The sequence below is a fragment of the Rattus norvegicus genome, chromosome 1 (assembly GCF_036323735.1).
Source record: "Rattus norvegicus strain BN/NHsdMcwi chromosome 1, GRCr8, whole genome shotgun sequence".
NCBI classification, from domain to species: domain Eukaryota; kingdom Metazoa; phylum Chordata; class Mammalia; order Rodentia; family Muridae; genus Rattus; species Rattus norvegicus.
In genome coordinates this window covers 11,633,458-11,920,872 of record NC_086019.1, presented here as the reverse complement: position 1 = coordinate 11,920,872, position 287,415 = coordinate 11,633,458, and the positions used below count along the sequence as shown (strand labels likewise).

Genomic DNA, 287,415 nt, shown 5'->3' with positions numbered 1-287,415 from the left:
GAGGGGGTGCTTTTGTTTTTATTAAGAGGAAGCAAAAAAGTAGAAATAAGAATAAATCCATGATAAAATGTACCCGTCCAGGACATACCCCTTAACAGTCTTATTTTCTTTGAATAAGCCACACTGCCTATACCTTCTAATACAGATATATCATTAACTTATAGTTCCAATACTTGGTAATCCATAGAACATATCAGAGCACTTATAATACATTCTCCTACCTGAAAAAGGAACCTTTAATCTTGGCCCACTGAGCGCTAAACCAATGGAAACCAAACACAATAAAAGCATTCGAAGGCCAAACCCTAACAGATCCTCATTCTCCCAGACTATACTTGACAGCATATACATGCATGTCTGCCAGTCTTCTACAGGATAGTAGTGACATGGAGTTGGAAATCTTTGCTTCATCACTTGTAATTTTATACATTTGTTTTTTATTTTTTATTTTTTTAAAGATTTATTCATTTATTATATATAAGTACACTGTCACTGTCCTCAGGCACACCAGAAGAGGGCATCAGATCTCTTTACAGATGGTTGTGAGCCACCATGTGGTTGCTGGGAATTGAACTCAGGACCTCTGGAAGAGTACTCAGGTGCTCTTAACCGCTGAGCCATCTCTCCAGCCCCTGTTTTTTTATTTTTACTTAAGTCTTTGATAATATTATATAGAACAAATATCTTACGCTACCTTCTGTTCTTCACTGATGTTCTTTAAATTAACATTCATCATTAGTTTCTCCAAGTAAATTTGTCATCAACCAATTAAAGCCAAATTTTCCGTGTTATAGCTTTTTTAAATTAATCATTGATTTTTTGACATTACAATACAACTACATAATATTGTCTTTTCTTTTTCCTCCTGCCAAATCATCCTGTATGCTTCTCCTTTTTTCTTTCAGATTCATGGTTCCTTTATTCATTTTTCTTACATTCACATTTATATGTGCATATACATATATTTCCTAATACATAAATGCAACTTAGTGTTACTTTGATGTATGTTTTCAGAGCTGACCATTGGTTATTGGGTAACCAGTGTGTTCTTTCCTCTGGAAGGTTATTTCTCCCTCTCTCAGGTTTCCATGGGTAGTCAGTTGTGGAGGGTGGAGGAATCAATGTTAGGCTTTTCCAGTCCTCTATGGAATGCCAATTGTTGTTGTCTTTGGTCTGATTAACATTAAGGAACCTATGCCTGATCGTGGAAACTTAGCCAACAATGCAGAGTTAGTGAAGACTGAAGTCATGGTTCTTGCAGGACTTATAATCACCAGTTTACTAATGTACTGGGCTGCCTTTTGAATTCCCAACGAAAATTAAAGGCTTGGAATGTCTTTCATGCTCAATCTGTATGACATTCATATTTTCATAAAACTGATATGTTTATAAAACATGCCATCACATTTATGGCCCATTCATACTTCTTTTGAGTATGACTTCAGAAACAGTCACACTCTGAAGGACAGGTGATATGGATTTCAACTTAATATATTTGAGGAAACTTTCAGTCCGTGAGAATGGATAAGAACACTGGGCAAGGAACTGTCAGAAACTATATTTACATGACAAATTTCACCAGTCATTTATTTGTCAAGTTCCTGAACCCAATATTTTACATTCTCATCCTGTTACGCATGAATGGTTATCCCAGAGTATCCAACTTAGGGTTACTTTGGGTCAGTGTTCTAGTCTCTTTTGTTACAATCATAAAATAGCCTAACCAAGAAGCAACTCAGGGGAGTAAAGGATTTATTCGGCTTTCTCTTCCAGGTCTCAGTCCATCATTTAAGAAAGATAGGGTAGGAACTTAAATAATCATTGAAGTAGAAACCATGGAGGAATATCGATTCTTGGCTAATGGAAGGCTAGTTTCCTAATGTAGTGTAGGGAAACTTGCCTGTGGATTATACAATTCTCAGAGGAGTGGGCTCTGCCACATCACTTAATAATTAAGACAGTCCCTACAAGTAATACATCAATCTGATATAGACACACCTTCTAGCAATTCTTTTTTCTTCTCAAATAACTCTAGACTATGTTAGTTGACAATCAAAACTAGCTAGGACAATGTGTTTTGCTTAGCATGTAAATAAGTGCTGTGAATGATCTAGAAATATAGGTCAAGTCAAAAATATCATATCAATTCATGTAAAAATATCTGACAAGTATCAAGAACCATATTCAAAGACAAAGCTCAATACTAAACTAGTGGTAAAGGAATAATTACCAAGACATCTAATATTGAGTCACAAAATTATATAGAGTTAATAACAGTGGTATACAGTACTTAAATCTAAATAGAACATCTATTTTTAAAGTCCCTCCCTGCTCATGAAAGCCCACTTCTAGCAGTTGAAAGCTGGGTGGGGCGTGAGAATTAGATTTCTTTGATGATATGGATTCATGTAAAGTCCTCATATACCAGTAGATAATGCTATATCCATTCAAATATGAGCAGCACCAATTGTACTCAGCAGATTACAAATATAGAACATGATATTAGGAAGTAGATGTGTTGTGGGTATGGGACTCATGGAAGTTAGAGAAGTAGAAGGTTGTAATAAAATATAACTTACACAAACATATATGAAATTATCAATGAGAAAATTGAAATGTATTTTAAAACCGTTTGCTACTCAAAAATTATGAAAACAATCTAGACTATATGTTTTGGCATTATTTAAATTGTCAACAACTCATCGGGAACTAACTTAAGGGTACTAAATGACATATTATCAAGGTTATTTTCACTTCTGATTAACTCTTGGTTGATTAAACAATTGATTACATTGTTGAAACTCATTGCAACCCATCATGAGAAATACATGTAGTATTGTGATGTTTTGATCTGCTCAGAGTGTAAGGAGGGTTCGAGCCATACTTTCTATTGGGAAGTGCATGAGTTTTGTACATAATAATATCCACCTTCTAAATGTGCTCCTCCTGCAGAACAGTTTTTCTAACTTTTGGTCTTGTTCAGTATATGTGTATCAGAAAGTGGCATGCAATTTTTCACAAGAGAAAGAAAGGAACTTTAATTATATTTTGCTTCTATATTAATATTAGAAACTTTCATAATTTTTTCCAATCAATTTTGAGATTACTGTTTCTACTTTCCCATTGTCTTTCATTCTAAAAAAATTCCAATGACTCGTTTAAATGCTTCAAATATGAACTTGTAATTTGAGAAGACCAAGATTTATTTACATGTCAGCACACGGAATAGTTGTCTCACAATACATTGTCTATTTCAAAGGAAAAGAAAATCCAATACTATGAGGGTGTGTGCATTGATGAAATTTATTTTAAACAAGCAGAACATGGGATTATGGAGCTAGAAAGTCGGAAACAAGTATTCACATAATCTTCCCTTTGTTCTGTTTATTCTCACTAATGCATATAATGTTAAAGTATTTGAGAAGATATATGTTGATAATAGGAAAGTAACCATATCCATTTTGTATAATGGATTTAAACAGCCATGGCTATTGGTAGCTGCAATGGGTACTGAAGAAAGTTCTCAGGGACTACCATGGGTTAAGTACAGCTTCCTCTGACGGGTGCTTTCAGTGTGTTTCTTGTCCTGTTCTTGTTTGGTTTTATCACATGAATTATCTTTTGACAGTGTGCCTACACCATTCCTGGTTGAATTATGTCTTTTGCGCAAGGCTCTGTCATCATTTCTAGTGGTGCCTCGTTGTTTTCAGAGAACTATTTGCATTAAGCATTAGTAAACTTTACAAGTTATCGTATATATTGTGGCAGCATAATTAATTTTTCTTGTCAATACATCATTAAAAGGAACATGAATATTCAATTTCAGAGTTAAAATTGGCCAACCATTTGCTATTTTGTTTTATTTAACTTGTTTAATTATGGGACATATACAAATATGTGTCTGGGTATATTCATACATGTGGACATTTGTGGAGACCAGAGATTGAGATGGAATATTTTTCTAAGTCACTTGTCACCTACTATTAGAGAATAATTTCTCTCACTCTACCTGAAGCCCAAGGTTGTAAGCAGAATACCTGACCAGTGATCCCCAAGAATGCCTGCCTTCCTATCAGGTCCCTCAGCCAAAAGGTTATCTTTAGTGTTTGTTTTGTTTTTCTGTTTTGTTTTCTTCTTTTTCCTTTTTAGTTGGTTTTTTTTTTTTTTTTTTTGGTTGGCTGGTTTGTTATTCTATTGTTGTTTGTTTGTTTGCTTTTCAGATAAGTTCTTCTTCTGCAGCTCTGGCTGTCCAGGAACTGACTTTGTAAAGCAGGCTGGCTGGTCTTGAACTTGCGGAGTTGCTTTTGACTCCCCTGTACTGGAATTAAAGGTGTGTGCTGTCACCCTCATCTCACTTACGGTTTTCCATAGTCATTCAGGGTCTGAACTCTGGCTTCATGTTTGAAGGGCAAAGGCAAGCACTTTTCCTCAACTTCAATTCCTACCACTTGTTTCTTTCTTCTTATTGTTTATTTTATTTATTTACATTTCAAAGGTTATTCCCAGTCTCCGGTGCCCTTCTGTAACCACCCTATCCCATTCCCCCTCCCCCATGCTTCTATGAGGGTGTTCTGCCATCCACCCACACCCTCCTCACCACCCTAGCATTCTCCTATGCTGGATTGAGCCTTCACAGGACCAAGGGCCTCCCTTGCCGTTGATGCTAGGTCAAACAGTCCTCTGCTACATACGCAGCATGAGCCATGGGTCTCCCATGAGTACTAATTGGTTGGTGAATTAGTCAGGGAGCTGGGGGAGGGGCACAGAGGGGAGTCTGGTTGGTTGATATTGTTGTTCTTCCTGTGGGGTTTCGAAACCCTTCAGCTCCTTCAATTCCCTCTCTGGCTCCTCCATTAGGGTCCCCGTGCTCAGTCTGATGGTTAGCTGCAAGCATTTTAATATGTATCAGTAAGGCTCTGGCAGAACCTCTCAGGAGCCATCCATATCAGGATCCTGTCAGCAAGCACTTGGCATCAGCAATACTGTCTGGGTTTGGTAGCTGCATATGGGATGGATCCCCAGGTGAGGCAGTCTCCGGATGGTCTTTGTTTCAGTCTCTGCTCTACTCTTTGTCCCTGTATTTCCTTTAGACAGGAGCAATTCTGAGTTAATATTCTTGAGATGTGTGGGTGGCCCCATCCCTCAATCGGGGGCGGTGCCTACCCTCTAAATATGGTCTCTACAGGCTCTCTCTCACCTTTATTGCTTATTTGAGCTAATGTCATCCCTGTTGGGTCCTGGAAGTCTCTTGTTTTCCTGGCATCTGGGAATTTCTGGTGGCTACCCCCAGTTCCCCATCTCCTCCTATACCTGATCCTGACCCCGTTTTTTCCTATCCCCTCACCTTCTCAAGTCCCTTCTTCTACCTCTCATGATTATTTTGTTTCTCCTTCTCAGTGGGATTGCAGCATCAGCACTTTGATCTTCCTTCTTCAGCTTCATATGGTCTATGGTTGTATCGTGGGTATGCTGAGCTTTTTGCCTAATATTATTTATCAGTTTCTTAGCTTTTCTTTGAACCTATTTATCTAGACATGATCTGTCAAATGAGATATGAATGCTTCACAGGAGTGCTATATTTCTTTCTCCTTCAAGTTTTTATAGGGTTGTACTTTATGAATACTTCTTGATTTTAGGGAGCACACCTGCATGCATTCTGTTGTACTTTGAAATTACAAGCATTACCACTGCAAAAAGTGTTCCTTGTAGCTTTTATTATTTCTTCGATTTCAGTCAAACATGGCTTTGGCCCTTGCATTGTTGTTCTTTGAAATCAACTGCTGTGAGCTATCTCTTTCTGTTCTCTTAGCCTTTCCCAACATCTTTAATATATCACCTTTTCACAACATGGTGTACTACGATGTGATTGTTGGTTCCTTTTGCTTGAACGTTTTTATTCGATTCAACAGGCATCTCGATCTTATAAGTAAATCTATCATCAACAACTCTATCAGAGGAAGACATTTAAACTTCTCTCACAATATATCAGAAGACATATGTGTATAAATTTGCAAATTGGAGAAGTGTGATCATTTCAATTTGTTTATTTGAATAATATTTATTTCTGTGTATAAAAACTATTTTTAAACTGGACACAGAACGGAAAAAGTGTTGTATGAGTCCATGTATTCTTCCTCTAGCAACGTATAGCTCTCTAAATTATAATAATTATGCTGTTTCTGCTCTGTGTATTATGAATACTTTATAGCTGTTTAAAATAATATAATTTTTCTTTCAATAAATACTGAAATCATTAAGTACATTTTACTTTCTATGTGTTTCCTCTCAGTCTGTGCCAGTTCGTAACTCAATCTCTATGCTATCAAAATACAGCCCTGTAATATCATACAATGGCTTCCTTCCAGCTAACAATTAGTCTGAAATTTGTGAGCAAATTTGCATAAAATTGAATCCAAACCTGATGCCAATGATTGACTATTTGTTTTACTGTGTCAAGTTTATTCTCTACTTATGTGCAAAAGCACATAATAACAGCAACTTACAGATTTTACACCTGTGCATCATCACTTCTTAGGAAGTCACTGTGGACGTAAAGGCATCTCTAAGCTGACATTGCATGGCCAGGATGCCATTTGATTATCTTCGTGCTATAGGAAAGCTAGATGCCAGTTTCATTTTCCTGTCCTTATCAATGACCTTGGCTACTTTTTCTTTTCAACCTTCAAAATTTAAGTCAAATAATTAGAAATAATCTTAATGTTGACTCTTTGGGGCTCTTATCTTTCTCTTTGCATATTGCATCATTTCAATATATAGGTTCTAAGCATGTTTTATTTCAGAGTGTACAAGTTAATTGCCAATTGTTTTATATATCTTATTTCTGTAATTTTCTTGTATTGGTCTTCTGTAGCCTGAATGCTGGAATTTGGTTATCCACCTGCTTTGCTTGCTACCTTTTATACATAGTTTCCTCCTTTCCTCCTTATGGTGAAAATATTTCCAACTATTCTGAATATAGCAATATCTTTTATATTTGTTGAGTTTCTTGCTTTTTCATAGCTTAATATTTCAAACAAAAATTATGTTCTTTATTTCCTGAGTGATTGTATGACCTCTCTTCCCTTTTAAAGTATGACAAATCTGCTTTCTGAGAGCTGTTAAAATAATTGAAATTATTATGCAATACTAACAGTTCTCCCTTGCCCCCATCCATCCCCCTCTCCATTTCTCCTTCAATTCCATCGCATTTTCTTATTACTAATTGTTATTGCATGCATATTTGCACAGGTTTATTCATATGAATTCCTAACTATAGCCTGCTCATTCTGTATAGTGTTACTTTGTATGTTTTTAGGGAAGACCATGGTACTGGACAACCAATTGCTGTGTTCTTTATTAAGTATGTTATTTTTCATCAATCCCAGAATTCCACAGCTGCCTATAGTGATCTGTGTAGGGCTGAATCCCATGTGACTTTCCATGTCAATTTTTTTTATTTTTAAACTATACTATTCAAAAGACATAGCACCTTTCAATTTCATATGCTGTCTGGTTATGAGCTTCTCAGGACTTTACTGTCTGTTACTCTCATTCTTTTATATCATGTCTCTTCTCCTTCCATTGATCACTCACTGTTGTTGTAAAAATATAAAAAATAAAAAAAGTTTCACTGTCCTTTACCTCGCTAGGTACAGCACCTCCGTGCCCCAAGATTTCTGCTAGATATCTTGGCAGAAACACATCCCAACTTATCAGTGGTGGCACACTTTCCTCACTCAAACTGTCACATAAAAGAACACTCAACACAATAACCTTATATCCAATCAATAAGATATAATTGCCCACCAAAACATACAAAGCCCAGTACCACCCATCCCTTAAGAACATAAAGAACAGCCTGTAAATACACAGAGCGGAATCTTAACGTCACCTGCCATGGTTTCTCTCCCTCTCCCTTCTCTATCTTCGCCTTTCCGTTCCAGTCTCCTCCCCTTCCTTCAAACTTTCTCCCGCCCACCCTTCCTTCTCATCCAATGACAGGCCTCCTTCTATCTTGGACCTGCCTCACCTGTGACATCATCCCACAACCCGCCGTGTGCTTTTCAATACATTTCTATTCTGAATAATTTCTTCCAAGTGCTGGATTTAATATTGAAATAAATTTGTTAGCACATTGTAGATAAATCTGAGGATTTCTTCAATTTAGAATAACATAGCTTTTTTTTTTTATTTTTATCTCTCTCAAAGTCCTTTCTTAGTTGACCATGAACGAAATTTGGAAATAACTTATCTGGGTCTGTGTTCCCAGAAAGTTTCTCTAAGAAAATTCAACGCATATAGCAGCTTGTTGAAAATTACTATTCTGAAGTTCAATTGCCATCAAAATTATGATACCTTTCAAATATGTACTGTAACAAAACAGGTCATCTTGCTTTCAACAGACAATGTTCACTTCATTTTAGCATTTGATATCTATGGATATCTCATTTGTTACCCAACTGCTCACTCTATGGTGGGTAGAATTATTCCTATAGATTCAATCATTATTTCCCTAGTGTCACTAATGTTTTCTTCTTTATATCAAAAAGACGAATGGAAAATTAGAACGCAAATGGTTAAGCATTTGCAACAAAGCTTTCAAGGAATTTACTAAGGAAAGAAAAGAATTACACCTCATGTTTAGATTCACCTACTTGAATTCATCTAGAAAATGAATCACATACCATGAATGCAATTTAAATAAAGTTTAATATATTTTCACTGCTGGGTCAGAGGACATGAATAATAGTATAATAAATCTCTCTTGTTACACTGTTTATTATTTTCTTTTTCTATCATATTTGTTCAGTTATTGTCATAAATCTCCCCTGCTGTTTTTTTGCACTGCATTGTGACAGATGTTTAATGAAAGTTGAAAGTGTTTTTATGCAATGCCATAAGCTTTTCAGAAGAAAGGCAGTATGCAAATGTAAATCATAAATAACTGAAGTGCAAATCAGGATGCTTTCTCCAAGGAATGCATAAGTAGTATCTTAAAAAGAGATAAAAATGTAATGGTCTAAGATTTAAAGGATTAGGATATTGAAGAGTGCATAATTCCAAACTGCTTCATTATTTTTGGAATCATGTTTAATTTCATTTTACTAGAGTATCAACCTGAAGGAAAGTGACTGGAAGACATATTAGGTAAATGATTATACCAAGAATTACTATACATCCAGAAAATATCTGCCCACAGAGAGAACTAAATACAGCTGAAAAAGCTTTTCTTCTCAGATCACTAACAATATGAGGGACTTGAGTTGAATTTTGTATTTTATTCTTTTCATGGAATATTAATTTTAGAAGACTAATAAAAGTTTGAAAAAGTATTCACGTAAAATACTTTCTATGTAATTAAATATTTTGCTAAGGCGACAAGTAATTATACACATTTCATTCCAAATGAATATTGGTATTGTAAACCTCAACTCTGATACCATTTTAAACTCTCTTTCCATGAAAAATACAGGAATTTCAGTATTTTTTATTTATTTCAGGAAAAAATCCTTAAGTTCAGTTCCTTTCTATAGTTTTATCATTAGGAGCAAATAATTTTCCATAATGTAAAATTGTTCTTCTTTATAACTCAACATCACTAGGGTAACTCTTTGAGATTCAAAATTTCTGCTCTAATGTTTGCCCTTAATTAAAAGAGTCTTTCTTTAATTTTGGGTGATCTGGTATGTATTGCTACCACCTGATCTTTGCTTTATTTCTCTTATTTATCACAAAGTATACTACAATTTAAAAAGAAGGATTGATGGTCACCATCAAATGACTTCATTATACAAATGTGCAACATCTCAATGATCTCAGATACTTCAGAAGACACATGTGTGACCTAAGCCTAGAATGATTCACATCTAGTAATTTACAGTTTATGGGATACTCTTGTGATTTCTACTATTCAGAACAATGATTTACTAGCCTATGATAAGAATATTTCTCAGCCATAATATGAGAGGATTACAGCCTAGATGGCTGTCTGTGCTTCTGGAGATAAGCTCAAAATAATTTATTCACTTGAACACATGTTTTCACAACCAAATCTCAGGCAGAAATCTGAAGGTACTGGAAGAATTAAATCATTATATAGTTATTAATGTTAGATGTAAAGTTTAAGTCATAAAGCAAACAAACCAATGTAAGAGTGAATAATTCTTGTGTGCACTACCTTATAGTGCAAGCATCAAGCTGCTACAAAAAGTAACATTTCATCGGCTCATTGAAATGCATGGACAATTTACAATATCTCCTTGATCTTAACTACGAACTAATAAAGCCTAAGATTATTGAATTTTATTTATTCTTAAAATAGAGTAATATTAGTAGTGTACATTAGAATATTTTTATTTTTGCATGTCTATTTTATTTGTATTCAAAATATTTACATAGGTATCAACAGAGTAAGCTTTCAAAAACCAATGTTGTGTCAACTAAACATGTAGTTGGCTGGAAGTTTAAATTTTGAATGTGTTGTTTAGACATTTGGTAGATACTAACTGAGCAAGAATAACAAACTGAAATTCTCCTTCACCGTGGAGAACAACAGTTTTGGTACAGAAGTGCTATAAGAAAATAAAGATTACTTATGTCCATATTAGGACAATACTGTTGACTGCCAGATGTGCTGGCTTATTTCCTACAAAAAGATGCATTTTATCTATGTCTTTCTCTATGATCTACAAGAAGAATGGAAATGTCTACTATCATGAATTTCTTCATCTCCTCCAATGTAATCAGAAAATTTGTAGACAAGGAGTTCGTTCACATTGTTGTCATAGTTTTGCTCTTGTTCCTAAGAAAGTAAGAGAACTCTGCTATAAATGAAAGCCCTCCTATAATTTAGGAGCCCCCAAATCAGCATAAGCATCACCAGTCGTGTGTCCTATAATTCTGGGTTCTCTCAGTTCATTTTCATTTTCTGGACTTACTATGTTTGTGATCTGAAAAGGATGGGAAACTTACCTTTCTAATTTTGGTAATTTATTTATACTTATAGCTTCAATGGAATTTCCTAATTGTGGGATCTGTATTAGAATATCTAGCAATAATACAAAGTACACTAATTTATTTATTAATAAAACAAATGTTTAAATAGTGAGCACATCTGTACTAGGGGCTTTCTGCCGTGTAAGAAGTAATATACCATTAGGTACTCTATTAATACGAAGGTGATTAGGTTATTTTATTTTCTTTACCTATTCACACATAGTAAAATGTGCTAAGGATTAACTTAAAGATATAGCATTTCTATGACACTGTACCCCAAGAATTTAAAGAATTCCAGTACTTCTAGCACAGTTGTAAGTAAAACTCTGGTTACAGTTGGAAAAGTAGAAAAAAAGTGACACTTTAGTTCACTCATGAAAGATTCATGGATTATAAATTTTTAGCAAAACTAGAGAGCAGAAGACATACATAGATAGAAGTTAAAACTCTCAGTATATGATAGTTCTGTTTAATACTACGTCCTGCATTGAAACAACCCTCCTTAAAGGAAGCATTCAGAAAGCCACATGAAATCAATGAAGACAACAACTCACACGTCTAAGAAATTTTCTAAAAATTACTGTAAGAGTTCATGATCTGGTGAAGAAGATACCCAGGACAATAGAATGTAAACACAAAGAGTTTATTCTGCATGCTGGGAGCTCCCATTACTAGAATAGGGAGACATCCAAGTGAGCTTTCAGGCCTGATTTTAAGCACGTTAGGGAATTATGGAGTAGGTGACCTCTATGTTAATCTGTGGGGTCCACCTTGAGGGGTCCATTACTAGTGCGGTGGCTGGAAAGTTGCTGGGAAAGCCTGAAAACTGTTGTTGGGTAAGTAGATGAGGAAATCTGGAAAGTGTTGCTGATACATTGTCCTTGCCTCAGACCAGGTGGCAGGGCAGCTTCTGAGGCCTGGACTTGCCAAGAATTTTGCAGTTCTTAGGCCTAGTCTCCTCACCTGCCAAGTTGAAGCCTGTCATAGAAACAGCCTAGCCTTCTCATTACAAGATTCATAAGGCCTTTACCCATGCTTCTGGCAGCAGTAAACAATTACTGAAGAGAAGAGACATCTCAGTCCCTGACCTAACAATAGGGGACTCTTGACTGTTCTGATAACCTACCTTCAGGTCTCCACAGAAAGCACTAGCATTGGGGGCTGCGGATTTAGCTCAGTGGTAGAGCGCTTGCCTAGGAAGCGCAAGGCCCTGGGTTCGGTCCCCAGCTCCGAAAAAAAGAACCAAAAAAAAAAAAAAAGAAAAAAAAAAAGAAAGCACTAGCATTGTAGCTTTGATGAAATTACACTTTTAGAAAATACAGTTGCTTTTTAGTCATGGATACTCCAGTAGCGAAATCAATCTATCGTGCTGTTAGCACAAGTAAAGTCAACGGTTTACCAGGAAGGATTTTGGTAGCCATTTATTTGGTCTGTTGTGAGTATCCTTTGTGGTGTGGCCAGACATTTGTTCAAGTCTCCTTAAGACAAGTTCCCCAGCAGAAGATAAACTACTACTCCAAGGAAACTAAGGTTTTAGGAAGTTTAACTTAGTGAGTGAGTGGGAACCATGAGCATCCTCTTGTTTATTTACTCATTTTATTATTTTATTATTCATTTATTCATTTATTTACTCATTTGTATTTAGTGCTCTTTGCGGAGTATTTTTAAAGTTTTTTTGAACCATAATAATCTCTTTCAATAAGATACGTTTAAGATTTCAGAAGTAAAAAGAGGGTTACCATGTATTCCATAATTATCATAACAAATGCAGATTATTTATTTTTGAGCACATCCTACCACTTCATGAGGAGAAAAAAGTGAGATAATTGAGTTAGGCTGCATTCTATCTAACTTTTATTCAGAGGAAAGCATAAAGAACCGTGTCTTATTTAACATTTTGTTCTTCCCAAGTAAGCGATGACATCTAATCAGATGGCTGTTTAGATTGATTGACTACATTTTGCAACCAAAATGTTAAGTATAAATTGAACATTTCTGTGTAACATATTTATTATATGTAAGTAAATTTAGAGCAAGACAAAAGAAACCTATGTAATTGTGCTTCATTTAACATTTATCATTGTTTTCTTTGTCAGCTTAGGTGGCCTTTGGGCTACAAAGTTTAAACAAATTTTAAATTATTTCTGGGAATATTTAGAAGCATTCTATATGTGACTAGAATTTAATGCTATTCTTAGAAAATCATTTCAAAACATAGTAAAGAAGATTTTCCTACAAAGTTGGAGAGACCAACCAATCTGATTATAGAGACAACTAGGAAACAAAATGTGGAAGAAATAGAATTTACATCTTTGCTTCCTGTCATTGAGGTGACAGTCACTCTCTGACACTTGCGCCAGGATTTACTTCTCAGACCTTCGGTGTGCACTGAAACTGTTTGCAGTTTTTCTGGGGTCCTGATTCTAAACATCAGACTGTGGCATTTATTTGCCTGTATATATGTGCATCTGAGTTTTAGACTAAACAATCGCAAGAATATCCCTTCATATATATCACTTCATAAATATAATTGTCCATGCAAAAAATTCACAGACTCAATTTTGTGAGGTACATATACACACAAAAATTCTTGGCATCTTTCACATCAAAGAGAACAGAGGAGAGCTTCGCAGAGGCAGATGGCTGGAGTTTAGTGGATAGTAGGTCTCAGTTTATATATATTTAATGATTTTCTCCAACAACATTTACTGTCACTTAATCACCTACTTAGGTTTATTGGTTGTGTGAACACTGCCTAAATGCTAAGAACCATTCCAGTTTATTCTCAATTTCAGGTTTTTCTTTTAATCCAAGAGTTTTTTTTTAATGATTACCATATATTAACATTGCAGGTAGCGATTATGGAGATAAATGAAATGTCCTACTTTCAAGGTTCTCACAGTTTACAAGGGGAGACAGTCATATAAATAAGTGGCTGTAATAATGTATGATAGATGATAGCTGTGGAATTTTGTATTAAATAGTGAGGGAGCAAAAATATGAATGAATAAATCTGCTTAACTGTGTTAATCATATTTAAATGTAAAATTTGAGTAAATAAAAATATTAAGTAAAATTATATATCATAGCTTGAAAAGCTCAATAAAATCTAATAACCATGTTTATCTAGTGCAAGTAAAGATGATATTTTCCCTAAACAGCTATGTAACGTGACTCCATATTGATGACCTGCTCTATAATGTTAAAAATGTTTTCATTCTTTGCAACCTTAGTGCTGCACCAAAAATCAATTTTGATTCCAAAATTGGTTTGTCATCATATAGTATTAAAATAACTTTGGCTCCATTTAAGATTTAAATATAATGCAAGATATTTTACATATTCATAAATTGAATTTATTAGGAAGGCTTCTATCTTTAGATCTCTAAAGTTATAATTGGGTAAGTTTACAAAAATGATAAATCACTTTCTTTCACTACAGCTTTGATTTAACTACCAACATAAAAAATAAACAAACAGAACAAACAAACAAACAAACAAAAAACCCTTTCTCAGCTCCATGAACTCAAATCAACCAACTACAGGAACAAATTGAATTAGTCCCAAATTTCAGACATATTAAGATAAGCTAATATTTTAAAACTTACTGTGCCCAGGTAAAAAAAATTAGTTTTCATATATCCCTCCTCTCTATTTGCTCTTTTTTCATGACATCTATTTCATATTGTATATTGTATGTAACATAAGACCAAAGTGATTAAAGATAATCAGATAGAGGGAAAAGAGTAGTAGTAGTAGTAGTAGTAGCAGTAGTAGTAGTAGTAGTAGAAGTAGTAGTAGTAGTAGTAGTAGTAGTAGTAGTAGTAGTAGTAGTAGAAGTAGAAGTAGTAGTAGTAGTAGTAGTAGTAGTAGTAGTAGTAGTAGTAGAAAGGAACATAATTACAAAGTAGAAAATTGGAAGTGCAGATTTTAAAGTGAAGCTACTGAAGCACATGGGAACAATAAAATAAATATTTTAAGGTCAACATACATTTGAGATATACACAAAGCTCTGTATTTTATACAAAATTTATTGTTAGCCTCTATAGAAAGTTATTGATATTAGTTGACTAAAGGGATCTAGATTGCACACTAACATATATTAAACAGGAACTAATATAAGCACATTATTGATGTGTGTGTGTGTGTGTGCTGTTATGAATGAAGAGTAGATTATATTCTTAATAAAAAATAAAAAATACCTTTATGCCTAAGTCCTGGAACCTTTGGTTTTCCTTTATCTGTATTTGTTATCAGGAAAAAGGAGCTAAGAGAGTGGAAGGACACTGCCATCATTGAGTCAAAACAGTGTGTATTTGTAACAAGAACAAAATTTGAAAAGTCATTCAGAGGTCATATGGCTAGAGGAATGAGTATGTGGCCAAAACAATGCCATTAATGCCATTGGTTGATGGAAACATTGGTTCTTCACATCATTAGGGGAGTAGTCATCAAGTTTGCAGTTGGTAGTCCTGGAAATGGATATATATACTTTGTAGCCTGTGGGATTTTGTGATGCTTCTGCTTCAGAACTACTATATCCATTGTTAAACCTTTCTCCCTTCAATACATGTGTATGACTGTTTTTAACCACATATATGAATACACACACACACACACACACACACACACACACACACACACATATCACATATCTGTCCCAAGACTCAATGCCAAGATCATTTTGTAGATAAGTTGACAAATCTCTTTGGATAGTCTTTACAACTCAAGAAATTTTCAAGTCTGGGCTTGCTATTTTAAAGGATAGCATCTACTTAGCCACAGATAGTTAGATAAAAGATGAAATGATGGTGTTGGGGAATGAGAAATACCCATTCCTGGCATCCAGAAAGCAGAAGAATGGATATACATCCAATGGTTAGAGACATTCCTAAAGAAATGCCCTTAAAGGCCCCATGCTTAAAAGAAGACCATCTATCCCATATTTGACCTCTTCCCAAGAACAATATTAGTGTAGAACCCGCATGATTTCATTGCTTTCAGATACACTGTTGTATTTGGACACAGAATAATCCAGTCAAGTTGATGATTTAAATTAAGCATCACAATGGCCATATTTAAATTTGGTTCAGAGAAAATCTCACTGAAATAATGAGATGTGAGGGGTTACCTGGCCATTGTATGTGTATACTTCAGCTCTGTTTAAACTACCAGAAAATTCAGAATGTTTAGGGTAAGAAGAAATTTTAATGCTTCAAAATAGTGAGGATAATATATTTTGAGTCTAGAGCTCTGATTTAAAATGGGACATAAGTCTAATACTATATAGATAGTTTGAAGCAGATACAGCTTGTATGAGGTTGCAATGGTCTTTGTTATAAATTTAAAAAACCACTGTATTTTTATATAAGCTATAAAAATATACTTTAATGTAAAATATATATGTCTGTCACTCGTTTTAGGAAACTGTTCATACTAATATTGAAGAGATTGGTTCTTACTTGACACAAGTAATATTGTTTTGCCTGATTGTTTTTCTTTAATTCATAGCCACATGCACAAACAAAATATTGGAAAGAAGCTTTGTCTGCTATGGAGGACTTTGTTCTGGCTCTGAGAACCTATGTTAGTACTGAAGTGGCTTTGATGCCTCTCCTGCAAGCATAATCTGAATCAGAAGGGACTATTAATCAATAATAGTTAAGACGTTTATAAACTAATATTCAAACACAATTTTAGAAGTATCACCAGATTCAAAGGAAGTCTTTGGAGTAATTCCTTAAAGTAAGTGCAAAAGTCTCTGGAAATTGAGTTTCTGTGTGTTCTCAAGTTCCTTTGAACCATCTCAGCAGGGTAGACAGGGAATATGCTGAGTAGTATTCCAGCTCTCTGAAGTACAGACAATAGAGCGGAAAAGCTGCTCTTAGTTCACATGGTCTCTGCCAAGTTTGCTTGTGAACTTAGCTAATAATTATTTCTAGTTGGAAAGTTACTGGATCCTTAATCTCCTTGAAACCTACCAGGGTCTGACTTTACCTTTAGAGTAGTAATTCTTCTTCACAGGGAACTAAATGCCTACTGTACTCCTGGGAGGTTACCATCCTGTTCATTTTCTTCTCAGTAGTCTTTAGCTCCAAGCATCTTCAGCTAGCATCAATTCACACTACGTTTCCTCAATAAGTTGCACAGTTTCCTTTGCCTCTGCCTTTCCATACACAGCTGGATAGAATAGGTGGACATATGGAATTTACATGTTTTACATATTTAAAGAGATTATCTGGTTAAAAATGAAGTTAATGTCATAATGTTTTAAGTAACAGTAATAAACATTTGTAATAACTGTTGGTGATTTTGATGACCAAAGGAACTGGTGGGATTTGACAGTATCAGTTTTACTAACCTGATACAAAACATTAAGACAATGTATTATTGATCATGACACACTTGGGCTTTTAACTTCAAAGCCATTGGTGACAGAAGCTCTGAAAAGAATCTTTGGAGAAAAAGCAATGGAATGAAAAACTATACAGAATAAAAGTTCCTTTGTCTAATCTCTGGGTTTTTTTTACAGGCTTTAGTGACAAGATCTAGACATTACAATCAGTAATATATTTATCTATTGGACTGAGATTTCTCTAATAAAATATTTCATCATTTTTCTCATAATACTTCACAGATTAAAATAAATGTATTGTTATTGTGCAAATTGTAAATGAAAGGATTGAGGAGTCAAGTGTTTTACTTGCATTTATGTCAGGAATGTTCCAACTTTACATAATAATTCTTTATTTATGGTTTTCAATCATTGAAGAAGGTCTTACCCACATTATTTATACAAAAATCATTTAGGACCAATTTTTCTAAATTACCTTCAAACTTTTCACTAAAATATCACTCATGAAGAAAAAAGAAATAATTAGTACAACTAATAATTACAAAGGAGCACACATGAATGCAATCATTGTGAATAAACAGATCATTGGGTGAAATATGAGTTCTTCACCCAGAATTCTTGTGAACAGAACTAAATTATCCATCTACAATCAGCCCCACCTCTCAGTTGTAACATTGCATATTTGAATTACCTGCTTCTCAGTCTTTTATAGATTTTATATACTCTGTGTGATTCCTATCTACTTAGAAGGAGAAACAAAATAATTATGGGAGGTAGGGAGAGGGAGGGGCTTAAGAGTGAGGGGGTAGGAGAAAAGGGGCAGGATCAGGTTTTTGAGGAGATGAGGAAGATGTACAAATGGTCAGGAAATAGTCCATAGTACATACAAAATTATTTTTTTCATTTTTCTTGTGACTTTACTGATATAATCTATGGAGAAAGAATCACTGCTTAAATATTAATAATATTAATAAGTAATGGGTGACATACTCCTTCATGTAAGTTGTTATTTTAAATTTTAATAGAGGCATCAATAAAACAGGTTACTCAAACATAAAAAAATCTTATAGGTTTTGTCATACTACTGAATTTCAGGATATTTCAAAGAAAATATCAATAGAAACAAACTTTATATTTCTACAAAAATATGCATGATTTGAAGAGCCCTCAGGTGTATCGACACAAAGCATTATCACAAGAGATGTATACAATGTAAATTTTGTAACTCTTACTTTAATGGATCTTTCCTTACTGGTCATTACCTACCCTTTATATAGAGTTTTAGACTCAAATACTGTTTCCATAGAAACAGTGCACTCAGCCTTATCAAATGGAAATATGTTTAATTTTTACATTTTTGGTAAATATTTATGCAGCTTATGACAGTAATTAAGGAAACTACGGTTAGTTATTTTCTGACTGCAAGAAAAAGGTGACTAGCTAGCCTATGGACTAATATATTAAGTAGTCATTAATGGTAAAATATCTCCTAAACACAGTTAATGTTTTCTTGCATATTTGTTGCTTAATTTTTGTCATTTATTCTACAACTATATCATATATACTAAGAAAAATATACTTGGTAATAAAATTTCTTTGTGATAAATATGAAATTAAAACATACACATAGTATCCCATTTGCTATTCTCCCATAAATCAATATGGAGAGGACACAAATTATTTTTTATAAATATTGGTAACTGGCAACTAAATTGTAAAGTAGTGTATCTGTTAGGGTCCTTTATGGGTTCTATTTATACTAAACATATTATGTACAGTTTTGCCTAAATATTAAACATTTATTCTATATTATAATACTCTTATCTCTTTAACTAAAAGAAATAGCTAGTCATTTACTGTCATAATCCTATTTTCCGAATTATAAATTACATCAAAACTCACCAAACTTAAGGTGAGATCTCACCTTGTAATATTATATCTTACGTGTCACTTGCCTTTTAAAAGTATACTATCAGAAGGTTTGTAATTCCAATATTTGGATGCAGAAGCAAAAAGATCAATCAAGAATTTAAGGCTATCCTCAGCTACTTTGCAAGTTTGAGGCTACCCTGGGACTCATGAGACATTGTCTTATAATAATGAATCAAAGAAAATGCCTAAGATCAAAACCTCAAGATATAACACATGCTGGAGGACGTGGAGCAAGGGGAAACCCTCCTACATCGTTGGTGGGAAGGCAAATGTCTACAACCACTTTGGAAGTCAATTTGGCAGTTTCTCAGAAAACTGGAACTCGTTCAACCTTAAGACCCAGATATACCACTCCTGGGCATATACCGAAAAGATATTCTAATATTACACAAAGACTCTTGCTCCAATATGTTCATAACAGCTTTATTCATAATAGTCTCAAACTGGAAATAAGCTAGATGTACCTCAACTTAAGAATTGGTAAAGAAAATGTGGTACATCTACACAATGGAATAGTATTCATCTATTAAAAACCAAGGCATCATGAAGGCAAATGGATGGAGCTTGAGACTATTATCCTGAGGGAGGTAATTCAGACAAAAGTACACATACTCACTTCTAAGTAGATTTTCGCCATAAAATACAGGTGCCATGTTACACCCCACAGACCCAAAGATGTTAAACAAGAAAGAAGACCCCAGAGAGGAAACCTGAATCTCACTTAGAAGGGGGGGGATTAAGTAATTATAAGAGGCAGATGGAGGAAGGGAACTAGAAGTAAGGGGATGGAGAGGGGACTGGGGAATTCAGGATCAGGTGAGGGTAAGCTCCTGAGGGCTTGGCTAGATGGCCCTGAAATGAATGGATCTCTACAACTGATGAGAGTGAGGAGGTGGATGCCATCTCCAGGACGAGGCATGTCCTCGAACAAGGGAGATACCCAAAAATCAACAGGAGTGACTTTAGCTATGATTCACTACACTGGGGATATGAAATGAGGAAAGTCTACCTCTTATATTCAGACAGGAACCTCAGTGGAGGGATAGAGACACCAACTCACCCACAGAACTTCCCCCTCCCGCAAATTTATTCTGTCTACAAGAAATGCAGACATAGGGGAGGGAAGAGAGACTGAAGGAATGGCCAACAAATAACCAGTCCTACTTGAGACACATCCTGTGGGCAAGCACCAATCTCTTACACTAGTAATGATATTCTTTTATGCCTATAGAAAGGAGCCTAGCATGGCAGTCCTCTGAGAGGCTCGACGCAGCAACCGACTCAGACATATGGAGACAGCCACAGCAAAACAGTGAATAGAGCTTGGGAATTCTTATGGAAGAAAAGAAGGAAGCATCATGGGTCCTGAAGAGGATAGGGACCCCAAAGAAAGGACAAGAGACTCAACTCAACTGGGAATTTGGTGCTCTCAGAGTGTGAATGACAAACCAAGGAACATACATGAGTTGAACCTAGGCCTCCCCTCCCATCTGCAGCAGATGTGCAGCTTCACCTTCATATGGATCCTAAACAACTGGAACGAGCCTATCCCAAAAGCTGTTGCTCATACTTGGTATACATTCTTCTAGCTGGGCTGCTTTGTCTACCTTTAGAGGAAGCACCTCGCTTCGCAAAGTCCTGAAATGCCAGGATAGGTGGGATACCCAGGGGTGGGAGGCACTCACCCAGAGCAGAAGGGGAAGGGTGAGTGGGAAGGGTTGTGAGAGGGTGTGCAGTGGAGGGGTGTGGAGGGGGGCAGTGAGCCAGATGTAAAGTGAATAAATAAAAAAGAAAAAAATAAATTAAATTAAAAAACCCTAAACCTCAATTTTATTTCATACATTTTATAAGCTTTATGGCTCATATCACAAATCATTTTATGTTCTTCATGCTGTAATGATTCTATTCTAAGAAATATTTTGCTATTGATATTAGGGAATATTTTTTCAAATTCATCAGTGCTGAGAAGCATAAGAATTTATTTTAATATTTTGCTGTGGTCCCAGCATCTTTGGTAGCACCATTGTAAATCATTAAGATACTCAGAATTCTTAATTTTTCTATTGAAGAATTGCCACTTATGTAGAACAAGTCCAAATTGATTTCTCCAGAAATGAATGCATGGCCAGGGCTGGTGGTTTTGAGATGTTTGGGAGCATGACACTAGACTGTCACAAGTTCAAGATCAACTTAAGCAAAAAGTGGGGTCAAGAATAGTCTGAGATCCTTAAAAAGAAGATGCCCAAAAGAAATAAAGAATAAAATAAAGAGGAAAGAAACAAATAAACAAAGAAAGAATGAATGCATGAAGAGGGAGAGAGATACAGAGACAGGACTGAGAGAGGAGAGAGGGAGGGAGGGAGGGAGAGAGAGAGAGAGAGAGAGAGAGAGAGAGAGAGAGGGAGAGAAATAGAAAGACAGAGAGGCAGAGGAAGGTGGGAAGATTGGAAATAAGAAAGGCAGCAAGGCAGACAAGCAGAAAGAAAGAAATTGGGGAAGAGAAGAAAGACAGACAGACAGACAGAGGAAGGTATGGAGGCAGGCATGTATGCAGGCAGGAGAATCAAAACAAAGTAAAATCGGGGCCAGGGATGTTTCTCAGGACTAACACACTAATCTGGCCTGTACAACAATCTCTAGTACTTGGGGAAAATATATTAAGAAAATAACAATAATGGATACACTTTGAAGATGCTTAGCTTGAATTCATCTAGAGGGTGGGGGTGTTTTGGTGTCATGGCTCTGCTGCAGTACCTAGTCCTGTTTGCAGCACTCTAAAATAACAAGTCTACCGATCATGAAAGTTAAAACAGCACAAAATATGTTGTAGCGCTTGTCCTTGTTTTGATATTTGCAACAAAGGATAATTTCATAGCTAATTTTCGCTCAGGTTGAGGATGAGGTTTTGTCTGAGAGAAGACAGAAACCTGAAGACAGTGATAAAGAAGGTAAGTGACAGATGGACGGTTTGACTCCTCAGCCAACAGATAGACACACAGATCACCGTACAATCTCAGAAACAGATTCCTCTTCAATGATTTGAGTATCCGACAAAAAAAAAAAAGGAATGTATGTAATTTTCTATTGCACTGCAGTAAAGTACCGAAAGGTAATCCTAGAAGTCTGAAACCATTCATCAAGTGGCAGTGTCAGTTGTATCGCCTCCCCCAAGCAGTGTGTTGAATATTTGGAATTTTCCTCTTTTTACGCTTCCCTAGAAGCATTAGCACGTTTTCATTTTGGAAGCCCTGCTAAGCTCAGCATCGGAGCCAATCATTTGAGCAAAGGAAAGTGAGGGATAAGATTCTTTTTAATAGTTTGGGAGCACAACTGGGAAAATAATCTGTCAGTATATTTTCTAGAACAAAACAGCTCATGTAATTAAGTTGGCCCAATGAGCGGAGATAGAAAGGACAAGATAGAGATGTTCCTTCAGGAGTAATTAGCCCTAAGAAGGCAGCAGAGGCTGTGTGAGCATAAAAATGTTGCATCGTCAAATCCTGAGGGAAAAGGAGGTGGAACGTAGATTAAGAGCCAGCAAATGGACATCTCTTAAAAAGCAGAGGACAAAGGATATACTATAGAATTCAGTGAATAGCTTTTAACTAGAATTGAAACCTTAACTTTACATTTGATTTTTTATTTTAATAATATTTATTTACCAGACACCAATATTCTGTGAAAAAATCAATTATTCTAATAACACTTCAATAATGGTTCTCATTATATGATAAGTCCAATGATGGACAAGGTTTTATTTTTAATTTTCCATAATTCTAGGCACATGGCACTATTTAATATAAAAAAGAGAACAAGACAACTTAAGGAATATTTAAAAAGATATTTTGTTAGGTCACAACTTTCTTTTTTATAGATTTTTTTTTGTCATCTTCATTAGTAAAAACTACTCATTTTCTAAAGAGAGATGGGTTTAATTGTCATTTCTATTATGTATGCTTAGAAAAGTATATGTTTATATTCTAGTGTTGTCATCCCAGGAAACCTACAACTAAATCATTTTCTCTTTTATAATTTTTGTTGATTGATTTTTGTGTTGATGATTGTTCTGCATACACACACACACACACACACACACACACACACACATATATATGTATATAAATATGTGCTCATGGAGGTAAGATATTTACTACTGAAACTGTAATTATAGATTATGGTGAGCTAACATGTGGGTGCTGGGAACCAAATCCAGATTATCTGAAATAGCAATAAGTATTCTTCACTTCTGATCTAATGCCCTACTTCCTAAAATATAATTTTCTAAGTATCAGATTATGGCTTTAAAAACTTTCTGAATAGGTAAGTGATCACAATATCCTAATGTGAATGTGCACATTTCCCTCTACATAGGTTGACAAATTCAAGGCATAGGAGGGACTGTCTAAGATGATCCAAAACTAACCTCCAATGCTTTGGAATGTTTCAGTACTCAGTGTTATGACAACAACTGTTTGAGACATAAAGTCTACTTATAGAAAAAAGATATTGCCTACAGAGTGCCAACATGAGGAGATTGTAAAAACTCTTCTTCGGTGAAATTAGTGAATACTGCAAATGTGATACTTATATTTTCCAAAATTAAATAAATAAAATATATACAATAAATAAATTAATACTTTTCTACATCAAGATATTAAAGTTCAGCAAGGAGATTCTGTGGCCAAGGAAAAGTATGCCTTTCTTCAAACCCAGTGTTACAACCAAACACAGGCCTTGCCTCAAAACATGGGAAATAGTTCATTTTTGAACCATGTGTGAGTAGCACACAACTTTGAAACAGTAATTCTGGTTATCTGAATAATATGCTCCAATATGGAAGCGATTATATGACTTCTTATAGTCATAATAAATAAAAAAATATAAAAAATCGGGGCATTTAAAAATGCATTGCTGGAAATATTAGGTATGATACTAGCAAAGTACTACTAGTAGCTGCAACATCAAACACAGAGGAAAGCAATGGATTACTGCAAAGCTGGATATGGGTCATTTAGCTCGGAATTTGTAGCATGCCGACTTTGCCACAGTCAGGATGTATAGATATACGCCATTCTAGTATCCCTAACTTACATGTGAATCTGTTTTTCTTGGAACTCAAATTCACCCTATCTAAAGAGAAAAACGATGCTAGTGCAGTTGAATATTTTACATTATAAGCAATGAAATTGGACTTTGATATCATATTTTACATAAAAAATAGTTCAAAATATGTAAAAGACTTAAGTTTAAACCTAGTGTTTTAAAAGAAAACACTAGGTTTAAATTTCATTCTCTAAGTTATGGCAGGAAGTTATTAAGAGGATGACAAAAGTATGAGGAGCAAGAAGAACTCAGAAGACTGCCCACAGTTGTATGATTCAATGTGCAACATTTGCAGTGGAGAATCCGAAGACATAGCTTAGCAGGTAAGAGCACTAAGAACAAATAAATAACATTGGCGAACCCAAATACTATTATTAATTGGCCACAAATAGGTGGCACAAAATTGTTCTAAACTTGAGTGTGGCAATAGTCACACACATCTGGGCATATCTAAAAACTGGACTGTGCATTTAATAAAGTCAAGTTTTCAACCAATGAATAACACCTAAGTCTGCTGTTGAACAACAGACAGAATGAAAAAGAACTACTAATAAATGTTTTTGATTTGTTTTGTCTAAGGACTTTCTTTTCCTTCTGTTTTCTGCTTCCTCCACTTGCAGCTCCATAATGAATAAAGCTATGGTGGCTACCAGCACATTGAAACAATCTGCAGAGTACTTAAAGATATTTTTGCAGCTATAACACTTTTATTTTTATTTCTTATTGCATATATTCTTTATTTCCATTTCAAATGTTATCCCCTTTCCCTGTTTCCCCTCTAAAAACCCCATTCCCATTCCCCTCACCCTTCTTCTATGAGGGTGCTCCCCCACCTACCCACCCACTCCCTCCCACCGTCCCACTGACATTCCCCAACACTGATCTTCAGTCATTCAAGGGACCCTCCTCCCATTGATGCCGACAAGGCCACGCTCTGCTCCGTATGATGCTGGAACCATGGGTCGCTCCATGTGTACTCTTTGGTTGGTGGTTTAGTCTCTGGAAGCTGTGGGGTGTCTGGTTGGTTGATATTGTTGTTTTTCCTATGGGGTTGCAAACCCCTTCAGCTAATTCAGTGCTTTCTCTAACTCTTCCAATAGGGAAACCCGTTTCTAGTCCAATGGTTGTCTGCGAGCATCCTCCTCTGTTTGTCAGGCTCTGGTACAGCCTCTCAGGAGACAGCTATATCAGGCTCTTGTCAGCATGCACTTCTTGGCATCTGCAAAGGTGTCTGGGTTTAGAGATTGTATGTAAGATGGATTCCCTAAGTGTGGCAGTCTCTGAATGGCCATTCCTTCAGTCTCTGTTCCACACTTTGTCTCCATATTTCCTCCTGTGAGTATTTTGTTCCCCCTTCTAAGAAGGACTGAAGCATCCACATTTTAGTCTTCCTTCTCTCTGAGCTTCACGCAGTAAATTGTAAATTTATCTTGTGTTTATCCAAGCTTTGGGGCTAATATCCACTTATCCATGAGTGCATACCATGTGTGTTTTTTGTGATTGGGATGCCTCATTCAGGATGATATTTTCTAGTTCATCCATTTGCCTATGAATTTCATGAAGTCATTGTTTGTAATAGTTGAGTAGTACTCCAGTGTGTAGATGTACCACATTTTCTGTATCCATTCCTCTGTTGAAGGACATCTGGGCTATTTCCAGCTTCTGGCTATTATAAATAAGGCTGCTCTGAACATAGTGGAACATGTGCCCTTGTTGTATGTTGGAGCATCTTTTGGGTATAAGCCTAGGAGTGTTGTAGCTGGGTTCTTAGGAAGTATTATGTCCAATTTTATGACGAACTGTCAGACTGATTACCAGGATGGTTGTACCAGGTTGCAACCCACCAACAATGGAGACGTGTTCCTCTTTCTCCACATTCTCACCAGCATCTGTTGTCACCTTAGTTTTTGATCTTAGCCATTCTCACTGGTGTAAGGGGGATCTCAGGGTTATTTTTAATTGGATTTCCCTGATGACTAATGATGACACATTTCTTTAGGTGCTTCTCAGGCATTCAGTATTCCTCAGTTGAGACTTCTTGGTTTAGCTCTGTACCCCATTTCTTTTTTTTTTTTTTACTTTTTTATTTATTTATTTATTTTTTTTATTATCTTGAGTATTTCTTATATACATTTCAAGTGTTATTCCCTTTCCCGGTTTCCGGACAGACATCACCCTCCCCCCTCCCCTTCCTTGTGGGTGTTCCCCTCCCAAACCTCCCCCCATTGCCACCCTCCCCGCATAGTCTAGTTCACTGGCTGTACCCCATTTCTTAAAAGGAATATTTGATTCTCTGTCGTCTAACTTCTTGTGTTCTTTGTATATATTGGATATTAGTTCTCTAGCAGAGGTAGGATTGGTAAAGATCTTTCCCCAATCTGTTGGTTGCCATTTACTTTAATGACTTATTTATTTGTCTATGTTGGGAGATAAAAAATATGAGCACATGTGAAGACTAGAGTTACTACTGCTCCCTTAAATTGGAGCTGTAGGTGGTTGTGAGCTGGCCAATGCAATTGAGATTTGATTCTGGCCCTGTACAAGACTACTAGACATACTCAACTGAGTCATTTCTCTAGCCCAAGATTTTACAAACTTACCTTTGTCCACAATATTTGTGATCATAACAGAATTAGAATTACTACTGCTCCCTTAAATTGGAGCTGTAGGTAGTTGTGAGCTGGCCAGTGCAATTTAGATTTGATTCTGGCCCTGTACAAGACTACTAGACATACTCAATTGAGTCATTTCTCTAGCTCGAGATTTTACAAACTTACCTTTGTTCACAATATTTGTGATCATAACAGAATTAGAAATCTGAAGCTTGTATTTACACAATGCAACCTTGTCCATCATCTTCAATCTTAGCCCAGCTCAGCACAGGATAATTTACCTGTGTCAGGAAGATTTGTGCCAAGGATGTAAGATTTACAGGGTCTGGCCTTGCTCCTTGAGACACTTGACTCAATTTTCTTTTCTGACACTCTTTATATGTATTCCTCATATTGTAATCAAAAATAAGGTTTCAGTTTAATCTAAGGTTTGCTCTCAATGTCTGATACAAGAAGATGAACATTTGACCATTTTATTCTATATGTTCAATAAGGCAGCCTGATTCATGTGGGGCTTACAAACCACAGAGAGAGATGTTTAGGTTGATTGTTTTGGAGTGAGTGATGAAAATATTGCAGACTAGGACAAAGTGGAAAAGTTATGGTGTTAAGTACAAGCAGTAACAAAGTTTGGGAGGAAACAGGGTGTTGATCAGCTAATGAAGCAGTTTTGAATATGCACCATTTATATGATAGATTGCAGAGAAACAAAACAACCATTCCAAAGTAGGTGTTTCTCACCATCCTTTTAAGAAATCTAGTCTATACACATGCACAATTTCTTCCATTGTATATATTTTTTTCCATTGTACATTTTTTTCTTTTTAAAAAAATATATACCTAATTTTTTGGCTGTACTTCAGTTTCAAAGGATTTGCAGTGGTGCTATTTAATGCTATTCTAGTTTTCAAGGGGATGGTATAAATTTGGTATACTTGTAGCTCTCTAATATAACCCTTCCTACATTTATAGTAAAATTCCATTTCTAAGGCAAGCACACTATTGAATTTCATCTTCATTTTCTAATATGGGATCATTTGAGTTCTCTTTTAGCAGACATTTTCTTAAAAGTATAAAGGTTATAGAAGATGGGTATACCATTACATAATTCTAATGTAGAGACAGTGAAGTCTTAGATACCACATTCCTATGTAACATATAAATGAGCACATTTCAACTCCTTTCAATATGGAAAATTAGCTTCTTATTTGATTCCTGTCCTGACAGATACTCAGAATATAAGTAGATGACATCAATCTTCACTGAATTAGACTCAAAAGAATATGTTCTCAGAAATAACTTTGTAGAAACCAAGTAGAAAAGGAGAAATTCCTTAAGTGAAAATGTTTCAAATACCAGATCAAGTGTCCTTTATAAATATTACTGTGGTTATTCCAAAGGCTGAATGTAACCCCAAACCCTTTGAACTGCAGGCTGCTAGTTTTTCTTTGTCAAAACATGGAGGCAGAATTTTGCCATAACCATTTGATTACTGCTTCTCAGACTGAGATATCAGCCTTGCCTCAGTATTCTGCTCATGCTGGGGTTGGGGAAAGCACAGGAAGTGTATAACTAAACCTGCCTTGCAGGAACTCAAAGGTAAAGATGATAATGCTACTGTACTTTCTGGGGGCTGAAAAGCTATGGCTTCTTTTAGAGAGCGTCTTTCTCTGTTGAATGAGAATAACAAGAGTCTGACTATCTTAAAATAACAATGAAGAAGACATGATGTTTTCAACACAGCAAAATTAATTATTCTTGACATTTTATGTGAGTCTAATGTTTGATAAACGGTTTACCTAATAAACTATCAAATAAGGAGCACTGGGTAATGAAATGAAACCTTCTGAAAAGGAATGAACAAAGGGGCGCAAGAGTCGAAACACACAGATCACCACGCGTTAATCAATGGAGTTTAAAATTAATGTCATGAAATCAGGCTTAGTTATTGAGTTGTTTCAATTATTATTTCAAAGAACTAAATCTTAAATGTATAGTAAATTTGACTCCAAACAAAGCCAAAGAACAGTGAAAAATGGGAAAGGTATCTCCTCCCTTTCATGTAAATTGACTTTAGCTAATGATGTCGTTAAGAACATTTCTCCAACGGAATGATTAGATTTGACTTGAGTTTGTTTTCATGGCTCTATGAATGTCTCCTGTTTATTGACTGAATATGAGGTGTCATCTCCCAAAAAGATGTTATTAACATTTGCGTTTAATGAGGCGTAGACATGGGCAAAAAGCATAGGTAAATGTGACTAATTCACGAACACTTGTAGGCTATCTTGACTCAACCACTTTGATAATATGGACTTACCCATCTAGTAGTGTTGTAGAGTGCCCTATGCACAGCACTCATTAGGCCAATCCTGGGAGGCAGTTTGCAGATCAGAGGGATATGAACTTTGAATCCTCTTGGGTTTGAAGCAAAACATCATTGCCAGTAATTAACCCTACTACCCATATAGATTATAATACTTTTTCAACCTTAGACCAATGACTAATCCCCTCTTCATAATGTTGAAAACTAAGACAACCAATCTCCACATCTACCCACTGCTCACTCCCCTACCCACATTAAAAAATAATAACAAAAGAAAAATAGAGCTTTAAACCATAGGTTTTAGAATTATAACAAACCTTCAAATTTCTCTTTTCTATGTTTATCAAAGAGCTAGAGAGTTCAGATCCTTAACTAACTCTACAGTCATTGCCTGAACAGTAGGCACAAACTTAAGATCATTGAAATAAGTTATGAAGATTGACAGATAAAAAGTTGTAACTTCAGAAAAATTTTAATAGTTCAAACATCTGTTCCATTATGCATGAAAGTGACACTCTTGAAAAGATGCAGTGGTCACATAGCAGATCAGTAAGTGAAAATCCTGAGAAACGAAAGCCTAAGAGTGTAAGTCATCAACAGCTATTTAACATCTCTGAATGATAAAACATGAGCTTCCCTTTGGAATCACTCAGAATGCTCACCATGTCACGATATCAAATCTGTTGGCATTCTTTCATTGTTTGGAATTGAGTGGGTCATTGCAAGCATTCAATACATTCAACTTGCTAAATACAATCTAGCTAGGTCTTTCAAATGTAGCTTCCAAGAGTCAATCCTACAAGACAGGAAACAGAGGAGTTGGATTTCAAAGGTCTAAGTCAGGAGTCTTCATAGATTGCTTGTGACTTTTATTCACTGTAGTTTGGTCTATCAGTAGATATCAGAGCTCACTGATACAGTTGGATTAGCTAGCCAGATTGTTGTGATGAGCCTCTGCTCTGTTCTCTGAGCACTGGAATTAAAGAAGGGCCTCACAGCTACCTAGTACATACATGCTTTTTGAAAATCTGAAACGCAGTTCCTTTTTGTGAAGGGTAGGATAGCCATTGAGCCTTCAATCCAGGTTCCTCCTTTCCTTTTAAAAGTGGCATGCAGAATATGAAAATCTAGTAATTTAATTGAAAAAATAAGGAAAATATTAAACAGGCTGAATTAGTTAGGGTTACTATTGCTGTGATTAAACACCATGGCCAAAAGCAACTTGAGGACAAAAGGGTTTATTTGACTTAGACTTTCATATCAGAGTCCATACCTGATGGAAATCAGGACAGGAGGCAGAAGCTGGTGGAAAGAACATGTAGGAGCGGTTCTTACTGGTTTCCTCCTTATTGTTTATTCAGCCTGCTTTCTTCTTCTTTCTCTTCTTTTTCTTAATTATTTTTATTGATTATTAATTATTATTACTAATTAACTTTAATCTTTTTGCAGTCTAGTCATTTTCTCCCTCCCATTCTGCCCTCCAAAATTTTCTTATCCCATTTCTCCTTCCTCATCTCCAAGAGGATGTCCCCTCATCCCCATACCTGACTAGAAGCACCTCAGCCTGCAATGTGGCGAAGAACTGGACCTACCCGCATCCAACGCAAATTGAGACAATGCCATACAGAGTCCTATAGCCCAGAATAATGGAATTGTTTTCTCAATTGAGATTTTCTCCTGTCTGATAATTATAGCTTTTGTGAAGCTGACATTAAGTTAGCCAGCACATGTACTATTTAATAAAAATATTTTTAAAAAAATCCATATGTGCTAACACGGGCAGGTGTTTCTGTCCGTCAGCACAGAGGTCTCCTCTGTACCTTGGACAGTGTGAAGAGAATGGAAACCCAATCACCAGCGTTCTGATTTTAGAATGTACTTTAGTCGTTAGTTTATGGTTATCATGATGCATGAAAGTACTTCCCTTTCCAGTGATCGTTTCCATGACGCAATCTATATAGACTCATGTAATGACAGTACGTGGTTTCCTGACAGCAAGTTGCTAGGCATGGATTTTCTATTTTTTAAAATTTGAAGTAAAACTCTGAGTTATTAAATTTTAATATAATTATAACATTAAACTTTATGTAATCCCTGCCCAAGCAGACATGCATATAATATTTAGGATGTAAGTGAATTTTTCAAGAAATGGCAGTGGTAATGTCTTGTTTTCATTTTGTATGCATTAATTGACCCTTTAGTCTGGCTGAAGAATGTCATCTTATATTTTATTTGTTTGCTAGCTAGAGACAAATATGATTTGAATGAAATGTGCTCATTTCCCTTCATCACTGAAGCCCATTTCCACTGTTTATAGACAGCAGACTGACAGCAGCATTATTACATCAATTTGAAGATATGATGTCGTAGACTGCTGGGTCCTGCTTAATCTAGATTTCTGCACATTTATCTTTCTTCGGGTTGAAAATACTTCCTGAATCTCTGGTTAATATACTCATTCATTTTAGAATTTTCGTAGACACTATTCTTCAAGATTGCAGGCTTACATGCCTGTTCTTGTTTTTCTTATTGTTGTTTTTTTTGTCCTTTTTGTTTTGTTTTGTTTTGTTTAATCTTTTACAAGTGGGGTATCTACAGGCTGTGGGCTGTATTTATATATTTGACAGTTTCTTCATTGTCTTCCTTTCACTTTTACTAATATGTACCTAATGTACCTTCTAAAAAACAATTTGTCCACAACTTTCCCTAGAAATACATGACATGGATGACATGGGAATCTTGGGAATGCATGCCTTTCTCATGAGCAAAGAAGAATTTTTCTAAAGGTTTTTCAAGCACCTTTATATTTCACCTAGAACTTTCTGTTATTAAATATCAGCTTCAGAACGTTTTGGTTCATGTGCAGTCTGAAAGGATTAAGGGAAACCAGTTGGGCAGACATCTTCTAATGAATTAACAGAATGTATGGAGAGAGATATAATGAGTAAATTTTATGACAATGTTTTGCTCCCTCAAATGTTACTATGCTCTGTTCTGGGTTTTAATAACATAAGAAACAATTTTTCAGCCCATTTTTCTTCTAAATATATCTAAATTCATAATCAAACTTATTTTATAAGTTTCACTGAGATTTTATAATCTTATTTATGAGTGCTATACAATGCTGAATTTATGTTTCTAGTCACATGCAGTCCGTCCTCTTTTTTGTTATCAGCACATAATTAAGTTCCAGTTATGTTGAAGAAGAGTCTGTTTTCCATGTTATCACTGTTTGGGCTGAGTGTAAATTCTAATCACCTGTTAATCATGGCAGCACATATATTTTAAACATCCGAATCGCTGTATTAAGACTAAATTTTAGCAGATTATAAGAAATCACTTTTCTCATCTTAAGATTTTTGATAAATACAAAGTAGTGATATATCTTAATGCACTACTATGGAAATTTACTATTTTTTTCTGATTATTGTCCATTGTATGTGAACATATTGAATCATTTCATGCTTTATTTATTTATATTCTTTTAAATTACTTTTTACATATTTGGCTATTTTGAGGGGAAGTACTAAAACTATTTTTAAAAATTCAAAACAAAATTTATATACAGTGTACTTTTTATTTATATTTTTATATTTATTTTTGTATAATATTTATATTTTATACACTTTGTTATGAGTGGTTATTGCTTGTATTTTCTTTTTTTTATTAACTTGAGTATTTCTTATTTACATTTCGAGTGTTATTTCCTTTCCCGGTTTCCCGGCTAACATCCGCCTAACTCCCCCTCCCTTCTTTATGGGTATTCCCCTCCCTATCCTCCCCCATTGCCGCCCTCCCCCCATAGTCTAGTTCACTGGGGGCTCAGTCTTAGCAGGACACAGGGCTTCCCCTTCCACTGGTGCTCTTACTAGGATATTCATTGCTACCTATGAGGTCGGAGCCCAGGGTCAGTCCATGTATAGTCTTTAGGTAGTGGCTTAGTCCCTGGAAGCTCTGGTTGCTTGACATTGTTGTACATATGGGGTCTCGAGCCCCTTCAAGCTCTTCCAGTTCTTTCTCTGATTCCTTCAACGGGGGTCCTATTCTCAGTTCAGTGGTTTGCTGCTGGCATTCGCGTCTGTGTTTGTTGTATTCAGGCTGTGTCTCTCAGGAGAGATCTACATCCGGCTCCTGTCGGCCTGCACTTCTTTGCTTCCTCTATCTTGTCCAGTTGGGTGGCTGTATATGTATGGGCCACATGTGGGGCAGGCTCTGAATGGGTGTTCCTTCTGTGTCTGTTTTAATCTTTGCCTCTCTATTCCCTGCCAAGGGTATTCTTGTTCCCCTTTTAAAGAAGGAGTGAAGCATTCACATTTTGATCATCCGTCTTGAGTTTCATTTGTTCTAGGCATCTAGGGTAATTCAAGCATTTGGGCTAATAGCCACTTATCAATGAGTGCATACCATGTGTGTTTTTCTGTGATTGGGTTAGCTCACTTAGGATGATGTTTTCCAGTTCCAACCATTTGCCTATGAATTTCATAAAGTCATTGTTTTTGATAGCTGAGTAATATTCCATTGTGTAGATGTACCACATTTTCTGTACCCATTCCTCTGTTGAAGGGCATCTGGGTTCTTTCCAGCTTCTGGCTATTATAAATAAGGCTGCTATGAACATAGTGGAGCACGTGTCTTTTGTATTTTCACATAAGATAAGTCAGTTGCTTCAACACTACTGGGAAGAAAGACTATCTTTTCTCTCAATCTTATTTGGCTAGCATGAAAACAGTTGGCAACACTTACTCTACCTAGGATCTCTTTTTTCTAGATCTTTTTCCATACCCATGCCAGTGAGATACTGTACTCATTAATAGAGCTATCTAGTACATATGATAAAAAAGATAACCTGTGGTCTCAAATTAATATTATTTTGAAATTAACTTGGACTTTATGAAAATTTTGTGGAAATTTTAAGAAAAGAATCTCAGTATACAGCAATGAAATCATAGAAGGATTTTTTAATTTTATTTTTCTTAGATATTTTATGTATTTACATGTCAAATGCTATCCCCTTTCTGCCCTCTCGTGTACCCCATCCCCTCCCCCTGCTTCTATGCGTATGCTCCCACTCCCACCCAGCCACTTCCACCTCAATGCTCTGGCATTCCCCTACATTTGGGAAACGAGAGCTCACAGGACAAAGGACTTTTCCTCCCATTGATGCTTGCAATGCCATCCTCTGCTCCATATGTGGCTGGAGTCACGGTTCCCTCCATGTGTACTCATTGGTTGGTGGTTTAATCCCTTGGAAATCTGGTGGGGTCTGGTTGGTTGATACTGTTGTTCTTCCTATGGGGTTGCAAATGCCTTCATCTCCTCAGTCTTTTCTCTAACTCCTGCATTGGGGTCCCCTTGTTCAGTTCAATGGTTAGCTGCAACCATCCTCATCTGTATCAGTAGGACTCTGAGGATCCTTTCAGGGGACACCCATATCTGTCTACTGTCAGCTATCACCTCTTTGCCCAAGCAATTGTGACTGGGTTTGGTGGTTGCATATGGGATGGATCCCCAGTTGGGGCAGTCTCTGGATGAGCTTGCTCCAGTCCTTGCTTCACTCTTTGTCCCTGTACTTCCTCCCCTGAGTGTTTTGTTCTCCCTTCTAAGAAGGAATGAAGCATCCGTACTTTGGTGTTCTTTTTTCTTGACCTTCATATGATCTGTGAATTTTTTCTTAGGTAGTCCAAGTTTTGGGCTTAATATTCATTTATCAGTGAGTGAATACCATTTTTTTGATTGGGTTACCTCATTCAGGATGATATTTTCTAGTTCAATATATTTGCCTAAGAATTTCATGAAGTCATTGTTTTTAAATAGCTGAGTAGTACTCCATTGTGTACCAATTTTCTATATCCATTCATCTGTTGAAAGACATCTTGGGTTCTTCCCATTTTCTGCGTGTTATAATAAAGGCTGCTATGAACCCAGTGGAACATATGTTCTTGTTATATATTGGAGCATCTTTTGGGTATATGCACAGGAGTGGTATAGCTGCATTCTCAGGTAGTGTATGTCCATAATTCTGAGGAACCGCCAGACTGATTTCCAGAGTGGTTGTAACAGCTTGCAGTCCCAACAGTGGAGGCGTGTTCCTCTTTCTCCACATCTTTGCAAGTATCTGCTGTCACTTGAGATTTTGATCTCAGCCATTCTGACTGCTGTGAGGTGGTACTCAGGGTTGCTTTGAAATGCATTTCCTTGGTGAATAATGATGTTGAACATTTCCTTTGGTGCTTCTCAGCCATTCAATATTGCTCAGTTGAGAATTCCTGTTTTAGCTTTATACCCCATTTTAAAATAAAATTATTTGATTTTCTGGAGACTAACTTCTTTAGTTCTTTGTATCTATTAAATATTTGACTTCTAACAGATGAAGGATTGGTAAAGACGTTTTCCCAATCTTTTGGTTGCCATTGTGTCCTATTGATAGTGTCCTTTGCTTACAGAAATTTTGCAGTTTTATGAGGTCCCATTTATTAATTCTTTATCTTAGAACATAAGCCATTAGTGTTCTGTTCAGGAAAATTTCCCCTGTGCCTCTTTGTTCTAGATTCTTCCCAACTTCCTCATCTAATAGTTTCACTGTATCTGGTTTTATGTGTAGCTCTTTGATGCATATGGACTTGAGCTGTGTACAATGAGATAAGAATGGGTCAATATGCATTCTTCTACATTCTGACCTCCAGTTGAACCAGAACCATTTGTTGAATGCAAGCTTTTTCCATTGGAAAGTTTTAGCTCCTTTGTCAAACATCAAGTGACCATAGGTGTGTGTGTTCATTTCTGGGTCTTTGATTCTATATCATTTATATACCTGTCTGTCTCTTTACCAATATCATGTAGTTTTTATTACAATTACTCTGTATTACAGCTTAAGTTCAGGGATTATGATTCCTCCAGAAGTTCTGTTGTTGTTGAGAGTAGTTTTTGCTATCCTGGGTTTCTGCTTTTCCAAATGTATTTGCCAATTCTACGAAGAAGTGACTTGGAATTTTGGTGGGGATTGCATTGGATCTGTATATTGCTTTTGGCAAGATGGCTATTTTTACAATATTAATCCAGCTAATCCATGAGCATGGGAGATCTTTCCGCTTTCTGAGATCTTTAATTTCTTTCTTCTGAGACTTGAAGTTCTTGTACAGATCTTCACTTGCTTGGTTAAAATCACACCAAGATATTTTATATTATTCGGGACTATTGTGAAGGGTGTCATTTTCCTAATTTCTTTCTCAGCCCACTTTTCCTTTGAGTAGAAGAAGGCTACCTATTTGTTTGAGTTTAATTTTATAACCAGCTACTTTGCTGAAGTTGTTTATCAGCTGTAGGAGTTCTCTGGTGGAATTTTTGGGGTCAGTTAATCATACTACCATATCATCTACAAATAGTGATATTTTGACTTCTTACTTTATAATCTGTATGCCTTTGCCCTCTTTTTGTTGTCTAATTGTTCTGGATAGGGCTTCAAATATTATAATGCATAGGAGGGAGAGAGTGGGCAGCCTTTTCTAGTCCCTGAGTTTAGTGGGATTGCTTCAAGTTTCTGTTCATTAAGTTTGATGTTGACTACTGGTTTGCTGTATATGGGTCTTGAATTCCTGATCTTTCCAAGACTTTTGCCATCAAGGTGTGTTAAATTGTGTCAAATGCTTTCTCTGCATCTAATGAAATGATCATATGTTTTTTTTTTGCCTTGAGTTTTTCATACAATGGATTACATTGATGCATTTCCATATATTGAACCATCCTTGCATTCCTGGGGTAAAGCCTACTTGATCATGATGAATGATCCTTTTAATGTCTATCACTCCTCATCTCTTTCCTAGGTTTTCTATCTCCAGGGTTGTTTTCGTTTGTCATTTTTTTTACTGTTTCTATTTGCATTTTTAAATCCTGAATGGTTTTGTTCAATTTTTTCACTTGTTTGGTTGTGTTTTCCTATAATTCTTTAAGGAATTTTTGTATTTCCTATTTAAGGGCTTCTACTTGTTTACCTGTGTTCTCCTGAATTTCTTAAAGGGAATTATGTCCTTCTTAAAGTCCTTTCTCATCATCATGAGATGGGATTTCAAATAAAAATCTTGCTTTTCTGATTTGTTGGGATATCCAGTATTTTCTGTGGTAGGAGAAATAGCTTCTGATGATGCCAAGTAGTCTTGGTTTCTGTTACTTAGGTTTTTTTAGCTTTCCTCTTGCCATCTGGATATCTCTGATGTTCGTTGGTCTTATTGCTCCTGACTGGAGCTTGTCCCTCCAATGGGCCTATAAGCCTCTAATCTTAGAAGTGAGCGGGCTCTTGGGAGACCAGCACTTTCTGGGCAGGTTTTGGGTCTGAGAGCTGTAGGACAGTCCCAGCTCTGGGCACAGATGGAGACCAGAAGTGCCATGTCCTAGGCTGTCCTCTGGCTCCCAGGCCCAATGTGCTCCTGGTATATCTCTTCTTGGACAGCTAATGGAGAGAAAGTGGGGTCCTACCTGTGTGCTGTGCTTTTAGTTTTGAGAGTACTCCTGGCAAACCAGCTCTCTGCACGCAGGTTTTGTGTCTGAGAGCTGTGGTACAGCCCCAGCTCTAGGTGCAGTTGGAGAACAGAAGGGTCCAGTCCCAGGTCCTGGGATTTTTGTTTAGATCATTTTTGATCTATGGGTGTTGGGAAAATCAACACACTAATAATACTAAGACTTACATCTGTGTAGAAATTTCTACACTGTTTCATCATCTTTAATTTTCTCAGCAGTGTTTTTCATTGCATTATAAAGAATTATTGTGTTGTTTATTAAAAGTACTAGTATTTAGTGTATGCTAATTTACATATAGTTTTACACATCAATAATAATGTGACTTAATGGTGAACACAGTTCTAATCCTCTTACCCATAGTTTTGATTTCCATGTTTCACTATTAATTGTGGTTTGAAATTTTTACAGGAGATAATCTCAGAAGTAGACAATTAAATTTTAAACTACCGACTATTTGACAGGCATAACTCAAACTAGTTAAGTCCTAATCATCCGCACAATAAAGGAGTGTCAATATTTATGATGTATATGTCATTGACTCAAAAGCCAGCTATCCTATAAGAAAGACTTTTGGTTCAGCACACACTAGGATGTGTACAGCATCTCAGAGCTAATGGATATAGTTATTTACTATGCATAAATTCACTAATCCATGGAAAATCTTAGAATACTTGATATCCTGTTATTAATTGAAATTTATCCTAACTCTTTTCATTTGATAATTCCTTGTTTTTACATACACAAGTACAAGTAACTGCTGGTTAAGAGAGCACTCTTTCAAATGTATTGATTCATATTTCCTACTATTATCTGAGCAAAATTTTTAAACTTTGTAGACAGACAGATAAATTTTTCCAGACAGGGATATAATATTCTCTCATAATTCTGTCATGTAAAGAAAAATAATGATACTAAAATTTAATGTAAACATCCAGAATAATTTTTTCATCCCAAAATATTTCATTTGATCATACTTACGTTATATGCTTTAAATTATCCTTTGCATGTTCAGATTTAAGATTTTGATAGTAAGTAGGTTTTTTGTTGTTTTTCTTTTTTTTTCTTTAGTTGATATCCCCCTCCAGGTCCACCTTTTGAATGTTCTTCAGCCTACACCTCCCCTCCCCAACCCTCCCCATCTTCAAGAGAATGTCTCCGTCTCGCCATTTTTGCTTTCTTTCCCTCTCAACTGGAATTGAGGCATCCTCATTTGGGATCTTAAACTTGTTAACCTTCTTTACTTCTGAGGATTGTATCCTGGATATTCTATACTTTTTTTTGCTAATATCCATTTATTAGTGAGTACATACCATGTATGTCCTTTTGAGTCTGTGTTATCTCACTTCACTCAGGATGATATTTTCTAGTTCCATTCATTTGCATGAAAACCGAAGGATGTCCTCATTCTTTTTTTTTTTTTTTTTTTTTTTTTTTTTTTTTTTGAGCTGGGGACCGAACCCAGGGCTTTGCGCTTCCTAGGTAAGCGCTCTACCACTGAGCTAAATCCCCAGCCCCGGATGTCCTCATTCTTAATAGCTGAGTAGTATTCCATTGTGTAAATGAGCCACATTTTCTGTATCCATTCTTCCATTGTGGGATATCTGGTTTGTTCCCAGGTTCTGCATATTACAAATAAAGCTGCTATGAATATAAGGGGAAGAAGTGGGGCATCTTTTGGGTATATGCCCAAGAGTGGTATAGCTGGGTCTTCAGGTAGATCTATTTCCAATTTTCTTAGGAAACTCCAGATTGATTTCCAAAGTGGTTGTACCAGTTGGCAAACCCACCAACAGTGGAGGCATGTAGGTTGATGTTGTTATGAAGGTTAAGGCAGACCAAAAAAATTGGATGAGAAATAGGGGAGGTGAGAACAGATATTTTAGGAGAGGGAGAGGCAGAAAGGAGGAGAGACAACATGGAAGCATATGTAAATGATCCTTGCCATGCATCTCCATGTAGATACAGGTTATTATGAATATTCCTTAAGGGGTGGATTTCTATAGGTCTATTTATCTTATCTAGGTGGGCAGTTTATATCCTTACAAACTGGTTGTGAATTTATCGTGTGGATGTATTATGGATTGAAAATTTAACATATAAAGCTGATCATTGAGCCTTGATTTGACAGGGTAGCTGAAACCAGAGAGTTAGTGGCTAGTAGAGAGCTGCTGGGAAAGATACTTACCAGACATAAATTATGGTTAGTTCCATACGGCCCTCCAGTGCCAGAACCTACTCTAGCGACCAGTGTGGTAAGGTGCCACACTGCAATGGCTCGCAGATTACCTGTCTGAGAGTACCTGGGGGCATCCTGGAGCCTCTGAGATAAAGATACGCAGCAGTGCCATGTGGCCCTATGGATGCCATCGCTAGCACAGCATAAAAGGTTCATGGTATTTTTTTTAATATTTACCACAACAGAGCCATGTTCCTCTTTCTCCACATCCTCCCCAACATGTGCTATCCCCTGAGTTTTTGATCTTAGCCATTGCAATTGGTGTAAGTTGGAATAGTCGGGGTTGTTTTGATATGCATTTCCCTGATCACTAAGGATTTTGAACATTTCTTTAAGTGCTTCTTAGCCATTTGAGATTCCAATGTTGTGAATTCTGTGTTTAATTCTGTATCCTATTTGTGATTAAGTTGTTCGGCTTTTTGGTGGTTAGTTTCTTGAATATATGTATTGGATATTAGCCCTCTATCGTCTTTGGAATTAGTAAAGATTTTTTCCCAATCTATAGGTTACCTATGTGTTCTATGTGACTATGTCCTTTGCCATATAAACCTTTCAGTTTCATGAGGTCCGATTTATCAATTTTTGATCTTAGGGCCAGAGCCACTGGAGTTCTGGTTAGGCAATCCCCCACCTTACCCACCCCTGGCCCATGAGTTTGAGGTTTTTTTATTCCACTTTCTCTTCTATTAGATACAGTGCTGGTTAAGGTCCTGGATTCTCTTCTGCCTGAGATTTGTGCAAGGTGACAAATATAGATCTATATTCATTTTTCTACATACAGAAAAAATTGATCTTTCTGCCATTAAGTTCAACATTATTGAAGATGCTTTCTTTTTTTCCCATTGTACATTTTTAGCTTCTTTGTCAAAAATTAAGCATCAGGAAGTGTGTGGTTTTATTTCTATGTCTTCATTCCTATTCCATTGATTTACCTGTATGTAGCAAAATCATATGAGATAACTTGAGATCCTTCAAGCAAAAGAAATTGGTTAATAACTACTGTCAAATTTAGTGTATTGGTAAAAATTAGTACTTTTATACAAAGACATGCTTAAACCACAAGTAAGACCTCAGTGTGTGTTTTGTGAATGGTTTAAATCTACTGATGTGTATGCAAATCCTAAGAGATCTTTAATATTTTAATTAGTTTTAAAGATATTCAGAATTTTAGAGAAAGAAAGCAAGAAAGACCCACAAAATGTTTTAATGACACCAATTATGAGCATAGCTTTTACTTGGTGTGTCCCTTGTAGGTTACAAACGTTTAAATATTTAAATTATTAGTAGATGAAGCTAAGCAATTATGTCACATACCCTCAAAATAAAATCATTTTGTCAAACCCGTAAAAAAATAGTATAAAACAAAATTTGATTAAGATTCTGTCTCTTAAGGCCTCCTAGTCAAACAGGCTCGCAGTGAGTGAGTTAGTGATATTGAAAGCAGACACAGAGTGACAGAGTTTTGTGGAAAAAGGAAGAAAGATGAGTTATCTAGGGAAAATATGAATAAGAGAATATTAGAACTAAGGTACCTCTGTCTTTCTTCATTTAACTTCTCTGACAAGCAATTCCTTCCCCAAAAGAGCACTGAGCTGCAAAGATTAGAGCTTGAGAAATGGCCCATGCCCTTTGGCACACGGACAACTATGACTGTCCCAACAGAAAACACTGAACTTTGTACACTGCTGATTTGACTCTTACTATATACTTTTTATTCCCTTTTAATAAAAGTATATGGAACTCTTGTTTTACACAAATCCACATCTGAGAGACCGGTATTTTAGAGTGATTAGAATTTTATCAACATCTTGAAATTTTAGAGATACTTTCGATAATTTAGAGCAATGTTGGTGATATTACACAATATTTGGATATTTTAGAAAAATTTTGGAATTGAATCCAAATTTCATACCTTAAAGAGACAAAACATTCAAACTGTGTGAATTGCTAAAGACTCTGGAGCTTTAAAAATTGAGGTATTTTTTATATTGTAGCATAAAATTAGCATGATATCTTGGGCCTGCAGTGGAGTCTGTAAAGTGTTGATTTGATTAATGAATGATAAACATAGGCTCAACCCTCTGTGTATCATGCTACCAACCCTTGGGCCCATGATGATTGGTGGTATAGCAAAGCAGACTGAGGAAGCCATGAAGAGCAAATGAGTAGGGACCATTCTCCTCTGGTGCTGCTTTAGCGCCTCCCACCAGGTTCCTTTCTTGAGTTTCTTCCCAGACTTCTCTTCATGGTATGCTATGATCAGGACATCCTCTCCTCTTTAGGTTTGGTCTGCTACTATGTATTGTAATGCTAAATACTGGCCCCTAAGGCCTAGTGGCCCCCAGGAACGAGGAAATTTCCATGTACGCCAAGTGATGCTATGTAATCTTGCTCTTTAATTTAAAACTATAAATAAAGATGCTTACAGCCTGTAACTGAGCAGAAGGGAAGTATTTAGGGTTTCATCTTCTGGGCTTGGGAGTCTGAGGGAGGACCATGAAGGGGAATAGAGGAGACAGGAGAGAGGAGAGGATGCTATGGAGTAAGGGATCTTGAGAACTGGCCATGAGGGCTGGCTGATCAGAGTAAGAGTGGCCAAGGTAGACCATAGGAAGTAATATCTCAGGGTTATTGGCAGAAAAGTAGACACTGTAGCATTGATGGTAGATTCTGTCCAGCTGTAGTCTGTTAAGGATTATTACAAATATAAAAGTCTTATGTCCTTTATCTGGGTTCAGTGATCAAAGCTGGAGTAGAAACCCTTGATTGAGACTAATTATTTAATATAACAGTCTCTAGTTTGGTTATGGGTTTTGGTCATGGTGAGTTTTTTTGTTTTTTGTTTGTTTGTTTGTTTTTGTTGTTTTGTTTTGTTTTTTGGGTTTTTTTTTACAACAGTAGAAACCCTAACTATCACAAGCACCAAGTAATATAAAAATGAAAGAACAAAATATTAGAAAGTTACTCAGTTCAGTCCTATTCTATAAACCTTTCATTGTTATTAAGCAGATGTTTGAACAAAAATAACTGTTTTGCATATTCTGCAAGTACAATGTTCTACAATTATCCTTTCATCCACAGGCTTAGATGAAATATTTTGTAATATATATATAATCTGTGTTCACAGTTTTAGTAAATATTCTACTTGAGTCTCAAGATCAGGTGTTTTCAATACACTTATTTTCACATGGCCAGATAAAATGCACTGTATGTAAAATATATGAACATTGGAATTATTATGAAATCAGTAAAAATAGTAATTATAGGTAAATTAATTCTTCCAACTCTTTCATTTGGAAAATTGTATTCTGTTTTGTTTCTGTGGTTTGAATTTTAGTTTTCAAAATTCTGAATACATGTTCGATACTATATATGTATTCACACATTTACAAAATGCTGTTCTTAGAACAAAAACGTTAAGTGGAATCGCATTTTTAAAATAGGGACATTAAGCAAGCTTGGAGCCGTAACAACTAGCTTCTGACCTTTTTAAAAACAGTCATTCCATATCCTGTTAACCAAATAAAATACAACATAATTAATAAGAAAATTTCAAACAAATGTCAAAAGTAGAACTGTGTGCCCTACACGATTAGTACATTCTTCTAGAAGAGCAAAGCAAAACAAGATTCCATGTAGAATTAATTAGTAACAATATTGCAATCAAGAGTCAATTTATTCCTTCAACCATGGCATACTTCTGTCAAGCATTTATTCATGCCAATAAAAGATTATGGGGAAGATGAGTCAATAATGGTATAACTACTCATTACCCCGAAAACTGATTTAAGTGAAATGGATCTTACCAAGTAATGCAGTGTGATTGCTATAATATACTCTGATGATTTGTGAGGGGATTAACACTGCTTTTGTATGAACTTGTAGACTTATCATGCTTAATATTTTCTTTAAACTTTTACTTTTATTGAGTTTGAGATAAAAAGCACACACTGCGTTTAGGTCAATTTAAATTGATATGTGGCAGACAGCCTGATGCACTATGTACTCAATTATAAAGAAATTTCACATTAAAAACAAAAAGCAAGCTGAGATCTTTTAATTTCACTCCAAAGAAATGGTGGTCAAGCCTACCATGTGCTTAGAAAAGATTTTTTCCAGCGGTTTGAAGTTCAATGAGGATATATTTATTGGCACAAACTCAACAATTTTCATGTGACATAAAGCAGATTTGTCTCTGAGAGGGAAACAAAAGCTTGTAAATCTGCTTCCCATTTCTTTGTCTTTGGTTTACAGAACCTGAGAACATAGTAAAAACATTCACTTATTCCTGTACCACACGTAGTGAAAGAAACTTTCAAAAATAACTGGATGCAAACACATACATTGGGGAAATTCTGAGATACCTAACTGTAATTCATGTTGCTCCTTTAGAAAGATACATAACTAGGAGTGCACAGACAAACTAAGACATCATACACATTTGGATAGGATACAATGCAGATGTTTGCTGTATGGGAAGCCAGGCTTCAGCCTTTTAACCCTGTGGGGATTTAGTGGTTGAAGATAATGATGATTAAGTAACAAATTCATCAGACGCCGTGAGAATAGTTGCTCTGGTCTGTCAGTGTTTGTTTAGAAATCTTATAATTCTCATCTATCTGTCTGTCTCCAGAAACTGTAAATGGAAACAAAACTAGCACAATGGGATAACAACATACTTGAAACTTAGTACATTCTCAGAAACAAGACAAATGAGGGCCAGAATATTATTAGCATGTACAATGAATCTGGTGAGTAAAGTAATCAGGAAAATAAAATATGGAATGAAAATCAGCCTCAGAGAAAGTCAGAACTGACAGACTGGTGTGTCAGAGTACTAGAAAGTCAACCTGGATGCCTGATAAGACATTCAGCAAATGAGTATCAGTGTAAAGACAATGGAAAAAAGACTACACATAATAGACATCAAGGAGGCAAACAAATAGTTCATGAGAACATTAAGCTCTTGCCAGGAAAGAAAATAAAATATGTGTGGACCTGGGATGCAGGGTAACATAAAATAAAATAGCTTAAGCTTTGTAAGAAATTTTTCTAATTAGTTTTTTTTTTACAAAGTTTCACAGTGAAAGAAAAATTAATAAAAGAGGACCAGTATTTACTCAACAGATAACTGAGTATCCAATGTTATACTTGCAAGAGTAAGCAGGTAATTACCAGAAGAGAATGAAAACAGCCTAACTCTAAAATGTCATCTGAACAGGAGCCTACAAATGAACATGAAGAATTATTGAAGAACATTGAAGACGTAATTGTGACTCTTGTGACTTTAGACATGAATGTTTAAGGGAAACTTTTGTAGAGCAAGAACAGGTACCAAGAGTCTCAATTTTGCACATTTTCAGTACATTACTAACCAATAAAGACTATAGAAGAAGCCCACCTAACCGAATACAAATTATTATTTAAAATAATTCAACTGGATTTGACTATATAAAAGACCATTGATTTTTTTAGTATTTTCTTAATTCTACAAATTATATATACTTATATATTATAGTTTACATATATACATATATGTACAAATTATATACATATATAATTAAATGTATATTTACATATATACTCAAGGAATCTATACATTATAGATATGAATTATGGACATTCATATATATTAATGCTGAGATTTAATCAAATACTGAGGAACAATTGTCCAATGGTTTCCTTTATATTCATATGAATGAAGAAATATACCAAAATATTTACAGACATAAAACTTTAAAGATCAATGATGATAAAATTCAAATGATGATATATGTAGACTCATACTTTCATATCTACATTAAAGGATATATTGAATGTCGAAGAAGATATAATTTACAAAGCATAAACATCAGTTTTGCGTAGGCTGCAATTTCGAAGCACAAAGCAATTAAGTGTAGGATTTGATAATAAAAGATTAAATGCAATCCTCCAACATCTTCTATATCTAAATGTGGTTTTGCGAATATATTCAATAAGAATAAATTGACTGTGCATTAATGGGCAATCTTTAAAGTAATTTAACAAGCATAATGGAAAGCTACAGAAATTATACTTTTTAACCACATGTTCTTTTCATTCCTATATTGAATACCTAAACACATTTGAGTATGTGCTCTGTAAGATGTTCTAAACTTTCCTACACTATATCATGGAAAAGATTCCACATTAACTTACCTATTCAAGAAGAGCAAAAACAATAGTCATGATAATAATAGTGATGGTTTGTATAAGAATGGCCCATATAGGCTCCTAATTTTGAATGCTTGGTTATCACACAGTGGCAATACTTGAAACAGATTAGAAGGTGTGGCCTTTTTGGAGTAGCCATGGCCTTATTGGAGGCAATATGTCGTTGTTTGTAGACTTTGGCATTTACAAAGCCCAAGCTAATACCAGTGTCATACTCTCCCTTGTGCACACAGATTAAAATGTAGAATTCTCAGCTACTTTCCCAGTACCATGTTTACTCACATGCTGCCACATTCCCCACCAGGCTAAAAATGTGCTATGCCTCTGAAACTCAAAGAGAACTTCAATTAAATGCTTTCCTTTATAAGAGTTGTCATGGTCATGGTATCTCTTCACAACAGTAGAACATTGAGCCTACGTCAGAATTGGAACTCAAAAAGATACCATGTATATACTAGAAACATTGGAACAACATCAGCAGTCTTATTCTGATGAAGATTTTATCTTCTACTAGTTCACTGAAATGAAGACGCAAAAGATTTTTAGGCAGTGACGTACTATTAAATACAATCTGTGAGGTTTTTTTTTATATCAGAAAGAAAAGAGGACATGCTTCAGTATTCAATATAGAGTGTATAATTCCAAACTAACTACAGATCCAATTACAAGTCATTAGTAAACATAGTGTTAAGTAACAGGCTGGCCAAATAAAGTCATCGGACTTGTACAACTTAAATGTTTTTTGCATAAATCAATTCATGATCAAATTTTGTTTTGGTTTCTTTTTAAACATCTTTTTCTCCTTTTAAAGTGAAATATATCAAATAACATAAGTAAAATGGCAATAATTATCCTGTAATATAAATGCACTGTTTTATTACAAGTTTGGTTATTGTTAATTATTCTCTGACTCTTATATCACAGCAATTATTACTCACGTAACCTAGGAATGAATGCCTTTAGTGATTTTAGATGTACATGTAAGAAAAGAGCAAGCTCTGAATTTTAAAAACAGGTCACATACATCAACCTAGTCAATGTTTCTAAATGTCATAAAAATCAAAAAACCAAATTTGAGTTTATAAAAACTATATTTAGGATGTATTGGCAATCTTGGGTTATGATGAATGAAACATGAAGCAACTTACTAGATCCAATGGCAACCAGGTGGGGACTGGAATTCTACATTAGGTGGAGCTTGAGCATAAAGACTTCAAAGTCTTCCCTTACCCTGACACACTTCCTCAAACAAGGCAACAAGGCTACAATTCCTAATAATGTCAGGCCCTCTGGTCAAGTATCAAACGAACACATCATTCATACCCAGAGTTCACTAAGATGGACATGAATTGGTATTCAAGGTTAAGCAGGGTGAACCCCATCCTTCTGAAAGGATCTTGCTGTCCTCTGCTGCAGAAAGCATGGAGACTTAGAAATGGGGATAAGACAGAAATTGCTACTCCCTTCTTATGGACATTTGAATTTATTTTGTTCCACCCTGACCTCACATGGACATAATTTCTCTTAAACTCCTTAGTTCCTCTGAAATATTCATTGTACATGTGTGGAGGTTTAGTCAAACTCATATTTCTGTGAATGCAAATGTATGAAAACTTCTGCTGCTAAGTTCATATCACTCTGAATTCAGGGTCTCCATGACTTTGTTGTCACAGTTGTATCAGTGATAGGGGTGTAGAATATAGGCAATAGAGTAGTATATGAAAAAGGATCACAGAAAAATATTATGGTAAACATTCTAGAAAAGATTTTGTACTATTAGGCTTAAGGACTAATAATCTAGTGTATTTTAAAATTGTTCTACTCATCACTACCAAGATGAGTCTGTAATTATTTATGATGTCAAATGTCATGGAGAAGTTACATGTCATCTTTGTAAAATGGAATCATGATTTTAAAAATTCAAAACGGAAAGTAATGACTTCCTAAGACCCTTTACTGTATACCTAATAAATAGAGACCCAGATTCACTCTAAAAATGTGTCTATTAACTGTTTTATTCACAAAGCTAACAGTGATTACTGAAATAATAGCATTCATTCCAAGTCTAATATCATGGTTTATATTAAGAAAATATTAACCTTAAGTGTCTCACTTCATTCTTTAATCATGGAATTTACAATAATGAAGAAAAATACATGTAACAAAATTATCTCTTTGGAAATAAAACTAGCACATATGGATATTTAGGGATGAAAGGAACCCTTGATTTATTATGCAACAAACTTACTCAATATTGATAAAAAGGTAGCATATATTTTTTTACAAAACGAATTATGCAATCTATATTTATTGAGCAAATAGAAGAAAGAACTAATTCAAGTGGGAAAAACTTTAACATATCAATAGATTATTCACTTGTATTCATCATTGTGAAGCATATCACTTTTCTTTCATCAGTTTTTAATTTCTAAGTAGGTATATTTTATGTGTAAGCTTGACTTGAATGGCCATCTTTCATCATTGAAATGAGATCCACAATTTAGAATGCATTTGAAATGCCCTCACCAACTGACATCTATTGACTCTTCTCATTTGAGAAATGTGTTAAGCACTTGGAAGTATAACAACTAGAAAAAAAAAAGAGTTGAGAGCCCATAAGCCTATACAAGTTTACAACATGAGAGTTGGCCTTCTTTTATGGGGAAATACCATTCTGGTCATTAATTATAAATAAATATTTTTAAATAGCAGATTTTCTGTATACTTCAAATCTATTTGGAAATATGGCATACTACTGACCTAGGCTTTTCTGTTTCAGTTTTGACACTGAATTCTTAATCTTTTAAATTTTATTGGAGAAAAAAGTATTGATAAAATAAATCTGCAAACATAAATAGGAATTAGTGATGTATGAGCACTCTGTCAACCATATAGGCTCTTTTTCTTTAATGTTGGGACTCATGACGTTTCGTGGGCATATCTCATAGTTCCTTCATGACTGATTCCCTGGCTCCGGAAGAAACATATGCCTCTGTTTCTGAAAACTGAGGTATTCCCCAGGCAGTGAAACAGTCAGGCCATCTGTATTTATCTGTTTTCTCTAAAAATCAAAAAGCATATAGAAGCTTGATAGAACAATTAATCATAAGCATTAATCTTATGTACCCTATATAACTTACAAATATCGCTATATCCTAGCAACTATCATTGTGTTGATCCTGACAGGAACCACTGTATGCTCTTTCTGATAAGGATATGAAATGTCTGATTGCAGTAACCTTGTCATAGCCTCTGCCTTACATGGTCCTTTCCTGAGCCTGTTTTTTCTTTTTCTTTTCTTTGATCCTTTTTTAATTTACATTTCAAATGTTATTTCCTTTCCTGGTTTCCCATCCATAAGCCCCTTTACCCACACCCCTCCCCATCTCCTATAGGGTGTTGCCTCCCCAACCAAGCCCTTTAATGCACCCCACAACATTTCCCTACACTGGGGGCCCAGCCTTGATAGAACCAAGGGCTTCTCCTTCCATTGCTGCCCAACAAGGCTATCCTCATCCTCGTCTACATATGTTGTAGGAGCCCAGGGTCAGTCCATGTCGTCTTTGGGTAGTGGTTTAGTCCCTGAGAGCTCTGGTTGGTTGGCATTGTTGTTCTTATGGGGTTGCAAGCCCCTTCAGCTCTGTCAGTCCTTTCTCTAATTCATCCAACAGTGACCCCGTTCTCAGTTTTATGGTTTGCTGCTAGCATTCACCTCTGTATTTGACATGCTCTGGCTGTGCCTTTCAGGAGACAGCTATAACAGGCTCCTGTCAGCATGTATTTCTTAGTTTCATCAGTATTATATAGTTTTGGTAGCTGTATATATGGGATATATACCCATGTGGAGCAGGCTAAGAATATCCATTCCTTCAGTCTCTGCTCCAAACTTTGTCTTCATCTTCTCTCCTGAGTGAAGCATCTGCATTTCGGTCATCCTTCTTCTTGACCTTTATGTGGTCTGCGGATTGTATATTGAGTAATTCAAGCTTTGGGGCTAATATCCACTTCTCAGTGAGTGCATATCATGGGTGTTTTTCTGTGATTGGGTTACCACACTCAGGATGGTATTTTCTAGTTCCGTCCATTTGCCCACAAAGTTCATGAAGTCATTGCTTTTGTAGCTGAGTCATACCTCATTGTGTAGATTTATCACATTTTCTCTATCCATTCCTCTGTTGAAGGGCATCTGGAATCTTTCCAGCTTATGGCTCTTATAAATAAGGTTGTTATGAACACGGTGGAGCATGAGTCTTTGTTGTATGTTGGAGCATCTTTTGGGTATATGACCAGGAGAGGTATGACTGAGTCCTCAGGTAGTGGAATGCCCACCTTTCTAAGAAACCTCCAGACTGATTTCCATAGTGGTTTTATCAGTTTGCAATCCCACTAACAATGGAGGAGTGTTCCTCTTTCACCACATCCTTGCCAGCTTCTCTTGTCACCTGAGTTTTTTATCTTAACCATTTTGACTGGTGTGAGGTAGAATCTCAGGATTGCTTTGACTTCCATTTCCCTGATGACTAAAGATGTTGAACATTTCTTTAAGTACTTCTCAGCCATTCAATATTCCTCAGTTGAGAATTTCTTGTTTAGCTCTGTACCCCATTTTTAATAGGGTTATTTGGCTATCTGGATTCTAACTTGTTAAGTTGTTTGTGTATTTTGAATATTAAACCTCTATCAGAAGTAAGATTCGTAAAGACCTTTCCCAACTGATGGCTGCCCTTTTGTCCTAATGACAGTGTCCTTTACCTTACAGAAGCTTTGCATTTTTATGAGGTCCCATTTGTTGATTCTTGATGTTAGAGTATAAACCATTGGTGTTTGGTTCAGGAAATTTTCTCCAGTACCCATGTAATCAAGACTCTTTGCCATTTTTTCTTTCGTTGGTTTGAGTGTATCTGGTTTGATGAGGAGGTCCTTGATCCAACTGGACTTAAGGTTGGTACAGGGAAATATGAATGGGTTGATTTGCATTCTTCTACATGCTGATCTCTAGTTGAACCAGCATCATTTGTTAAAAATACTATCTTTTTTCCATTGAATATTTTAGCTCTTTTGCAAAGATCAAATGACCATAGGTATGTGTGTTCATTTCTGGGTCTTTAATTCTTTTACACTGATATACCTACCTGTCTCTGTATGAATACCATACAGATTTATCACTATTGTTCTGTAATACCACTTGAGGTCAGTAGAAGTTCTTTTATTGTTGAGGATAGTTTTCCCTATCCTGGGTTTTTTTGTTTTTCTAAATTAATTTCAAATTGCTCTTTGTAACTCTATGAAGATTTGAGTTGGAATTTTGATGGGAGCTGCATGAATCTGTAGATTGCTTTTGGCAAAATTGCCTTTTTACTATATTAGTCCTGCCTATCCATGAGCACGTGAGGTCTTTACATCTTCTGAGATCTTCTGCGATTTCTTTCTTCACAGACTTGAAGTTTTTGTCATACAGATCTTTGAATTGCTTGGTTAGAATCACACTGTTATTTGTGATTTTTGTGAAGGTTGTCATTTTCCTAATTTCTTTCTCTGCCTCTTTATCCTTGAGTAGAGAAAGGCAACTGATTTGTTTGAGTTAATTTTATACCCTGTCACATTGCTGAAGTTGTTTGTCAGGCTTAGTAGTTCTTTGATGGAACATTTGGGGTCACTTTTGAATAATATCATATCACCTGCAAATAGTAATATTTTGATTTCTTCCTTTCCAATTTGTATCCATTTGACCTCCTTTTGCTGTCTGATCGCTCTGGCTACCACTTTGAGTAATATATTGAATAAGTAGGAAGATTATGCAACTTTGTTTAGTCCCTGATGTCAGTGGGATTGCTTCAAGTTTCTCTACATTTAGTTTAATGTTGGCTACTGGTTTGCTGTGTATGGCTTTTACTATGTTCACATATGAACCTTGAATCCCTGATCTTTCCAGGCTTTTGACATGAAGGGGTGTTGAATTTTGTCAAATCCTTTCTCAACATCTAATGAAATGATAATGTGTTTTTTCCTTTGAGTCTGTTTATACAATGGATTATGTTGATGGATTTCCATATATTGAACCATCCCTGCATCCCTGGGAAGAAGCTGGATGATCGTTTTCATGTATTCTTGGCCTTGGTTTCCGACAATTTTATTGAGTATTTTTGCATTGATATTCATAAGGGAAATTGATATTAAGTTCTCTTTTTGGGGGGATCTTTGCATGATTTAGGTATAAGTGTAATTATGGCTTCTTAGAAGGAATTGTGTAGTGCTCCATCTGTTTCTATTATGTGCAATACTTTGGACAGTATTGGTGTCAGGACTTCTATGAAGGTCTGATAGAATTCCTCACTAAACCCGTTTGGTCCTGAACTCTTTTTGGTTGGGAGATTTTTAATAATGGCTTCTATTTATTTAGGAGTTGTGGGATTGTTTAGATGTTTTATCTGATCCTGATTTAACTTTGGTACTTGGAATTTGTCTGGAATATTATCCATTTCCTCCAGATTTTTCAGTTTTCTTGAATACAGTCTTTTGTAGTAGGATCTGATGATTTTTTGAATTTACACAATTCTGTTGTTATGTCTCCATTTTCATTTCTGATTTGTTAATTTAGATACACATTCTATGCCATCTGGTTAGTCTGACTAAGGGTTTATCTATCTTATTAATTTTCTCAAAGACCTACTCCAGGTTTTGTTGATTTTTTTGTTTAGTGCTTTTGTTTCTCTTTGGTTGATTTCAGTCCTCAGTTTATTTCCTTCATTCTACTAGCTTGGGTATATTTTCTTCTAGTGCTTTAGGTGTGCTATCAAACTGCTAGTTTATGATCTTACCAGTTTCTTTTTGGAGGCAGGCACTCAGAGCTATGAGTATTAATTTTAGCATTGCTTACATTGTGTCCCCTGAGTTTGGGTATGTTGTGTCGTCATTTTCATTAAAAATTTAAAAGTCTTTAATTTCTTTCTTTATTTCTTCCTTGACCAAGTTATCATTGAGTAGAACATTTGTTCAACTTCCATGTGTCTGTTTGTTTTGTTGTTATTGAAGACCAGCCTTAGTCTGTCCTGATCTGATGGGATGCATGGGATTATTGCAATCTTCTTGTGTTTGTTGCGGCCTGTTTTGTGACTGATTATATGGTCAGTTTTGGAGTAAGTGCCATGAGGTGCTGAAAAGAAGGTATATTCTATTGTTTTAGAGTGAAATGTTCTATAAATATCTGTTAAGTCCATTTGGCTCATAACTTCTGTTAGTTTCTTTATGTTTGTGTTAATTTCTGTTTCCATGATCTGTCCATTGATGAGAGTGGGGTGTTGAAATCTCCCACTATTATTGTGTGAGGTGCAATGTGTGCTTTGAGCTTTAGTAAGTTTTCTTTTATGAATGTAGGTGCCCTTGCATTTGGAGCATAGATATTTAGTATTGAGAGTTCATCTTGCTGGATTTTTCCTTTGATGAATATGAAGTGTCCTTCCTTATCTTTTTTGATAACTTTTGGTTGAAAAATGGTTTTATCTGAATTTTATTAGAATGGCAACTCCAGCTTGTTTTTTTGGGCCATTTGTTTGGAAAGTTGTTTTCTAGCCTTTTACTCTGAGGTAGTGTCTGTCTTTGTCTCTGAGGTGTGTTTCCTGTAGGCAGCAAAATTCTGGGTCCTCTTTACATATCCAACCTATTAGTCTATGTCTTCTCCTTGGAGAATTGAGTCATTGATGTCAAGAGATGTTACATGATAATGATTGTTGTTTCCTGATATTTTGGCATTTAGATGTGGAATTATGTTTGTGTGTCTCTTTATTTTTCATTGTAAGGGGATTACTTTCTCTTTTGTAGGGTGTAGTTTCCCTCCTTGTGTTGGAGTTTTCTATCTATTATCCTTTGTTTGGCTGGATTTGTACAAAAATATTAAGTAAATTTGGTTTTGTCATCTATGTTAATTGAAAGTTTTGCTGCATGTTGTAGCCTAGGCTGGTACTTGTGTTCCCTTAGTGTCCATATGACATCTGCCCAGGATCTTCTTGCTTTCATAGTTCTGGTGAGAAGTCTGGTGTAATTCTGATAGGTCTACCTTAATATGTTACTTGACTTTTTTCCCTTACTGCTTTTTATATTCTTTCTTTGTTTTGCCAATTTTGGGTTTTGACCAATATGCCACAAAAGGAATTTCTTTTCCAGTTAAATTTATTTGGACTCCTGTAGGCTTCCTGTATGTTTATGGGCATCTCTTTCTTTTGCTTAAGGGAGTTTTTTCTATAATTTTGTTGAAGATATTTACTGTCCCTTTAAGTTGAGAGTCTTCACTCACTTCTATACTTATTATCCTTGGTTTGATCATCTCATTGTGTCCTGGAATTCCTGGATGTTTTTGATTAGGAGCTTTTTTTTGTTTTACATTATCTTTGACAGTTGTGTCGATGTTTTCTGGGATATCTTCTGCCCCTGAGATTCTCTCTTCTATTTCTTGTATTCTGTTGTTGATGCTTGCATCCATGACTCCTGATCTCCTAGGTTTTCTATCTCCAGTGTTGTCTCCCTTTATGCTTTCTTTATTGTTTCTATTTCTATTTTTAAATCATGGATGATTTTGTACAGATCCTTCATCTGTTTGGATGTGTTTTCCTGTAATTCTTTAAGGGATTTTCACGTTTCCTCTTTAAGGGCTTCTACTTTTTTTACTTGTGTTGTCCTGTATTTCTTTAAAGGAGTTATTTCTATCCTTCTTAAAGTCCTCTCTCATCATTATAAGATGTGATTTTAAATCCAAATGTTGCTTTTAGAGTGTGTTTGAATATCCAGTATTTGCTTTGGTGGGAGAACTGGGCTCTGATGATGCCAAGTAGTTTTGGTTTCTTTTGCTTAGATTCCTGTATTTGCCTTATGCTCTCAGACTGTCTCTGTTGTTTGCTTGTCGCTGTCTCCTACAGTGTCTTGATCCTCCTATAGGCCTGAGTGTCAGCACTCCTGTGTACCAGTTTTCTTTTAGCGTGATGTGGGAACAGAGAGCTCTTCCTGGGTTTGTATGACCTGAAGCCTCCAAGTGGGTTGCTTGTAGCAGAAGAGTTGGTCTTACCTCTGCTCTCAAGTGTATAGGTGCTCCCATGACTGGCTTTCAGCTGTTGACACAGGCAGAAACTGGACTGCCCCTGACTCCTCCTAAGTCTATGTGCCTAAAGGGCACAGAGAACACTAGGGGATTTCTCCATTGGGTCAGGAATGTGGGCAGAAAGTAGTTGTCTCCTCTGTGTTCTCAGGTTTGTCTGCACTTTTGAGGTCCATCTCTCTCTCCCATAGGCTTTGGGTTCAGGGAGCTGGGGGGATAGGTTGTGTTAAGTTCCAGGTGCATGGAGAAACCAGCGTGTTCCTGCTGCTGACTGCTCCCTCTATTCCTGTATCCAGAGGCCATTATGCTCATTCCTCTTGGGAAATGAATGTAAGCAGAGTGGTGGTCTCTCTTGGGCTCTCAGGATTGTTCACATTTCTGGGAGTTCAGCTCTCTTCCCCTTGAGATTTGGATGAGGGAGTTACTGTGCCTGGTTTTTATTCCCACTCACCATAATCAGGTAAACCTAGTTCAAATTTACTGCTTTACCCTTAATGATATGGCAATTCTTAAAAATACATGACATCTGGATATTACCGTACTGAGGAGTGCTAGACAGAAACATAACCAACATTTCCTATGACAATGGACTTGGTCTTAGAGACTATCTGAAAGAGGTGGAGTCAAAGAATCTAGATTTACATGCATTGTATCTGATTTGTGGAGAACAGGTCTATTCTGTGGCTTCGTTTCTTCCCGCTTAGCGTTCTTCTACTTGCAATGCATCACTTCTCTGTAAATACATAGAAAATCTCTTTCCCTCCCTCCTCCTTCTCTTGTTCCCTCTGTACCTCCCTCCCTCCTTTCTCTTTCTCTCCAATCCCCTTTCTCCGTTTCCCCATCCTCCCTCTTTCTTTGCATATATCTTTCTCTTTGTCTTTCTCTCTTTGCCTCTTTCTCTGTGTCTCTCATATATGTGATTCGTTCCTTAGCCTTGTGTAGCCTAAAAGCTCTGTCCTTTCTCTACACACATAAATTTGCTCATTTTTATGTAATAGTTACTTATCTAGTCCATATAATCATCAATATGGTACTACTGCATTTTTATCTTTGTATATAGGAAGCTTTTGCCATTCAGTCAGTATTCCTGAGCCAAAGTACTAAATTTAGAGCCTTTAAATTCCTCATTTATTTCCTTTTTTGTTTACGACATATCTCCTGGTATATAACCAATATTGATCATGATCCTCTGACTCAACTTCCTGAGTGCTGATAGTTTACTCATGCCATGTAAAAATAGGCCACTCCTACAGAGAAATTCCTTTAGCAAAGGACTAAAATACATAGTCAAAAAAACCCACAATATATAGTGAATCATAGAAAGTCTTGTCAGACTGACTAAACTCTATTTCCTAAAATAAAAATTGAGCTGAACTCACCATACTCAAAATTTTGTAACTCAAATAAGTTATATTTGCAATTTTACAGTTTCTTGATTTCATTTTGTATATATTCAATTGTTTATACAATTATGTATTCTATTTATGACAGACATTAACAAGGAAATACACACCTAATCATGGTGGAGAAAATAGACGCTGGAGAGTGCTCAGTTATAAATGGGACATCTATATCATTACATTTCCTCTCAAGGCTTAGGAATCATTGTAGAAGAAAGAATAGAGAACTACAAGAACTAGGGAGTTAGATGAGAAGAAGGAATTTAGTGTGCTACGGACATACTATAGCAATTACTTAGAAAGTTACAAAGTTTCGTCATAGCATGCACAGGTTTTCTCTAGGACCATAGATTCTGCTAAGGTTGAGTATATTCCGTACCAAAGCTAAATAGCCTATTTGGTGAAATTAAAAATATGTTAACACCTGTTTCTTTTTCTAATTTTATGATTTTTTGTCTGTTCCTATACTTTATTGTAACTCAACTGTTTAATATCTCAGTGATTATTTTATCAATATGATACTATATAATTAAATTAATTTTATTTAGATTAGAGTTACATGAACTGTACAGTATTTTATTCTTTATAAATTTCAGGGTATCTTTATAATTGTGCCATTTATGTTAATTCTTGAGTTAGTTTGACAATGTCTACAAAATAATTAACTGACATTTGGATCTGGTTTGTCTTGAATTTACACACTAATTTGGTGTGTTAGAAATAGTTTCTTCAGTCTCTGAAAATGGTGTTCTTCACCAATGACATCTTTTTTATAATCCATTTAGTAATGATCAGTATATAGCCTTCCAACTCACTTGAGTATATTTATTACTAGTTCAGTTTTTATGTTAATATTATCTTAACAATTTTTAAATTATTTTCATTTATTATATTCCAGGTGCTGGGTAATTTATACTAAGTATAACCATAGTTGGTTTTCATTATTGATATTAAGAAATACAAGACTGTGTTTTCACAATTACTAATGCTCTTCTTGCTATCAGAGCATTAGCATTTGCAAAAATGGTAAAATTTAGAGATAACATAAGAGGCTAAGCTTAACCTTTTATTTATTTATTTATTTATTTATTTGGTTCTTTTTTTTCCGGAGCTGGGGACCGAACCCAGGGCCTTGCGCTTCCTAGGCAAGCGCTCTACCACTGAGCTAAATCCCCAGCCCCCAGCTTAACCTTTTATAATACCAACGCCAAACATGGAAAGTGCCCTGTGTATTAAATGTACTTTAACAGCCCCATTTCTTAATACTGCTATGATGACAACTGAATTTTATCGTAAGTGTTGGAGAAGACAGACTGTCAAAACAAAGAATTCTTATAGATAATCATATAATCCTCTATCAATCAGTGTTCATTTCTCCAATTTTCCCTGTCTCAATGACCTGGTTATTTGGTTTATCAATATCAATTTTATTAGTTTTTCAAAAGATAAAACTTTTACTCTGATTTTTCAATTACTTTGGTTTGTGAAACTGAGCCATATCTTTCTATTTTGTAAACATCATCTTTGTCCTCCTATGAATTATTTTTTTACAAGAACCAAGGAGGTTCCCAAGAATATCTTCTTTTATAAACATCTTCTTCCTCCTCCTGCTTCCTCTGCTTCTCCTTCATCTTATGGTAATAGACAAGGAAATAATGACTTCTGAACAAGGTATGAGTTGTATCTACCAAAAAGGAAACAAACAAACAAAAGACTTTTGCCCAAGGTATTTCACCCTTCACACTTTAAAATCTCTGTGACATGCTGTTTGCTTTTAGAAGACTTTACTTTTAGTTTTTCACTAGACAAATCTACTGTATGGCGATCGGTTATGTGCAAGATCATTGTCAATGACAGAGATTTAATTCCCTCTTACCAAAACGTCTAAAATCTATGACAGTTCTCTGTCATCTTAGGGTATCAACCCATGATTCATAGTCATTAAATTCCTAAGTACAGTTTTATCACTTTATGATTCATCAATGTTTTATGGCAAGTAGTTGTATTTGAGAGCCATTAAAATATCACTCTACTCAGTTTTGTGTTTAAATATTTCCTGGCTTCTCTTTGAGGCTGCAGAATTATTGTACCTGAACTAAGATCATACTCATAAATTGAAACAAACTGTGAAGATGAGAACATGAAGCTGATGATGGATGATTTTAGGTAAGAATGGTTTTGACTTCCTTGTAACTTTCCTTATAAAATTGTGATTATATTCTCAATTTCTGATTATTTCAAAATATTTCTTAACTCACTTTATTTCTAGTGTTCTTATTAACTCGTGTTGATGTGGCTCGATTAGTTAATTTCATAGAATGTTAAGGATAATCTGGACAAACCAGGTGTCAAACGGAGTTAATAGAGGAAACAACTCTTCTTCCCCTGATATTATATTTGGGAATAAATGAATGCTTTATAATTTTGTTCATAAACTAGGAGAATATATGATTATGGGTGGATTTAATCTAAAATATTGCTTTTTAAAGAACATTAGAGGTAGAAACAAGTTTTAATTATGTTAAGATACTGAGTTCTGAACACTGACTGCTACCTACTTCGGTTGGGTTTGTGAGCACTGCTTGGTGCAAAGGTCTCATGTTACAAGCCCCATTTTACTTTCAGTACTGTGGCCTCCTGTGAGTGCCATGAACATATATTTGCTTTAACTAAAGTTTTGTCAAGAGCCAAAAAATATGCTGTGGATATCCATCCTTGTCCTTCCATTTTTCTGAGGGTCACATAGAAAAGAGTACAAGGAGGAATATAGTTCCCAGAATCCTAGACTGAACCCTACAAAGGAAGCCCAGATGATGGATTCAGAATAGTCAAGACTTACAAACCTAAGGATTCTATTTCTGTCTCTGTGAAGTATGTCTTTCTCTCTCACAGCCTTGATTTTCTTTAATTTAAAGTAATAATTTTAAATTATACCAATGAGTATTTTATTATTTTGTTTATTCATTAATCTACCTAGCTTAAAACCGAAGACAAGTATGATCCCAACCCATGGATCTTACAAACTTACTCTGTCTCTTGGTTTCTCATTTGTCGCTTTGGATTCAAATACATACTTTCAAGCTTTTGCATATGCCTAAATAACAGAAATGAGAAATATTTTTATTAAAAATGGACTTTGTCCTGGAAAAAAAGATTGAAATTGCTGTTTTCTCCTCATTAGTATCCCCATGCTAAAACTAACCTTCTGAATTCTACTTAAACCTAGCATTTGCATATAGCTCTTGTCCCTGACTTTGAACACAGTTGTCTCCCCAGTGGTATCCAGAATATTGTTCTCTTCTAGTCACCATCTTTGAAAGTTAGAATTTCCCATTGTATCTTTGAATTCTTCCTATAATCACATTTTTCTCCTTATGATTCCTCTCTTCTGCTTATTCCTTTGTAATCCTTTTGGGAGAAACTTTATACTCACTCAGACAGGTGTTTAATTGCTTCTTAGTACTTTCAGCTGGCCTTTTTTTTAATATGAGAATTTTTTTCTCATTTCCTTCTACTTGAAATATACTCCTTGCTTGTGGAAAACAAAAGGCAAGGACATTTAAGATTCCACAATGTTGTGGATACTCATAAAATAACTTATAAATCTTTCCCCATCAAACAAAGATTCCCTCTTTTGAGGGAGATGAATTTACTTATCCTGTATCAGATATTAAATTGTAGGCCCCTAATGATTGAATAAGCCTAAAAATTTACCAATAAAATTCAATTTATACATATTGAACAGTAGTTGTATTATTAAAGGCCTACTATTTTTCACTACAATTGCCTCATTATTAGTAAGACAACTTGCTGCTTTTATTTCCAAATGAAACTTATTAAGATGAAATTTAAACTTAAATGGAGTGTAATTTTTGGTGTACATGTCCTTGGGGCTTAGAAATTGTCATTTATATGATGCAAACTATGTAATATATGTCATATTTGTTTTATGGCTTTCATTTTGTGCTACATAGTTGGGCTTCAAGACATTTTATCTATGGATACACACTGGGGCATTTACTAATTATACCTCAGGTCACTATAGTATTTCTTTTATTCATTTATTTATTTGATGATTAGTTGGTTGGTTGAAAGCCAGAGTGCCATGTAGTCTGTAGTCCTCGCAAAATTTGCTATGCAGCTGAGGATCAGAAGGTCAAGACCATCCTCAGGATAATCCCATAAGTAAAGAAGTAAACGGAAGGTTTTACCCTCCATTATGCAGTTGAAGAACCTGGCCTAGGTTGCAAATTTGAACTAAGGAGTCTGGCTTAGATTTATGACTCTTAATCTGGAAAGATAAACCTTCTCATTAAAGATTCAGATTATTTTACTTATTACTCTAGAATGTTGTTCAAACTGAACCAAATAGCAGGAAAGTAACAGAGCTAAAAAAATAAGTAATAACTTCAAATTATACCAAACATGGACATAGTACAGCCTAAGTGATAGAAGACAAAGAATGTCAGGTAGGCAGAAGATCTAGAATAATCCTTTGCCACAGATGTCTCCTTTTGAATTTTGAGCTTCAATACTATTCAGTACATCCAGGATTTACAGTGAGAATTCTTTTTTGTTGCTGTTCTTCTTATAAATCACAACGTATTGTAAAGTCATGAAAGGCCAGAAACACTCAGTCTGGACAATACTTGATTGCTCCCACTTAATGGGATGTGGATAACAGCACTGAGTTACATGATGAGAGAAACACTTCCTTTTCCACCTCCTAGAAAGATTTTGGTTAGATAGGGCAAAGGATGGGCAGCTACTGAATGGTGATATTAACCATGCAAGAACCACACATAGGTGTGCAATAAACATCATTGCTAAATCTTGGGTTGAAAAGGCAAGGGATAAAATGGATTTCAGCTAAGAACGTGTAACAATTAAAGCAAAAAATGAGATTTTAAGAATGTCTTGAAGCTACCTCTGTGTAAGGTAGCACCCAAACATATTTTCTGTAGTCTTAAGATTGATGATACACAAGTGACTTGGTTCTGTTCTTAGAGCTCAAGATTATAGAAATGTTCAACCAAACACACACACACACACACACACACACACACACACACACACACACGCACACACACACACACACTTTATTTCATACCATTCTGACATGATCATATTTTTGGTCCTAGCAGCACACTGGGGATTTGGTAATCCAAATATTTTCTGTAATTTTCACCTTGCAATCATATCAATTGTGACTATTAACTGTAGGGGTTGTACCTAGAAAGTCAGGATTGAAGAGGAGAGAAAAGTAGCCATATTAATACCCTGAATGAATTCCTAATTGCCAGGTATAAAGGACACACATTACCAGGACGAAAACAGCTCTAACTGCATTCCCAACTCCTTTTCATGTTTTGAGAGTTTAAAACTAATAAGATGAGCCATTCTAACACAATGACAAACAAAGTGAAGCAAAAGAGCAGAGGAGAAAGTATAAGAAGCAGAGACCCAGGAATCCCATAAAAACATTAAACTGGCTCTTTTGCTCTTTGTTCTTCTTTGTTCTTCCCCTCCCCATCCCCCTCCTTTCCCCCCACACGCCCATGGCTGCCTTTCCTCTCTTCTACTCTTCTCTCATTACACCTCTCCATGTGGAAAAAACATTAAACTGAATGTCATAATTGTATTTATCATATTTAGGGCTGACTCTTCCAAGGACTCAATCTCTTCACATTGTTTCCGCCAGCTGCAGAAAGAAGTCTTCTCAGGGAGACAGAACAAGACACTGATTTCAATGTAGAGCTGAGTGCCATCAGGAGTCTTTTTGTTGATGTTTGCTTGGTTTGGCTTTTGTTTTCCTTTCATTTTTCTTGTGGTTTTTAGACTAGTAGCATGCTTTTCTCCTATGTGCTTAGGTTATCTAATTGCAGGTTCTTCGTCATCCATGCAGTTTGAGGTGTGGGTTCTATCTTGTGATGTGGCCTTTATGCCAAGGGTTAGATATTCGTTATTTACTCACAGAAGCTTTGTGCCACTATGGCCCTAATATATATTGCAAACACCGCTGTAGATCAAAGGGGTGTGCCTGGATTGGATTTTAGGTTTGTCTTTTGGTAGCATGTAGAGTACCTTGCTGTAGCAAAGGTACTAGAAGATAAGGGAGAATGTTCTATGTAGTTACCAAGTCAACATCCTCATGTTGTATGTGATGTGTAGCTTTTGTCTTGAGCAATATCTCTTTGCTCTCAGTTTGTAGAAAGCAACTTGTAGTCTTGGCAATAGCCTAGGTTATTTGAAAATTCCCTGTCAATGCTTAATGTCCCAGTGTAGTCAGTAAGGGAAGGTGGGAGGGAGTAGGTGGGTGAGTGAGGGCGTACCCTCATAGAAACAGACAGATGAAAGGGTTGGATAGTGGATATATATATATATATATATATATATATATATATATATATATATACTGTATTAAGACAATGGCTTACATATGTAAACTCAGGCACAGCTACATAAAAACAATAAGTAAATAGCTCTTTAAAATTAGTTTTCAGGATTCTTTCATTTGCATGGCATTAAAATAATACAGTGAGTGTGTATTAGGAGTTACAGTTCTATATTTCCTTATTAGACAAGGCTTTATTTTTTTTAAAAAATAAATCTACACATACTTATTTAGGTAAATGCATGTGCATTTGAACGTATATGTTCAGACATTTGAAGATTAAGCAACTTGGAGTGAGTTTATATGAGAACCTAACCATACAGATATTTTAAATGGGACAGTAGATAGATCTGCTTTGTGTTCCATACCCATTCATGGGATTAAAGTGACAACAAGATGAAGGGGAAGAAGCTTGGGAGACACCTCGATGGCTAAAATAGACTTCAATGTCTAAGTGCTCTATTCTAATAACAAAGACGTCCACAGAGTCTGTAACTCAGATGATGGTTTGCACACATGAAGCACTGAACCAGCTTGGCATCAGAAGACATATAATATATATATATACTTCTCTCCTGTGCTAAATGAAACCCTGTTTTAAAAGAAAATAAGGATTATTTTTAGTTATTGTTTCAGACACTCTATTGTTTATAGACTATACAAAGCATTCTATAAACGTATCCATTACCTAATATAGCTAATAAAATGAGATCTATGATATTTTGAGATAATTTGTTGTAGTAGAAAAATAAATAATTTTATGACTATTTTCAGAAAGTATGTCTGTTGACCTGTATGAGCAAGCTTACTTCATAACCATAGACAGTTCATCTTAACTCTGTCAATGCTTGGATCAGATATCATTATGGAGTAGAAATTTACCAGCATTTGTTATCCCTAACTTAACTTCCCTTAAACAAAACCCTATATTTAGAAAGCTGGCTTTGGATGTTTAAGAACTTATTTGAACTGTAATTACATTTTTAATTTTGAAATTAATTACCTTTCAGGAGAAGAATATAACTTGAATTTTCTCTGAAATAAGTGGAATTAAATAGTTTAATTATACTCTTTCTTTTAAAGTCCTCAATTTAAAATTAAGCCTGTTGAAATGTATTGTCAGTTTCTTATCTGTGTACACCATGAAGCTCACAGATGAGTTCCAGATAAACTTCAAGAACAGAGTCAACCTTTCAAAGCTTCAATTTCCTATGAAAATCCAGAGAACAAATTTCTTGACATAGAATAAGAACAAACACTATTGTACTTCTCCTGATTGCTAAGTTGCAGACCACCATTCAGAAAAATTTTAATTTTATTAAAGACATTTTAATTCAAAGTTATGTATCCATTTTATAATAAATCTTTACAAACATTGAACTTCTTCAATCTGTATCTTTCCAACTTGTTATACAAACTTTTAGATAAAATGAAACCATTACATAGCATTTGGAAGCAATTTCAAGGAATTGAATATGAAGAGTCCAAGTAATAAAATTACTTTGTTATCATGAAAATGAATACAAGGACTAACTTTTGGACTTAGCCTCACTCTGAAATATAATTAGGAGCTGTTAGCTAATAACTTTTATGCTAACAAACACTAAAGTTAACATTTTTGTCAAAGTTGACTGTTACAGTGAGACAAAAATAGTGATGGTTTTTTCCTTAAATTATAAAAGAAGAATCATGTTATCATTTCTTTTTTTAAAGTAGATGTTGTCTCAAGTTTATTTGTAAAAACAGCCTATGACACTGGTCATCTTCAAATACTGTGTATATAGGTGTGTCACAGCAGTCCATTTGTCTTCACAGTGGCAGGAACCTTTTCTATGGGGCTTTCATAGGGGCCTGGCCACCTTTGGGAGACTGAGCTGGAACTGAACCCTGGGCCTCAGCTGGAGCTTTGGCCTCTGCCTTGGTTTAAACCTTGGGCTTTTGTTGGCAGAGCCTATGACCGTTGGCCATGAAGCGTCCAATCCTCTTCCCAAGCTTGGGGTGAGCGATAAAAGCCAGATGTATGAATTTGCAGCTGGGGCCCTCTCTCATCCTGTGTTTGATGGCCTGAGGCTTCACAAGGGCCTTGATGACCTCTGCTCGTGCACTCATTGCCTTAGCATTGTTGGCCTGCATCTTCTTCAGGCCTCTCTTGTTGTGTTTCTTGGCAAAGCTGATGTTCCTCAGAAACTCGGTGTCAACCCCCTTAAGAGATTTGTATCTTTGTGACCAGGGTTTCATGATGCCATTTCTGTGTCATTTGTGGGTCTGGTTGTGTGTGGTATGGTTCATGAACTTGGCCAAATCTTCACAGTAACGTGTGACTCCCACATGTTACCATTTCTTTTCTGTTACTATGTAAAATACCGTGGCAAAATAACTCAAGAGACAGGAGTTCATGTGTCTTTCATGGCAGAGAATTGAATTGATAGCAACACTAACTCAGGAGAAGTAGTCACACAACATCTGCATACAACACAGGAAATTACTGCATCCCCTGCTATATTATTACTGCATTGTTTCGTCACTGGCTTGCTGCATTACTGCGCTCATGGCAATGCTTTCTCCTTCTGGTCTGGTGCAGGGCTCTACAATGCAGAGTGTTGCCCAACACACTAGGCATTTGCTTCTTTACCAACGAATGCAATTAAGGTAATCCTTTACAGGATTTGATTTTGGAAAAAGAGGCCAAAAAGCATACATTGTAGACAAGACAGTCTATTTAATATTTAATAAATGCCATTATGGAAACTAGCTATCTACAAGTAGAAATAATTAAACTTGGTACTTTATGCCTCAGCATGCAGAGAAATCAATTGCACAGCAATCAACATCTGGATGTTAGAGAGATAATGAGAGCTAAAGGTAGGATAACACTACAGAGAAACAGTGTTTTCAAGGCACACGAAAGCAGGCAGTTATAAAATCACAGCAATAGTGACTGTGTGCAAAACCCACACAAGATGAAGCCAAGTTAAATTCCAGTGCTGTAGACTTACATCAGTGATTCTCAACCTAATTCTTCACTCTAGTTCTTCGTGTTCTGGCAGATTTACAACTCTAATTTGACTGTCATTAAGAATCGTAATATAAAAATCTGATATGCAGCATGTCCTATCCCTAAGAGGGTCACAAACAACATGTTTGAGAACTGCTAAATTTGATGGCTACTGAATCCTATAACTATTTGAGAAGCTCTTGCAAATTGAGGACTTCTGTGAGAGGAAGAATAAAGTTCTTCTCAAAGACGTAGCCCCTGAGATGTTACTCATGCTCAAGCAGATAGCCACACACATACTGGAATCACTTGGTTGCCTCAGTGTCTTTGAACAGAGACAAAAAAAATGAAATTGAGGAGAGATAGTATTAGAGGAACTATGAGAGAAATTAAACCCCTCTAATTTGGGGGGGGGAATCTAACAAAAAAACACAAGACCTGCATGTGCTCATATACTTATCAAATGGAAAAGTAAGCTATGGAACTGAATATAGAGTTCTTAGAATAAAAATGGCTGTGAAACATTTTAAAACCTTTTCCTAATCTCTATACAGTAGGAAAATGAAAATTAAAACCACCTCAATGTTTTATCTTTCTTTACTATGTATGGCTAAGATTAAGAAGCCAATAGACAATAAATGCTGGCTATCGTTGGTGTAGGAACAATGCACTTCTAGTGGAAATATAGATGGGTGCAAAGACTATGGAAATCATGGGTGATCCTCACAAAATGAGAAAATAGAACTTTTCCACAGCCCAACTATACTACTGCTGGACATATATCCAGAAGACTATTTTCTACCAAGAAAACACTTCTTTCATGTTTACTTCTGATATATACATAATATCTACAACTTGAAAGGGATATAGATGCCCATCAATGAATGACTGGGTCAAACCATAATTTTTTGGGTTTACCATTATGTGAAAATTTATTTATCTATAAACAATGCAGAAAAGTTGGTAGAAATGAAAAGCATTACACCAAGCGATGTAACTCACACCAAGAAACACATGTTGTTTTTTTGCACTCATGTATGGATCTTACCATTATATCCTTAGTTTTATATTTGTGATATATAAAAATATCATTGGAAAATTTGAGGGATGGTAAGGATGTTCTAAAAGTATTGTTCACGGAGGTGATATGAAGCATAAAGGAGAATAATGAGCAGGAATAATTAATTGTTCAAGCATTTCCTAGAGACTTCCAAAGGAATCCAAACAATTGTCAACTCTCAAATGGTAAGATGTTGTTGCTTAAGAAACGACAGACTTGTCCTAGTGTTTGGAAAAGCTTGTGCTGACCAAAGAGTTTGTTCTTTTCCTGTTTCAGGTTTTATATTACTGGAAGATGCCCTGTAGGCTAATGAGGAAAAAAAGTGACTATTTTATTCAGCTGTGAATTTGTAAAAAGCAATAATACCCAGTATGCCTCACACGCTCGTGACCGGAGTAGTCACATGCAAGTCATGGAAGTAACCAAAAACTTTCTGATTAGATATAAGGTCTGCTCTGTGGGATTAAATGTGTGCTTTATAGTGGAATTCTAGCCAAGGACTCATTTTAGGGAGGGGAACCTACTACTGTTATTTTGCTAAATGGACAGACACACAGTCAAACTCACCTCTCGATTTGCAGCCCTACACTCACAGATTAATGAAGTAAGTCAGACTTCATCAGAGATGTTTCTTCATGTTGGGGATTGAAGTTAATGCAGACAGTCACACCTGGCCAGTGTACAGGAAAAAAACGTGTCAGCAGAGTGCTCAAACATAACAGAACATCTTTATCATCACTACCAAAGTGCTTAGGGACTATAACGGAAGATAAGACAGACAGAATCCATTGTGAGAACACAAGACTGGTGAAAAGTGGAGAGAAAGGGTGCTTTGAGAGCACGATTGATCCACTGTAGTCATGTGTTCATAGATTCTAGGGTTTTCTGTGAAGTTATACAGAAGATCAAGTCAATCAGGACCATGGCACAGTATATGCATAGATTCACAAGGCCCACTATTGGCTAATGAGCTTTTTACTTGATGGCTCCTACAAGAATAATCCGGTTTCTTTCATGGTATGGCCTCTGTTATGTTCACCAGGCTGTAAGGAATGCCAACATGCCCAGATTGTGTGGGCAGCAAAACATGGACTTGGAGGAGTAATAGGAGTAATAGCAATAACAACCACAAAAGAAATTTTCAAAAAGCACAGCAAATGTGGGTACATGAGAGTCCCATCTGGGAAGAATTAGAGTGAGGATCATCATCAAAATATTGTAAGAAATTCTCCAAGAATTAATAAATATATAATTTTTAAAAGCGAAAAGAAGCAGGCATTACAGAGCAAAACCAAAATCCATCATTAAAACACCAGAATTCTGCAGCTAGTAGCCAGCACCTAGAGCCTAGAGTGGGATCGACTGGGCTCCAAAGGCTTGTGTGTTCTGACACCTGAAGCATACACAACCTTGCTCTTGAGTTGACTCCATTGCCTGCCTATATTTGGTGGATATTCCACAGGCCAGGCATATCCGATATTCTCATATCAAGCGGGAAACTTAGGCTTCCATTCCTAGCTCCACAGAGTGGCTTTTCATGCCCCCTCCATGGGGAACCCCACCTTGCCATGCACTGCAGGTCCTTAGGTGCTCATCATGAGCCCCTCAATTGTGCATCTCCCTGCTTTAAAAATCAGTATCATAAGAATGACATCACAAAGTTCTGTAACCAGTGGGCGATGTATACTTCTCCACCTTGGAGGGCTCTATCCCAGTTTCTGTGCTATGACCATGAAAAAGCACTACATAGTGTTTGCAACAGGAGAGACTGGAGTAAAGTGTCAGGTTTCTCTTAATTGTTTGGTTTTGGTTGTTGTTTTGTTTTTTGTTTTTGATTTTTAATATTTTATTTTATTCTCCTCTCATCTATTGCATCCTAAAAGTAGTTTCCTCAACCACCCCTCCCCCTAGCCTCCCCCACTCCTCTCCCCTACATGCTTCCAGCTTGCTGCTATTTATCTCCCCAAATCTCCACTCCTCTCAGAGAAGAGTAGGCCTTCCAGAGAGGTCAAACAAACACGGCAGAACACTTTACAAGAATAGGCACTTACTGGTTGGACATCAAAGTTGGACAAGGCAACACAGTAGAAGGAGAAGGGACCTGCAAGTAGGCAAGAGTCAGGTACAGGTTATGCTTTCACTGTTAAGGTTTCCACAGGAACACCATGCTGCTCAGTAATAACATGCATGTAGATCCCAGCACAATCATCATCAGAGACCTGAGAGACTTAATCCAGCAGCAATTAATGGGAGCAGATGCAGAGTACCAGAGTCAAACATTAGCTAGAGCTTGGGGATTTCTGCTAGGACTGGGAAGGAGGATTGGAGGAACCATAGGGGTTGAGGACACACCAAGAAAATATCCCCCACAGAATCAACTGATATGGATTCATGGGAACTCGAGTGATCACGGACACCATAGGAGATAAATCTTTGACAACTGCATGTGGTTTATTGTTTTCACCTTCCCTTTCTGAAACTTTAAGCTTGTCCATGGTTTTCCTGTGTCAAATACATTAGTACATTATCTTATCTTATTTAATTTTACACATATTCTCTGAATGGAGGCAAAAACATGAAACCAGATTCATGACGAAAATTCTCAAATTTCAAAAACCTGACAGAGTCCATGTTCCTCTTTGAAACCTCATGATATGAGCCTCCAGTGTCCATTTTTCTCTCAGTATTGCTGTCTTCCAAGCTTCTATTAAAGAGACCAATTAAGGTCTACTTTCAGAATTCAATGGCATTTCTATCACAAAATTCTAAATTCTTCTATGTTGCTCCTGAGAAACCATTCAAAAAGTCACGTGATCAGATTTATGACAGCAACAGCCCTAATTCTGGGTGACAATTTCTGTCTTAGTTTCCTTTCTGTTGCTACAACCAAATATGCCCACAAAAGGAACTTAATGGAAAAGAGTATTTGTTTCAGAATTTCAGATTATAACCCACTATAGCAAAAGACAATGAATTCATGCTTGCATGAATTCATTGATCTCTCCTGGAAATAGTTTCACGATCTTACCAGCTGCTTCAAGCTCCTGTTTCCATGACTTCACTGCTATGATAGATTGCAGCCTTAACTGTGACGAGATGCAAACACGTTTTCCTTTAAGCAATTAGAAAGACAGATACCACCAGACGTTCTTACAACTAAAACAAAACTCCTGTATGGAAAGCAAAGATACTTAAGAAATAGTAAACACTTGACTAGAAGTATATGCTTATGAATATATGCTCTTGTCATCTTGAGAGAAGCTAATGTCTTCAGAACAGAATGGATAGTGTGGAGAGGTCTTTAAAAAGACACATGCCGTTGAGATGCTAGCTACAGATGATCGACAAAACCAATCAAGAGATAAAGAGGCAGAAACCATATATGCACATGCATGCACTAAATCCATTATGTATCAAGCATAAGTCAAAAATGTACTTAATATATGTAACCTACCAAGCATCATATTTATCATAATGTACCTTAAATATATTTATAATATTTCTACTTGTCCACACATCACCAAAATCACCAATTGCAAATAAGTCACAATTAATTACCTCCTGTGACTTTATAAACACCAAACTATAAGTGAAAACTTTGTGAATATCATTCTGAACATAAGTTGAAAATCCTTAGACCATGATAAGACAAGAGCTACTAATACACCCTAGAAATAACAGTGTTTCAGGTATTTCTCCTTGAATTTTAATACCTTGTTATTGAAATAAAGGACAAAGACAAAGGAAAAGAAGGGTCAAAAGCATAAGCCAAACGTAATGCTAAAAGCTAGAAAGTTGAGGTGTGTGTCTGTGCATATGTCTGTGTGCACACATGCATCTGCATGTGTCCCGCGCTTCGTCTCGCCAGCAGGAACGACGCGGCACACACAGGATCCTACTACAGAAAAGCTTTAATGCGTCTTGAGAGGGAGAGCATAAGCTTACAATGCGGAGACGAAGAGTGAGGAATAACCGTCCCTTATATAGGAAACTATCCTCGCCTAGGACGTGTCACTCTCTGACTGGTCGCTGCCAATTATGCCAGATGACGTACCAAAATGTACGTGTCCCTTTGAGTAGGGACGTTACCAGGCGCCTGCGTATTGCCCTTTTTACTAGGTGCGTTCTGCCGGATGCCGGTGCCATCTTGTAATGGAGTTTGTGAGGACAGCTCCTCACATATGTGAGGACAGCTCCTCGGACAGCTCCTCACATCTCTGTGAGGACAGCTCCTCGGACAGCTCCTCACATCTCCCCCTTTTCTGTTTTTTTTAAGCAAACAGGACACCCAGATATAGGAGGGTGAAGACAGAGGTCATATCCTCGTACAAAGTTGGCGAACCTGTACAAGAGAGATACCCTTAGGCTGTTGTTGGGACCCAGGGCACTCCCGACCCGTCGCACTGCCATTTTTCGAGGGAGGGAAAACTGGGGCAGAAACCCTCATGTAATATGACATGCCTTCCAGGGAGCATATTTGGTAGAACTTCCCTGTGCGATGCTAAGCTCGTCACCCCTCATGGGCTGCTCAAGCCGGACACTCTAATCCTGTGCAATGAACCGAGGTTCTAGGAGTGCAAGAGCTGTCCAGCCGGCGACCTGTTGCTTGAGCATGGTCAACCAGATATCGGCTGACGCTCCTTGTTCAAGGGCTACAATCGCCTGGGCGATCACTACTTTGTCCTTTCTTGTTTGAGATCTCAATTTGCAAAGCAACCAGAGGAGTAACACTAATCCACAGCAGAGGATCACTCCAAAAAGTCCCACTCCCACCCATTCCTTGAAATAAGAGACTGCTGAGGTGATCCAGGACGACAATCCCTCCGTCAAAGACAGGTCCAGTCGGGTAGAATTTATTTGAATGATGGTCGCTCTCAGCTCCCGAAGTGTCTGTTCAAACTCCGAGGTCCAATTCTGTAACAGATGCTGTGAAAGACTCTTAGACAGATTAGCAGCTCGGGTAAATTTGTCATATTATATGGAGGTGACACAAAGGCCTGGGAGTTTTGCTCACAGCCAAGCTGGGCCAGTTGCCATAGAATGTCTAATTGCTCTCGGACCAGATCTATATGTTGGTTGACAAGCATAAGGCCTCCCTATATCTGAGTATTGGCTGAGGCCTGTCTGTCCCGAGCCACAGAGATGGTGGCCGATAAATCGTTGATAGTTTGGGTTGTCTGTACTGAATTTGACAAGGCCAATGCCGAGGCAGTAACCGAGGGAGCGACTGCTGTCGTAGCAATAATGCCAGCAATAATTGCAGAAGTACCAAAATCTCTTTTTCCTCTAAATAAGGTCATGGTCCCCGGGGCATCAACAGGGATCGGGATAAAGCGAGGCATGCGGGTAACTACTGCGATATTTTTTATGAGTAGCTGTCCAGACAGAGGCAGCAGGTTTGATGTTCCCCGTCCAGGAAAATGACAACCGTCCCTTTTCGCCCTTTCCTCCAAGTAGCATCGCTATGGGCGTAAGATCAGTGCAGCTACCATTAACCCAATGTAAGGCCACCACCATAGAGAACTGTGGCGTTAGCCACAATGTCCTCCTCACCAGTTCCCCATGTGGCCTCCCTTAACCAAGCAGAAGATTGATTATATAACATAATGCAAGGGAGATCAAAAGATGTTTTGTTGAATATGCCAAAACAAAGGCTGCCCTTAAGGGGAATAGTCCTATTTTCTTTTAGTCGTTCAACCTGTGGATCCTTAGGTAAATAGGCCAACCCTAAATCCCTGTTAGTGGTACATCACCGGCATCGGGAGTGGAAAGGTTGACATTATTCCCCATCGTAGCTCGCCCTGCACCGTTGCTGGCATCCATGGAAGAAGAGTGAGGAGGTCCAGGAGTCCCAGTCCCTTCTTGATCACTTGCTGTGATGCTCCTAGTAAGTCGTCCTGGGATCCATATGGGATTTTCATTGTCCTGTGGAAAAACACAGACAGCTCCCCTGGATCTTATTAAAACAGGATCCGGGCCTTTCCATTCATTTGTTAATACATCCTTCCATTTGACTAATTCTTTTGTCCTCTTGGGCTCTGAGCAATGTCGCTCAGCCGCTGTTTGTCCAGCTTCATCAAGATTTAAAAAATTTAAGGTAAAAAGGGCCAGAGCAGTGGCCACTCGGGGTGTTGGGGGGAGTTCTATCATAATTCCCCTCCTTTGTTTTATTAAATATGATTTGAGCGTCCGATGAGCACGCTCTATGATTCCCTGTCCTTGAGGGTTGTAGGGCAGGCCCGTCAGGTGGGTAACCTGCATCTGAGCACAAAACTGACGGAATTTTTGAGATGTGTAGGCGGGGCCATTGTCAGTTTTTACACATTTTGGCTTTCCCCAAGCACTCCATGCTTCAAGGCAGTGCTGAATGACATGTGTTGTTTTTTCTCCTGTAAGTGGGGTGGCATGTAGAATGCCAGAACATGTGTCTATAGATACATGCACATACTGAAATTTTCCAAAAGTAGAATTATGAGTAACATCCATTTGCCAGATTTGCAATGGCTGTATTCCTCTTGGGTTGACCCCGATGTGAGGAACTGGGAGGAACTGGCAGCACTGTTGGCATTGGGTGACTATATCACGTGCCTCTTTTCTAGTTATAGAGAAGCGGTGGCGTAAAGTTTCTGAGGTGACATGGAAATTGCCATGAAAGGCTTTAGCGGCCTCTAAACGAGAGGCCAGGGCCACAGCTATCATTTTTGTGGCTTTGTCAGCCAAATCATTCTGTGAACTCATTGGGCCAGGGAGTCCAGAATGGGCCCGTATATGAGTAATGTATACAGGGAATCTTCTATTTAATAGGATAATTTGGATTTTTCGGAAAATATCTGCCACCTTACTAGTGGTTTTAATTATACCGGCGGTTTCAAGAATACTAACAGCACTAGCTCGGCCTCCTCCTCTGAGTCTAAGGTTTTATTTTCAGACCTTTCAGAACTGTCGAGGTTCAGCGCTTCTAGCTCTTTCACAGGGTATAGGCTGGCTCCCCCTCCTGGTTTATGTGTAGAGGAGGAAGTGCTGGAATCTGAAAATTTCAACGCTCCCTTGTCTTTGGACTTACCGGGAGGGCACCTTTTCTTTCTTTGGACGTCTTTTTTCTTGCGCGCGCCCAACCTCTCACTACGTTCGGTTTCTGACAGACTTTCCCGGACTACCTCGAGAGTGGCCTGTCCTTCTACTACTGCTGCCTTACACGTTTCATCCTTTAAACAATTCTTAACCAGCTTCCATATAGCTTTGGTCCCTAGGCGCAGATCATCTTCCGCCAATTTTCTGTCAAGGTCTTTTCCAAGTTTGTTCCATGAGGCAATCGTAAACGAGCCTGAACAGGCAAACCAAGGCGCCACCCTCTCCACCTCCTTCACAAAGTTTTTAAGTGTTCCTCCTCCAATTTTGATGTTCCTCTGCTTTAACACTGTTTCCAAGGCCGTGACCACAGACTGTGAGGATCCCATGATGGGCCAGGAACGCCGGCGGCTTATCTACGTCCGTCTGACAAGGCGTGAGGTGAAAGGGTAGAGACGGACACGCTGCTCTCTTATGTACGGGAGTCTTACACGCGCCTCCCCGGACGGTGCCGCTTATCTACGTCGGCCTTATCGCGTCCTTGTTCCTCAACAGTCAAAATCGAAGGTAAAAGGGAGCTGCGCGAAGCTCACTTATATACGAGAGATTGAGACGCGCCTTCAGCTCCTGTGATCGTCCTTTTAACAGCGAAAACGGTGAAAACAGAACATAAAGAGTAGGGTGGCTCCCAGGACAAATACTATAGCCTCAACAAATCCTTCCCAAGGCGGTGACAACCCCAGACCAAAGTCCAAGAGAGGGCTGCCTCTCCGAACGTATCTACCTGCAGTTCTGAATCCTCCTTGTCGCCAAGGGATCTCCGAAGGTGCTGACGATGGTGAGGTCTTTCCCGGGTTTTTGGCACCAGATGTCCCGCGCTTCGTCTCGCCAGCAGGAACGACGCGGCACACACAGGATCCTACTACAGAAAAGCTTTAATGCGTCTTGAGAGGGAGAGCATAAGCTTACAATGCGGAGACGGAGAGTGAGGAATAACCGTCCCTTATATAGGAAACTATCCTCGCCTAGGACGTGTCACTCTCTGACTGGTCGCTGCCAATTATGCCAGATGACGTACCAAAACGTACGTGTCCCTTTGAGTAGGGACGTTACCAGGCGCCTGCGTATTGCCCTTTTTACTAGGTGCGTTCTGCCGGATGCCGGTGCCATCTTGTAATGGAGTTTGTGAGGACAGCTCCTCACATATGTGAGGACAGCTCCTCGGACAGCTCCTCACATCTCTGTGAGGACAGCTCCTCGGACAGCTCCTCACATGCATGTGCTTATTTCTGTGTGTGTACATATACATATACATATATATGTATATGTGTGTGTTTTATGTATTGTGCATTTGTAAATGTGTGTATGAGCATTTTTTGTGCATGTGTGTCAATGTGTGTTTGTATCTGTGAATGGTGTATTAAGGAAAAGGACAGGCTAATGCCAGAATTCTGCATTGAAGACTGAGGAAGACATGACAATTCTTTGTCATCTAAGAGATGTGTTCTATTTTTATTTAGTTGTATTTATCTTTTAAATACATGATAGATTCTGAAAATCAAAAGTGACTTGAAAGACTTGCCAACTGTCTCACGTATTTTACCCAAAGGAGACAGAGCAGAATGCCTCCACAGGCAAAATCACACAACATAAATCTTTGATGTTATAGTCCCCTTGTGATCAACCAACTTAAAAAGCCACATCTACGTTCAGGAGTCATTAACTGAGTTCACAGTGACTTTATTCCCTTTTCTCTGCCTTACGCACATTCCCCTGGCCTTCTGTTTATTTAATGAATTCCATAAAGTTTTACAAGAAATTTGCATCATTCATGACTTTCCAAAGTTGGCGTTATCTCATTTTCTGCAATCACCATTATGGGTTCAGACATAAACTGAGGCTAAAAGATATGAAGGGAGTGTAATTAGCAGTTTGAAGGAAAACGTTTTCTCAGCCTTTGAGGGGATTCCCAGTTGTATACAACTTTAAGAATTATTGACTACCATCTTCCAAAAAAAATTGAGGGTGACATGTTTGGACAGAAAGAAAGCTAGAAAATTGGTATATTAAATAAATCCTTCGGGAAATTTTTGTGCCAGGAAACCTGTTCCAAATACCATTCTTGAATCATGACTTCTCAGTGTTGTGACTTAATGAATCTTCTGGCTGAGCAGTAAATCACTTGGGTTGGAATTTTTCACTATCTCACTAGTTATAATACACCAAATATTTTACATGGTATATAGAATCAAGATCTTTGGCATTTTTATATGTTTAAGTAGGGAAATTATTTGATTCAGAAGTATTATCAAGGTATTAAAGTTTTCTTTCATTATTATTAAACGTATTAGATATAGGTTAGCCAGAATTTACTACCAGTGAATTGGAAATTGAGTTTGGAAGAAATATAAAATATATGAAATGTTTTATTTTCTTGTTTGCTTGGGTGTATACTGAATGAGTGGTTCTCTCTGGAGTCTTCCCTATTTTATTTATTGATGCAGAGTCTCTTGCGGAACCTGAAGCTAGCTTGTTTTGCTAGTATATCTGGCCAGCTGCTAAGGCATGCTCTCTGTTTTCCAAGTGTTGAAATGAAGAGAGGCTGCTGCCTTCTTCAGTGTGCATTCTGGGTAAACAAACTAAACTCTGCTCCTCAAACTTTTATGGCACATGCTTTATCCAACAAGTCATTTCCCAATCTACTTCTTTCTTTTATTTGAAAATCTACAGCATGCATCTCTGGGATCCTTGTTGAGCATGAGAAAATATTTTAAACTTTGCTGGCAACCTTTAGAGAAAAGCAGACTACATACAAATAATCGTAAGAGCACTTCAGGTCAGTTATCAGTTTTCAGTCATTATCTTTTGTGTAACCTGAATTTTATATACATTATATAAAACTAAGTACTATTTCAAATATGATTACTCTTAGGTAGGCCTCAAGAATTTCTATTTCTTTGTAAATATTATGCTAATACTGCTTTCCCTAAAAAATATTTTATTTATATTATGTTATTTTGAGGTGATATATATATACTATATTATATTATTATATATAATATATATGCCAGATATAAAAGGTCAGTAATATATTACCTAATGTACCTACCCCAACTTCATTAAAGAAGCTTACTGTTCACACTTAATTTGTTAATACATGCAGTTAGAAACAAATATTTGATTTCAAAGATAAGATGTATTTCATTGAGTTAATTATAATATATTATAAATAAATAAATATATTTATTTGTTTCTACATGGTAACTTTAGAAAATGACAGATTGTTTCAAAAATATACTGCTAGGTAGAAAATGTTTGTGAAACACCAGCCTTGTGAAAAATATTCATAAACAGATGTTACTTTGTTTTCCTTTATAACTATCTGAAATAAAAATAATTTAAAACCCTTAGTTTTGAAGGCCACCTGATGGAGGGCAGACATATCTCCTTCATGTGTAGGAAGCCAAGGTACTTTATCAATTTTAAGTGCAGTCTTTTTGGCCTTTCCATGTGTCAGACAGATATAATAATTTTGCTTTCCATTTTATATTTTGGTCTTTATTTTATGTCTCTTGTTCTCTATAGAATTTTAAATGCTGACACGAGTACTTTGGTCCATTCAGCTAAGATTTCTGGTTTTCCTTCTTCTTGAGAAGATGAAACATACACCAAATTACAGATGACAAGCTCCCCCAATGCCTTGCTCAAGTCAATGAAAGTCTTTCTCACACAGATGTTTCTAGGGAGCTGTTTTGAATTGATTGGGGTCCCTTTAGTTTGATTTTAAACTTTTTATTTTTCAATGTTAACTTTTGTTTTGCTTATAAAATGCATGTATTCGGATCACTTCTCAACAAGGTGATTTCTACCTCTGACCATTCTCCTTGGTTTGTATATGATTGACACTTCTTGTGATATACACTGCAGGTTAGGGTCAAAAAGTGCACAGATACCAAATAGCTAATATCATTTAGATTCAGGATATGTGACCTGTGTAACAGGTCTTTTCCAGTATTCCTCACTAGGTATTTGGTGTCTTTTCATCTAGATAGAGGTTTTCATCACATGACCAGGTCTGGTCTTGAACTGTATTCTCCTACCTTAGTCTCCTGAGTTCAGACATTATAGCCATATGCCACCAAGGCTAATTTAATTCATCTTTAATGATATGAGGTATGACTATTTCTTTTACAATAAATTTTAAGTGTTCAAAAATAATTGATAAAAATATTCTCTGAAACATCTCCTTAATTGGTTCTTAAACGTATTGTGGTTTGCCTTTAGATCTTCTTTTTCCTACATTTAATACTTTATATAAGGAATTTTCTGCTTAATATTTTCAAAATTATTTTCATAATCATATCCATTAAATATTTACCATAAATTCTAAAATAAATAAATTGGAATGTTCTTTAGTTATGCTTATTTTAATATATAAAAATGAACAATTAGACAATTATTTTAAAAAATATGCATCTAGGCAATTGCTATCCATCTCTCAAGACCCATAACTAGCCAGTAACTCAGCAGACAGATGTAGGTCTCATGTGCCATTTCCCAGTCCAGGATGACTGTTGTCCAGTCTTGTGCAGGCTCAGTGAAGGAAGCCAAGGCTGCTGCAGGATTAATGGCAAGAAGACATTTCAGAGCTATCTTGTGTATTAGACGGATTGATATCAGCATCCTGTTTAAGACTTATCTTTCAACCATCACTGATTCTTACCCTCTGGCCAGGTCTGGGATTCTGTTTACAGAACTGTTTATTTCAGAGAAAACTTCTCTAAATCAAGGAGGAAGGGTGGCTTGTCTAGGTTTATAAACATTAGCACTTTTTAGGGTAAACACAGTGGTTCTCACAAACAAAAAAGAAAGTAAAGAACAAACTAAAAATTCATGGAAGTTGAAAAGAACTTGAAATGGATGTTAGAGTTAGATGAGTGAAATGACCGAGGTGGAGGGGGGTTATGTGCTCAGAATGATTTAATTTCAAACATGTGTGAGATCCACAAAGGAAGAAAAATTCACTAAAGCTGTAAACACACACACACACACACACACACACACACACGCACACACACATATACACACACAACATACACACACACCACACACACACACACACACACACACACACACACACACACACACACACAATCTAAGAGCTAGGTATACACCACTAGTAGCTCGGGTCCAACATGCAAGCCTCGAATTCAATCTCCACCACTTCCGCACTAAACAACAAAACCCAGCAAATCAACATCAACAAAAAATTTAATATATCTAAATAATAATGTATTTCCATGTCTTCAATGGCATTTTCTGTAACTAGAAAATAACATATCTAGTTAAAATAATGCATGTATCCCTGCCAACACTCAGACACTCTTTTAATATGACTACTATTTTAATGAAAATATTTTTTGCAAATTTTCGATTTTTTTGTCACATTTTCTTTATTTTTTTTATTTAATCATTTTTTTTACAGTCCAGATTTTATCCCCTTTCTGGTCCACGCTCTAACTGTTCCACATCCCATACATCCTCCCCCCATTTCAACGAGGATATCCTCAACCCCATCCATCCACTCTCCACCCCACCAGACCTTCTCAATTCCTGGGGCCTCCGATCTTTGGGGTTAGGTGCATCTTCTCTGACTGAGTCCAGGTCCAGCAGTTCTCTGTTATATGTGTGTTGGGGGCCACATTTCAGCTGGTGTGCCCAATATCTGAGAGAACTCGGGGGTCCAGGCTAGTTGAGACTGTTGGTCCTCCTGTAGGATTGCCCTCCTCCTCAGCTTCTTCCAGCTTTTCCACAATTCAACCATGTGGGTCAGCAGATTCTATCCATTAGCTGGGTGAAAACATCTGCATCTGACTCTCTCAACTGTATCATCATTTAGGAAATTGCTTTTCAAAATATGTACATACATATATGCATATATACATATTTATATGTTTACTTAATTGTATATTATATATAATTTTAGGTACATAAAAGTGTTGCAACTGTTGGAGACTTTATGAAAAATACTAGCATCAGGTATGAGAAGTCGAGGTTGAAGCTTGTCAATGTAATCCAAGTGACTCTCAAACAACACAGGCCCTTGCTGACGTCTTACAGATAAGAGGTAAGGACATTTTGCAGAAGACATCATATACTTCATCCTCAGGACTAAAAAAATTGAATTAAATCTAACCTAAAAACCCACTTCATTACTGTCCAGCTTGCAAATTCCATGTAGGAGTCTGTAAGCTTCCAAGGGAAGGAAGTAACCGATAGTCCGATCCAGCTTTAATGCATAAGAGCATTAAATGTTCATAAGAACAATGAGGGGGATCATACTAGTATAATATTCCTAGACGTACAATAGTGACCCACAAATATTGGCAGTAACCAATAATTGTCTACATTGATTTGAACTTGTTAAACAGAAGAAAAATCAAGTTTTGTTCTAGAAACTTAATCAGGTAACCTGTGTTATTGAGTTCATGAATCGTAGAAGAGAACCTATTACTAACACTTTACATAGACCAGCATAATTCCTAATTTCATCCTAATTCTTTCCCATATACTCACAGATAACTATAGGTATTACTCCTCATTAGAGAAGCTTCTGTTAACAGATAGTGGAGACCATTATAGAAAATTACAATGGGTTATAAAACAGTGATCAATGGATCATAGATATTCCAAACACAAAGAATATATCTAGAACTCAATTCTTGCAACGATAGCTCCACTATAGGGCAAAAGCAGGAACAAATATTAAGGAGGCAAGATGACCCAGAAGTTTGCTACAAGATTGTGTTTCCTAGAGACACAAATTCAGAGATGCTACAGCCATGATACCCCAAGAATAAGACTGCCTAAGTAAGACCTGAACAAAGGCAGTATCAGCAAACATGCAAATGTTGTAGTGAATACAGCCATGGGCCCACCCATTGATGAGGAATACAGGTCAATGAAGACTACTGAGAGATAGGGAATTGACCTCTCTAGGTTGAGCCTGCTGATTAGTGATATATACATATACATATATAAATATATTGAATGTGTATATTCAATAAAAATAAAAAACAAGAAGCTATCAACCAGAGGGAGCGAGGACAATTTCACCTGAAAGAAGGTAAAGGAAAGGGGACATGGAAAAGCTTAGAGAGGAAAGAGGAAAAAGAAGGGAAAGTGATTTATATTTCAACAAAATACTAACTAGTAAAACTGTAAAAGCAAGCAAGGCCTTTCTCCACAGGTTTCACATGTACAGAGACTAAGAGCATCATCAGATCAAAGAAAAATGATTTTAAGTTCTTACGAGTCTTCCAAGTTGATAGATGTCATTAGAATACTATTGAAATTTCGGTATTTGTTTGTTTTTCACACATATTTGTCCTTTAACGCACACTAGTTTTCCTTATCCATGCTAACGTTTAAATCGAGATTCACAATTTTACCAATTAGGTAATTAAGCATCTTAATTAGTAATCAATTTTGTAATCTTGGCTACTTGAGTCTCAGTGAGATAAGCAAATTTAATATTTTCATTTTTTCCTTTGTTGCTTTTTAATTCATCCTAATTGTCTTTCCTTATCTAATGGCTGACTTCTCCTTTTTCTTTTTGTGTATATAATTGAGTTTTATCAAATCTGTAGGCATTTATAATATTCCACAGTAAAAATTTATAGTTAAAAAAAAAACCTCTCAGCTGTTATTTGTCTGTGGGATTTATTTGCATTGTCTTTCCTGGCCACAAGCTTTTTGTTTGTTTTATGGTGCTTTCTGAGCAATGGTAAACTTTAGATTTTTCCAAAAAATAAGAATCTATAGGGGTTGGGGACTTAGCTCAGTGGTAGAGCACTTGCCTAGCAAACGCAAGGCCCTGGGTTCGGTCCCCAGCTCCGAAAAAAAGAAAAAAGAAAAAAAAAAGAATCTATAAAAATCTCGTGTTAGGATTCACGAAAAAATAAAATAAATCTGATTTTGAGAGATTCTGTTTAACAGTGGTTTCCAGGATATTTTAAAACTACTTGACATGTTAATATATGTAACTCTAAGATTAATGTTGTAAGTGGATAATATTAGCATTTTTCTAAGATATTAGCCAGCACTTTCTATTCTTAAATTATAAAAACAATTTCTCTTATGGTCTGTGAGAGAGAACAGCTACCACATAAATAAACCTGACACCAAGATTAAACTTGTTATTAAATCACATATCTTCCCAAGATTCACAATTCTAAATTATCACGATGTCTGTAGGTTATGGCTTATCTAGTTCTAACTCTCTTTGTTTTTCCTTCTGAAGTAAATTTTGTCTTCCTGAATTACTTTCTGCTAAAACTAATCACGGATAAATGAGATTGGTATTTACCTTCTGTAATCTAACTTGTCAATACTCTTTTAATCTGCTTTTTGCAGCTTATAAGCAATATTAAACAATTTATCATAAAAATTAATACAGAAGTATAGAATTTATAAACCATATGCAAATTCTATTCTGAATTTAGAAAATTCAAAGACATTTAATATCTTTGGCAATATGTAAGAAATGTATAGATCACAAGCTTGAATTTCTTCGGTACACTTTTGTAAACAACCATTGACCCAAGTTTTTTTTAGGATTCTTTACATGCTCTCCTCTAATATACAAAGCCGCATCCATCATGTTTCAAGTGGTCTGTCTATCTATTCACTAGTTTTGGTCTTCTTTTCCTTATACCAATACTATAAATAATAAAGAATACTTTACATATTGGGATTAAAACTTCTATTGTATTGTATTTTTAATTTAGTGAGAAATTTTAATTGCAATCCATTCCAGTATGTGAATTTATTATGTCTCTTAATTCAGATAAGATATGACCATCAGCAGACATTTTGTAACTTTCCCTTCAAAGAACATGTAGTTGAACTACTTTCTTATACAACGCGTACACACACACACACACACACACACACACACACACACACTTGTGTTTCATATTTTAATGTGTATGTGTATGGTGGTAGTAAGGATAGAAGACCTCAGATATCAACTTCAAAGGTGTCACTCATCTACTTTGAGACTAGTGTTTCTCACTGGCTTAAACCCCATGGAGTTAGGCTGGCTGGACAAGAAACCCCAGGAGTCTACCTTTAGGCTTATTCCTTGAAGCTGGGGTTACATAAACAAGGGCTGGTCATCAGTCTAAGATGTGAGTATGAGTGCTGTGCATTGGTCTGTGCTCAAAATTGAGATACCTCCCAGTCCTTATGTCCTTGCATTTTTTAATATGAGGCACTAAGTCATATGGGAACGAGTTTTTCTTTCTTTCTATTTCTTTTATCCTTTTGCAAATGTATTTGACTTTTATAAGAACTGGTTTTTTTTTTTTTTGGTTGTTTTGGTTTCAAATCAATGACTGTTTTCATAAAATGTATTCTTCTCACTTCTCATCTTTCTGGATTTTAATTAAAAATATTTATTTCCCCAAGACAAGTATTCTTTTTTTTTGTTTTTGTTTTTTTACTTTAACAAATACTTAAGGAAAACTAACCTTTGCTTCTCTTGTATTTAATTTTTAATTACTACTTTAACTGCTGAATGAATTGCATATTTAATATTATATGATTTTTCTTTTCCAATAATCTGTTATTTGATGAGGTTTTTTAATGCTGCATATTTACACAGTTCTGAGTGAAGTGTTCTTTTTCTCATGTATTATTCTATGAACTCCTTTTTTGTCTTAGATTTTTCATCTGTTTGCAATTTAGATTGGCTCATGATTTTATTTTCTGGTAGAATTTTGGTCTGGCTGTACTTAGGAGATTACACTAGCATTATAAAATGGACCCGAAAGCTTTGTTTTGCTTCCAGACTAATAAAGGAATAAGTGGGGAATAGTTTTTCCTATAATTTTTAAGTAAGATTGGCCTCAAGTTATTTTAAAACAAGAAAATAAAACACCAAAAGCACAGATAGAAACCATTACCCCAGCCATTGGGATGTTGAGGGGAGAGCCTCGGCTAAGGGCAGATTCTATCCCAGAAAGAAAGCAATGTGAGCATAGTGTTAGGTAGCTTTAAATGACTGCGTAACACAAGTTTCAATTTTCTTATTTGTTATATATTTATCTTATTTCTACATGAGTCTTAGATTTTCTAAACCTATATATGTTTTATTGATGGGATTTACCTTGTATTTCTTATTTAGTTAAATTATAAGACACTTATTTGTGTGCTATTTCTATTTTGAATTTTCTTGAGTTTGAATATTTTATAATAAAATGTTCTGTACGTAGTGGAAACAAAATACATGTGATGTAACTCTTTCTACGAAGAAGTTTATTATAACAGTGGTTTTTATTGTTTAGTACTCTTTATTTGCATATTTATCCTTATCTGTGCTATGTGAATTGACATATGTGGGCATGTGCACATACATGTATGTATAGCCCAGCAGTCAGCAAAAGGTGTTCTGCCCATAATTTATGTGAAACATAATGTACCACTCAGCCTCGGTCTCACCTGTTCAGATAAAATAACTGTCCAGCAAGTGTTGGGGGAATTTCTATGCCTGCTTTCCAGTACAGGATTGAATACATAGGTCATTTTATGAAGATTTTAGTCATCTAAACTAACATATTTATGTTTGTACCTTAAAAAACCAACTGATCCAACTGGGCTATATTTAGTGTATATCAGAAAATACGCATGCACATGTATGTGTAAATGTGTGCGTGTGACTGTACGTGTGTTGGGGGAGTGAATGCATATGTCACAGAACTAGTTTAGAGTTTATTTTTAAACACATATGCTTATTAGATTTTAATGGACACTAAATTTTATTACTGTTTTAATTAGTATATTTTTAATTGTTATCTTTATCTTACATACTTTTCTGCTCTAACATTAAAGGAAATCAAGCATTTGATTAAATTTGTATGTTAAATATTTCCCATTAAATCATAATTCTTCATATATTAACTTTATCTTTCATTCAATATACACATCCCTGCTCTGGTATATTATATGTTCAATAGCTAAGTTTAACATAATGTTTTTATCAAATATTATATGATGATTTCTTGGTGCCTTTCACAGTGTTTTTGAGAGATGAATTCTCTTGCCTTCTGTCTGAAACTGTCTCTCCATTGCTCTAGTTTTGAATGAGAATTCGACTAGATGTACATGCTTGGTTGGAGCTTGAGTCCGTTTTGTGCTACTTAAACAGAATTCTTGAGAATGAATAATTTATGAAGAGCATCCATTTTTATCTTCCGAGTTCTCTAGCATAGGACATTCAAGATGAAGACACTGGCATCCAGCCAGGGGCTTCTTGTTGTGCTGTCATGCTGTGGAAGGCAGTGGCAGTGACTGGAAGCCATGTTTCTTTACTGTGCCTTGGAAGCAGAATGCATTTTACATTGGGGAGATTTTTAACTTTACCCTCTGCTGATGCTATTGCTAATGTAGCGAACATTAAACACACTTTCAACACTTATTGCTCTCGTTTTTAGAGTTTTGTTGATTTCATTTAGCATTTTCTACTGTCTATTTTGCCAGCCTAATATTGTATTGTTATAAGTATACATTTCTTAATTGTAGTGTTATAACTTATTTATGGACAGTTTATCTTTGTTAATGGTAAAGAAAGCAAAATTAACTATACATTGAAAATCCTCACAGAACCTCATTCTTACATTCAGGAAGAGTAAATAATATTTCTTGACTAGTTTGGGGAAATCAGGTAGAGGAAATAAACTGTACAGGTAAATAGGAAATATTAAGGTTGTTTTTCTAAATTGGGAATGTAATAATTAAGTATTGAAGTTGTATTTTCTATGGGACAATTATGATGTAAAATTAAATCTAGCCCTACAGGTTATTTTAACATCCAAAATGATAACATGTCTCTGATGACAATGTTCCTAGAGTACAAAAAAGCAAAAAAAAACAAACAGAAAAAAACAACAAAAAATATAAATAAATAAATAAATAAATAAATAAATAAATAAATAAATAAAAAAAACAAAAATGAAACAAAACCCTTAGTCTGTGTAAGTTTCAGAAGGTTTGGTGACCTTCACAATTTTTTTCATATTGGATTTAGCTACTGGTGCCTAATTTATAAAATATTTATAACATAAAAGAAATTTCCTCTTTTACTTACCCATCTTGATGCAGTGGGGCTAACAATGCCTGGCCCATTGTAATTTTTATTGCATGAATAATAATCTTAGGAATATATTTATTTTTCTCCCTTTTGCATATTATTAGATTTTATTAAAATCATATAATATCTGTTGAGGGAAAAACATTGCAATCGAGACAAATTATCAACTTATTGATTTTTCTCCTTTTAAAGTTTGGGTTTAGGTACTAAACTCATGTCAAAATCGTCAGCAAGTTAATTCACTAGCTATACCATTCCAGAAACCCAAAGATGCTTATCTCCCTAGTTCTGGAGCATCTTTTATTACCAGAAAGTTATAAAAAGTAGTAAACACACCACACCACACCACACCTACACACAAAAACATACACACACACACACACACACACACACACACACACACACACACACACCATAAATGATAATATCACCAAAGGATAGTTATGATGATGATGAAGCACTATTAGATTAGGACAAAAAAGGGAAAAAATCAATATACAAGATAATATACCCATAGATAAAAATCATAATGTAAATGAACTATTGGGGAAAATAATGATATGTTTCATGTCACCTAATCTGCTGCTAAGGAGGTGATGCATAAATATGTTCTTTTTGATTGTTCTATGTTGTAAAATTCATTTCCACGGTGTCTATATCATTTTCATTTCCTTCTGCATGTTGAAGAATGCTGTTTCCTACAGGTATTGTTTGCCAATTGTATTCATTTCATTGTAGAACTTGAGATTGGAAACACAGCAGGCAACACTGTTTTTACTAATTTTAGAGCATAGGACTAGAATATTTTAGTTTATTTTTATTTATGTGCATGGATAATTTTCATCTATGTGTCTGTGCACTAAATAAATGTAGTGTATATGAAGACCACAAGAGGGATTGGATACCCTTAGGACTGAAGTAACTGATAAATCGTGTGCTGCCATGAAGGTGGTGGTAATCTCGCCTGGCTCCTCTGCAATGTCGAGCAATGCATTTGACCACAGAACCAACTCTGCAGTCCCATCCGTATCTATTATTTAACTAGGATGCCACATAGATAACTTCTTCTAGATGTCAAAGATTAAAACTTAAATGACATTACAATGATATACACTGTACATAAATTTAATCAAAATATATTTCTATGCATTTTATATTATAGAACTTTGAAACAATTCCCTTGGTATGGTTTCTATGAAGTTGCTACATTTAAGTCTCTATGTGCAATTAAAACTTCCAATAATGTTAAAAATATGGTGTTTTCTTTGTTTCCCAATGTTAATCTTTTTTTATAATTGCATGACACTACATTCCATTTTCACAGTATATGCTACATGTCAGGAATTCTTTTCAATGAGACTCTAATAGGAAAATTTAAACTGTGAAGATCCTACTCTTCCCATTACTGAAAATGAACTCTCTTAACAGGTCTTCAAAGCATCCATAGACTGTATGTGTGCACACATGTATGAAGCCGTTGCAGGTGTTTCAAAGGCTAGAAAGCAGCACTTGTTTCTTCTTTTCTGTAGGTTGCTTTTTTCTACATTATTTAATTATTTTACCTCATAAGACAACAGTGGTTTAACTATTTAAAATCACATGCTGATAAGTACATAAATCTTATTATGTGTTTTAAAATACATTTTTTAATTTTTTAATATTAATAAACTGTGACTACAGGGAAAGTCTAAGTCCAAAGAAGAGAATTCAAAATTTCTTTATCGGGTACTAGTAAAAAACCAAAATAACACCCATTTTTGCTGGGACAGAATGCTAGCTAGTCGGCTCCCTGAAAGAAACTATATCCTGAGGCATACCAGAAGATCTGCTACACTCAGAGCATTTGGTAAGTACCCTAACAAGTCTCACAGATGCCTCTGGGAACCCAGTAGACTCAGGGGCCCATCACCAAATATCACTCCCATTCTGCCCCGTCCTTTCTGATGGGAACTAACTAGTCTGTTTCCCAGAAGATACCATATCCTGAGGCATACCAGAAGAACCACTGTACTCAGAGCATTTGACACCACATCCTGAGGCATCCCAGGAACTCTGCTGCACCCAGGACATCTGACACCACGGCTTGAGAAAACCCAAGAGATTCACTGCACCCTGGACACCACAGCTTGAAGGCATCCCAGGAGTTCCTCTGTATACACGGCAACTGGACAACTGACACAACACTATGAAGATCTCTTGCAGGCTTTGTAGCATACAGGAAAACTGACCCAAAAGACTGAAAGCCACCTTGGAGCTAGGCTTATGGGACACAATGAAAGCAGTGTTATGAGGAAAATTCATAGCACTAAGTGCACAGGTAAAGAAACTGGAGAGATCTTACACTAGCAACTTAAAGCACTCTTGAGAGTTCTAGAACAAAAAGAAGCAAACTCACACAAGAGGAGGAGAAGGTAGGGCATAGTCAAACTCAGGGCAAAAATCAACCAAATAGAAACAAAGAGGACAATAAAAAGAATCAACAAAATCAAAAACTGGTTCTTTGAGAGAATCAACAATATAGATAAACCACTAGTGAGACTAACTAGAGGGCGCAGAGGCAGTATCCAAATGCACAAAGTCAGGAATGAAAAGGGAAACATAAAACAGAAATGGAGGAAAATAAAAAAAAATGATCACATCGACTACAAAAGCCTATACTCAACAAAACAGGAGAATCTAGATGATATGGATGGTTTTCTAGACAGATAACATACACCAAAGTTAAATCAAGAGCAGGTAAACTACATAATCAGGCCCGTATCCCATAAAAAAATAGATGTCATTAGAAACCTTCCAACCGAAAAGGCCTAGGGCAAGATGGATTTAGTTCAGAATTCTACCATACCTTCAAAGAAGACCTTTTACTAATATTTCTCAAACTATTCCATAAAATAGAAACAGAACAAACATTAAGTAATTCATTCTATGCAGCCATATTTATTCTGATATATAAACCACACAAGGACCCAACCAAAAAAGAGAACTTCAGTCCAATCTCACTTATGAATATTGATGCAAAAATACTCAATAAAATTCTTGAAAACAAAATACAAGAACACATCAAAACCCTGATTCACCATGATGAAGTAGGCTTCATCCTGGGGATACAAGATTGAATCAACATACATATCCACCATATAAATAAACTCAAAGGAAAAAAATTCACATGATCGTCCCCTTAGATGCAGAAAAAGCATTTGACAAAATACAAACCATTTCATGTTAAAAGTATTGGAGAGATCAATAAATCAGGGCCCAAACCTAAACATAATAAAAGCAATTTACTGAAAACCAACAGCCAATATCAAATTAAATGGACAGATACTTGTAGAAATCCCACTAAAATTGGTGACAAGATGAAGATGTCCACTCGCCCTATATCTATTCAATATAGTACTCCAAGTGCTAGCTAGAAAAATAAGACAACAAAAAGAGATCAAATGGATACAAATTGGCAAAGGAGAAGTAAAGGAATCACTATTTGCAGGTGATGTGATAGTATACATAAGTGATCCCCAAAATTCTACCACAGAACTCCTCCATCTGATAAACAACTTCAGAAAAGTAGCCCAATATAAAATTAATTCAAATAAATCAGTAACCTTCATTTATAAAAAGGATAAACAGGGTGAGAAAGAAATTTGGGAAACAACTCCCTTCACAATAGCCACAAATAATATAAAATGTCTTGGAGTAACTCTAACCAAACAAGTGAACTATCTGTATCATAAGAGCTTCAAGTCTCTCGAGAAAGAAATTGAAGAGGATTTCAGAAAGTGGAGAGATCTTCTATGCTCATGTATGTCAGAATTAACATAGTAAAAATGACCATCCTACCAAAGGCAATCTACAAATTCAATGCAATCCCCATCAAAATCCCAACACAATTTTTCAAGACATGGATAAAGCAATTATCAAATTCATCTGGAAAAGCAAAAACCCAGGATAGTGAAAGCAATTCTTACCAATAAGAGAACAGCTGGCTGAATCACTATCACCGACCTCAAGCTCTACTACAAAGCAATAGTGATATAATCTGCATGGTATTGGTACAGAGACAGGCCAATCAATGAAATAGAATTGAAGACCTAGAAATAAAGCCACACTCTGACGCACACTTGATCTTTGACAAAGAAGCCAAAAATATACAATGGAAAAAAAAGGAATCTTCAATAAATGGTGCTGGTCTAACTGGCTGTCTGTATGTAGGAAAATAAAAATAAACCCATATTTGTCACCTGCACAAAGCTCAAGTTCATGTTTGTCAAGGACCTCAACATAAAACCAGATACACTGAATCTAATAGAAGAGAAAGTGGGAAAGAGCTCTTGAACATTGGAAAATGGGGAAATTTCTTAACAGAACTCCAATGGCTCACACTCTAAGGTAAAGAATTCATAAATGGGACCTCATGAAACTGGAAAGATTCCATAAGGCAAAGGACATAGTCAATAAAACAAATTGGCAACCTACAGATTGGAAAAAATATCTTCACTAACCCCACTTCCGATATAGGGCTAATATCCAAAATATATAAAGAACTCAAGAAGCTAACCACTAAAAAACCAAACAGCTCAATCACAAATGGGGTATACAACTAAACTGAGAATTCACGACAGAGGAATCTTGAATGGCTGAGAATCACCTAAGAAATGTTCAAAGTCCTTAGTGATCAGAAAAATGGAAATCAAAACAACCCTGATATTGCACCTTACACTAATCAGAATGGCTAAGATCAAAACCTTAGGTGACAACACAGGATGGAGAGGATGTGGAGAAAGGGGAATACTCTTCCTTTACTGGTAGGATTGCAAACTGGTTCACCCACTTTGGAAATCAATCTGGAGGTTACTTAGAGAATTGGAAATAGATCTACCTAAAGACTCAGTAATACCACTCTTGGGAATATACCCAAAAGAGGCCCTACCATGCCACAGAGATAACTGTTCCTCTATGTTCATAGCGGCCTTACTTGTGATAGCCAGAAGCTGGACACATCCCAGATGTACCACAACAGAAGAATGGATACAGAATATGTGGTTCATTTACACAATGGAATCCTACTCAGCTATTAAGAATGAGGACATCCCCAGTTTTGCAGGCAAATGGACAGAACTAGAAAATATCATTCTGAGTGAGGTAACTCAGAAGCAAATGGACAGGCACAGTATGATCTCACTAATAAGTGGATATTAGTCCAAAAAAGTACAGAATATCCAAAATACAGTCCATAGAACTCAAAAAGGTCAACAAGCTGAAGGTCCCAAGTGAGGATACCTCAGTCCCACTTGGGAGGAAGAAGAAAGCAACCACAACGTGAGGGAGGGAGGGACAGGGGAGGGAGAGGGAATAGAGAAGGGGGAAGAGGGGAACACGATCTGGTATTGGGTTGAGGAAAAGAACTGAAGGCTTGAGGAGCAGCAGAAAGAATGCAAACAGGTGATCTGGAGAGGAAGGAGGTTGGAAAGATGCTCTAGAATATACCAGAGACCTGGGAATTGAGAGACCCTCAGGACTCAAAGTGAGGACCCTAGATAAAATGCCCTGAAGTGGGAACCCACCTTCAGCAGAAAAACAGGGCTTCAAGTGAGGAATAGGGTTGCTATCCCACAGTCAAAATCCTGACTCATAATTGTTCTTGTCTGAAAGAAATGCAGGAATGGAAATGGAGAAGAGCCTGAGGAAAAGAAGGTCAAATGACAGACCCAAAGTGGGATCCAGCTTAAAGGGAGGCCCAAAGGCCTGACACCATTACTGAGGCTATGGAACTCTCACAAAAAGGGACTTGTCATGTCTTCCTTCTGAGTCAGATGCAGATATTTGCACCCAACCAATGAACAGAAGCTGCTGACCCCTGTGGTTGAATTAGGTGAAAAGCTGGAAGAAGCTGAGGAGGAGGGAGACCCTGTAGGAGGACCAGCCGTCTCAATTAACCTGAACCCCTGAGATCTCTCAGACACTGGATCACCAACCAGGCAGCATACACCAGCTGAGATGAGGCCCCCAACACATAGAGCAGAGGACTACCAGCTTTGCTTTCATTCAGAGAAGATACCCTAATCCTCCAGAGACTGCAGGCCTCAGAAAGGGGAAGGACTGATGGGGAGAGGGGTGGGGAGGTGGCGATATTGGGGCGGGCAGAGAAGGAGAGGCATGGATTGTGGAACAATCTAAGGGTTGACCAGGAGGGTTATAAAATCTGGAGTGTAAAAATAACTAAGTAAGTAAGTAAGTAAGTAAATAAATAAATAAATAAATAAATAACACCTCCTAATATTTGTGTATTGACAACTTGAGAAAACAATTTGTATATAGAAGTTGCTTTAAGATTGACTGCTTTAGTTTTGATAATATAATAGTGTTTGAAGGAGATTATTTTGGCTATAGATCAGTCCACTATCATTATGCAAAAATGTCAACTGAACTTGGAAATGTATAGTTTAAAGACTTCAGAAAACCATCCTGTAACTTCAAGTCTTTAGCAATATATTGTTTTTGTCTCAGTAGAGCAGAAGATTTAATATTGACTGATACTTATCTTTCTGAAATCATGTAATTTTCATGTGTGATCACTGGATTTTTCAAGTTTGTCCAGTACTGGAAGATTATGTTTCAGTTTCATTAACATGTACGTAAACACAAACTGGAGCAATACTAAAAAGTTCTGTGATATCTTTCTCACTTAATATTCCAGAGACTCAGTATCATAATGTTTATGGTGAATTTATACCCAACATTATTTCATATCTATATTAATAAATTTTCCAAAATGTAAATCATAGTCTTTTATTAAGATATCAAATTTTAATATATTTTCTTAGAGAGTATTTTAAAATTAGGAACATTCTTACAAAAGAATATCAAGAACTTATGATTCTGCTTCTAAGCCTGTCTGTAAAATGGGTTTGGGGTGATTTTATAACTGGTGTATTAAAGACCGAGTCTCACAGTTGGTCTTCTGTGAAGCTTCTTGGGTTTTTGTAAGGGCGGACCATTCTCTTCCTATCTATTCAATGTAGTACTTGAAGTCCTAGTCAGAGCAATTAGACAAGAGAATACATGGGCACAGAGGGAATTTTTCTGAACAGAACACCAATGACTTATGCTCTAAGATCAAGAATCGACAAATGGAACCTCATAAAATTGCAAAATTTCTATAAGGCAAAGGAATATTGAATGGATAAGAAGTACCTAAAGACCCAGACCCGGTGAGAGAGAGACCCAACCGCCTGGTCAGGTGGGCACTCCTGAGGCTGCAGAGCGGAGGAGACCACCAACACTGCTCACCCCTGCCCACATCCCTGGCCCAAGAGGAAACTGTATAAGGCCTCTGGGCTCCCGTGGGGGAGGGCCCAGGAGCGGCAGGACCCTGCCGGAACCTGAGGGAAACAGACCGGATAAACAGTTCTCTGCACCCAAATCCTGTGGGAGGGAGAGCTAAACCTTCAGAGAGGCAGACAAGCCTGGGAAAACAGAAGAGACTGCTCCCTGCACACACATCTCGGACGCCAGAGGAAAAAGCCAAAGACCATCTGGAACCCTGGTGCACTGAAGCTCCCGGAAGGGGCAGCACAGGTCTTCCTGGTTGCTGCCGCTGGAGAGAGCCCCTGGGCAGCACCCCACGAGCGAACCTGAGCCTCGGGACCACAGGTAAGACCAAATTTTCTGCTGCAAGAAAGCTGCCTGGTGAGCTTGGGACACACGGAAGCAGAATTTCTCTAAGACCGGGCACATTCTGTGTTTACCGGAAGTCCCACACCCGCGGATCCCGGCCCGCAGCAGCTCTCTGCTCCCAGACCCGGTGAGAGAGAGACCCAACCGCCTGGTCTGGTGGGCACTCCTGAGGCTGCAGAGCGGAAGAGACCACCAACACTGCTCACCCCTGCCCACATCCCTGGCCCAAGAGGAAACTGTATAAGGCCTCTGGGCTCCCGTGGGGGAGGGCCCAGGAGCGGCAGGACACCAGCCTGAGACACCGCAGGAACCTGAAAGAAACAGACCGGATAAACAGTTCTCTGCACCCAAATCCCGTGGGAGGGAGAGCTAAACCTTCAGAGAGGCAGACAAGCCTGGGAAACCAGAAGTGACTGCTCCCTGCACACACATCTCGGACGCCAGAGGAAAAAGCCAAAGACCATCTGGAACCCTGGTGCACTGAAGTTCCCGGAAGGGGCGGCACAGGTCTTCCTGGTTGCTGCCGCTGCAGAGAGCCCGTGGGCAGCACCCCACGAGCGAACCTGAGCCTCGGGACCACAGGTAAGACCAAATTTTCTGCTGCAAGAAAGCTGCCTGGTGAACTCAAGACACAGGCCCACAGGAACAGCTGAAGACCTGGAGAGAGGAAAAACTACACGCCCGAAAGCAGAACACTCTGTCCCCATAACTGACTGAAAGAGAGGAAAACAGGTCTACAGCACTCCTGACACACAGGCTTATAGGACAGTCTAGCCACTGTCAGAAATAGCAGAACAAAGTAACACTAGAGATAATCTGATGGCGAGAGGCAAGCGCAGGAACCCAAGCAACAGAAACCAAGACTACATGCCATCATCGGAGCCCAATTCTCCCACCAAAACAAACATGGAATATCCAAACACACCAGAAAAGCAACATCTAGTTTCAAAATCATATTTGATCATGATGCTGGAGGACTTCAAGAAAGACATGAACACACTTAGGGAAACACAGGAAAACATTAATAAACAAGTAGAAGCCTACAGAGAGGAATCGCAAAAATCCCTGAAAGAATTCCAGGAAAACACAATCAAACAGTTGAAGGAATTAAAAATGGAAATAGAAGCAATCAAGAAAGAACCCATGGAAACAACCCTGGATATAGAAAACCAAAAGAAGAGACAAGGAGCTGTAGATACAAGCTTCACCAACAGAATACAAGAGATGGAAGAGAGAATCTCAGGAGCAGAAGATTCCATAGAAATCATTGACTCAACTGTCAAAGATAATGTAAAGCGGAAAAAGCTACTGGTCCAAAACATACAGGAAATCCAGGACTCAATGAGAAGATCAAACCTAAGGATAATAGGTATAGAAGAGAGTGAAGACTCCCAGCTCAAAGGACCAGTAAATATCTTCAACAAAATCATAGAAGAAAACTTCCCTAACCTAAAAAAAGAGATACCCATAGACATACAAGAAGCCTACAGAACTCCAAATAGATTGGACCAGAAAAGAAACACCTCACGTCACATAATTGTCAAAACACCAAACGCACAAAATAAAGAAAGAATATTAAAAGCAGTAAGGGAAAAAGGTCAAGTAACATATAAAGGGAGACCTATCAGAATGACACCAGACTTCTCGCCAGAAACTATGAAGGCCAGAAGATCCTGGACTGATGTCATAAAGACCCTAAGAGAACACAAATGCCAGCCCAGGTTACTGTATCCAGCAAAACTCTCAATTAACATTGATGGAGAAACCAAGATATTCCATGACAAAACCAAATTTACACAATATCTTTCTACAAATCCAGCACTACAAAGGATAATAAATGGTAAAGCCCAACATAAGGAGGCAAGCTATACCCTAGAAGAAGCAAGAAACTAATCATCTTGGCAACAAAACAAAGAGAATGAAAGCACACAAACATAACCTCACATCCAAATATGAATATAAAGGGAAACAATAATCACTATTCCTTAATATCTCTCAATATCAATGGCCTCAACTCCCCAATAAAAAGACATAGATTAACAAACTGGATACGCAACGAGGACCCTGCATTCTGCTGCCTACAGGAAACACACCTCAGAGACAAAGACAGACACTACCTCAGAGTGAAAGGCTAGAAAACAACTTTCCAAGCAAATGGTCAGAAGAAGCAAGCTGGAGTAGCCATTCTAATATCAAATAAAATCAATTTCCAACTAAAAGTCATCAAAAAAGATAAGGAAGGACACTTCATATTCATCAAAGGAAAAATCCACCAAGATGAACTCTCAATCCTAAATATCTATGCCCCAAATACAAGGGCACCTACATATGTAAAAGAAACCCTACTAAAGCTCAAAACACACATTGCACCTCACACAATAATAGTGGGAGATTTCAACACCCCACTCTCATCAATGGACAGATCATGGAAACAGAAATTAAACAGTGATGTCGACAGACTAAGAGAAGTCATGAGCCAAATGGACTTAACGGATATTTATAGAACATTCTATCCTAAAGCAAAAGGATATACCTTCTTCTCAGCTCCTCATGGTACTTTCTCCAAAATTGACCATATAATTGGTCAAAAAACGGGCCTCAACAGGTACAGAAAGATAGAAATAATCCCATGCGTGCTATCGGACCACCACGGCCTAAAACTGGTCTTCAAGAACAATAAGGGAAGAATGCCCACATATACGTGGAAATTGAACAATGCTCTACTCAATGATAACCTGGTCAAGGAAGAAATAAAGAAAGAAATTAAAAACTTTTTAGAATTTAATGAAAATGAAGATACAACATACTCAAACTTATGGGACACAATGAAAGCTGTGCTAAGAGGAAAACTCATAGCGCTGAGCCTGCAGAAAGAAACAGGAAAAAGCATATGTCAGCAGCTTGACAGCACACCTAAAAGCTCTAGAACAAAAAGAAGCAAATACACCCAGGAGGAGTAGAAGGCAGGAAATAATCAAACTCAGAGCTGAAATCAACCAAGTAGAAACAAAAAGGACCATAGAAAGAATCAACAGAACCAAAAGTTGGTTCTTTGAGAAAATCAACAAGATAGATAAACCCTTAGCCAGACTAACGAGAGGACACAGAGAGTGTGTCCAAATTAACAAAATCAGAAATGAAAAGGGAGACATAACTACAGATTCAGAGGAAATTCAAAAAATCATCAGATCTTACTATAAAAACCTATATTCAACAAAATTTGAAAATCTTCAGGAAATGGACAATTTCCTAGACAGATACCAGGTATTGAAGTTAAATCAGGAACAGATAAACCAGTTAAACAACCCCATAACTCCTAAGGAAATAGAAGCAGTCATTAAAGGTCTCCCAACCAAAAAGAGCCCAGGTCCAGACGGGTTTAGTGCCGAATTCTATCAAACCTTCATAGAAGACCTCATACCAATATTATCCAAACTATTCCACAAAATTGAAACAGATGGAGCCCTACCGAATTCCTTCTACGAAGCCACAATTACTCTTATACCTAAACCACACAAAGACACAACAAAGAAAGAGAACTTCAGACCAATTTCCCTTATGAATATCAAAGCAAAAATACTCAATAAAATTCTGGCAAACCGAATTCAAGAGCACATCAAAACAATCATCCACCATGATCAAGTAGGCTTCATCCCAGGCATGCAGGGATGGTTTAATATACGGAAAACCATCAACGTGATCCATTATATAAACAAACTGAAAGAACAAAACCACATGATCATTTCATTAGATGCTGAGAAAGCATTTGACAAAATTCAACACCCCTTCATGATAAAAGTCCTGGAAAGAATAGGAATTCAAGGCCCATACCTAAACATAGTAAAAGCCATATACAGCAAACCAGTTGCTAACATTAAACTAAATGGAGAGAAACTTGAAGCAATCCCACTAAAATCAGGGACTAGACAAGGCTGCCCACTCTCTCCCTACTTATTCAATATAGTTCTTGAAGTTCTAGCCAGAGCAATCAGACAACAAAAGGAGATCAAGGGGATACAGATCGGAAAAGAAGAGGTCAAAATATCACTATTTGCAGATGACATGATAGTATATTTAAGTGATCCCAAAAGTTCCACCAGAGAACTACTAAAGCTGATAAACAACTTCAGCAAAGTGGCTGGGTATAAAATTAACTCAAATAAATCAGTTGCCTTCCTCTACACAAAAGAGAAACAAGCCGAGAAAGAAATTAGGGAAACGACACCCTACATAATAGACCCAAATAATATAAAGTACCTCAGTGTGACTTTAACCAAGCAAGTAAAAGATCTGTACAATAAGAACTTCAAGACACTGAGGAAAGAAATTGAAGAAGACCTCAGAAGATGGAAAGATCTCCCATGCTCATTGATTGGCAGGATTAATATAGTAAAAATGGCCATTTTACCAAAAGCAATCTACAGATTCAATGCAATCCCCATCAAAATACCAATCCAATTCTTCAAAGAGTTAGACAGAACAATTTGCAAATTCATCTGGAATAACAAAAAACCCAGGATAGCTAAAGCTATCCTCAACAATAAAAGGACTTCAGGGGGAATCACTATCCCTGAACTCAAGCAGTATTACAGAGCAATAGTGATAAAAACTGCATGGTATTGGTACAGAGACAGACAGATAGACCAATGGAATAGAATTGAAGACCCAGAAATGAACCCACACACCTATGGTCACTTGATTTTTGACAAAGGAGCCAAAAACATCCAATGGAAAAAAGATAGCATTTTCAGCAAATGGTGCTGGTTCAACTGGAGGTCAACATGTAGAAGAATGCAGATCGATCCATGCTTATCACCCTGTACAAAGCTTAAGTCAAAGTAGATCAAGGACCTCCACATCAAACCAGACACACTCAAACTAATAGAAGAAAAACTAGGGAAGCATCTGGAACACATGGGCACTGGAAAAAATTTCCTGAACAAAACACCAATGGCTTATGCTCTAAGATCAAGAATCGACAAATGGGATCTCATAAAACTGCAAAGCTTCTGTAAGGCAAAGGACACTGTGGTTAGGACAAAACGGCAACCAACAGATTGGGAAAAGATCTTTACCAATCCTACAACAGATAGAGGCCTTATATCCAAAATATACAAAGAACTCAAGAAGTTAGACCGCAGGGAAACAAATAACCCTATTAAAAAATGGGGTTCAGAGCTAAACAAAGAATTCACAGCTGAGGAATGCCGAATGGCTGAGAAACACCTAAAGAAATGTTCAACATCTTTAGTCATAAGGGAAATGCAAATCAAAACAACCCTGAGATTTCACCTCACACCAGTGAGAATGGCTAAGATCAAAAACTCAGGTGACAGCAGATGCTGGCGAGGATGTGGAGAAAGAGGAACACTCCTCCATTGTTGGTGGGATTGCAGACTAGTAAAACCATTCTGGAAATCAGTCTGGAGGTTCCTCAGAAAATTGGACATTGAACTGCCTGAGGATCCAGCTATACCTCTCTTGGGCATATACCCAAAAGATGCCTCAACATATAAAAGAGACACGTGCTCCACTATGTTCATCGCAGCCTTATTTATAATAGCCAGAAAATGGAAAGAACCCAGATGCCCTTCAACAGAGGAATGGATACAGAAAATGTGGTACATCTACACAATGGAATATTACTCAGCTATCAAAAACAACGAGTTTATGAAATTCATAGGCAAATGGTTGGAACTGGAAAATATCATCCTGAGTGAGCTAACCCAATCACAGAAAGACATACATGGTATGCACTCATTGATAAGTGGCTATTAGCCCAAATGCTTGAATTACCCTAGATCCCTAGAACAAACGAAACTCAAGACAGATGATCAAAATGTGAATGCTTCACTCCTTCTTTAAATGAGGAAAAAGAATACCCTTGGCAGGGAAGGGAGAGGCAAAGATTAAAACAGAGACTGAAGGAACACCCATTCAGAGCCTGCCCCACATGTGGCCCATACATATACAGCCACCCAATTAGACAAGATGGATGAAGCAAAGAAGTGCAGACCGACAGGAGCCGGATGTAGATCGCTCCTGAGAGACACAGCCAGAATACAGCAAATACAGAGGCGAATGCCAGCAGCAAACCACTGAACTGAGAATAGGTCCCCTATTGAAGGAATCAGAGAAAGAACTGGAAGAGCTTGAAGGGGCTCGAGACCCCAAAAGTACAACAATGCCAAGCAACCAGAGCTTCCAGGGACTAAGCCACTACCTAAAGACTATACATGGACTGACCCTGGACTCTGACCCCATAGGTAGCAATGAATATCCTAGTAAGAGCACCAGTGGAAGGGGAAGCCCTGGGTCCTGCTAAGTCTGAACCCCCCGTGAACTAGTCTATGGGGGGAGGGTGGCAATAGGGGGAGGGTTGGGAGGGGGACACCCATAAGGAAGGGGAGGGGGTAGGGGGATGTTTGCCCGGAAACCGGGAAAGGGAATAACACTCGAAATGTATATAAGAAATACTCAAGTTAATAAAAAAAAAAAAAAAGAAGTACCTAAAGAAATGTTCAACTTTCTTAGTTATCAGGGAAATACAAATCAAAACAACCGTGACATTCCACCTCACACCAGTCAGATGGCTAAAATCCAAAACTCAAGGTGACAGCAGATGCTGGTGAGGATGTGGAGAAAGGAACATTTCTTCACTGATGCTGGGATTGCAAGCTGATGCAACCACTCTGAAAATTAGTCTGGCAGTTCCTCAGAAAATTGGACATAGTATTACCTGAGGACCCAGCTATACCACTCCTGGGCATATACTCAAAAGATGCTCCAACATATAAAGAGGACACATACTCCACAATGATCCCAGCAGCTTATCATAGCCAGCAGGTGGAAAGTATCCAGATGTCCTTCAACAGAGGAATGGATACAGAAATTGTGGTATATTTACACACTGAATTACTACTCCTCTATTAAAAATAATGACTTCATGAAATTTTTAGGCAAATGGATGGAACTAGAAAATATTTTCCAGAGTAAGGTTAACCAGACACAAAAGAACATACATGGTATGTGTGCACTGATAAGCAGATATTAACCCCAAAACTCAGAATCCTCAAGATACAATTCACAAATCACATGAAGCTCAAGAAGGAAGAACAAATTGAGGATGTTTCAGAACTTAGAATATGGAGACAATGTATAGAACAGACACTAAAGGAACGCCATCCAGAGTCGGACCCACCGGAGGGATCCAACCCATATAGAGACACCAAACCCAGACAATGTTTTTGATGCCAACAAGTGCATGTTGACAGGAACCTGATATAACTGTCTCCTGAGAGGCTCTGTCAGAGCTTGACAATACAGAGGCAGATGCTCGCAGCCAACCATTGAACTCAGAAAGGGGTCCCCACTGGAGGAATTAGAGAAAGGATTGAAGGAGTGGAGGAGGTTTGCAATGCCATAGGAAGAACAATGATATCAACCAACCAGATTCTCCAGAGCTCCCAGGGACTGAACCATCATCCCAAGACTACACATGGAGGGACCTATTATGGCTCAAGCTGTGTATATAGCAGAGGATGGCCTTGTGGAGCATCAATGAGAGGAGAGGCCCTTGATCCTGTCAAGGCTGGATGCCCCAGTGTAGGGTTAATGTCAGGGCAGGGATGTGCGAGGGAGTTGGTGCGTGGATGAGGGAGCACCCTCATAGAAGGAGGAGGGAGGATGAGATAGCAGGTTTCTGGAGGGGAAACCATGAAAGAGGATAACATTTAAAATGTAAATAAAACATCCAATGAAAGAAAAAACGTAAAAAAAAAGAAACTTAAAAAAATGCACTCCTGGTCTTCTAGAAAATAAAAACAAGTAATTGTGTTATCTATTTAAAAAAGGAAAATTGTTGGTATTTTTTGCTGCTTTTAAATATGAAGGGAAGCTATCAAATATTGATGCAGAAATCTATAATAGTATAGTCAGTTTTTTCAACATAGAGGAGTTTATTTTCTGTGATAGTACCAATTCTGCTGCCCTCAAAGGAAAAGAACACCTGGGATTATCGAGAGAGAGAGAGAGAGAGAGAGAGAGAGAGAGAGAGAGAGAGAGAGAGAGAATGGATCTGAAACCCTGAATTGTGAGTCTCAACAATTGTTTTGCCTTATTTGTAAAATAAGTTACTCGTGCTCGGTGAGCATCACAAATCATGTCTGTCTTCTTAGAGAACACCAAAGTAAAGGTTAAAGTTTTATATAAATAATGTACCTTTATCCCTACCAAATCCTAATGTAACATTACAGTTTTACAGTCTTTATATGTTATAGCACAAGTCTATAAACTCTGAAAAGCAACTAAATACAAGGCAATAGGTTTCTAAAAGTTTGCCAAACCTATTGGATACAGTACAGTTTAATTTCTGAAATATGAGCCAACAAACTTGTGAGAAAAGCTGTACTGAATCTATAGGTACAATTCTGAGCCTAAAACATAGACTCATGACTTCTAAATGTGTATTGTCATTGACTTGTTTAAAGTACGCTTGCCATTTCTAAGTTATTTTGCCTCTTTTGAATCAAAACTTTGCCATGAGCGTTCTAGTTCATTTGGAAAGATAATGAATTTTGACTAGAGAATGAGTGAAATATCTCTTTCTAAACACATGTTCTGGGTCTCTAAGAATAGAGTGGTTTCTGTATAGTCTCCGGGGCTTAAAAAAAAAGCTATGGGAACTCCTTTGAGTTTTTGCAATGGGACAGTCGAGCTGACTCTTAGGAGCAGAGGACAAACAAAGACCAATTGTTCTTGTAACAGAGGTGCACATAGCCACAAGACTTCACTGGAAATAATATCCCGCTTTGTTATTGGGGACCTCACTCACATTCTCTGAGCTCTGTCATATGATGCCCAGAGTGCTGAAAGGGTTAGCCATGCGTTGGGCTCTTGATTTAGAGCTATTCCTTGCACTGTGAAGAGCGCATAGACAGACAGCTGAATATAAGGGAGGGGGGTGTGCAGCCACACAATAAACAGAATGTGTCTTTAGTTTGGGGAACAGAAGGGCTCATTAAGTGATGTAAACTGGTAGTGAATGGGAAGCTTAGAAAAATATGTAGCCATGACTCTGTTCTTAGTGCTTTCTGAAGTTCCTATTGTAGTCTGTTTTCTGCATAACCAAGAGACCTCGAAATCTCATAAGCAGTGCATAGAACTTTTCCCTCTCCTTCCTCAGGGGATGACTATCACCCTTTCATCTGGAAAGGTCATGGGGTATTGATTGAAGAAGTACATAGCTTGGTGCTCAGTGCCCTCTCTGTTTGAAGTGATTTGTCTGTTTGCTTTATAAATAGTACCCTGTCCCCAAACAAATGGAAAATTAATCATCTTTTCTTTTCTCAGACAGATGTTTTGACCTGAAATAAAGCTGAGCATATTGGCAATTTACTGTTGAAATTGTGTATCTTAAATATTCAATAATTATGACCATTAGTAGGATACTATAGTGAAAACGGTCGAGTAGAGTATTGTAATATGTGATGGTAGAGTGTAAAAGAAAGATATGAGTAAAATAAACCTATGAAAATATTCAGATGGAGATAATAAAAACATGTGGCAAAATGGGTGCATAGCAGTATGCAAGGCTATTCCTAATGCCACAAGCAGTTTCAGTGCAATACGTGACATACTAAACTACATTTAGGGAAATCAGAAAGCTCGACAAGAAAAACTCATACTGATTGCCAATAGGGAGATTCCCCATGATTTCATATCAAAATTCTTAAACCTTTTAGCATCAGGCAAGAGGAGAAAACAGAGTATAACTTGAAAAGAATGTAAAAGATAAACAAATCAGAAATGTTATGGAGAGCTGGGTATGGATTAGCCTGTTCCTGCCTTTTAAGAGCTAACCATAGAGTAAAATCACTGGAGTAGATAATTTTACAAAAACAAAGTTAGTAAAAATATATTTCGTTTCTGTTGTAATTATGGGAAAAACATTGAATGAATATAATAATAAATTCTTAATAATGGATTGGAAGGGGCAAGTATAGAGACTTTGGAAAGCTTGGCTTTTAACAGTTAATTGACATTTGGCTGGAGGAGAAGGATTTTTTAAAACAATATTATTAAATAATTTAGAGATGAATACAGATTTATGTTGAAAAGCATACCGTCCTTAAAAGGAAGCTGTTAAAGAGGCTAAGGCTACATTGTCTGGGACACACAATGATTTCAGTACCCTACACTTCAAAGAAGGCTTACTAGACAAAACTGCTTCCGTGTTTGCAGCTTTTTGTAGTGTAACGAAGCATTGTGCGTACGACTTTACACTGCATAGCCTGTATTCTGAAAATGTAATTTCACTCATATTGCAATGAATACGGTGATGAACTTGATTACAGGACTTAATATCATTTTAAACTTTCTTCTTTTGCATAATGTCTCTCTAATCTGAGAGAGGGAAAGAGTAGGTACCCTTCAAAAGGTGAAACAATAAAATCTCCATCTCCCAGAGAGCTCACTAGTGTGAACATTTGATAACACTCATTTCACATCACTTTGAAATTATGCATTTTCTTAGGCACAATGTGGAGAAACTTGTGAACCTCATTTCCCACAAAAACTCATGCATTTCTATGACCGCATTCGCTATTAGTCTCCCAACCTCTTTCCAAAGCTAGCAGGATGAAATAAGAAAGTAAAAAAAAAAAGGCTCTGAGAATGAAAGAGTATCCCCTGCCCAGTGAGTCAGGTGGTCTTACTTCTGTTCCTCTTTCTGTCCCAAAGCTTTCCTAAGCCACTCTCCCTACTTCTGTATTAGAAGCATAATGCTATATATATATATATATATATATATATATATATATATATATATATGACACTTCATTGGAAGACAAATGAAGACTATAAAAACTGTTTATATAAAATGACAAATTGTCAGCTGATAGTGGCAATTGGATTGACAATGCTTTAAATGGCAGAAGTCACATTGGGAATAACTATGAGATAGAGTCTGTACAGAGGTGCCTACAGCCAGTCCTGCCCTACTGCAGGAGTGAGAACATCTATATTGCTAGCCATACAAGTGTTGGCCAACTGACTGCATACTTTGAAACTTAACCAAGATCATAACACCATCTATGTGACATTTCTCTATAAATATATTTTCACTTTTGCCTCTCCAGAAAACCTTGTCAAATAAATTTGTTTTTAATAGATGTATATATTGCTGATTAGAGAAGTACAAAATAACTGAGGTCTCTAAGGTCTCTAAGTGTCATCGGCATTTAAGAGATAACTGAAGATGTTAAAACTGCACATTAATACTGTAAATTCGCTGTTATTGAAAAACCACATTATTAGTCCTCTTAATATTGTTAACTGTATTCTGTTAAGTCTATAGGATATTTTCACATGACAACTGCTCTGTATCCATCTCCTGATTTGCTTCTTGTCAACCTCTGGTACCATAATTCCATCCTTATCTTCTAGGAATCAAACTTTATCTGCCTTATAAAAGTGGAATTTTATGCTATGTGCCCTTCCATTGTTGGCTTATTTTATTGAGCCTATTGACCCCAAGTTCCACCTATACTGTTACAATTAGCGGAATTAACTTAATTGTAACACTCAAAGGACTTGTATTTACTCTTGACCAGTCAGTAGACATCTTCTTTGTATGCATGTAGACATCTATTATGAACAACCCTGCAATGGGTGTGGTAAGGCAACATTGTTACTTCTACTCTCGGTTTTCAACTCTAATGGGTAAATAAGGAGAAATGGGATTGTTGAGTCCCAATCATGTAGTGGCTTTCATTTTGGAAATCTCAAATGATTTTTTGAAGTGGAGGTATCATTCTTTAACTGGACAGTAATGAGAAAAGATACTAATGTTTCTGTGTCACCAAGTAAACATGTTAATTTTCTACCATTTTAGTGACAGTTAACATTTGATACTTGGTAGGTTCTTTTTCTAACCTTTTATCCCCTGGATTCACTTTTTAACACTATATAGAAAAACAAGGGTAGGTGCAGGGAGAGGAAAAGGGAAAATCCTTTAACCTAATTTGTTTGTTTCTTCTTTGAGAATGTCTACTAGCAAATGAGACCTCCCTAAATAACGAACAACCACCCACCACCCCCTTTCCGGGAGCCTAAAATTAATGTATGCTGCGAAAAGCTCCCAGAGTCCCAACCATTACACAATGATAGAAATTATCCGTAGTGGTAAAACCATGTCTCTTATGGAGCATGTAGTAAGTGACAGTTAACTGCAATGTACAGTCCAAAGCACCCCCATATTTCCACTCCTGGGGTTAAAATAAAAATACATTTTAGTCATATTTCCACCTTCCTAAAGAAACCAAAATTCTAAAATTGGCACTACAGCCAATATATTATATCAGAAGGTCAACCTCATTATTTTGCTTTGCATTTCCATGATATCTATTGAACATTTCTATGTGCTCCTTGGAGAACTGTCTATTCAGGTCCTGTACTCAATTATTAACTGGGTACACTTTCTTTTTCACTGACTCGTAAAAATTCCCAACATATTTTAGATACTTACAATTTACCAGAAGCATGGTTGTAAAATATTTCCACTTATTTCATTAGTTGACCCTTGATTGTCTTGGCTATATGAATGAATCATTATTTGATAAGGTCTCACTTGTATCCTTTTTCCTGCTTTTAAGGACAGGGTTTTTGTTGTAATATCCAAAAAGAACTTGTAAAAACCAAAACTATAATTGGTATTCTTTGTTTCTTGTATTTGACTTCTGTCAATTTAAATTTTCTAATTAAGTTTTTAATACATTTGAATTTATTTGGCTCCATGCTATAGAATGTGTCTAACTGTGTATGAACAATTGGTATATAGCCATGTTTTGATGACCGTTTGAGAAATTACACTTTTCTTTTTGTATTTTATGTCTTGGCTGAAAAAAATTTGGATGTGTTTATGAGTATAAGTCTGGGGTCCTCATTCTCTCTCATTGATATTTCTGTCTGTTTTAGTAACAGATTTTATATTATAATACTTTAGTTTATATTGCAATAATCTGGCAATACTTTTGTAATAAAAACAAATATAAGAACAGTCTTTCTCAAGATTGTTTAATCACTAAGAGCTGTTAATTTATTTCATGTGGAATATCAGCTTTTATATTTAAATGAATGTATTTTATTTCCATGTTTATATCCTTGTGAGTGGCATAGTCAACACATAAAAATAGTTGATTAATATCATTAGTTCTGATTTGCCATTTTGCTGAATTTATTGAGTCATGTAATAAGACCTTGAGAGAAACCTTTAGTCCTTGAGAAAATGTCATTTGGAAATGAAGATAATATTCATAGCTTTCCAATTTGTATGTTTGTCATTCTTTGTCTAACTCAATTGTTCAAGGTGAACTATCTAATACAGCTTGAGTATGAAGAAAGTAATAGATATCTTCACTTTGTTATTGACATTAAATGAAAAAAATGATTTACATTCTTACATTTGATTGTACCTACATATTTTTCTTTGAACAAACTTTAACATGACCAGGTAACTCTTTTCTATACTTAAGTTTTGGAGGATATTCATTACAAAAAGAGGTTGTCTGTTGGAGAGCTCTGCTATTATTGTCATAATCTCCCATGTCTGATGGCTCTCAGAGCTAGCAGCAAAATAGAGGACTCCCTTTCTCAGAAGGGATTCCTTCTGCCTACTTTCTCTGAACAGTCTCACTGAACACTGGTGCCTATCCTTGTCTGAAAATGACCTTGTGCAGAGCTCTGCAAATGCTGCATGAAGCAACATACAAGTGCCACTCTGGTTTTCCACCCACATGACTGTCAGACAACTGATCTGCCCTTTCCACCCTTAACTCTAAATCCTTATGTAACCTACTCCTGGAAAAACAACATAGAGTTGTTTCATTGCAATGGTCTCTGGAATTCTTTCCATCATACTCAAGAGCTGTCAGAACTCTGCTTCTGCTCCCTTTGACCAATGATAGCTGTCTGTCTTCTGTCTTTTGTTTATTTCAACCTTAAATGATCATATGATCTTTACTTTCATCATAGAGAGAATAAATATGGTATACCACACTATTTAACTTTTAGTCTGTTGAATTATTAATTAATACTAGTCCTATATGCTACTGTGCCACAATACATAGTCTTTTATTCTACAATTTGAATCCTTTTCTCTAGTAAGCTGTGAGATTTTTGCGTTCATATTATTGCAAACGTTGACCTATGATTTCTTCTTTCTTGTCCCTCCAATGTACAATTTGTATGGCTTTAGAAGTAGGGCAACAGTAAATTATGGCTGTAAAAGTAGGGCAGTTGTAAATGCATATAATAAGAGAGGAGTATGTCCCCATTTTTAATTTCATAGAAGATAAAAGAAATGTTACTATTTATGCTCTAAATGTTTGGTAGACTTGTTTAGTGAAACCCCTCAAACTTGAATTTATTCATGGACGTGTGTGTGTGTGTGTGTGTGTGTGTGTGTGTGTGTGTGTGTGCTTGAGAGAGAGAGAGAGAGAGAGAGAGAGAGTTTGAGTGTGTGTATATTCTTTTTTGTGTGTAATTGACAAAACATAAATATGTCTACAATATGAAACTGGATATTTTTGTATATGAATACATTGCACATTGATTACCAAAAGCCAATGATTAACTTTTCTACCTACTAAGTTGTCCATTTTCTGCTTCCATTTTTGATAAGGATGTTTGCAGTCTAATCAGTGAGCAATTTGCAACAGTATACCATGGTATCGGGAACTATGGAGTATCACTGCTCCTATCCTTCCTGTGCTTCTGTGTATGTTGGAAGAATTTTTCCTACTCCTCATCAATGCCCATGATGCTAGCAATCAGCACTCTCTCTTCTAATAAATTTGATGTGTTTAGATTTTAATGAGTATAAAATACAATAGTACATTTGTTGTTCTCTTCTAGCTCCTTACATCACTTACAATGTTTGCAAGTTTTATCAAAGTTATTGTGAGTGACAGGATTTATTTGCTTTATTAGTCTCAGGATTTTTCCATCACGCACACACACACACACACACACACACACACACACACACACACAGAGAGAGAGAGAGAGAGAGAGAGAGAGAGAGAGAGAGAGAGAGAGAGAGAGAGAGAGCGCTGTCAGTGCTCAGTGTTGGAGACCTCCCCCTCTGTATTATGTACCAGTTTATTTATAGTGTCATTTTTTTAAGACTTCCTTACATTGTGAATTGGTTCTGCATATGAGAAAAGGTAAGGATATAGGATCATTGTACAGATTATTCTAGTGCATATGCATATACAGCTATTCTATCATCATTTTTTTAACATAGTTCCTTTCCCTTCTTGTATATCACTGGTAACTTTGTCGAAGAACAATTGACCATAAATAAGGTGTTTTGTTTATATTACATTACTCCACTACCTCATTTACCTCTGCATTATGGTAATCCCTGACTTTTTAGATGAACATTGACTTTCTTTTATTTTTTTTTAACTTGAGTATTTATTTACATTTCGAGTGTTATTCCCTTTCCCGGTTTATGGGCCAGCATCCCCCTAATCCCTCCCCCTCCCCTCCACTATGGGTGTTCCCCTCCCTATCCTCCCCCCATTGCCGCCCTCCCCCCAACAATCACGTTCACTGGGGGTTCAGTCTTAGCAGGACACAGGGCTTTCCCTTCCACTGGTGCTCTTACTAGGATATTCATTCCTACCTAAGAGGTCAGAGTCCACGGTCAGTCCATGTATAGTCTTTAGGTAGTGGCTTATTCCTTGGAAGCTCTGGTTGCTTGGCATTGTTGTACATATGGGGTCTCGAGCCCCTTCAAGCTCTTCCAGTTCTTTCTCTGATTCCTTCAATGGCGGTCCTATTCTCAGTTCAGTGGTTTGCTGCTGGCATTCGCCTCTGTATTTGCTGTATTCTGGCTGTGTCTCTCAGGAGCGATCTACACCCGGCTCCTGTCGGCCTGCACTTCTTTGCTTCATCTATCTTGTCTAATTGGATGGCTGTACATGTGTGGGCCACATGTGGGGCAGGCTCTGAATGGGTGTTCCTTCTGTGTCTGTTTTAATCTTTGCCTCTCTATTCCCTGGCACGGGTATTCTTATTCCCCTTTTAAAGAAGGAGTGAAGCATTTACATTTTGATCATGCTTCTTGAGTTTCATTTGTTCTAGGCATCTAGGGTAATTCAAGCATTTGGGCTAATAGTCACTTATCAATGAGTGCATACCATGTGTGTCTTTCTGCGATTGGGTTACCTCACTCAGGATGATATTTTCCAGTTCCAACCATTTGTCTACGAATTTCATAAAGACATTGTTTTTGATAGCTGAGTAATATTCCATTGTGTAGATGTACCACATTTTCTGTATCCATTTCTCTGTTGAAGGGCATCTGGGTTCTTTCCAGCTTCTGGCTATTATAAATAAGGCTGCTATGAACATAGTGGAGCACGTGTCTTTTTTATATGTTGGGGCATCTTGTGGGTATATGCCCAAGAGAGGTATAGCTGGATCCTCAGGCAGTTCAATGCCCAATTTTCTGAGGAACCTCCAGACTGATTTCCAGAATGGTTGTACCAGTCTGCAATCCCACCAACAATGGAGGAGTGTTCCTCTTTCTCCGCATCCTCACCAGCATTTACTGTCACCTGACTTATTGATCTTAGCCATTCTCACTGGTGTGAGGTGAAATCTCAGGGTTGTTTTGATCTGCATTTCCCTTATGACTAAAGATGTTGAACATTTCTTTAGGTGTTTCTCAGCCATTCGGCATTCCTCAGCTGTGAATTCTTTGTTTAGCTCTGAACCCCATTTTTTAATAGGGTTATTTGTCTCCCTGCCGTCTAACTTCCTGAGTTCTTTGTATATTTTGGATATAAGGCATCTATCTGTTATAGGATTGGTATGAAAGGAAAATTATACAGATTTGAGGTTTAAAAATATGAAGTTAAAAGAATAAGTTTTAAATTCAGACTCAGGACTAAACACTGTGAAAAGCAAGCCCAGGCAGCCCCGCCCTGCCGCTAGAATTAACAGACCATAAAAGGAAAGGAATGCAGAACAGACCAGGAGTACCGGATCTGACTCACAGGCCACCTGGCAGGAAAAGATAAACCCCCAGGCCCCGACATCCAGGACGCCCCAAACCTGCCAATGTGTGTAGCTATACCTTATTACCTCATCATGTGAAATAGCCAATCATATGTGAACATGTCTATGTGCCTCGTTTGAATCCACCAATCCCTGTAACTATGCATCTGCTTCTGTACGCCCGCTTCTGCTTCCCCAATCCCTATAAAAGCCCCATGCTGGAGCTGCTGGGCGCGCAAGTCCTCCGAAGAGACTGTGTGCCCGCAGGTAGCTGTGTGTTCCAATAAACCCTCTTGCTGATTGCATCCGAGTGGACTCGGCTCGGTCATTGGGCGCTTGGGACTCCTCCTGAGGGAAAGGTCCTCTCCGGGGTCTTTCAGGTAAAGATCTTTTCCCAATCTGTTGGTTGCCGTTTTGTCCTAACCACAGTGTCCTTTGCCTTACAGAAGCTTTGCAGTTTTATGAGATCCCATTTGTCAATTCTTGATCTTAGAGCATAAGCCATTGGTGTTTTGTTCAGGAAATTTTTTCCAGTGCCCATGTGTTCCAGATGCTTCCCTAGTTCTTCTTCTATTAGTTTGAGTGTATCTGGTTTGATGTGGAGGTCCTTGATCCACTTGGACCTAAGATTTGTACAGGGTGATAAGCATGGATCAATCTGCATTCTTCTACATGTTGACCTCCAGTTGAACCAGCACCATTTGCTGAAAATGCTGTCTTTTTTCCATTTGATGGTTTTGGCTCCTTTGTCAAAAATCAAGTGCCCATAGGTGTGTGGCTTCAGCCACTTTGCTGAAGTTGTCTATCAGCTTTAGTAGTTCTCTGGTGAAACTTTTAGGATCACTTAAATATACTATCATATCATCTGCAAATAGTGATATTTTGACTTCTTCTTTTCTGAACTGTATCCCCTTGACCTCCTTTTGTTGTCTGATTGCTTTGGCTAGAACTTCAAGAACTATATTGAATAAGTAGGGAGAGAGTGGGCAGCCTTGTCTAGTCCCTGATTTTAGTGGGATTGCTTCAAGTTTCTCTCCATTTAGTTTAATGTTAGCAACTGGTTTGCTGTATATGGCTTTTACTATGTTTAGGTATGGGCCTTGAATTCCTATTCTTTCCAGGACTTTTATCATGAAAGGGTGTTGAATTTTGTCAAATGCTTTCTCAGCATCTAATGAAATGATCATGTGGTTTTGTTCTTTCAGTTTGTTTATATAATGGATCACATTGATGGTTTTCCGTATATTAAACCATCCCTGCATGCCTGGGATGAAGCCTACTTGATCATTGTGGATGACTGTTTTGATGTGTTCTTGGATTCGGTTTGCCAGAATTTTATTGAGTATTTTTGGTTTGATATTCATAAGGGAAATTGGTCTGAAGTTCTCTTTCTTTGTTGGGTCTTTGTGTGGTTTAGGTATAAGAGTAATTGTGGCTTCATAGAAGGAATTCGGTAGTGCTCCATCTGTTTCAATTTTGTGGAATAGTTCGGATAATATTGTTATGAGGTCTTCTATGAAGGTCTGATAGAATTCTGCACTAAACCCATCTGGACCTGGGCTCTTTTTGGTTGGGAGACCTTTAATGACGGCTTCTATTTCTTTAGGAGTTATGGGGTTGTTTAACTGGTTTATCTGTTCCTGATTTAACTTCGGTACCTGGTATCTGTCTAGGAAATTGTCCATTTCCTGCAGATTTTTCAAGTTTTGTTGAATATAGTCTTTTATAGTAAGATCTGATGATTTTTTGAATTTCCTCTGAATCTGTAGTTATGTCTCCCTTTTCATTTCCGATTTTGTTGATTTGGACACACTCTCTTTGTCCTCTCGTTAGTCTGGCTAAGGGTTTATCTATCTTGTTGATTTTCTCAAAGAACCAACTTTTGGTTCTGTTGATTCTTTCTATGGTCCCTTTTGTTTCTACTTGGTGGATTTCAGGTCTGAGTTTGATTATTTCCTGCCTTCTACACCTCCTGGGTGTATTCGCTTCTTTTTGTTCTAGAGCTTTTAGTTGTGCTGTCAAGATGGTGACATATGTTCTTTCCTGTTTCTTTCTGCAGGCACTCAGAGCTATGAGTTTTCCTCTTAGCACAGCTTTCATTGTGTCCCATAAGTTTGGGTATGTTGTACCTTCATTTTCATTAAATTCCAAAAAGTCTTTAATTTCTTTCTTTATTTCTTCCTTGACCAGGTTATCATTGAGTAGAGCACTGTTCAACTTCCACGTATATGTGGGCGTTCTTCCCTTATTGTTCTTGAAGACCAGCTTTAGGCCGTGGTGGTCTGATAGCACGCATGGGATTATTTCTATCTTTCTGTACCTGTTGAGGCCCATTTTTTGACCAATTATATGGTCAATTTTGGAGAAAGTACCATGAGGAGCTGAGAAGAAGGTATATCCTTTTTCTTTAGGATAGAATGTTCTATAAATATCTGATAAGTCCATTTGACTCATGACTTCTTTTAGTCTGTCTACGTCTCTGTTTAATTTCTGTTTCCATGATCTGTCCATTGATGAGAGTGGGGTGTTGAAATCTCCTACTATTATTGTGTGAGGTGCAATGTGTGTTTTGAGCTTTAGTAAGGTTTCTTTTACATATGTAGGTACCCTTGTATTTGGGGCATAAATATTTAGGATTGAGAGTTCATCTTGGTGGATTTTTCCTTTGATGAATATGAAGTGTCCTTCCTTATCATTTTTGATGACTTTTAGTTGAAAATTGATTTTATTTGATATTAGAATGGCTACTCCAGCTCGCTTCTTCCTACCATTTGCTTGGAAAGTTGTTTTCCAGCCTTTCACTCTGAGGTAGTGTCTGTCTTTGTCTCTGAGGTATGTTTCCTGTAGGCAGCAGAATGCATGGTCCTCATTGCGTATCCATTTTGTTAATCTATGTCTTTTTATTGGAGAGTTGAGGCCATTGATGTTGAGAGATATTAAGGAACAGTGATTATTGCTTCCTGTTATATTCATATTTGGATATGAGGTTATGTTTGTGTGCTTTCCTTCTCTTTGTTTTGTTGCCAAGAGGATTAGTTTCTTGCTTCTTCTAGGGTATAGCTTGCCTCCTTATGTTGGGCTTTACCATTTATTATCCTTTGTAGTGCTTGATTTGTAGAAAGATACTGTGTAAATTTGGTTTTGTCATGGAATATCTTGGTTTCTCCATCTATGTTAATTGAGAGTTTTGCAGGATACAGTAACCTGGGCTGGCATTTGTGTTGTCTTAGGGTCTGTATGACATGTGTCCAGGATCTTCTGGCTTTCATAGTCTGTGGTGAAAATTCTTGTGTGATACTGATAGGTCTGCCTTTATATGTTCCTTGACTTTTTCCCTTACTGCTTTTAATATTCTTTCTTTATTTTGTGCGTTTGGTGTTTTGACTATTATGTGACGGGAGGAGTTTCTTTTCTGGTCCAATCTATTTGGAGTTCTGTAGGCTTCTTGTATGCTTATGGGTATCTCTTTCTTTAGGTTAGGGAAGTTTTCTTCTATGATTTTGTTGAAGATATTTACTGGTCCTTTGAGCTGGGAGTCTTCACTCTCTTCTATACCTATTATCCTTAGGTTTGATCTCTTCATTGAGTCCTGGATTTCCTGTATGTTTTGGACCAGTAGCTTTTTCTGCTTTACATTATCTTTGACAGTTGAGTCAATGATTTCTATGGAATCTTCTGCTCCTGAGATTCTCTCTTCCATCTCTTGTATTCTGTTGGTGAAGCTTGTATCTACGGGTCCTTGTCTCTTCTTTTGGTTTTCTATATCCAGAGTTGTTTCCATGTGTTCTTTCTTGATTGCTTCTATTTCCATTTTTAATTCCTTCAACTGTTTGATTGTGTTTTCCTGACATTCTTTCAGGGATTTTTGTGATTCCTCTCTGTAGGCTTCTACTTGTTTATGTTTCCTGTGTTTCTCTAAGTGAGTTCTTCATGTCTTTCTTGAAGTCCTCCAGCATCATGATCAAATATGATTTTGAAACTAGATCTTGCTTTTCTGGTGTGTTTGGATATTCAGTGTTTGCTTTGGTGAGAGAATTGGGCTCCGATGATGCCATGTAGTCTTTGTTTCTGTTGCTTGGATTCCTGCGCTTGCCTCTCGCCATCAGATTATCTCTAGTGTTCTTTGTTTTTCTATTTCTGACAGTGACTAGACTGTCCTTAAAGCCTGTGTGTCAGGGGTGCTGTAGACCTGTTTTCCTGTTTTCTTTCAGCCAGTTATGGGAACAGAGTGTTCTGCTTTCGGGTGTTTAGTTTTTCCTATCTACAGGTCTTCAGCTGTTCCTGTGGGTCTGTGTCCTGAGTTCACTAGGCAGGTCGCTTGGAGTAGGAAGGTTTGTCTTACCTGTGGTCCCGAGGCTCAAGTTTGCTGGTGGGGTGTTGCTTACGAGCTCTCCGTGGGGGCAGCAACCAGGAAGATCTGTGCTGCCCTTTCTGGGAGCTTCCGTGAACCAGGGTTCCAGATGGCGTTTGGTGTTTTCCTCTGGAATCAGTAATGTTGGCAGAGTGCAGTCTCTTCTGGTTTCCCAGGCATTTCTGCCTCTCTGAAGGTTTAGCTCTCCCTCCCATGGGATTTGGGTGCAGATAACTGTTTATCTGGTCGGTTCCTTCAGGTTCCGGCAGTGTCTCAGACGCAGCGGACAGGCTGCTGCTGTGCCCTTATCCAAGAGAACCCAGAGTCCGTATATAGTTTCCTTTTGGGCCAGGGATGTGGGCAGGGGTGGGCAGTGTTGGTGGTCTCTTCCGCTCTGCAGTCTCAGGAGTGCCCACCTGTGCAGGTGGTGAGGTCTCTCTCCCACGGGGTTTGGGAGCAGAGAGCTTCTGCGGGCAGGCATCTGCGGGTTTGGGACTCCTGCTAAAAACCGGAAGTGCCAGGACCTAGAGAAATTTTGCCTCTGTGTGTCCTGAGTTCACCAGGCAGGTCGCTTGGAGCAGGAAGGTTTGTCTTACATGTGGTCCCGAGGCTCAAGTTTGCTCATGGGGTGCTGCCTACGAGCTCTCTGCGGGGGTGAACATTGACTTTTTGATACATTTGAAATCAGGTAGCTCGATGCCTCTCATTTTGTTTCCTCCATTATCATGGTCTGTTTGAGGAACTTTTGATTTCAAATAAGTTTTACGAACTTTCTCTTCAATTCCTATGAAAATTATCACTTGTCTTTTGATAGAAATCACACAGAATCTTTAGATTACATTGGATACTACAGATATTTAAAAGAAATTATTGATTCTTCTAACCCATGGACATTGTATATCTTTTCATTTCTGTGTGGCTTGATATTTTAAATTAATATCATAGTTTTAGAATGTGGATCATTTTTATATCTCTTCATATTGATTATGAAATATTTTACTTTTTTTCTTATTTTAAATGTAACTTTCTTCCTCTGGTATAGTTTATTTTTAGTGTAGAGAAGTTGTATTTGTATATTGACTGAGTATCCTGACAATGTAATAAATTAGTTTGTTAAGTCTTACCATTGTAGGGGTCGTTTTAGTTTTATATTTTTATAAACTAGATTTTTATAGTTTTATTTATTTAAGGAAGTAAGAAATAAATGTGAACTTCAGATCAATTCAAGAACATGTTTGCATTTGAGAGGTATGGAAGCTTACCTTTTCTACACAAGTGCTATTTACACATAAATGTATTGACAGTTTAATCTATAGCGTCTTCAATACTCATTGGATGACCCTGAATCTTAAAAACATTAGTATTATGACACCTAAATCTTTACTTCCTATCACACTTCCTATCTCATCTCCTTCGTCTCATGAGTGCTTGATGGATCCAAGGTATCAAAGGCCATTGGTAGTGTGACCTTTGAATCAAAGTTCAAACCATCTGTCCAGCTGATGGTCAGTTTCTTTATGTTAAATTGTTACTTACAGAACCATAATGAAATTGATCTGTTCAAGTGGTGTTAACATCATCTAAGAAAAAGCATGGGTTGAGCTTCATTATACCCATTTCCAAAGACTTATGAATATTTGAAGTTTTCTCATTCACATATTTCTGTATATGTTTATAAATGATAATTTAAATGGAGCTTAATTTAATAGCAACTGTCCTAATATGGATAAGCTTGCAAGAAGGACCAAAGAGCAGCACACCCTTCAAAGACAGATCAACGTTAACAATTATCCTGGATGACATGATAGGTTTTCAACTGTTAGATCTTCTTTAAATCTTCAGACTATTCCATATGTTCACAAACATCACATTAAGTTTTCTTGATATATGATGCAGTGAGTGTTTGGTTAATCTTTGGGTAGGAAGATAAGAATTTCTGTCCAAGTCAACTCGAATCCCCTCTTCAAAGACAGAAGTTTCCATCTAAACATTGAAGTCCTCAGCAGACTTGTCACACTGCTTCATGTTGGTAGTATTTTGAGTTCTCAAAATCAGCATTGGCCATCTCTGGACACCATATAACATGTAAAGGCTGCCCAATCTCAATCTTGTTCACCCAGAGGACTGGGGTGCCAGCACAGTGCAAATTTTTCAACACCAGTAAATTCATTCTTTTGAGAAGTTGGACAATGTCATTCTCAATCTGCTTAATCTGTCTAAAGTAACTTTTCTGACCACAGGACTTTAACTCAGATAAGAACATTCACATCTTTGTTTTCCCACAGATGGTGCAGCTATTGGTACTGAGGTAATCCAGCAGTGTAAAACCACAACATCTCAGTAAAAACAAGAATGCTGTCTAAGCGGTCCAAGGAGCTATTTGTGCGTTTTTCTTCTGATTCTGTCCTTGTGCCTACTCTATGAACTGTTTACTTAGCATGGTATAAGAGATTATAGAAAAATCACAATAATATGAGTACTCATCACCGAAGTTCAGTTCCAACCTTATGGCTTCTGCTATCAATTTATATTTAGATGCTCAGATTATTTAACTTATCTATGCTCTAATAATTATGTCTTGTTCCCTTTATAGACTTCAAACTAATACTGTTGTCCTATCTTGAGAAAATTAGTTTATTAGAGATCACTTAAAATCGTATTTATCATTCATGGTATGTTCTTCACTAGGTCTCTGGTTCAGCCTCTGGGTCCTGACAACTCTAGGCAATATCAAGGATGGAATCCTTCTCATGGCCTTGGTCTCTCAAGTTGGATGAGTCATTGATTGGTCTTTCCAATAATTTCTGCTTCATCTTTCCCCAACATATCTTGTAGGCAGGACAAAAAGTATGTCAAATCTTTTTGGCATCACAGTTGCTCCCCTGGAAGTCTTGCCTGGTTGCAGATGATAAGCAATTCAGGCTGAATATCTCCCATAACTAGAATTCTTAGCTGAGGATACCATGGTACATCCCTGGGAGTTTCCTTTGCACTAACTTTCTAGCTGGTCCTCCTGATATGACCCACAATTCCAGTACTATCTTTATTCATTCTCTTCTACCTGATCACTCTTGTCCTCATTCCTATTCCACATCTATCTACCCAGCAATGTCTATTCTATATATCCTTCCCAGGGAAATAATGTGTCCCTCTTAAGCCCTACTTATTACTTAGCATATCTGGGTCTGTGGATTGTAGCATGTTTATATTTACTTTACAGCTAATATTCAAGGGCTATATCTGACTCTTTTGCCTGCTCCTTGGTCCCATTTTACTCATAAAAGGTTACCATGTTCAGCTTTACTACTGCAGGAGGTACCTTTCTTCCTACATCTCTATATGCCATGCTTGGTTGATAAACATGACGTAGCTGCAATTTTCTGAAGAGGAAAGGAGAACAAGTAGACAGGACATGCAGAGGGGTTATGTGAGAGTAGAACAAGGAGAAGAGGAGAGATGGGAAATGATAGTAAGGATGATGATGATGATGATGATGATGATGATGATGATGATGATAATAATAATAATAATAAATATAAAATGGCATTTATTCACACATTTTTCATTAACTATGGCTTTTGTCATTATAAAGATTTGTTTTTTAGCTTCTTTCATTATAAGATATATTTTCATTCTTTTGTTGATATTGCTTCTATTTATTTTTGATGTCATTTCAATTGCAATGTTTCTTACTTCTGTTTTTTCCTATCTGTAATAGGCAGAGACCATTACAGAAAATCACGAGCAATTAATAATGAAGAGTTGTGCATCCAAGTCCCAATGGTTACATACATAAAATGTTGTTTATTTTTTCAATTTATTTTTTATTCAATATTTCTTTATTGACAAATCAAATGTTATTCCATTTCCCAGTTTCCTGTCCATAAGCCCCCTAGCCCCTCCCCTCCCCTTCTTCTATAAGGGTGTTTGCCTCCCCATTCCCCTTCCTTCCTTCATCCTGCCTGACATTCCCTTACACTGGAGGTCCAACCATGGAAGGACCAAGGGTTTCTCCTTCCTCTGTTGCCCAAAGAGGCAATACACTGCTACATATTGCAGCTCGAGCCATGGGCCAGTCCACTTGTAGTCTTTGGGTAGTGGTTTAGTCTCTGGGAGCTCTGGTTGGTTGGCATTGTTGTTCTTACAAGGTTGCAAGCCCCTTCAGCTCTTTCAATCCTTTCTCTAATTCCTCCAATGGGGGTCCCATTCTCAGTTCAATGCTTTGCTGCTAGCACTCGCCTCTGTATTTAACATTCTCTGGCTATGTCTCTCAGGAGACATCTATATCCACTTCCTGCCAGCATGAACTTCTTAGCTTCATCAATATTTTCTATATATGGGTCATATATATGGGGCAGGCTCTAAATGGCCATTCCTTCACTCTCTGCTCCAAACTTTGCTTCCATATCCCCTCCTATGAACATTGTTGTTCCCACGTTTAAGAAGGAGTGAAGCCTCCGCACTGTTGTCATCTTTCTCTTGTGCTTCATGTGGTCTGTGGATTGTACCATGGGTAAATCGAGCTTTTGGACTATCCACTTATCAGTGAGTGAATACCATGTGTGTTTTTCTGTGGTTGGGTTACCTTACTCGGGATGATACTTTCTAGTTCAATCCATTTGCCTATAAATTTCATGAAATCATTGTTTTTGATAGCTGAGTAGTACTCCATTGTGTAGATGTACCACAGTTTCCGTATCCATTCCTCTGTGGAAATGCATCTTGGTTCTTTCCAGTTTCTGGCTTTTATAAATCAGGCTGCTATGAACATAGTGGAGCATTTGTCTTTGTTATATGTTGGAGCATCTTTTGGGTATATGCCCAGGAGTGGTATAGCTAGGTCCTCAGGTAGTGGAATGTCCAGTTTTCTGAGGAACCTCCAGACTGATTTCCAGAGTGGTTGTTCCAGCTTGCAATCCCACCAACAATGGAGAAGATTTTCTATTTCTCCACATCCTTGCCAGTATCTGTTGTCATATGTTTTTTGATCTTAGCCATTCTGACTGGTGTGAGGTGGAATCTCAGAGTTCTTTTGATATGCAGTTCCCTGATGACTAAGGATGTTGAATATTTCTTTGGGTGCTTCTCAGCCATTGAATATTCCTCAGCTGAGACTTTTTCATTTAGCTCTGTACCCTATTTTTAATAGGGTTATTTGATTCTATGGAGTCTACCTTCTTGAGTTCTTTGTATATTTTGGATATTAGCCTTCTATCAGATGTAGGATTGGTAAAGATCTTTTCTCAATCTGTTAGTTACTGTTTTGTCTTAATGACAGTATCCTTTGAGTTACAGAAGCTTTGTAGTTTTATGATGTCCCATTTGTCATTTCTTGATCTTAGAGAATAACTCATTGGTGTTTTGTTCAGGATATTGTTCCTAGTGCCCATGTGATCGAGACTCTTCTCCACTTTTTCTTCTATTAGTTTGAGTATATCTGGTTTGATGTGGAGGTCCTTGATCCACTTGGACTTAAGCTTTGTACACAGTGATAAGAATGGATTGATTTGCATTCTTCTATATGCTGACCTCCAGTTGCACCAGCACCATTTGTTGAAAATGCTATATTTTTTCCATTGAATGATTTTTAGCTCCTTTGTCAAAGATCAAGGGCCATAGGTGTATGGGTTCACTTCTGCGTCTTCAGTTCTATTCCACGGATCTAGTTGGTGTCTCTGTGCCGATACCATACAGTTTTTTTTTTTATCAAATTGCTCTCTAATACTACTTGAGGTTAGGGATGATAATTCTCCCAGAAGTTCTTCCATGGTTGAAGATAGTTTTCACTCTCTTGGGTTCTTTGTTATTCCAAATGTATTTGTAAATTGCTATTTCTATCTCTCTGAAGAATTAGATTGTAATTTTGATGGGGATAGCAACAAGTCTGTAGATTTCTTTTGGGAAAATGGCCATATTTACTATATTAACTCTGCCAATCCATTAACAAGGGTGTTCTTTCTATCTTATAAGATTTTATTCAATTTCTGTTTCAGAAACTTGAAGTTTGTGTCATACAGATCTTTCACTTGCTTGGTTAGAGTTTTCAAACAGAGTTATATCACTTGTTTTACTTAGGGTCACTATTGCTGTGATGAAAGACCATGACCAAGAGTTTGTGGAGGAAAGATTTTACTCGGCTTAATTCTATATCACAGTTTCTCATCAAAATAAATCAGGACAGGATCTCAAAAGGGGTAGGAACTTGAAAGCAGGTGCTGGTATAGAACTAAGCAGAGATGCTGCTTACTAGCTTGCCCATAATGGCTTCTTCAGCCTGCTTTCTTATAAACATCTAGGACCACCAGTCAAAGGACAGCACCAGTGCCACCCACAAATGATTGTGTCCTCCCTTCTCAATCACTCATTAAAAATGTCCTACATCTTGAGTGTCAGTTTCTCATTTAAGGTTCCCTCCTTCCAAATCATCCTAACTTGTGGCAAATTGGCATACATTTGGACAAGACACTGTTACAATTTTTAGCAAGTTTTAATAATGTTTACATCATTACAGCCTCTTTTATGCAGAGAAATAAATTGTTCATTAATCAGTTTGCCTGCGATTGTATGCAACTTCTATAGGTATGGTTTTCTAAATTTATAACTAAAGAGACTTACGGGTTTCTTTTTTCATAAATATGTCTGGTGTCTCCCATGATGCAGGTTTTGCTGAGTTACAACAATCTATCCACTTCTTTTTATTAAAAATAATCCTGAATTTAGGAAGCATCTCTAGTGAGTACTTTATATTGCCTGACTCAGACACAAGTTTTCCAGGTAGCCATTTGGAAAGTAGAATGGTAGACAAAGGGTACTCCTTTTTTCTCTCTTCTGCCACAGGGAAGATCCTCACTGGTAGTAATACAATCAGATAAATGACTTTCAGATACTTTACTTGTCAGGTCATGTCAAACAAACCTTATAAAAGCTGGAACATTAGGCATAAGCTTCTATATTCTACCTGCCTTTGGGAAAGCTAAAGTTGGTATTTTCTGACATTTGTTATATACTGGGCTGGTGGAAAGGCCTAAAATTAGTGGTGGAATCTCAGCATAAGTTTTTGTATTTCTTTGAGACATTGTGCAATTTAGAGACTTTTCATATTAGATTTAGAATAAGAAATCAGTTTTTTTTTTAAAAAATGAGTGAAAGAAATTATATTTACTTTTATATATTCATTACATATTAAATTCATATGCAATATTGTGGTCCTTTTCCTTGATGTGATGGTATGAATTAGAATGATCCTCATGGAATCATCTATTTGAATGTTTGATTCCCAGTTAGGAGACAGTTTAAGAAATATTAAGAGGTGTGGCTTGTTGGAGGAGGCATGGCACTGTGGATGGGTTTTGAGTTTCAAAGGCCAAATTCAGGTCCAGTCTCCTAATCTCTCTGTCACAATTTGTTGGATAAGATACAAATCCAATGCTACTACTCTAGTGCTGTGCTGTTGGCTGTCACAACCTCAGCCATGATGGTCATGGACTAAGCCTGTGAAACTCTAGCTCTTAAATATTTTCTTTTGTTAGTAGGCTTAGTAATGGAATCTTTTCAGGCAACAGAACAGCAACAAACACTAGGCCTGGATCTTTAACTGTATAAAAAAGTAGGAGACGAGCAGAATACATATTCATCTCCCTCTGTCTCCTGAATGTTGGTGCATACCATTACTTTTCATCTCCAGTAGACTGTACCTTGGAACTATGATTCAGTGTTTTTTCCTATGTCATTAAGTTGCTTTTATCAGAGTATTTTATCATTGAAAGATAAAAAGTAGGACAGCTTTTACTCATAAACAACATTTTTGATCAATAATAACAATTTATGTTGATTGTAGTTAGACCCCAAAATGTAAAGGCCCACTTCTCAATAAGGTTGAAGCATCTTATTTTTATCCTTGGCTGACAGTGACTCTGATCTCCAAACAAGATTATAATTGTTTCTAGGATGCTACACCAGATTCTCAGATTCAAGCATTAACTTCTACTTTCATAAATGAAGGATAGACTCCATCCTAACACAGGTTTGTTTTTAAACATAGTAAAATAAATAATAATAAGATGAAATGAAAACCAAAATATCAAAGTTGTACAATGTAAGTCAGCAGAAAAAAATAAAAGAGCCCCCAAGGGAAATGTGTAAAAATGAAAGACTCACTCTTTTCAACATTCAGTAGTCCCATAAAATACTAAACTGACAGGTGCAGTATATATGAAAATGACTTTCTGTATACCAGTGTAGTCCCTATGTATTCTGCTTCAGCTTCTGTGGTCATATGACTTATGTTCATGTTGATTTTGAAAGACTTATTTTTTTGGTGTCCTCCATCACCTCTGACTATTAAGCTCCTTATAATTCCTCTTTTTGGGGTATCCTGAGATCTTGGGGAGGGATTTGATAAAGACATTTCATGTATATTTTTAATGGTATGGGATGGCACATGCATCTTCTTGGGAAAGAAAATAGACTAGATTTTTATTGGTGGTGAGGATCAGAGTATCGGGTGGAAAGTAGAAGAGAAGATAGAATGAGGAGGAAAGGCTGCTAAAATTAAAGCATATGAGTGACTTCAGGAATGCTGACACACCTGAGAGCAGAGATAAGACAACCACTTCTGGTCTGAGGGACTTGCCTGGAGCCCTCAGGACACAGGACCCAAGGAGCAGTCTGGGACAGGATCCTTCTGGTTTCCTATTGACCCCAGAGCTAATCTGGTTCCTCAGCTCTTTGAAAACAGATCCCGTGGAAAGAGAGCAGGATTCTCAGAAGTACACACAATCCTGAGAGCACAGGGGATATCACCACTTCGGCTCACACTCCTTGGCCAAGAGGGTCTCGCATGGAGCCCTCTGGACACCAAAACTTAGGAGCAGTCTAGGATAGGATCCTTCCGGTTTTCACCTTTGCCCAGAGCTGAAAGCTGGTCTCCAGGAACTCTGATACACCTAAAAGCTGAGGAAGGACCATCATTCTGCATGGAGGGACCCACCTGGAGCCCTCTGTATACAGGAACTGAGTAGCAATCTAGGACAGGATACTTGCAGTTTCTGCCTGTGCCCTGAGCTGACACTGTGACACAGCTCTCTGTATCCAGATCTGCTGGGAGAAGGCTAGTCTCCAGGAGTGCTGACACACAGGCTTACAGGAGGATCAACTGACTGTCAGAGACAGCAGGACAAGCTGACAACAGAGATAAGCAAATGGTAAGAGGCATGGGCAGAAACCTAAGCAACACGAAGCTTGGCATCATCAGAACTCAGTTTCCCCACCATAGCAAGTGCTGAATAGCCCAATACTCCAGAAATGCAAGATTTTGGTTTAAAATCACAACTCATGATAATGTTAGAGGTCTTTAGGAAGGACATAAATAACGCCCTAAAGAACTGCAGGACAACACAGTTAAACAGGTAGAAGCCCTTAAAGAGGAAACAGAGAAATCCCTTAAAGAACTACAGGATAACACAACCAAACAGGTGAAGGAATAGAACAAAACCATTCAGGACCTAAAAATTGCAAATAGAAACAGTAAAGAAACCACAACAGGAGACCATCCCAGAGATAGAAAACCCAGGAAAGAGATCAGGAGTCATAGATGCAAGCATCATCAATAGGATACAAGAGATAGAAGAGAGAATCTCAGGGGCAGAAGCTATTATAGAAAACATTGACACAACAATGAAAGAAAACATAAAAGGCAAAAAGATCCTAACCAAAAACATCCAGGAAATCAAGGACAGAATGAGAAGATCAAACCTAAGGATAATAGGTATAGAAGAGAGTGAAGAATCCCAACTTAAGGGCCAGTAAATATATTCAACAAAATTACAGAAAAAACTTCCCTAGCCTAAAGAGAGAGATACTCATAAACATACAAGAAGCCTTCAGAACTCCAAATAGATTGGACCAGAAACAAAATTCCTCCCATCACATAATAGTCAAAACACCAAATGCACAGAACAAAGAAAGAATTTTAAAAGCAGAAAGGGAAAAATGTCAAGGAACATATAAAGGCAGACCTATCAGAACTACACCAGACTTCTCACCAGATACTATGAATGCCAGAAGATCCTGGGCAGATGGCATACAGACCCTAAAAAACACAAATGCCAGCCCAAGTTACTGTATCCAGCAAAACTCTCAATTAACATGGATGGAGAAACCAAGATATTCCATGACAATACCAAATTTACACTATATCTTTCTACAAATCCAGACTTATGAAGGATAATAGATGGAAAACTCCAACACAAGGAGAGAAACTACACCATACAGAAAGCAAGAATATAGTTTCCTTACAATGAAACCAAAAGAGAGACAAACAAACATAATTCCACCTCTAACAATGAAAATAATAGGAGGCAGCAATATCTCTCAACATCAACAAGGAGCCATAGATACAAGCATCACCAACAGAATACAGGAAATAGAAGAGAATCTCAGGGGCAGAAGATACCATAGAAAACATTGACACAACTGTCAAAGATAATGTAAAATGCAAAAAGCTCCTAGCCCAAACCATCCAGGAAATCCAAGATACAATGAGAAGATCAAACCTAAGGATAATAGGTATAGAAGAAAGTACAGACTCCCAACTTGAAGGGCCAATAAATATATTCAACAAAATTATAGAAGAAAATTTCCCTAACCTAAAGAAAGAGATGCCCATAAACATACAAGAAGCCTACAGAACTCCAAATAGATTGGGCCAGAAGAGAAATTCCTCCCGTCACATAATAGTTAAAACACCAAACGCACAAAACAAAGAAAGAATATTAGAAGCAGTAAGGGAAAAAGGTCGAATAACATATAAAGGGAGACATATAAGAATTACACCAGACTTCTCACCAGAGACTGTGAAACCCTGGACAGATGTAATACAGACCCTAAGTGAACACAAATGCCAGCCTAGGCTACTATATTCAACAAAACTCTCAATTAACATAGATGGAAAACCAAAATTTGCACAATAGCTTCCTGCAAATCTATCCCTACAAAGGATAATAGATTGAAAACTCCAACATGAGGAGGGAAACTATACCCTAGAGAAAGCAAGAAAGTAATTTCCTTGCAACGACACCAAAAGAAGACAGACACACAAACAGAATTCCAACTTTAACAACAAAAATAACAGGAAGCAACAATCATGAGTTCTTAGTATCTCTTAACATCAATGGACTCAATTTCCCAATAAAAAGACACAGCCTAACATATTGGATAATTAAAGAGAACCCAGCATTTTGCTGAAGGCAGGAAAAAGGCCTCAGAGACAAAGACAGATACTACCAGAGAGTAAAAGTCTAGAAAACAACTTTCCAAGCAACTGGTATGAAGTAACAAGATGGAGTAGCCATTCTAATATTGTATACAATAGTCTTCCAACCAAAAGTTATCAAAAATGATAAAGAACTACATTCCATATTCACCCAAGTAAAAATCTACCAAGATGAACTCTCAGTCCTGAATATCTATGCTCCATGGGCACTTCTATTCACAAAAGAAACCGTACTAAAGCTAAAAGCAGGCACTGCACCTCACACAACAAGTGGGAGACTTTAACACCTGGCTCTAAGCGATGGACAAATCACAGAAACAGAAACTAAACAGAGACACAGAGATTTAATGGATTTAACAGATATTTATAAAACATTTCATCCTATAACAAAACAATATACCTTCTTTTCAGCACCTCATGGTACCTTCCCCAGAACTGACCATATAATCAGTGACAAAAATATGCCTCAACAGATAAAAGAAGATCAAAATAGTCCCACACATACTATCAGATCACCGTGGACTAACGCTGGTCTTCAATAACAAAAAAAATAAATGACAGAAAGCCCAAGTAAACATGGAAGTTGAACAACACTCTACTCAGTGAAAACTTGGTCAAGAAAGAAATAAGAAAGAAATTAAAGCCAGTTTAGAATTTAACAAAATGGAGGCACAGCATACTCATACTTATGGGACACAATGAAAGCAGTGTTAAGAGGAAAAAAATCATAGCTCTGTGTGCCTACAAAAAAAAAAAAAAAAGAAGAAGAAAAACTGGAGAAAGCATACACTAGCGGCTTGACAGCACACCTAAAATCTCTAGAACAAAAAGAAACAAATAGACCAAAGAGGAGTTGATGCAGGAAATAATGAAACTCAGGACTGAAATCAACCAAGTAGAATCAAAAAAACTATACAAAGAACCAACAAAACCAGAAGCTGGTTTTCTGAGAAAATATACAAGACTTATAAACCCTTTGTTAGACTGTCCAGAGGATACAGAGAAAGTATCTGAATTAACAAAATCAGAAATGAAAAGGGAGATATAACCACAGAATCTGAGGAAATTAAGAAATCATCAGATCCTACTAAAAAAAAGCCTATATTCATCAAAACTGGAAAATCTGGAGGAAATGGACAATTTTCTAGACAAATACCAGGTACCAAAGTTAAATCAGGATCAGATAATCCATCTAAACAACCCCATAAGTCCTAAAGAAATTGAAGCAGTTATTAAAATTCTCCCAACCAAAAAGAGTCCAGGACCAGATGGGTTTAGTGCAGAATTCTATCAGACCTTCATAGAAGACTTCATATCAATATTTTGTGAACTATTCCACAAAATAGACAGAGATGGAGCACTACCCAATTCCTTATATGAAGCCAAAATTATGCTTACCCTTGAAATTGAAGATCTTAGAAGATGTAGAGATCTCCCATGCATATGGATTGGCAGGATTAATTTTGTAAAAATAATCATCTTGCCAAAAGCAATCTACGGATTCAATACAATTCCCATCAAAATTCCAACTCAATTCTTCACAGAGGTTGCAAAGAACAATTTGCAACTTTGTTTGGAATAACAAAAAAGCAGAATCCTGAAAACTCTCACCAATGATAAAAGAACTTCTGAGAGAAACACCATTCCTGAGCTCAAGTAATATTACAGAGCAATAGTGACAAAATCTACATGGTATTGGTACAGAGAAAGGCAGTAGATCAATGGAATAGAATTGATGACCCAGAAATGAACCCAAATACCTATGGACACTTGATCTTTGACATAGTAGCTAAAACTACCAAGTGGAAAAAAAGACAGCATTTTCAACAAATGGTGCTGGTTCAACTGGCCATCAGCTTGAAGAAGAATGCAAACCAATCCATTCTTATAGCCTTGTACAAAGCTCAAGTCCAACTAGATCAAGGATCTCCACATAAAACCATATATACTCAAACTAATAGAAGAAAAAGTGGGTAAGAGCCTCAAACCCATGGGCACTGTGGAAAATTTCCTGAACCGAACACCAATGCCTTATGCTCTAAGATCTAGAATTGACAAATGAGATTTCATATAATTGCAAAGCTTTTTGTAAGACAAAGGACACAAAGGAAGAAATGGCAATCAACAGATTGGGAAAAGATCTTTACCAATCCTACATCTGATAGAGGGCTCATATCCAATATATACAAAAAATTCAATAGCTTAGACTTCAGAGAGTCAAATAACCCTATTAAAAATGGTGTACAGAGCTAAACAAAGAATTTTCAACTGAGGAATATCGAATGGCTGAGAAGCACCCTAAGAAAGGTTCAACATCCTTAGTCATCAGGGAATTGCAAATCAAAACGACCCTAAGATTCTACCTCACACCAGTCAGAATAGCTAAGATCAAAACTCAAGTGACAACAGATGCTGGCAAGGATGTGCAGAAAGAGAAATATCTTCCATTGTTGGTGGGATTGCAGACTGGTACAATCATTCTGGACATCTGTCTGGAGGCTCCTCAAAAAAATTAGACATAGTACTTCCCGAGGATCCAACTATACCACACCTGTGCATATACCCAAAAGATGCTCCAACTTATAACAAGGACACGTGTTCCAGTATGTTCATAGCAGTCTTACTTATAATAGCCAGAAGCTGAAAAGAGCCCAGATGTCCTTCAACAGAGGAATGGATGTAGAAAATGTGGTACATCTACACAATGGAGTACTACTCAGCTATTAAAAGCAATGACTTCATGAATTACATAGGTAAATGGATGGACCTAGTAAATATCATCCTGAGTCAAATAATCCAATCACAGAAAAATGCGCATGGAATGTACTCACTGATAAATGAATATTAGTCCAAAGTCTTGAATTACCCAAGATACAATCCACAGTCCACATGAAGCTCAAGAAGGACAAAGGTGCAGATGCTTCAGTTCTTCTTAGAAGGGGGAACAAAAATAGGAGGAATTATGGAGACAAAGTTTGGAGCAGGGACTGAGAGAAAGGCAATCCAGAGAAAAGCTCACCCATGGAGCCAGCCACCAAACCCAGACAATATTGCTAATGCCAAGAAGTGCATGCTGAGAGGAGCCTGACATAGCTGTCTCCTGAGAGGCTCTGCCAGAGCATGACAAATACAGATACGCTCAGCCAAACCTTCAATAGAAAATATGGGCCCCCTAGAGTAGTTTGGATTGAAGGAGCTAAAAGAGTTTACAACCCCATAAGAACAAAACCAACCAACCAGAGCTCCCACGGACTAAGCCACCTTCCAAATAGTACACATGGACAGACCCATGGCTTCACCTGCATATGTAGCAGAGGATGGCCTTGTTGGCTCCAACAGGAGGAGAAGCCCTAGGTCCTGCCAAGGCGCGACCCCTAGTGTAAGGGAATGCCAGTTCGGGGAGGTGAGAAGGGGTGTTTGGATGGGTGGGAGAACACCCTCCTAGAATAACAGAGTGGTAGTAATGGATAGGGGGTTTATGGACAGGAAATCGGGGAAGGGGATAACTTTTGAAATGCGAATAAAAATCTAATAAAAACAAATAAAACAGAACAAAAAAAGCATGTGAGCGGTAGTATAGAAGCCCAATGCAGGGGTTGGGGATTTAGCTCAGTGGTAGAGCGCTTGCCTAGGAAGCGCAAGGCCCTGGGTTCGGTCCCCAGCTCCGAAAAAAAGAACCAAAAAAAAAAAAAAGCCTAATGCAGTTGGAATGTTCTGTAATATGTGAAGGTAATTCTAATGACGTCTCCAACTAAAGGAGACAGATCACCTATTGCCAATTTTTTGTCACCAAACAGAACTTTCAGTACCAGGACCGGGTTTCGTCTATTGAGTTGATGACCAAAAGGATCCCATGGAAATATTTAAATGACACAGGCTGTTGCCAAAACAATAGATGATCACCACAAATTTACTTCAAGTCCTCACTGTGGAAGGCACAACTCATTGAATTTGGAGAGGATGATCTATAGCCTCGATAGAAACATCAAACTTACATTTCAATTTCTATGACAGGAATGATATTTAACAGTCTACAAGAAAAGTAAACACCCACCCAACCACAAAATCCTTGATCTACTATCTGTCCTGCCTGCAAAATATGTTAGGATAATGGTGGCACAAACAAAAATGTGTTTTGGAGCAACCAAACACAGTGTGATTTGACTTAAGTTTGTTCCAGGAGTTGGAATTCGTATCTGACAGTTTTGGTGACCAAGAACCAGAGTACCTAGCCCAGAAACCTAGAGTAAAACCAGACACTACTGTTTGTTCTAACAAGAAAATAAAACATTAAAATTACTTTTAATGGTACTCTCCTATACTTATAGGTCACTGTCTTATTCTGGCATCATGAGAGAACTATTTCCTGCAGCAGACAAGAACGAATACATAAGCCAAAGAAAGGCATTCCACAGGGAGAAAGAAGCTAGTCCTTAAATGCAATTGTCTTATATACAGTCTTGTATATAGCAAGTGTTGTATAAGACATCTCCTTCCGCTGTGGGACGTTAGGACATAAAGTTCTTCTCAGTATTGAAATAGAAAGCAGATTGTGAGCAATTAATACACGCTAAACTAAATTAATGCCTTTGTTTTTACTATCTTCCACCCTGATATCGTTTTTTTTTTTTAAATCAGTGCACATATTCCAGCAAGACAGAAACTCACTCTTATGGATAGCAATTCGCCCTTGCAAGCCAGAATGTTTGATATAAGATACAATATTTTTATCTACTCCCCAAGAAAAAGTAAAACAACAAAACAAAACCAAGTAAAACAAACAAAAAACCTATTTACTGACATCACTGGCACGGGGTAGAGATTATGGCATATGGTAACTCAAAACTTTCCTACCAGCCTCTTTGTGGGTATTTTATAGTTCTCTTAATTAGTTTTTACATTCACATCAATCATCTAGATTTGTCGAATTATCATTTATATGGAGCATAGAAGGGTTTGTGCTTCCTAGCACATCATTACTGAGATTAATTTATAGAAAATATCTTAATCATTAATTTCAAAATATTATTTAAAATATTACAACACTATGCTCAATGGTTTTAGAAATGAGTCATGTTGAAATTGTTACTTTCTTCATAACAGATATTCAACGACATCCTTTTAAAAATTACCTTAGGCAATGATATATGCATTTAAAGCACCCTGCTATCTCATTCTTTCAAGGTTGAAAGTGCTAATATGAGCAATCTACTTTAAACACACTGAGAATACAAACATCTTTATTCCCTTTCTTGTTGGTAGCCTATATAAAAGAAATCTAAGTATTGGGAGTAATGTTTTCATTCTGTGAATAAATGCAAGCTAAAAATCAACCAATAAAGTATTTGATTTCACAGTGACCTTAAATGATACCTAAGCTTTTAACATACAATTCTGAGTTCATTCTTCCATTGTTAAGAAATAGATTCAATGACAATATCTAAAATATTTTAATTAAAAACAAATGTGATTCTAGGCCGGTCATAAAACATTGCTCCCTAATGAAGTTATAGCCTATTTTTACTGTCATGCATAACTTGAACCTGAAAAAAATTGATAGTTTAGGGAATGTGGAATTGCTCTGAAATTTAAATTAGCCAATTAAACTATTTGAAACATGTATATTATTTGAACAAAATACACACTTCAAACCTATGAGGCAAGACATAAGAAAAAGAAAAAAAAACACAAGAACCCTAAAAAATTAACATGTTACCTAAAATAAAGAAGCAAAGTAAAGAAGTGCTTGTCAACAAGTAGTTCACATCTATGTGCAGACAGCCAGCAGTAAATGGACTCAGTGGGTTTTCAAAAGAAGCACACAAACTTAGGAGGGCAAAGAGAAGGGGGGTGGGGATAGGAGAAGAATTAAAGAGGAGCACGGTTTTGGTCAAAACACAATATGCAAACATATGGAATTCTCTAACAATTTTTAAAAGTGGAAATGATTGATAGTGTGGATAAAATATAAAAGCCAGTATAAACAAAATAAATATGTTATGACAATTAAGCAAGAATAATGTTGGCTTTAATAACAATAACAACGGGAAACTGTCCTCCAAGTTGAAATATAAATAAATTTAAGTAAACCCTGGTAAAAAAGGTTCCACATGTTTGTAATTTCTTAGAGTACATTATTTTACCTTTAAGGACCTGCCACTTAGTTTTAAATTGTCCTGCTAAGTATCAACTTAAAATTCACTGGCCCATAGCCAATGAAGCCACATTAAATAGAAATATTCTATTAATGAAATAATTTTATTGACCCTTAGAGACATTCATTTTTTAGCTTACACACACACACACACACACACACACACACACACACACACACACACACACACCTTTTTGTTTCTAAAAGAACTCTTTCACGGGGTCATGTAACAGAGAGCAAGAATTTATGCATTCCCCTGTGTCCAGTGGGAATACATGTATTTGAAAGAGTTCAAAGGCTTTCCTTTCCTCACAGGTATTCTGTTTCAGCTTTATGAAGGAGTCCTTTAGAATATTTTGAATTTAGCTTAGAGAAGAAAGAATAGGAAGGAGTAAAAAGAAGAAAAATTCATCAATTTAAATAAAGTCTTCTGAGTACTTGTTTCTCAAAATTCAGTTCCAAGTTTGTTCCTTCAAGTGTTTTGACTCATCTACTTCTTTCAAAGTCAGAGTTTGTATGGTATAATAAAATTATGTCTTTAAAAATTGACTGAATGATGTAAGTTATACAAGGTCCAAAAAGAAAATAAACTTTAAAATGATATATGATGTATTATTAAGATATCTAAGGTCAAAATTCAATATAGTTATATGATTCTCTAAATCAGTATCAGATCTTAAAAATGTTGATTTAATCATAGTAACATTTATAAAAGTGTGTGTAAAAGATTATGTTCAATCAAGTTGACAACTTGAAGAAACTAAGTGATGGAATTTATTTAAAACTTCTCTTCATCTGAACTAAAAGCTGGTTTTCATAAATGACTTTTTTCGATTCCTAATCTGTTCTAACAAGTATTTTCATATTTTCCCATTGGATAAATCCCTGTCTGATGAGTGGAAACTGCATAGTGATGAAAATTCTAACTTAAGGTCTTGTGCCTATCAGAACCATTCATACTAACTTATACAATAATTAAAAGATTTAAATTCCTAAAACTAAAAATAAATTATTTTGAATTACTTAAGTTGATTCTGGTTATGACCTCAATTCCTCTTGATTGATGAATAATTGTTAAATGGAAAACTTCAAATAATTCTATTTCTAGACTAATTCCCCAAATGACACGTAAATAACCAAATTATATCATTCATCAACAATGACACACTACAATCAAAAGGAAATAATTTCACCTCTATATTAACTTTAAATTTGAGATTATAACTTAATTACAACATTTTTCCTCCCCTTTGTCCATCAAAATCCTCCAATAGCCCCACCCATCCCCATTCTCATTTCGATTCATGTTTCCTTTTGTACTGTTTTTACATGCAAGAATATACATATTTGATTAGTCTAAATAATTTATTTGTTAATGCATTTGTAGAGGATACCATTTAACACTTAACCACCAATTTGTGTGATACTCTCAAGGGAAGAACATCTATTATTCTCCCAACTTTCCCCAGTTGCCTAAAGTATTTGGAGAGGGTTGAGGTCTCTAGAGCTTATCAATTTCCAGTTTGCAATGTTCGTGGATTACATCTTTTTTCAGCTCCCATTGGATCCGTCATGTTGATAAGATTTTAGACTTATAGCTTCTGATAATACAATGATATACAATACACTTGCATTTCTTAAATCCCGTGGTATTTAAAATTGCAATAATGCCAATCTTGATTCTGACATTATAGGTAAAGATAATATCAGTCCTATATAGACATGTTTAATACCTGCTTATGTATTGGATATAAAAGGTATTTCATTGTTAACTTCCTTAAATATTACTCTACACACTTGTGTATATGTTTGTATCTCTCCTAATCCCCTAAAATAATCTCTTCATCTCAACCAAAATACTTGCATTTAGGGTTTTCCAAGCTCTTGTTGAACATTTAGGAAGTCTTTTCTCCTTTCTCCCCTTGGCAGATCTGATTCTCTTTCTCTCTTTCTCCTTCCCCTGGCTGGTGGAAGTCCTGCCCTTTCTTCTCTTCTGCTCAGCCATTGCGTAATCAGTTTTTATTGCCAAGTAGAGGGTAAATAGTGAGAACTGATTATATAAACGTCATATGGAATATTTTTTATTCTCTTTCTTAAAGATTTATTTATTCTATGTATATGAATACACTGTAGCTGTCTTCAGAAAAACCAGAAGAGAGCATCAAATCCCATTACAGATGGTTCTGAGATACCATGTGGTTGCTGGGAATTGAATTCAGGATTGCTTCAAGAGTAGTCAGTGCTCTTAATCTCTGAGCCATCTTTCCAGTCCTATGCAGGTACTCTTTTTTTGTTAGATATGTTTCTTTACTTACATTTCAAATGTTATTACTTTTCCCGGTTTCTCGTCTATAAGACCCTATGCCCTTCCCCTCCCCCACAGGGTATTGCGCCCATCCATTTCCCTTACTGCCACCTCCATATTCCCTTGCACTGGGAGTTCAACCTTGGCAGGATCAAAGGCTTCCCCTTCCACTGGTGACCCAACAAGGCTATTCTCGGCTACATATGCAGTCGGAGCCCTGGGTCAGTCCATGTATAATCTTTCGGTACTGGTTTAGTCCCTGGAAGCTCTGGTTGGTTGGCATTGTTGTTCTTATGGGGTTACAAGCTCCTTCAACTCTTTCACTGCTTCCTCAAATCCTCCCCCAAGGGGATCCTGTTCTCAGTTCAGTGGTTTGCTACTAGCGTTGTATTGGGCATGCTCTGGATGTGTCTCTGAGGAGAGATCTATATCCGGTCCCTTCAGCGTGCATTTTTTAGCTTCTTCAATCTTATCTAGTTTTGGTGGTTGTATATATATGGACCACATGTGGGTCAGGCTCTGAATGACCATTCCTTCATTTGCACCTCTAAACTTTACTTCCATATTCCCTCCTATGGATATTTTTTTTCTCTTTTTAAGAAGGAGTGGGAGCATCTGCATTTTTGTCCTCCTTCTTCTTGAGCTTCCTGTGGTCTGTGGATTGTATCTTGGGTAGTTCCAGCTTTTGGGCTAATATACACTTATCGATGAGTGTGTTTTTCTGGGATTGGGTTACCTCACTCAGGATGATATTTTCTAGTTCCCTCCATTTGCCTATGAATTTCGTGAAGTCATTGTTTTTGATAGCTGAGTACTCCATTGTGTAGATGTACCACATTTTCTGTATCCATTCCTCTGTTGAAGGGCATCTGGGTTCTTTCCAGCTTCTGGCTATTTTAAATAAGGCTGCTATGAACATAGTGGAGCCTGTGTCTTTGTTGTAACTTGGAGCATCTTTTGGGTATATGCCCAAGAGAGGTATAGCTGGGTCCTCAGGTAGTGTAATATCCAATTTTCTGAGGAACCTCCAGATTGACTTCCAGAGTGGTTGTACCAGTTTGCAATCCCACCAACAATGGAGGAGTGTTCCTTTTTCTCCACATCCTCGCCAGCATTTGCTGTCACCTGAGTTTTTGATCTTAGCCATTCTGACTGGTGTGATGTGGAATCCCAGGGTTGTTTTGATTTACATTTGCCTAATGACTAAGGATGCTGATCATTTCTTTACGTGCTTTTTGGCTATTAGATAATCCTCAGCTGAGAATTTTTGTTTACCTCTGTACCTCATTTTTAATAGGGTTATTTGGCTCTCTGGAGTCTAACTTCTTGAGTTCTTTGTATATTTTGTATATTAGCCCTCTATCAGATGTAGGATCAGTAAAGACCTTTCCCCAATCTATTGGTTGCCATTTTCTCCTAATGACAGTGTCTTTTGTCTTACAGAAGCTTTGCAGTTTTATGAGGTCCCATTTTTCAATTCTTGATCTTAGGGCATAAGCCATTGATGCTTTGTTCAGGAATATTTCCCCAGTGCCCATGTGTTCAAGACTCTTTCCCACCTTTTCTTCTATTAGTTTGAGTGTATCTGGTTTGATGTGGAGGTCCTTGATCTACTTGGATTTAATCTTTGTACAGGGTGATAAGAATGGATCGATCTGCATTCTTTTACATGCTGACCTCCAGGTGAACCAGCACCATTTGTTGAAAATGCGATCTTTCTTCCATTGGATGATTTTAGATCTTTTGTCAAAGATCAAGGGACCATTTATGTGTGCGTTCATTTCTCGGTCTTCAAATTGTTCCACTGATCTATCTGCCTGTCTCTGTACCAATACCATACACTTTATGACTATTGCTCTGTAATACTGCTTGAAGTTTGGGAGTCCCCCAGAAGTTCTTTTATTTTTGAGTATAGTTTTTGCTATCCTGGATTTTTTTTTTGTTATTCCAAATGAATTTTGCAAATTGTTCTTTCTATCTGTATAAAGAATTGAGTAAGAATTTGGATGGGAATTGCATTGAATCTGTAGATTGCTTTTGCCAAAAATGGCCACCTTTACTATATTAATTCTGCCAATCCATGAGCATGGGAGATCTTTCCATCTTCTGAGAGCTTCCTCAATTTCTTCCTTCAGAGACTTGAAGTTCTAGTAATACAGTTCTTTCACTTGCTTTGTTAAAGCCACACAAAGATATTTTATATTATTTGGGACTATTTTGAAGGGTGTCATTTCCCTAATTTCTTTTTCAGCCTGTTTATCCTTTGAGTAGAGGAAGGCTACTGATTTGTCGGAGTTAAGTTTATACCCGGACACTTTACTAAGTTGTTTATCAGGTTAAGTAGTTCACCATGCAGGACATTGTTGACATAAGCGTTACAATGCCCTGTCCTGACTGAAACAAGATATGAAGACAGAGGAATCATCATTTGAGCAACATAAGGATAACCTTTATGCCGTAACAAAAACATCCTGCCTCCAACTGGAGGTAAAGGGAATGCAAGGGTAAAAATGGAGAGACCGGGTTTCATCTATGCAAGATTCAATGGTATGTAATACCCACAGAGTAAAACAATGTACATGGATTAAATAAATTTGTTAATCTGTGTGCCTATTGTGAAGCACCACACAAAGCACTGATATGTACAAATTATATATATTTGTCAAAGTTTAAAAAGTATTTGAGGATTTTTTTCTTTTATATGTAAATTATAAACTGTAACCACATTTTTCAGAGGAACAGCAATCACACAGCTTGGGTGATCGATTTTATAAGTGTGTTTTAAAGAAATAAAGGTGTATTATATGTATGTTCATTGGTTGTACTGTTGTGGATGTGGTTGATATTTGTCCAAAAAAGAGAAATTACATAAAGCTCCACTATAACATTTTGATACTTAATAAAGGTATTGACTCACTCTTGAATATAATCTGATTTAATAATTTCATGTTTATTGACTTTTATTTTTCCCATTAACAGTTCCTGAATTACTATTTTCCCCTGTCACTTTCCTCATAAACTGTTTATTCATCTATTTTTATAATATCTATCTCTATAAATATTGTCGTTATCATGAAAATTATTCTGTTGATATTTAAGATAAAATGTTAGAATCTCAGGCCTTCCTTGTTCCACAACTTCTCCTCACGAATTATAGGTGACTTGAATAAATGCCTCAAATATAATAAACATAGCATAATTAAAGTTTACAATTTAATCATTGTTCTTAACTAGTATTTGCTTCATATTTCAGATCTTTATAATATGGTCAATCTCCTTCTCAGCATACAGTTTCAGATAGATGTTTGATGAGAGTAATTTCTAAAATTTGCCTTAAAGTAATCATGATTTTGTCCCAGCTGGTCACAGATGTTTAGCTTAGATGTTTCTTGAGTGACAGATATTTCTCCACATTCACAAAAGTCTTAGTGTCTTTTCTTCTCTGAGTTTGCTGTTGTTTTACTTCTAAGTAAGAAATATATTTTCATTATTAATTTTATTATATTGTTCTTTAAATTAATGCTTGATGGTTTATGTTAGAGAAACCTGGATATTTATTTCTTTTTCACAGTGTGCAAAATTTTGACAATGAAAAAAATCATTCTTCTGAGTTGAAAGAAATTTAGTCTGATAATTAAGACAGAGATGAATAAAATAATTTAGATTTTATAATATATAATTTCTTCATATGTCACTTTTAAAATTTATATCAATTTAATTTAAATCTCATATTTAAATTTAGAATTACTTGTAAGTACAATAACTAATTCTGTTCAGACACTCAGCTAGATGCTGAAAGTTAGGTATAATGCAAAGTTCTCATATATTAGATTCATAAAGAATGGCTTCTACCACCTGTCTCTTAGAAACTCGAAAGTAGACATGAAATCAATTAGTTCAACAGCCAAGATGATAATCCAAGAAACTGAAAGTGAATGTCTCATGACTGGCACTTAGTCACAGAATAGTATATATTTCCTATAAGCAAATAAGAAAGTGGCTGTTAACTGCCTGTGATTTCCAAATGTGCAGTTGTTCTTGAATACCGGTCTACGCACATAGGAAAACGAACCATTTCATTCCTTTATTACTTGTAGTTTCTTTTATTACTTAAGCAGGTTTTTGTTAAGCAGGGTTAACAATTTGAACAGTTATTATATGGGGTTGCTAATTTATTGTATCCTTGCATGAAGAAGAATTTGTGAAAAGAAAACAGGAGGGAAGGCAAGCAATTTGAGCATTTGCAAGATGTCATAAAATATAGTCTAAAACACTCACACCATGAAACAAAGGAGATAGATTGAGGAACCTAGTGTTAGGCAAGATTAAGTAGAAGTGTAAGAATCAGAGATAATACCAAAGTCTGGCATAAAAAAAAGCTGTGATTCAATTAATTTGCCAAAGACAAACATTAAGCCAGAGTAAATGCAGAGATAGCCAAGTCACAACATAAAGTTGGGCAATGTGTGTGTGTGTGTGTGTGTGTGTGTGTGTGTGTGTGTGTGTGAGAGAGAGAGAGAGAGAGAGAGAGAGAGAGAGAGAGAGAGAGAGATTCCACTTGTAAGCTGTTCATTTTCATTTTTTGTGGACATCTAAAATCATATCAATGTATCTCAGTTCATTTTGTAAGCCTAAATCTCATAAGATTGGGATGTGAGTTCAGATAATGATTCCATTTTGTATGAATCCAATCTGTGGGAGTGGACAAAAGCCTACTAAAATCTTTATAGAATGAAGAAATACTTCATGAAAGAAACAAGAGTACACTGGACTAGAGAATTAAAAGAGATTTAATAAATACAACAGAAATAAATGAAGAGAGAATTATGTCAACAGAGAATAAAAGAGCAGTTTTTCAACCAGAAAGACAATATTCAAAAGGAGAGTAGAAGGCATTAAAGACACGAATGTTCTTGACCTGCTTCTGAGGGGTGGTTCTTTTGATATGAATAAAGATAACTATATAAATCAAAAATAAATAGATTTTCTAGACAAACAGTAAAATGTCATATCACATAAAGAAATCCTTAAAACTGTCACTCTATAGATATTTATTCCAATAATATTAAAAAAGAAGTTAGAGTTCTTAGAGATGTAAAATTTTGTACCGTATTGTAAGTATGAATCAGAAAGTATAGGTTAGAATAAGTTAATCTGCATTTTAATAAGATCTACAGATAAGTCTGATACTGGCTTATATTTGAGTTAAGATCCATTATGCCAATAAGAAGCAATAGTATTGACACATTATTTCTGACTACAATCTTGCCCCACACTGCTAAACATAGCAGTCCTTCTCATTCTCCATAGTGATAAGCCACTAAAACATTTTAAAGTTATGATTTAAATATCAATCGTGATGACCTTTCAGTTTCTGCTTCTTATTAATTAATTTGGAGAATGTAATGTGTTTTGCCTGATCTAAAATGATTATAAATTTGGGTAACACATAAATTACTTAAAAAAAATCTTCCATTATTACTTGCGCTTTGTAAGTAGTCCATTAACTGAAAAAAATGTATAGATATAAACATATATGTAATTATATACTCATTTACACACACCTCATACATAGATTTTAAATGAACACATATTATGCACATTAAGACACAGAGGAAGTACAGAAATTGTAGGAGTGGTCAACAAATTCTGGTTGAACTTAAGGCCCATGAAACATGAAGGAGCAAAGTTTGAATGACAAGAAACCGAGACTGGATAACCCAGAGACTTAGGATAGATCAAAACATTGTTGGCCAAAACAATGATAATGATGATGACAATGATGAGGATGGTGATGACGATAAAGAATTACAAACCAAACTTTGCAATACTCATGGACTGATGCTTCTGCAGTCATCATCAGAGAAGCTTCATCTGGCAACAAGTGGGTACTTACCGGGTCAGGAACCCCAGGCAGACATTGTTGCCCAGAGCTTAAACTGCAGATGCCTCCCAGATCCCTTTACTCTGAGCTTGGGGAATCCTGCAGAAGATGATGGAAATTGTGGGAATCAGAGGTGAGGGGGGCCACCAGAAAAACACGGCTAACTGAACCAATGAAATAGGGCTCATATGGGTTCACAGAGACTGCAACTACAAGCATTGGGCCTGAAAGGGTCTGTACCATGTCTTCAATGTATATATTATGGCTGTTAGACTTATGTTTTGTGGGAATCCTGATAGTGAGAACGGGTGTTTCTCTGACCTTTTTGCCTGCTCTTGGGACTCTTCATCCTTGACATAAGGTTTTTGTCTTGTCTTATTGTAACTAGTTTTGTCCTGTTTTGGTGTCATTTGGAGACCTGCTTTTTTGAAGGGAAATAGAGAAAGTGTTTATCTAGGGGAGAAGCAAAGTTGCTGGGAGCTGGCAGAACGAGAAAAAGGAAAAATTGTGGTAGGGATGTGTGATATGAGAGAAAAATCTATTTTCATTTAGAAAAATAAATCATCATAATAGCTATGCCCTGCAAGCCTTTCATGTTTTAATGAAGACAATATTATACTTAATATTCTATTTCTTTCTTCCTTGCTTAACTCATAATATCATTCTTGTACATATAATGAACATTATGAATTTCATGTGCATTTAATTATAAATCTGTATCTGGAGATGTGAATATAAAAATAAATTTTACTGATATGCAAACTATCAAAATATTATAACTGAAATGATAGAAAAATGCAATACTTTTTTACTTCTAAAGTTTCCTAAAAGCAATAGTATTATGAGGATGACCTTCAATAGATGTGGTGATCACAAACCATCTGTCTTCATGAATGATTTAATGCTGGCATCCCGGGAGAAAGGTTACTTTTGTACATGTATTTAAATAGTCCTTCCTAGTAGAAGGCATGTTAAAACTCAGGAAATAACATTTCCAAATCTCACCGAGACCCTGAAACTCAAAAGATTCACAAGACCAACCTCTAAGTTTATATAGGCAGTCACATTTCCTGAGAATTCTGTGACTGAAAGATGTACCAGTCAGTCAGGCTATTCTGGGAGTTTCATGGCTACAGCCTTTTTGGATCTCCCCTGTTCTGCAATTAGCTTTTGTCTTTTGTCTCTTGTTTTTTTTCCCAGTGATGCATCTACCTTTAAGTCACCCTTGCTTCTAAAACAGAACAAAGCAAAACAAATGAAAGCAAAAAACATAGAAACTTTAACAATATTCCCTTGCTAAACCCTAATAAACTAACTGCTTTATTAAGCAAGTGAGGGAAAGAACTGATTCTTTACACTGTTGTTAGCATTCTATCTAGTACATACCACGACTTGCTGTTATTTCCTGAGGAAAAACATCTGACAACTTTATACATGAGAAGAATATCTAATAAGAATAGCAATATATCTTCCATCCTTGTTCAGATGATCCCTGGCACCAAGTCATGGAGCAAAAAAAAAAAAGCCTTCAGTAGATGAAACCTTTCTGTCTTGGGCTCATATTGAAAACATGAAGAAAATTAGCTTATTATAACCAGTTTCTGTCATTCTGTTGTAGCAACACAAAACTAAGTATGACACTTACCTTAGACCTCTGTTGTATTTTATGGGTTTCATGGGGTTTTATATTTACAAGGAGAACAATTAGTAAATTTCATGACAGAATATAACTAATATAATGGGTCCTTTAGTAATCCCGAGTCAGTGATGGGGTTGAGAAGAGAGGTGTCTGAAGTTAAAACCCTGAGATGGGTTTATTCCCTGCTCTTCAGTTTTTTCCTTAGTCTAAGGTAATTTTTACTTCCTCACCAGCTTGCCTTTATTAAGATTGCAATTTATGGACTATCTTAGTTGATTTATCCATTATAATATGTAATAGTTCAGTTTTTCTGATTTAAGAAGGTTTCCAATTTCTCTCGACACTCAGTTGGTCAGCAGATAGATAAGTAAACATTACTTAAAAAGTATGAATCTATATCTGGTTGAAAGTATTGGTGAAATGATACAATGTGACTGGGGAACAACACAAAAACAATGATGTAAGAGAATGTAATGAAGGCTGCCATCATCTAAATTATCAGAAGCGACAAGCAATACATGGACAACACATCTTTCAAAGGATTTTAATGTACTTAATGTAAATTCAAAAGATTATTATAAATATTCAATGACAAGATCTCTGATAGCATTATCAAGATACATAGAATTTAGATAGATAGATAGATTGATAGATATAGATATAGATGTAGATATAGATATAAAGTTGATTAGCTATGGCCCACCGATATTATGAAGAGAAATCTGATGTGCGTCTTAAAAATGTTGACTAGTTCAAAAAAAAAAACCTACCACAAAAGAAACACTAAAATCAATATTTAAATAAGCAATAGAGTTCCTAATATCCCTGTCAAGATGATACACAAAGGTTCACCATCATCATATCCTAGCGAATGTTCTTGTAACGTCACTGCTACTTTCTCTACAGACAACAAGTGAGTCCTATATAATTTTTTTAAATTTTATTACTTAATTTTCTGTTTGCCTTGGTATGGAGCAGTCGACCATGAGAGGAAACCAGATGAGGCTGAGCTAAAGCTTGAAGCACCGGGACCCTGAAGGGACAGTAGGAGTTTCACCTCATCTGGATTCCAGACCCCGGCCAAGTAGCCACAGACCCCCATAGAGAGAATTGTGGCTGTCAGGGGGCAGTGCACACAAGTCCCTCCTCATGTAGATGAGTCATCTCAGGCCAAGCCAATAGGAAGCACCTGCTGTCAGACCCAACCCACCCCAAAACTGTGTATAAGATCCTATCCACAGGTAATAAAGGTATGTGCGAGTTGTTCTGTCATCTGAGAGCATCTGTCACAAGAGCTGTAACACTGCCTGGAAAGTGGATGCTTCACCCCACAAAGCTCCCCTGTTCTGTGCTCACTAATCAGCCTACCCCTCCCCCTGCTCAGTTCAGCTTGGGGCTCAGTACAGAGCAGCAAGTGCAGGCCCTGAGATGGGAGAGGCACTTCCCCCTTTGTTCTTGTGCCCTTAACCCTGTGCTAGAACCAGAGGTGTTCACGGATAGACAGATGCAGCCTGTCACCTTGGTCTGATGGTTGTCTTGTTCCTTCAAGCATTTTTTTTTGGTTCCTTTTGGTTTTCTCTCTCCCCTTCTCCTCCCCCTTCTTTCATTCTCTCCTTTGAAATCTTGACAAAGTATAATGTATAAGACACTTGGAACTGAGATTGAACCCACAAGTGTGAGTCTTCATTTCTTTCTGCCTAGGAATTAATTTGTGTGTGAGGTTTGTCTCATACATGCTCATTCACTGACAGTTTCAGCAGCAGCAACTCGTGGCCAGATTTTTTTAAATTATTGATTATTTTGTTTATTTACATTTCAAATGTTCTCCCCCTTCCAGGTTTCCCCTCCAAAAAAACCTGCATTCCACCCCTGGCCCTGCTTCCACAGGATGCTTCCCCTACCACCCACCCACTCCCACCAACCTCTCTAAAATTCCCCTAGCTTGGGCCTCAAGGCTTCACAGGACCAAGGGCTTCCCCTCTCATTGATGCTAGACAAGGCCATCCTCTGTGGAGCCATGGGTTCCACAATGTGTATTCTTTGTTTGGTCCTTTAGTCCCTGGGAGCTCTAGGGAGTCTGGTTGGTTGTTACTGTTCTTCTTATAGGGTTGCAAACCCCTTTAGCTCTTTAAGTCCTTTCCCTAACTCCATTGGGGTCCCTGAGCTCAGCTCAATGGCTCCAAGTATCCACATCTGTATTGACTCCTGGTTAAGGGATAGGGCCAACTACCCTTCACAAAATTTTAACCCAGAAGTGCTCCTGTCTAAAGGAAATACAGGGACAAAGAGTGGAGAAGATACTGAAGGAAAGGTCATCCAGATTCTCTTAGTTTTCTGCTGGGATTCTTTTTGTACTTTCCTGCCTTGCACACACCCTGTAGCAGCTGCTTCTCTGATGTTCTGTTCTCATAAGGAGTTTGCAGGAGTGAGGCAGCATCCCATCTCATGACCACATTCTGCATTTTAATGAGACTCTATTGGACTGTAGTTTTCATAAGATTTGTCTTAGCTTGTGTCCTTACTATAGTACAGTAAGCTTTACGTGCTAGAGTTAGGTAATTGCCTGTCAAAACCTGTGTAATGAAGAATAATAATTCGTTATGAATTCTTTATATATAATTCAAAATGCTTCCTTTTACTGTCTCATTGTACATGAGGGGCTTGTCAAGTTGATTTTTTTACTGTAAGTATCTAGTAGGATATCTTATGGATTAAACCAGGGAGCAACCTAGAAACTATAGCATACAGATGGGTTTCAAAGCCCGTTGCTGAGCAAAGTTTGAGTATCAGAAATATACTTGTGTTGATGAGAGTTTATAATTTTTATGTAAACATCTTCATTCTGGAAATAATGGTTAACGCATAAAGAAAATAAATAAGGACACAGAGGTGGAAAGGAGCAGATCCTTGAAGAGTGTGACAGGAATCACTGAAGCCAGTGTGTCTGGCTTGTGACCAAATGCATCACTACAGACTTATGGTCTGGCTGTGCTTTGTATTGTGACCCTGGCTATGACCAAGTAGATCCCTCAGCTTCCTATGGAGGCAATAGAATGCCTAGAGAGAATTACACGGTTTTGAAAAATATTTTTAAAAAATTCCAGGTTCTATATTGAGTAATATAATTAGCACCTTTTAAGCAAGAATGTTTTGTTACATTTGAAATTATTTCAGTCCGTGAGGACTCTGCTTTGATTTTTCACTTCAAAGAATGACTTGGCTCTCATTAAGGGACATCTAAAGGTTAACTCTGACCTTTGTAGTTCTATTTAACAGGCTGTAATGTCCTCTGCTTGGATACATGCCCTGTAGACACTAAGCATTTCTTTAAACACTTGAAAACAAATTTAAACATTTAGATTTCGTTTGTTAGACAAATATTCAGTGGTAGCATGTTATGACTTGTAAAAAAAATCTGACCTTCTATATTTGCTACATTCTGTGATTTATATTTGTCAAACTGAAATTTCATTTAAATGGGATGTCTCTGAGGTAGTCTTTAGAAACTTTTATTAGATAGCATCGTAGAATGAAACCTAAACATTGCTGTAACTGTCTCTGGGTTGCCTAACTTACAGGAGTAACAAATAGATCTCAACCCAGATTAAGTGCATAAAGAAAAAAAATACTATAAATTATAGTATAGCTAAAAGAGAGAAAAAGTTATACAGTATTTTCTGTCTTGGTACAATGTAGTGTGCCAGGATTCATTTTTGCTCATTGTTTTAGAGATTTCTTTCTTTAGTCACTTGCCTCCATAACTGAAGGCTGTGCTCAGCAAATCATGGCAAACTTACACAATCGAAAAGCTTCCTTATATCCTGTCTGTCGAAAACTAAAGACTGGGGCAGGCACAGGCTGGGATGCCTCAAGAAATTGTTCTTCGTGCCTTAACTTCCGCCCATCCGAACCCAACCTCTTAAATAATTTACTACTTTTATAGTTCGGGAAGTAGTCTTAGAGGAACATTCATATTCCGAACGATGCTTCAAAGAATCCTTGAATACTTGTGATATAATAATGGAAGTTGCCCAATATAAAGGATTTAGCTGTCCTGTGAATTACAAATTCACATCATAACACGAGTGGCACTAGGGAGCAGAAGGACACCGATCCACACGGAAGTTTAGACTGCATGCTCTTAGTCTGCTATTTCAGTAGAGCAAAAAGTAGCTAAGTATGAGTTACTGCAATTTTAATGTTAGAAAGAAAAGCTAAGAACACTTAAATTCACCTTTTTAATGTATTATTTTATATCACTTATATTGCTAGTAAAATATATAACAGGTTTTTATTTGTTTGTTTATCAGTATGGGTCACAGAGCTAATACACGAACATCACATTTGTAAACTCAGTTGATTTTCCTGAAAACTCTGTGATGTCAGACTATTAATGTTGCAGTCTCCACAGTGGAGATGACATTTACAGGAGTGTATAAAGTGATAGGCATTTTTATGGTTTTATATTGCTTATCTATGCTTAATCAGGAATCAAACCCTGTCAGTGTGCTTGTAAAGCATGTTGTCTTATTCTTTTATAAAAGAAAAACCTAGCTTTAGATAGTACTAGATAAATTAATCGAAATATACTCTAACAAGTAAAAAAATTATCCAAATGTTTTTTATCCAGTTAGAAAGAACTGAAGCTAATTTATGTTAGCACCATTTCTTTGGAACACAAATCTGATCAAACAGGACCTCAATTTGCTTCCCCAAACATGTTGAATAGCCACAGCACAACACAACACTAGAATGATCAGAAAACTGTAGTGCTGATATGAAATGTACAATGGGGAATGGACCAATATCAAACAATAAAAACTATTAATATTTAGCATCACTACTCTAGATGTGTGCATACATACAACCACACACATGCACATGTGCATGCACACACCTACAAACATATACATACATGAGCACACATGCACATCCATACATGCACAGGCATGAAAACCTGGACACACATTCACAAACAAATGAAAATTTGTATTCTCATAGCCCCCACTCTTTTAAAAATGCCTTTACTCTTTTAAATTTTGTAAATCATAGAGTAAAGGGGTGCCTTAAAACCGTGTTTCTCAGTAGCAGACCTTTAAGCCCGAATACGTAAAATGCCATTTCTGCAATAGAAAAAGCACAACACTGAGATTCAAGTCTTTGAAATTCTGCTGGGATTTGAGGAGTCTACATGACGGCACACTCTACCATGTGTCATTTCACTGCTCAGAGACCAGAAGGAATATTTCTTGCTTCTCAGTTATCATTAATCTAGTATTCTTTTTGCATAAAGGCTTAGAACCGAAATTCTCCAAGGAAAAATAATCTGTCAAGATGGTTTTCATTCCCTCTTTTAGAATACTGAATGCAAAACATGACTGAATACATTGAATCCGAGGAGTTAACAAGCGTGGGAGCAATTTAAGAAAAGCAAATGTTTCTTTTTTTATAAGGAGCAGCTGGAATGAAACAGGAGTACCAAATGAACAATATCTTTAACCAACCATATACCCAATTATATGATGATCCACAATGAAACCAAATACGTGGTTTTAGATAGAATATTGACTGTTTTAGCACTCACAAAGGTGACACAAATTAGATTCAGAGTCAACTTCAAGTTCCTATGCACTGTAGTACATAAGAGGGGTATTTTGGATCTTTTTCCTGTTTAATAAGATCTTTTTATAATATTGGATATTTATGATTTTCAGTGGTAGAGTTTTTTTCATTATTGTTATGTACAGGTTACCTGAAAATAAAAATAAAATACCCATACTTATAAAATATGTATGTATTCTAATATGTATTCTAATATGTGTATTAGAATAACTTAATGTTTGTCCAGCATGACAATATAATATGTCAAGTAGTCTAAATTACATGTGTCCCTATATATAACTTGATTATAAACACCATTTGCCCCATTGAAATCTAGGGTAGAAATACCTATGAATAGAAGATTGTAGTTCTTTACTCCTAACAAAATTCAAAACCAAAGAGAGTTTCTACAAAATGTCTTAATGAAATTTTTATACAAAATGTCAAGCCAATCTTTATTTATGAATTGAATACAGGTACTAATTTATACTCAAGCAACGTATAAACCTAAAGTGATACCATCTAAATTATTTTGCTGTCTGGAATGGCTGCCTGGGGTGGTGTTGGTTGTATGTTGATAGAAATTGAAGCTAAATAAACATTAGTTCCTTTAATAGTGGATGGGCCTCAATCCAAAGAGTCACACATTAAGCTTCTAATTCCAGAATCATTCTAACCCTTGAGAACTGAAGGCTTAAGGTTCCAAGTTTTTATAGCTAGATGCTTATAGATCAAGGAAAAGGCTTATTGCTCCGGGGTAAGAGTATAGACAGACAAAGGTACCAAATTTTAGTCCTCTACACTTAGTGGCCCTCATAAGCTTACCTACCTCTGCTTCAACATTAGACCTCTGAGGTCTGAAATTCAGGACTCTGAGGCGTCAGTAAAGGTCTACAACTTTTAGCTGCCTCATCACCTTTGAGGTTACACTGAAGCACTCAGGTTTTGTCTGTTCGTGGTAGAACCTGTCACGCATCACTATAACAAAGACCCAAGTGGGCAAACAGGCCTTATGGAATAAGGCTCTTCAGAACCCAGATCTGCAACATACCAATCATAGAACATGCATAGGAGAAGCCTCAGCCCCAACACTATCCTGACAAAATGGAAAACTGCTTGAAGGAATGGAAAAATGGAAGATTCTGCGCCTGAGTGTAAATTGTAATTACATGGATCACATCTTGGTTACCTGTTTCATCAATTGCAAGACTTGTATAAAGGCTAAACAGTAGCCTCAAATTGTGCCAATCACAGACCTTGTGCTGGATCCCTGTTGATGTTTTCCCTCTATCCTGAGGGAATAACACAGGGGAGACCTAGAGTTCACAGATGTGTATCTCTTGCAAAGGAGAATTGTCCAAGGCTTGTGGTGGTTAGCTGCCAAGAGTAGTCATGTCGAGAAACACAATCTTCTTGGCAAAGGTACAATTAGCACTGTGTTTGAAGTGTTTTTTATGGGCAGGCATTTGTTATTTCAAGGTATTTATGTGGTGTCGAAAGCAACAGAAATGCTATGATGGTGCTATAAAATCATAATAGAACAATGATTATACTTTTTTGTTGCTTAGAAAAAATTTGCTCTTACCCTTATGTAAACATGACCACATAAAACAATAAAACCACTGACCTCTTCTAGCAATAGGAACCAAAGATAATGAATTTTCTTTGCAGATACAGAATTTAGAGGCAAAGTCAGAATAGGACCATAAGGATAAAATTAGGTAATATTTTAAAAGCTATTGATTTCTTTAAAAATAGATAGCTGATGATAGAATTCAGAAGGAAATTTGTTAAGTTGAACGTCAATGTTCTCTTACAATACTTGTAGATAGAAAAAGGTACAAATTTTAAATTTCGCTGTTCACTGATTTGTTAGACTGAACATTTCCTAGGGAGGTCACAGTGGATGGCTGGGGCTGCAGGACTATGCCTCCTCCTCCCTTTGCTAACTGACTGATTTGAGCTAGGATAAAACTGCTGGTGCTGAAACTGACAGCTTTCATAAGGGGAAACTCCAGTCATTGTAGGCATTAAGTTGTATTTACAGGAAAGCAAGCATACCTCCACAGTTCACCTGCTTCCTTTGATATTGCTTTGAACTTTCTTTGCAATGGTAGCATATATGGGGGGGGTCAAGAAAGGCACTATTTATTTTATACCTCCTGTTTTTGTACCCTTTCTCTCCTATGTGAGGCTCTCAGGTCGATTAATAGATAGCTCCTCCTGGAGGCAACATATTTTTTTCGGTTCTGTTCTTGAGTACAGGGGCCCACCATATTGCCTCATTCAACACGTTTTAGTTGAATGAACGTCCTTTTGCACTCAGATAAAATGAATCCCAGGGGAACCTCATAAAAAGAACATGAAGGAAAAGAATAGCGAAACAAGAAGTAGAAGAAAGGGGCTGGGGATTTAGCTCAGTGGTAGAGCGCTTACCTAGGAAGCGCAAGGCCCTGGGTTCGGTCCCCAGCTCCGAAAAAAAGAACCAAAACAAAAAAAAAGAAGTAGAAGAAAAAAAATAAACCCAAACCAATCCCCTCCAAAAGGACAGTGTTTAAAATGCTAAGGAAATCAAATAACAATACAAATAATTCTCGAAAGATTATGGGATGTAGGACTGATAGGACGTCTCTGGTCTGGGCTCTATCCACATAAATGAGGTATGGACGGATTTTTTTTTGTATGTGAATGTTATTAGTAACAGGCATCTGGGTTTATGGCCAACAAGAAACACTTGTGCAGAGTGATCGGGGGGCAGAGCAGGACAAATTAGCCAAGCTCCCTATCCCTGTATCTCATTTTGTCAGACCATTCACTCCATTCCTATTTGTCCGGACTTCTGAATACCTTCAAAGATCGTTAGGGATATCTGAAAAGACCTACATTTCAACGAGCTTTGGATGTCATGGACTCTAAGTGCCTACTGTGTGGTGTGTTCTGTAGGGTGAGTTGTATTAACTAACTACTTTTCTATGGTGATAAAATACTCAAACCAAAGCACATTAAGGGGGAAAGGGTTTATGTTACTTAACCTTCTGAAGGGATAAAGTCCGTTACAACCTGAAGGTGTGGCAGCAGGAGCAGAAACTAACCCAATCACTTTGTCTGTTTTGTTTTGTTTTTTTAATTAACCATTTAATTTACTTATTTACATCCCAAACAGTGCTTCTGCTTCTGCTTCTGTTTCCCCATCACAGGGTGCCTCCCCCAATCCACCCTCCTTCTTTCCTCTGAGAGGCTGGCCCCCTTGGTTATGCTCCCATCCTACATGGTTAGGTGCATCTTCTCTCTATGAGGCCAGACAAGGAGGCCCTATTGCGAAATGGATTCCGCAGACTGGCAACAGCTTTAGGGACAGCCCCTGCTCCATTTGTTGGAGAACCCACACGTAGACTGAGTTGCATGTCTGCGGTATTTGTGCCGTAGCTTGGTCCAGAGAACTGAAATGGGGAAGGCTCCCAGGAGTCAACAGGCATGGACTTATCCAAGAGGCCTAAAAGGGGGTTATGAAACCTGAAGGAGCCACCTTCTGAAGACAGGTAGGACGCCCAATGGAGGGATAAGAACACCCCCACAAAGCTTTCTACCCTTTTTTTTCGTCTAAAAGAAATATAGGGACAAGGATAGACTAGAGACTGAAGGAAGGGCCAAACAATAACCAGCCCAACTCAAGGCTATAGGCTGGTACCAATCCCTTACACCATTAACAATACTACTATGTTATGGTTGCAGACATAAACCTACGAAACTCTCCTCTGAGAGGCTCAACCCAGCAGCTGACTGAAACCGATGCAAATGCCCGCAACATTGGACAGAGGTCGGGGACTCTTATTGGGAGAGTTGGGAGAAAATCAGAGACCGCGAAGAGGATAGGAACTCCACAGGAAGACCAACAGAGTCAACTAGCCAATCACATTTTCATTCCCATACAAGAAGCAGAAAAGTAGAAAACTAAACGTCATGAGGCTGGCAACTCTCCAGCCCTGCCCTCAGTGATGTGCTTTTTCTATCAAGGCTCAGCCTCCTAAAGGTGCTACGACAGACTATGGGGAACATTTCTCATTCAAACATCTGGTGGTAATTGGTGGTCTGCACATGCTTAACATTATAACTATTCTCAGCATGGATTAAAGACTAAAACAGCCGTCAGAGGGAGGGGGAAAATCACCAAAGCAGTGCTCCAATTTAAATGGAAAGAAGAACCTTGTATGCAACACATAAATTCTCTTATATCCAAAATGTAGTTAAAATTTGGATTTTGGCTTCCTATTGACTCTTACTTCACTCATTGATGCAGCTTAGCACTCTTTTTCAAGGTATGGAGAGGCTGCAGAAAGACCCAGAAAGTGAAGTGTTTTGTTGTGATTTGTTTGTCTGTTCTGTTGCTTTTGTTGTTTGTTTGCATTAAATTATATCGGGTCAGAAAAATTGGTAAATCATAACACAATAAGCAAATCAGCTTGAATAGCCTCAGCGAAGGCTAAAGAAGTTTTGTACATTCCCACCCAGGAACATAAAGTAAACCTGGTATGTCAATTAGGAGGAAATGTGTGGGCGTATCCTCTCTTTGTTCCGTTGATGACCTATGAAGGAAATTTGTATGTATGTCAAATATACAAACCCTTTCTTTTATACAGCATCTTCACTATTGTTATCGTTGATGGATTAAGATTTTTATGTTGAATTGTTCTATCTTTAGAAAAACAGTCTTTTTGTCCTCATATATGACTTTTAATGTGCATTTAACATTGCTTTAATCATTGATAATTTGTCTATTAGGAGAGAGAATGTGTCTAACCACCTGACATAAAAAGAAGACCTCTCTTCTACTGAGGACCAACAATTCAACAGCCACAGCAATATGTCAATAACACATACTCCCCTCAGGTGACTTACATCTTTTATTTGTAGGGCCACCTTTATCAAACCTCTTAATTTTATCCCTTACCTGTCAAGTGCACTTTAAAAAGAGCTGTATATAATGAATCGTGGGAGAGTAGGGGAGGACTGAAAGAGTTAATTCTTTCATCTTTCACAGTGAAATAAAGTTAATAGGCTGCCAATAACATGGGCTACAGTTGCAAAGCTAAAGTTATAAGTAATCCTAAAGGGAAAGAGGAAAATTGTTCCTGACAAGCTGAAATTACTTTATAAAACCTCTTATGTGTTGAGAAGCCCTGAGTTGGTCAAGGCATGAAGCTTATTTCAATATTTAACTCAAGTCTGTTTCTAAAGAAAATATCTTGCCCAGTATCCTTTTCCTAAAGCACACCCTTTAACCCAGTATTCTTTTTTTTTTTTGTTTCTTTTTCTTGTTGGCATGGAGACTAAGAATCACTCCACCAGACTGATCAATGCACGGTTACATCAACATAACATTTTCAGTCAAGTTCCCAGGAGCCTTCCTCCTGAGTCTGTCATTTTGATTCAGATAACTAAATCAGGCTAAGCACAGTGATGATAACGGGTGACTTGCCTCATTAGCTGACTCCTGCTGTTCTAGCTGCCAGGAAGCTCTGTGCTGACTGCAGAGGAGCTTGGGAGTGATAACTAACTTTCTCAAAAAAAAATAATTTTGATGTATTTTTCTGGTAATTCTCATCTTGCATTTTGACAGTAATTTTATAGAATGGCATAGGTACTAAGTCCATGTGACCAGATATTTCTCCTGTAAATATGTGCCTTGTGAATGGTTTCATGAAGAGGAGCAAAGAGGAGCTCTCATGTAGGGGACTATTTAAAAATGTTCGGCGCATTTGTCTCTTTCAAAAACCACATAAACATGTGATATCGCTTTAATTAACAGTATTTGAAATATTACAACTCTCTGTCCTCCAGCATGAAGGTAGAGTCAGTGACCAAGGCTCTCTGTAAAATAATATTTTCATCGGACCTGAGAAGTTATTAGGTCTATTTCACGAAATACTACCTCTTAGAAATGAACAACCAATTATCGGTAGGAATTTTTGATTCATGGGGGAGAGTAAGCAAGCAAGAAAAACATGAAAAAACAAAAGGCCTCATTTAGGCATCACAATCTCATTCTGAGGCTCATGAAATTAGATATAATTATCCTTGTGGCTGAAAGCTGCCTGTGGAAAAAAAAATGAATGGGAACGCACAATCGGAAGCAAAAGGAGCTGCAATTACACCACGATCAATGTCCCAACTGAGAGAATAGCAGCAAATTAAGAAGGGCCGTTCCAAATCAAACATTATTTTAGCAATATTATGACTTCTCAATGCAGCTCTCACTACTAGCAAAAAGCTAATCTTTAAAACGACATCCACAAAAGAAGCACTTATGATTCCAATACTTGCTGGCATCTTCCTCTTCACTGACAAACATTTCTCTACAGAAATATCCCAAATAGCCTTTCTTTCCATTTAACGGTCCTACACCCATTCATACTGTACTTGTTAAACACCAAGCAGTGTTGGACATGTTTCCTGAATGTAAATTCTCACTTCAACGGGTGAAAATCTACAATAGGTTTGTATGGACACATCTGCTCAAACAATGGCTTAAGTTGTGTTTGAGCACCATCCTAAACGGAATGACACAGAGATATCTGCAATGAGCTCTGAACTGATGGCCTGAAAACATCGAATTAGTGAAAGGAAAATTATACAGATTTAAGGTTTAAAAATATGAAGTTAAAAGAGTATGTTTCAACTCAGGACTAAACACTGTGAAAAGCAAGTCCAGGCAGCCCCGCCCTGCCGCTAGAACTAACAGACCATAAAAGGAAAGGAATGCAGAACAGACCAGGAGTACCGATCTGACTCACAGGCCACCTGGCAGGAAGAGATAAGCCCCCAGCCCCCGACATCCAGGACACCCCAAACCTGCCAATGTGTGTAGCTATACCTTATTACCTCATCATGTGAAATAGCCAATCATATGTGAACATGTCTATGTGCCTCGTTTGAATCCACCAATCCCCGTAACTATGCATCTGCTTCTGTACGCCCGCTTCTGCTTCCCCAATCCCTATAAAAGCCCCATGCTGGAGCTGCTGGGCGTGCAAGTCCTCCAAAGAGACTGTGTGCCCGCAGGTACCTGTGTTTTCCAATAAACCCTCTTGCTGATTGCATCCGAGTGGACTCGGCTCGGTCATTGGGCGCTTGGGACTCCTCCTGAGGGAAAGGTCCTCTCTGGGGGTCCTTCATTAGTATGCCTACAACCTCATGCAGGGAACAGTAAGATGACTTGAAGGTATTTTACTTTTAAACATGTGATATTAATTTTCAACACAACTCCGTCATCTCCTCCAATTCTTATTTTCTGTTTACTTCTTTACATAAATTAGACTTTATAATCAAACATGAAAGGTTTCCCCCTTAAAATTGTTCACACATTTCTACCTTGACTAAAGGACTATTTTATTTTTGCTGGTTTGGGAACCCTTAATATTTTGAAAACAATCTAGTAGAAGAAATATATATAAATATATATATATATATCAAACTTTAAACAGGTTTAAACACAGTCTAGGTCAAATTTTGACCTGCCTGAAGAATAGTTTTATCCCCTTAGATAATTGACTCTGTTTTTTCCTCACTGGTAAGCAGACTTCTATGCTTTCTGTAACTACTGCAAAGGCATGAGGCATTACATGTTAGTTGGAGGTTATAGAAATCATCAAAGAACTTACTAGAATTTTCTCTGACTAGAACTCCTGCATGCACATATATAGGACTTTTTTATTACCACCATGGGGTCAGATGTTTCTAACTTGGTACTTTCTGCTACATCATTACCCTAAAAATGCACAAGTAATAAAATACATTCTCACTGATGTTTGTAGCCCAACTTCCTTCTATCTCACCGTTATTCCCATCTTTAATTACCTCGTTCAGTACTTTTCAAGGGCACTGACCATGCTCTGACCTCAATTGTCAAAACACCACATTGCTAAATTGAGTGACTGCTTTTTACTTTTACTCCTACTTGGACACTTAATTTCAGTTAACACATGTCTTCATCTTGCTAACAGTAGCTATCCTGAGTTTATCAAATACCAAATTGTCCGTAACAATAGCCCTTTTGCTACTTCAAATCTGTGTTCATTTTTCTGACGGATATATGGATTTTCTCATAGTGTTGGCTCTAAGTTTTCTGCCCGTATTTATTTTCTTGGGAATTATGAAAACTAAATGGCTAAAAGACAGAAATTGCAAATATCTCAAGTTGCTAGAATTCTTTAATATTTGTTTTTATTTAAAAACAACGAGACCTAGAGCTGATATAGTGGAATTTTTCTTATGGGTATGCTTTCTAATGCAGAGAAAATTGAAACTTTGACATTGAGCTTTCCCTTTGAAATTTTATATCTCTATAAACATTACTATTCATGAATTCAAAGTTTATTTTAGTTTATGTAATACAAAATCAAATTTATGTGGTGACCACAATAAACATAAACAAAAGACTTTATTTACACATAATTTCAAACTTCCCTTTCTTTAAACCTTATCAAAATTATGAAAGGAATCTCATTTATTCCAATTTTAGAACACCAATTTCACATTCAATTTAGAAAAAAAAAAGCAAAAACAAAAAAACTCTGCCTTCTCAAAGTAAGGAAGTATCCAAAATGGCATTTTATAGTCTGTTCTGTATTTAGTAAGTTATACTCTCACCTTTTAGATTTCTTGAGTGAGAAGAAATAATTATTTCGAAAGGTATTTGAAAGTGCTCTTTCCCACACATGTCTCTACTGTTAATGATATGATGCCTGGAAAAACACTGTCTTATATTTCCTTCTTGTTACAAATATAGAAGGTGAGACAAATACACTCAAATGCTGTTGTTTCCTGGTAGATACGAAGCCTTTGCTGGAACCTGACCACCTCTCAGGGATGTGCTAACCTTTGTCAATGGATGGACATAAGGGAGCCAGACAAATCGATATGGAATAGAAAGATATTTAGCAAAGGGTTTTTTTCCTAAATTGAATAAACATTTTAAAAATGTTCCTTGGTCTTAACTTGTTTTATATTTTCTCAGGATTAGTCATGGAGACTCTTTCTTTTACGGCCTTCTTTGTAATGGTTTGATACAATGAAATGAGCCAATCTTATTGTAAATATTTTCTTCTTCGGATCTAAAAGTCGTTGTTTCTCTGTGAGTTTTTAGCTTCCTGAATAGTGCTGCTAAACATTACATTAGAATCATCTATATTTTTATTTACTGCTGTATTTGTGCACTTTATCATTTCACTAAAGTTAATTCTATATCTTATGTTTTGTGGGCTTTGTTTTCTCTTAGAGTGCTCCTACTACAAAATTATAGCTCTGATCTGTATTACTAGAGTTTATTACTTTCCTTTTCATGTTTGATCTATTATCAAAGAACATAATTTTGTGTAACATTTGAAGTGTTCTTCAAATGACTCTCCTTTTATATTGAATTCTGAAAATGCACTAGCATTTCTTTAAAAAGCTGAATATTTCTTTTCTGAAGAACCTATTTTCAGATTAAAAATTTTATACACTTTAGTGGTATTCTTATCTCTTCAAATTTCTATGTAATCTCTAAATGTAAATTATTTAAAGTAACATCTAGTAGATCGGATCCACTAACCATGATAGTCAACATGCATATCTTTGATAATCTTAAATTCTTGTTGATTTTTTTCAATCATCTTGAGAAAATAAGAAAAACAATGATAAACTGTAAATCATTAGTGTGTTGGTAAGAATGCTGAAATGAAGATCAGCATGACAGAATTAACATGCTTGCTTTTCTTGATAAAAGATGGTAAAGAGCCCAACTAATTAAGACTCCTTTATTTCCTGCGAATTATACTCCATGCTTTTTCTCTAAATAAAATCAAATAAACGTATCAGTACTGTATACAAATGTCAGTGTTTTGTGTGCTCTTAGAAATAGTATTACAAAAAATTGTCTTATATTTCATTCTTGTTATAAATATGAAAAGTAAGACAAATACACTTATACGCCCAGTTTGTGGAAATATTTATCAATCTTAATAATTTATATGCAGACCCTTTTGTCATCCATAATTGCTTATCTTCTTCCTAGGAGACAAATTGTTTTTAATGCCTGTCTGGTGTTTAATTATTCCATTTCATTCCTCACTTATTATACTATAGAAGATAAAACAACTGTTTTCTTTTTCTTGTTGTCAAATGGAATTAATTTAATATTCTATATCTCTGCAGAGATTCTAATGGTTAATGTACAATAAAAATAGTGGCACCTATTAGTAAGATTTGAATGTGAAATACTTCCCACATATTTGAACAATAATTTTATGGCAATTCTTTATTAAGAAAAATATCTCCTATATTCAAAAAGACTGTACATTTTGCTAGACCTCATATTGAGTAATACAACTTAGAGAGTTAATAATACATCTTGAGGTCACTTAAAACTTAAGACGGGCATCTTACAGTATAATGGTCTTGTTTAAATTGACTTTAAGAGGGTTGGGGATTTAGCTCAGTGGTAGAGCACTTGCCTAGCAAGTGCAAGGCCCTGGGTTCGGTCCTCAGCTCAAAAAAAAAAAATTGACTTTAAGAGAACAATGCAATAACAAATTTTATTTCTCTTAAATTTCCCATATAATCAAGTTCTACGACTAAATTATAGCATAAATATAATTTAAAAGTTCTTCACTGTGCTCCTGACTCAGAGAACTATGTGCATCTATGTGTATGTTACAGTTCCAGCAAATATAGTCAAAACGCATTTTAAAGCAATAACATGTGCCATAAATTTTGAATGTGACATATGTATATTATATGTATATTGAAAGCATTTGTTCCTCTGTTGCCTGGTCAGTTGGAGCCAGTGGAGGTCAGTTGGTGTCAGTTCTTAATCCCTTTTAAACTCTGTTAGAGATTTTTATAAATTATCCGTGATTGCTTTCTATGTGATAACATCTATGATATTGAGATAGAGAAAGAGCAAAGTACTTCGCTAGCAGCACAGACACAGAGACAGATAAGACAATCTTCAGGCCCAGTCTCATACAGCAGACAGAGAACAATGAGAGACATAGAATAAAGGAATTAGATCATTCTAATCTGCCCTTAATCTTGGTTAATTTAGATAGTAGGAACGTGATTTTCTTATTTCTTTTCCACACTGTGATGTTGTTGAATTATGGATGACTCTAAGTCTAGTATTATTACTGAGTTTAAATTGAGGTAAAACTTCAAATGCTATAACTATGTTTAGACTGTCCGAGGCAGGAAAGATGGTGTAAGGAGTTGAGTTACTGGGGGTTGCTTTCAGAGGACGATAGCACAGCTCTATGTCTACAATCTAATATGCTCCCTAGTCCAGACAGGACCGAGCCAGCTCGCCTCAAGACCTTGCTTCCAAGCCTCATCATTTTTCCACTATAATAGAAGAAAATGAACACAAGTCAAAGCAAAGTCTTTTCTCCCTTAAGTTATTTATATCAGACATGTTGTCACATCACTGAGAAACGTTATCTAATAGAAGTATTGGCATTGGAAATGTTGCCTTTGGTATTGGAACTTCATAGCAATATCGAACAATGTGGACTTGAATGTCAGAGAAGTGACAGAATCCTGTAGACTTAGTGGCCTAACTTGTTGGAAGTGTGACAGGCAAAAAAGACAATAGAAACAAGGGCAGAAAAACCAGGCTTATGAGAATTTACATTAAAAAAAAAACTTTGTCGGAAATTGTACTACAGATCATTCGTGGTACCTTATATCAAACATTTTGACTGTGTTATTCCAGTTTTCTAAAGTTTTTGGTGGTATTGACTGACACTAATCAATAGACTAGTGACTTTGCTGGAAAAAATTCAAAATAGAGTAGATTGCAGGGTATGGCATGGCTAATACTTACTTAACTTAGCTAAATTTACAGTAAGAAAGTTAAACAAACAGCAGGTCAGAAAGAGGTGGAAATGTGGTTTGAGAAAAAAAATGACATTTAAAATTAGGTGACTGAAAGGTATAGACAAGATGGCTAGAGATATTAAATAGATGGATCTAAACGTAAGGAAGAGAATACTTCATCAACATTAATAAAATATAACTGTACAATGAGTAGTTACTTTTCATAATCTCCAGGACATAATAATATATTATTTAAAATCTGTGACTTAAAACTAAAGTATTTGGACATGGAAACATGGCTCGGTGATCAGAAGCACTTGTTATTGCAGAGGATCTGAGTTTGTGTCCTAGACCCGACATGTCAAGTTTCAGGGAATCTGACGCCTACATTTCCTCTTTCAAAGCATCAGACATGCACATGTGGCACCTGCATATTTGCAACCAAAACAATCATAGAAACAAAATTTAAAAAAAAACAAACAAAACATTAAGAATGATTTCAGAGAAAGTGTCTGAAGACTGATACGGTGACTCAGCAGTAAAAAGCTTTCCTCAGCTCATTACCTTACTTTGTTCTCTGAAACCCACACTGGGTTAGTTAAACTGGTTACTCACATTCCCTCTTTACACATAAGAGAGCAATCAAGCATGACCTAGGGTGAGGTTATAAATCTTTAAAGCCTGCCCCAGTTACTTACTTCCTTCAGCAAGGACATACCTCCTAAATATTTCATGAAGTCCCCAAACATAAACACCACAGCTGAGGGCTTTGTTTACAGATACACAAACCAATGAGCTAAATTTCTCCTTCAGATCACCACACATGATAGAAAGAACTGATTCCCAGTTTTTTACACACACACACACACACACACACACACACACACACACACACACACACAGAGTCATGTATGATATGAACTAAAAAACACAAATACACAGATTTAGTAAATAATAATAGTAATAATAATAATAATAGTAATAGTAATATATGACACTACAAAGACTTCAGGGAAAGAAAAATTGTTGAACAGCGCCATATTGCAAATTATTTTCTCCAGTTCACTCATAGTAGTAATCAGAAGCCACAAGAATCCTAGTCTTAGCAGACCTCACTCCATCTCGTTGTGGCAGCAGAACTTTGTGCTTGCTGTATAATATTGGTATTTTAGACACTCAGAGTCTAAGACTCAGGGGCTTATGAGAATCTCACAGTATTGAAGAATAAAGACCAAACCCAATCAATGAGTCACAATGTAGTTCTTGTGAGCCATCAGAAACAAGGAATCAAGGACAGAATTCTTTGGCCCTGTACAAATGGTTACGTATACAAAAACCTTTTGCATTTACAGTTAATGGGCCAGTAAGGCTTGGGAGTGGAAGCATCAGTGACTTTGTTGTAACACGCTGTGTCTCCTAGCAATTCCAGAAGCTTCACACATAAATTCTTACAAACACAACTGCCTAACCAGGGGCAGGACAAAGGCAATGGCAAAAGCCATGAATGGGTAGGAGGAAGCCCATGAAACCCTTACCTTACACAAGGAACTACAGGAAAGTAGTGAATAATGAAAGGTGTTCTCAGAGAAGAATACTCCAATTAAATGGTCAGACCTGTAAAACACATACAAGTAACACTTACAAACTGAGTAAATTGTACTATTTATTTAGCAAGATATATGTATATACATATGCATATACAATATTTTAAAACCATTAACAAAAAAGAAGCCATGAATTAGAGAGAAAAAATGCATAGGAGAAAATTGTTCTTGTCTCCAGTCTTGATTAAGTATGATATGGACAAGCTTTTGCCCTAAGTTGTGCCAGCACAAATAGACTCACCCTGTTTCTACACTTGCTTAGCCAAGATGAACTACCCTCTGAAATTGTGAAGCAAAATAAAACCTCTTTCCTTATCATTGTTTCTCCTAGGTATGTTTTCACAGTGACAAGAAAAGCAGCCAACTGAAAGAACAAAACATACAGCGTATGTTATGAAATTTCATTAATGGCTTTTGAATTATATCAAATGAATTTATACTAATAAGAACGGTAATTAATATCACTTACATTGTGGCAACATGACAAGATTTTTTTCTTTTCTTTAATTGGATTTCTTAATTTACATTTAAATTACTATCCCTTTTCCTGGTTTCCCCTCCAGAAATCCTCGATCCCATCCCCCTCCCCCTGCTTCTATGAGGGTTCTCTCCCAGCCCATCACCCCCTCCCTGACATTCTCTTACACTGTAGCATCAAGGGTTGACAGGATCAAGGTCCTCTCTGCCTATTGATGCCCCCACAGTGACATTCTCTGCTACTTGTGCAGCTGGGGCTGTCAGTGCACCCTTTGCATTCTTTGGATGCTGGATGAGTCCCTGGGAACTCTTGGGGGTTTGAGTGGTTGGTATTGTTGTTTTTCTTATGGGGTTGCAAACCCCTTCATCTCCTTCAGTCCTTTCTCTAATTCCTCCATTGGGGACGCCATTCTCAGCTCCATAGTCTGCCTCAGTATTTATCATGTTCTGGCAGAGCCTCTCAGCAGACAGCTATGCACCTCTTGGCATCCATGATAGTGTCTGGGTTTGGTGATTGTATATGTGATGGATCCCAAAATGGGGCAGTCTCTGCCTTTCCTTCAGTCCCTGCTCTACTCTTTGTCCCTGTATTTCCTCCAGTGTGTATTTTGTCCTCCCTTCTTAGTAGGAACGAAGCATCCACACTTTGGTCTTCCTTCTTCAAGTACTTCATACGATCAGTGAATTTTTTTCTTAGGTACTCCAAGCTTTTCGGCTAATATCCACTTATTGGTAAGTGAATACCATGTGTGTTCTTTGGATACTGGGTTACATCACTCAGGATGACATTTTCTAGTTCCATCTATTTGAATAAGAATTTCATAAAGTCATTGCTTTTAATAGCTGAATAGTAAGTACTCCAATTGTGTAAATGTACCACATTTTCTGTATCCATTCCTGTTGAAGAAATTCTGCGTTATTTGCAGCTTCTGGCTTTTATAAATAAGGCTGCTGTGAACATAGTAGAGCATGCATCCTTGTTATATGTTGGAGTGTCTTTTGGGTGTATGACCAAGAGTTGTATAGCTGGATCCTCAGGTAGCACTATGTCCAATTTTCAGAAGAAACTTCAGATTGATTTCCCGAGTGTTTGTACTAGCTTGCAATCTCACCCACAATGGAGGAGTGTTTCTCTTTCTCCATATCCTCACCAGCATCTGCTGTCACCTGAGTTTTTGATCTTAGCTATTCTGACTGGTGTGAGGTGGAATCTCAGGGTTGTTTTTATTTGCATTTCCCTGATGACTAAGGATGTTGAACATTTCTTTAGGTACTTCTCAGCCATTCGATAATCCTCAGCTGAGCATTCTTTGTTTAGCTCTGACCACCATTTTAAAGTAGAGTTATTTGTTTCTCTGGAGTCTATGTTCTTGAGTTCTTTGTATACATTGGATATCACTGACCTTCTATACAATGTAGGATTGGTAAAGACATTTTCTCAATCTGTTGGTTGCCATTTTGTCCTAATAATAATGTCCTTTGCCTTACAGAAACTTTGCAGTGTTATGAGGTTTCAGTTGTCAATTCTTGATCATAGAACATAACCCATCGGTGTTCTGTTCTGGAATATTTCCCCTGTGCCCATGTGTTTGAGGCTTTTCCTCACTTTCTCTTCTACTAGTTTCAGTGTATCTAGTTTTATGTGGAGATTTTTGATCCACTTGGTCTTGAGTTTAGTACAAGGGGATAAGAAAGGGTTGATTTACATTCTCCTACATCATGATTACCAGTTGGATGACCACCATTTGTTGAAAATGCTGTCTATTTCCACTGGATGGTTTTGTTTCCTTTGTCAAAGACCAAGTGACCATAGGTGTGTGGGTTCATTTCTAGGTCTTCAGTTCTATTCTATTGATCTACCTGCCTGGCTCTGACAAAACATTTTTTAAATACAATATCATATCTCCCTCTCCTTTCCTCCTACAGAACCATCCCATGTATCCCTCCATAATTTCCTTGAAATTCATGACTTCTTTTTTACTAATTGCTTGTGCTTGTATATGTGTATATTTATATACCTATATATCGCTAAATATAACCTGTGTGTTATATATACTGTTACCTTCAGGTAAGTTTTCAGTGATGACACTGGATGACCAAAATAAACAAACAAAAAGCCCACAAACAAACGAACAAAAAAAGAGGTAAGGCATAACTCTAATTCCTTAAATTCCTTATTAGTTTATAATATTAAAAACCATTATAACCTTTTCGGAATCCTCAAACACAAAATATGTACAGTTAAAACACCCTAAGCATTTAGTAAAATAACTAATAATTAGTTAAAATACACATCTAAAACATTTTATCAGGCAATATACGCTCAAAACATATAAAAAACAGTCCATTACATTTTATCATTATTTCGTCCAATTAACATTAAGAATACCTGTACTTTTTTGTCATCTTACAAGCATAAACTATCAGACATACCTTAATAGTTGTTTAAGTGTAATACATACACACATACAAACAAAATTATTCTTTGAGAAATGTTTGAAAGAATAAAATACATAAAATACTTAGAACTTCATTTAAGTCCCCATAGTTATTTTATACCCTTATTGGAAAAGATATAAAATAAAATATAGAGCACATGATTTAGTGAAACATAACTCTGGAAACTTAAAAGAACTAAAATAAAAACCTAAAAACTGGAAACAGAAATAATATGGAACAAAATAGAAAATTAGTACTTGAAATTTTCTCTTCGAAATTTATGATCCTTAACAAAGGTGTGTGCACACTGCTCAGGGTCTAGTACAATTCCAGTGTTCCCTCCATTAGGGTTTTGTATTGAGCAATAAGACAGCTCTCACTCGGTGTTTAAGGTAGTGGTACTGGTTTTGTTTTGTTCCATTTTTCTCAATATTGGAGATTCAAATCAGGGCTGAGCAAACGTTATGCAAATGCTCCACCACTAAGCTAAAAGGTCTCTCACTTAGGATCCCCCTTTTTGACATGTAACTATTATTTGAGTGGCACATAAGCATTCATAGCTAATATCTCATATTTTCCATTTGTGCTGTGCAGCTATATAGGTCTATTTTAAGTATACGGGATACATTCTTCTGGTACTTGTACGCAAAATTTGGCAGAAATATAACTGATAAATACATAATACTCACAATACTATGAAAATGCTGAAGAAAAGTAATGCAGGGAGCAGGGACATTGCTTCCAAATCTAAAGACCTGAGTTTGTTCTTGAGACCTCATGTGGTTGAATGATAAAAATGACTTGCAAGTTGTCCTCTGACATTCACTAATGCCCTGGCACACACATATGTACACTCAGAGACACAGAACAAGTCTACACACTAAACATTACAAAAACATGGATATCTTTTATTTTTAGTGCACACATATTTACGTTTTTCACCATCTTTGCAGATTTCTCCAGAATAATACGTCTTTAATTTGTTTAAAAGCCTTTTGAATTTTATAAAATGGAAGGAATGATTTAGAGGACAAATTTGTTTTGTTTTTGTTATTTATTGACTTTAGAGACACCATCTTATTATACAGTTAAAATTGGCTTATAACTGCTATGAGCATAGAAGCATGCCTCTTCAATAAGTCCACATTTATTTATTTATTCCTTTATTTATTTATTTTAATTATTTTTAATCCTTTTTTTACAGTCCAGTTGTTATGCCCCCATTCCCCAGTCTGTCCTCCCACAGGTTGTTAGCCCTTTTCCCTTGCCCTGTCTCCAAGAGGATGCCAACTCTGAAATTTCTCACAAACAACCTGCGCTAGTTGAAAAAATAAAACATACTGCCAATGTTTTTAAGTTTACCATGAGAAGAATTAAAGCCACCTAAATTCCAAATCCGCCGTTATGGTTTGAATATGTTATCAAAATCTTTAAATTCCCACCAATTTTCAAGTATTTATTATATTCCTTGATTTAATCTTTTGGATTAAAAAATACTAAAAATATTTTTTTTAATTTTAGAAATTCATTTTATCTACTAAATTAAAAAATAAGATTGGAGTCATTGTGAAAGCGCCTCACGCTATCTAAGGCACAGTATGTGCTACATTTTATATTTATTTTAGTGACATGAGAAAATAGTCTTGAACAGTGAAGTTTATAAGTAGTAAATTTTCACATTTCACTAGTTATTGTGTTCTGGAACTCTGGCCAAATCCCTTCATCAGCAGGGATGTGGTTCAGAAGGTCACTGAGCTTACCCATTTGTTTTTATCTTAGGATAAGATGGGTTTTGAAGTGAGACATGTTCTTCTGCCTGAAGGAGTAGACGAGCCTAAGACTGAAAAGGTTTGCACAATTACAAACGCACTAATCCTTTCCACAGGATTTGGCTCTCTACACGTTATGTAACATTTTTTTTAAAAAATGTGCATTTGGTTGTCAAGATTTGAACTTTTTGGATTATAAGATTAAACTCTCAGGATTGTGACTTTTTGATACTCTGATCTTTTGAAATTTCTGTACTTCAGAGATCTTGATTTCATGGTGTTTCAGTGTAAGTTTTTATGGTGTTGAGGACTGTGTCTTCATGATTATGATCAGCACTGCTCAGTTCTGGGTGATACATGCCAAACCATTTAAAGAGATCTTCTCTACTCTGTATCCTGAATCTGGGTGAGTGGTTTTGATTATGCAATTCAGTGAGCAGCCATCTGGGAAGTGAGGCACAAGTCTTCCTTTTGATAAATACACGTAAATTCACACTTTAATAGAGGTATATATTTATATTAAATTTCTTCTTTAATGGCCTCATAGATGCATGAGAAAGTTTATTATGATTGGCTGAGCCTTGATTGTGTCAAAGGTTGTCTGTACTTCCTGCGTTTGGACATAGTTGCTGCACCACTCTTGCTCAGCCCTGGTGGAAACAACTGCAGACCATGACTTCCCTGACCCAGAATCTTAGGGTAGCTGTTAACACAGCAGGGATGGATATGACTAGTGTTGATTACTACCAAATAGTAATGATTGACTATTGATAGTACCAGTCTTGTAAGGCCTAGTCCCAGTAGTGACAGCTGTGAGTTCATGATTATTATGGCTATGTCATGCCTAGGAAGTGACATTTCACAGTGCTTTTTCTGATTTTGTCTTGTTCACTCTCCCTTTTTTATTTATGTTTTTTTCCCATAAGTCCCCATCCCTTTCCCCTCCCCCATATGGAGATTCCCCCCCATCCATAACCCTTACTGCACCACTCCACATTCCCTGCACTGGGGATCCAAATTTGGCAGGATCAAGGAGTTTCCCTTCCACTGATGCCCCAACAGGGCTATTCTCTGCTACATATACAGTTGGAGCCCTGGATCAGTCCATGTATAGTCTTTCAGTAGTGGTTTAGTCCCTGGAAGCTGTGGTTGGTTGTCATTGTTGTTCTTATGGGGTTGCAAGCTCCTTCAACTATTTCATTGCTTCCTCTAATTTACCCCAAGGGGGTCCTATTCTCAGTTCAGTGGTTTGCTGCTAGATTTGACCTCTGTATTGGATACACTCTGTATGTGTCTCTCAGGAGAGACCTATGTCTGGTCCCTTCCAGCATGAATTTTTTAGCTTCATCAATCTTATCTAGTTTTGGTGACTGTATATACATGGGCCACCTGTGGGGCAGGCTCTGAATGGCCATTCCTTGAGTCACTGCTCTAAACTTTGCTTCCGTACCCCCTTCTATGGATATTTCCCCCTTTTAAGAAGGAGTGGCAGCATCCACATTGTGGTCATTCTTCTTGAGCTTCCTGCGGTCTATGGATTGCATCTTGGATAATTCGAGCTTTTGGATTAATATCCACTTATCAATGAGTACATACCAAGTGTGTTTTTCTGGGATTGGGTTACCTCACTCAGGATGATATTTTCTAGTTCATTCCATTTGCCTATGAATTTCATGAAGTCATTGTTTTTGATAACTGAGTAGTACTCCATTGTGTAGATGTACCACATTTTTTTAATCAGTTCCTCTGTTGAAGGACATCTGGGTTCTTTCCAGCTTCTGGCTATTATAAATAAGGCTGCTATGAATATAGTGGAGCATGTCTCTTTGTTGTATGTTGGAGCATCTTTTGGATATACGCACAGGAGAGGAAAAGCTGAGTCCTCAGTTAGTGGAATGTCCAATTTTCTGAGGCACCTCCAGACTGATTTCCAGAGTGGTTATAGCAGTTTGCAATCCCACCAACAATGGAGGAGTTTTCCTCTTTTTACACATCCTTGCCAGCATCTGCTGTCACCTGAGTTTTTTATCTTAGCCATTCTGACTGGTGTGAGGTGGAATCTCAGGGTTGTTTTGATTTGCATTTTCCTGATGACTAAGGATGTTGAACATTTCTTTAGGTGTTTTTTGACCATTCGATATTCCTAAGCTGGGAATGTTTTGTTTAGCTCTGTAGCCCATTTTTAATAGGGATATTTGGTTCTCCAGAGTCTAACTTCTTCAGTTCTTTGTATATTTTGGATATCAGCCCTCTATCAGATGTAGAATTGGTAAATTTCCTAATCAGTTGGTTGCCCTTTTGTCCTAATGACAGTGTCTTTTGCCTTACAGAAGATTTGCAGTTTTAGGAGATCCCATTTGTAGATTCTTGATCTTACAGCATAAGCCATTTGTATTTTGTTCAGGAAATTTTCCCCAGTGCCCGTGTGTTCAAGACTCTTCCCCACTTTTCCTTCTATTAGTTTGAGTGCATCTGGATGATGTGGAGTTTCTTGATCCACTTGGACTTATGCTTTGTACATGGTGATAAGAACAGATTGATTTGCATTCTTCTACATGCTGACCTCAAGTTGAACCAGCACCATTTGTTGAAAATGCTATCTTTCTCCATTGGATGGTTTTAGCTCCTTTGTCAAAGATGAAGTGACCATAGGTGTGTGGGTTCATTTCTGGGTCTTCAATTCTATTCCACTGATCTATCTGCCTGTCTCTGTACCAATACCATACAGTTTTTATGACCATTGCTCTGTAATACTGTTTAAAGTCAGGGATGGTGATTACCCCAGAAGTTCTTTTATTGTTGAGGATAGTTTTTGCTATCCTGGGTTTTTTGTTATTCTAAATAAATTTACAAATTGCTCTTCCTATCTCTCTAAAGAATTGAGTTATAATTCTGATGGAGATTGCATTGAATCTGTAGATTGCTTCTGGCAAACTGGTCATCTTTACTCTATAAATCCTGTGAATCCATAAGCATGGAAGATCTTTCCATCTTCTGAGATCTTTCACAATTTCTTTCTTCAGAGACTTGAAGTTCTTGTCATACAGATCTTTCACTTACTTGGTTAAAGTCATACCAAGATAATTTATATTATTTGGGACTACTGTGAAGGGTGTCATTCTCCTAATTTCCTTCTCAGCCTGGTCATCTTTTGAGCAGAGGAAGGCTACTGATTTGTTTGAGTTAATTTTATACTCAGTCACTTTACTGAAGTTGTTTATCAGGCTTAGTAGTTCTCTGGTGAAACTCTTGGGGTCACCTAAGTATACTATCATATCATCTGCAAATAGTGATATTTTGAATTCTTCCTTTCTAATTTGTATCCATTTCACCCCCCTTTGATGTTTGATTGTTCTGGCTAGGACTTTGAGTTCTATATTCGATAAGTAGGAGAGAGTGGGCAGCCTTGCTTGTCCCTGATTTTAGTGGGATTGCTTCAGTGTTCTCTCCACTTACTTTAATGTTAGCTACTTGTTTGCTGTGCACTGATGTACATGGACCTTGAATTACTGATCTTTTCAGGACTTTTATCATGAGGGGTCTTGAATTTTGTCAAATGCTTTATCAGCATCTAATGAAATGACCATGTGATTCTTATGTTTGAGTTTGCTTATATAGTGGGTTACATTGATGGATTTTCATGTACTAAACCATCCGGCATCCCTAGGACCAAGCCTACTTGATCATGATGGATGATCGTTTTAATGTGTTATTTGGTTTGCAAGAATTTGATTGAATATATTTGTGTCAATATTCATAAGGGAAATTGGTCTGAAGTTCTCTTTTTCTTTTTTGGGTCTTTGTGTGATTTCTGTATAAGAGTAATTGTGGCTTCATAGAAGGAATTTGTTAGTGCACCATGTGTTTCAGTTTGTGGAATTGTTTGAGCTCTTCTATGAAGTTCTGATAGAATTCTGCACTAAACCCGTCTGGACCTGGGCTCCTTTTGGTTGGGAGACTTTTAATAACTGCTTCTATTTCTTTAGTAGTTATAGGGTTGTTTAGATGGTTTATTTGTTCCTGATTTAACTTTGGTATGTGGTATTTGTGTATAAAATTGTCCATGTCCTCCAGATTTTCAACTTCCTCAGATTCTTTTGTTATGTCTCCCTTTTTATTTCTGATTTTGTTAATGTGGATATACTTTGTATGACCTCTGGTTACTGTGGCTAAGGGTTTATCTATCTTATTGGTTTTCTCAAAGAACAAACTCCTGGTTTTATTGATTCTTTGTATAGTCCTTTTCATTTCTACTTGGTTGATTTCAACCCTGAGTTTGATTATTTCCTGCCTTCTACTCCTCTTGGGTTTATTTGTCTTTTTGTTCTAGAGCTATTAGGTATGCTCTCAAGCTGCTGACATATGCTCTCTCCTGTTTCTTTTTGCACGCACTCAGAGCTATAAGTTTTCCTCTTAGCACTGCCTTCATTCTGTCCCATATATTTGGGTATGTTATATCTTCATTTTCATTAAATTTTAAGAAGTCTTTAATTTCTTTCTTTATTACTTCCTTGACCAAGTTGACATTGAGTGGAGCATTGTTCAGCTTCCATGTATATATGGGCTTTCTGACATTAATGTTTTTATTGACAACCAGTCTTAATCCGTGGTGATCTGACAGGATGCATGGGATTATTTCTATCTTCCTGTATTTGTTGAGGCCTGTTTTGTGACCGATTATATGGTCAGTTTTGGACAGGACCATGAGTGCTGAAAAGAGGGTATATATTTTTGATTTAGTGTGGAATGTTCTGTAAATTTCTGTTAAGTCTGTTTGGTTCATAACTTCTGTTATTTTCCCTATGTCTTTGTTTAATTTCTGTTTCTGTGATCTGTCCATTGTTAAGAGTTGGATATTGAAATCTCCTACTTTTATTTTGTGAGGTGCAATGTGTGCTTTGAGCTTTAGTAAAATTTCTTTTATGAATGTAGGTGCCCTTGCATTTGGAGTATAGATATTTAAAATTGAGAGTTCATCTTGGTGGACTTTTCCTTTAATGAACATGAAGTGTCCTTCCTTATCTTTTGTAATGACTTTTGGTTGAAAGTCAATTTTATTTGATATTACAATAGCTACTCCAGCCTCTTTCTTCAGACCATTTGCTTGGAAAGTTGTTTTCCAGCCATTTACTCTGAGGTAGTATCTGTCTTTGTCTCTGAGGAGTGTTTCCTGCACACAGCAAAATGCTGGATCCACTTTACGTATCCAGTCTGTTAGTCTATGTCTTTTTATTGGAGAATTAATTCCGTTGATGTTAAGAGATATTAAGAAATAGTAGTTGTTGCTTCCTGTTATTTTCTTTGTTAGAGGTGGAATTATGTTTGTTTGTCTCTCTTTTGGTTTCATTGCAAGGAAATTATATTCTTGCTTTCTGTATGGTGTAGTTTGTCTCCTTATGTTATCTATGTTAATTAATAGTTTTGCTGGATACAGTAACTTAGACTGGCATTTGTGTTCTCTTAGGGTCTGTATGCCATCTGTCCAGGATCTTCTAGCTTTCATAGTCTCTGCTGAGAAGTCTGGTATAATTCTGATAAGTCTGCCTTTATATGTCACTTGACCTTTTTCCCTTACTGCTTTTGATATTCTTTCTTTGTTTTGTGCATTTGGTGTTTTAACTATTATGTGACAGGAGGAATTTTTCTTCTGTTCCAATTTATTTGCAGTTCTTTAGGCTTCTTCTATGTTTATAGGTATCTCTTTCTTTAGGTTAGGGAAGTTTTCTTCTATAATTTTGTTATATATATTTACTGGTCCTTTAATTTGGGAGTCTTCACTCTCTTCTATACCTATTATCCTTAGGTTTGATCTTCTCATTGTGTCCTGGATTTCCTGGATGGTTTGGGCTAGGAGCTTTTTTTGTTTTACATTATCTTTGACAGTTGTGTCAATGTTTTCTATGGTATCTTCTGCCCCTGAGATTCTCTCTTCTATTTCTTGTATTCTGTTGGTGATACTTGTATCTACGACTCCTTGTCTCTTACTTAGGATTTCCATATCCAGGGTTGTCTCCCTTTGTGCTTGCTTTATTGTTCTATTTCCTTTTTTAAATCCTGAATGGTTTTTTCAATTCCTTCACCTGTTTGGTTGTGTTTTCCTTTAATTCTTTCAGGGGGTTTTTGTGTTTCCTCTCTAAAGGCTTCTACTTGTTTACTTGAGTTTCCTGCATTTCTTTAAGGGAGTTCTTTATGTCCATCTTAAAGTCCTCCATCATATCACAAAATGTGATTTTAAATCTAAATCTTGCCTTTCTGTGTGTGTTTGGATATCCAATATTTTCTTTGGTGGGAGAACTGAACTCTGATGATGCCAAGTCATCTTGGTGTCTGTTGCTTAGGTTCCTGTGCTTGCCTCTAGCCATTGGGCTGTCCTGGTGTTTGCTTGTCCTGCTGTTTCTGAGAGTGACTTGACCCTCCTGTAGGCCTCTGTATCATCACTCCTGTAGAACTGTTTTCCTGTTTTCTTTCAGCCTTTTCTGAAAACAGGTGCTCTGATTTCAAGTGTGTGGGCACTCCTGTGAATGTCTTTCCACTCTAGGTGTGGGCAGGAATCAAAGGGTCCTATCCCTGTTTGCTCCTATGTCCTTGCACCCGGGGCACAGTTGGCACTAGGCGATTCCCTCTTGAGTCTTGAATGTGGGCAGAGGGTAGTCTCCTCTGAATTCTCAGGAGTCTCCACACTTCTGAGGCTTCAGCTCTCTCCCCCATAGAATTTGGGTGCAGGGAGCTGTTTGGCCTGTTCAAGTCCATCCTGGGCACAGACCAGAAGCACGGTACTGACAGCTGTCTGTTCCTATATCCCTGTGTCCAGAGGCACTGGGCAGTTCCCCCTTGGACCAGCGATGTGGGAGGAGGTGTGCAGAGGTGGCAGTCTGTCCTGCAGCCTCGGTATGTCTGCACTCCTGGGTGTTCGGCTCTCTTCCCCACGTGATTTGAATCTACCCTTTCTTTTATAATGTTTCCTGAACCTTAAAGAGAGGATTAAAATGTTTAGCTTAGGACTAAGTTTTCACCCATAACTTATTCTTTGCATCTTGGGCAGCTGTCACGTTCTACTTTTATTCCTCTCTATGGAAGAGACTTTGCTAGTTAAGGTGGATAATAGACTTTGTGAGCATAAACATAAGCAGCTAGAGAGAAAAGGATATTAGTGTTATAACCCAACACTAATGGTAAAACCAACTAGTGAACTAGATATGATCCCCTATGTCACAGTAGCACACATTTTATGGAAGTAATAAATAGTTTTCTGGTAAGGAGAGAGGCATTGCTCATGACAGAATCTATGAAAATTCCTGCAAGTCCAACTAACAATGTATGGTTGGGAGGTCATAGACACAGAGAGGAATTTGGTACTATTATCTGACTAACCTGAGCAGGGCATTAAACTGCCTTCTCTATACTTCTGATAGAGAAGTGCTCATGTCCCAGAGAAATGCTGCTTCAGCCTTAGTCAGACACCCTTTCTTGCAGTGAATGGTGGCTAATGCTGAGACTCATGGCTACCCAAAAGGCTGAGAAAAAAGTGCTACCTGAAGGGTTTTACCGTGAAAAATGGGACATTTACTTATACTAAGTAAGTTAAGGCTTAGGTGACTTTGAGATCATGAATTTAAAACAACAGAGGTTACCTGTACTGGGCCTGCACAAAACATGCTCTATCTAAACTTTGTTATATAATGGGGAGGATTCATAAGGACCTGCACTTTACTGATTACTGAGTTACTGAAATATCAGCTGCTGGCAGAATCTGGAAGAGGAGTCATTGTCCTGTGCCCAAAGCTGATGCCAAAGTAACTCCAAAGACATGGCCAGTCAGATGAACCTAGATGAACAGTATGGATTATAAAACAAATTGAGGAGGCATGAGTTTGAGAAAATGATTTTTAAGAAAGAGGAAGGAGGAGGAGAGGGGTGGGAGGGAAATGGGGGAGTGTCCGGGTGAAAGTGTTCAGTATTAATTACTGTATATTGCAAAAATTTGCTAAAGTTTATAAAATTAATGAACAACTATTTTAGCATAAATGTAGTATTTTTTTCATTTGGATAAAGACACAAGTAAGCACTGCTATTACTTGTCATGTAGCTTTTTTTTCAATTTCTTTACACATATCCTAAGTAATACATTTTCATTCTACATATATAGCTTTCTTTACATAAGCGTTGGGTCTTTTTCTTTATGTTCTTGTTCTAATTGTGTTTTTAAATTTAGGAGAAATTTTGGAAACGGTTTTAACAAAAGAGTAATAGGTGCACAAATGTTTGTTGTAGCATTATATTATATTTATTCAATCCTAAATTATATCAACATGTAAACAAATATTTAGTTATGTATGCACATGTGTAGATTTGAACACCAAACCAACTCTCAGTTATTTAAAAATGATTCAGTTATATAACATTTGCCTTGTTATCTCAGTGGAAGTCATTTATAAATTCCAAAGTGACTGTACTAGTTTACACATTTGCCAACATTGTAAAAGTTCCCTTTTTACTCTCATCCATGTAAACATTTGCTTAACTGTTGTGTTGATGATGACCAATGTAACTAAATGTAGATAATACTTGAAAGTGGTTTTATTCTGCAAGTTCTTTATAGTCAATGATGTTGAATGTTATGTAAAGTGATAACTAACAATATTTTATTTTAATATTGAAAGTTCTCTGTTTAGATCTGTGGATCATGTATAAATTGCATGGTTTGTCCCTCATTAATCAGCAAGATTAATTGTCAAGATCTAACCTTGGCTTGAGATGTCTGGGAGCAGTGAAGACAGACATTACAAAGTTAAATTGTAGGTGGAAACTTGCAGCCTATGACCTGCGGGAGATAGCTTTGCAGCTTTCTCTCATTGTGTTCTGCTTTCTTTCTCTCTGATCTGTTTTCTCAAGAGGTCTCCAGACAGTTCTCTTTTATTCTGTATTTTATTCCATTCTCCAAGAAGTTCTCTCTTGCTATTCTAAAAACTCTGGATAGCTCTTCTCCTGCAGACAAAATCACAGTCTTTTATTTTACATATCAATACAGTCATTTACTTTGGGTTTGCTTTTGATTATCTGTGAATCAGCATCTTTGTGACTCCAGTTCCTTAATTTAGGAGACAGCAAGCAGACATTTTCTTTTAACACTGCAAAAGAATTCAGAGACCTGCCTGCCTCTGTTCAACACAGACCAGCTGGGTAAGAACCTAACCTGGAATTATCATTTCTACCACACCTGTGTCTAACCTTCCTTGCTCTGTCCCAGGTCAACTTTGAACTCAGGAATTTATCTGCCTTTGTAAGCATAAACAAAAAACTTAGCTGGGTAGGATCTCCTGTTCACCACTCCCTAAATCGCTTTATGTTCTTCCTTAGTCTCTGGCAAGTTGGTTCACAGCATGGCTGCTTTTGTTCCTTTAAATTTGTGAAACCCCTTATAATTCCTATTTCATTCTTATATATTGCATAGTTGAGAAATTATGTATTTTAAATCTATGATTTTAGAGATATTTTTCCACCATGTTAAGGTCTGAAATGAAGGTCCCAGCATTTACCCATTAGCTACACATTTGCCTCCCAGCCTCATTGTGTCTCTGATCATCGTGGCATCATTACCATTAACAGGGTTAACAGTCTACAAAGGAGAAACATAAAATATGTACATTATAATACAAACAAACCTTATTTCACAGCAGCTACCCATTTATACTCATGGAGGCCCAAATCCTCTGGCCCTGTTCCAGGGGAAGTAACCAAGTTAATTTGTCCCCACAAAGACCTTGCTGGACCCAACAATCAACATTGCCAAATTGACACTAAAAAACATTTTACAGTTTAAATAAAATTCCAATCAAAATTTCATGGTAATTTTTCCATACATATGGAAAAATAGCCTAAAAATTTAAATGGAAGAATGGGACCAAAGACAGCCAAAGCAATCCTGGACAGTAACAAGACTGAGGGAAGAATCATCTTTCAAATATAGGGAATCAGTGACAGAAATAGCGTAGCACCAGAACAGTGTAGGAATATACATCAGTAAAACAGAATAGAGGCTCCAGATATAATCCCTGGCAACTACATGTACCTGATTTTTTATTAACATGGTAAATTTACACCCTGATTATAATGACTGACACTGGGAAACGTGGACATCAACAAAATGAATCCAAATTCTTATATCTCACTATGCATAAAACTCAGCTGCAATAAATATAGAACATCATTATACAAAGTTATATACTGAAGTTATTAGATTACAAAGCAGGGAGGAAACTTCAAAATATAGTCATAGAGTAAAAAAAAAAAGTAATGTAGGACTATGGTCACCCATAGAATAAGGAGAGTTGGCAAATGGGACTTCATGAGTTTTAAAAGCTTCTGTAAAGCAAATGTAATTCCAAATTAAAGAGGTAGAGTACAGAATAGTAAAACCTATATATCAGATACATATCATACAGAAAATAAGTCTATAGAATATATTAAAAAATCTCAGAATACTAAACATCAAGCAAGCAAACAATCCAACCGAAAACGGATGCTTCCTGGGTGTTGAGTTTCTCTTGTAAGAAAGAAAATGTCAAGCTGACCCTTGGGAAGAAAGCTGAAATCTCAGAAGTGCTGAAAGTTCTGAGAGCTCAGGGGAGACCACAAGCACTTCTGCTTGCATTCCTGGCCCAAGAGGAAGCTACCTGGAACCCTCAACACACAGGAACCAAGGAAAAGTCTGAGACAGGAAACTTCTGGTTTCCATCTGTATGCTAGCTCACCCTGTAACACACCTGTCTGTACCCAAGTCCTGCAGGAAGAGAGACAGTCTCCAGGAGTCTGACACACAAGCTTACAGGATGGTCAAGCCACTGTCAGAGACAGCAAGACAAGTCAACACCAGAGACAACCAGATGCTGAGAGGCAAGCTAAGGAACATAAGCAACAGAAACAAAGACTACTTGGCAACATCAGAGTCCAGTTCTCCCAAGAAAGAAAACACTGGATGTCCCAACATACTGGAAAATAAAATTTAGATCGAAAATAATATCTCATGAAGATAATAGAGGACTTTAAGAAGGAAATAAATAACTCCCTTAAAGAAATACAGGGCAAGCAGGTAAACAAGTAGAAGTACCTTAAAGAGGAAACACAAAAATCCCTTAAAGAAATTTAGAAAAGCACAAACAGGTGAATACATTGAACAAAGCCATCCAAGATCTAAAAATGGAAAGAGAAACAATAAAGAAAGTACAAAGGGAGACAACCCTGGAGATAGAAAGCCTAGGAAAAAATATGAGGAGTCATAGATGCAAGCACCACCAACAGAATACAAGAAAAAGAAGAAAGACTCTCAGGGGCAGAAGATATCATAGAAAAATATCAAGACAGTCATCAAAGATAATGTAAAATGCAAAAAGCTCCTAATCAAAAACATCCAGGAAATCCAGAACAAAATGAAAGGATCCAACCTAAAGATAGTAGGAATAGAAGAGAGCTAAGATTCTCAAATTAAAAGTCCAATAAATATATTTGACAATTTTAAAGAAGAAAATTTACCTAACCTAAAGAAAGAGATACCCATAAACATACAAGAAGCCTACAGAACTCCAAAGAAATTGGACCAGAAAAGAAATTCCTCCTGTCACATAAAAGTCAAAACAGCAAATGCACAAAACAAAGAATGTTAAAACCAGTAAGGGGAAAAGGTCAAGTAACGTATAAAGGCAGACCTACCAGAATTACAACAAACTTCTTACCAGAGACTATGGAAACCAGATGATGCTGGGCAGATGGCATACAGACTCTAAGCGAGCACGAATGCCAGCCCAGGCTACTATATCCAGCAAAACTCTCAATCACCATAGATGGAGAAACCAAGACATTCCATGACAAAACTGAGTTTACACAATATCTTTCTATAAATCTAACCCTACAAAGGAAAATAGATGGAAAACTCCAATACAAGGAGGAAAACTACACTCTGGAAAAATCAAGAAAGGAGTTTTCTTGCAACAAAGCCAAAAGAAGACAGCTACACAAACATAATTCTACCTCTAACAACAAAAGTAACAGGAAACAACAATCACTATTCCTTAATATCTCTTAGATCAATGGACTCAATTCCCCCATAAAACAACATAGAATGGATATGTAAAGAAGACTCAACACTTTGCTGCATACACTAAATACATCTCAGTGACAAAGACAGATACTACATAAGAGTAAAAGGCTAAACAATTTTCCAAGCAGACGATCCCAAGAAACTAGCTGGAGTAGCCATTCTAATATCAAATAAAATTGATTTTCAACCAAAAGTTAACAGAAAAGATAAGGAAGGACACTTTCTATTCAACCAAAGAAAAATCTACCAAGGTGATCTCTCAATTCTGAATATCTATGCTACAAATATAAGGGCACCTACATTCATAAAACAAACCACACTGAAGCTCCCAGCACACATTTCAACTCACACAATAACCGTGAGAGACATCAACACCTGACTCTCAGCAATGGACAGATAAAGAAAACAGAAATTTAACAGAGACACAGTAAAACTAACACAAGCTTTGAACCAATGGATTTAAGAAAGATCTATAGAACATTTCATCTTAAAATAAAAGAACTTACCTTCTTCACAGCACTTAATGGTACCCTCTCCAAAAATCGACAACATAATTGGTCATAAAACAGGCCTCAATAGGTACAAGAAAATTTAAATACTCCAATGCATCCCATCAGATGACCATGGACTAAGACTGATCTTCAATAACAACAAAAATGAAAGAAAGCTCACATACACATATAAGTTGAACAATACTCTACTCAATGATAACCTGGTCAAGACAAAAATAAAGAAAGAAATTAAAGACATTTAGAATTTAATGAAAATGAAGATACAACATAACCAAATGTATGGGACACAATGAAAGGAGTGCTAAGAGGAAAACTCATAGCTCTGAGTACCTGCAAAAAGAAACAGGAGGGAGCATATGTCAGCAGCTTGACAGCACACCTAAAAGCTCTAGAATAAAAAGAAGCCAATACACCCAAGAAAAGTAGACGGCAGGAAAAAAAATCAAACTTAGGGCTGATATCAACCAAGTTAAAAAAAAAAAAACTACACAAAGAATCAACAAAACGAGGAGCTAATTTTGAGAAAATCAACCAGATAGATAAACCCATGGCCAGACTAATCAGTGGGCACAGAGTATCCACAGTAACAAAATCAGAAACGAAAATGGAAACATAACAACAAAATCTAAGGAAATTCAAAAAAATCATCAGATCCTACTACAAAAGCCTATATTCACGAAACTGGAAAACTTGAATGAAATGGACAATTTTCTAGACAGATATCAGGTACCAAAGTTAAATCAGGATCAGATAAACCATCTAAATATTCCCATAACACCTAAAGAAATAGAAACAATTATAAAACGTCTCCTAAACAAATAAGCAAAACAAAACAAAAAACAAAACAAACAAAAGCCCAGGACCAGGTGGGTTTAGGGCAGAATCTTCATAGAAGACATAATACCAATACTGTGTAAACTATTCCACAAAATAGAAACAGAAAGAACACTACCAAATTCCTTCTATGAAGTCTTAATTGTGCTTATACATAAATCACACAAAGATCCAACATAGAAAAAGGACTTCAGAACAATTTCACTTATAAATATCAATACAAAATATTCAATAAAGTTCTCGCAAACCAAATCCAAGAACACATCAAAATGATCATCCATCATGATTAAGTAGGCTTCATTCCAGGGAAACAGGGCAGGTTTAATATATGGAAATCCATTAACTTAATCCACTATATAAACAAACTCAAGGAAAAAAAAAAACCACATGATGCTTTCATTAAAGCTGAAAAAGCATTTGACAAAATTCATCACCCCTTCATGTTAAAAAGTCTTGGAAAAATGAGGAAGTCAAGGCCAATAACTAAACATAGTAAAAGAAATATGCAGCAAACCAGTAGGTAGCATCAAATTACATGGAGAGAAACTTGAAGCAATTCCGCTAAAATCAGGGATTAGACAAGGCTGCCTACTCTCTCCCTACTTATCTAATGTAGGACTTAAAGTCCTAACCAGAGCAATCAGACAACAAAAAGAGATTAAAGAAATACAAATTGGAAAGGAAGAAGTCAAAATATCACTATTTGCAGATAATATGATTGTATATTTTGTGACCCCAAAAGTTCCAACAGAGAACTAGTAAGCTTGAAAAACCAACTTCACCAAAGTAGCTGGATACAAATTACCCAAACAGATCAGTAGCCTTCCTCTACTCAAAGGATAAACGGGTTGAGAAAGAAATTAGGGAAATGACATCCTTCACGATAGTCCCAAATAGCAAAACATACCTTGGTATGACTCTAACCAAGCAAGGGAAAGATCTGTATGACAAGAACTTCAAGTCTCTAAAGAAAGAGATCTCAGAGGATGGAAAGTCCTTCCATGCTCATGGAGTGGCAGGATTAATATAGTAAAAATGGCCACTTTGCCAAAAACAATCTATAGATTCAATGCAATCCCCATCAAAATTCTAACTCAATTCTTCACAGAGTTAAAAAGAACAATTTGCAAATACATTTGAAATAACAAAAACCCAGGATAGCAAAAAGTATCCTGAACAGTAAAATAACTTCTGGGAGAATCACCATACCTGAACTCAAGATGTATTACAGAGCAATAGTGACAACATTGGTATAGTATTGGTACAGAGACAGGCAGGTAGATCAATGGAACAGACTTGAAGACCCAGAAACGATGAACCCACACAACTATGGTAACTTGATCTCTGACAAGGAGCTATTACCATCCAGAGGAAAAAAGATAGCGTTTTCAACAAAGGATATTGGTTCAACTGGAGCTCAGCATGTAGAATGCAAATCAATCCATTTTATTATTCTGTACAAAGCTTAAGTCCAAGTGGCTCAAGGACCTCCACATAAAAACAGATACAATCAAACTAATACAAGAGAAATTGAGAAGAGTCTCAAACCTTGGGCACTGGAAATTTTTCCTGAACAAAACACCAATGGCTTATGCATGCTTTAAGATCAAGAATCGGCAAATGGGACGTCATAAAATTGCAAAGCTTCTGTAAGGCAAAGGAGGACACTTTCATTAGAACAAAAGGGCAACCAACCGATTGGGAAAAAACTTTACCAATTCTACATCTGATAGAGGACTGATATCCAAAATATACAAAGAACTCAGGAAGTTAGACTCCAGAGAGCCAAACAACCCTATTAAAAATGGGGTACAGAGCTAAAGAAAGAATTCTCAGGTGTGGAAGTTCGAATGATTGAGAATCAATAAGGATGTTCAACATCCTTAGTCATCATGGAAATGCAAATCAAAACAACCCCTGGGATTCCACCTCACACCAGTCAGAATGGCTAAGATCAAAAACATAGGCAAAAGCAGATTCTAGCAAGGATGTGGAGAAAGAAGAACACTCTTGCATTGTTGGTGGGATTGCAAACTGGGACTACCTCTCTGGAAATCAGTCTGAAGTTTCCTCAGAAAATTGGACATCACACTACCTGAGGACCAAGCTATACCTCTCCTGGGCATATACCCAAAAGATACTACAAAATACAACAAAGACACATGCTCCCCTATGTTCATTATAGCATTATTATTCCTTAACAGAGGAATGGATACAGAAAATGTGGTACATCTACACAATGGAGTACTACTGAGTTTTCAAAAGAAAATGACTTCATGACATCCATAAGCAAATGGATGGAAGTAGAAAATATCATCCTGAGTGTGATAAACAAATAACAGAAAAACACACATCACTCACTGATAAGTAGATATTAGCCCAAAAGCTCAAATTACCCAGGATGCAATGCATGGACCACATGAAATTCAAGGATGACCAAAATGTTGATACTTCACTCCTTCTTTAAAATGGGAATAAAAATATCTACAGGAGCAGAGAGCAAGGCAAAGTTTAGAGAAAAGACTGAAGGAACAGTCATTCAGGACCTGCCCCACATGTTGCCTATATATATACAACCACCAAAGCTAGATAAGATGGATGAAGTTAAGAAGAGCATGCTGACAGAAACTGGATATAGATCTCTCCTAAGATACACAACCAAAACATGTGAAATACAGAGGTGAATGCTAGCAGCAAACCATTGAACTGGAAACAGGACCCTTGTTGGAGAAATTAGTTAAAGAGCTGAATGGGCTTGCAACCCCATGAGAACAACAATGCCAACCAACCAGAGCTTCCAGGGACTAAACCACTAAACAAAGACTATGCATGGATTGAACCTGGGCTCCAACTGCATATGTAGCAGTGAATAGACTTGTTGGGACACCAGTGGAAGGGGAAGCCTGTGGTCCTGCCAAAGTTCGACCCCCAGTGAATGGGATTGTCTGGGGTGGGGGGCAAAAGGGGTGGATGGGGCAGGGAACACCCTTATAGAATGGGAGTGGAAGGGTTTAGGAAGCTGTTGGACAGGAAACTGGGAAAAAGAGTAACATTTGAAATGTAAATAAGAAATACCCAATTTAAAAAAATAGAAAGAATATATTACATTATTGTAACCATGAGACATGGTAAACATGATCTCTAACACTATATTCTTCTGCAATAAAATTTTCTAAATATAAAAAACAAAGAATCTATAAGTGGGACCTCATAAAATTGCAAAGCTTCGGTAAGGCAAAGGACAGTTTTATTAGGACAAAATGGCAACCAACAGATGAAGAAAAGATCTTTATTTATAACAGCCAGAAACTGGAAAGTGAAATGGTACCTTTATACAATAGAGTACTAGTCAGCTACTAAAAACAATGACTTTGGAACTGATCCCATTTCACAACTCCCTGCGAGGAAGAAAGCTGAACACCCAAAAGTTCAGACCATCCTGAGACTGCAGGACAGACTACAACTTCTGCCCACGTTTTACCACATCCCTGGTCCAAGAGGAAACTGCATAGGGCCTCTGGACTCAGGTATATAGGAGCAGTCAACAGCAGATACCTACGTTTACAGTCTGTACATGGAACTGAGCTGAACTGGTCAAGCTGTTCCCTGCACCCAAATCCCATGGGGGAGAGAATTGGAAACTCAGAAGTGCAGACACTCATGAGAACTCAGAGGAGACTACCCTCTGTCCACATTCCCAACCCAAGAGTGAATTGTCTAGTGCCATCTGTGCCCCCTGGGTGCAGAGACCTAAGATCAGTCAGGTGCAGGGCCCTTCCAATTTATGCCTGCACTGAGACCTCAACATCAACTGAGACTCCTAAACATCTGAGAGCCAAGTACTATGTTCTCAGAAACAGCTGAAAGAAAACAGGAAAACAGGTCTACAGGAGTGCTGACATAGAGGCCTACAGGAGGGTCAAGGCACTGTCAAAAACAGCAAGACAAGCTAACACCAGAGACAACCTTATGTCAAGAGTCAAGTGCAGGAAACTAAGCAACAGAAATCAGACTACTTGGTATCATCAGAACCCAGGTCTCCCACCAAAGCAAATGCTGGATATCTAAACATACTGGAAAAGCAAGATTTAGATTTAAAATCACATTTTATGATGATGATGGAGGACTTTAAGAAGGATATAAATAATTCCCCTAAAGAAATACAGGAAAACATAAGTAAACAAGTAGAAGCCCATAAAGAGGAAACACGAAAATGTCTTAAAGAATACAGGAAAACACAAGCAAACAGGTGAAGGAATTGAACAAAACCATCGAGGATTTAAAAATGGAAATAGAAGCAATAAAGAAAGCACAAAGAGAGACAACGCTGAAAATGGAAAATCTAGAGAATAGATCAGGAGTCATAGATGCAAGCATCACCAACAGGATAAAAGAGATAGAAGAGATAATTTCAGGGGCAGAAAATATCATAGAAAACATCAACAGAATCGTCAAAGATAATGTAAAACACAAAAAGCTCCTAGCCCAATCATCCAGGAATTCCAGGACACATTGAGAAGGTCAAACCTAAGGATAATAGGAATAGAAGGGAGTGAAGACTCCCAAATTAAAGAACCAGTTAAACATCTACAACAAAATTACAGAAGAAAATTTCTCTAACCTAAAGAAAGAGATGCCCATAAGCATTCAAGAAGCCTACAGACTCCAAATAGATTGAACCAAAAGACAAATGGCTCCCATCACATAAGAGTCAAAACAACAAAGGCACAAAACAAAGAAAGAATATTAAAAGCAACAAAGGAAAAGGTCAAGTGACATAAAAAGGTAGACCTGTAAGAATTACACCAGATTTCTCACCAGAGATTATGAAAACCAGAAGATCCTGGGCAGATGTCATACACACCCTGAGAACAAAAATGCCAGCCCAGGCTGCTATTAAATCCAGCAAAATTCTCAATCAATGTAGATGTAGAAACCAAGATATTCCATGACAAAATGAAATTTAAAACATATCTTTCCACAAAACCGACCTACAAAGGATAATAAATGGAAAACTGCAACACAAGGAGGGAAACTACCCCATAGAAAAGCAAGAGAGTGATCTCCTTGCAATGAAACAAAAAGAAGAGTGACATCAAACATAATACCACCAATAAATATGAAAATTACAGGAAGCAGCAATCACTATTCCTTAATACCTCTCAACATCAATGGAGTCAATTCCCCAATAAAAAGACACAAACTAACAGAATGGATATGTAACGAGGATCCATCATTTTCCTGCATACTGGAAACACACCTCAAAGACAAAGATAACCACTACATCATGGCTGGAAAACAACTTTCCAAGCAAATTGTTTGAAGAAACAAGCTGGAGTAGCCATTGTAATAGTGAAGAAAATTGATTTTCAACCAAAAGTCATCAAAAAATAAGGAAGGACACATCATATTCATTAAAGGAAAAATCCACGAAGATGATCTCTCAATCCTTAATCTCTTTGCTTCAAATATAAGGGCACCTACATTCATTAAAGGAACCTTGCTAAAGCTCAGATCACACAGTGCAACTCAGATCATACATTGCAACACCCCACTCTCATGAATGGATAGATCATGGAAACAGAAATTAAACAAAGACATAGAGTAACTAACAGAAGTTATGAACCAAATAGATTCAAAAGGTGTTTATAGAACATCCCATCTTAAAGCAAAAGGATAACCTTCTTCTCAGCACCTCATGGTACCTTGTCTAAAATTCACAATATAGTTGGTTACAAAACAGGTCTCAACAGATACACGAAGATAGAAATAATCCTATACATCCTATCAGATCATGACGGATTAAGGCTGGTCTTCAATAACAACAATAATGACACAACGCCCACATATACATGCAAGTTGAACAACGATCTACTCAATGACAACTTGGTCAAGGAAGCAATAAAGAAAGAAATTAAAGACTTCTCAGGATTTAATGAAAATAAAGATACAACATACCCAAACTTATGGGACACAATGAAAGTGTTGCTAAGAGGAAAACTCATAGCTCTGAGTACCTGCAAAAAGAAACAAGACAGAGCATACGGCAGCAGCTTAATAGCACACATAAAATCTCTAGAACAAAAAGAAACAAATACACCAAAGAGGAACAGAAGGCAGGAAATAATCAAACTCAAGGCTGAAATCAACCAAGAAAGACAAAAAGGACTATACAGAGTATCAGCAAACCTGGAGCTGGTTCTTTGAGAAAATCAACAAGATACATAAACCCTTAGCCATACAAACTATGAGAATGTATGCAAGTTAACAAAATCAGTTATTAAAAGGGAGACATAACAATAGAATCTGAAGAAATTCAAAAAATCATTAGATCCTACTACAAAAGCCTATATTCAATAAAACTGGAAAATCTGGAGGAAATGGAAAATTTTCTAGACAAATACCACATACCAAAGTTAAATCAGGAACAGATAAATCATCCAAAGAAACATATAACTCCTAAAGAAATAGAAGCAGTTATTAAAAGTCTCCCAACCAGAAAGGGCCCAGGACCAGATGGGTCTAGTGCAGAATGCTATCAGACCTTCATAGAAGACATCATACTGATATTGTCCAAACAATGCCACAAAATTGAAACAGACAGAGCACTACCAAATTCCTTCCATTAAGCCACAATTGCTCTTATACCAAAACCACACAAAGACTCAACAAAGAAAAAGAATGTCAGACCAATTTCCCTTATGAATATTGAGGCAAAAATACTCAATAAAATTCTTGCAAACCAAATCCAAGAACACATCAAAACAATCATCCATCATGATCAAGTAGGCTTCGTCTCAGGGATGCAGGGATGGTTCAATTTATGGAAATCCATCAACTTAATCCACTGTGTAAACAAACTCAAAGATAAAAACCACATGTTCATTTCATTAAATGCTGAGAAAACATTTGACAAAATTTAAAACCCTTCATGATAAAAGTCCTAGAAACATCAGGAATTCAAGGCCCTTACTTAAATATAGTAAAGCAATATACAGTAAACCAGTAGCTAACATCAAACTAAACAGAGAGAAACTTGAAGCATTCCCATTAAAATCAGGGACTAGACAAGGCCATCCACTATTTCCTTGCTTATTCAATAAGGTCCTCGAAGTACTAGCCAGAGCAATCAGACAACAAAAGGAGAGGAAAGGGATACAAATGTGGAAGGAAGAAGTCAATGTATCACTATTTGCAGATGATATAATAGTATATTTAAGTGAGCCCAGAGAACTACTAAGCCTGAACAACAACTTCAGCAAACTGGCTGGGTATAAAATTAACTCAATTAAATCAACAGCCTTCCACTACTCAAAGGATAAACAGGCTGAGAAAGAAATAATGAAACTGACACCCTTCACAATAGTCCCAAATAATATAAAATACCTCGGTGTAACTTTAACCAAGAAAGTGAATGATTTATGGGACAACAACTTTATTCAAGTCTCTGATGAAAGAAATTGGGGAAGATCTCAAAATGTGGAAAGATCTCCCATGCTCATGGATTGGCAAGATTAAGAAAGTAAGCAATCTACAGATTCAATACAATCTCCAACAAATTCCAGCTAAATTCTTCTTAGAGATAGACAGAGCAATTTGCAAATTCATTTGGAATAACAAAAAACCCGGATAATGAAAACTATACTCAACAATAAAAGGACTTCTGGGGGAATCACTATGCCTGACCTCAAGCAGTATTACAGAGCAATAGTGATAAAAACTGTATGGTCTTGGTACAGAGACAGGCAGATAGATCAGTGGAAGAGAATTAAAGAACCAGAAATGTACCCACACATCTATGTTCACTTGGTTTTTGACAAAGGAGCTAAAACTATCCAATGGAAGAAAGATAGCATTTTCAGCAAATGGTGCTGGTTCAACTGGAGGTCAGCATGTAGAAGAATGCAGATCGATCCATGCTTATCACCCTATACAAAGCTTAAGTCCAAGTGGATCAAGGACCTCCACATCAAAGGAGATACATGCAAACTAATAGAAGAAAAGGTGGGGAAGAGTCTCAAACACATGGGCACTGGGGAAAATTTCCTGAACAAAACATCAATGGCTTATGCCCCAAGATCAAGAATTGACAAATGGGACCTCATAAAACTGCAAAGATTCTGTAAGGCAAAGGACACTGTTGTTGGGAAAAACGGCAACCACCAGATTGGGAAAAGATCTTTACCAATCCTTCAACCAATAGAGGGCTAATATTCAAAATATACAAAGAACTCAACAAGGTAGACTCCAGAGAGCCAAATAACCCTATTAAAAGAATTCTCAGGTGAGGAATATTGAATGGCTGAGAAGCACCTAAAGAAATGTTCAACATCCTTAGATATCTGGGATTCCACCTCATACCAGTCAACCAGTCAGAATGGACTAAGATAATAAACTCAGGTGACAGAAGATGCGGGCAAGGATGTAGAGAAAGAGGAACACTCCTTTATTGATGGTGGAATTGCAAACAGGTTCAACCACCCTGGAAATCAGTCTGGAGGTTCCTCAGAAAATTGAACAATCCACTACCTGATAATTCAGCTATACTTCTCCTAGGCATATACCCAAAAGATGCTCCAACATATAACAAGGACATGTGCTCCACTATGTTCATTGCAGCCTTATTTACAATAGCCAGAAGCTGGAAAGAACCCAGATGCCCTTCAACAGAGGAATGGATATAGAAAATATGGTACATTCACACAATGAAGTAGTACTCGGCTATCAAAAACAATGACTTCAGGAAATTCATAGGGAAATGGATTGAACTAGAACATATCATCCTGAGTGAGGCAACCCAATCACAGAAAAACACACACGGTATGGCACTCATTGATAAATGGATATTGGCCCCAAAGCTCGAATTACCTAAGACTTAATCCACAGATCACATGAAGCTCAAGAAGGATGACCAAATTTCAGATACTTCACTCCTTCTTAAAAGGGTGAACAAAAATAACAGTATATATAAATAAAAATATATATCCACCAAAACTAGGTTGACAGGAACTGGATAGAGATCTCTCCTGAGAGTCACAACCAGGGCATTTCAAATATGGAGGAAAATGCTAGCAGCAAACCACTGAACTGAGAACAGGACCCCCTATGAAGGAATAAGAGAAAGGATTGAAAGATGTGAAGGGTCTTGCTACCCATAAGAACAACAATGCCAACCAACCAGAGCTTCCGGGGACTAAACCACTACCCAAAGACTATACAGGGACTGACCCATGGCTCCAGCTCCATGTGTAGCAGAGGAAGGCCTTGTTGGGCACCAATGGAAGGAGAAACCCTTGGTTCTGACTAGGTTTGATGGCAAGTGCAGGGGTTTGTGGGGGGTGGGGGTAAGGGAGTTGGATGGTGGGACACCCTTTTGGGGGAATTGGAGGGGAAGGGGTTAGGGAGCTTATGGACAAGAAACCAGGAAAGGAAATAACATTTGAAATGTAAATAAAGAAATATATCCAATAGAAATATATCCAATATATAATCCAATAATAATTTAAAAAATAAAATAAATAAAATCAGCTAAATAAGTGTGATAACATAAAAAAGTCAAAATCAAAAACAAAAACAAAAATACAATGACTTCATGTAATTCATAGACAAATGGAAGGAACTAGATAGTATCATCCTGAGTGAGGTAACCCAGTCATAGAAAGCCACACATTGTATGCACTCACTTATTAGCCCAAAAGTTTGGGTTACCCAAGATCCATCAGCACACCAATGAAGCTTAAGAAGCAGAACGAGCAAAATGTGGATGCTTCAGTCATTCTTAGAAGGGGGAACAATAATATTTGTAGGAGGAGATATGGAGACAAATTCTGGAGCAGAGACTGAAGGAATGGCCATTCAGAGCCTGCCACATTTGGGTATCCAGGCTGTATACTTACAGCCACCAAGCTCAGATTATATTGATGATACCAAAGAGTGCATGTTGACAGGAGCCTGAAATAGCTGTCTCTTGCGAGTTTCTGCCAGAGCATAATAAACACAGAGGCGAATACTGACAGCCAAACATTAAACTGAGAATATGGTCCCCATCGGAAGACTGAAGGAGCTGAAGGCCTTTGCAATCCTGTAAGAACAATACCAACAAACCAGAGCTCCCAGGAACTAAACCATCATTTAAAGAGTACAGATGGACAGATGTATGGTTCCAGCTGCATATATAGCAGAGGATGGACTTGTTGGAGACCAGAGGGTGGAGAAGCCCTTGGTTCTGCCAAGGCTGGACCCCTCCCCCTGCCAGTGGTGGATGGTTGGGTAGGGAAAAGGGAATAACGTTTGAAATGTTAAAAAAAAAACAATATCCAATAAAAATGAAAAAAAAGAAAATGACATAGTTAGTTGCAATACACATGCATTTTAGTTGTAAAATGTGGATTTATTGCAATTGGTCAATGCTAAATAAAGTAGCAAGTAGAAAGACTCACCATCGTTAGTCTTTCTCAAGCTAGAGGCAGGGTGTTCTGAAGCCTTTTGTATTGTCAGTGAAATGTATAAGTGTTGTTCTTGATGATATTAAGGTCTGGTTATTGAACCAAATTCTTCTTGTTATATAAATGACCTCAGTAAAATCCAATCACCTACTGATAATACACAATTAATTTTAACTTTGGCAAATGTCAAATTATTCTTCTATCCCTACTGATTACAAGAATGTTTTATGAATCTATGAGTTAATTATTCCATTTCTCTTTATCTCACTCTCTTGATTTATGATCCTCTACTTTACTTAAATTAGAATAAAATGCTAATATTGGATCATTTGTAGGTTAATATAAATTTTTCTTAAATTCAGTGTATTTTTCTCTATTACATGTATAGATTTATTCACATCAACTTCTATTGGTTTAACTTTCAAAATAATCCTTTAGTTTATCTACCTCTTTCTCTGTTATTTAGGAGCATATCTTCAAGCCTTAGTAGTTCCATTCTGTATATTTAACCTCTATAAGCCATGGCAGACTTTCTCCATTGCCATGGAGGTGATAATTTAATTGCTTCTTATTTCATTTAGAATTAAACCTAAGTGTTTGATCTTAGCCTAGACACCCATGCATTATTTAAAATTTGCCAAATTTTAAGCCCATTACCTGCTCCTCTAATATCTTTATTATAGTTAATTGTATCTCTGTTGATAAAGGAATCTAAGATTTGTTGCTACTCTTTTGTTGTAGTTGGTCATTATAACTATGCACACAATTTATACAATATCATCTCATAAAGTATAGACCTCAAAGGTCATGTTTAAAAAGTTGTTTATAATTTTATATATATATATAATATATATATAATAGTTTCTGTATGTAATTAACAACAATTACAACTGTTGAAGTGAAAATGGCATACTGTTGCCTAAAATAATTATTATACCTTCTTAGTTTATTTGCTACAAACTTACATTACCTTTTTTCAATATTCAATATTTCTTGTTTGTTTAAGTAGTTGAGTTAGCAGTTTCTGAATATATAAATTTGAGTGGTAAGGCACACTTTTCATGTTTATTGGAATAAGAAAGGCAGGATGATAAGCATTTGACTATTATTTAACATCAGGAGAAATCTTAGTACATAGTCCTTTCGCTATGTAAGAGGAATCTATTTTTCTTCAGACTCGAAAACATGAAATTTCTTAATGAGCATGGAAGACATACTTTATAATCTTTTTCTTGTACTGTCGGTGCACCGACAGTGTGTGAATATCAGGCGTAGGTCTGCGGGATTGAAATAAATCAAGTACACAGGTCATCCATTTTCAGCGAGTGCCATGGAGAATCCCAGCCCCAAATCAGGGTCTAAGAGCAGCTGCCAAGGGTGTAAACAATTTCTTACTATAGCAGGCTAAAAAGGCTCAGCGAGGGGTGAGGGAAACACCAAGGTAGGGCCCAACAATTCTCCCTCTTTTATTTTTTTTTAAGTAGCGCCTGTCTTAGGATCAATCTGGGGTTCCAAAACTCTTTCCCGTCTCTGAAAATCCTGCCAGCCTCAGGATCTTCTGTCTTAGGAGAGTATGGTCCCAGAAGGTTGCCTGTCTTTGGCTAACTACTTGTCATACAAACTGAGCCTAATTTGGGCCAATGGATTATTCCTGGCCAATGAAAACCAAACCCGTTTAGTTTCAGCCTGAGACTGGATCTGTTGGTACCTTAAAACAGCCCAAGGGCAGCTGCTAAGGGTGAGCAATCAAGATAAGCATTCATCCCCAAGAGCCTTGCTGCTATTAAGGACCTTAACAGGGGTTACACACATAAAAAGATAAAAGTCAGAACAAGGTATAACATGGGTTTCACAGAGGAAGTCCAATTGAGAACAGCTTGTTGGTTGAGATGAAGAATGACCAGTGGAATCTGAATATAAATGCTATTCTGCACAGCCAATGCCGTGGCGACTTCTCCAGAATGTATCCATAGTCCCACAGTCCCAACAACAGCTGCCGATTGAGATATGGCCACACTGGCCACTGTAGCAGCAGTGACTGAAATGGTGATGGTTGCAATGACTGTCACTGTAATGCCAAAGTCTCTTTTATGCCTGTAGAGTACCACTGGGAATCAGCCTTTATCCAGAGGTATGGGAATCACACCAGGAACTCGAACAATCCATGTAGAATCCTTTTGTTCCCAGCAACTGGTCGGTAGGAATGGACCTGGAAGAACAATTGAGAATCTCCTCCCTTTACACTGTCCCAGCCCCATTCCGAACCAAAAAGGAAAAAGGGGTGCCAACACACATGGCACAGATTTTAGAAAATGTTTACTCTTCTCATTTGGGCAAAAATGTGAGGTTTCAAAAATATCAGATACACTTCAAGAGGCAGTACTTAGAGGTTTTAGGCCAGCACCTATGTGCTGGTCTAGGAGGCAGATAACTACCAATTCTAACAAGACTAATGGGGTACAAAATATCTCTCAAACCTATTAACACTAGCATTGGTAACAGTAATACTTAAATCAGCTATGGAAACATAACCAAAAGTAAACATGAATGAAAAAATGAGCTATTTAATGAGGCTTTATAAAAATCTTAACAAAACATAGACTATCCTTTAAGATAAAAGTAAGGTTGAGAATCATTCGTTTTACCCTTGTGCGAGCTGCCATTTTACCTGATGTGCGGTCTGTTGTGGTAACAGTGGGCTGTGTTCTGTTATGCATTCCCACTGGCATCAGGATCGGGAGATTCTTCATTAAGTTTTGGTATATCCCTGGGTAGACTGTCATCCTCTGGACGCACACAACACTCAGGAACCCAAAAAGGAGCCTCAGCATCCTTGGGAAAGATGCAAGCTGATCCTCTCACCCTGACTAAGATGGTCTCAGGCCCCTTCCAGGTTCCTGAAGCCAGATCTTTCCATTTAACTAAACCATTGTGTGTTCTGTCCTTCCTCCAGTGCCTGTCAGCCGCTGAGAGACCAGTCTTGTCCACAATTAAAAAATTTAAGATATTAAGAATAGTTGATAATTTAGTAGGAGGGGCTGTATACTCTCCATCTTTTAGTCTTCCAAGTTGGTTTTTTATGGCTAAATGGGCTCGCTCTCTACAATTGCTTGACCTTGAGAATTGTAAGGGATACCGGTTTTATGAAGGACATCGAAATAAGCACAAAATTGTTGCTGGTATATGCTCGTCCATTATCAGTTTTTTTTTGCCTAGGCACATTCATAAAGGCAAAGGCTTATAAACAATGACTTTTCACATCTTTGATCTTTTCTCCACTGTGAGCAGAAGCAAAGATCAATCCTGAATAGTTATCTATGGACACATGGACATATTTCAATTTCCCAAAAGAAGGTACATGTGTGACATCCATTTGCCAAATATCATTGGGCATCAATCTTAAGATTGATGCCCAGACTGGGTGAAGGCATTAACGGAGCACACGAAGGACACTGAGTAACTATCTGAACAGCTTGCTCCTTGGTGCATCCTGTCCGATGTTTTAAAGATTGTGAGTTTATATGAAATTTTCTATGTAATTAAAGGGCCAAATCATAAGAATCAAGAGCTATAGCTACAAATTGTGGCCTAGTGTACAGATCCGCAGCAGCATTACCTTCTGCCAAGGGGCCAGGCAATCCAGAATGACCTCTGATATGCCCTACATAAATAGGCTCTCTGTGTTGCCACAATAACGCCTGCACTTGCAAAAGACAAGAGCAAATAGGAGACACAGGAGCAACATATGCAGCAGTTTCCAAAGGTAAAATAATATTAGATACATAAACACTATCGGTTTAAATATTGCACCGCTTTTCAGGAAACAAGGATAGCGCCAAAGTAAGGGCCTTTAACTTGGCCAATTGTGCTGAGGTGGAATCAAGCATCATTTTCTCCACTTTGCCCTCTGAAAGAACCACAACATATCCCTTAGAAGAACCATCAGTGAAAACTAATCTAGCTTTACTTAAAGGCTGATTTTTGACTATAGATGGAAAGATCACAGGATGTAACTTAAAAAACTGACAAATTTTATTTTCAGGATAATGGTTATCAAATTGACTAGTAGTGGAACATAAAAAAAAAGACCAATCATCAAAAGTTCTAATCAAATTATTTACCTGTTCTTGATCGTAAGGTAGAATAATAAATTTAGGCCCTAACCCAAAGACCTGAATACTCATTTTTTGAGCCTTAAAAAGTAATTGCACCACTGCCTGGTAATAGGCCATCACCACCTTGGCTGGAGAGACCTGAGAATGGACCCATAATAGGGGACCATCCTGCTAAAAAAGTCCAGTTGGGGAATGTGAGGATGCAAAAATAATCAAGGAAAAGGGCTTGTTATAATCAATATAATTGAGATGAGCTTTCTCCAAAGCATCTTGTACTAGTTTTAAACACTTACAGCCTTCAGGTGTTAAAGTTCTTAAGGAAGTCGGAGAAGGTTCTCCCTTCAAAATTTCAAATAACGGTTTTAGCTGTCCTGTACCAAGATATAATGAGGGGCGAAGCCAATTTATATCTCCTAGTAATTTTTGAAAATCATTTAAGGTTTTCAATTTATCTAATCTAATTTGTAATCGCAATGGTTTTATTCCCTTTTGCAGTAATTGATGTCCTAAATATTGATAAGGGAAATTCTGTTGCATTTTCTCAGGGGCAAGGACCAATCCCGCTGATTGCAAATCCTCCCGAAGGTCTGCAAAGGCCTATAATACCTCAGTTTTATTGGGACCTGACAGTAAGATATCATCCATGTAATGAACAATATACAACTGAGGACATCTATCCCTAAGGGGCCTTAGGGCAGCAGCAACATAAATTTGACAAAGGGTGGGGCTATTAGCCATACTCTGAGGTAAAACTACCCAATGAAAGCGATGGGCTGCTTCCTTGAAATTAGTTGAAGGCACACTGAAGGCAAATCTTTTACAATCTTTACGGTGCAAAGGGATAGTAAAAAAGCAATCTTTTAAATCAATAATTAACATGAACCAAGATTTAGGAATTGCTACAGGGGAGGGAAGGCCAGGTTGTGTGGCCCCCATAGGTTCCATAGTCTTACTGACTTCTCTAAGATCTTGCAAAAGACGCCATTTTCCTGATTTTTTTCTTGATCACAAAGATAGGAGTCTTCCAGGGAGATGTAGATGGAACTATATGTCCTGCTTCAAGTTGTTCCTGCACTAAAAGATGAGCAGCCTCCAATTTCTCTTTGGATAAGGACCACTGCCTAACCCACACTGGTTTATTAGAATTCCATGTAATGGGTAAAGGTTGAATGCTTGGAGGCTGTTTAGCAGTGGCCCTTAAGATAAATTTCCCAGGCTACTCTTGTCCCAAGGATGGTGGATAATCTGTTTTTCCTCATTAATACTGTACGATTTTTCCTGTAAAATTGTTTTTGCCAGTCCCCTACCTGGGCTCCTCCCCATACTTTTCATCATTGTTTGAGCAGGTTGTGTAGTCAAGACAGCTCCCATATCATGAAGAACATCCCTTCCCCATAGATTAACAGGACTATCAGCGATGATAAAGGGTTGAAAATATCCCATATGTCCTTCCTTGTCTTTCCATTTAAGTATTTTACTACTCCTAAAGGGGGCCGAAGCGGTGCCAATTCCCTGCAGTAGTAACTGCGTAGTGTCCAAATGGCCATGCCTTAGGCCAGAAACTCTTAGAAATGACTGTGGAGTCTGCTCCAGTATCTAATATTCCCTTGAAGGCCTTGCTTTCAATCCACAAGGTCAGTATGGGCCGCTCTGCCAAAGAGGAAGACCAAAAGGTACTAATACCAGTGGAGCCAAATCCTTGATTCCCTCTGCTGAATTTCCTTACTGGATTATCAGTGTTGAATTGAGGGAATAATATAAACTGAGCTATACGGTCTCCCTGGGGGATAACTATCACACCCCTTTCGACAGAGACCATGATTTTAATTTCTCCTGTGTAATCGGCATCGACGACCCCGGGCAGTATTCTGATTCCCTTCAAGAGTGCACTACTGCGTCCTAAAAGAAGTCCCAAACTGCCAATAGGCAGCGGCCCATATACCCCCGTCCCTAAGGCTGGTGGACCCATTTGAGGTGTTAACACTGCCCTGCTGGAGGAACAGAGGTCTAATCCCGCACTTCCCGGGGTGCCTTTGATAAGGTCTTGGACATAAAGGGGTTGTTTTGAGGGGAGAAACGAATTGGATGTGAGGTGGCAGTATTCATTGCTCGGTACACTCTGGTTTGGGGGCCCTGAAGCGGGCCCTGTCACCCGTTTCCCGACAGTGGGAGAGGGCGCCCCTCAACATCCATCTTGGAGCGGCATTCATTCCTCCAATGATAACCTTTACGGCATCACGGGCACAGTCCTGGTCCATTAATAACCTTATTCTTAGGACATTCTCTTCTAAAGTGCCCCACCTGCCCACAGGAGAAGCATGTTTTGCTTCTGTGGTCCCCCTTTTGAATGGCAGCTGCCATCACCTGGCCCATATGATAAACTCCGTCAATTTCCTTGTAAACCTTGATATAATCATTTAGGCTTTTAGATCTATGAGGCCAAATAGCCTCCTTGCAATACCTATTAGCATTCTCAAAAGCCAATTGTTTCACTACAGGCATAGCAGTATTTGCATCCCCAAAGAGCTTCCCAGCCAATTGTAACAATCTGTCTACAAATTCTTGGAAAGGTTCTGATGGCCCCTGAATAACCCTTGACAGCTGATCTCCTGCTTCCTTATTGGGAAGGGACTTCCAAGCTCTGATGGCCGCTGTGGCAATTTGACGATATACAGCGGGATCATAGTTAATCTGTATATGTAAAGGAGCGTATTGACCTGTGCCAGTTAACATTTCCAAATTTCTATTGCCCTGGCCAGCCTGGGCATTAAGTCTGGCAGTGGCAAGACATTGTTCTTGATATTCACTCCTCCACAAAAGATAATCCCCACCTCTGAGTACTGCGCGGCAAAGCTGTTGCCAATCACTAGGTGTCAAGTTGGAATTGGTGTAGGACTCGAGTATGGCCATATTGAAGGGAACTAGGGCCCTGTAGGACGATACTGTTTCTTTAAGGGCCTTCAACTCCTTAAGGGGAGTGTAATGTGCTGTCGATGCATCTGATCTGGATGGCCAGGATTAGGGACCTCCATGACTGGATAAATATTTTTACTTCTTGAGGGTCGGAATATTACTCCCCTAAGGGGAGATTCAGAAGTTACAATCCTCCGTTTCTCATCAAAGAGATAATCATCATAAGCGGGGGGTGGCGAGGGCTCCAGCGGAGGGAATAACTCCTCTCTTCCCTTTTTTCTTTGATTCCGACATTTTCTCAATTTCCCCCTCAATTTCTCAATCTCCCTCTCCAATGTTATCTCTTCATCTGTATCAGACTCACAGGAAGTTGAATCAGAGTCACTGCAGTCCCTACAAATTGACTCTTTAGTATGTTCATCCTGTGCAGTCCCAAATGTCCTTTCAATTTCCATCATCTGTTCTTTGACCCTCGCATTTTCACTAAGTAAAGCATCCTTCACTAACCTCCATAAGGAAAAGGTAGCAATTGGAATGCACTCTGATCCCCCGTCTTGGAGGGCCTTCTGTAAATCCTTTTTAACCTGTTTCCAATCTGGAATATTAAAACTGCCACTAGCTATAAACCAAGGACTGACTTGTTCTATAGTTTTAACAAAATCTTGGGCTGTCTTTACCTTAATGCCAGTACCTTGTTGTTTGAGTAAACTTACAAGCTGATCTACGACTAATAACGAGGAACTTGTAGTTCCCATGGCTACTTACTTCCAGTTTTGCCCAGTGGTCGCCGCTTGTCCCCAATATGTTCCGCTTCCTTGCCAGCTGGCCTTTTGGAACGATCCCGTCAGTTGGTCCTCTCTTTCCCGATCTCGGTGGAACCTCCAGATGTCAGTGCCTGCACCGACAGTGTGTAAATATCAGGCATAGGTCTGCGGGATTGAAATAAATCAAGTACACAGGTCATCCGTTTTCAGCGAGTGCCATGGAGAATCCCAGTCCCAAATCAGGGGCTAAGAGCAGCTGCCAAGGGTATAAACAATTTCTTACTATAGCAGCCTAAAAAGGCTCAGCGATGGGGGAGGGAAACACCAAGGTAGGGCCCAACATTGTTCTAAACCTTAAGTATTATTACAGGGCTGATTAAAATATACATTAGATGATGAAGTTATTATAGACTGCATACATTCCTCTAAAATGCTCATGTTGAAGCTTACATCTCAAGATGATGGCACTGGTATGTGGAGGTGGAAATTTGCTCAATAATATAGGTCATGAGGGCAGAGACATCATGAACAAAAGTTAAGATCCCTGTAAAGGCCCAGAGTCCTTACTTTGTTCAGGAAGTCTACACAAGAAGATATCAAGAAGAATGTTTGAAAGTGGGAACTGGCCAGGATTTTGATGCTCGGAATAATGACAATTAATTTTATGTTGTCTATGGGCTACTTAGTATTTTTGCTTAGCAAATACTGCTTGGTATTTTGCTATAGTAGCCTAAACAAAATATCCATAGACATGTCTACTCTCCTTTTCGAATCAGTCTCATGACTGTACCATTATAAAAAGTCAAGGAAACTCAGTAAATACTACAAAATGTAATTTATAGATGTTTAATGTCATATAAATATAATGAATTTTCAAAGAAAGATACTTCAGGTTATTCTTACATGGTCAGACTGAGAGAGCTAAGAGAGGAACATAAGCTTAAGCAGAGGACCAGGTCCCACGGTGAAACACATCCAGCCAGCTACAGCCTCTGGGAGTCACTAGCCCTACTGCAATCTTTTCTGCACTTAGAAGATACCTTTTCAAAGGGTGATAATCATTCTACTTCCATAGCAGTAGTTAATCAATGACAAGATGTTCTCCATAAACCTTTTATATAGTCATGTAATGCCAAGGCTTGCAAATCCCTGATTGCAGTTTTTCCTTTAGAAACCCCTTCCCCTAGACCTCCTGGTTGTTTTTCTTATACTCTTGCATCAGGAAGATTTGTGGCCCAAGGGAGCTTGAATTAAGACTCTCATGTACTTGCACCAGAGTTGTGGTTCCTGGTGGTCTCTTTGGGGTGGGATTTACCATCTGGGCACAAAATGGCAAGGCACTGAGTCCTAATGCTGTTTCAAAGAGTTTGACAGTTGGCTCAGTGGGTAAGAGTATACACTGATCTTATAGAGGACCTGAGTTCTGTTCCTCAGTGTTCGTAACTGAGCACAGTTGTGTGAAACTATAGTTTGAGGGTATTTAATGTACTCTTCTGGCCTACCTAAGTCATCTTCACTCAGGTGTAAATGCATACACACACACACACACACACACACACACACACACACACACAAACAGAATTAAATTAATCTTTACCTTACATTGTAATAAATTCAACATTTACCAAAGTGTATTAATAAGGTTAAAGTACTCATTAACTTCAAAAGAAAAAGATGGTGATAGTTTTTTTATTAGAAACTTTGAATACTTCAATATTTCATACACAATCATATTATATCATTCACATTCATGACATTTTCACTATCTAAAATATCACAAAAGTTCCCATTTATAAATTATTTTATATCTTAATTAATACTAGCTAAATTTATCTTCTAAATATATAATACATATGATGTTAAAGTAAGAGGAAAATCTAAATAAATTTCAGTTTAAATAAGTTATGTGATGTGATAAATCACTGAGCATTAAAATTAAATTTCAGTACATTTGTAACATATATAACCTCCAAAGACATAAACCCACACAAATGCATTTCCCAAATTCATATTTTGGCACTCTTTTAGCTTGTCTGACTTTGAAACCACATATATAAATATTAGCTGACATTTACTCACTAACAACTTCTGATATTTAGTCACAGGGGATTTGTCAAACATAGTTTATAATATGAGGAATAATTCACTTAATATGTTTCCAAAGCCAGTGAAGTAAATATTAGAGTGGTTTAATTTTATAGATGAAAAACTCATGTCAGCTTAAGAAGCTTTCTTAGAAGTCTTGGCCTCTGACTGCATAGATTTAACTACTGCTTAGGAACTTACTACTCAGTAGGTAGTTATCTTGTATATGTGCATTTTATATCCATGTATGTATATGCATATGATTCATTGGATACATCAAATATTTTCATTTTTGTGTATTTATATTCATACCATTCCAAGTAATATTATTTTGGTATTGCCCTTATTTATTTGACAAAGCTTCTGTCAAACTTGCAATAAATAATGATCTTTTAATTCATATAAACCAGGATACCTTGCTTTAATTTTCACATCTACAATGATTTATACTCATTTTGATGTAGAGAATATAACTAATCTGACAAATATTTTGTCATAAAGTATTTTCGAAGTACTTTTATCTGAATAATGAGAGAGGAATACAATTTAAATACACTATTTGATATTTAAATATCAATGTTAATTTTTCTACTAAAAACACAAAATACTGTATGTTCATGATTACATTTTTTTACTGGACTTTTTTATTTACATTTCAAATGTTAGTCCCTTTCCTGGTTTCCCATCCATGAGCCCCCTTTCCATTCCTCTACTCTTTCTTCTATAAGAGTGTTCCCCCTCCCCAAACACCTCCTTTCAGCCTCCCCACCCTGATATTCTCCTACACTGGAGGATCCAGTCTTAGCAGGACCAAGGGCTTCTCCTCCTATTGGTTCCCATCCTCTGCTACATATGCTGCTGGATCCATGAGTCTGTCCATATGTACTTTTTGAATGGTAGTTCAGTTCCTGAGAATTGTTTGGTTGGTATTATTGTTCTTACAGGGTTACAACCTCTTTTACCTCCTTCAATCCTTTCTCTAACTCCTCCATCAGGGGACTGTCCTCAGTCCAATGGTTGGCTGTGAGCATCCACTTCTGTATTTGTCAGGCACTGGCAGAGCCTCTCAGGAGACAGCTATATCAGGCTTCTGAAAGCATGCACTTCTTGGCATCATCAACATTGTCTGGTTTTGGTGGCTGCATGTATATGGGCTGTATCCCAAGGTGAGACAGTCTCTGGATGGCCTTTACTCCAGTCTCTGGTGCAAACTTTCTCCACATCTCCTCCTATGAATATTTTTGTACCCACCTTTAAGAAGGATGAAGCATCTGCACTTTGGTCATCCTTCTTGAGCTTTATGTAGTCTGTGGATTGTATCTTGGATAATTCGAGCTTTTGGGCTAATATTCAATTATTAGTGAGTGCATACCACGTATATTTTTTGGTCATGGGTTACCTCACTCAGGATGATATTTTCTAGTTCCTACTATTTGCCTATGAATTTTCTGAAGTCATTATTTTTAATAGCTGACTAGTACTCTGTCGTAAAAGTACCACATTTTCTGTATCTATTCCTTTGTTGAAGGGCATCTGCATTTTTTCCACCTTCTGGCTACTATAAACAAGGCTGCTATGAACATAGTAGAGCATGAGTCCTTGCTATATGGGTATATGCCAAGGAGTTGTATAGCTGGGTCCTCCGGTAGTACTATGTCCAATTTTCTGAGAAACCTCTAGACTGATTTCCAGAGTAATTTTACTAGCTTGCAATCCCACCAGCAATGGAGGAGTGTTCCTTTCTCCACATCCTTGCCAGCATCTGTTGTCACCTGAGTTTTTGACCGTAGCCATTCTGACTGTTATGAAGTAGAATCTCAGGGTTGTTTTGATTTGCATTTCCCTGATGATTAAGGATGTTGAACATTTCTTTGGATACTTCTCAGCCATTCCATATTCTTCAGCTGAGAATTCTTTGTTTAGCTCTGTACACCATTTTTAGTAGGGTTATTCAGTTCTCTGGAGTCTAACTTCTTGACTTCTTTGTATATATTCAATATTAGCCCTCTATTGGATAGAGGTTTGATAAAGACTTTTCCCAATTTGTTGACTGCCATTGTGTCCTAATGACAGTGCCCTTTGCCTTACAGAAGTTTTGCTGGCTTTTGTGGTTCCATTTGTCAATTCTTCATCTTAGAGCATAAGCCACAGGTGTTTTTTTACTGGAAATATTTCCCTATGACCATGTGTTCGAGGCTCTTTCCCACTTTCTCTTCTATTAGTTTGAGTGTATCTGTTTTGATGTGAACACTTATGCTTTGTACGGGGCAATAAGAATGGATCAATTTGCATTCTTCTACATGCTAACCTCCAGCACCATTTGTTGAAAATACTATCTTTTTTCCCACTGGATGGTTTTAGATCCTTTGTCAAAGATAAGATGACCATAGGTGTGTGGGTTAATTTCTGGGTCTTCAATTCTATTCCACTGATCCACCTGCCTGCCTTTGTACCAATACCATAAAGTTTTTAATCACTATTGCTCTTGAGATCAGGGATGGAGATTCCCCTAGAAGTTCTTTTTTTGTTGAAGACAGTTTTAGCTATGCTGAGTTTTTGTTATTCCAAATGAATTTGCAAATTGTACTCTTTTTAGGTTAGGGAAGTTTTCTTCTATAATTTTCTTAAAGATATTTACTGTATTTACTGGCTCTTTAAGTTGAGAACTTTTGCTCTCTTCTATACCTATTATCCTTAGGTTTGATCTTCTCAATTTGACCTGGATTTCCTGGATGTTTGGGGTTAGGAGCATTTTGTGTTTTATATTTTCTTTGATGGTTGTTTCAATGTTTTCTATGGTATCTTCTGCCCCTGAGATTCTTTCTTCTATCTCTTGTATTTCCTTGGTGATGCTTACATCTATGACTCCTCATCTCTTTTCTAGGTTTTCTACCTCCAGAATTTTCTCCTTTGTGCTTTCTTTATTGTTTCTCTTTCCATTTTTAAATCCTGGATGGTTTTGCTCAATTCCTTCACCTGTTTGGTTGTGTTTTCCTGTAATTCTTTAAGAGATTTTGTGTTTCCTCTTTAAGGGCTTCTACTTGTTTACTTGTATTGTCCTGTATTTCTTTAACGGAGTTATTTATGTCATTCTTAAAATCCTCTATCTTCATCATGAGATGTGATCTTAAAGCCAAATCTTGCTTTTTGGACTGTTTGGGTATCCAGTACTTGCTTTGTTGGGAGAACAGGGCTCTGATGATGCCAAGTAGTCTTGGTTTCTGTTGCTTCTGTTCCTGCGTTTGGCTCTTGCCATCAGATTGTCTCTGGTGTTAGTTTGTCTTTCTCTCTCTGACAGTGGCTTGACCCTCATGTAAGCCTGTGTGTCAGCACTCCTGTAGATCTGTTTTCTTTCAGCACCATCTGAGTACAGAGAACTGTGAGACTGGATCAGCTCTGGTTGTAGGCAGAAACTGAAAAGTTCCTGTCCCAGGCTGACCCTGGGTTTGTGTGTTCTGCCTCCAGGTGGGTCACTTAGAGCAGAAGAGTTGGTCTTACCTCTGCTCTCAGGTGTGTCAGAGCTCCTGGAGACTAGCTTTCAGCTCTGGGAACAGGCAGAAAGCAGAAGGTCCTGCCCCTGACTGCTCCTAGGTTCCTGTGCCTCAAGGGCACAGAGAGCACTAGGCAGGTTCACCTTGGGCCAGGAATGTTAGCAGGAGTCATCGTTTCCTCTGAGCTCTCAGGATTATGAGCGCTTCTGAAAGTTCAGCTCTCTTCTCAAGGAATTTGGGTACAGAGAGTTATGGGACTGGTTCAGCTCCGGCACAGTCAGAAATTGGAAGTCATGATTGCATTTTAATTTGTATAATCTAATATATAGTAAAACATATTTGCATTCATTGTGTTGAATGAGTGCAAATCTGTCTTTTTAATCCAATACAATGACCTGAAATTATTTTTTCTTATGCAAGAAATTAATGAAAAATCAATCAAGTTTTATGAACAAAATAGTCAAGTTTTTACTCTGTACGTTTAGTATCTTCAAAATAAAAGACATAGAACAAAGTCTAAATGTGCAACTCCAGAATTACATGAGAAACTAAGGCTAAAATTATTAAAATAAAATAGGACAAAATATGACCATTGTGTTTATTACAAAGCAAACTTCATTATCTGGCATAGTTTAGTGCCTATAAATAAATTCTGAATTAAATACTAGATCACCCGTGTTTTCTCATTCTATTTATAAGCTTAAAATGGCTGTTACGTTACTTACAAAATAACTGTAACACTGTATTAAATGACATTCTAAAAATTTAGTCTTTCTAGCAGAGTAACAAATACTTGATATAATTTGAATTTATATTAGTTTCTGGTACTGATGAAGAGATTAAAAACTAGAGTGACATTTCTATTAGATGCTATAGGATCTCATACTTGGAAAATGTGTTGCTCTAGAATCGGTCTGCTTTTTTGCTCTTTTGCAAGTAATTAATGTTTACTACAATGAACATTTCAAACTACACACAAAAGAAAAGTTGTGATGAGTGTGTTTAATGACCTGTATTGCAGCTGAATTATCTGTGGCTTGTTCATTTAACCAGAAAGAATGAAAATAAACAACGAAAATTACAGATTTTTCTCCATTAATTTAGTTTTTCATGATACATTCCAATCACAGCCTCTCTTCTCCTGGACCCACCTCACACAGTCCCTCTTCTCATTCCTCCCGCCCCTTCTCTTCTGAGAAGGTAGAGACCTGCCCTAGAAAGCCCCCTACATCAAGTCTATACAGGTCAAGGCATGTCCTTTCTCACTGATGCCAGGCAATGCAGCCCAGTTAGGGGACCGGATTCCAGGACAAGGAACAGATTTAGAGCCAGCCCCTGCTCCAGTTGTTGGTGGAACCCCATAAAGACCAAACTACACTTCTGCCACATATGTGTAGATGGCATAGGCCCAGCCATGTATGCTTTATTGTTAGTGGCTCAGTTTCTGAGAGCCCTCAAGGTTCCAGGTTAGTTGACTATTAATTAGCCTTCCTGTGAAGTTCCTATGCCCTCAGCATTCCTAAATCCTTCCTCCAACTCTTCCATAAACCTCTCCTCCACCCCCAGCCAGCTCTGTCTAGTATTTGGCAATGAGTCTCTGGATCCATTTCAGTCAGCTGCTGAATGGGGCCTCTTAGAGGACAGGCTCCTGTCTGCAAGCATAACAGAAACATTAATCTTGTCAAGGACAGGTGCTTATCCTAGCGATGGCTCTCAGGTTGGGCCAGGTATAGGATGACCATTCTTTCAGCCTCTGCTTCAACTTTGTCCCTGAATTTCTTGTAGACAGGAGTAATTTGGAGTCAAAAGTTTTGTTGTTGGGCTAATGTCCGTCCTTATCTCTCTGTTGATGGTTCTTCCTAGAACAGAAACTGACCCCTTCAGGCTCCATGTCCCCATTGCTAAGAGTCTCAGTAAAAGTCACTCTATAGACTTCTGGGAACCCCCCCCCCTTCCCAGGACTGTGGCAAGTCCTAGAGATGTCTCCACAAACGTCACCCTTGCCAGACAACAAACTCAATTCATTCTCCTGACCATCTCTCCATAGACCTGATCCTGCCCCCACCTCATTCTCCTTCTCATTTCCTCTCTCAGTCAATTCCCTCCCCACATCTGCCTCCTTTTACTCCTCCTTCTAAGTGAGATTCAAGCATCCTTGGTTGGGCCATCCTTTAGTTTAGATTCTTTGAGTCTTTGGAGTGTAGTGTGGGGAGTCTACTTTATGGCTAATATCTACTTACAAGTGAGTACCTACCATGCATGCCCTTTTAGACCTGGGTTGCCTCACTTGGGATGATATCTTCCAGTTCCACGCATTAACCTATAAAACTCATGATATATATTTTGTTTTACTAGCTGAGTAGTAGTCTATTTGTGTGAATGGATCACATTGTATCTATGACTTGGTTAAGGGGCTTCTAGGTGGTTTCCAAATTCCTGGCTATTACGAATAAAGCTGCCGTAAATGTAGTGGAGCACATGTCCTGTTGGCATGATGGTGCAGCATTTGGCAATATGCCCAAAAGAACTGTTGCTGTGTCTTGAGGTATCCCAAATTTTCGGAAAAACTGCCAGACTGATTTCCAGAGCACAAGTTTGTACAAGTTTGCACTCCCACCAGCAATGGAAAGTCTTTCCTTTACTCTACATCCTCACCAGCATGAGCTGTCACTCAAGTTTTTGATCTTAGCCATTCTGATTGATGTACGATGGAAATTCAGGGTCATTTTCATTTTGATTTCCCTCATGACTGAAGAAGGTGAATATTTCTTTAGGTGCCTCACAGACATTAGAGATTCCTCTGTTGTGAATTTTCTGCTTAACTCTGTTCCTCACTTTTAAGATGGGTTATTTGTTTTTGTTTTTGTTTCTGTTTTGTTTTGTTTTGTTTTGTTTTGTTTTTGGTGTCTCACTTCTTGAGTTGTTTATATATTTTGGATGCTAGCCCTCTATTGGATACAGGGCTTGTGACTATCTCTTCCCCATCTATATGTAGGCTGCCATTTTGTCCTAATGAGAGTGTCCTTTGCCTTACAGAAGCTTGTCAGTTTCACGAGTTCCCATTTATTTATTGTTAATCTTAGAACTTGACCCTTTTGTATTCTGTGTAGGAGGTTATCTTCTGTACCAATGAGTTTGAAGTTGTTTGCCAACTTTCTTTTCTATTAGATTTGGTGTATGTTGGTGTAAAATTATAAAAATAATATGACTCATCCTGGTACCTCCGAGTCCCCGCACCTGAGGATCTGCCCATTCTGGCTGCTTCTGTGTTACTGCTTTCACATACCATCCCCTTGGCAGTTGTTACCATGCCTGAGACTCATATTGCTTTCCTCGGGCCATGCCACACACCATGCTAGCCCCAAGCATTCTACAGACTAGCATGGCTCCCTGTCACAAACTCTGCTCACACTCCCAACACTCAGTGAAATCATTACTCAGCAAACTGGAGCCAAACAACAAGATTTATGTTTTAAATGCTCAATGTACAATACATCCACATAATTAACTTATAACAAATTGATAAAATATAGTTGCCCACCTAGACATACAAAGTCCTGTACATATCCATCCTTTCAGAATATTCATAATAACCTGTAAATGTGCAGAGAGGACTCTTACCATCAACCTCCATGTTCTCTCTTCTCCTTCTCTTGATCTTGCTCTAGTCTCTTCTCTCTAAAACTTTTCTCTTGCCCATCCTTCCTTCTTGGCCAATGACAGGCCTCGTTCTATCTTGTACCTGCCTTCACCTGCATGACATTCTACAGGTGTATCTGGTTTTATGTTGTGGTGCTCGATCCGCTTGGACTTGCGTTTTCAGCAGGGTGATGAATATAGATATATTTGCATTCTTTAACATGAAGACAAACATCCACTTAGATCAGCACCATTTGCTAAACATTTTTTCCCATTGTATGTACTTTTTCCAAAAATCAAGTGCTTGTAGGTGCGTGGGTTTATTTCTGGGTTTTGATTCAACTCTATTGATCAACCTATCTGTCAGGTTTTATAAAAATACAGTGCATGTTTTTATTACTGTTGTTCTATATTACAGCATGGACTAAGGGATGGTCGTACCACCAGAGTTTTTTGCTGTTCTGCTTTCTTTTAGGTATCCTGGGTTTTTCCATGTGAAGTTAGAAATAGTTATTTCAAGGCCTATAAAGAATTATGCTAAAATTCGAATGAGAATTGCATTGAATCTGTAGATTTCTTTTGGTCAGAGTCCATTTTCAATATGTTAACCTACTGATCCATGAGCATGGGAGATCTTTCCATTTTCAAATATCTTCAATTTCTTTCTTCAAAAACTTGAGGTCCTTGTAATGTACTTCTTTTACTTGCTTAGTTAAAGTTACAGCAAGATTTTTTTTTAATTATTTGTGGCGATTGTTGAGAGTGTTGTTTCTCTGATTTCATTCTCAGCCTGTTTATAGTTTGTATAAAGAGTTCTAGTGATTATATTTTAGTTAATTTTGTATCCAGTCCCTATGCTGAAGGTGTTTATTAGATGTAGGAATTATTTGATCAAGTTTTTTAGGTCATATATATAAACATATCAAATAGGAAAACTTTTACTTCTAACTTCCAATTTGTATCCCCTTGATCTCTTGTAGTTGCTTGTTTTGCTAACTAGAACTTCAAGTATTATACTAAAAAGATGAGGAGAAAGTGGACATCTTTGCCTTTACCCTAATTTTAGTAGCATTTTGAAAAGCTTTCCACATTTAGTTTGATATTGGATAGTGTCTTGTTGTATATTACCTTTATTGTTTTAAGATATAAGACTTGTATCTATGATATCTCCAAGACTTTTTAATATGAAGTGGTGTTGAATTTTGTCAAAGGGCTTTTCAGTATCTAATGAGAAGTTTATATGCTTTTATTTTTCAATTTGATTTTATGGTAGAGTATTGAACAATCCTTACATTCCTGGGATCAAGCCTCTTTGATGAAGTAGATGTTTTTGATGAATTCTTAGATTCTGTTTGTGAGTATTTTATTGAGTATTTTGGCATCACTGTTCATAAGGGAGATTGGTCCTAAATTCACTTTGTTTGTTGTTATAATTATTGTTGAGACATTGTGTAGTTTAGGTATAAGGGTGATGGTAGTCTCATAAAATGATATTGGCACACTTCCTGATCTGTTTCTGATTCGTGGAGTAATTTGAGGAGTATCGGTATTAGCTCTTCTTTGAAAGTTTGGTAAAATTCTGAGCTAAAACTATATGGCCCTGGACTTTTTTTTTCAACTGGGAGATTTTTTTAATGACAGTTTCTATTTCCTTAGATGTTATAGGACAAATTTAATAGTTTTCCTGATCATGATTTAACTTTGGTAAGTGGTATCTATTTAGAAAAGCATCAATTTCATTTAGATTTATCTATTTTGTGGAGGACAGGTTTTGAAGAAGCAAATATTCTTTAAATATTCCCAGGGTCTGTTTTTATGTCTCCCTTTTCATTTATGAATTTGATAATTTGGATACTGTCTCTCTGACTTTTAGTTAGTTTGGTTAGGGGTCTGTATATCTTGTTGATTTTCTCAAAGAACCAGCTCTTGGATTTTTGATTCTTTGTGGTGTTTTTTGTTTCTAATTCTTTTATTTCAGTCATTGTTTTGATTAATACTTTCCATCTACTCTTCTTGGGTAGGATTGCTTCTCTTTTCATTTCTAGATCTTTAGCTGTAGTTTTAGTCATTAGTATGAGAATTCTCCAATCACTTGTGCTTAGTGCTATGAACTTTTTTCTTAGTACTGTTTTCATTTGGGCATATTACACCTTCATTTTCTTTTATTTCCAGAAAATCTTTGATTCCTTTATTTCTTCTATAACCCAGGGTTGTTGAGTAGAGGCTTGTTCAGTTTCCATGAGTTTGTTAGTTTTCTGTTGTTTCTGTTGTCATTGAAGTCCAGTTTTGCTCTACGATGATCTGATAAGATGCAGGGGTTGTTTCAACTTCCTTGTCTCTGTCGAGGCTTGCTTTGTGACCAAGTATACTGTCTATTTTGGAGATGATTCCACGAGCTGCTGCGAACAACATATATTCTGTTTGTGTTTCACTGAAATATTCTATAGATACCCTGTTAGATGAATTTGATTCATAATCTGTTAGTATTATAATTTCTCTGTTTAATTTCTGTTTATATCACTTGTCAAATGGTGAGTGTAGGGTGTTGAAGTCTCCCACTATTAACCTGTAGTATTCAATGTATGACTTAGGCTTTAGTAATGTTTCTCTCACAAATGTGGCTGCCTTCGCATGTGGGGCATAGATGTTCAGAATTCAATTTTCTTTTAGTGGATTTTCCTTTGATAAGGATGAAGTGTCCTATTTTTAATTGAAATTTTATTTTATCAGATATTAGACTGAGTACTGAAGCTTGCTTCTTAGGATTGTTTGCTTTGAAAACCCTTTTCTAGATAGTCCTTTATTCTGAGACACTGTTTATCTTGTTGCTCATGTGCTTGTATGCAGCAGAATGATCGATCCTGTTTATGCATCTACTCTGTTAACTTGTGTATTGCTATTAATGAATTGGGTCCACTAATGTTGAGCTAAATTAATGACCAATGATTGTTAGCTCTTGTTATTTGGTGTTGGTGGTAGTAGTGTGTGTGTTTGTGTGTGTGTGTGTGTGTGTGTGTGTGTGTGTGTGTGTGTCTTCTTTTGGTATTGCTATGAAATTATAAATTTCTTGTATTTCTTGGGTATATTTATCTTCCTTGTGTTGGAGTTTTCCTTCTAATATACTCTGTAGGGCTAGAGCAGTGGAAAGGAATTATTAAAATGTGGTTTTATCATGGAATATCTTGGTTTCTCAAACTATGATGATTGAAAGTTTTGCTGAGTTGTCTAGTATAGGACAGGTGAAGGCAGGTACAAGACAGAACGAGGCCTGTCATTGGACCAGAAGAAAGGATGGATGGATGAAAAGTTTGAGGGAGGAGGAGGAGACTGGAATGGAAGGAGACTGGAGGAGATTGGAAGAGAAGTCACTGAGAGAACACGGAGGCAGATGTTAAGATTCCACTCTGTATTTACAGGTTGTTATGAATGTTCTTAAGGGATGGATATGTATAGGGCTTTGTATGTTCAGGTGGGCAACTATATCTTATCAATTGGATCATAGGTTATTGTGTTGTGTGTTCTCTCTTGTGACGATTTGAGTTTAAGAGAGTGTGTGGCAGCAGAGACACTGGGCTGCCACAGAGTTGGGATGTATAATTCTGGCATGGTGAAGCCTGCCTTGGGAACTGGATGGGTAGAGAGATTATTGCCAGGCTCAGAGAGAAGTCTTTGGCAGTGTGATATGGGATGGAGCAAAGCAGGTGATATGCTTTGCTGACTGACATTAAGATATCTATCAGATATCTTGGGACACTGATGTGCTGGACCTAGTGGGGGATAAAAGACAGCATTTTATTTTTTATAATTTTACCAGCAACAGTCCAGACTAAGATACATGGTCTGACAAGGTCTGCAAGAAACTTGGCCATGCCCTTCTGGTTTAGGGCCTCTGTTAATAAGTCAGGTATAATTTTGATAGTTCTTCATTTATATGTTACTTATCTTTTTTCTCTTGCTGCTTTAAATTTTTTTGGTTCTGTAAATTTAATGTTTGTATTAGTATGAGGTGGGATTATTTTCTTTTCCATTCCATTCTCTTTGGTGGTCTGTAAGCTTCTTATATTTCTCTCTCTCTCTCTCTCTCTCTCTCTCTCTCTCTTTCTCTCTCTTTCTCTAAATTAGGTAATTTTCTCTATGATAATGTTGAAAACACTTTCTGGGTCTTTGACCTGATAATCTTCTTCCTCCATTCCTTTATTCTTAGGTTCGGCCTTATCATATTGTCCCTCAAATTTCTCGTATGTTTTATATTAGAAACTTTCTTATTTACTATTTTTTGACTAATGTATCATTTTATTCTATTATGTCTTCTATGCCTGGAATTCTTAATTTTTTTCAAATTTATTTTCTTATGTATTATATATTCACTATTATTTTTCTCCAAAAAAGGGCATGCATCTCAGGGATATCAAAATAATGTGGTATACCTATTTGCAATAATACAACCCAGTAGAATGAAAAGGGGCTGAAAAGCAGGCAATAGAAGCAGAAACAGACCCTACTCCCAGTGTTACACAAGGAGTCCAAGACTAAGCTACACAATCATAACACATATACAGTGGATCTAGGTTACTTCCTCGCAGCCTCCCTGGTTGGGAGTTCAGGCTCTGTGAGACCTTATACACTCAAGTTACTTGAGCATGTAGGTGTTCTTGGGGTGCCTTTCCGTTGACCCCTCCGGCTCCTACAATCCTTCATCCCCTCCCCTCTTTTTCAAAATTCTTCAAGCCCCATCTATTGTTTGGCTATGGGTTTCTGTATCATTTTCAATCAGTTGCCGAATGGACCCTCTCTCATTCTAATTATGCTAGACTCCAGTCTATGGGTTTAGAAGAAAACCAGGAATCATTTCTTTTACCTTTTTTTGTTAGTGTATGTTTGTCTTAGGTCTCAGGGATATCCAACTTCTGGTTTCTGCCTCCAGACAGTGTCAGGGGTGGGTTCCTTTCCTGGCGTGGGTTAAGCTAGACTGGTCTGGTCATTGATTGTCCATTCCCACAGTACCTGTGCCACCTTTCTCCTGGCATATCATGCATGCTGTGTGGCATGTGAACCGTGCAGCAAGACGAACTGGTGGAACTGGAAGGTAGAACTTGTTCCAACCCATAAATCATTTTTTTTTGTTCTTTTTTTCGGAGCTGGGGACCGAACCCAGGGCCTTGCGCTTCCTAGGTAAGCGCTCTACCACTGAGCTAAATCCCCAGCCCCCCAACCCATAAATCTTAAAACCTGAGGCGTGCAGGAGTAGAACTTGCTGCCAGCCTCTGACTGATTGGGAGCACATAACCAGCTAACCCTACCTTCTCTTTACCAAGTTCAGTGGATCTTTTTTACATTAAGGTATTTGGTCCGCTTGCACTTGAGTTTTTTGCATGGTGATAGATATAGATCTATTTGCACACTAGTACATGCTGACATACAGTTAGACCAGCACCATTTGTTGAAGATGTTTTGTTTCTCCATTGTACAATTCAGAGATCTTTATAAAAATTGTCACTTCCATCAATACGGATTTACATCTAGGTCTTTAATTCAAGACTATTGACAAACCTGTCTGCTTTTATGCCAATACAATGCAGTTTTATTGCAGATGTTCACTGTAGAGAGGATCATAACTCCAGATGTTCTTCTTGTTTTGTCTTGTTTTGTTTCAGCCATCATGGTCTTTTTTGTTTTCCCATATGAAATTTAACATTGTTTTCTCAATGCCGTTAAAGAATTGTTTTGGAATTTTGATGGAGATTGAACTAAATCTGTAGATTGGTTTTGGTTAGATGATCAGTTTTAAAATTGTAATCCTACTGATCCATGAGCTTGGGAAATATTTCTGTCTTCTATCTTCTTCAATTTCATATATGTATATATATATATGCTGATTATATTTTTAAGTTATTCTCATATCTAGCCATTACTAAAGGTATTTATCAGTTTTAGGGAGTGTCCTGGTAGAATTTTGGGAGTCATATACTATTTGGTGTTATATGTACCATTATACCATCTGCAGATAATAATTCTTTTACTTCTTCCTTCAAGTTTGTACCCTCTTGATCTTCTTTAATTATCATGTTTATCTAGTTAGGAGTGTAGAGGAAGGAGACAGACTTTTCTTGTTTCTGACTTTAGTAGCATTGCTTTCAGGGTTTGTTTTTGGTGTTTGCTTGTTTGTTTTCCATTTAATGTGATTTTGCCTATTGGCTTACTATAAACTGCCTTTATTATGCAATTCATGACTCATATAACTGACATCCCTGAGACTATTATCATGAAGTATCAAAGGTTTTTTCAGCCACTAATGAGATGATCATTTGGTTTACTTCTTTGAGTTTGTTTATATAGTGGATTACATTGACTGACATTTGTACATTGACCCATCTCTGCATATCAGTGATGAAGCCTACTTGATCATGGTGGATGATCTTTTTGATGTGTTCTTGGATTCAGTTTGCAAGTATTTTATTGAGATTTTTGAATTAATAATCCTGAGAGATATCAGTCTGTAATTCTGTTTCCTTTTCTATGTCTTCATTTGGTTTGGGTATAATGAGATTGCAGCCTTATATCATAAATGTGGGAATGATCCTTCTGCTGCAGTCTTGTAGAATAGTTTGAGGCATATTGGTATTGCTTCATTAGTGAAAGCCTGGTAGAACTTTGTGCTAAAACCTTGTAGACCTGGACTTTAACTTTTTGGGGGGATGTTAGGAGACTTTTAATGCCTACTTCTATCTCTTAGAGGTTATAGGTCTATATCTCATCGATTTTCTCAAATATCCAACTCTTTGTTACATTTGTTCTTTGCATTATTTTCTATTTTTATTTTATTGATTTCAGATCTCAGTTTATTTCCTGCTTTCTACTTCTCTTGGCTGTGTTTGCTTCTTTTGGTTCTAGAGAATTCAGGTGTGCTGTTAGGATCCTAGTATTTGATTTCTCTTATTTCTTGGTGAAGAAACAGTACTTAGTGCTATGAAGTTTCCTCTTAGCCTGCTCTCATCCTGTCCCATGCATTGGATATCCTGTGCCTACATTTTCATTGATTTCTAGAAAGGCTTTTATGGATTGATGTCTATATGCAGGTACAGGCAGGTACTAGACAAGGTCTGTGATTGGGAAGTGAAAAAGTAAGGTGAGCAGAGACACACACACACACACACACACACAGAGAGAGAGAGAGAGAGAGAGAGAGAGAGAGAGAGAGAGAGAGAGAGAGAGAGAGGCAAGAGGTAGTGTGGCATAGTGCTTGGTGTCCAACTTTCATTGTTTGTTATTTAATACAACAGGAGACAGACCAACCTGTTAGGCAAGAATCCACTAAAATATAAGATTATCATCCTGAGAGGTAGAGTTTTATTTTCTAAGGGAGAAAAGGTGGTGCTACTTGGGCTTAAGCAAGGGAACCTTGAAACAAAGAAGCAAGAAGTGCAGGTGGAGTCTGCTCACAGACTTAGGTCCCCTGCTGTGAAAGAAACAGGCTACTCTGAGTCAAAAAGCCAGAGTGTGGCTTAATTCAATAACTGGTTTCTTTGCTTTTGGAGCAGATTTATATACAGAGTTTGTCTAATTCATGTAGGCAATTTTACCCACAATTCTGAACTAAGATAGAAAAAAATAGAAGTCTGAAACACCAGGCAATAGTACATAACAGATATATATTATAGACGTTGCTAGTGAGTGGAGGTCTGAGACTCTAGGTAGAGAGCTTAACAGATAGATAGTATAAAGATATAATGTTCTGATAAGTCTTACAAGATACTCAGATTCTCTCTAACGTGGCCTTCAGGGGAATTTTTGTTAAAATCTTGGTTTGACAAGCTGCCTGCTGCTTATTAACAGGTATTAATAGAAGTGTGATTAATTTGTTTTTATAGTTAAAAGAAAAGAATACAGATTATGCCCAAGTCATGTGGGAAATTCTGCCCACAGTTTACAACTAGTACAGGTTATGGTTCCAAGCAGAGGGCATAATAAAATATTTTGGTTTACTCCATTTGTTTTAGATTATTTTAATTTTCAAAATGAGAGTGATTTGAGTTTTGTGGAAATATTATTTCTCTGGGAGAGAACACAAGATACAAGCTTTTCTGGTAGCTAGAGGATATGCTGATTTAGGGGAAAAGTTCTGTCTTTGTGTTTTTAGAAAAGGTGATTAGGCTCTGAACATCTTCCAGAAATATATAGATCAGATTTGATAGAGAAAGACCCCTGGAAGAACTAGATTCAAGAGAATAAAACAAAAAATAAATAAATAAAAAACCCAGAATTTCATCCTAAATAGTCTGTACACCCTATACAGACTAATACAATCCATACAGATACCTTGATACTAAAATTTTCTTTTGAGATTTATATATTACAGAAGGTAAAGCTTTGGTAAATCTCATCATCAGATGTACTGAAATGACCTCCCTGAATTCCTGATCTTAGGGACTTTCAGCTGAATCCAGCCAGGACAGACATCAAAGACTACAACAATCTTTGAGTGGCCTGCTTAAGGCCAAACAACTTCCCCATTTTTCCTAACCCCCTTCAAAATATTTCAATGCCCAAAGATATTCAACTTGAAGAAGTTATGAAGAGTCGTTGACTCAATGTCCTGGACATAGGGGATTGAGGGTGGTTGTTCTGAGGTTGTCTTTCTAGAGAATTTAGAAATGGTCATAATTTAACAGGGAGAAATTAGCTACAATTGAGTGTATAGCCATAATCTCATTTGTAGAAATCCTTATATTTGTTACTAAACTGAAATTATAATCTCTTACATTGGTAAAGAAAATGTTTTCTTTTGTATAAATTTCTTATTGATATAAAATTGAAATTAATATTTTCTTCTCATATAGGCATTGAGTGTATACAAAACATTTAAGAATACAAGGTTTAGACCCTGTCCTATATATCATATACTGAGCTGAGATGATTAAACATATGAGTTAAGGGCCAGATAGCAAATTCATGGATCTGAGTTTACTGTTAGAGTGTTTTAAAGATAATTTATTAGAAATAGATAAGAGTAGTTAATGGATAACAACCCAGATTATTTTACATAGATATGTTCTTTTCAAAAAGATAAGAAATCCACAAAATGTGACATTTAATGTTATTTGTTCTTTTGTTGTTGAGACATATCTGCTCTTAGCAGCTCCCCTTTTATGGCTTCAAAGAAGAACTGAATGTCTTTAAAGGGCAGGAGAGGTAATATATTGTGGCTGGGTAGCCACTGGTCTGAAATTGCCTATTTAATCTACAAACAAAATACTGTCCAGAAAAGAACACACTATACAGAATAGCCAACTGATAATCACTGCCAAGTCAGAATAATCAGTCCTTCAAAATTCTGTGTTGCAAAGGTCTGAAAGATGATCCTGGGCCAAATTGTTGAAGACTGATGCTCTTATATGTTGTTAACAGGGGATTGTACAGGTAAGTAGTTGTCTCTTCAACTTGTCTCAGTTCAGAAGCCATGTTAGGCTTCCTTTATCTTCAGTTAATATTGGTTGTTCTCAGATTTCTGACAGGATTGAAGACTAATTATATTCTCATAGCATACCCAGGCTATTCAACATTGAGAATGAATGCATATTTAATTAGGTAGTTTTCAGATAGTATGCAAGCTAGCCAAAATATAACACATAGATTTAAGCCTTTCTTAAGTCTGGATAGATCATAGACTGTACAATTTAATATTTAATTAACAAAAATCATGGACTTGGTGTTAGGTATATCTTATACTTTATAAATTACATGATGGCAATAGTTTTGTTCTGCTGATATCTGAGAGAAGAGTTATTTGTTTCTTTAATTAAACAGAAAGGGTGAAATGTAGATTGATGTCTATATGCAGGTGAGGGCAGGCACAAGATAAGGCAAGGCCTGTGACTGGGCAGTGAAAAAGTAAGGCAGGCACAGAGATTTGGGGAGAGAGAGAGAGAGAGAGAGAGAGAGAGAGAGAGAGAGAGAGAGAGAGAGAGAGAGGAGCAGCAGGTACCATGGTATGGGTCTTGATACCCCACTTCCATTATTTATTATATAACACGGCATTCTTTAATATATTTATATATTTCTTCCTTTGCTCAGATGTCATTAGTAATGAAATGCCCAGTTTCCATGAGTTCGTAGGCTTTCTGTTTTTTCTATTGTTGTTGAAATCCAGCTTTATTCTGTAGTGATATCATAGTATACAGGTTAGTTTTTAATCTTTTTGCATTTGATATTTATTTTGTAGGTGAATATGTGAGCAGTTTTGGACAAAGTTCCATGAAGTGCTGAGAAGGTACAGTGAGGTATTTTGGTGAAATTTTCTATAAATATGTGTTACTTCAATTTGATTCATATTGTCTGTTAGCTCTGCTATTTCTCTGTTTAATTTATTCTGGATGACCTGTCCATTGGTGAGATTGGGCTTTTGAAATCTCCTAATAGAAATCATATAGATTTCAGTATGTAACTTAAATTTTAATAATATTTCTCTTTTCAAATGTGGGTACTCTGCATTTACAGCATAGGTGTTCAAAATTGAGATGTCATCATACTGGTGTTCTTCAAAGAGTAAGACATTTCCTTCCCTATATCTTATATTAATTTTGATAGATATTACAATGGTTATACCAACTTGATTTTTGGTTTCATGTGCTTGAAATTTTTTTCCAACATATAACTCTCAGATAAAGTCTATCATTTATGTTGAGGTACCTTTCGTGTAATCAGCAGAAAGATGGATTCTGTTTTCACATCCATCTTGTTAGCCTGTTTCTTTTTAATGAGGAACTGAGTCCTTTGATATTGAAAGATATCAATAACCAATTGATATTAACTTCTATTATTTTGTTGGTGCTAGTGCGTGTGTGTGTGTCTCTCTCTGTCTGTCTGTGTTTCCATTTGTTTTCGCTGGTGTAAGATTAATCATTGTGTTTCCATCAGTGTAGTTAACCTCCTTTCATTTAATTTTTTTAGTAACTTCTGTAGGGCTGTATTTTTGTATAGATATTATTTACATTTGCTATGGAAATCTTGTTTTCTCCTTCTGTGATGATTGGAAGCTTTGCTGGGTATAGTACTCTGAGCTAGCCTCTGTGTTCTCTTAGATTCTGCAAGACATATATATGTCCAAGCCCTCTGGCTTTTAATACCTCTATTGAGAAGTCAAGTGTATTTCCAGTAGGTATGTCTAAATATGTTACTTCCTATTTTTCACCTGATACTGTTAGTATCCTTTCCTTGTTTTGAGCATTTAGTATATTGATTATTAGGTGCTAATTGGACTTTTTTGTGGTCCCATCTATTTTATTTTTGGTAAGCTTCTTACATGTTTATAGGCATCTCCTATTTTAGGTTAGGACAATTTTCTTTTATGATATTTGTTGAAAATGTTTTCTTGTTCTTTGTTCTGGGAATCTTCTACTTCTTCTAATCCCATCACTCTTAGGTTTGATCTTTTCACAGTGTCCCACTAGATGTTTTGAGTACTAGATTTAACATTTTCTTTGACCTATGTATCAATTTATTTTATCAAAACTTCAATGTCTGAGATTCTCTTGTATTTCTTGTATTCTTTTGGTGACACATCTGTCAAGTAGTATGTTTTCTTACATAGATTTTTCATTTCCATAATTTCATCAATATGTGTTTTCCTTTTTGCTTTAATTTTGCTTTTGAACGGTTTTATTTATTCCCTTCAAATTTTTTGTGCATGAAATTTTTATTCAGTAACACACTAGTTTGATCTGGTAAGGGGTCTCATCGAAAGATATGATCTAGCTGGAGTATACCCTTGTGAAATACACAAACACACCCTTAAATTCCAAAAAGTGATAGACAACATGGCAAATCATAGAAAAATTTGGCAGAATGTGTCAGTGGTAGTTTATATTCAATTCTCAAAGGAACAGACAGGAAATGGAGGCTATTTAAAGAACAGTGTGTGTGTGGGGGGGGATGGCAAACAGAGACAGAAAGAGACAGAGAGAGATGGACACATTCTATCGGTGGAGGTCTGCTTGCCTCTTCCTCTCACATTCTAGCATTAAAGAATGAACCACCAAACCTGTTTTTTCACAATAATTTAATCCTTCTTAAACATATTAATATACTTCCATTTCTTTAAAATAAAATAAAAATAATGTATAATATAAAATTATATATACATATATATTCGCGTGTATGTTTTACTGTGTTTCAGACAAACTACTCTAAAAATGTAAATAGAAAGTAACCACAGATAAGTTGACTCAGTTTTACTCAGCTATTAAGAACGAGGAAATCCTGACTTTGCCGGCAAATGGATGGAACTAGAAAATATCCTCAGTGAGGTAAACCAGACCCAAAAGGACGTGCACAGAATGTACTCACTAATAAGTGGATATTAGGAAAAAGAAAAAAAGAAAAAAGTACAGAATACCCAAGATACAGTCCACAAAACTCAAAAAGGTCAACAAGCTGAAAGGCCCAAGTGAGGAAGCCAGAGTTGCACTTGAGAGGGAGAAGAAAGCTACCACAAGGGGTGAGAGAGAGGGGCACCTGGGAGGAAAAGGAAATGGGAGTGGACAGTTTAAATAATGTCAAAATAGGTTAAAAATTCATTACTCAATTGGGAAGAAACACCATTCTACTCAGTGTTACTAGGAGAAACAACCTTGCAGAAAATTCCCTAATTCTTTGGCTCTTCCGATATTTTGCTCTCCTTCCCTCCTTATTTTTTGAATCTACTATGTTGAAGTGTTTTATAGATATGAAAGCCCAAACATACTCTATCTTGGAAATGGCTTCCAAAAAAAGGGACAAGAACTCGATCTAAAGGTGCACCCAAGCTGCACCCAAGTTCCCAGAAGAACTGGATGGTTTGTCCCTGGCCTACACCCTAGAGTTACTTCCTAGGTACTCCCTAGCAGCAACCAATCAGGATTTGTCTGGTAGTTTCAGGTGTACTTTCAGAGTGTTTGTGATTATTGTTTTTGGCTTTTCTTCAGGCACCCACCTATCGGCTTAAAGGGCAACATATGTCACAATAGTTATCCAATTAGAAACCCCCTCACTCGCTCACCGTGTCCTATAGAACCTTGTCGAGCTGAGTGCTTGGAGCACAAGTTTGAGCATGAATAAGGACCCCAGTGCAATTGCATCAGAATCAAATCCTTAGTGACCTATTTGTGGTTCATGAAGTGGGCACAACATTTATACGCTATGAGACTGTGGTCCAGAACTCTGCTAATTGATTGGTTCTCATTTTCTACAGTGGATTCTGCCTGTTTCAAACAGTTTACTTGAGGAGTAATGAAGACTACCATTAACTGTAAGTATAGGTAAAATATTTATAGATTGTTATTAGGGATTATGCTGATTTAGCAAATTAGTGATTATCAGTTCTTCGATAGCCATTGTTTTATAATCACTAAGCAATTAGCAAGGTTTATAGTACCGAGCACTTTATTTCTCTTTTTGAGTGCATTTTAATCATAATTAAGGAGCTGACTGGATACTGCCAAAATATGTGTACCACTATTACACTGATACAGAAGAGGTATCTTGCCAAGCTGGTCGTTGATTTTGTTCATTGGTATCATAGAAAGGTAGGACTGTTGGTTTCAACTCTCCTTTGGAAGATTGCATGATATCTTATGATTCCATGAAAACTATCCCACACAGGAGTGTTAAGGGTCAGTTCTAGCTAAATAAATAATTTTAGAAACAATTGCAAATGAGAGAAAACCCCTGACATGAAATACATGGAAATACTAATTTATCCTGCTAAATCAAAATAACAAGATAATGACAAATATTATTTTGAAAGGATGGCTGTAGTATAATTTGAAATGCTCTGCATACATATAGATGCATGCACACATACATATCCATGTTAAGCAATAACACAATTGTGGAGGAAAAAAGTAAACATATAAAATAGGGCTGAAACAAACTCTTAATTGTTTGGAAGAAAGAAACTAGGAATATTCTTAAGAAAAATTTCCAAATACTAAGAAGAAAATGCAAAGCTTCTTATTCTCTTAATCAAAACACCTCATTTGGTGCACACACATAAACACACACACACACACACACACATATATCTATATGTGTGTATATATATATATTTCTTGTATCTATAAATCATAGTGAATCTGTGTCATATCTTACAAGATTTTTCAAAATGTGAGACAAAAATAAAAGGCATATAATTGTCAGAAAAAATTTAAATACATACATATCTGCACTCTGGTCATGGAAGCAGGTAGCTTAACTCCAAGTCTTCATTGCTCCTTCTTGTCTAAATCCTATCCCCTTTTATCTCCATCACCTCTGTAACAGACTACATTTGTGACTTCATATCTTGCTCCTCTCTGCCATCTCATACATCAGATCATACAAAGGTTTTAACAATGCTCCTTTTCTATTCATACTGTTATCCTAGCCTACAACTCTAGAAGCTATTCCCTGGTAACCTGAAACCCAAGCCTACCAGAGAAACAAGTCAGCCAGTAGGTAATGAGGTTCAGAAATTGACTCTTAACATTCTCCTCCAAATAAAATTTGTCAGTCTCATTCTAAGATCTATAGCTGACAACCTATTTTGCCTTCATCCTCAGGAGACTAAGCAGATCCAGATGAAATACAATGTTTTCCTCCTGCCTGTGAACCACACCAGATATCAAAAGCTAGAAATAAAATCATTTACAACCTAGATGCCTAGATGCCAGTTTAAAATAATTTAATAATAGCAGGACAATGCTTCTCCTTTATTTTATTGGCCCTGAAAGTTGAAACATAGCTTCACTGTAAGACAACGACCTTAAAATAGCCATTATGGGGGTTGGGGATTTAGCTCAGTGGTAGAGCGCTTGCCTAGGAAGCGCAAGGCCCTGGGTTCGGTCCCCAGCTCCGGAAAAAAAGAACCAAAAAAAAAATAGCCATTATGAATATGATACAGGCCCTCAAAAAGGAAATGAATAAATCTCCTAAATAAAACTGTGAACACACATTTTAAAGAAAACTAATAAAACACAAGCAAACGGTGAAAGAAAGGAATAAAATAGTTCAAGACCTCAAAGTAGAAATAGAACCAGTAAAACACACACACACACACACACACGCACACACGCACACAAAACAAGACCAAAATCACAAACCGGGAACGGGAGAATTGTGAAGTGAAAAATAAAGGAGTTAAAACAGGATACTCAGAGGCAAGCCTCACAAACAGAATAAAAGTAATGGAAGAGATACTCATACTCACAGGCTGGAAGTCACAATTGAAGAAATGACATTTTTTTGTCCAAAAAAAAAAAAAAACTAAATTAAAAAAGAAAAAAATCTGGCACAAAACATACAGGCACAATATAGAGAAAATTTCCCTAACTTAAAAAGGAAATGCCAGTACATGGGATATGTTCTTCAAGCTGGGCTCCCTTTTCTGGCCTCTGTGGGAGAAGAAGCACCTAGCCTCCCAGAGATTTGAAGTGTCAGAGTGGGGAAGATACCCAGAGAAATACCAGAAGACAGGGAGGGGCAATGGGGAAGATTGTAGGAGGGGCTGATGGGGAAGGGGGCAGAGAGGGGGATGTAAAAATGAATAAAAAAATTAAAGAGTTAAATTAAAAATTTTAAAATGGAGACGCCTAGTAAGTTCTAAGAAGCACACAGAATATGAAATAGAATGATCCTAAAAATATACCCCTCTGCACTTACTAACCAAAACAATAAATATACAAAGAGAGAATATTAATATATGCAGGAAAAATACAAACAATTTATATATATATATATATATATACCTATTAGAATGTCACGTGACTTCTTTTTTTTTTTTTGGTTCTTTTTTTCGGAGCTGGGGACCGAACCCAGGGCCTTGCGCTTCCTAGGCAAGCGCTCTACCACTGAACTAAATCCCCAACCCCGTCACGTGACTTCTTACTGGAGACTTTCAAGGCTAAAAGAGCCGGGAAAGACATTCTATAAACTCTCAGAGAGTATAGATGCCATCCCAGAATACTATATGCAGAAAAATGTTCATTCACAATATATAGAAAATGAGAGACCATTCAAAAAAATGAAATTTAAGCAATGTGGACAATTCCAGTCCTACAGGAAGTGTCCAACCTAAGAGGTCAACCATACAAAAGAAAACACAGAGAACAAATAATACCAGAGCAGCCAATCAAAATCCAAGATAACAGTACTGTTCTTAACATCTTTGAACCCACTATGGGGTCATCGAATTCCATTTTTAAAAAAGCCCACCATAGCTTAAACCACATAATGACTTCACAAACCTGTGGGCTTATACTCCAATAGGCAGGTTACTCAGACAGAAACTATACAGAGAAATATTCAGACGAGTTGACATTATAAACCAAATGAAACTATCATTTAAAGAACATATTATCCATACTGAAAAGAATACACTGTCAACTCAGCTTACCACAGAAATATTTCCAAAATAAAACTTGTGCTTAGACAAAAAGTAAGTCTTAACATACACAAGAAAATTCAACTGACACTGGCCACTACTAATTAAAGCTGAATGTTAACAACAGAAAAAATAAAAACCTTACAATTGTAAAAACCTTACAAACTGAACAACTGTCTACTAAAGGTCAAATGGATCAAGACAATTTACAAAAGAAATTAATGACTTTCTAGAATTGAGTGAAATTGAATAAAGAAACATACCCAACTTTATGGGACACTGTAAAATGAATTGTTTTAATATAATGGCACTTATTAAATTAATAATATAGCTATATTTTATTCCCTTTGCTAGTCTTCAATAACTACACAGAGTTGCTCCTCAATACCTGGGCAGATAAAAGATTTACCTCCATTGCCTATGCTAGCCTGGCTACATCCCAGCCCCAGCCCCAACCCCATAATATTTACAGTTTACTATTGTTCTAGCTCTGCTTCAGATGTTTCTTTCCATCGTGTCTTCTTGGTCCCTCTACTCGTGGCCCCAATTCCAACCACTGGTCTCTCTCTTCCTTTCCTTCCTGCTGCCTGGTGGAAGTTCTACATTATTCTCTCTTTTGTCCACTCGTTGATCAGCATTTGTAAACAAGGCAAAAATTAAATGGTAAGAATTCTTTATACTGGGCTGGAGAGATGGCTCGGAGTTTAAGAGCACTGACTGCTCTTCCAGAGGTCCTGCGTTCAAATCCCAGCAAACACATGGTGGCTCACAACCATCTGTAATGAGATCCGATGCCCTCTTTTGGTGTGTCTGAAAACAGCTACAAGTGTACTTACATAATAAATAAATCTTTAAAAAAAAAGAATTCTTTTTTTTTTTATTAACTTGAGTATTTCTTATATACATTTCGAGTGTTATTCCCTTTCCCGGTTTCCGCGCAAACATCTCCCTCCCCCCTCCCCTTCCTTATGGGTGTTCCCCTCCCAACCCACCCCCATTGCCGCCCTCCCCCCATAGACTAGTTCACTGGGGGTTCAGTCTTAGCAGGACCCAGGGCTTCCCCTTCCACTGGTGCTCTTACTAGGATATTCATTGCTACCTATGGGGTCAGAGTCCAGGGTCAGTCCATTTATACACTTTAGGTAGTGGCTTAGTCCCTGGAAGCTCTGGTTGCTTGGCATTGTTATACTTTTGGGGTCTCGAGCCCCTTCAAGCTCTTCCATTTCTTTCTCTGATTCCTTTAATAGGGGACCTATTCTCAGTTCAGTGGTTTGCTGCTGGCATTCGCCTCTGTATTTACTGTATTCTGGCTGTGTCTCTCAGGAGCGATCTACATCCGGCTCCTGTCGGTCTGCACTTCTTTGCTTCATCCATCTTGTCTAATTGGGTGGCTGTATATGTATGGGCCAAATGTGGGGCAGGCTCTGAATGGGTGTTCCTTCAGTCTCTGTTTTAATCTTTGCCTCTCCCTTCCCTGCCAAGGGTATTCTTTTTCCTCATTTAAAGAAGGAGTGAAGCATTCACATTTTGATCATCCGTCTTGAGTTTCGTTTGTTCTAGGGATCTAGGGTAATTCAAGCATTTGGGCTAATAGCCACTTATCAATGAGTGCATACCATGTATGTCTTTCTGTGATTGGGTTAGCTCACTCAGGATGATATTTTCCAGTTCCAACCATTTGCCTACGAATTTCATAAACTCGTTGTTTTTGATAGCTGAGTAATATTCCATTGTGTAGATGTACCACATTTTTTGTATCCATTCCTCTGTTGAAGGGCATCTGGGTTCTTTCCAGTTTCTGGCTATTATAAATAAGGCTGCGATGAACATAGTGGAGCACGTGTCTCTTTTATATGTTGAGGCATCTTTTGGGTATATGCCCAAGAGAGGTATAGCTGGATCCTCAGGCAGTTCAATGTCCAATTTTCTGAGGAACCTCCAGACTGATTTCCAGAATGGTTTTACCAGTCTGCAATCCCACCAACAATGGAGGAGTGTTCCTCTTTCTCCACATCCTCGCCAGCATCTGCTGTCACCTGAGTTTTTGATCTTAGCCAATCGCACTGGTGTGAGGTGAAATCTCAGGGTTGTTTTGATTTGCATTTCCCTTATGACTAAAGATGTTGAACATTTCTTTAGGTGTTTCTCAGCCATTCGGCATTCCTCAGCTGTGAATTCTTTGTTTAGCTCTGAACCCCATTTTTTAATAGGGTTATTGGTTTCCCTGCGGTCTAACTTCTTGAGTTCTTTGTATATTTTGGATATAAGGCCTCTATCTGTTGTAGGATTGGTAAAGATCTTTTCCCAATCTGTTGGTTGCCGTTTTGTCCTAACCACAGTGTCCTTTGCCTTACAGAAGCTTTGCAGTTTTATGAGATCCCATTTGTCGATTCTTGATCTTAGAGCATAAGCCATTGGTGTTTTGTTCAGGAAATTTTTTCCAGTGCCCATGTGTTCCAGATGCTTCCCTAGTTTTTCTTCTATTAGTTTGAGTGTGTCTGGTTTGATGTGGAGGTCCTTGATCCACTTGGACTTAAGCTTTGTACAGGGTGATAAGAATGGATCGATCTGCATTCTTCTACATGTTGCCCTCCAGTTGAACCAGCACCATTTGCTGAAAATGCTATCTTTTTTCCATTGGATGGTTTTGGCTCCTTTGTCAAAAATCAAGTGACCATAGGTGTGTGGGTTCATTTCTGGGTCTTCAATTCTATTCCATTGGTCTATCTGTCTGTCTCTGTACCAGTACCATGCAGTTTTTATCACTATTGCTCTGTAATACTGTTTGAGTTCAGGGATAGTGATTCCCCCTGAAGTCCTTTTATTGTTGAGGATAGCTTTAGCTATCCTGGGTTTTTTGTTATTCCAGATGAATTTGCAAATTGTTCTGTCTAACTCTTTGAATAATTGGATTGGTATTTTGATGGGGATTGCATTGAATCTGTAGATTGCTTTTGGTAAAATGGCCATTTTTACTATATTAATCCTGCCAATCCATGAGCATGGGAGATCTTTCCATCTTCTGAGGTCTTCTTCAATTTCTTTCCTCAGTGTCTTGAAGTTCTTATTGTACAGATCTTTTACTTGCTTGGTTAAAGTCACACCGAGGTACTTTATATTATTTGGGTCTATTATGAAGGGTGTCGTTTCCCTAATTTCTTTCTCGGCTTGTTTCTCTTTTGTATAGAGGAAGGCAACTGATTTATTTGAGTTAATTTTATACCCAGCCACTTTGCTGAAGTTGTTTATCAGCTTTAGTAGTTCTCTGGTGGAACTTTTGGGATCACTTAAATATACTATCATGTCATCTGCAAATAGTGATATTTTGACCTCTTCTTTTCCGATCTGTATCCCTTTGATCTCCTTTTGTTGTCTGATTGCTCTGGCTAGAACTTCAAGAACTATATTGAATAAGTAGGGAGAGAGTGGGCAGCCTTGTCTAGTCCCTGATTTTAGTGGGATTGCTTCAAGTTTCTCTCCATTTAGTTTAATGTTAGCAACTGGTTTGCTGTATATGGCTTTTACTATGTTTAGGTATGGGCCTTGAATTCCTATTCTTTCCAGGACTTTTATCATGAAGGGGTGTTGAATTTTGTCAAATGCTTTCTCAGCATCTAATGAAATGATCATGTGGTTCTGTTCTTTCAGTTTGTTTATATAATGGATCACGTTGATGGTTTTCCGTATATTAAACCATCCCTGCATGCCTGGGATGAAGCCTACTTGATCATGGTGGATGAATGTTTTGATGTGATCTTGAATTCGGTTTGCCAGAATTTTATTGAGTATTTTTGCGTCGATATTCATAAGGGAAATTGGTCTGAAGTTCTCTTTCTTTGTTGGGTCTTTGTGTGGTTTAGGTATAAGAGTAATTGTGGCTTCGTAGAAGGAATTCGGTAGGGCTCCATCTGTTTCAATTTTGTGGAATAGTTTGGATAATATTGGTATGAGGTCTTCTATGAAGGTTTGATAGAATTCTGCACTAAACCCGTCTGGACCTGGGCTCTTTTTGGTTGGGAGACCTTTAATGACTGCTTCTATTTCCTTAGGAGTTATGGGGTTGTTTAACTGGTTTATCTGTTCCTGATTTAACTTCGATACCTGGTATCTGTCTAGGAAATTGTCCATTTCCTGAAGATTTTCAAATTTTGTTGAATATAGGTTTTTATAGTAAGATCTGATGATTTTTTGAATTTCCTCTGAATCTGTAGTTATGTCTCCCTTTTCATTTCTGATTTTGTTAATTTGGACGCACTCTCTGTGTCCTCTCGTTAGTCTGGCTAAGGGTTTATCTATCTTGTTGATTTTCTCAAAGAACCAACTTTTGGTTCTGTTGATTCTTTCTATGGTCCTTTTTGTTTCTACTTGGTTGATTTCAGCTCTGAGTTTGATTATTTCCTGCCTTCTACTCCTCCTGGGTGTATTTGCTTCTTTTTGTTCTAGAGCTTTTAGGTGTGCTGTCAAGCTGCTGACATATGCTCTTTCCTGTTTCTTTCTGCAGGCACTCAGCGCTATGAGTTTTCCTCTTAGCACAGCTTTCATTGTGTCCCATAAGTTTGAGTATGTTGTATCTGCATTTTCATTAAATTCTAAAGAGTTTTTAATTTCTTTCTTTATTTCTTCCTTGACCAGGTTATCATTGAGTAGAGCATTGTTCAATTTCCACGTATATGTGGGCATTCTTCCCTTATTGTTATTGAAGACCAGTTTTAGGCCGTGGTGGTCCGATAGCACGCATGGGATTATTTCTATCTTTCTGTACCTGTTGAGGCCCGTTTTTTGACCAATTATATGGTCAATTTTGGAGAAAGTACCATGAGGAGCTGAGAAGAAGGTATATCCTTTTGCTTTAGGATAGAATGTTCTATAAATATCCGTTAAGTCCATTTGGCTCATGACTTCTCTTAGTCTGTCGACATCACTGTTTAATTTCTGTTTCCATGATCTGTCCATTGATGAGAGTGGGGTGTTGAAATCTCCCACTATTATTGTGTGAGGTGCAATGTGTGTTTTGAGCTTTAGTAAGGTTTCTTTTACGTATGTAGGTGCCCTTGTATTTGGGGCATAGATATTTAGGATTGAGAGTTCATCTTGGTGGATTTTTCCTTTGATGAATATGAAGTGTCCTTCCTTATCTTTTTTGATGACTTTTAGTTGGAAATTGATTTTATTTGATATTAGAATGGCTACTCCAGCTTGCTTCTTCTGACCATTTGCTTGGAAAGTGGTTTTCCAGCCTTTCACTCTGAGGTAGTGTCTGTCTTTGTCTCTGAGGTGTGTTTCCTGTAGGCAGCAGAATGCAGGGTCCTCGTTGCGTATCCAGTTTGTTAATCTATGTCTTTTTATTGGGGAGTTGAGGCCATTGATATTGATAGATATTAAGGAATAGTGATTATTGTTTCCCTTTATATTCATATTTGGATGTGAGGTTATGTTTGTGTGCTTTCATTCTCTTTGTTTTGTTGCCAAGACTATTAGTTTCTTGCTTCTTCTAGGGTATAGCTTGCCTCCTTATATTGGGCTTTACCATTTATTATCCTTTGTAGTGCTGGATTTGTAGAAAGATATTGTGTAAATTTGGTTTTGTCATGGAATATCTTGGTTTCTCCATCAATGATAATTGAGAGTTTTGCTGGATACAGTAACCTGGGCTGGCATTTGTGTTCTCTTAGGGTCTGTATGACATCAGTCCAGGATCTTCTGGCCTTCATAGTTTCTGGCGAGAAGTCTGGTGTGATTCTGATAGGTCTCCCTTTATATGTTACTTGACCTTTTTCCCTTACTGCTTTTAATATTCTTTCTTTATTTTGTGCGTTTGGTGTTTTGACAATTATGTGACGGGAGGTGTTTCTTTTCTGGTCCAATCTATTTGGAGTTCTGTAGGCTTCTTGTATGTCTATGGGTATCTCTTTTTTTAGGTTAGGGAAGTTTTCTTCTATGATTTTGTTGAAGATATTTACTGGTCCTTTGAGCTGGGAGTCTTCACTCTCTTCTATACATATTATCCTTAGGTTTGATCTTCTCATTGAGTCCTGGATTTCCTGTATGTTTTGGACCAGTAGCTTTTTCCGCTTTACATTATCTTTGACAGTTGAGTCAATGATTTCTATGGAATCTTCTGCTCCTGAGATTCTCTCTTCCATCTCTTGTATTCTGTTGGTGAAGCTTGTATCTACAGCTCCTTGTCTCTTCTTTTGGTTTTCTATATCCAGGGTTGTTTCCATGGGTTCTTTCTTGATTGCTTCTATTTCCATTTTTAATTCCTTCAACTGTTTGATTGTGTTTTCCTGGAATTCTTTCAGGGATTTTTGCGATTCCTCTCTGTAGGCTTCTACTTCTTTATTAATGTTTTCCTGTGTTTCCCTAAGTGTGTTCATGTCTTTCTTGAAGTCCTCCAGCATCATGATCAAATATGATTTTGAAACTAGATCTTGCTTTTCTGGTGTGTTTGGATATTCCATGTTTGTTTTGGTGGGAGAATTGGGCTCCGATGATGGCATGTAGTCTTGGTTTCTGTTGCTTGGGTTCCTGCGCTTGCCTCTCGCCATCAGATTATCTCTAGTGTTACTTTGTTCTGCTATTTCTGACAGTGGCTAGACTGTCCTATAAGCCTGTGTGTCAGGAGTGCTGTAGACCTGTTTTCCTCTCTTTCAGTCAGTTATGGGGACAGAGTGTTCTGCTTTCGGGCGTGTAGTTTTTCCTCTCTACAGGTCTTCAGCTGTTCCTGTGGGCCTGTGTCTTGAGTTCACCAGGCAGCTTTCTTGCAGCAGAAAATTTGGTCTTAACTGTGGTCCCGAGGCTCAAGTTCGCTCGTGGGGTGCTGTCCAGGGGCTCTCTGCAGCGGCAGCAACCAGGAAGACCTGTGCCGCCCCTTCCGGGAGCTTCAGTGCACCAGGGTTCTAGATGGTCTTTGGCTTTTTCCTCTGTCGTCCGAGATGTGTGTGCAGGGAGCAGTCTCTTCTGGTTTCCCAGGCTTGTCTGCCTCTCTGAAGGTTTAGCTCTCCCTCCCACGGGATTTGGGTGCAGAGAACTGTTTATCAGGTCTGTTTCTTTCAGGTTCTGGCCGTGTCTCAGGCAGGTGTCCTGCCGCTCCTGGGCCCTCCCCCACGGGAGCCCAGAGGCCTTATACAGTTTCCTCTTGGGCCAGGGATGTGGGCAGGGCTGAGCAGAGTTGGTGGTCTCTTCTGCTCTGCAGCCTCAGGAGTGCCCACCTGACCAGGCGGTTGGGTCTCTCTCTCACTGGGTCTGGGAGCAGAGAGCTGCTGCGGGCCGGGATCTGCAGGTGTGGGACTTCCGGTAAACACAGAAGGTGCCCGGTCCTAGAGGAATTCTGCTTCCGTGTGTCCCAAGCTCACCAGGCAGCTTTCTTGCAGCAGAAAATTTGGTCTTACCTGTGGTCCCGAGGCTCAGGTTCGCTCATGGGGTGCTGCCCAGGGGCTCTCTGCAGCGGCAGCAACCAGAAAAAAAAAAAAAAGAATACTTTATACGAACTTGAGACAGAGATTCTTAATATCAGCATTACAATGACATATCCAAATTGAACCAAGATATGAAGGCAGAGAAATCAGCATTTGAATAACACAAGGACAATCTTTACAAAGTACACACAACATTACACTTACAATTCCCCTATTTTGTCTAATAAATGTTTTTCTCTAATAATAATAACAATCTATATATAATAATAATTATTATAAAACAATTATAAAAACTATCAGGTAAGATTTACATTCACAATGTTCAGTCTATCTGTATTTGACAACTTAGGATAAAGTACTTTATTATTTATTTTATCAGGATGAGTTTGGAATTTTGTAGCTAAATCATTGTCTATCATAACTTGCATTACAAACGAAAACCATATACTATACCTAAAATTATTTTCTTAAATACTATACAACATAAGCTTGTCATTACAAACGAAAACCATATACTATACCTAAAATTATTTTCTTAAATACTATACAACATAAGCTTAATTGTGAGATGCAAATACTCTTCAACCTAGTCTTCAACCCATGAGAGACTCGAGAAAGAATGAATATTACCTAAACAAGTAGAAAGTGTAGGCAAGCAGCTTCCAAAGTTATAGAAACGACAGACATAGTTGGCTTCCTGAACAGTCCCCCAGAGATAGCTATATAATTTTGGAGTACCTTTCTTCAGTGTCTGACCCAGTGTATTTGATAGTAGTGTTTGTGAAGCAGGAGCTATGAAGGACTACTTACCCTGCCTTGGAAAAGCACAGCCATTGATTTCTGTTTGAAACATGATATGAGCACAGAAAAATCAGCATTTGAGTAACACGAAGATGACCTTTAAACAATTCACAAAAGCATTACGCCTACAGGACACAATGAAAGCTGTTCTCAGAGGCAAGTTCATTGCCCTTTCTACATTAGAAAATTGAAGAAATCTCATACTAGTAACTTAAAAACGTACTTGAAAGCTCTAGAACAGAAAGAATAGCGAAAGAAGTGGGTGGTCAGAAATAATCAAATACAGGGCTGAAATAGAAACAACAGTAATGAGACCCAACCGCCTGGTCAGGTGGGCACTCCTGAGGCTGCAGAGCGGAAGAGACCACCAACTCTGCTCACCCCTGCCCACATCCCTGGCCCAAGAGGAAACTGTATAAGGCCTCTGGGCTCCCGTGGGGAAGGGCCCAGGAGCGGCAGGACCCCTGTGCCTGAGACACCGCCGGAACCTGAAAGAAACAGACTGGATAAACAGTTCTCTGCACCCAAATCCCGTGGGAGGGAGAGCTAAACCTTCAGAGAGGCAGACAAGCCTGGGAAACCAGAAGTGACTGCTCCCTGCACACACATCTCGGACGCCAGAGGAAAAAGCCAAAGACCATCTGGAACCCTGGTGCACTGAAGTTCCCGGAAGGGGCGGCACAGGTCTTCCTGGTTGCTGCCTCTGCAGAGAGCCCCTGGGCAGCACCCCACGAGCGAACCTGAGCCTCGGGACCACAGGTAAGACCAAATTTTCTGCGGCAAGAAAGCTGCCTGGTGAACTCAAGACACAGGCCCACAGGAACAGCTGAAGACCTGTAGAGAGGAAAAACTACACGCCCGAAAGCAGAACACTCTGTCCCCATAACTGACTGAAAGAGAGGAAAACAGGTCTACAGCACTCCTGTCACACAGGCTTATAGGACAGTCTAGCCACTGTCAGAAATAGCAGAACAAAGTAACACTAGAGATAATCTGATGGCGAGAGGCAAGCGCAGGAACCCAAGCAACAGAAACCAAGACTACATGCCATCATCGGAGCCCAATTCTCCCACCAAAACAAACATGGAATATCCAAACACACCAGAAAAGCAAGATCTAGTTACAAAATCATATTTGATCATGATGCTGGAGGACTTCAAGAAAGACATGAACACACTTAGGGAAGCACAGGAAAACATTAATAAACAAGTAAAAGCCTACAGAGAGGAATCGCAAAAATCCCTGAAAGAATTCCAGGAAAACACAATCAAACAGTTGAAGGAATTAAAAATGGAAATAGAAGCAATCAAGAAAGAACACATGGAAACAACCCTGGGTATAGAAAACCAAAAGAAGAGACAAGGAGCTGTAGATACAAGCCTCACCAACAGAATTCAAGAGATGGAAGAGAGAATCTCAGGAGCAGAAGATTCCATAGAAATCATTGACTCAACTGTCAAAGATAATGTAAAGCGGAAAAAGCTACTGGTCCAAAACATACAGGAAATCCAGGACTCAATGAGAAGATCAAACCTAAGGATAATAGGTATAGAAGAGAGTGAAGACTCCCAGCTCAAAGGACCAGTAAATATCTTCAACAAAATCATAGAAGAAAACTTCCCTAACCTAAAAAAAGAGATACCCATAGACATACAAGAAGCCTACAGAACTCCAAATAGATTGGACCAGAAAAGAAACACCTCCCGTCACATAATTGTCAAAACACCAAACGCACAAAATAAAGAAAGAATATTAAAAGCAGTAAGGGAAAAAGGTCAAGTAACATATAAAGGGAGACCTATCAGAATCACACCAGACTTCTCGCCAGAAACTATGAAGGCCAGAAGATCCTGGACTGATGTCATACAGACCCTAAGAGAACACAAATGCCAGCCCAGGATACTGTATCCAGCAAAACTCTCAATTAACATTGATGGAGAAACCAAGATATTCCATGACAAAACCAAATTTACACAATATCTTTCTACAAATCCAGCACTACAAAGGATAATAAATGGTAAAGCCCAACATAAGGAGGCAAGCTATACCCTAGAAGAAGCAAGAAACTAATCGTCTTGGCAACAAAACAAAGAGAATGAAAGCACACAAACATAACCTCACATCCAAATATGAATATAAAGGGAAGCAATAATCACTATTCCTTAATATCTATCAATATCAATGGCCTCAACTCCCCAATAAAAAGACATAGATTAACAAACTGGATACGCAACGAGGACCCTGCATTCTGCTGCCTACAGGAAACACACCTCAGAGACAAAGACAGACACTACCTCAGAGTGAAAGGCTGGAAAACAACTTTCCAAGCAAATGGTCAGAAGAAGCAAGCTGGAGTAGCCATTCTAATATCAAATAAAATCAATTTCCAACTAAAAGTCATCAAAAAAGATAAGGAAGGACACTTCATATTCATCAAAGGAAAAATCCACCAAGATGAACTCTCAATCCTAAATATCTATGCCCCAAATACAAGGGCACCTACATACGTAAAAGAAACCTTACTAAAGCTCAAAACACACATTGCACCTCACACAATAATAGTGGGAGACTTCAACACCCCACTCTCATCAATGGACAGATCATGGAAACAGAAATTAAACAGTGATGTCGACAGACTAAGAGAAGTCATGAGCCAAATGGACTTAACGGATATTTATAGAACATTCTATCCTAAAGCAAAAGGATATACCTTCTTCTCAGCTCCTCATGGTACTTTCTCCAAAATTGACCATATAATTGGTCAAAAAACGGGCCTCAACAGGTACAGAAAGATAGAGATAATCCCATGCATGCTATCGGACCACCACGGCCTAAAACTGGTCTTCAATAACAATAAGGGAAGAATGCCCACATATACGTGGAAATTGAACAATGCTCTACTCAATGATAACCTGGTCAAGGAAGAAATAAAGAAAGAAATTAAAAACTTTTTAGAATTTAATGAAAATGAAGATACAACATACCCAAACTTATGGGACACAATGAAAGCTGTGCTAAGAGGAAAACTCATAGCGCTGAGTGCCTGCAGAAAGAAACAGGAAAGAGCATATGTCAGCAGCTTGACAGCACACCTAAAAGCTCTAGAACAAAAAGAAGCAAATACACCCAGGAGGAGTAGAAGGCAGGAAATAATCAAACTCAGAGCTGAAATCAACCAAGTAGAAACAAAAAGGACCATAGAAAGAATCAACAGAACCAAAAGTTGGTTCTTTGAGAAAATCAACAAGATAGATAAACCCTTAGCCAGACTAACGAGAGGACACAGAGAGTGCGTCCAAATTAACAAAATCAGAAATGAAAAGGGAGACATAACTACAGATTCAGAGGAAATTCAAAAAATCATCAGATCTTACTATAAAAACCTATATTCAACAAAATTTGAAAATCTTCAGGAAATGGACAATTTCCTAGACAGATACCAGGTATCGAAGTTAAATCAGGAACAGATAAACCAGTTAAACAACCCCATAACTCCTAAGGAAATAGAAGCAGTCATTAAATGTCTTCCAACCAAAAAGAGCCCAGGTCCAGACGGGTTTAGTGCAGAATTCTATCAAACCTTCATAGAAGACCTCATACCAATATTATCCAAACTATTCCACAAAATTGAAACAGATGGAGCCCTACAGAATTCCTTCTACGAAGCCACAATTAATCTTATACCTAAACCACACAAAGACACAACAAAGAAAGAGAACTTCAGACCAATTTCCCTTATGAATATCGACGCAAAAATACTCAATAAAATTCTGGCAAACCGAATTCAAGAGCACATCAAAACCATCATCCACCATGATCAAGTAGGCTTCATCCCAGGCATGCAGGGATGGTTTAATATACGGAAAACCATCAACGTGATCCATCATATAAACAAACTGAAAGAACAGAACCACATGATCATTTCATTAGATGCTGAGAAAGCATTTGACAAAATTCAACACCCCTTCATGATAAAAGTCCTGGAAAGAATAGGAATTCAAGGCCCATACCTAAACATAGTAAAAGCCATATACAGCAAACCAGTTGCTAACATTAAACTAAATGGAGAGAAACTTGAAGCAATCCCACTAAAATCAGGGACTAGACAAGGCTGCCCACTCTCTCCCTACTTATTCAATATAGTTCTTGAAGTTCTAGCCAGAGCAATCAGACAACAAAAGGAGATCAAGGGGATACAGATCGGAAAAGAAGAAGTCAAAATATCACTATTTGCAGATGACATGATAGTATATTTAAGTGATCCCAAAAGTTCCACCAGAGAACTACTAAAGCTGATAAACAACTTCAGCAAAGTGGCTGGGTATAAAATTAACTCAAATAAATCAGTTGCCTTCCTCTATACAAAAGAGAAACAAGCCGAGAAAGAAATTAGGGAAACGACACCCTTCATAATAGACCCAAATAATATAAAGTACCTCGGTGTGACTTTAACCAAGCAAGTAAAAGATCTGTACAATAAGAACTTCAAGACACTGAGGAAAGAAATTGAAGAAGACCTCAGAAGATGGAAAGATCTCCCATGCTCATGGATTGGCAGGATTAATATAGTAAAAATGGCCATTTTACCAAAAGCAATCTACAGATTCAATGCAATCCCCATCAAAATACCAATCCAATTCTTCAAAGAGTTAGACAGAACAATTTGCAAATTCATCTGGAATAACAAAAAACCCAGGATAGCTAAAGCTATCCTCAACAATAAAAGGACTTCAGGGGGAATCACTATCCCTGAACTCAAACAGTATTACAGAGCAATAGTGATAAAAACTGCATGGTATTGGTACAGAGACAGACAGATAGACCAATGGAATAGAATTGAAGACCCAGAAATGAACCCACACACCTATGGTCACTTGATTTTTGACAAAGGAGCCAAAACCATCCAATGGAAAAAAGATAGCATTTTCAGCAAATGGTGCTGGTTCAACTGGAGGGCAACATGTAGAAGAATGCAGATCGATCCATGCTTATCACCCTGTACAAAGCTTAAGTCCAAGTGGATCAAGGACCTCCACATCAAACCAGACACACTCAAACTAATAGAAGAAAAACTAGGGAAGCATCTGGAACACATGGGCACTGGAAAAAATTTCCTGAACAAAACACCAATGGCTTATGCTCTAAGATCAAGAATCGACAAATGGGATCTCATAAAACTGCAAAGCTTTTGTAAGGCAAAGGAAACGGTGGTTAGGACAAAACGGCAACCAACAGATTGGGAAAAGATCTTTACCAATCCTACAACAGATAGAGGCCTTATATCCAAAATATACAAAGAACTCAAGAAGTTAGACAGCAGGGAAACAAATAACCCTATTAAAAAAATGGGGTTCAGTGCTAAACAAAGAATTCACAGCTGAGGAATGCCGAATGGCTGAGAAACACCTAAAGAAATGTTCAACATCTTTAGTCATAAGGGAAATGCAAATCAAAACAACCCTGAGATTTCACCTCACACCAGTGAGAATGGCTAAGATCAAAAACTCAGGTGACAGCAGATGCTGGCGAGGATGTGGAGAAAGAGGAACACTCGTCCATTGTTGGTGGGATTGCAGACTGGTAAAACCATTCTGGAAATCAGTCTGGAGGTTCCTCAGAAAATTGGACATTGAACTGCCTGAGGATCCAGCTATACCCCTCTTGGGCATATACCCAAAAGATGCCTCAACATATAAAAGAGACACGTGCTCCACTATGTTCATCGCAGCCTTATTTATAATAGCCAGAAAATGGAAAGAACCGAGATGCCCTTCAACAGAGGAATGGATACAGAAAATGTGGTACATCTACACAATGGAATATTACTCAGCTATCAAAAACAACGAGTCTATGAAATTCGTAGGCAAATGGTTGGAACTGGAAAATATCATCCTGAGTGAGCTAACCCAATCACAGAAAGACATACATGGTATGCACTCATTGATAAGTGGCTATTAGCCCAAATGCTTGAATTACCCTAGATCCCTAGAACAAACGAAACTCAAGACGGATGATCAAAATGTGAATGCTTCACTCCTTCTTTAAATGAGGAAAAAGAATACCCTTGGCTGGGAAGGGAGAGGCAAAGATTAAAACAGAGACTGAAGGAACACCCATTCAGAGCCTGCCCCACATTTGGCCCATACATATACAGCCACCCAATTGGACAAGATGGATGAAGCAAAGAAGTGCAGACGGACAGGAGCCGGATGTAGATCGCTCCTGAGAGACACAGCCAGAATACAGTAAATACAGAGGCGAATGCCAGCAGCAAACCACTGAGCTGAGAATAGGTCCCCCGGTGAAGGAATCAGAGAAAGAACTGGAAGAGCTTGAAGGGGCTCGAGACCCCAAAAGTACAACAATGTCAAGCAACCAGAGCTTCCAGGGACTAAGCCACTACCTAAAGACTATATATGGACTGACCCTGGACTCTGACCCCATAGGTAGCAATGAATATCCTAGTAAGAGCACCAGTGGAAGGGGAAGCCCTGGGTCCTGCTAAGACTGAACCCCCAGTGAACTAGACTATGGGGGGAGGGCGGCAATGGGGGGAGGGTTGGGAGGGGAACACCCATAAGGAAGGGGAGGGGGGAGGGGGATTTTGCCCGGAAACCGGGAAAGGGAATAATACTTGAAATGTATATAAGAAATACTCAAGTTAATAAAAAAAAAAAAAGAAACAACAGTAATAGCAATGACAAAATAATAGCAGGAATCAATGAAACAAAGAGTTGATGTTTTGAGAGTATCAATACGGAAGTTAAACCTTTATTCAAATTGACGGTTAATGTTGGCAAGGATGAAGAGTAAGGTATATATCTAATCATTGTTCATAGGACTGAAATCTTGTATAGCCACTATGTAAATAAGTATGATGATTATTTAGGAAGAAGGAAATTGATCTACCTCATGATCCAACTGTACTTCACTTGGAAATATATGCAAAGGACAATTCAGCTTACCAGACAGACATTTGTTCATTACTACTTTTTTCATAATACACATGAATTAGAAACAACTTACATGTCCCTCAACAGAAAAATGGATAAAGAAAATATGGAACATTCACACAATAATGCCCATCAAAAAAGGGGGAAGGGATCATGAAATTTACAAGAAAGTGGATGGACTTGAAAAAATGATCCTGAGTTGGGTATTCTGATCTCCCCAAAGAGATAAATATGAATATATATCTTCACATGTATATTATATATACATATATAGAGTCAATGATAATCAAGCTATAATTGATAAAACCACACAAGTCAGATATAGAATAAGGGCCAAGGGGTAGCAGATGTATCTTTCTAGATAAAGAAATAGTATAGATCATAAAGGATGGATCAAAGACTTGAATGGGAAGTGGGAAAATCTTAGTAAAAAAGTGAATGAGGAAAAATATGTGGAAAGAAATCTAAATCAAGGTCCATTTGAGAATTATTATGGGAACATAAAAGAGAAGAAACTTTCTAGAATATCTCATATACAAAGGTGATCTAAATGAATTTTCCAAATAATGGGAGAAAGAGTCCTGAATGAGCACATCTTTTCACCAATGAAGTTTCAACTACCTGGATTGGGTTACATCTTATTGAGTAGGTGGACAAGGGGGGGGACTTATGGGAACCCCTATACAGCCCAACCTGTTTCCAATACTTTAGAGTACAGTATAGATAGGAAGGTACCTTTTATATTGTTATTTCTGGGTTTGTTTTCTTTCTTTCTTCCTTTCATTCTTTCTTCTTTCTGTCTTTCTATTATCTCTCTTATACTTTTATTTAATTTTACATTTTTATTACTTATTTTCTCTGTTTTTACCTTATAGGTAGGTCCTTTGCATATATCTTATGGATTCTAGTTTAATATTTTATGGGATTTCTGCATGTGGAAACAAGAATATCTCTGCATCTATATCTGTGTCTTGTGCCCTTACTTTGGCCCTTTTCTTTCTGTTTTGTCTTATTCCAATATGTTAGTTTTTGTTCTATATCATTTTATCTTATTACTCTATAGAATCTTGTTTCTTTTCTACTGAAAGAGAGAAAGCAGGGGAACTTCATGGTAGGAAAACTGGGGAGGAAATGGGAGGAGTAGAGGAGGAGAAAACCATACACCATGTACATTAATGAGAAAAAATGTATTCCTTGTATGTATATTTCTACTTTCAATAAAAGAAAAATATGCTGGGGTTAAGAATGGTCTAACAAGTAAAGTCTTAAGGGAGTTCAAACTGTATACAAGCACAAAGACAAGCCACAGGTGGCAAAATATGTTTTTATATAGAAACATATTAAGCATAGTCTAAACATTTAATTGGATAAATAACAACCTCAAGCAGTAATACACAACCAGAAGTAAACTTGCACTTATCCACTACATATGGAAGGCCCATGAAAACACATTTCAAAAAAATTTTTAAAGAATCCCAAGAACAGTTTGAGGAACTTGAAATCACAAGACTCTTCTCCGGTTTTCTTGAAGTGTTCTTATGAGCTCACAATGATATTCTTGGACAGTGTTCATACAAAAGAATAAATAAATAAAGATAATTAACAAAGCAAACAGTTGCTTCTGAATATGGGAGACAAGGTTGTCTGACTTATCCTTCTTACTAAAAATAGAAAAACATCCTTGCTGACATCAACAAGAAAATATAAAAATCAATCAAGCAATCAATCAAAATAAAAGTACTACTCCCTCAATCCAACTTGGAGATAATAGAACAGATAAACATGGGAAAACCAAAGACAGATTTTTCAAAATGTAAAGAAGGAATTCTGATTTTAATATTTCTTCCACTCTTTCTCCTGAAATTACACTGTCAATCAGGATGACTATCATCATGTTGGATAATTTTTTATTGTCATTTTATTGGATATTTTAATTTACATTTCAAATGTTATTTCCTTTCCCGCTTTCCTGTCCATAACCCCCCTATCCAATCCCCCTATCCTTCTTCTATAAGGGTGTTCCCCTTCCCAAACCACCTCCCTTCCCACCCCCCACCCTAACATTCCCCTACACTAGGGAGTCCAATCTTGTCAGAACCAAGGGCTTCTCCTCCCTGTGGTGCCCAACAAGGCCATACTCTGCTACATATGCAGCTGGAGCTATGGGTCTCTCCGTATGTACTCTTTGGGTAGTGGTTATTCCCTGGGAGCTCTGGTTGGTTGGTATTGTTGTTCTTATAAGGTCGAAAGCCCCTTCAGCTCCTTCAGTCCTTTCTCTTATTCCTCTAACAAGAACCCACTCTGAGTTCAATGGTTTGCTGCTAGTATTCACCTCTATTTGTCGCGCTCTGGCTGAGCCTTTCAGTAGACAGCCATATTAGGCTCCTATTAGCATGTACTTCTTGGCTTCATCAATATTGTGTAGTTTTGGTGGCTGTATATATATATGGGCTGGATCCCTAGGTGGGCAGGCTCTGAATGGCCACTCCCTCCGTCTCTGATCTGAACTTTGTCTCCACATCCCCTCCTATGAATATTATTGTTACTCCTTTCAAGAAGGACTTAAGCATCTGTACTTTGGTCATCCTTCTCCTTGATCTTCATGTGATCTGTGGTTTGTATCTTGGGTAATTCCAGTTTTTGAGCTAATATCCACTTATCAGTGAATGTATACCATGTGCATTTTTTATGATTGGGTTACTTCATTCAGAATGATACTTTCTAGCTCCATCCATTTGCCTATGAATTTCATGAAGTCATTGCATTTGATAGCTGAGTAGTACTCTATTGTGTTGATATACACATTTTCTGTATCCATTCCTCTGTTGAAGGACATCCGGGTTCTTTCCAGCTTTTGGTTATTATAAATAAGGTTGCTCTGAACATAGTGGAACATTTGTCTTTGTTATAGGTTGGAGTATCTTTTGGGTATATGCCCAGGAGAGGTATAGCTGGGTCCTCAGTTAGTGGAATGTCTAGTTTTCTAAGGAACCTCCAGACTGATTTAAGAGTGGTTGTTTCAGCTTGCAATCCCACCAACAATGGAGGAGTGTTCCTCTTTCACCACATCCTTGCCAATACCTGCTGTCACCTGGTTTTTGATCTTAGCCATTCTGACTTGTGTGAGGTGGAATCTCAGAATATTTTTGATTTGCATTTCCCTGATGACTAAAGTTGTTGAACATTTCTTTAGGTACTTCTCAACCATTCTCCCACTTTTTCTCCTGATTTACATTGCTAATAAGAAAGATTATCATCATGTTGAATAATTTTTAAATGAATTAAAATTAAACTCAAGTACAATTTAGTTCTTGGAAAGCACTAGATTCATTTTTAATGTTCATAAAAAACAGGATCAGTGCCATAGGACAGTAGAGATAGAGAACTGTTATGGTTTCAATTTTACAGCACAGTGCTGGTAGGGAAAATACTTCCAAAGAGGAGTAACAAAGGTTGCTGTACAACCTTGAAAGTCCCAGGGAATGAAGGAAGGAAAATGTTAAACTAAGGCTATTTAGGAATAAAGAATGGAGGTTAACAAAATCAACTTTGTGTTTATAATCACACTTAGAAGGATGCAACAAGAAATAAAAATCAGCTAGGAATCATCCTTTTCTTACAGGAACTGAGATGGCTTTATATCATTCCAGGAGAGATATTTGTGTCAAAATAAATTTAGGTGTTAGAAACTCAGTAAGTGATAGTTTGTCCAGAAACGTGTAGTTATAAATGATAAATGTTATCTATCCAGTCAGTAAAAATAAACTTAGAAAATGACTAGAAGAGGTTTCTAAAATCTAACTTATTTATATTTCACCATAAAGACTTGGGAAAAAACCATTTTGCATGCAGGCCTACTACTTACTCTTTGGTTATTGAAAACTTATATGCATTGAAACAATGTTCCTAAGCCAAGAGTAGTAGCACACTCCTTCAATCCCAGCATTGGAGAAACACAAACACACAAATCTGTGAGTTTAAAATCAGCCAGTTCTACATAGAGAACCCCAGGACAGCCAACCAGCCAGGCACACACACACACACACACACACACACACACACACACACACACACACACACAGAACCTGTCTCAAAACAAAACAATGATAAAAAACAAACAAACATCAATGATGTTCTGCTGTTGTTTTAGACAACATGAAGCCATTATTATTAACTATGAAAAGGAGTACATTAGGGACACACAGGAGATGTACTTTAACTCAAAGTATAGGGCAAGTTTACGAGAGGGAGAAGTGAGGAATTCTTGGCCATACAAACTAATACCACAATGTGACTAAGTAAGCCAGAGGATATGTCACATTGCAGAGTAAGAATTTGGCTTTTGGAAGATTGTGTATCTAATTGAGACTGTCAATTAGAGATTAAACCTCCCTGTGATATTAAATCTACCTGTAAGTCTAGACAGAATTACAAGAAACCATCATTCAATTAATGATGGATTTCCAAAGAAGTTCCTGCCTTTTGGTGGTAATGTGTTTTGCTATTTCAGAGCACGTTGATCAATTTCCAGACTTCGTAGTGGACCACAGTTAATTAAATTAAAAAAAGTAGTTTAAATAGAAAACCTTTATAGCCCAGCTTGTTGTCAGCATTGTGCCATTAAAGCAGAAGATGTGATGCCACTTTTGCTAGTCCCCTCTAGTTCATCTACCTATTTAAAGACAAATCTTAGTTAATCAGAATGTCTTTGTTAGTGTAGAAATAGCTCCCATACTTTTTGTTCAACTCTACCAATGAAAAAGTTAAGGAAGTCTTTTTGACCACAAAATTAAAGACAGAGATGTTTCTGTACATACACTGTCACTTTACTTCATCCAGCTGTAAAATCATAATAAGCATTGTTTGAAGTTCCCTCTAGCCATGAATGAAGGAGGAACCACCATTTGTTTCCACAATGTGGTACTCTAACCTTGGTTCATCTTCTAAGTAAGAGTCCTCTCTTGAATCACATACTTTACGTCATGAGGACCTTATCAACTTCATCAGGACAGCCTATATTCTCCACTTTATTCACAGCAATTTCTTTATACCAAAATAAATAAACAGTAAATAAATAAATAGAGCATTCTATACTTTTTTACAACAGCTAGAGGCTACTACATAGTTTCTTTCCTTTATTTACTTCTGCTGGCACTGACTTTTGGATACACTGGGAACAGTGTTATCTAAAAATAACTTGTTTTCTAGAATGCTTTATCTGCATTCTTTGACTAGACCAAATAGATATGGGTTAATAGTTTATTTTGTTGTGTTGACATTTTTAATTTGTCTTTCTTCATATGTGAGGCCGAGTTATAGGTCAGAAAATTCAGAGATTTTTATTATGGCATTCCCTGAGTCTGAGTGTTTTAGGTCTTCATTCTTCTATAGGACTTTCAGTCTTCATCTGTATGTTTTATCTTTAATATCTATGGCTTTATGTAACCTTAATACTCACAAAATATCCTTAAGACAACACATTAGAAATATAAGATTTCCCATTATCGTGAGACACATAAGGAAGTGTTCTAATACAGCTCTAAATCTATTTACATCAAGAGAAAACATAGCTGAAAGAGTGAATTAAAAAATTAAACATAACCAATGTTTGCGATGAGCTCTGAATTTGTAGTTTTCAGTTTTCTAATTTTCTTTATAACTACCAAATATTTACAAATAGATACTATATACGTGTGTGTGTATGTGTGTGTATGTATACATATATATGTATGAGTATATGCACACACAAAAGTTATCTACCAAATATATAAAAATAGGTGTTGCATACCTTCATATAAATATATATAGATATATAAAGATGTATACATATATATGTTTATTAGTATATGTACATGCAAAATTATCTATTTTCCTTTTATACATTTCTTATATGTCTTAAATTTTTAAGTTATTTTTAAATGAATAGACCACTGAATGTCAAAACTTTGGACGAACTTCAGTAGTATTTTATTTACTTGCTATTGAGTTTCTACTGATGCATGATTATAGAAAATAATATTAAAGAAAATTTGAAAGAAGAACAGTAAGAACCAAAAGGAAGAAGCAGTCATTACTATGAGCATTACATCTTAATGGATCATTCTTCACTTGGACTCAGAGTGTCCCAGAAAGTTACATTAAAAGTATGAAGTTATTTCCTCACTATCATAGATATTAGCACATCCATCATTTATATATACCTGTGGAAATATTATTCCACTCATAAATAATATTTAACATCAGATACATCATAATGTATCTCATGTGCAAATTTAGCTTGCTACGGAATGCTGCAGCCTAATTAATTTCTAAACCCAATCAAGAAATTAAGTTAGTTGAGAGCTGACAGTGTTAGAATATGAAAGATTTATATTTACATATTTTGCTAATTAAATTTGTAATTATTCAATACTTTCCTTCTTTAAGCACTTAACTTCACTATTTAAGTCAATTTCCTATGGAGTAGAGCAGTAAGTCATAACCAACTATATTCCTTTGAGAAAAATAGGGAGTTGAGAATTTTATTGGTAATTTCCTTTTAATCTGTATTTATATTAAAATAGATGTATTTTCTAGCTGACAGAGAAAACGCTCCAGTTGTATATTCAGTTGTTTCTGTTAACTTACATACTACTTGAAAATGGCCCTCTTGTTTTGTTTTTTAAATAAAGCCATTAAAGGACCATAGATTGCTCAGCAGTACTGTGCAAATCCTTATCAACATTCAGAGGGATTCATTTACCAATGACAGTAGTGTTTATGACCATTGTTCTTGGTCAAAATTAATTTGGTAACTTGTGTTCTTGCAAGTACAAAACTTTCTTTCATTGATTCTAGAAGTTTACAAGAAATCTAATAAGTACATGTTTGCATATTAAAACATTTTTGAGTTAGAGGACGAACTTGCTTAGATATGTTGACCATAAATTAATGCACATTGTTAGCACAGAAAGCGAAATGTGTTGGTTAATGCAATTGCCATCTTAATTTAGTATTTTATTTTATAACTATTAGTTGTTATAGAAGAAAGTATGTGATTATAAATTATTTACCAATTGAATATGCTTAATGTATTTGATATGATTTTTCATATTCTACTCAACAATTTGATCCATGAGATACTTTTATATATATGAACCATTTCCCTTTCAAGATAATGAGATAAAAGCACTTGATACCTATATTCTAGCAACAGGGCCAGTAAATCTTTCACACAGAGGGAATTGTCATAAAGAAAATAACTATGTCCTGTTGTCAATAGAAAACAGAGAAGGAGGAATTATTTCTTACCTGCTGTGTTGCTTTCATAGGGTCAGACACATATGTGGAACAGTTGTAAGTACATTTCAAATGGTTTTCTTCACTTTCTGGGTTTCAAAGGAAACAGAACAAATACAAAAATTTACAAAAAGCAATAGGGTTTACATTGAAAGATGGATTGTATTAACCAAATTTTTTTAAATTATGATTTTCTGTAGTGTTAATGAATAGTTTGGGAAATTAAAGAAAAAATATAAGTACTCAAATTGTTTAAAGAAGGTATATAAAACCTCTTTAAAAGTTTAAAGGTGATTTGTATATTGCATTTTAAAAGCGGAATTATGTTTAAAGCTTTTAATTCAAGATGAAACTGTCTGTTCCTGGTGAGGACATTGTAGTCCTTAGAATATTATATTATGGAGAGAATCAAAAGATTGAATCATATTGAAAGATAAAGCAAAATGTGTTTTTGTATATTCCTAATAATGATAAGCACATATTATTCTTTGGAATTTTATTTATACTACTCTTGATTATTGCTTAAAATGGTCTAATTTTTGTTCTTACAACAAATAAAGGAGACATCCTCAAATTACACAAAGTAAGATTTCTCATTGATCAATTCATATCCCCTATTTAGTATTGCTTTTGAAAATCCCTGTTTTTATGTGATATTGATGTACAATTATTGAACTTTATTGACAAATACTAAATCTCATCTACATGCAAATTTAGAGATATTCTAATGCATTAGACAAAATCTTTCTCCTGATATAGAAAATCTATTTTTCTTCCCATTATATCATTAACTAAGCTGTTTTCGTATTTTTTCTTTACATATCTCTATCAATCTTTTCCAACTCCTTGGAATTCTCCTTTCATTGAAGTTTAGTTGCCAGTATATATAATTAAGAGCTGACTTTGTTTCCTCATTTATATAAAAATAGAGCATTTCCTGTGTTCTATCCAAAAAATATCAGAGGAAAGCAGTAGAAATGTTTCTTACTAAAAATATTACAAATACCTAAAATACAAAAAAAGAGAAAAAATAATTTAGGGACATTATTGACAAGAAAAATTTTACTCAACAAGTATTAAGTATTTACTAACATAGGGGAAAAAAAGATAGTGTATCATAGATAACCTAGAGGTTTAAGGTAAAATTAGGGAAGACATTGTGTATAGTTAGAAAAGAGTGTAAAGACTAAGAATGAAAACTTTAAATATCTTGTAAAAAATATGGACAAACATGATAAACTACTCAAAACACAAAATCATAAAATCTAGAATATGAATTCATAAGTTTTATGTAATACGTCTAAATGGTTTCATGACATGCACATTTGTGTGGTGTACTTGAGTGTGTGTATATCCATTCATTCCATGTGTTTGGGTACTGGTGTGTACATGGCCATGTAGAGATGGGGAATTGATTCTGGGTGTCTTTCTCAATCACTCTCCACTTGATTTATTGAAGCAGGGCCGAGATCCTTGCAAGTCTGGCTAGTTTTCTCTTTCCTTTTCTTTAGATTTTTACTGGTTATTTTATTTATCTACATTTCAAATGTTATTCTCTTTCCTGATTTCCCCTCTCCAAACATTCAATCCCACCCCTCCCCCTGCTTTTATGAGGGTGCTCCTCTACCCACACCCTTCTGCCTCAGTGCCCTAGCATTGCCCTATGGTGGGACATCATTCTGGGTAGTTTTCTATCCCAGGTGATTACTGGGTTTGCCTCTGGGGTAGAAGTCAGCATCCACAGCTAGTTGGTTTCTACCTGGGTTCTATTATCTAAACAGGGGAATTGATGCTTTGGGGCATGCTTTGTATCCTTTGAACTAGCTCCTCTGTCTTTAAATATATTTTAGAATAATTGCCATGAATATTGTCATTTCTTGACCATTCCTTTGTCCTGATGATTATAATAACTAGCATCAGGATTCCAGTGTCTTCCACATGCCACAAGTTGATAAAAGTTGGCTTTTTCATTAATATGTTTCTAATTCTACCAGAAGGTCTTCCAAAGAAGATACCAACAGAATAGAAACATCAATAAAAATACTTACCCCACATTTCCTGTGCATCGTCAAAAGGATAAATGAAGACATTCAAAAGTGAAATGTGGCATGAGGAGAAAGGAAGGGACAGATGGACAATTGCTTACTGAGCTGTCGTTGCATAGAGAGAAGGAACAGTCAAGCCCAGAAAATTGCCCTTCAATCAGCAGTCAGGGAAAAGCTGGTTTATAGTGCATATCAAATCTTAAAGAAATAAAGGGCATATGGGAATATAGTAGTGTGTCATGAGACTTTTAAGTTCTGTTTAAAATATTGATTCAAAAGGAAAACATATGTGAAATGCCACTAAAAATAATCAATATTCATGTGAAATTGGTTAAAAAGATTATTGGCAAGAAAGAATACCATTTTAGCTTTTGCTATGTAATGCGATAGTTAAAGGAAACCAGGGTTTTCTGGAGCTTGGGAGAAGGCTCATGGTTAAGAACTATACCTCCTCTTGCAGAGTTCCTGGATTAACTTTCCAAAATCCATGTCTGGGTGCTTACAACCATTTATAACCCTAGCTTCAGTGGATCTGATAACTACTTCCAGACGTCAAGGTCATATATACAACTGGCATACATTTATACACACACACACACACACACACACACACACACACACACACACACACACCATACTTGTGAATAAAATTAATTCTTAAAATTTACTAATTATTTTGTCAAAATGAATATTTTTATAATTTGAATTATAGTCTCTACAAATTGAGAGGAGTATAAGAACAACTATTATTTTTTAAATTTATGTATGTATAGATGGATTCATACAACAACACAGAAATATGAGAATAAATATATTACCTAAATACTTCTGGAAAGTTACAGTGATGCTTACGATTTTAGCTTTAAAAATTCGTCTAACAAGAGCCTGATAGGGATGTCTCCTAAGAGGCTCTGTCAGAGCCCTACTAATACAGATGAGGATACTTTGCAGCTAACCATCGGACTTAGGAAGGGGACCACAATAGAGGAGTTAGAGAAAGGACTGAAGGAGCTGAAGGGGTATGCAACCTATAGGAAGAACAACAATATCAACCAACCAAATCCCCCAGAGCTCCTAGGCACTAAACCACCAACCAATGAGTATACATGGAGGGACCCATGGCTCCAGCCACATATGTAGCAGATGATGGCATTATCTGCCATCAATAGGAGGAGAAGTCCTTGGTTCTGTGAAGGCTGGTTTCCCCACTGTAGGATAATGTCACAGTGTTGAGGTGGGAATGGGTAGGAGTGGGAGCATCTTCACAGAAGCAGGCAGATGGGCATGGGAACGGAGAGGGATAACATATGAAATGTAAATACATAAAAATTTAATAAAAAGTTAAAAAAATCTCTGCCTAAAAAGAAGACAATATTTTCTGAGAACACAGATGCAAGAGATAGATAAATTTTAGGAAAGAACTTTTTAATGTTCATAAAGACTCCATGGAAGGTATGCATTTGACACCTTCAAATCAGCTGTCTCCCAAAGTCAACAGGCAACTAAACTGAGTATCCTTGTCTCTTGTGGCAGTATTCATACCAGCACGTTTAAGGCCCCTAAGCCAAATCTAGGAAAAGATGAATGAGCAGAAAAATCTGTATAGAGTGGTGTTTTATTTGTCCACAAATGAAATTATAATATTCACAGAAAATTAAGGGAAAATGAAATCTTCATGTAACAGAAAATAGGCTCAACTTTAATAGACTAATATTACATTTTCTGTCCTGTAATAGGCTAGATTATACACACATGTGCAAATGACAATGACATGCAAACACATTGAAGTATTGAGTAGGAAAGGGGATCAATGAATGTTGAAACTAATAAGATTATAATATGGGTAAAATGACTGAAGTGAACTTTACTTGCAAATGTAGACTTCAGGGAAGGACTACATGAGTCTGCACCCAGAGCTGAACCAGGCCCACAGCTCTCTGTATCCAAATCCCATGAGAGAAAGCTGGACTTTCAGAAGTGTGGACAATCCTGAGAGATCAGAGGAGATAACTACTTCTTCTCTCATTCCTGGCCCGAGAGGAACCTGCCGAATGCCCTCTGGATACAGGAACCTTGGAACAGTAAGGAGCAGCACCCTTCCAGTTTCTGCCTGTGACCAATCAGGGCTGAAAACCAATCTCTTGGAGTGCCAGCACACCTGAGAGCAGAGGGAAAATCAATCTTTCTGCTTCAAGCAACCTGCCTGGAGGCCTCAGAACACATGAAACCAGGATCAGTCTAGGACAGAACCCTTCCGGTTTCTGCCTGCACCTGGAACTGAGCTTGTACAACAGCTAGCTATACCCAGATCGGGCTGAAAGGAAACCTGTATATAGGAGTGCTGACACACAGATTTACAGGAGAATGAAGCCACTGTCAGAGACAGCAAGACCAGCTTACACCAGAGTCAACCTGATGGCAAGAGGCAAACATAGGAACCTAAGCAACAGAAACCAAGACTACTTGGCATCATCAGAGCAGTTTTCCCACCAAAGCCAAGACTGGATATACAAGTATACTGGAAAAGAAAGATAAGGATTTAAAATCACATCTCAAATAATGCTAGAGGACTTTTAAAAGGACATAAATGATTCCCTTAAAGAACTACAGGACAACACAGGTAAACAAGTAAAAGCCGTTAAAGAGGAAACACAAAAATCCCTTAATAAATTACAGGAAAACACAATCAAACAGGTGAAGGAATTGAACAAAACCATCCAGGTTTTAAAATAAAAACAATAAAGAAATCACAAAGTGAGACAACCCTGGAGATAGAAAATCTAGGAAAGAGATCAGGAGTCATAGACACAAGCATAACCCCAAGAGTTCAAGAGATATAAGAGAGAAACTTAGGGACAGAAGATACCATAGAAAACAATGACATAACTGTCAAAGAAAATGAAATGTAAAAGGCAAAAAGCTCCTAACCCAAACATTCAGGAAATCCAGGACATGATGAGAAGATCAAACCTAAGGATAATAGGTATAGAAGAAAGCGAAGATTCCCAACTTAAAGGGCCAGTAAATATCTTCAACAAAATTATAGAAGAAAACATCACATATACAGCTACCCAATTAGATAAGATGGATGAAGCAAAGAAGTGCAAGCCGATAGGAACCAGATGTAGATCTCTCCTGAGAGACGCAGCCAGAATACAGCAAATACATAGGCGAATGCCAGCAGCAAACCACTGAACTGAGAACGGGACCCCTGTTGAAGGAATCTTAGAAAGGACTGAAAGAGCATGAAGGGGCTTGAGACCCCATATGAACAACAATGCCAACCAACCAGAGCTTCCAGGACTAAGCCACTACCCAAAGACTATACATGGACTGACCCTGGACTCCAACCTCATAGGTAGCAATGAATAGCCTAGTAAGAGCACCAGTGGAAGGGGAAGCCCTTGGTACTGCCAAGACTGAACCCCCAGTAAACGTGATTGTTGGAGGGGTGGTAATGGGGGGAGGATGGGGAGGGGAACAGCCATACAGAAGGGAAGGGGGAAGAGTTAGGGGGATGTTGGCTTGGAAACCGGAAGAGGAATAACAATCGAAATGTAAATAACTCAAGTTAATAAAGATGGGGGAAAAATCACTTACTTAAAGAATGAGATGCCCATAAACATACAAGAAGCCTATAGAACTCCAAATAGATTGGACCAGAAGAGAAATTCCTCCTGTCACATAATATTCAAAACACAAAATGCAAAAAAGAAAGAAAGAATATTTAAAGTAGTAAGGAAAAAATGTCAAGTAACATATAAGCACAGACCTATCAGAATTACACTAAAATTCTCACCAGAGACTATGAAAGCCAGAAGATCCTAGGAAGGTTCACACAAACCCTAAGAGAACACATGTTTTAGTCCAGCCTACTACATCCAGCAAAACTCTCAATAAGCATAAATAGAGACACCAAGATATTCAATGACAGAACTGTATTTGCACAATATTTTTCCACAAATCCAGCTGTGTAAAGTAAAATAAATGGAAAATTCCAACAGAAGGAGGGATATTATAACCTAGAAAAAGCAAGAGAGTAATCTCTTTGCAATGAAACCAAAAGAAGAGAGACACACAAACATACTTCCACCTCTAACAACAAAAATAACTGGAAAGACAAATCACTATTCCTTAATATCTCTCAGCAGTAGTGGACTAAATTCCCAATAAAAAGACATAGACTAACAGAATAGATATGGAAAGAGGTCCCAGAATTTTGCTACATATAGAAAACACACCTTAGTGATAAAGACAGACACTACCTCAGAGTAAAAGGCTGGAAAACAATTTCCCAAACAAATGGTCTCAAGAAACAAGTTGGAATAGCCATTCTAATATTGAATGAAATCCACTTTCAAACAATGATTATAAAAAAGATACAGAATGACATTTTATATTCACCAAAGGAAAAAAAATCCACCAAGATGAACACTCCTGTATACCTATGCTCCAAATGCAAGGGCACCTACATTCATAAAAGAAACCTGACTAAAGCTCAAAGCACACATTGCACCTCACACAATAATAGTGGGAGATTTCAACACCCCACTCTCATCAATGGATAGATCATAGAAACAGCAACAGAGACATAGAAATACTAACAAGTATTATGAATCCAATCAGACTTTTATAGAAAACCTATTACTAATACTGTCCAAACTATTCCACAAAATAGAAACAGAAGGAGCACTACACATTTCCTTCTATATAGCCACAATTATGCTTATAACTAAACCCCACAAAGACTCAACAAAGAAAGAAAACTTCAGACCAATTTTCCTTATGAATATAATGCTCAATAAAATTCTTGCAAACTGAGTCCAAGAACACATGAAAATGACTATCTATCACGATCAAGTAGGCTTTATCCCAGGGATGCAGGGATGGTTCAATATATGGAAATCCATCAATGCAATTTACTGTGTAAACAAACTAAAAGAAAAAAAAGACACATGATCATCTCCTTAGATGCTGAGAAAGCATTTGACACAATTCAACACCCCTTCATGATAAGTCTTGGAAAGATCCGGAATTCAAAGCCTATATCTAAACCCAGTAAATACAATGCACAGCACACCAGTAGCTGGCATCAAACTAAATGAAGAGAAAATTGAAGCAATCACACTAAAATCAGGAACGAGACAGGCTGCCCACTCTCTCCATACTTATTCAATATAGGACTCGCAGTCCTAGCCAGGATATGAGACAATAAAAGAAGGTCAAAGAGATACAAATTGGAAAGGAAGAAGCCAAAATATCATTATTTGCTGATAATATCATAGTTTACTTTAGTCACTCCAAAAGCTCCACCAGAGAACTACTAAGCCTGATGAACAACTTCAGCAAAGTGGCTGGATATAAAATTAACTCAAAAAGTCAGTTCCCTTCGTCCACTCGAAGAATGAACAGGCTGAGGAATAAATTAGGGAAACAATAGCCCCAAATAACATAAAATACCTTGGTGTGAATCTAGTCAAGCAAGAGAAGGATATGTATGACATGAACTTCAAGTCTCTGAAGAAAGAAATTTAAGAACATCTCAGAAGTTGGAAAGACTGCCCATGCTCATGGATTGGCAGTATTAAATGAGTAAAAATGGCCAGTTTGCCCAAACTAAATCTACAGATTTAATGCAATTTCCATCAACATTCCAATTCAATTCTTCCTAGAGTTAGAAAGAGTAATTTGCAAATTCATTTGGAATAACAGAAGTCCCAGGATAGTGAAAACTATCCTTAACAATAAAAGAAATTCTGGGGAATCACCATCCCTGGTCTCAAGATATATTACAAAACTATAGTGATAAAAATGGTGTGGTATCGGTACAGAGACAGGCAGGTATAGAATTGAATAGAATTCACGACCCAGAAATGAACCTACACACCAATGGTCACTTTACCTTTGACAAAGGAGGTAAAACAATCCAGTGGAAAAAAAGATAGCATTTTCAACAAATGGTGCTTATTCAACTGGAACTCAGCATGTAGAAGAATGCAAATTGATCCATTCTTATTGGTTTGTACAAAGTTGAAGTAGATCAAGGACCTCAATATAAAACCAGGTACACTCAAACTAGTAGAAGAAAAAGTGGGGAAGAATCTTGAACACATGGGCACTGGGGAAAACTTCCTGAACAAAACACCAATGGCTTATGCTCTAAAGAATCAACAAATGGGACCTCATAAACCTGCCCAGCTTCTGTAAGTCAAAGGACACTGTCATTAAGACAAAATGGCCACCAACAGATTGGGAAAAGATCTTTTCCAATTCTACATCTGATATAGGCTAATATCCAAAATATACAAAGAACTCAAGAATTTGTACTCCAGAGAATCAAATAACCATTTTTAAAAATGGGGTTCAGAAGTAAACAAAGAATTCTCAGCTGATGAAAATCATGTGGCTGAGAAGCACCTAAAGAAATGTTCAACAACCTTAGTCATCAGGGAAATGCAAATCAAAACAACACTGAGATTCCACCTCACACCAGTCAGAATGGCTAAGATTAAAAGTTCAGGTGACAGCAGATGCTGGTGAGAATGTGGAGAATGAGGAACGCTCTTCCGTTGTTGGTGGGATTGCAACCACTCTGGAAAGTCTGGAGGTTCCTCAGAAAATTGGAACTTGTACAACCTGACAACTCAGGTATATCACTCCTGGGCATATACCCAAATGATGACACATGCTCCACTATGTTCATAGCAGCCTTATGTATAATATCCAAAAGCTGGAAAAACCCATGCCCTTCAACAGAGGAATGGACACAGAAGACGTGGTACATCTACACAATGGAGTACTACTCAGCAATCAAAAACAATGACTTCATGAAATTCATAGGCAGATGGATGGAACTAGAAAATATCATCCTGAGTTCAAACACCCAATCTCTCTCTCTCTCTCTCTCTCTCTCTCTCTCTCTCTCTCTCTCTCTCTCTCTCTCTCTCACACACACACACACACACACACACACACAGGACACACATACACACCAGCTCATACAACACACATGTTATTCACTCACTGATAAGTGGATATTAGCCTAAAAGCTTGAATTACCAGACATACAATCCACAGACAACATGAAGCTCAAGAAGAACAACCACAGTGCAGATGCTTCAGTCCTTCTTGAAGGGGTTTGCAACCCCATAAGAACAATTACTCTCAACCAGTGCTCCCAGGGACTAAACCACTACCCAAAGTATACGACAGACCCATGACTCCAGCTGCATATGTAGCAGAAGACAGCCTTGTTAGGTACCAGTGAGAGGAAAGAGAATAACAATTAAAATGTAAATAAAAATAACCAATTTAAAAAAAAAGGAAGAACTGCCTGAGATGAGAGTCTTAGGGTGGGGTTGTACAGATAATATGACCAGTTTGACTGCCTTAATTGCTATGATGCCAAGCCTGAGAGAGGGTGGATTTAGGCCCTAGACTGTAGAAGAACACAGCAATTTTAATCATGCATGCTTTCAGTTCTGTCTGTTCCTGGTTGTGGATGTGAGGTGTCAGCTTTAAGGTCTTGCCACTTTGGCTTCTGGGAATATAACCTGTACTTGTGAATAAAAAGAAACCCTTTCCTGTCAAAGTTGTTTATTTTCTGGGCATTTTATAAGGCAGTAGAGATGAAATCACAACAAGAAGAATGAAAAATGTCAAAATGAGACACAGCCTCTAAGGCTCCCAGGAAGTTTGCAGTAACCAAAGACACAGGTGAGAATCTTGCCCAATTACTCTCAGTGCCTGGGACACCTGTGGAGAACGTCTGATGTGGGATCTATCTCTGCCCCCAAGACCCCCACTCCTGCTGTTCTTCACCTTCATTCCAATCCACTTCTCCATGCAGGTCAGATTATTTAGCTCACCACTCCACCACACCCCATAGCCTGCCTGCTTTCCAGGGGTCTGCAGTAACCAAGGACATAGGAGGCCCACCATAACAAGACACAGCACTCCATAAGTAAAAGGAGACTGGCTCTATCCTAGGTCACAGAGTTCTTCCTGCCTCCAAGGAGGCTGACTCCAGTCAAGGATAGTTGAGAAAAAAGATAACCAGATGGTCAGCGGCAAGGGCAAGATCATAAGCAATAGAATCCAATGTGATTCTGCACTATCAGAACCCAGTTCTCCCAGCACAGCAAGCCAGGGATAATGACCTAAAATCCTACCTCAGGAAGATGACAGAGGGCTCTTGGGAGGATATAAGTAACTCCCTTAAAGAAACACAGGAAAACACAGACAAAGCAGTAGAAGTCCTTAAAGAAGAGGACACAAATAAATCCCTTAAAGAATCACAGGAAAATACAAACAGTTAAGTGAAGGAACTGAACAAAACAGTCCAAGGCTTAAAAATGGAAATAGAAACAATAAAGAAAACACAAATGAGGCAACCCTGGAGATGGACAACTTAGGAAAGATCAGGAGCTACAGATCCAAGTATCACCAACAATATACAAGAGATAGAAGAGAGAATCTTAGGAGTAGAAGATACCATAGAAGATATGGACACTTCAGCCAAAGAAAATATAAAGTGTAAAAAGCTCTTGGACAAAACTATCCAGGAAATTGATGACACAATGCAAAGATCAACCCTAAGAATATTTGAAATAGAAAAGGGTGAAAAATCCCAGCTCGGAGGGTCAAAAAACAACGGCCAAAAAAATCATTGAAGAAGACATCCCTAACCTAAAGAAAGTGAAGCCTACAGAACACCAAATAGATTGGACCAGAAACAAAAATGGTCCATCACATAATAATCAAAACAACAAATGTACAGAACAAAGAAAGAATATTAAAAAGCTATAAGAGAAAAAGGCCAAGAAACAAATAAAGCAGACCTATAAGAATTATACCACACTACTCAACAGAAAATCTAAAAGCAAGAATATCCTGGACAGATGTCATTAAGATCATAAGAGAACACAAATGCAACCCAGAATACTATACCCAGCAAAATTCTCAATCACCATGGATGGAAAAAACCAAGATATTCCATGACAAAACCAAATTTAAACAATATCTTTCTACTATTTTAGCCCTACAGAGGATACGAGAAGGAAAACTTCAACAAAACAAGGGTAACTACACCCTTGAAAATACAAGAACTTAAACATTTCACAACAAACTCAAAAGAAGAGAATCATATACATATAATACCACCTCCAGCCAAACAAACACAAAACAAAACAAAAAAAAAAGAAAAACAAACAAACAAAAAAAAAACGGGAAATAACAACCATCTGTCCTTAATATCTCTCAACATCAATCAACTCAATTCCACAATAAAAAAGACACAACATAACAGACTGGATGCATCAACAGGATCCAGCATTTTGCTCTTTACAAGAAACACACTTCAGTGACAAAGACAGACACTATCTCAGAGTAATAGTGGAAAAAAACTTTCCTAAGCATATGGTCCCAGGACACAAGCTGGACTAATATCCAATGAAATAGACTTTTTTTTTTGAAATATAGGATATTTCTTTATTTATCTGGTTTGGTTTTTTTTTATTAACTTGAGTGTTTCTTATTTACATTTCGAGTGTTATCCCCTTTCCCGGTTTCCGGGGAAACATCCCCCTAATCCCTCCCCCCTCCCCTTCCTTATGGATGTTCCCCTCCCCATCCTCCCCCCATTGCCGCCCTCTCCCCAACAATCACGTTCACTGGGGGATTCAGTCTTAGCAGGACCAAGGGCTTCCGCTTCCACTGGTGATCTTACTAGAATATTCATTGCTACCTATGAGGTCAGAGTCCAGGGTCAGTCCATGTATAGTCCTTAGGTAGTGGCTTAGTCCCTGGAAGCTCTGGTTGGTTGGTATTGTTGTTCATAAGGGGTCTCGAGCTCCTTCAAGCTCTTCCAGTTCTTTCTCTGATTCCTTCAACGGGGGTCCCGTTCTCAGTTCAGTGGTTTGCTGCTTGCATTCGCCTCTGTATTTGCTGTATTCTGGCTGTGTCTCTCAGGAGAGATCTACATCCGGCTCCTGTCGGCCCGCACTTCTTTGCTTCATCCATCTTGTCTAATTGGATGGCTGTATATGTATGGGCCACATGTGGGGCAGGCTCTGAATGGGTGTTCCTTCTGTCTCTGTTTTAATCTTTGCCTCTCTATTCCCTGCCAAGGGTATTCTTGTTCCCCTTTTAAAGAAGGAGTGAAGCATTCACATTTTGATCATCCGTCTTGAGTTTCATTTGTTCTAGGCATCTAGGGTAATTCAAGAATTTGGGCTAATAGCCACTTATCAATGATTGCATACCATGTGTCTTTTTCTGTGATTGGGTTACAGCACTCAGGATGATATTTTCCAGTTCTAACCATTTGCCTATGAATTTCATAAAGTCATTGTTTTTGATAGCTGAGTAATATTCCATTGTGTAGATGTACCACATTTTCTGTATCCATTCCTCTGTTGAAGGGCATCTGGGTTCTTTCTAGCTTCTGGCTATTATAAATAGGGCTGTTATGAACATAGTGAAGCACGTGTCTTTTTTATATGTTGGGGCATCTTTTGGGTATATGCCCAAGAGAGGTATAGCTGGATCCTCAGGCAGTTCAATGTCCAATTTTCTGAGGAACCTCCAGACTGATTTCCAGAATGGTTCTACCAGTCTGCAATCCCACCAACAATGGAGGAATGTTCCTCGTTCCTCTTTCTCCGCATCCTCGCCAGCATTTGCTGTCACCTGAGTTTTTGATCTTAGCCATTCTCACTGGTGTGAGGTGAAATCTCAGGGTTGTTTTGATTTGCATTTCCCTTATGACTAAAAATGTTGAACATGAAATAGACTTTTAACCAGAATTATTACATGATTTTGGTGAAAGATTCTTCGTATTCATCAAAGGAAAAATCCACCAAGAGTAAGTGTCAATTCTCAACCTCTATACCCCAAGTACCATGCCATCAACATTCTTAAAATAAACTTTAGTAAATCTCAACATACACATTGAACCCCACACAATAATTGTGGGAGATTTAAACAGTCCACTTTCACCAATGGACAGGTCATTGAGTCAGAAATTCAACAGAGACATGTAGGGTTGTGGGTTCCATATCTGTTCCACCACAGGGCACTGCTACTTGGGGAGACAGAATATGGGGAGTTTGACTGTGATTATCCCATGCTGCTGCCAGGTGTGGGGCAGCAGGCAGTGAAAGTTACCCCTAATTCCTGGTTGAGATAGGTCAAATCCCTAGGAGATCCTAAAAGGGACAGCAGGTACATTCCCATTCCCCCAGGATATCAGGGCCTCAAGTAGCTGTCCCCACCCCGCAAAGACCCATGGTAGAGAGGTTTGAGACAGACCAGTCATGTAGGACAATGCCCTAAGCTCCTCCTCCACACGTGAGGAGGTTACCACAGGTTAAGTAGGCTCAGGACAGATCAGTCTAGAGACATGAGACCATGACTCAAAATACATAGATGAGGTCTTCCCACGCTCTCAGGCCAAACAAATAGGAAGTACCTACTGTCAGTCACTCACCCATCCAAATATCTGTATTTAAGTGTTGTGTTCAGAATTAAAAGTATGCAGGAATTACTCCATCGTCTGAGAGCTTCTGTCCTAAGAGCTGTGACATCACCGCTTCGGGGAAAGACCTGCTCTCCCGAAATCATCACTGCCAAAAGCTCTCCTGCACCCATCACTGGCCAGTCAGTTTCCTGTTGGCTCAGCCCACCCTGAGCAGCCTAAGCTGCAGCCAGTGGCAGAAAGGAGCAGGACCGGTAGCTGGGGAAAGGGAAAGCTGTTCCTCCTCCCGGCCTGAGTTCTCTTCCCATCTCCCAAGCCTGAGCACCTTGGTGAGAGATCTCTGTGGGAGAACCCTCCGGTGCCAGAGCCCTACACCAGGGTAGGTGTTGGAATGTAGGGAAGCCCCAAGAGTACCGCTCTGAGGGTGGAGAAATGCAGTCTTAGGTGTGCAGACATCAGAGCTGGCTCAGGTTTCTCAGACCCTTGGATACCCTGGTGCTTCTTGGAGTCACAAAAGAGCCAAGAATGAAGTCTAGGCCCTCAGGCTGGAGTCCTAGCCCCACTGTGGGCATGAGTTGACTGTGGGAAAGCGCAGGTCTTTGACTTGATAGCAGTGGCAGTTTTGGTGGCAGTCATGACTGGGAGTACAGAGAAGCCTTCTACAGGAGATTGGATAGTGGCTCCCCACAGCATATCCAATGAAAAGAGACAGTCTGTGGTTCCAAATTATTTATTGCAATGGTGGAAAGTGTATGTGTAAAATCGTACCCCAGTTCTTACAGTGGCATTGAGGTTAAATACCTTTGCAGGGAGGAATATCTGGGAAGGAATGCTTATTGGCTAACCCTCTGGGCTCCTAGGGTCTTCATTAGCTTGGAGATCTCTGTCTTAAGCCTATGTGACCAAAGGTTATGTCTCTTTTCTTACTGTCTTGGTCTGAGATGTTAGGGATGCCTCATCTACATGCGGAAGGGATCCCTTACCTAGCTGATGGCCAAAAATGTATGGGGAACTGCTGCAAGTGGCAGATGCCTTTCTCCCAGGAGCAGGCAAAGCTTCTAACATCCCTTTCAGAGTCTCTGAAGCCTTCAAAGCCTTTAGCTCAACAGAGGACCAGAGTAACTCTCATGGTCCACTGCCACACAGAGATACTGTGAAACTAACAGAAATTATGAACCAAATGGATTTAACAGATATCTACAGAACATTTCGTCCTAAGAGAATGTACCTTCTTCTCAGGATTTTCGTGGAACCTTCTTCAAAATTGACCATATAATCGGACACAAAATAAACTCAACAAATACAAGAAGATTGAAATAATCTCATGCATTCTATCAGATCACCACAGATTAAGTCTGGACTTCAATTACAACAAAAACAACAGAAAGCCTACATACCCATTAAAACTGAGCAACTCTCTGGTCAGTGATAACTTGTTCAGGAAAGAAATAAATAAGGAAATCAAAGATTTTATAGAATTCAATGAAAGTAAAGACACATCATTCCCACAATAGTGGGAAAAATTTAAAACAGTGTTAAGAGGAAAATTCATAGCAATAATTCCCTTCAGAAATAAATTGGAGAGAGCTCATACATGCAACTTATCAGCACAAGTGAAAGCTCTAGAATAGAAAAAAGCATACACACATAAAAGGAGTAGACAATAGAAAATAGTCAAACTGGGGGCTGAAATCAACCAATTAGAGACAAAGAGGATAATAGAAAAAAAATCAATAAAACAAGAGCTTCTTCTTTGAAAAAATTCAACAAGATAGATAAATCCTTAGACAAACTAACTAAAGGGCATAAAGACAGTATCCAAACTAACAAAATCAGAAATGAAAAGTGACACAAAACAGGTGAAACTGAGGAAATTTTTTTAAAAAAAGCATAACAACTTCCTACAAAAGCCTATACTATAAAACCTGGAAAATATAGATGAAATGCATAGTTTTCTAGAGAAATGCTGTATACCAAATTTAACTCAGGATGAGATAAACCATCAAAACAGTCCCATACCCCCAAGGAAATAGAAATAATCATTACAAAAGCCTTCAAGCCAAAAAGGGAGGGAGGGCAAAAACAGGTGGGTTTAGTGCAGAATTCTACCAGGCCTTCAAAAAAGAGCTATTGCCAATACTCTTCAAACTATTCCATACTACCTAATTTTTTCTATGAAGCCACAGTTATTCTTATACTTAAAACACATAGAGGCCCAGCAAAGAGACAACTTTAGACCAATTTCCTCTTGAGTATTGATGCAAAAATACACAATAAAATTCTCACAAACTGAATCCAAAAATACATCAAAACCTTTATTCACAAAGCTTAAGTAGGCTTCATCCCATGGATGCAGGAATAGCTCAATATACAAAAGATCCATCAATGTAATAAAATCTCAAGGAAAAAATCACATGATCATCTCATTAGATGCTAAAAAAGCCTTCCACAAAATATAGCATCATTCCATGTTAAAAGTCTTGGAGTGATCAGGAATTCATGGTGCTTACCTAAACATAACATATACGAAACAAACAGCCAACATCAAATTAAATGAAGAGAAAATAGAAGCAATACCCTTAAAATCTGGGGATAGACAAATTGCCCACTCTGTCCTTTTCTGGTCAATATACTATTTGAATATCTAGTATAGATAGATACTATAGATATAGATAATATCTATAATTCAATACAGTCCCTAGAAAATTCCAACATAATGCTTCACAGACATGGAAAGAGTAATCCTCAACTTCATATGGAATCTCAAATACTCCAGGATAGCATAAAACAATTCTCAAAAACACAAGAACTTATGTGGGGATACCATCCCTGATGTCAAAGCATATTACAAAGCAATAGTGAAAAAATATACATGATATTGGTACAGACAGGCAGGTAGATCAATGGAATAGAATCAAAGACCCAGAAGTAAACCTATAGACTCTTGATCTTTGACAATAAAACCAAAAACATATAGTGGAAAATAGAAGGCATATTCCATAAATGGTGCTGGTCTTCTAACTGACAGTCTGCATGTAAAAGAATGAAAACAAATCCATACTCATCACCTTGTACAAAGCTCAAGTCCAAGTGGATCAAGGACCTCAATGTAAAGCCAGATACACTAAATCTACCAGAAGAAAAAATAAGTATCTACTAGAAGATCCTCAAACTCATTGACACAGTGGGAAATTTCCTGAGCAGAACAATTTCTCAGGCTCTAAGATCAACAATCAATAAAAGCAAACTTCGTTTAGTTCAACTTCCAAAGTCCTCATAGTTTATGTTAGTCTCAAAAATGTCAAAATTTCAAAGACTCTTCTGAGATTCATCCAGTCACTTAACTGTAATTTCCAAAGCAAGACAGGAAACCAGCTGGGCAAACTCCAAACTCTGCATCTCCATGTCTGATGTCAAAGCCGTCTTCAGATCTCCAACTCCTTTGTCATCTTTGACGACTACAACAAACTTAACTTCTCCTGGGCTGGTTCCACCCCTATTAGCAACTTTTCTTTGCAGATATCCCATGGCTCTGGTATCTTTAACATTTTGTAGTCTGCAAGTCAGTGTTACAGCTTCATATTCTAATGTCTAGGAATTCACACATGATCTTCTGGGCTCCTCGAAAGGGCTGGTGTCACTTCTCCAGTTCAGCCCTGTGTAGCACTCCAAGCTCAGGTTGATTCACTTCGCTGCCACTGCTGTTCTTGATTATCTTCTTGATACTGGCATATCCAATACTGGGGTCTTCTGCTGCAATTAGGCTTCACCAATAGCCTCTCATAGGCTCTCTTCTTGGTGTCAAGCCTCAGCTCCTTTGCATAATCCCTTCAATCCTGGACCATTAATTCACACTGAGGCTGTGCCTTCAGCAATGACTTTCCCTGACCTCTGACAGTGCCAAGCCTCAGCGGGTCTTCATGACCACTGACCCCTTCATGCCTTCAAAACATGTACAACCTGGGGGACTCTGAGACAACTGCCTATGCTTCACTCTTCCCTGGGGCGTCAAGTTACCTCACTCAGGATGCTATTTTCTAGGTCCATTCTTTTGCCTGCAAAATTCATGATGTCCTCATTTTTAATAGTTGAATAGTATTCCATTGTGTAAACGAACTACACTTTCTATATGCATTCTTCGGTTGAGGAACATTGGGTTGTTTCCAGTTTCTGGTTATTGCAGCTAACGCTGTTATGAACATAATGGAGAACCTTTTCTTGTGATGATTGGGCATCATTTGGGTACATACCCAACAGTGGTATAGCTGGTTCTTCAGGTTGAAATGTTCCTAATTTTCTAAGTGTGATAGTTTATATATACTTGACCCAGGGAGTGTTACTATTAGAAGGTGTGGCCCTGGTGGAGTAGGTGTGTCACTGTGGGTGTGGACTTTAAGACCCTCATCCTAGCTGCCTGGAAGCCAGACTTCCACTAACAACATTCAGATGAAGATGTAGAACTCTCAGCTCTTCCTGTATCATGTCTGGCCCAGAGAAGAGTAAGGCCTGGTATCGGGGAAAGCACTGACTCAGCGGCGAAGTGGAGGAGAAATGGGGTGAGGAACTGTGGAGGAGTCATTGACTGGAATGTAAATAAACAAAATAAAAACAAAACATGTGAAAAATGACACAATGAAACTTATCTTTGTATCATAAGACAATCAAGAGGCCAAAAACACCCGAACATTGTTATAAAAATGTGCTGAAATATTGATATGGCACATAACAAAATATAATAGTAAATATATTTCAAAATGTTTATACTCAATATATTGTTGATGTTAGCTAAAAATAATTAATTCCATCATTTACTTGACAAAAGTACAAGCCAACGGAGAAAAAAATAAACAAGATGATCACTGACTTCTGATCATATCACCATCTTCTGTGGATAATTGATCAACATCAATACGGTACCTGATGCCAAGACTAAGACTAGTTTTTAGTCAGACAGTTGTTGACAATTAATAAACATTGAAACAGAGAAGACACTTTGAAATTAAAGAAAAGGAAAAGAAAACCCCACATGGGACAGACTTATCAGTGGGAAAAAACTGTCAAGTGTATACTACAAATTAATTATATCATAATGGAGAATAAATAGTAAAATCCTGCAGTATCTTGAATGAAAGGTAAAACTCAGAATCACCACCCAAACCACTAAAGAACTTAGTTCCAAGGCTAAAATATTTGCTGTGTCAGAAAGAAGAAGGGGGAGGAGGAGGAGGAGAAGGAAGAAGAGAGGCAGGAGCACAAACACAACAAGAACAGGACCAAGGCCAAGGAGAAGGCCAAGGAGAAGGCCAAGGTGAAGGCCAAGACCAAGTCCAAGACCAAGACAAAGACCAAGAAAAGAAACAAGTTACAACCATCAATAAAGTAATTAAAACTAACAGAGCCAAAGGGACAAAGATAACTGCATGAAGAGGATAAAAATCCACAAGGTAAGACTCTAGATTTTGGGGGAGGAAAGAGGCAAAAGAAGAAAAACAAAAACAAAAATAGCAACAAACCCCACTCCTGGTTACAGAATTCTAGATATATATATATATATATATATATATATATATATATATATATATATATATATATGTGTGTGTGTGTGTGTGTGTGTGTGTGTGTGTGTGTGTGTGTGTACATATATATATTTATATTTATATGTGTGTGCGTGCATGTTTAATTATGCATGAAAATCATGTAATAAAGAAGAGGGAATGTAGATGATATTGAAGCAGTTTCTTGGACATCATAGACTTATTCTAAAGGAATATTTAGAAACACATGGGTACACATAAAGTTTTATTATATCAACAAGGTCTGGGAAAAGGTGAATAGAGAGCATCTGCTAATGATATGATGTCATTAAAGTAAGAATAGACTGGATGGTCCTAAGTGGGTAGTATTTGATGCACCCAAACCAATATTGAGAAGACACATGCCACACCACATTAATCTGTATAAATGTAGTGGTTTAAAGGCTGTACAAACTGGCAGAATTATTACACATGAAAGCCATACAAAAATCAAATATGTGCAAATCATAACAAACCATTTTTTTAATACAGAAAAGTCTTTCTCCATTGAAGCCTAAATTCTTAAAATGACAATAGTCACTCATTTCAAATATTTTCATTGTATTAAAGAGAATTTTATAAATGAAAATGAAGGAGCATGTTCATGCCTGACATCAAGACTGCAGAAGTACTTTTCATAGTGAAATGGTACTAATTATTTCATTCAAAGAAGAGAGATTGTGTATATCTAAAAGATTCTCAAAATTATAATCTTCACTCAATCCTCATCAGCTGTCACTACTATTATTTCAAAAGGGAATGTTTTGTTATATGCTCTTGAAGAAGTTTGTGAAATGTTATCATCTTCTCACTCGTGTTCCCTACCCAGTGTTTTCTAACAGTTGTATCTTACTATCAAACAAAGAAAAAATGAAATATGTTTATCACGATCTTCGTATTTCATACCTAGTACCTTTAAATGTACATTGTGCTTTGTTATTAAAGCTAGGAGCATCCGCACTTCACATTTATATCATTAAGTGAAATCAGGAAGGTATTATGCTGCTTAACAAGATAAAATTTTAAGCCTTTAACACTTCTCAGTGCTCAACAGCACAGACTAAAACATTAATATACAACTTTCTTGCCTTCTAGAGACTCTCTTTATCACTGAATTTGAAAATATTATTTCCCTCTGGATATTCATCTAGTTTGTGCATCATTGGTATGATAATGTAGGCCTGAAACTTTCAGGATATTGCTTTATGCCAGTAAATTCTCAAGAGAAATGATTTCATTTCATCAAAAAAAAATTTGTAATTTTGGAAACAGCTACGTTTTGCCAATCTATTGCATGATTCTCTGTGTTTGATTGCTCTGCACCTGCGTGAAATAATCGCTAAAGCAGTATGCATTCTGAGAGAATTACAGAGTATGCTGGCCTTATAATGGTAATATCTTCAGTTATTTATATAGCAAACTCACGTAGAGCATTGTCCTTGTAATGAAGAGCACAGGGCATAAATTTCTGGGTCTCCTCAATGACGCATAAGCCAAGAGTTTAGAACAGCATTTGATAGCTCATATACTAGGAAATTCCTTATTCTCTATGCAACAATTGATAAAAATGTAATCGCCACATGATTACATCATTTATCACAAATCAAATAGCACACGCTAGCTATCAATGAATGAACTTCAAAAATCTACAAATAATTTACCAAGTATATATACACATGAAAATTTGTATGATTAGAGTTACTAGAATGATACATTCTAACATTTACTTACCTAGTTGTAATCTTCTTTACCTTAAACTACACTGTTCTGCACTTTAAAAAGAAAAAAGTATGAAGGTGAGTTTCCTGCTCATTTTTGTTGTTAAGTATTCCTTATATTTCAGTCATCCATAGAATTCCACAGAAGTCTTGTGATGACAACTACTAAAAGTAACAATTTTGTGAAACGCAAGCAACAAAGGGTTTGCTATTTCCACATTTGGGATATGTAGAAGACCCAGAACAGGGAAAATGGTTTCATGGTCCATGAGTATCTGAGATGTCAATTGAGTTCACTTTATCCTTTAATTTTCAGATGTAATTTTGCCTCAATGCTCTTCCGTAAGGATAGGTGAGCAAAGATCTCATTGCTTGAGGTAATTGTTTTAAAGAAAGTTGGATTTGAGGAATGAATGCCTCAGAGCCCTCTATTCAGTCACTGCACCTTTGAGATTATCTTGCCATAATTCAGTGTCTTCAGTATCTTTTTTTTTAGCTTTTTATTAGATATATTTCCTTACTTACATTTCAAATGTTATTCCCGTTCCAGGATTCCTGTCCGTAAGTCCCCATTCCCTCCCTTTCCCTCCCTCATATGGTTATTCCCCCCATACATCCCCACTACTGCCCCCCATTCCCCTGCACTGGGGGTCCAACCTTGGCAGGACCAAGGGCTTCCCCTTCCACTGGTGCCCCAACAAGTCTATTCTCTGCTACATAGGCATTTGGAGCCCTGGGTCAGTCCATGTATAGTCTTTTATTAGTGGTTTCGTCCCTGGAAGCTCTGGTTGGTTGACATTGTTGTTCTTATGGGGTTGCAAACTCTTTCAACTCTTTCAATCCTTCCTCTAATTCCCCCCAGGGGGTCCTGTTCTCAGTTCAGTGGTTTGCTGTTAGCATTGACCTCTGTATTGGACATGCTCTGGATGTGTCTCTCAGCATAGATCTATATCCGGTCCTTTCAACATTATCTTTCTTCTACTTGGAAGATTTTCTCCAAAGCAGTATACTTCAGACATCAAATGCAAATAGTAGGAGGATATGTGGCTCTGATGAATGAATGCTACAAAATATTGGATTGGCAATATCAAAGGTCACACTGTGCACCTATATTATTTAAGGACCCTTAGAAGTGTTAGTCCTAGTAGCTTGTTGCTGTTCAGGTTTACAACAGCTTCCAAAGATTTTTGAGTATATTGCTCAAAGGTTCATTTAGAATAAGAGAATTAGAATAGTATTAGCCACTGAAAGAAATAGTCTCCTCAAAAACATTTCATCTTAGTTCATACAGGCAATATTGACAGGATGTTTTCACTAAGGAATTCAGAGATCAGAGAATGAGGTGGTCAACACAGAAAAGGCCACACACAGCAGCTGATTTTCTAAGAGGAAGAGCATGGAAAGCATATGGTGTCCCTTGTGTGAAAGGAATCAGTGGGATAGAAACCCTGAATTTTCTCTCTTCCACTCTTGTGTCTTGCTAGTATATCACACGGGTTCAGCCTGTTGTGTGTCAGAATATAACATATATCTTGCTAGCAGTCTTTATAAATCACATCACCCGAAAACAGAGCAAGCTTTCTTTCAATGGTTGTTCAGAGAAGACAAGTAACTACTGCTATAAAAATGTAAATTCAGGGGTTGGGGATTTGGCTCAGTGGTAGAGCGCTTGGTTAGCAAGTGCAAGGCCCTGGGTTTGGTCCCCAGCTCCGAAAAAAAGAAAAGAAAAAAATGTAAATTCAAAGACTTTGAACATTTTACACATGAAAATAATAGTACTGTGTCTCTAGGGTCAAATATTCAGAAAATGAAAAAAGGGAGATATAGCATGAAGACACTTGAAATTCAGGGATGTTTTCTCTTTAAGGGCTTCTGGGTTGCTGCAGGTCTCCTGGGAGGGCTGTGGCCCTTGCTATATCAGACTTCCTGTGAGGCCTCCAGACTGAGGTCTTCAGAAGGGGCACACGAGCTGCTGATCTTTGCCCTGCATGCAGCAGATCTCCTGAGAGACTTTCAGACTGTGGGGTCCTGAGAGGAGCAGACAAACTAGAGATCTGCTCCAGTGGAAGGTGCAGGCCTGAAGAAGAGTGGAGTTGGGGGAGTTTGGGGGTGGGGATGATGTATATAGAGTCTGCCAGGCTTCTTAGGCTTCCCAGCTGCTGTGGTTGGTGTCTGGGAGGATCCCTTACCTTTACCTTTGCCCTGTGTGCAACAGAACTCCTGTGAAGCCTTCAAACTGTAGGGTCTTTAGAGGAGCAGACAGACTGGTGATCTGCCCCAGGGGATGGCACAGACCAGAAGGGCAGGTAGAGTCAGCTAAGCATTGCACAAGATTAATTTACAGAGCGATGCAACTATAAATATGGTCCACAGACTAATGTTAAGCACTTATATATTTGCCACTGGCCTAGCTTGCAATAAATACAGTAAATAAGCATTTGGAAATGTAGTCATTTATTACTATTCATTATCTATTTTATTTATTTAAATCCCAAATATTGCCCTCCTCCCAGCCCCCCCGCCAGAGTTCTTTCTCTTCCCCCCTTTCACTTCTAAGAAGGTGACCCCCAACCCCACCCCAGCATTTCATTTTCCTGGGCATCAAGTCTCTATAAGACTAGGCACATCCTCTCCCACTAAGGGCAGACAGGGCAGTCTGCTGCTCCATATGTGCGGGGGCCTTGAACAAGCCTATGTAAGCTATTTGATTGGTGGCTTAGTCTCTGGGAGCTCCCAGGGTTCCAGGCTAGTTGAGACTCTTGCTCTTCCTATGGGGTTGCCATCCCCTTCAGTTCCTTTGATCTTCCCTCCTACTCTCCCCTAGGGGTATCTGCTGTAAGTATCCGCCATCTGCCTCAGTCCATCAGTGGTAGAACCTCTCAGAGGACAGCCATACTGGGCACAACTTAGCATCAGTAATAGTGTCAGGGTTAGGTGGCCACTCATGGGCTAGATCCCCATATTGGCTGCTAACTGGTCAGACGTTCATTTAGTCTCTGTTCCATTTTTGTTCCTGCATTTCTTTTAGACAAGAACAACTTTGGTTTGAACATTTTGAGTGTGAGTTCGTACCCCCATCACTGGGGGTAACTCTCTAACTACTGGAGGTGGTCTCTTTAGGTTGCATAACCCCACTTTTGGGCATTTTGGCTAAGGTCACCCAAAATAAATCCTGGGAGCCTTGCCTATCCCAGGTCTCTTTGAATTTTTCGAGCTCCCTCAGCCCCCCACCCCCCACATGATCCTTGGTGGCTGCATATTTCCATTCATTCTCTTAGTCCTCTGGGCTTCTCTCCCATCTCTCCTTATACCTGCTCCTTCTCCTTCTTGTTCCTTTCCCCTTTCTCCTGTCCACTCTCACTCCAGTCCCTCTCATCCTCTGCCTCCCGTGATTATTTTGTTTCCCCTTCTCAGTGAGATTGAAACATCCTTACTTGGGCTTTCCTTCCTGTTTTACCTCTTAGGGTCTGGGAGGTGTACCATGTGTATTGTGTACTTTTTGGCTAATATCCACCTATTAATAAGTATATTCATACCATAAATGTTTATTTGAGTCTGGGTTTCCCCATTCAGGATATTTTCTAGTTCTATCCATTTGTCTGAAAAATTCATGATGTCTTTGTTTTTTAATAGCTGTATAGTAAGTACTAAATTGTGCAAATGAAACACATTTTCTATATGAATTCTTTGTCAAGGGCACCTGAGTTGTTCCAGTTTCTGGATATTATGAATAAGGCTGCTATGAACACAGTGGAGCACGTGTCCTTATGATATTGTGGAACATCTTTTGGGTATATGCTCAGGAGTAAAATAGCTGGGTCTTTAGGTAGAACTAGTTCTAGTTTTCTGAGATTTGATTTCCAGAGTTGTTGTGGCAGTTTGCAATTCCACCAACAATGGAGGAGTGATCCCCTTTCACCGCAGCCTCACAGGCATGTGCTGTTGCTCAAGTCTTTGATCTTAGCCACTCTGGAGTAAGGTGCAATCTCAGGGATGTTGTGATATGTGTTTCCCTGATGATTAAGGATGTTGAACACTTCTTTAAATGCTTTTTGACCATTTGTGATTTTTGTGTTGAGAATTCCTTGTTTAGTTCTCTACCCCATTTTAAAAATTGGGTTATTTGGCCTTATGGAGTCTAACTTGTTCAGTTCTTTATATATTTTGAATATTAGCCATCTGTAATGTAAGGTTAGTAGAGTTCTTTTCCCAATCCATAGGTTTCTGCTGTCATATTGAATGTGTCTTTGCTTACACAACCTTTTCCATTTTAAAAGGTTCCACTTGTTTATTGATGACCTTAAAGCCTGAGCAATTGGTATTCTGTTCAGGAAGTTTTCCCTGTGCCAATGCTCTTCCCGACTTTATCTTTTATTTACTGAATCCTGTATCTCTTAAAAATCTTCAATTGGTTTCACAGATTGTGAAAAGTTACACTCATGAATGTCGTGCTGAAGATGGTGTACTTCAAACATCTCCATTCCTTGGCATCGCCACAGCGAGATCAATTTCAATGACTTTTCTGTGTTGTGGACACTGGAGTTCATCCAAGGCTTGTGTAGATTCCCCCTTCACTGTTGAGGGATCAAGGATGTCAGATGTGCAGCCAACTCGAATTTCTGCAGTGAGTTTTATTAAGCTTACTTATTTCTAGGCCCTTTGAATTCCATTTTTCTGGGAATATAATTTATGAAGCAAATAAGAATATCTCTCTAATGTGGAAAAGCTCTCAGAGGACCAAAATGAGTCTATTTGCTCACATAGAAGTAAGAGAAAGGATTGTTACAAAAAGTACCCAAATTAAATGAAAGCTTTTGTGAATCATACAGGCTATGAACTTCTGGTGCAAAATGTCTTTGTTTTAAGCACAAGCTTTTTTTAAGCCCTCATGGAATTTTCTTTAAAAAGATATGGCAGTTATTTCTAGAACCTCAGATAATGTATTAATTATTTTATAGTTTTTATTTTCCCTAATCTAAATATAGAAACACATAGACCAGAAAGTTGGTATACTTGTTGTAACAAATCATTCAATTGTCAATATAGGTGAAATTTTGATAATTGCTTTTGTACGGACTTTCCTGTAGAGGAACCTAGAGGAACCTAGTATTTCACTAGGTGTCATGAACAAGGGGTGAAATTTTTAGGGAAATGGGTGCATGAGAATGTTAGACTAAGAATAATACTACCAAAAATAGATATGCGCAGAAATAAATGATTCATAAACTCAAAGCCAAACATGGTATGAGACAAATTCTGAAACTTTCAAGGATTTTCAGTGACCAACAAGATGCCTGTGTCTGTGGCATGTGTAGGTTATCTGTGGTGGACTCAACTCTGTGTGATATTCAAAGACTTAGATTGAACCCCTATTTTGTTCTTTATAAATTATATATTCTTTGTATATTTCAGATGTTCTCTGACTATTTATGAGAGATAGTGAGAACTTTATTTTTAAAATGTGACCAATGAATATGTGAAGTACCATAAAATAGAACCTATAAAATTACACATTGTCTCTCTTTGTGGGACAGAAACTAACAAGAGTCATCGTTAAGGTGCAGCATATAGAATATGTATTTGATCTTCATGCAGGAGGTGCAGATTATAAATACCCAAGAGTTGAAACACTTAACAATGTTTATATTATATTTTTCTATACATTATATTCTGTTTTTATTATGTATGCTGGGGTATGACAGAAATCACAGTGGCGCAATGCACTATGGACTACATTAGCTAATTGTTTTTCAAGGAATGAACTGATAAGGTGATGTGTTGTTTCTCCTGTGTGCAAAAGAATCACTCAGAAATTCAGCAGTAGGAGATGCTTTACTTGCCAAAGCCCAAGACCCACTTGCAAAGCTCAGTACTTGTAAGGTGATATTTCATTCAGTAGATTAATCTCTCAGATGTTCAAGTCAGTGTTAGACATTATGACGTACACTGGAGCTGCAAATATAAAAAACACAAGGACATCCTTCTCTAAGGTAATATTTCAGAAGCAATAGCATCTGCCCATAATAACCATGAAGTGCAACAAACGCAATGTGAGGTTTTTAGTGGGTGTCACAGTAGTGCAAAATAGATAAACAGTTAAAAAATAATGATCTCTACCTGAAATGCAGCTTAATGTGTGAGTGGAAATTAGCCAAGCTGAAAGTAATGCTATTGGCAGAATTCCAGGTATAATTAAAGATGAAGTGATAGAGACTGGAATTAGTATGTTGTGTTGCAAACGCAACAGATAGATGTTGCATCGCTTCATAAAACTTTATAAACACTCTTCATATCACCACACAATTTACATAGTCAGAGTTAGGTAATCTACCAAATTATTATTTGTAACATTTAGAGTGCATTGTAATTTGCTTCTTTCAAAAGACATTTTCATTTTAAATATAAACAGTTATTGAGTGGTAGAGAAACACCATCTGGGAGTAGAGAGCTTTCTGTGACAAGGGTGAAGACCAGAGTACCAATGTAGCCTCGTGAATGCAGTGTGAGCATGTTAGTGCACCTGTAATTCCAATATTCAGGAGGTAGAGATGGGGTATCCATTGCTCAATATGGCTAACAAGACATTAACTTCAACCATCCATAGGTATGTTCACACACAGGCACATGCATCCATGCACAGGCAAGAGCTATACACATGTGAGCAGACATACACAAATGCATGTACATACCACACATATGACATAGGTTAAAGGTGAAAAGTAAAACCCTATTCCACAAGTGTTATAACAGATTGATGAACTTCTGTCTGTACTTGCATTTTATTTTCTATATATAAAGCTAGCAGCATGAATTCTTTGTATATAAGCCATAGTTGATATATCCTTCATAGTACTGAAAATTAAAACTAAGTGTTGATGAAATATATTACGTTTAAGTGCACACATTTCTTAAAACCGACTCATTTTTAAAAAGAGAACAAACTTAAGGTAAAATTGTTTTCTACAAACTTTAGCCTGAACCGTAAATTCTATATGTAAAAAATGATGTATCAGCTTGTGAACATAATTTTTGTTAATGTTTATTTTGGTGGATTAAGCATTTCCAAGTGAATCCATGAGACACTTCTCTATCCTATTATTATTTGTAAACCATTCATCACTAACCTATGGCTACATATGCATACTTAAACCAAGGTGACTGATTTACCTGATTCTCCGTTGAAGTTGAAACAATGTATATGTACTTTCTATGTTGAGAAAATAAAAGTAAATTACTAGTTCCTAACTATATATCACAATTAGAGGCGAGACTTAAAAAATGTAAAGGAATGGTTATCTATTCCAGCGTGTGCATGACTTTTGTACTAATTGATCAAATAAATTGGCAAAATGTTAATTTAAACTGAATGTCATTTATATACTCTGGATTAGTTCTCAGTAAAGCTAGGAACTATGTTTCACTTGGCTTACATTTAATTGATGTACTGAAGAAGAGACCATTTTTAGACACCTACTCTGTCAGTTGAGGGCCATTTATTTGTTAAGTAATTACACTTCTCACTGTGATGTAATTTGTTTTCTCTAGGCTCTATGACACCTACACTAAATTAGATTGTGTGTTCTCATTTTAAAGGAGATAGTTGAATAGTTGAGATTACCTTTCCATGTCATTATAAGTAAATTGCACAAATTAATGATCAAAATTTGTTTAGGGTACACAACAAAATGAACACAGGACTCAAGATGCTGGTAAGCACACTTAATAGGAAACAACAAAAAGTTATTATGTTAGCTCTTCATGTTACATAGAATAAAATTTAGGCAAGGAGTAGGATTCATATGCTACTTATTTTGAATTGTGATGTAAACAAATATTTCTTGTTTTTTAATGATTCTTGTAGAGAATCCAATGCTGTGAAGATAATACTTGCTTGGCTTTATGTATCAAACTTAATTATTTGGATTCTGCGCGTGCCTCTCATTTTAGTGCAATGACTTTAAAATTGATCGTTATTTTTAAATATTGAAGAAGTGCTAGGATCCTGTATGCCTACCCAGGAAATTTGCAAACATCAGCATTCTTGTGCCCTATTATTCTGAAGTCCTAAAGAAATCCTGACTTACTGTTTCTTTAATGCTGTTCAATAAAGACGGAACACTGTCACCATAGAGACTGATGAGGACAGAGTAACAGCCAAAACAAACATGATCGGATATATCCCTCCTGGTATATTTGGTCATTCACCCACCTTGTGTTGAGGAGCTTAATAAGCCACCTTTGGTTTTAAAGAATTACATGGGCGAGTTCTTGACAGAAAGTACTAGAAACATTTATGTAAAGGCAGATCTCTAATTAATTGGAATAGAAAGAGTGTCTATGTTTACTTTAGGTTTTGTTGTCATGGTATATACCTTGTACTGATTTGTAAGTAGTGCACAATTGATAGAAATATCAACCTATTATTCCTTTACATGTTCTCAGCTCTCCTTAAAGTTTCCTTTGAAATGGAATTGAATTGGCACAGTAGGTGTGGCCTTAGTTCTAATTAAGCAAAGACAGGAGAGGCTTAAGGCTAGAAGAAATAAGGAAGCTTTAAATAGTTAAACGATCATTTCACAAAAGTGTTATTGCAATTATAATACAATTTAAGGTTATATGTCTTTGAACTTGATTGGTCATATTTTGTCAGCAACTTACAGTAAGAAAAAATAAGTCATTTCCATAAATCAAGATTTTCTGGTAAAAATCATCTTGGTCAAATTCTTTTATCTCCAAATTAAAGAATAGACATAAAGCACTTCCTTAGTAGAGTAAAACATTATTGCCTCCAGGTAGACTAAAACATTGGATGCAATAATAAAATTCAAAATGGTACCGTAAAATAGCCATGGCCTTTTAAAAAAATGCAGGCATATATATTTTACAAAATATCAATTCTTTATTAATTTTTCCCATTTATATTGTTTCCTGTTGCTCATAACATTTTGTTTCAAATGTTAACTTTGCATATATACTTTTTCCTCTTACTTAAAATTCTGAGTAATACTTGTCTTCCAAATAAGAATAAGCTGCCAGTGTAGTAACTCATAAATCCTAGACTGGAGAAACTGAAACAGGGGGATTCCCATGAATTTGCTCATACCCTGACCTACATATTGATTTCTGAGCGACCCTGGGCTACAGAGCAAGAACCTGTTTCCTAAAACAAACAGTATAATTAGTAAAAATTTACAATAAATGCTTGACTGTTTCAAATATTTTTTTTGCTTTCATATCAGATGATATACATCACTAAACATTGGTAAGGTTACATTTTATCTGAATTTTGATGCCACGATAAAAATTATAAGAACTCTCAAAAGTCTATCTATATAGTTACATGTAGTCTCAAAGTTAGAGCTGTGTGATAGAATGTTTGGTCCTTAGGACGTTTATCCAGATGTATCTCTGAAAAAACAAAACAAAAACAGAAAAGTGAATCATATCAAAAGTGAAAGGTAAAGAAATATTGAATTTCAGAACTGTACTAGATGGTTTATTTCCCCAGTTACAAATGTAACAGCTATATAATGACTTGTTCTACATATATTTGTGAGTTCTCTACTAATGGGAGCCTGGCATTTCATGCATCTCGTCTTTCCTTGTCATTTTTGTGTTTTGATTCAAGTATTATTGATTGTACAGTCAACAGAAACAAACAGTTTCTTCCTGACTCTTGGAATGAACTTAATAGAAGAGAAATGGTTTCTGTGCAACAGCCACAGTTAAATACGCTACTTTTCTAAAACTTCATATTTGTATTAGCTGACGATAAATCTCAAGATCGAAAACAAGATACAAGCCAGCACCTCCAAAGTAATAATATGATTAATCACAATAAACCTAATCACATGAAAAAAGAAAAGAGAAAATATTGTAAATAAATAAAATAATGTCTCGGTGCTTAGAAACACTTAACTACTCCCCAAAAAAGAGCCAGAGTTGCGTTCCCAACCAGCATGTCGGGAGTTTCACAACCACTTTGATTTCATCTGCAGGGGGTCAGAGGCTCTCCTGTGTCCTGGCATTCATATGTACTCCCACATAGACAGAGGTACAGAATGAAAGGAACAAAGGAAGATGTAAATAAACCCCACAATCGACACTGAGTTTTATGTAGAAAATTTATTAGTTATTTCTCTTATAGAAATATAGGAGCTAATATATATACATATATATATATATATGAAAATTTAGCTATGCTTTTGAATATCTCTACAATTGTATCACATTTGCTTTTTTTTCCTAAGGCACTGCTGACAATTCTAGTCCAGGCTAACAAGGACTACCTTGTAAACGAGTAGCAAATTTATCAAAGAACAACTAGAATAGAACCTGGATCAATTTTTTTAAAGTAAAACCCAAAACCTGTTTAATAGCATTGGAAAGCCAAGACAACCAGGATGTGAGGAAACAGGAAACCATAAAAAGGGAAGCTCATTAAAGAGAGTTAAACAGCTGTGTGCTTCCCACCCTAAGCCAATTGGTAACAGTGATGTTGTGCTAGGCAAGAAGCCAATTTAGCAAAAGCAGCTAATCGGCAGAAGTGCTAGGCAGGGAAAGTGTCAAAACCCCAGGGACTAAGAACACATAAGGGACTAAGAACCCAGACATAGAAAAACTTACTGTGATGAGCCCAACTTTCTGCCCTGGTTTGTAGATCTTGAAAAGATTGGGTCAAAATATACCTCAAAGAGGGATGCAACTCATAGAGTGGAGCCCTTCCCTAACACACGAAAGTTCTTGGTTTGATGCCCAGTGTTGTATAAACCCAGGTGTGATGTTCTATGCCTGTAAATCCTGCTCTCTGTAGGTGGACACAGGACAATCATAAGTTCAATGTCATTCTCTACTATACACTGAATGTAAGTTAAGTCTGGGCTACAAAAAAAGTCTCTGAGTTAAAAGAGAGGGGGAAATTAGAGAAATCGCATATATCTCAAACACTTAGGATACACACATTTTCTAAAAATTCAAAACCGTGAATCTGGTACAAAAAATAAATGAGGAGAACATCAAAGCTGCCCAAAAAATTTTTCAAAAGAACCCAAGCAGTTTATTAGTCGTTTGGCTTAAGAAAGTTAAACTTGTCACAAGATTTCATTAAACATCTATTTCAGGAGATGTTGAGAAAACAACTGAGGATACAGAACAGTTAGAACTTTTCATAGTGTGTAATTGGTGTGCCTACTCAAAAAACCTGCTTGGCATTCTCTCCTGAAGATGGACATGTCCATTTCTTATTTTGATCTTAGATACACAACATATTCAACAAAGTGTGCGCTTTTGCAACAGATGGGTAAGTAAGTAGGTAAGTAGGCAGGTAGATAGATGATGGAAGAATGGTACATAGATAGATAGATAGATAGATAGATAGATAGATAGATAGATAGATAGATAGATAGATAGACAGATGATAGATAGACATATATTATAACAACTACAAGAATATCATAGCACAATATTTTGGTAAATATTTTATAAGCTATAAATAATGTAAAAATCTATCAAAGGTTAATAACAAGAATATTTTGCATTTATGGATAGTTATAAAATAGAATTGGTCTGGCTGTGAGTTGACTTTTCACCTGGGAAATTCTTTTAATGTATAAGGTGTGAGTAGAGAGAAGAGAATGCCCATGCAGAAATACCCAGGAAATCACCGAACATCCAACTTGTATATAACTATTACCATAGCAAATGTATCTGATCAAAAATGTCAATCCTATTACAGACAAAAATTATTTGGAAACAAAGCATCATATAGTAAATTAAATTAATAAATGACTCCTCTACATGAGGCAACAATTGATTCCATAATATCATTTTGCAAATAAACCATTCACAGTGAATACATACTTCATAAGCCCATGTATGTTTATGTATGTTTGTAAATAAAACCCAACAAAACCTACACATTTTTATCTTTGACCGGAGGCTAATTTATTCTGTGATGGAGTCTTGTCTAAAAGGGTACAGACATTTTTAATCAGATATTCCTTGATTTGAGCACTGATGAATTATGTCATGTCTTGTGCTGGGTGATTGTGTTATGTGTTAATATAATATTTCATTAAAATATATTTAACATTTTATTTAATCACTAAAATTATACATAATAATAGGATACTTAATATCAAGATCTTGTTTATTGTTATTTGGATTTCCACAAAAACGATTTCTATTTCCAAAAACATTATAGGTCATTATTAAAGTTAACTGAAATTATTTAAACCTGTGTCATTTTTATTTCCCAGATAATTGTGCTATGCTTCTCTTTGTATGTGTGCATATGATACTGTATTTTTGTGATTGTGGGTGAGAGACTTTGTGTGTGATTGAATGTGCACAGATATTGTCAAGGAGGTCTTTTCAGCACAATATTTTTTTTTAAAAAATTTCTACAGCCTTTACCTATTTTTTATCTTCTTCCGAAGGCAAGGTTCTTTCAAAATGTCTTTTTTTTTTCATTTTTTGAAAAGTACCTTAGCTTCCACAAGAATAATAGAATAGACAGCATATCAGAATACCACACAGGGAAATACCATGGCAACAGATACTCTGACCGTGGGCAAATCTGCCCAAGCTTGTCAAATTTAGTGTCTCCAAATTGCCGTAAGAAATATTAACACTGCAAGAAAATTAATGTTTTATCCTGTTGTATATTTAGGTAATACATATAACTACTTATGTTAAATCAGAAATAAATTACTCAGCTAAGGGAGTAAATAAATGCTAAAGTAAATGTTAAGTATAAGACATAACTTCATTAAGTCACTTTATCCTAAGAGCTTGTGTAGATTGTGTTTTATGTAGCTAATCACAAGTAGATAAACGAGAAAGGGTTCTTTGTTCACATGTGTTTACCACCACAATGGACAAGACAAAGAGGAAAGAATCTGAACTCAGACTGGCAGCAGACTCTCCAAGTCATCTGCTAAAAAAATAATATATATTGTGATTAATATAAATGTTCATCATTATTTGATATGTCTTCCTGTTGACTGTTTTGTGTCACTTTTCAAATTTTATTTTTCTTGGCTATTTTATGTTCTTACATTTCAAAGGTTATCCCCTTTCCTCCCTCTCCCAAAATCCCTCTCCCTCCCTCTGCTTCTAAGAGGATGCGTCCATTCCCACCAACCCACTCCCACCTTAAAGCCCTGGCATTCCTTTATACTGGGAAAGGGAGCCTTCACAGGACCAAGGGCTTTTCCTCTTAATGATGCCAAACAATGCCATCTTCTGCTACATATGTGACTGGAGTCATGGGTCCCTCCATGTGTACTCATTTGTTGGTGGTTCAGTCCCTAGGAGCTCTGGTAGGGTCTGGTTGGTTGATATTGTTGTTCTTCCTATGGTGTTGCAAACCCCTTCAGCTCCTTCAGTCTTTTCTATACTCTCCCACTGAGGGCCCTTGTTCAGTCCAATGGTGACCTGCAAGCATCCTTATCTGTATCAGTGGGGTTCTGGCAGAGCCTTTCAGGAGACACCCCACCCATATCTGGTTCCTGTCAGCAAGCACCTCTTGGCATCAGCAACAGTGACTGGGTTTGGTGGCTGAATATGAGATGGATCCCTAGGTAGGGCAGTCCCTGAATGAGCTTTTCTTCAGTCTTTGCTCCACACTTTGTCCTTGTATTTCCTCCTGTGGTTTTGTGTCTCTTTGTTCACGAAAGGACATAGAAAGATAGCTGGCCAATGAGCAAGATTTCACAGACATAATAGAAGGATAATAGAAGGAAAGATAAGCTCTTGGAACAAAGACAAAACAAGCTCCATTCTGGGAAGGAAATGGAAAGATGGATGAGAGACAACATTGTTGGGGGACAATCAAAGTCATTAGAGCATGTTACCAATTTCTCTTGCAAATGGGAAAAACAATGGACTAAATACTGGCATGGGGAGCTTTATTTTAAATAGTTTTTGAGGCTCAGTACTTTCTTTTTAAATTTAATCGATTTTATTTATCCCAATATATCAAAATATTATCATTTCAACATACAGTCAATTAAAATTTTTTTGTATTTCCATTTATTTTATTTTTATTGTTTTGTACTTGGTCTTTGAAAACGGATGTGTACGTTTTACAATTACAGCATGTGTCCACATGGATAAGTCAAATTCAATTGCTTAAAAGCTACCTTTGTCTGAAGGCTACCGTGCTGGTCTACCAAGAACACCTTCCATTCACTCTGACTTATTTAGGCCCAGAGCTGTGGACCAGCCTACATCCTTGGAAAGGATGAAGTAGCAGCAGCAGTTAGGGGTTCGAGTTCCTCACCTGATAGGCAGGTGCGTAGGATACAGACAGCCCTGAACCTGAAACAGTCAGGTAGAAATAACCAGAGCCCCATGGGCTACCAGCAGAACGACTCTGAGGAGCATCAGGGGAGAGTAGAAAGGCAAGCCAATCTTTTTGGGGATTTCACAGCACAGGATGGCACGCACACCAGAAGAACACGCCCTCTTGCATCACTCTACTCACCCCTTTGAGGGCCCGCCCATGTTCAGCCGGGCTTGGGAATAGCCACTGCTCACAAGAAATCTTGGACTTTTCCTTTGTAAGATTTTGGAATCTTTGTCCCCTTCCCAGCTTTCTGAGTTCTAGGATGACTTGGTGAATTGGACTCACAGGAATCAGAATAAGATGATGAAAGGAGACAAAGACCATGGCCCTATACAAATGTCACAGCAATCTGCTCTAATCTCTCAGGGAGAAATGTATATTCTTTGTTGTGAACTGAGTTTTAGCACATTATTTCTAGCTTACAACTCCTTAGTACCTAATACAAGGCCTGAATTCCTGACTACATTCTCATGCTGGAAACAATGCAATGTTAACTTTGGAAGTGGCCAGTGTACTCACGGACCCATAGTCTAAATGCTGAGGAATATTAATGGAGTACAGTATAAAATTGTATAATGAAATACGAGACATAGTTATAGTATTTTGAAATTGTAATGTCTTCCAAATATCTATATTTTGACACCATTTTCTAGAGGGAGTGACTTTGGGGAAACCTGTGGAAGTTTCATATTTGACCTCCCTGATGGGAAGTGTAGTTAAGGGTATGAGTTGGGTCCTGCTGTGATGTTCAGAGCTTCTGCTGCATTGTTCCATACAATTAAAAAAAAGCCAATTATGCCTTCCTGAATGAGGACTGAGGGGCTTAAAACCATAAGCCAAAAAAAATCTGCACTTATTATTTTTCTCAACACGTTAGCCACTGTAATGAGAAGGGTAACCAGTGTACCTACAGTATATATGTTCTGAGATGAAGTTCACTGACATTAGTCACTTAACAGTTAATATTTAATGGAAAAGAAACAATTCCAGTCAAAATAAAACTAATCTTCAGCTAGCAGGAACAAATCCATTTACTATCTAATTCCTAAAAATGTTACCACTCCATAGGTCAATATATAATCTGGATATGAGTGAAATGTAAAACACTGGCCAGTCTATCTGCTAAGGAAAGGCAAAGGCAAAAATTTAGACATTTTCAGGATTGGAAAAGGCAATTGAACTTTCTCACATTAACAGCAATAGAATATTTAAAGAATTTTGATTATAGGCAATGAATTGATTATGTATTTGTCTTTAAAGTTTTCCTTAGAGACAATGGAATATAAAAATAAGACCTAGAAAACTCAGTTGTCTCTGAATTAATATGAAGGATATAAAAATGAGTGCATAGACCCTAAAATATAACTAAGTAAAATTAAGAGGTACCCATCCCATCAAATCACTGTTGGAATATCTTCCTGAAGAGTTTTGATCATAAACCGTGAAATTCATCTCTAACATTCTGCTTTCATTTGGGAGCATTGTCTAGACTCTTGTAATAAATTCTCCCTGCCATTTTTCCAAATGTCCTAATCCATATTTCTTCCCTTTCACACTCCTCTCCCTTCCAGGTAACTCCTAGTTTATTTCAGGTGGCATCTGTCATTCACACAATACAACACTGGGAGACTATGAGCACATGGGTATCTGTTCAAACAAAATATAAAAGAACTGATTAAGTCCAAATAGATCAAGGAGCTCCACATCAAACCAGATACATTCAAACTAATAGAAGAAAAAGTGATGAAGCATCTCGAACACGTGGGCATTGGGGAAAATTTCCTGAAAAAAACACCAATGGCTTATGCTCTAAGATCAAGAATCGACAAATGGGATCTCATAAAGCTACAAAGCTTCTGTAAGGCAAAGGACACTGTCATTAGGACAAAACAGAAACCAACAGATTGGGAAAAGATCCTTACCAATCGTACAACTGATAAAGAGCTTATATCCAAACTATACAAAGAACTCACGAAGTTAGACTGCAGGGAGACAAATACCCTATTAAAAATGGAGTTCAGAGCTAAACAAAGAATTCACAGCTGAGGAATATCAAATGGTTGAGAAGCAACTAAAGAAATGTTCAACATCTTTAGTCATAAGGGAAATGCAAATCAAAACAACCCTGAGATTCCACCTCACACCAGTCAGAATGGCTAAGATCAAAAACTCAGGTGACAGCAGATGCTGGCGAGGATGTGGAGAAAGAGGAACACTCCTCCATTGTTGGTGGGATTGCAAACTGCTACAACCACTCTGCAAATCAGTCTGGAGGTTTTTCAGAAAATTGAACTTTGAACTGCCTGAGGACCCAACTATACCTCTCTTGGGCATATACCAAAAAGATGCCCAAACATACAACAAAGACTCGTGCTCCACTATGTTCATCGCAGCCTTATTTATAATAGCCAGAAGCTGGAAAGAACCCAGATGCCCTTCAACAGAGGAATGGATACAGAAAAAGTGGCACATTTACACAATGGGGTACTAGTCTGTTATAAAAACAATGACATCATGATATTCATAGGCAAATGGATGGAACTAGAAAATATCATCCTGAGTGAGGTAACCCAATCACAGAAAAACACACATGGTATGCACTCATCGATAAGTGGATATTAGCCCAAATACTCAAATTACCCAAGATGCACCAAGCACATGAAACTCAAGAAGGAAGACCAAAATGCAGATGCTTCACTCCTTCTTTTAAAGGGGAACAAGAATACCCATAGAAGGGGATAGGGTGGCAAAGTTTAGAACAGAGACTGAAGGAACGGCCATTCAGAGCCTACCCCATACATATACAACCACCAAAACTAGATAAGATGGATGAAGCTAAGAAGTGCAGGCTGACAGGAACCGGATGTAAATCTCTCCTGAGAGACACATCCAGAATATGGCATATACATAAGCGAATGCCAGCAACAAACCACTGAACTAAGAACAGGACCCCCGTTGAAGAAATCAGAGAAAGGACTGGAAGAGCTTGAAGGGGCTCAAAGACCCCATATGTACAACAATGCCAAGCAACCAGAGCTTCCAGGGACTAAGCCACTACCCAAAGACTATACATGGACTGACCCTGGGCTCCAACCTCATAGGTAACAATGAATAGCCTAGTAAAGGCACCAGTGGAAGGGGAAACCCTTGGTCCTGCCAAGACTGAACCCCCAGTGAATGGGATTGTTGGGGGAGGGCGGTAATGGGGGGGTGGATGGGGAGGGGAACAACCATATAGAAGGGGAGAGGAAGGGGTTAGGGGGGTGTTGGCCTGGAAATCGGGAAAGGGAATAACAATTGAAATGTAAATAAGAAATACTCAAGTTAATAAAGATAGAAAAGAAAGAATGCAATAATCTACAGGTTATGTCTAAATTAACCTATTTCCTGAAGATGAACTTGCAAGTGAAATTCTTAGTCCCATTTTCAATTAAATATCATTTTGAAAAAAAAAGGTTGAAGTTTAACATCTGGTCAAAACAAAGGTAAAAGTACACTGTAACAGGACAGAGCCAAGAATCTACCAAACAATTAAACTGAGAATGCTGACACCGCAAATTTACAACAGAGTACACCAGAAGGACAAACCTGAGCAAGGGAATCCCAGGCTGCTACCACGTACCCAACCTTATTTGTTGAGACAGTGTGTCTAACTGTCTCTGAGCCTGGCGCTCATCACAATGCAGGAGTGGAAAAAGAGTACTACCCGGCATCTTCCTGCCTCACCATAGAGCACGTGGATCTCAATTGCACACTGATAAGCACAGCCCTTAAAGCGAATGTTGATGAATCAAGCTAAGGTCCTCAACTGACTAAAAGGAAACAGATTATCCACCGAAGTATCTCCACAGCCCTGAGATATGCTTATGAGAAACTACATTAATCCAACTAAAACCTTAATATTTACCTTTAGTGAATTAGCATAATAATTAGCCTCTCCTAAATGATGCTTCCAGTATCGTTCTCTTTATTTTTAACATTCATAAATTGAAATTGTAACTTATCACACAGGGCTGTAAATAATTTAATTTTATCTTGAGGTCAGCCAAAAATTTTCTATATAAATTTTAAAAGAGACTCAAAGATTAATCTATCCTTAATTTCTTTATGAAATAGTATGCTTTCCCTTGATTCTTTGAAACCAACTTTGTGAAATAAGATTTAGAAAACGGAAGACTAAGGATTATATACACAAATTAAAACTAGAACTACTATGTTGCTGTTACGCTTTTTTTATGCACCAATTCTTTTTTTTTTTTTTTTTTTTTTGCAATCAGCAAGAGGGTTTATTGGAACACACAGGTACCTGCGGACACAGTCTCTTCGGAGGACTTGCGCGCCCAGCAGCTCCAGCATGGGGCTTTTATAGGGATTGGGGAAGCAGAAGCGGGCGTACAGAAGCAGATGCATAGTTACGGGGATTGGTGGATTCAAACGAGGCACATAGACATGTTCACATATGATTGGCTATTTCACATGATGAGGTAATAAGGTATAGCTACACACATTGGCAGGTTTGGGGCGTCCTGGATGTCGGGGGCTGGGGGCTTATCTCTTCCTGCCAGGTGGCCTGTGAGTCAGATCTGGTACTCCTGGTCTGTTCTGCATTCCTTTCCTTTTATGGTCTGTTAGTTCTAGCGGCAGGGCAGGGCTGCCTGGGCTTGCTTTTCACAGTGTTTAGTCCTGAGTCTAAATTTAAAACTTATTCTTTTAACTTCATATTTTTAAACCTCAAATCTGTATAATTTTCCTTTCATTCCCCTCTTCTTCTACTAGGTAATTCTAATCTTAGAATTTTTATATCAAGTCTCATATTTGGTCTCACCAGTTGTCCTAACTGACTGGTACTGTTGTCTCAGAACCACCAACCACACAGCACCCACTCGATTTGTAACAAAAGCAATTAACCTGTTTGTCACGCAGGGTCCAAAAACTAAAACCAAGAAAATTATTAGTAATGGCCCAGCCATATAGCAGAGAGTAGGGTAGTCATCCAGGGAGACCCAGTGAACCAAGACTCAAACCAACCTTGTTGAGCGTCTCTATCTTTTTGTAGGAGTCAAACCTATTTACTAGTTTCTCTAACACACATGGACCTATAATTAGAAGCAGAAGCAAAACTAAGAAGGGTCCCATAAGGGAAAATACCAGAGTAGTCATCCAAGGAGATCTACTAAACCAGCTCTCGAACCATCCCTGATGCGCTTCTCTGTCTGCCTTTTGTCTAACCTTTCTCTAAGTTTATTCATGGAGTCTTTAATTACTCCTGAATGGCAGTTCTGAATTCTCTATAAGCCTTGCATTGCAACAGCAGATGTCCTTGTGCTGCCCTTGCAGCACCTAGATAGCCTTAGCCCTAAGTAATTCTCAACTCCTTTTTTGTGTCTTACTAAGTCTTTAGCATCAGGATTCCAATCTGGACACTATCTAAACCTACACACCAAGATCATGACTAGCTTTTAGAACTTCTAAACTTATACAGATTTTGATCCCTGAGGCACAGTCCCAAGAAGTGTTAGGAGTACTAACATATGCAATGTTATATCATATGTAATGGAAATCAAGCCTATCCCACACCTATCTTGATAGAACCCAGGACAAACATGACTGAATTTCCCTCTAGGTCCCAGCTCTCAGCCCCAACAGCTAGTACACGGCTGGTGAGGGCTGAGAATTGACAGCTGTCAGGGTGGTCAGCAGCACCAGGTACAGTCCTTTCCAGCGAGGCTCGAATGTCTGGGCTCAGTGTAGCTGCAGTCTCCGACCTGGAACTCAGGGGTCTCCGGGGCATAGGCTGCTGTCAGCTGTGAGCAGATTTCTTTCTGTATCATCTGTAGGTCTTTTAGCCTGGCATACAAATCATTATTACTATGGCACTATGACATGTTGGTTCAGTAACATCATCTAATACAGTCAGGGGGGCTGAGGCCCCATTTAAGATCTCAAAGGGGGTAAGGCTGAATCTGGAAGGGGTATTTCTTGCTCTGAAGAGAGCAAGAGGGAAGGAGTGTCACCCA

The 287,415-nt window shown here is 37.3% G+C and overlaps 3 long non-coding RNA genes across 4 annotated transcripts in view; 2 read left to right on the top strand and 1 right to left on the bottom strand.

Annotated features, from left to right (window-relative positions):
• LOC134484950 (uncharacterized) overlaps nucleotides 1–21,058 on the top strand; it is a 39,323-nt gene extending 18,265 nt beyond the window's left edge. The window contains exon 3 of the long non-coding RNA XR_010062759.1: nucleotides 20,514–21,058. This is a non-coding gene — a long non-coding RNA (uncharacterized LOC134484950). The remainder of the gene's footprint in view (nucleotides 1–20,513) is intronic.
• Nucleotides 21,059–44,111: 23,053 nt separating this feature from the next.
• On the bottom strand, nucleotides 44,112–75,548 carry LOC108349489 (uncharacterized). 2 transcript variants are annotated; one of them, XR_005497225.2, is made up of 6 exons: nucleotides 75,049–75,548; nucleotides 70,225–70,366; nucleotides 69,248–69,297; nucleotides 67,764–67,866; nucleotides 59,776–59,841; nucleotides 44,112–44,327 (listed from the first exon to the last, which is right to left on the bottom strand). It is a non-coding gene; the product is annotated as an uncharacterized LOC108349489 (long non-coding RNA). The 2 variants fall into 2 exon arrangements; XR_010062758.1 differs by lacking the exons at nucleotides 44,112–44,327; nucleotides 59,776–59,841 and adding exons at nucleotides 62,298–63,733; nucleotides 64,145–64,350 and having other exon boundaries at nucleotides 75,049–75,542.
• Nucleotides 75,418–275,890, top strand: LOC102552210 (uncharacterized). The gene is made up of 8 exons (XR_589848.4): nucleotides 75,418–76,894; nucleotides 76,995–77,100; nucleotides 80,251–80,391; nucleotides 216,738–216,810; nucleotides 217,613–217,660; nucleotides 219,566–219,695; nucleotides 220,619–220,675; nucleotides 271,469–275,890. It is a non-coding gene; the product is annotated as an uncharacterized LOC102552210 (long non-coding RNA).
• The last annotated feature ends 11,525 nt before the right edge of the window (nucleotides 275,891–287,415 follow it).